Raw genomic sequence first — 288,358 nt, 5'->3', positions numbered from 1 at the left:
TCGTTCTGCACAGACAGAAGAACTCTCATCACGAGCAACTGTACTAATGATCATACCTGCGCTGGATGTGACTTAATTGCTCATGTCAATGAGGGCCTTTTGACTGGGAGTCGTCTTCATCATACCGATACAGATTCTCAATGAGGTTGTCAGACACAGGCTTCCTTCAAACAGGGTGATCCGCTTCAGCCTTTTTCTGGATTCTTCGCCTCCGGTATGCGTGGGTTTCTGCCTTCCACCCTATTTTGGTCGCCGGGCTGGGGCTGCCATACTGACCGCTACCCTGCAGGGTTCCTACCAGCGTTGAGCCTTCGGGACTAACGCTGGCCTGGAAGGTACTCAGAGTGAGCATGATGAAATATTGGAAACCCGATTTTCCCAGGGCAGACGCCAACAATTTATTTTCTTTACAGACGGTAAAATCAATTCAAGAATACAAATCGTTTCCTGTACACAATCAGATCTTCCTTCAGTATTTACCATTCACAGCAAACTACTAGTTTTGCCAGACACATTCCATTTTACTCCTAAGGGAGAAAAATAATCTGTGGTCTGGATTGAAGAGACTAACGCTGGTCTGGAAGGTACTCAGAGTTAGCATGATGGAATATTGGAAACCGATTTTCCCGGGGCAGACGCCCTTCGATACCACAGCATCGATTGATCATTGATCCTGGTCAGTAGGGACAATTGAATTGGAATCTCGGGCAGAACCAACGTCACACACCCTGGCCACACTCAACACTTCGCAAAACACCGGCCTGGAGGGGGATTAAATCCCACTCTAAGCACAAGGCGTATTGAAGGGAAGAGGGGCCACAGTGGCGGTCGGTCCGTCACTTGCCCTAACAGCTTATGGTATTGCCATTACACCCTGATTGAGTCCGTCTGTGAGCAGTTAGATTATGTTATGTACACAAAACACTCGTCTTCTTCATAACTGTTGTCTTCTCCTCATCTGTCCCGGTCCCTCAATGTATGCAGAGTTAAAAAAAAAAAAAAAAAAAAAAAAAAGAAATCATCCGTAGTGGCATTTTTGTGCTGATGTCTTCATTAGTATCAATACAAATCTAACCCAAATGTTTTATAACCACAAATTTGACGTGGTTATTCCTCTGGGTGATTCCCCCACCACCCCCCAAACTTCAGTAACACTATGCCTAAACCTAACCCTAATCCTAACCCTAACCTCAGTCAAATTATTCCTGACTCCCCGTAGGAGGCACCGCTTGCTCCACCTTCTGCCCAAAAACGAGTGCTCCTGGTCTCAATCTTACTGAATCTAAAAGAAACTGTCACATATACACATAATGACCCAGGGTCATAACACCTCCCCCCTTAAAAATCAAACATTTCAAAGAAATGTTGATTGCAAGGATTGGGGAAAAGAAAAGGTAGTGTGTGTGTGTGTGTGCGTGCGTGCGTGCGTGCGTGCGTGCGTGCGTGCGTGCGTGCGTGCGCAAAATACAAATATTAATATCAATAATTCAACGTTTGGACGACCCGGTTCGAGGGTGGTGTCTTCGGATCGGTCTTGGTGAGACGGACGCAATGGCACCTTCCTGGTTTACGTAGGACTAAGGGAACCAGAGAAGGGCAATAGTGATGGTGCCTACTGTATGTAGGTTAAGGCTGTAATCTACCCCTGTTTTAAGGATTCGAACTTCAGGGGGGGTTTTCCTAATGGACCACCGAATTATCTAATTTTAATTGAATTAATAAAAACCAACCCTCCGATCCATCAATGGTTCTGTACTTTAACCAGTTACTTTGTTAAAAAATGCGCTTTTTCACCCATTAAAACACTTGCAAGTTGTGTTTAAGCTCTCTTTTTTTCTCTTTAAAACCGCGTTGGGGTTCAATTCGAGGGGTGATGGGCTCTGTTTTGGGAAATCCAATCGGAAAAGTTTTTTTCCTGACGCATGGATTGAGACCATAGGCGATTTTAAGGGGTGTCCTAGGGTGCACGTGCACCCCCTGGCCGCCAGGCGGCCATTTTGATATATATATATTTTTTGTAATGTAACTTTATTTTATAATTATTAAATAAAACAGTGATCGTGATTTGTAAAATGTGCGCAAAAAGAGAGGTGGAGGGGCAAGTATTTCAGCTTGCTTGCTTGCAATGTAAGACCTATCAGCTTGCTTGGCGATGGCGCTGTTGGCAGACTTGGCAGGCACTGTGGGTGGGCTGTGAGATTGACACCTGTGCTGGCCGGCTGTGTGACTCTGATATGATGACCCACAATTCCGTGATTTCCTTATCTGTATCCGCCCGCCTAAAACAATATGGATACAGCAGCAGAGCAGCAATAATGGCGAAACGAACTATAAATACAAAGACAATTGACCAATTCTTTATAAAAAAGAGCAAACCCAGTGCCACAACCGATAATTCATCATCAGGAAATGTGAACACGGGTTCACTCGACACTGACAGTAATGCTAATGAACGTGAACCAGAGGAGGTGGACGGAGCTTGCAGCAGCAGTGATCCAGCCACCGACATCACTGTGGAAGGCTCGCCGTTGCCGGAGACCGAGGCCCCGGTTCCTCCACAGCAAGCAAGCCCCACTCCAGACTCAACTGTTGTTACCCCAGGCCCAGACCCAGAGGAGCCAAATGAAGCCAACTTTGTCCATGAAAGAGACCCTTGCCATGGCCCGGATAAAGCCAAGCAGTTTTTGGCTTTGGGTCCATATCAGCCAGAAGATGTAGAATGTCCATTAAAGGCCGCTGGCGAAAAACAACGCAAATTCAGAAAGGAGTGGTTTAAAGATTTTGCCTGGCTGGAGTATAGCGTGCGCCATGACCGGGCGTTCTGCTTTCCATGTCGGGCCTTTGGTTCTGAGAACGCCGAGCAAGCTTTCAGGAGGACAGGTACATAAAGACACATCTCTGTTTACACAATGCTGTTGTACTCCCTCCAAGTGCATAGTCTATTATGTTATGAGCGCAGTTTCTCTACTTTGAGACAACTAAAAACGTATTTACGGACAACCATGACTGATAAAAGAGTGTCAGATATAGGCATTTTACAGATTGAGAAAATACACAAAATTAAAGTGCAGAAAATAATTGAAAGGTTTGCAAGTGCCAAAACCCGGAGGCTGCAGTTCATTGTGTAATAAGGATGTGTCTACTATTTGTTTTTGTGAAATGCTTATTTGACACTGTAAATGACTGCTTGATTGCTTGATGAATGATGATTAACTTGATGTTTGGCTTTATATGTCCTGGCTGTGCTGCCTCTGTCTGCAAAATAAGTAAATAAATCCTATAGATAGACATATGGTGTCTAGAAAAAGAAGCACCTGTTTTACACTTTTTTTTGTTTATATTGTGTTACATTTGGGTACAAAATTAACTGCAGAAATCCACTAAAACAACATTACAAAACCGCTAATATCCGCAATTTTTTTCGCGTCGCAGCGCGCGTGCATGAGGTAATAGAGGTCGTGCACCCCCTGCTGGAAGAGGCTAGAATCGCCTATGATTGAGACTGCATCGCGGATGGGCTGATCAGGTCTCGAAGTAACAAACCCAGAAATTGCATTATGGATCCTTTGGGGGGTTGCAATGAAATCCATCTTTGCTTCATGCTTAGGAGAAACGCTATTTCATCTGTGGGTGGATGGATGGATGGGTGTTCGGAGCACAGAGTCTGTCCTGATCTCAGTCAGCAAGCGTGTGGCTGCTGTGACGCAACGTTATCAGCAAGGCACAGAACAAGAACATGCATGTGGTTCGCAGGGCGTCACAAGAGGGGGGAGTGGGACTGAGCCCAAGGTGGAGGGGCCTTATTATTAAGGCACTTGGAGCCGCGCTGTGAGCTTGTATATTTGCTATTTTTCAATAGTTAAAGCACAAAATAATAGGTAATAATGCGTTCCCAGTCTAAATGGGTTCAACCCCCCACCCCTATGAACATTCATGGGGGGCCGCAGTGAATCCTTGTATCCAGGGCCCAGCATTTGGTGCGACACCCCTGCCAACAGGAGCAGAATTGGAGCGGAGGACGGTCCTCGATTGCTCCAAGCCAAAATTATTAACTAATTATTAACAGTCATCATTAACTCTTAGTGTTTACCGGTAACCTATTTTGCTTTCCCTACTACTGTTCTGAATAGGCCTATCACGTTCTGATATATTCCGTGTGAGGGGGAAAAAACAGGAAAAAACAAACAAACCTGAGCCCATTTGAACTTCGAATGCCAACCTAATGAACGGAGGTTCGAACCTAAGAACTTTCGCTTAATACAGCACTAATGTAGGTGCTTATTTGTATGTACTGTCACTCTGAAGTTAAGGGTGACTCAAAACGTCACATTCACTATTGTGTAAAGGAACCAGTACATCTTTAGCATCAGCTGGCCTTCAGCCAGAGACGGTGATGACGACGATGAGGATGACGACATCCGCCTGCTGGCAGACGACGTTTGCCGCATCACCGGCTATTTCAGTAAATATCTGGAAGAAGGTGTGTTTATGATCAGGTTAAAAGTATTGGTGAAAATGTGTGAAAATTGCATGGAAAAACAGTATGGAACCAAGAGCAGTTCTTCTTCATGTACTGTTGGCGTATGACCTACGGGGCAGTTGTTCTCAAACTGAGTTGGGTCATTCCCGAAATTACATTTGAATCCACAGCAAACTGGAAATTCTTACTTTAAGGCACTTTCGATTAATGTCAAATAGGTCAATCTTACCCCAGTATAGATGTGTTTACCTCTTCACCTTCACCTCTGGAACAACTAGATCTCATTTTATTGTTGTTTCAATCAACACAATCCTGAGTTATTTTTTTGTGTTCAATCTGTGTTTTTAGATATTTTAGTATTTCAGCATGACTAGTGCATTTTGCATCATATGATGCATCATGTCCTGAGTTGGGCATAACACATAAACCTTTGGTCTGAATTAATAGTCCTTAAATAGTGTAACATTATTTATTGTACAAACTTGATTATGAGCTTTTTGTATAATGACATGTATGTGCCCCAGAGGCCATCTAGTGCCCAGTGATCTTACTTTTTGAAATGGCCATAGTATTTGGGTGCTCTCACATCAAAATTCAAAATGTACAAATTATGTATACTGTATTCCACTCCTCTCTTCCCTTCTAGCACCCACAACCACTCTAAAGGACCTCCTAAAGTTCTGGACTGGTTGGGAGGTGCCCCCTACACTCCTGAAGCTAGAGGTTGTTTGTGCTAGATATCCGACGTCTGCAACCTGCTATGACACCCTAAAGCTCCCAAGTCACTACACAAGTGCCAAAGCACTTAAAGAAGATCTGTCTTTCTGCCTGACGACAGTCGATCATGGGTTCGGTAATATGTGAGCACTTTTCTTATGTCTATCCCTTAAGTCAGTTTTGCACTTTTGGAAGTGTTTAAGGGCTATGTGCACTGGTAAAGGTTGGCATCTGTGGAAAGTTAAGGAGGCACATGTCATGCACTGTTAATGAATGCACAAGACTTTTGTTTCACCGAAAAATGCACAATACTTTTGTTTCACCGAGAAAAAAATAATATTGTGTCACAATGTAATTTTTGTTTTTACAAAACTTTTGAATATATATTGTTTCAATTATTTACAGAATGGTCATCTGTTTGCGTTCCTGTGGAGACAAAGTTTTATTTTGTGGGGAATTAATCCAAAAATACGATATTTTTATTTATTTTTTTGTATGTTTTGTATGCCTGACCTTAGATGTTCACTCTAGGAGTTTTGCCTAAAGTGAAGTGCATGAAACTGATCACAAAATTAAAAAAAAAACTTCTTGCCCAGAATCATCTGTCTTAATTTCATTTAAACCTGTTTTCAACGATTGTTCCAGGGACCACCGGTGGTCATTAAACAGATTCCAGGTTGTTCTCTAGCCAAATGATAGTTGCTAAACAAATGGACACTTATAGATCTGTAATCCTAGGGTCCGTGCAGACATGGGCGGGGAGAACATTGGAGTGGCCCGGCTGATGCTGTCTGTGCATGGTCCTGACACCAACTGTTTCATTGCAGGAAAAAGTGTGCACAACTAAAGGTAAGCTTTAAATGAGAATAAAAGCAGTCTTGTTACGTCCTGGCCCTCACTTGGCACTGTGGCACCCTCTCGTGGCACAGTATGTCACTGCAGACCTCAGAGTTCCAGACATCTGCACACCAGTCTCCCATTGGCAATCTCCTCACCTGGGCCAGGTCTGCAATCAGCTCCTGAGTCTACAAGATCCTGGCCAGCACACAGCTCTGCGTCAGATCCTCACCTTTCCACTCGTATGGTAAAGTACAACCTGCAGACTAGCTTTCCCAGTTTAGCAGAGCTTTAGACTGACTTTCTAATTAGTGGCATTGCCCTTTAATTCTTGTGGATCTATTGCTGACCGTGCTTCTCCTCTCATTCCAGTTTCTCAAGACCCCGGACCGAGTCGGAGCTGCAGAAGTGCCCACTACCCCCTTGTTGCCCCCCTCGTGATATTAAAGGGATATTACACTTTCAAAAAAACTTTTAGGTCTAATCAGGCTTGTATGAACACCCTGAACAGTTTTTAATTTGCTTCATTCAGTATTTAGATATTTGATGTAAATGTTACCAGCTCCAACACGCCCAGGCCCTCTCCACATACACACCCATTGTAACTTCAAACTCCATTTTAACCATGATAGATTCATTAAAAACACACATTATTTTTTCTGGTGACTCATAATACCCTCCTAATACGTGAGCAGACCGTGTTTTTTCAATAACCTTTTTCATTTATTTTCAATAATATATTATTGTATTTAATGTTTTCCATTTTCCCAAAGAATTATTAAAAATAAAAGAAAAAGGTTATTGAAAAAACACGGTCTGCTCACGTATTAGGAGGGTATTATGAGTCACCAGAAAAAATAATGTGTGTTTTTAATGAATCTATCATGGTTAAAATGGAGTTTGAAGTTACAATGGGTGTGTATGTGGAGAGGGCCTGGGCGTGTTGGAGCTGGTAACATTTACATCAAATATCTAAATACTGAATGAAGCAAATTAAAAACTGTTCAGGGTGTTCATACAAGCCTGATTAGACCTAAAAGTTGTTTTGAAAGTGTAATATCCCTTTAACTCTGTGTTCCTAGGTTAATAAACACGCCCGTGTGGGCTTTAACCTTCCTCTGCCTCTTCCTTGCTGTGCATTTGGGTCAAACTCACACCAGTCGTAACAAGTCTTTGTTTAATGCCCTGCTATCAACAGCAAATTCACTGAAATTTTTGTTTCTATCACCTTGTTTTGACCAACCACTTTTAAGTCCATGGCACTTTTACTCAATGTCTGGTGCAAGGTCTTTCAACTCACCTACAAATGGCAGTTATTACAGTATTTCTTTATCGGACTTGGCCTCCCAACTCAGCAGACTGGTTTAACAGTCAGGCCCATTGATAATTACAGATCCTTCTCATAAAATTAGAATATTGTGTAAAAGTTCATTTTCCTCTGTAATATAATTATTATTTTTAAACTTTCATATATTTTAGGTTCACTGTGCATGCATTGAAATATTCAAAAGCTTTTTTTGTTAAAATGTTGATCTTTATGGCATACAACTCATGAAAAAAAATCCTTATCTCAAAATAATAGAATGTTCCACAAGACCACTCAAAAAGATTTATAATACAGAAATGTCAAACTTCTGAAATGTTATGTAAATCTATGCATTCAGTACTTTGAGTGGAACTTTTGAACAAATGTCTTCATCAGTGGGGCGTGGCATGGAGGTGGTCAGCCTGTGGTACTGCTGAGGTGTTCTGGAAGCCCAGGTTTGCTTTGATAGAAGCTTTAAGCTCATCTGTGTGGTTGAGTCTGGTGTCTCTCATCTTCCTCTTGACAACGCAACACAGGTTCTCTGTGGGGTTCGGTTCAGGACAGTCTGCTGGTCAGTTAAGCCCAGTAATACCATGGTCATTACACCAGTTACTAGTACTTTTGGCTCTGTGGGCAGATGCCAAGTGCTTCTGGCTAAAGGAAATCATCTTTTCCATAAAGCTTGTCAACCCACAGAAGCAGAAATATATTATTCTAATATTTTGAGATATGGATTCTTTTTATTTTCATGAGTTGTATGCCATAAAGATCAAAATTTTAACAAAAAAGCTTTTGAATATTTCACTGCATGCAACCTAAAACATATGAAAGTTTAAAAATAATTATTACAGAAGAAAATGAACTTTTACACAATATTCTAATTTTATGAGAAGGATCTGTAGTCAGCCGCTACCAAATTGAAACATGTGAAGACAATCAGAAAGGTTATAGTGATAAAGATAAATAATGAAGTAAATTGTTTTCTTTAGAATTGAATGGCTGTGGAAAGATGTAAAGGCAGCAGTCATCTGGCTCTTCCATGTTCTGCACACCCTGGAGGAAGAGAACCTGCTGAGCTGGGATGGCTGGGATAATCATCCCCTGAGAACAGAGGAACCTCACACCTAACCAGTTGTGGGAAATGGGCCAGATGCAGTATCCTATCAACAACCCTGAGGTATATAAAGCACAATTGCTAGTGTTTCATTTTATACATGGTCAGGACTTATGCCCTTTCAAAACGATGCTATTTTCACCCTGTATACGTTGAAATAATTGACATTACATGTTTTCACATCATTAGGATGACATTGTGGTGACCTTATAATCTCACAGGCTCATGTGCTTACGGTTGCCTATCTTGTCTCCGACTTCAGCGTACTATTCCTGCAGATAAATACACAAGCACACATTAGATAAATAGAGTACACAGGACCCCAAAGGAGACCTTATAGTAACTTGGCTTGATACAAGCACCTAAGAGTCCTTAATGGCTGCCAATAACACCATGGAATTGTATGATATTATTGCAATTCTCTAACCGATTGATGAGGAAAAAAGGTTTGCTATTGTCTTATTAATTTCTTTATTTTCAATGTTTGCAGGCAGGGTGACATTGACTGGGAGGACAGTGGACATCCAGCAGAGCCTGATTTTGGAGTTATTCTGCCAGAAATCAGCGTCCCCCTCTCTTCTCAACAGTTGGAAGTTCTCCAGGCTGCAATTAATCCCCTTCAACACTCAGACAGTCAGGGAATTGATTTGTATTTGCAGACAGTGGATCTTGTACAGTCCATGGTTAATACTGTCTTGCAACTTATGGAAAGCAGGTCATTAAAATACCTTTTTATACCATTTACCTGATTCCTGATTATTTGATTTCCTTTAAAAAGGTCACCCCCACTTTTTTCCAGAGAGGTTTTGGATGTATGAGGTTTCCACCCGACAGATTATGTCTACAAACAGCCTTAAATCATACTGGGTTTATGCATTGCAAGATTGTGGTCTATTCAACACCAACTTGGGACAAATTAATAGTCTGTCTAAAATGTTTATTCTTTTTACAGCGAAAATAGCTGATCTACATTTTTTACAAACTAGGCATAGGCAAAGCCTCTGGTATGTGTCTGTGTATATAACATTATTTTTAACTGAACTTGTCCTTAAGCAAGATCTGCATAATTTTAAATCTTGGTACAACATGTATGAAGTAAACTGCAAGTGCTGGCAAAGATGCATACAGCTCTCACAATCTGCTGTACTAGAGGCACGTGGTATGTATACAGAAAACATTTAGTTGATAGCTGGTGTATAATGGGTTAAGCCAATTGTACAAATGATAGCCTTTAAATTCATGTAAAAAAAGGACACACACACACACACACACACACACACACACACACACACACACACACACACACACACACACACACACACACACACGTTTTCAAGGGGTACTTTGTTAGATCTTTTGTACAGGTCCATAAGAGTAAAACTTCCTTGAGACAATGCAACAATATATAATATAGAGTGCAAAAGATAATAAAAAGGGCATCAAGCGATCGAGTCAAATGTACATGTGCCTAAAAACATTTTGAATATACTCATTTTGAACTGCAGTTATAATCATGATTATAGTTACAAGAGTTATAATGAAGTGGTTGAACCATTGATTGATTGAAGACTTAGAAGTTTGCATAGAAAAAGGTACAGTTTCATGACGGTACGTTTTACTGGTACAACGTCAACTAAAAGGAGATCCTAGAAAGCACTTGGCTTATTTCCAAAGGAAACCATTTTAGTATCTCATAACATTGAATGGCAGACGGATAGAACACAGTACTATGCAGTAGATAAAGATTGGATTTTTATAATCATGATTATAGTTAATAAATATAATGAAGTGGTTGAAAACCAGTTCAGAAGAATGCCACCAGGTAGGTTTGTGTGCTGCTTGAGGGGGAAAGGCACATTGCTAATGACCATTGAAATAATAATGTAGCCAAAACCTAAATTAAACAATAAAAGCAATACAGTATTGAAACATTGCTTGGTCATGAAGGAATGGTGAAATGTTGCCACCTGCTGGATTGTGTAGATAATGAATGCAATGCGATAATGAATGCAATGCGTAACTATTGATGTGTGGTTGTTGTACTTTGCAAGTAGCCTTATACTGCTGCGAGGTTGTCTTTTTTGTTGCACGACTTATGAAAATACACACGAAGCCTTGAAATTCCAGAGTACAGTTGTGAAAGTTTACAAGGTATGGAGATTATGCACAAAGTAGTAATTGTGAAGAAAGGAGAGGTTACGGACAAGAACAATGATTAAAGCCATAGTGCCATTTGGGTTGGGATCTGTACTGTTATGTGGTGTGCGCACGCCCTGTTCGTCATTGCAGATCCCTGCTGCCGCTATGAGTGGAGATGGGCTCCCGTCACTCTGTCCTCTCCAACCAATCAGCGTTCGGTCCGTCTGGTCCGCTGGCTCCGCCTGTGCTATAAATAGCACCATGAAGAAGGCTCCGATGGCCGCTGTTTCTCTGTCACACAGCTACGAGGGTAGTCTAGAGACAGCGTGCCCACCGAGCAGGGTAGCATTAGCCGCATTTCCCTTTGTGTGAAGGTTGCTTGTGAACAGTCAGTGAACTCAGTATTGTATGGTGAGCAAGGTAAGTTAGTAGGTATCTTTCAGTATTATAGTTATATTCACTCAGTCACCCAGGTAGGGGCAGGTAACCTCACTCTGTTGTTCTGTGTTTGTTTTGAGTTAGGTTTGGGGGTTAAGGTTAGGTTCGGGTCCAGTATTCTGTACCCTTTGTTTTGTTCCTTTCTATAGGTGCCTGCCCAGCCCTGTCTCACCTTTGATCACCATTGTAAAAGCAACCTAATTTGCATAACTTGTAAAACTCCTTACTTATTGTAATAAAACTACTTTTTGGCAGTCACCACCTTGCCTTTGTTGCGTCTACAAACACCCCTAGGCCCTGTGGGCGTAACAGTTGGGGGCTCGTCCGGGATCTACACTTCGTGTGAAAATACACACGAAGCCTTGAAATTCCAGAGTACAGTTGTGAAAGTTTACAAGGTCTGGAGATAATGCACGAAGTAGTAATTGTGAAGAAAGGAGAGGTAAAAATGGGACATTATTCGTCGCAGTTAAATGGCATGCTTTGTGGGAAAAATGTGCTTGGTGTTGTAAAAAATAATCCACAAACACGTAGAAAGATTATAATTTTTTCTGCAAATGCCATTTTTCTTTTTGCGAGTCTTTTTTTTCTTTCTGCAAAGTGTTTCATTCACGAAGACGAAATGCATAATATGCACGTGGAGCCTACAGATTTCTTGCGAGGTATCTTTTCTATACAAGGCATCGAGATTGTGTACGAAGTTGTAATTACGACGAGAGGAAAGGTAAAAAAGGGACTTTATTCGTCGTAGTTAAATGGCATGCTTCATACAAAAAATGTGAACGCAAACACGTACAAAGATTATAATTTCTTCTGCGAATGCTATTTTTCTTTTTGCGAGGTCGTTTTTTTCTGCAAAGTGTTTCATTTATGAAGACAAAAAGCACAATATGCACGTGTACCTTAGTGATTTCTTGCGACGAAACACACAAAATGCACGAGTAGACTGAAAAACCTTACGAATACACTGAAAAATCTTAGTGTATATAAAGTCCAATAAAGACTTCCATATGTGCAGGGTCAGCTGAGCCCTGCACAGCTGAGCCCTGCACAGACGCAGAGAGACGTGAGATGGAGACGAAACATTTATGACAGCGTGGCATTCATCTGAAAGATTGTACGGCAACAGTGCTTGTGTTGTGGACCCCCGTGTCTCTCTGGGTTATGTTGCGACTGCGAGCTCAGCTCGCTCTCTCTCGCTCGCTCACCGAGCCGTGTTCTATTGTCACATCTAAGATAGAGACTTCCGGTGGCCGATCTCTTCAGAATAAGCTATGTTGCGCTAGCAGCAATAAGACTTCCACACGGTGGTCGATTTCTTATTGCAATAAGACTTCCAGACAGTTAAGTGGTCGATTTCTTAATCTCTTCAGAATAAGAGGATCCCTGAAGACATTGAAATAGGATTTCATTTGCATGATTCATTAAAACTGTAAATTAAACATTAAATGTAATTAAAACAAATCATGTATTTGTGTAAAAGTAAAAACCAAACCATTTTGGAACCGAAATAGGAACCGTTAGGAGCCGGAAACGATAAGCAGAACCGAAACCGGACTCATAAAAATCCAAACGATACCCATCCCTATTTTTGACGTCTGTATAATGCTTGGGGACATCTAATGAGATATTGATAATAATACACTGTTCAAAGAGATTAGGGGAACAAAATCTTTCCTTAATTTATTTGAGTATAATATATTGTAGTTAGAGTTCTCAACGGGCCTGAAAATTAAGGCCCAGCCCTAACTGGGCCCGACGGGGCAGGCCTGAGGCTCGGCCCGATCCTATCGAGTTTCATCATTTTAAGCCTGAAGCCCTAAAAAAAAGAAAAGGAAAAAAAAAAAAACGGTAAGGGGTCTTTCACTTGGTTGTTTGGTCCAAGGCACACTCCAACTCCTCCCGGGGCTCTCCCAATCTGCGCCCTCAGGCGTCGACAGTTCCAACAGGGAACTGGAAGATGGGGAGGGCTGAGATCCTCCTGGGGAAGTTTGGGGTCTTCTGGGGAAGGGGTTATGTCTTCTGGGGGAGTTTGAAGGTTCAGTAGAGGGTCCGGCCTCGTCCTGGGTCTCCGAGGCCTCCAGCGGGACTCCGTCCTCCAAATCAAAGGTGGCAGACCACAGGTAGTGGGGGGTCAGTGGCCCGCAGCTCTGCCAGGAGCCTCTTCACCTCCAGCCAGGTGGCAAGATGTCTGAGGCTCCTGGCACTGCGGTCCTGCTCCTGCTGCTCCTGCGTAGAAGAGGCCATGGCAAGTACTATGGGCCAGGTGGAACCATTTTCTTTTTTTACCAGTTTGGCTACAAACCTTCGTTTCTTGAAACTGGTATTGGCCCGATTGGCGTAATAGTACATACGCGGTAGAGCACATTTTGTTAGCAGCTCTAGTTTTAACTCCCCACTCTACCCGGCGGCCTGCTTTCAGCCAGAGCCTCAAGTAGGCAACAATAATAAACATCAATAATTTATATAACATCACTTATAACGACTGGGACCCTGCACAGACGCAGAGAGACGCGAGATGGAGACGAAATATTTATGACAGCGTGGCATTCATCTGAAAGATTGTACGGCAACAGTGCTTGTGTTGTGGACCCCCGTCTCTCTGGGTTATGTTGCGACTGCGAGCTCAGCTCTCTCTCTCTCTCTCGCTCGCCGAGCTGTGTTCTATTGTCACATCTAAGATGGCAAATCTAACACTTCCGGTGGCCGATCTCTTCAGAATAAGCTATGTTGCACTAGCAGCAATAAGACTTCCAGACGGTGGTCGATTTCTTATTGCAATAAGACTTCCAGACAGTGGTCGATTTCTTAATCTCTTCAGAATAAGAGGATCCCTGAAGACATTGAAATAGGATTTCATTTGCATGATTCATTAAAACTGTAAATTAAACATTAAATGTAATTAAAACAAATTATGTTTTTGTGTAAAAGTAAAAACCAAACCATTTTGGAATCGAAATAGGAACCGTTAGGAGCCGGAACCGATAAGCAGAACCGGACTCATACAAATCCAAACGATACCCATCCCTATTTTTGACGTCTGTATAATGCTTGGGGAAACTGAAAACGTGCTCTATTTCAGTTAGCCAGAGGTAGTCCGCCTTATCATTCCAACTCACTGGGGTGGAGGTGCACATTAGAGCTGGGATCGGGCCCATTTTTTCGGTCCGTTCCGAACCCGTGTCCGACAGTTTTCTGTCCGACCCGAGTCGACGTCCGAGCATTAATCATGAAAAAGCGTCCGACCCGAGCCGAGGCCCGAGCCTTATGTTTTCAACGCTTTTTCGCCTCGTTTCTTTTTCTTTGAGGAAGCCAATGATTTACACTCATTAGCAAACGTGTTATAATGTGCAGTGAGTGCATGCAGCGTGCCTGCTTGTTACCCTTAATAATATTAAGCCACATTGTGGCTTGTGAAAGTGTTTTAGATAATTACATAAGTAGGCTATGTTGATTATTAAATAATATACCGTGCACTGCGCGTCTGGTGACTCTGGTCTGACTGCAGTCAGTGACTCGCTGCAGTCACACACTTAAAATCCTCTTTTACAAACTGTTAATAAAGTATTCACACACAAACCTTTTCCACAGTTCAATCAATATCAAAATGTATTCAGTCTTACCAGCATAGACGAATCTGACATCTGCTTTTAATATCCAGCGTCCACAAACTCCAGTCCACAACAGTGGCCTTGGCCGTCTTTCTTAATCAAAAAACATTATTAATCCAACCATTATGGTTTATGGGTTTACCGTTTTAGGCTTAGGCTACATTCAACATCGGCCTTTTTAATTACGTCCAATTGTCCATAATGTCCACGAACGACAGCGGCATGGATGAATTTGACTAGTGGTAGCAGCTTACAAATCGAACTATTTACATTAATCCAACCATTATGGTTTACATGTTGTTATGGAGGAAAAGGATAGAATCCACCGTGGACGGGTTCAGCGCTGTTCTTCTCTCTTCGACGACTCTTCCTACTGTACTAAAGTTGCGTTCGCTGCTGTTGCTGCTTGCTGGAATAGACAGAAGCAAGTATGCCTAGTTTAGGGTAGGTGTGATGGTGTTCTCGCCACCAGCCCAAAACGTCCTTCTCGTTGCTCATCTTGTGATTCTGTGAGGAATACAGTTCGACTTCATCGATCAGGTTATCCACAGGCAAGTTCTCCCAGTCCTGTGCAGCTCTCTTGGCTCCAGGCGGGCCATCATCATCACCTGTTGCAGCATCTTCCTCTGGCTCGGTGGCAGTGTTGTTATTGATGTCGCTCAGCTGTCTCCGAACCTCAAGAAGAAAAAAAAGAGTGAAAGGGGAAAAATAGGGGTTATAAAACGGCACCGTGAATTAGCAACAATTACAATAAAAATAAAAACTGAAAGCTAAAAATAATATAAAAGTGATAGTTACCTCTTGGTATAGCTCGTTTCTCTCAGCATTGGGCAGCATCCTGAGCTGACTGTATTTGGGCCAAAGGAACAGGGCTATTTTGTGATGAATCTTTATCTCAATTTTCCGTCCGATCAATTCGAGGTGACGCTGTCGGACGATTGCCTGGTATGGAGCGTCTGTTGTTCTCTGCCTGCAGTGGCGCTTCAGCCTCTCGAACCAGAGAATGACAAGGTTAAGCGTTGGGTACTTGTCTCCCTCAAATTCACGCTGGGCATCATAGAATTCTTTCAGAAACTCAACTAAGAAGCCAAGCACGTCTGGGGATATGGCATCGATGCGGTCAGCTTCTCCACCTCCATCCAGCTTTTCACGCAGCTCTGGTACACATCTTGGACAGATTTTAAAGTGAGGTAGACCGTGCTGAATCTCGTGTCCCCCATTTGATTGACAGTTTTTGACAGCAAAGCTGCTATCCCTGACTTCTTGACATACTTCCCCAATGACTTGGCAGCTAGCAGAGAGGATTCAACTTCAGGGGCTACCAGTGCCAGCTGTGAGTGGTCGAGGGCATGGCGCAGCACAGTGTTGTACACGTGATCCTGGCAATCGAGACGTGTGCATGGTCTCAGGGCGCCTTGGTCTGTCACCCACACGATTTTGCTGAGCACAAGGGGATCCAGGCCGTATTCTGTTACAAGGAGTCGGATGATTTCTCGCCTGATATTCTCGCCTGATTTGATCTCTTCAGGTGGAAACACTGCTGTTGTCAACACTTTGCCTATCAGCTCGAAATTATTTGCAATGAAGTGGATAGTGATTGACATGTAGCTGGATTTGTGGAAGTCTCTGTCCACACATCAGTGGTCATTCCAACTGTATTCACTTCACAAAGAATGAGATTTAGCGAATCAATCAACTCCTTGCGTTTCTCTGTGGCCAGCCGTTGAGTATTATTAGACACAGTTGTGCGGTCCGGCAGTACGTCCGTTGCCAAGCCATTTCCATATGTAGCACCGATGTGAATTAACTCTTGTGCCAACTCCACGAAACCATCTCCTGCAATTGAAAGAAACGGCCGTATATCTTTGCAACAGTATCCAACGCATTTTTCGGTGAGCTTTGCTTTGCTGTGTAATATTCTTGGTTTTGGTAGTAGCATAACCACCAATGGTACTCTGCACCAAACTGCCCTCTGTAGCTGGATTTCTGCACCCTTTATCCATATGGCGAGTCAAGGATAAATTACCAGTGTTTTTGCTGTCGTAGTGCATCAGTTCTCCGCAGCGTTTGCACTTCACATAACCCACGGCTTCGCCTGTGTCTGCGTTGACAACTACGTTGAAATGCGTCCATACCGCTGATTTCCCTCTTTCGTTTTCAATTGCTTTAAACTTTCCCGTAGACAAGTTAACTTTTATCTCGGCTGGCGGCAACATTATCTCTCACTCTTTCGCTATCTGTTTGTTTGTTTGTTCTCTGTCACATATGACACTCCCACTTCCTTTTTCCCATGAACATGTGCATGGTTGTCAAGACAACGCACTGAGCGTAGTCACGTGCACCAGAAAGACAAGGAAATAGCACACACAGAGACGATAGTTGTATAATTTTACACTTTATTTTCTATAAATCAAAATTATGTCCGACCCGAATCGACGTCCGACAATTAATTGTGAAAATGCGTCCGACCCGGGCCCGAGCCCGTTGGGCTTGTCGGGTCCCGTCGGATTTCGGTTGGGTATCCCAGCTCTAGTGCACATGGTAGTGATGGTCTTCACTTTGTCTAACTTGGCAACCCGTCCAGTCTCCAAACAATCCTGGAGGTTCACCTTGTCCTCCAGAGAGGATGACAAAGCTCTAGTCATGCCTGGAAGATTTCCCCAACAATACTTTGCTCTGTGGGTGGGACTGACCTTCACCGCATCAATCAGAACTTGACTTTGAATGTGTTAACCACATTCTCAAAGAGCCAGAAGAACAGCCGGTCAACATCCTCTCCAGACCTCAGCTCGTTCAGAATCCTTTCAAATAAATAAATAAATAAATAAATACAAATATAGAAATGTCTGGAGGATGGGGAGGGCTGAGATCCTCCGGGGGAACGAAACTACTTTTCTCTGTAACTTTTAACGTAACACGTTACCTTTCCCATTAGTTACTCGTTGTTACTTTCTGTGGTTCAAAAGGACTTTTTTCCGCGGAGAGAGCTCTCACGGGACTGAGAGCAGCAGCGGAGCCTGTCTGCTGTCTGTGTCTGTGGTGCCTCTCATAGTCATGTGTGAAAGCAGCGCGCACACTAACTTGAACAAATGCGTTGAAGAGGAGTGATGATTGATTGACCTAGGTTAACATTACAGGCTAAGCCAATCAGAAACAGACCTGGGCGGGTCTTCTTGACTTATAGGGAAATACACACAAACACGCCGCACAACAGTGACTGCAGCACACACACATGGAAAGAAACACAGAGACAAACACAAACAACATGGATAACGACGACGAGCCTAACAGCAGCAGTTTTGCTGGGTGGAAATATAGCCATTATTTTATCTTTGTAGGAAAAAAGGACGAAAAAAATATAACTGTCAAATGTAAACTGTGTGCAGGAAAGATGCAAACCTCCTGAAACACCTAACTAAAGTTCATGGGGCTATTAAACGTGTCGCCAAAGATCCCAAAGCCGCCTCTAACTCCACTGACACAGATGGACCACCTCCACCTAAACAGGCAAAACTCGATTTCCATTCGCCACAGGCTCTCACCCAGAGGCAACTAAACAGATTGATTGCCAGGTATGTTGTCGAAGAAATGTGGCCCCTGTCAACTGTTGAGTCGGTCCCTTTCAAAGAAATAGTCAGCAAAATACCAGTGACAAAGAATTCAGGGATACAGAGCAAAAATACATTTTCCAAATACTTGGACACTGAATATTCTAAAATGGAAGATGAGCTCAAAAATACATTTGATGATTTAGAATATCTCTCTACCACTGCAGATATATGGACTGCTCATAATAAAAGCTTTCTTGGTGTAACTGCACATTGGATAAACCCAAAGAGCATGCAACGTGGGAAAGCGGCCCTGGCATGCAGAAGATTTAAAGGTCGGCATACATATGACAGTATTGCAACTGAACTGGATAACATTCACTCATCTCATGGCATATCCCGGAAAATTACAGCAACAGTCACAGATAATGGCTCTAATTTTGTCAAGACTTCAAAATGTACCAAACACAAGAGGAGGATGAAGATTACCCCCACATCAGAGATGTGCATCACACACATTGAACCTCATCTCATGCACTGATGTGGATAAGTGGTTGCTGTCAACACCTGAAACAAAAACAGTCAACAGAAACGCTACCACAAAGTGTACAGGGTTGTGGAACAAGGCCAGTCGATCACCACAGGCCTCTGAGCTTGTGGACGATGTTATTGCAAAGAAGCTGCTAGTACCTTGCACAACTAGGTGGAATTAGTTTTATGATGCCCTGGCTCTAATTTCTGGAATACCAGTGATGGAGTTGAACACCATCTTCTCCAAACTCCAGATGAAATTTCTCAGTGAAAGAGAACTTCAGTTTCACTGAGAATACTGTAGTGTCATGCAGCCACTTTCTGTGGCACTAGACATTCTTCAGGGAGAAGAGAATTGTTATTATGGCACACTTCTACGCACACTGGAAAAAATGATGTACAATTCTCTGGAAAAGAAGAATGGACTACAAATCCTTGTTGGCCTACCAGATGCAATTGTACAGGTAAGAACTGTGATTTATTTTGCTTTAAATGTAATCAATCAGCCCTCTTGCATTGCATTGTATAAATGTCACTCATATGGGTGTGATTGATGTGACTGTATGTGTGAACAATAAACTTGCAAAGCATTTTAGCTGTAAAGTGTACAATGTACAGTACACCATATACAGTAGGTTAGGCCTACACAGTTTGTGTCCCTAAAAAAATACACATTATGAAACTATGCATATATATATAATTTATAATGCAATATTTTTTAAAACTATGCTCATTATCTACAACTCAATATTTGTTTTTCTTTTGCACATCATTTCAGTCAATCAACCAAGATTTGCAAGGGTTCTTGCAAATGAAGATGCTGTCCTGGCTGCTGTGACACTACCCAAGTTCAAGCTACGTTGGTTGCATGACCAGGAGAGGAACGATCAGGCCAAGGCAAGTCTTCTAGCAGAATGCCGCAAGCAGGCCCTGGAGTAGGAGCAGCAACCAGGTACAAGTGCACCCAACCCAACACCAGAGCACAGCGCAGGGTCTGCCAAAGAGGCAGAGTTATTTTCCTTCTCAGAGGATGAGGATTCCCCTGCTGAAACTCAAGTAGCTGATTACCTCAAATCAGGAGCAACAGGGATAGAAACTCTTAATCAATATCCTTTGATAAAGAAAATACCTCTGAGATTCAATGCAGCCACTCCATCCAGTGCCCCAGTAGAAAGACTCTTTAGCCTGGGGAGCCTGATTCTGACTCCTAAGAGGAACAGGCTATCAGATAAAAAGTTTAAATGCATTTTTATTATTATTATTTAAAGTAAAGTGAAGTAACTAATAACTAGTTACTTATTCCATAATCATCTAATAGAACTTACCGATTTGACAGCTGTCTATTTGCTCCTTGTGGCTTGTTGTCCTTCCAATTTATTTTTGGAACGTTGAAAAAGGTCCTCAACACCCCAGGGTTCACAATGAAAGGGAAGTGTGGGTGACTTGCAATGCAGCTTGACGCTGCACTGGCCTCCTCTGACACAGAGAGTTCGTCCATCTACTGGAACAGTGGCACGAAAAGATTCCATTCCCGACAGCAATAACTCTCCACCTCTGTGGGCATTGGCTGGCATTTATTATTGCCATCCAGTGTACACGTACACCACCACGTTGCGTTCTCCCTAACTCTTCCTGCAGCACCAACTTTCTCTCTCCTCTCTCTCTCTCTGCCCGATCTATTTCCAACTGATGAAGTTCTGCATCCGTGTACTCCGGTTCATAGAGGTATCCCATTGGGGTTTCATCAAAAGCAATACAGTCTTTATCACTTGCTTCGTAGTCTGACATCTTGCACAAACGATTGCTTCGTAGTCTGACATCTTGCACAAACGATCAGCTTTAGTTTCTCCTTGTTCTCTCGTTGTTTCTCTCTCACAGTCTGTCCGTCTCACTCTCGTGTTGTTTTGTTTTGATTTCCCTCCATGTGAGCTCCGAGCAAGTGAGCGTGCCTCACCGTTCATCGCTTGTTGAAATACGTCATCACGTTCCACCAAATATGGGCATATGATTTCCGCCCGTTCCTAGTTCCGTGTAAACAAAGTAATAATATCGGTAGGAGTAGATCCTGCTTGTTTTGGATGGCATATGGATACATATTCTAGCTCACAAGACATATATATCCCTTGTACATAATACAACTGACATGGCTGAAAAGGCTTTGTATTTCAATTGAAGTTGCGCTGTTTCTGCCGAGTTGGAACTATCCCACTGAAATGTAAGGGGGCAGGCTACATTTACCAGAGAGCCGACGTCACTGGTCACGTGACCCCCAAATAGTCACAACTCTGTTCCCCTCTCAACAGGAGGGGGTCACTTGGGCTAATGTTCACTCATCAACATTAACATATATAAAATATATAGTTGATTGTTGAAAATGGGTGGTCATCCCCTTTAAATGTAGCATAGCAGTTAACCAGCACAGCTTCTGGCAAGACATTGGGGGAACATTGGGGGAAAAAAATCAGCTGTAGGTGATGGTGCGGGTTCTTTTCAGTAGGGGCATGGGCTGGTTGTCTGAGTCTGATCACCGACATTCGGAAGATAATTTATAATTCCCAATACCAGCCGCTATGCTTTACTTTTTCTGGATTCTTCGCCTCCGGTATGCGTGGGTTTCTGCCTTCCACCCTATTTTGGTCGCAGGGCTGGGGCTGCCATACTGACCGCTACCCTGCGGGGTTCCTACCAGCGTTGAGCCTTCGGGACTAACGCTGGCCTGGAAGGTACTCAGAGTTAGCATGATGAAATATTGGAAACCCGATTTTCCCAGGGCAGACGCCCACAATTTATTTTCTTTACAGACGGTAAAATCAATTCAAGAATACAAATCGTTTCCTGTACACGATCAGATGTATCTTCCTCCAGTATTTACCATTCACAGCAAACTACTAGTTTTGCCAGACACATTCCATTTTACTCCTAAGGGAGAAAAATAATCTGAGGTCTGGATTGAAGAGACTAACGCTGGTCTGGAAGGAGTTAGCATGATGGAATATTGGAAACCGATTTTCCCGGGGCAGACGCCCTTCGATACCACAGCATCGATTGATCATTGATCCTGGTCAGTAGGGACAATTGAATTGGAATCTCGGGCAGAACCAACGTCACACACCCTGGCCACACTCAACACTTCGCAAAACACCGGCCTGGAGGGGGATTAAATCCCACTCTAAGCACAAGGCGTATTGAAGGGAAGAGGGGCCACAGTGGTGGTCGGCCTGTCACTTGCCCTACCAGCCTATGGTATTGCCATTACACCCTGATTGAGTCCGTCTGTGAGCAGTTAGATTATGTTATGTACACAAAACACTCGTCTTCTTCATAACTGTTGTCTTCTCCTCATCTGTCCCGGTCCCTCAATGTATGCCGAGTTGAAAAAATAAATAAAAAAAGAAATCTTTAGGTCATCTGTAGTCAGTGGCGGACCGTGGGTTCAATACCCGGGCCTTCGCCATGGCTGCTGCGCATATGCACGCGCGTGCACATGCCCGCGCACGTGCACACGCCCGCGCACGTGCACACGCCCTCGTGTAGCCATGATCTGACAATATTGCGCCGTACAGAGCAGTGCCGAGGGAAGTAGGGGTGCTGGGGGTGCGGCCGCACCCCCTCCCCCACGTCCCACCGCACCCCCCACCGCACCCCCTAAAGGGGGGTTGGGGGAAAAATATTGCCGATCGGCAAGTAGAGGCTCTGACATCAGTGGCGTGAAGTAGGAGCTATTGGCTACTTCTATTTCCAGTACAATTTCAAAATAAACATGTGTTGAATGATCGATTGTATAGACAAAAAAAAAAGAAAGGCTCTTGTTTTGAAATGTGCTTCTGGGCACTGTTTAGACAGGAAATGGCTTTCAAAGGACTTCCCTTTTAACTTGTCTAAGCGTCTGTCTCTCCGTGCGTAACATATGCGTCATGGACGTATCGGGTGAATTATAACAATACGGGCATAAAAGGAATATACAGAACACCAAGACAACACAACCTAGGCTATGAAGGCATTACACATCGCCCTCTGCTAGCCCTGGCGTCCTCACTGGTGAGTCGTGGCTAAAGACTTGTAATGATGAATGCTATGTTATGCTGCTGTGCTGCCTGGCTAGGCTAATGTTTGGGCTAGCTAGTGGCTAATGGCTATGGTGTACCAGAAGTTGACCAGCTGTTTCCTAACACTGGGGTCTGGACCGATGCGGCGGACAATATAGCATCTAATAATATCCTGCTGGCTGCAATCAGATCAGTGGCATATGGCCACTGTGTGCGCATTTTTTATATGTCTCCGCACTGTCCACAGCCCGTTTGGAGAGGCAAAGGGAAAGTTTAGTGTGCAGCTCCCAATTGTGTTACATTTAGCTAAAAAATAAACCGCGGAAACCCGAATAAAACATGCAAAAAAGGTTATAAAACACAATTAAAATCCGCAAATAACCGCAATTTTTCGCGCGCACGCGCATGATCGACAGCCCCTCCTGCCTCATATTAGTTCCCGCGGCTATGGTACAGAGTGCTGCTGCCTGCACCAGTAGCAGAGCCCAATACAATAAACTCAGTCACAAACAACCATATTTTCATAGCAACTCGAAAGCAAGCAAAATATATGTTGATATACACACATGATTCAACAGGCTTCATCACATACCAGCCAAGCTTCTGGGACTAGAGTTACACACTGCACAGTCTGCACACACGCACGCACACACACCCACCCACTGCTGAGGGCAGAACGCAGTGAGAAGCTCCACTCTGGCAAACACTCTGACATTAATATTCACACTACAAACATCACTTTGATGTTTTTCCAAAACAGCATTAAAAAATATCATCCATTAAGAGAACTAGCCTAGATTAATGACAGCACAAGTCTTGCCCCAAAATCTTGTGTTGAAACATTATATTCCATAATGCGCACACACAGCGTGAGTGTTGTTTCTCTTACCCGAATCTCCGGTGGTGTTTGCCAGACACTCCGGTAGGTTTCCTGATTAACAACCACGGTCGCTCGACTCGCTCATGTGTCCAAACGTCCTCGAAAAAAGTTTGACAAATTGTCCAGTAAATCCATATCTGTTTCTTCTCCTCCTTCCGCCATTTTTCGTTTCTTTATTTGTGAATTGTTGTGAGTAAATGTATAAATGTAGCTGTCTCAAGCTCTGCTCACAACAACATGTGAAACAGGAAGCAATTCACTTTTCTGATTGGACTAACAATATGTCCTCCCAGGGCTGGGATGTGAATATCAGCAGTTCTCTTCTCTGATTGGACAATGTTTTTTCCCAGAGATGGGAACACTCTAGAAGGTATCCCTATCTGAAAAAATGCGCCCAGGAGGGCTGTGATTGGGTAAAGAACCAGCCAATAACAATACATTGCCCAACAACCATTCACTTCAAAGGCAGCAGGCACTCTAACTGAGGTTCAGAGGGGTCCTATCTTACCTGGAGACAACACAAGAAAACACCTGATTGGTTAAAAAAACGAATTGCTTTTTTAGACGTGCGCCCCTAGTGGAAGCAGTGTGTCCAGCCTGACTGAGTGAGAGAGAGAATGAAAGCAGAAAAATAAATGAATGAAAAATAAATATATATTATTAAATATAAATTTCTTCATCAGGCAAGTGAGACCTTCAGAGAATACTTTGCTAGCCCTCAAGGACCTCCACTGTCCGTAGTGTATAGGATCACCCTTCTTGAAGATAGTTTTTCTGTTTTCTGATCTTCTGTTCTTGGTACGTCGAGGTCTTCCAACCCTATGTTGTTGCCCTTAAACCATAGGCCTTGGTCTCCCAGGACAAACCTTTGTGTTATGCACCCGATCCCCAAGTTATCATCCCATAGATTGGGATGAAATCCGCAGCAAATTATTCCATAGATCTGGGCCAGCTAGTTGGGGCGTTTGGTCGTTATCAGCCTTTCCTAACGCTGATAGATTGGGCTGTTTGGGGCGGATCAGCCTTCCTTATGGGGAAGGCGGTCACGTGACCGAAAATGTAATTATTTTAGCGGTGGTTCGAATCTACTTGATTTTCTGAAATTATCCCCCCCCCCCCTTGTGCTGATGTCTTTATTAGTATCAATAAAAATCTAACCCAAATGTTTTATAACCACAAATTTGACGTGGTTATTCCTCTGGGTGATTCCGCCACCAACCCCCAAACTTCAGTAACACTATGCCTAAACCTAACCCTAATCCTAACCCTAATATTCCTGACTCCCCGTAGGAGGCACCGCTTGCTCCACCTTCTGCCCAAAAACGAGTGCTCCTGGTCTCAATCTTACTGAATCTAAAAGAAAACTGTCACATATACACATAATGACCCAGGGTCATCTCTCAAGAACAGACTAACACTGAGCTCCACTTAAGTGAAAAGGACCTTTTCTTTGACGATGGCTGGCCAGATTGCTGACATAGAAACATAGGTTTTTCAAAAAATCTTAGAAGGATTCAAAAGACACTTATAGAATTGGGTCAAAATTCTAATTTTCACGATTTTTCAAAAATAGCAGATGTACTGTACAAGCTCGCAGCGCGTCACTCGGTGCCGCGCTGTGAGCTTGTATATCTGCTATTTTTCAATAGTTAAAGCATAAAACAATAATACACTATACTGTGTACCCGTTCTGAATGGGTTAAAAATCAAACATTTCAAAGAAATGTTGATTGCAAGGATTGGGGAAAAGAAAAGGTACTGTGTGTGTGTGTGTGTGTGTGTGTGTGTGTGTGTGTGTGTGTGTGTGTGTGTGTGTGTGTGTGTGTGTGTGTGTGCACGTGCGTGCGTGCGTGCGCGAAATACAAATATTAATATCAATAATTCAACTTTCGGACAACACGGTTCGAGAGTGGTGTCTTCGGATCGGTCTCGGTGAGACGGACGCAATGGCACCTTCCTGGTTTACGTAGGACTAAGGGAACCAGAGAAGGGCAATGGGGAAGTTCTCAAAGAAATATACAGCAAATGTGCTGGGGATTATTTTGTGTTGAAAAACTGAAAAAAATCATAACAAATCCAAATGTGGGCCTAAAAATTAATGGACAGTTTGCTATGTACTCAGGGGAGTAAGGTGCACCCAGCTGTACATAGTCCAGGTGTTTCGGGCAGTATTTTGATGGAATCGTGCACTTTATGAAAGAAGCATGAAATTTGGCACACAGTTAGAACATGCCATATGGAACATTTTTGGCTATAGGGGCATCGCAGATTTGTCTTGGGAAACTTGTGGGAGCCAATTAAAGTTGGGCTCTCATAGACTTTACTATAGAGTAAAATAATACAAAAAATAAATATGCTTTAAGTAGCATGTGAGGGGTCAAACTAGGTGTTTTTCGGGATTCTGAATCCAATGCGAACTTTTGTTTTGCAGGAAAAACTTTCCTTGGGCTAAAAACGGACCCCATACAACTGGTTTAGTGATGAGTCATCACTTTTCAAAGTTTTGTGGCGGCCGTTTCTCGGAAAGGAATGTTTTTCGTGCAAAACAAATGCTTCAGAATCACGAAAAACACCTAGTTTGACCCCTCACATGCTACTTAAAGCATATTTATTTTACTCTATAGTAAAGTCTATGAGAGCAACTTTGATTGGCTCCCACAAGTTTCCCAAGACAAATCTGCGATGCCCCTATAGCCAAAAATGTTCCATATGGCATGTTCTAACTGTGTGCCAAATTTCATGCTTCTTTCATAAAGTGCACGATTTTTGCCTGAAACGCTCGGACTAACAGTGAATTTGAATGAAAATATTGATGAATATATTCAATATATTAATATATTAAAAATAAGGTTTTTGTGAAAAAGTGAAAAAATGTGAATAAGGGCCGCTGCGACGTTGAGGAAGTGACGGCTAAGACGTCCTCGAAATTCCGAACGCAATGGTGTGCCATTCAACGACGCCGGACGCACCGTTCGGCCGGTATCGCACATTCCCCACAGAAAAAAATGAAAGAATTCAGCATATATGCTGAATTTTTAATAACTTCCCGGAAACATTCTTCCATACAAAAATGTTATTTGCATTACGACCGCGTCGTCAAAATACATGTATATAACTCGTTTGATTCACTTCGGGAAGTTAGGGGCCTTCGACTAACATGAAGCCTGATTTGAGGCTATTTAGCCGCAAAAAAAACTTTTTCGCTCAGAGAAAAAGGTCTCTAAAGATGTGAGAATGTATTGGATTAGGTCGGCGCGATGCAGCGGCGTTACCCGATTACGGGCCGGTGGAAAGAGAGCGCTGTAGGCGGCCTGGATCAAAATTTAGACGGGGGCTTCGTTGAGGCCTCCGATTATTTAATTCATTTTATTAAAGAAACCGGAATTGTTCGGTTTCGGCACCTCGGATACGTCGCGCAGAGTTTTTTTTGGGGGGCTCTAAACTTTATTCTAAACCATTTTCAATGGAATAAATCGTCGGAACTTGTAGAATGGCTCGTTGGAAAGCGATGGACGAGCCAGGACCACCCACGTCTCTACAAGCAGCTCAGGGTAAGTAAAATAGCAAAAAAGAAAATGTATTGGATTGAAAAAAAGAACCGAAAATTGTTTGGTTTTAGCACTTAAAGAATACCCAGATTTTTTTTCTGGGTATATCCTCCTGTATTAATGGGAGCCCAACTTGATTTGGCCGCTGTGGCGACCCCGAAGGTCGTCGGCTCGGGCGCCCTAGCTAAATCATTAGAGCAAGCCCTGGGCTACATCTGTGCAAAATTTTGCACTTTAAGACAAATTTACACAAAATTAGCATTTGCTCCCCTTAAATCCCCACACTAACTGGAACGTGCTGTTCGATAAACTTTTTAAGTCAAGAAATATTGTGTTCGTTGGTAGAATTAATTTGAAAACTGAGTCTACACACTGGGTCATGCTCCAATGCTTTTTTTTATAAGTGATGGTGCCTACTGTATGTAGGTTAAGGCTGTAATCTACCCCTGTTTTAAGGATTCGAACTTCAGGGGGGTTTTCCTAACGGACCACCGAATTATCTAATTTTAATTTAATTAATAAAAACCAAACCTCCGATCCATCAATGGTTCTGTACTTTAACCAGTTACTTTGTTAAAAAAATGCGCTTTTTCACCCATTAAAACACTTGCAAGTTGTGTTTAAGCTCTTACTTTTTCTCTTTAAAACCGCGTTGGGGTTCAATTCGAGGGTGATGGGATCTGTTTTGGAAAATCCAATCGGAGATGTTTTTTTCCTGACGCATGGATTGAGACTGCATCGCGGACGGGCTGATCAGGTCTCGAAGTAACAAACCCAGAAATTGCATTATGGATCCTTTCGGGGTTGCAATGAAATCCATCTTTGCTTCATGCTTAGGAGAAACGCTATTTCATCTGTGGGTGGGTGGATGGGTGTCCGGAGCACAGAGTCTGTCCTGATCTCAGTCAGCAAGCGTGTGGCTGCTGTGACGCAACGTTATCAGCAAGGCACAGAACAAGAACATGCATGTGGTTCGCAGGGCGTCACAAGAGGGGGGAGTGGGACTGAGCCCAAGGTGGAGGGGCCTTAATTATTAAGGCACTTGGAGCCACGCTGTGAGCTTGTATATCTGCTATTTTTCAATAGTTAAAGCACAAAATAATGGGTAATAATGCGTTCCCAGTCTAAATGGGTTCAACCCCCCACCCCTATGAACATTCATGGGGGGCCGCAGTGAATCCTTGTATCCAGGGCCCAGAATTTGGTGCGACACCCCAGCCAACAGGAGCAGAATTGGAGCAGAGGATGGTCCTCGATTGCTCCAAGCCAAAATTATTAACTAATTATTAACAACTAATTATTAACAGTCATCATTAACTCTTAGTGTTTACCGGTAACCTATTTTGCTTTCCCTACTACTGTGACATGCTGAATAGGCCTATCACGTTCTGATATATTTCGTGTGAGGGAGAAAAAAAAGGAAAAAACAAACAAACCTGAGCCCATTTGAACTTCGAATGCCTACTTAATGAACGGAGGTTCGAACCTAAGAACTTTCGCTTACAGCCCTAATGTAGGTGCTTATTTGTATGTACTTACTGTCACTCTGAAGTTAAGGGTGACTCAAAACGTCACATTCACTATTGTGTAAATGAACCAGTACATCTTTAAAGTTTGTAGCTTGATTCAGTGTTTTTCTTTTTAATAAGATCCAGTTAATAAATTAAGTCTGTCTTTAAATTGCTGTCCCAGTAATAAATGCATATAATGTTTATGAGCTAAAGTCACAGCTAAGATAAATATTGCCTTGATATTGATGACATTCTGCAGATCATCATCAATAGCATCAGCTGGCCTTCAGCCAGAGACGGTGATGATGACGATGAGGATGACGACGTCCGCCTGCCGGCAGACGACGTTTGCCGCATCACCAGCTATTTCCGTAAATATCTGGAAGAAGGTGTGTTTATGATCAGGTTAAAAGTATTGGTGAAAATGTGTGAAAATTGCATGGAAAAACAGTATGGAACCAAGAGCAGTTCTGCTTCATGTACTGTTGGCGTATGAACTAGGGGGCAGTTGTTCTCAAACTGAGTTGGGTCATTCCCGAAATTACATTTGAATCCACAGCAAACTGGAAATTCTTACTTTAAAGGACAACTTTGTTTTTTTACAACAAGGGTTCTTGTTGTAAAAAATATTTTAGATTGTAATTAGAGAAAAGAAAAAGTGAGTGTTAAAATGTTTTCATTTGCTTCGTTCTATTGTTTTATCGTGTTTACCGTACTAAAATGTGGGGCATGCGTACGCATGGGGACAAGTCTTTTTAGACACAATAAGCCAGCAGTTTCTTTATTGCTATGTACAGTAACACTTCTAGCCCCCATAAGTCACATCAAACCATGAAAGGTTGCGTTGTATCTTGGGAATGGGCTTATTCTGTGTAAAATGACATATTTAGCCACTTGTACGCATGCCCCCAACCACTGAAATAAGAATATCTAAAACAGGGCTACTCAACTTAGGAAGGCTCAGGGGCCACTCAGCAAAATACCAAAAGTCCAAAGGGCCGCAACCTAAAAATGACGGTCCTATTTTGGACGTTTACAATGATTTTGTAACAGGCTTCATGACAAGCTTAATAATTAAGGAAACACACAGAAAATAGCCACATTTCCATCTATTTAAGCCAGGCCAAACCTCATTGAACCAAAAGATTATGGATGGAATGAAGAAATTATCGAATTTGATCAAATTAGGCTTTATTCACAAAATGTGAAGTGAAAATTAACAGAACTGGTTCAATCGTTTTGTAACCGCCCCTGTGTCTGGGTATGCAAGGCTAGTGAACTTTGGCAATGTAAAGGTATGTTTTCTCATGCCAATAACGCTCCTTTTCATTAATAGGACGGATTTAAAATAAATAGACGTTTATACTTATTATTCAATCACTCAAACCCCAGCATCCCTATTCTTGGGGGACATTCACCAAAAATAGCCGATCTACAAGCTCACCACAAGATGCATTGGAGCTTGTAGATCGTCTATTTTTGGTCAATCTCCTTCAATGAGCAGTTAGTTGTGTTTAAATTACAAAGCTCAAAGCATCAAACTGTTTTACAAGTACAGTACAACTGGCTGAGTTGAACTTTACTTGAGTTATTTTTCCATAAAACAAACAACTCTTAACCAAAAATAGCCGATCTACAAGCTCTTGTGGTGAGCTTGTAGATCGGCTATTTTTGGTGAATGTCTCCCAAGAATAGGGGTGCTGGGGTTTGAGTGATTGAATAATAAGTATAAACGTCTATTTATTTTAAATCCGTCCTATTAATGAAAAGGAGCGTTATTGGCATGAGAAAACTTCCCCATTTGGGGTACAAGCATAGTTCCCTGGCTGCTACGATCTGTTGGAATGTGTGCACTGTCTGTCGGTGCTGACTGGCGGAGCCACGGAGGCAGAGACAAGCACAGACAAGGACTACGTCTTCACTAGCCTAAAACATGACGGTCGCGAGCGTTCATATCGCACGGCCGCCATGCGTCTCCACTCCAGTGAGCCCGACTGTGGTTGTCTGCTGCAAAATCTCTGCAGATTTGTCTGTCTGACCGTCTCGTTGTACAATAGATCTAGTGTAGCCGCCAGCATCTCCGCACTGCTGTCTGTGCTCTGTGCATTGACTGTATTCGCTTCCTGACTACGGAGTCCACCGAGGCTCAAACATCACCGCATTTTGCGTTGCGCGTTAACTTTGACAGGCTTAGAAAAATCATATTTTTATTGGTATGGTCATGATGGGCCGCGCTGATCTAAAACAATAGAAAGAAGTAAATAAAATCATTTAACACTCATCTTTTATATTCTTTAATTACAATCTAAAATATGAACCCTTGTTGTAAAAAACTAAAGTTGTCCTTTAAGGCACTTTCGATTAATGTCAAATTGGTCAATCTTACCCCAGTATAGATGTGTTTACCTCTTCACCTTCACCTCTGGAACAACTAGATCTTATTTTATTGTTGTTTGGGACACGATCAACACAATCCTGAGTTTTTTTTTGTTCAATCTGTGTTTTTAGATATTTTAGTATTTCAGCATGACTAGTGCATTTTGCATCATATGATGCATCATGTCCTGAGTTGGGCATAACACATAAACCTTTGGTCTGAATTAATAGTCCTTAAATAGTTTAACATTATTTATTGTACAAACTTGATTATGAGCTTTTTGTATAATGACATGTATGTGCCCCAGAGGCCATCTAGTGCCCAGTGATCTTACTTTTTGAAATGGCCATAGTATTTGGGTGCTCTCACATCAAAATTCAAAATGTACAAATTATGTATACTGTATTCCACTCCTCTTCCCTTCTAGCACCCACAACCACTCTAAAGGACCTCCTAAAGTTCTGGAGGTGCCCCCTACACTCCTGAAGCTAGAGGTTGTTCATGCTAGATATCCGACGTCTGCAACCTGCTATGACACCCTAAAGCTCCCAAGTCACTACACAAGTGCCAAAGCACTTAAAGAAGATCTGTCTTTCTGCCTGACGACAGTCGATCATGGGTTCGGTAATATGTGAGCACTTTTCTTATGTCTATCCCTTAAGTCAGTTTTGCACTTTTGGAAGTGTTTAAGGGCTATGTGCACTGGTAAAGGTTGGCACCTGTGGAAAGTTAAAGGGGAAGACCACCCATTTTCAATATTGAACTATGTCATAAATATACCTTAGAGGACTTGTGTGGAAATAAAAAAAAAGTTACCCCTCTTCTGTGTTGCCTAGAACTGGAGGATTGATTTTGGGGTTTGTATTGCAAATCACAACTTGATGACATCACACATTGTACTTTACAATACAAAACCCAAAATCAATCCTCAAGTTCTAGGCAACACAGAAGAGGGGGAACCTTTTTTTTATTTCCACACAACTCCTCTAAGGTATATTAATGACATAGTTCAATATTGAAAATGGGTGGTCTTCCCCTTTAAGGAGGCACATGTCATGCACTGTTAATGAATGCACAAGACTTTTGTTTCACCGAAAAAGGCACAAGACTTTTGTTTCACCGAGAAAAAATAATATTGTGTCACAGGGTGAATGATGTAATTTTTGTTTTTACAAAACTTTTGAATATATATTGTTTCAATTCTTTACAGAATGGTCATCTGTTTGCGTCCCTGTGGAGACAAAGTTTTATTTTGTGGGGAATTAATCCAAAAATATGATATTCTTATTTATTTTTTTGTATGTTGTGTATGCCTGACCTTAGATGTTCACTCTAAGAGTTGTGCCTAAAGTGAAGTGCATGAAACTGATCACAAAATTAAAAAAAACTTCTTGCCCAGAATCATCTGTCTTAATTTCATTTAAACCTGTGGTTTTCAACGATTGTTCCAGGGACCACCGGTGGTCGTTAAACAGATTCCAGGTTGTTCTCTAGCCAAATGATAGTTGCTAAACAAATGGACACTTATAGATCTGTAATCCTAGGGTCCGTGCAGACATGGGCGGGGAGAACATTGGAGTGGCCCGGCTGATGCTGTCTGTGCATGGTCCTGACACCAACTGTTTCATTGCAGGAAAAAGTGTGCACAACTAAAGGTAAGCTTTAAATGAGAATAAAAGCAGTCTTGTTACGTCCTGGCCCTCACTTGGCACTGTGGCACCCTCTCGTGGCACAGTATGTCACAGCAGACCTCTGAGTTCCAGACATCTGCACACCAGTCTCCCATTGGCAATCTCCTCACCTGGGCCAGGTCTGCAATCAGCTCCTGAGTCTACAAGATCCTGGCCAGCACACAGCTCTGCGTCAGATCCTCACCTTTCCACTCGTATGTTAAAGTACAACCTGCAGACTAGATTTCCCAGTTTAGCAGAGCTTTAGACTGACTTTCTAATTAGTGGCATTGCCCTTTAATTCTTGTGGATCTATTGCTGACCATGCTTCTCCTCTCATTCCAGTTTCTCAAGACCCCGGACCGAGTCGGAGCTGCAGAAGTGCCCACTACCCCCTTGTTGCCCCCCTTGTGATATTAACTCTGTGTTCCTAGGTTAATAAACACGCCCGTGTAGGCTTTAACCTTCCTCTGCCTCTTCCTTGCTGTGCATTTGGGTCAAACTCACACCAGTCGTAACAAGTCTTTGTTTAATGCCCTGCTATCAACAGCAAATTCACTGAAATTTTTGTTTCTATCACCTTGTTTTGACCAACCACTTTTAAGTCCATGGCACTTTTACTCAATGTCTGGTGCAAGGTCTTACAACTCACCTACAAATGGCAGTTATTACTAGGGGTGCCACGGTTAGTGTAGTCCACGGTTCGGTTCGTACCTCGGTTTTGGGGTCACGGTTTCGGTACGGTTCGGTACGTGTTTTCCATTAAAAAAAAAGAAGTTTGACTTTCCAAAAATCTATTTTTATTTTGCTTCTAAGCAAATTGAATTATGACAGTGACTCTTAGCCTTAACGTGGGTTAAAGAAAATAACAATATAAAATAAAAATAAAAAGGGGGAAAAAAGATTATCTTTTCTATTATCATTATCATCAATATTGGCCATCGTCTTCAGTTACAAGGTGCTTTATTTATGAACAAATTGTTTTGCACACAACAAGAGATACTATAGTAGGCTTCAAGCTTGAGCAAATAGCCTCTGTAAGTTTTCAGTCATTACTATAACCAAAATAGACTGGTGTGAGACTGTGAGTGTGTTCAGTGTTGCCACATTTTGCGAGAGGAATAAGCAACCAGGTCTATGAAAACAAGGCTTAAATAAGTGAATATAGGCCACGTGAGGTCTTTAAACCTACCGGTATATACGTTGGCTATTTGAAAGTGGCCGAGCCGATCTACAAGCTCACCACCGCATCCACCATTATTTAGCATACAAGCAACTTTACATAAAAACAAGCTCAACGTGGCTTATAATAATCAGACATGGCAACACACCATGCGTTGTTCTTCCACTATGCAGTCAGTCACTGACAGTAGCGGTAGGGTTACCAACCGTCCCGTAAAATACGGGATCGTCCCTTTTTTGGAAACTAAAAGACGTGTCCCGTATTGAACTGAAACGGGACGCTCTTTGTCCCTTATTTTAAGGTTGGGGGATAAATATGAATGACGGGATGATTTAATTGAGAAATGACAGCGATTCTGCCTGTCAGAGAGCTTCCACTTCCACTCTGCTCTCCTCTGAGACGATAAGTGCTGCATCCCATTGCTGTGAGAGGCGCTGCGCTGTTTGTAAGCAGCTGATTGGCTTATTAACATACGGCTCTGAGTGTTGCTAAGACACAGTCTCCGCCCCCTACACACTCCCTTCCCAAGCATGGGCTGTAGGTTCACTCCACAAGTTGCCTGCGAGAGACGAAACGAGTGCGTGCGAGCGACCATACGACAGTGCTCGGCTCAGAACATTGTTTAATGTCTTAAAAAAACGTGTGACAGAAGATTGTGTACAAACATATTAGACATGAATCCATGATAGGTGATAGGCTAAACAAAAAGGTGAAAAAGCAGGCAAGCAACAGAAAATAAGCCATGGATATTGGTATTCCTGGGAACACTACAGTAATCTTGTCTGCCAACTAAAGCGACCCCAGACAGGCTGGTATGTGAAATAACATAAGCATGCGTTGATTTTGTTTTTAAAACCTAATGGTTATTGCTGTATGCCAATATGATTAAACTAGTGTTGGGTACCAGAGAGTGGGCACATAAGGACCAGGTAGACCTAGGCGATATGTTTTGGAAAATTGAGACACCCGAATTAATATTGTGAAAGGAAACATATGATTTAATAGAGGAAAATACCCATTTTAGCCAACTTTATAACCGAAAATATCAGATTTTTCGGCCCAAAGACACCCGAATTAATATTGTGAAAGGAAAAATATGATTTAATATAGGAAAATGCCCGTTTTAGCCAACTTTATAACCGAAAATATGCGATTTTTCGGCGCCGCCTTTGGCGGCGCATGTTTCCTTAGAAAGTGTCCCGTATTTGAAACTCTGGGAGTTGGCAACCCTAAGTAGCGGGTGTCTGACTGACACTCTTGCTGGGGGCTACGCTACGTTTGGCTTTGGTTTGTGCTAATGGTGCCTGCTATGGCCAGTCTAAAAACAGTACGATATATGGGACTAACAACAACAAGCAGACTTCTCCTGGACTTGTTCGCCACGTTACAACAACTACAATGTGTGCGCTCCGCACTGCACAGCTTAGCGATTAGCAAGACTTGCTTCGTTTTGTTTTTCCATCTCTGTGAGGACTCAACTGCTCTGCTGCGAGTGTGAATGTCGGCACTTGTTACAGAGTAGGTGGGGGTGAGGGCTACGGTGATTTGACATTAGTGCGTGTTTACTCGCGGAGCGGGGTTTAGTGGAGATTGTCTTGTGCACGATGCACAGTGTCGCAACACGCAACACAGATTCTCTGTGAGGTTCGGTTCAGGACAGTTTGCTGGTCAGTTAAGCCCAGTAATACCATGGTCAGTACACCAGTTACTAGTACTTTTGGCTCTGTGGGCAGATGCAAGTGCTTCTGGCTAAAGGAAATCATCTTTTCCATAAAGCTTGTCAACCCACGGAAGCAGAACTATATTATTCTAATATTTTGAGATATGGATTTTTTTTTTTTTTTCATGAGTTGTATGCCATAAAGATCAAAATGTTAACAAAAAAGCTTTTGAATATTTCACTGCATGCAACCTAAAACATATGAAAGTTTAAAAATAATTATTACAGAAGAAAATTTACTTTTACACAATATTCTAATTTTATGAGAAGGATCTGTAGTCAGCCGCTACCAAATTGAAACATGTGAAGACAATCAGAAAGGTTATAGTGATAAAGACAAATAATGAAGTAAATTGTTTTCTTTAGAATTGAATGGCTGTGGAAAGATGTAAAGGCAGCAGTCATCTGGCTCTTCCATGTTCTGCACACCCTGGAGGAAGAGAACCTGCTGAGCTGGGATGGCTGGGATAATCATCCCCTGAGAACAGAGGAACCTCACACCTAACCAGTTGTGGGAAATGGGCCAGATGCAGTATCCTATCAACGACCCTGAGGTATATAGAGCACAATTGCTAGTGTTTCATTTTATACATGGTCAGGACTTATGCCCTTTCAAAACGATGCTATTTTCACCCTGTATACGTTGAAATAATTGACATTACATGTTTTCACATCATTAGGATGACATTGTGGTGACCTTATAATCTCACAGGCTCATGTGCTTACGGTTGCCTATCCTGTCTCCGACTTCATCTTACTATTCCTGCAGATAAATACACAAGCACACATTAGATAAATAGAGTACACAGGACCCCAAAGGAGACCTTATATTGTATATCCCTGTAACTTGGCTTGATACAAGCACCTAAGAGTCCTTAATGGCTGCCAATAACACCATGGAATTGTATGATATTATTGCAATGCTCTAACCGATTGATGAGGAAAAAAGGTTTGCTATTGTCTTATTAATTTCTTTATTTTCAATGTTTGCAGGCAGGGTGACATTGACTGGGAGGACAGTGGACATCCAGCAGAGCCTGATTTTGGAGTTATTCTGCCAGAAATCAGCGTCCCCCTCTCTTCTCAACAGTTGGAAGTTCTCCAGGCTGCAATTAATCCCCTTCAACACTCAGACAGTCAGGGAATTGATTTGTATATGCAGACAGTGGATCTTGTACAGACCATGGTTAATACTGTCTTGCAACCTATGGAAAGCAGGTAATTAAAATACCTTTTTATACCATTTACCTGATTCCTGAATTTTTGATTTCCTTTAAAAAGGTCACCCCCACTTTTTTCCAGAGAGGTTTTGGATGTATGAGGTATCCACCCGACAGATTATGTCTACAAACAGCCTTAAATCATACTGGGTTTATGCATTGCAAGATTGTGGTCTAGTCAACACCAACTTGGGACAAATTGATAGTCTGTCTAAAATGTTTATTCTTTTTACAGCGAAAATAGCTGATCTACAAACTTGGCTGATTAAAGTGTTTTTTACAAACTAGGCATAGGCAAAGCCTCTGGTATGTGTCTGTGTATATAACATTATTTTTAACTGAACTTGTCCTTAAGCAAGATCTGCATAATGTTAAATCTTGGTACATGTATGAAGTAAACTGCAAGTGCTGGCAAAGATGCATACAGCTCTCACAATCTGCTGTACTAGAGGCACGTGGTATGTATACAGAAAACATTTAGTTGATAGCTGGTGTATAATGGGTTAAGCCAATTGTACAAATGATAGCCTTTAAATTCATGTAAAAAAGGACACACACACACACACACACACACACACACACACACACACACACACACACACACACACACACACACACACACACACACACACACACACGTTTTCAAGGGGTACTTTGTTAGATCTTTTGTACAGGTCCATAAGAGTAAAACTTCCTTGAGACAATGCAACAATGTGCCTAAAAACATTTTTGAATATACTCATTTTGAACTGGAGTTATAATCATGATAATAGTTACAAGAGTTATAATGAAGTGGTTGAACCATTGATTGATTGAAGACTTAGAAGTTTGCATAGAAAAAGGTACAGTTTCATCACGGTACGTTTTACTGGTACAAGGTCAACTAAAAGGAGATCCTAGAAAGCACTTGGCTTATTTCCAAAGGAAACCATTTTAGTATCTCATAACATTGAATGGCAGACGGATAGAACACAGTACTATGCAGTAGATAAAGATTGGATTTTTATAATCATGATTATAGTTAATAGATATAATGAAGTGGTTGAAAACCAGTTCAGAAGAATGCCACCAGGTAGGTTTGTGTGCTGCTTGAGGGGGAAAGGCACATTGCTAATGACCATTGAAATAATAATGTAGCCAAAACCTAAATTAAACAATAAAAGCAATACAGTATTGAAACGTAGCTTGGTCATGAAGGAATGGTGAAATGTTGCCACCTGCTGGATTGAGTAGATAACTGCAATTAGACTAACTAACGGTCAAGGTGCAGTGCAATGAATGCAATGCGTAACTATTGATGTGTGGTTGTTGTACTTTGCAAGTAGCCTTATACTGCTGCGAGGTTGTCTTTTTTGTTGCACGACTTAATGAAAATACACACAAAGCCTTGAAATTCCAGAGTACAGTTGTGAAAGTTTACAAGGTATGGAGATTAAGATTATGCACGAAGTAGTAATTGTGAATAAAGGAGAGGTAAAAATGGGACATTATTTGTCGCAGTTAAATGGCATGCTTTGTGGGAAAAATGTGCTTGGTGTTGTAAAAATTATCCACAAACACGTAGAAAGATTATAATTTTTTCTGCGAATGCCATTTTTCTTTTTGCAAGTCTTTTTTTTCTTTCTGCAAAGTGTTTCATTCACGAAGACGAAATGCATAATATGCACAAGGAGCCTACAGATTTCTTGCGAGGTATCTTTTCTATACAAGGCATCAAGATTGTGTATGAAGTTGTAATTACGACGAGAGGAAAGGTAAAAAGGGACTTTATTCGTCGTAGTTAAATGGCATGCTTCATAGAAAAAATGTTAACGCAAACACGTACAAAGATTAAAAATGTTTCTGTGAATGCTATTTTTCTTTTTGCGAGGTAGTTTTTTTCTGCGAAGTGTTTCATTTATGAAGACGAAAAGCACAATATGCACGTGTACCTTAGTGATTTCTTGCGAAGTGTTTCATTTATAACGACGAAACACACAAAATGCACGAGTAGACTGAAAAACCTTACGAATACACTGAAAAATCTTAGTGTATATAAAGTCCAATAAAAACTTCCATATGTGCAGGGTCAGCTGAGCCCTGCACAGCTGAGCCCTGCACAGACGCAGAGAGACTTGAGATGGAGACGAAACATTTATGACAGCGTGGCATTCATCTGAAAGATTGTACGGCAACAGTGCTTGTGTTGTGGACCCCCGTGTCTCTCTGGGTTATGTTGCGACTGCGAGCTCAGCTCTCTCTCTCTCTCTCGCTCGCTCACCGAGCTGTGTTCTATTGTTACATCTAAGATGGCAAATCTAACACTTCCGGTGGCCGATCTCTTCAGAATAAGCTATGTTGCGCTAGCAGCAATAAGACTTCCACACGGTGGTCGATTTCTTATTGCAACTAGAAAACTGTTCCTTCGAAACAGTGTGGGCTCGCTTCCAACCCAAAACAATAATAGTAAAAGTGTCAAGTTCCCAGGCAATGCTCTCTTTCATTTTACTGACGTAAAATGGTAATGCAAATACAATGTAGACAAGCAGTGTTATTACATGAACTTAAAGGACCAGGTCACCTTTGGGACAACCAGATCTTATTTTATTGTTGTGTGGGACACGATCAACACAATGTTGAGTTATTTTTTGTGTTCAATCTGTGTTTTTAGATATTTTAGTATTTCAGTATGCTACAACTGGTCATATGATGCATTTTGCATCATATGATGCATGAGATGATGCAATATCATGCTACAAAGCATCATATGACCAGTTGTAGCATGCTGAAATACTAAAATATCTAAAAACAAAGATTGAACACAAGAAATTACTCAGGATTGTGTTGATCGTGTCCCACACAACAATAAAATAAGATCTGGTTGTCCCAGAGGTGACCTGGTCCTTTAACGGTATGGACAATTAATCAAAATAAAATTAAATTAAAGCTGCAAGCAGCGATGACCGGGCCCTCGCAGCTCTACCCACGTCACAAGGGGCAGCGGTTACACTATTACACTTATTGCCCTTTTACACTTATTGCCCTATTACACTATTACACTATTACACTATTACACTATTACAATTATTACACTATTACACTTATTACACTATTACACTATTACACTTATTGTCCTATTACACTATTACACTATTACACTATTACACTTATTACACTATTACACTTATTATACTATTACACTATTACACTATTACACTTATTACACTATTACACTTATTACACTATTACACTATTGCACTATTACACTTATTACACTATTACACTTATTGTGCTATTACACTATTACACTTATTACACTATTACACTATTACACGTATTGTGCTATTACACTATTACACTTATTACACTATTACACTATTACACTTATTACACTATTACACTTATTGTGCTATTACACTATTACACTTAATACACTATTACACTTATTGCGCTATTACACTATTACACTTATTACACTATTACACTATTACACTTATTGCACTATTACACTTATTGTGCTATTACACTATTACACTTATTGCCCTTTTACACTTATTGCCCTATTACACTATTACAATTATTACACTATTACACTATTACACTTATTACACTATTACACTATTACACTTATTGCCCTATTACACTATTACACTATTACACTTATTACACTATTACACTTATTACACTATTACACTATTACACTCATTACACTATTACACTTATTACACTTATTACACTATTGCACTATTACACTATTACACTATTACACTTATTACACTATTACACTATTACACTTATTGCGCTATTACACTAAAATCATAGTCGACTATACAAATCCTTAGTCGGGGACTGTGTGTGTGTGTGTGTGTGTGTGTGTGTGTGTGTGTGTGTGTGTGTGTGTGTGTGTGTGTGTGTGTGTGTGTGTGTCCCTCTTCTGTGTTGCCTAGAACTGGAGGATTGATTTTGGGGTTTGTATTGTAAAGTACAATGTGTGATGTCATCAAGTTGTAATTTGCAATACAAACCCCAAAATCAATCCTCCAGTTCTAGGCAACACAGAAGATGGGGAACTTTCTTTTTATTTCCACACAACTCCTCTAAGGTATATTAATGACATAGTTCAATATTGAAAATGGGTGGTCTTCCCCTTTAAGACGTCTCTGCCGAGACTTTCGCATTGTCACTGCAGGGCCGACTTATGTAAGGCTAAATCACCACAGAACAGCCAATGACAGCCAAGCCTTTAATCACAGCTGTGTCAATCAGTAGAGTGCAGAGGGACATTTATTTATAGTTTTAACTATAACTATAGTTTTATATATCACACAGCTTAGACATTTGGATCAAATCAGACAGCAGACCTGTGTGAACGCATTGATATAAATAGCATATCTGAAGTGTGAATATTGCAGCCACAGCGACTTAATATAAACATGGGTCCCTTTCCTCTGTCTCACTCTGCTAAACCCATTGGAAATGCATTGGGTGCTTAAAGTTAAACATTTTAATTTTTTTATAATTAAACTACAAAACATTTCAAAACCAAAAATACAAGCACACGTGTCCTCAGTAAGCTGAACACATAAAAATTTGAATGGTGTTGAAAGGTGTAAGCGTTTAAGAGATGAATCGCGCCAAAGTTTTGAGGATACTGACTGACTGATAGATAAATAATGAAGATAACATACGTGTGCTCGCCTTCCAGGCGAGCCCACAATAAGACTTCCAGACAGTTAAGTGGTCGATTTCTTAATCTCTTCAGAATAAGAGGATCCCTGAAGACATTGAAATAGGATTTCATTGGCATGATTCATTAAAACTGTAAATTAAACATTAAATGTAATTAAAACAAATTATGTATTTGTGTAAAAGTAAAAACCAAACCATTTTGGAACCGAAATAGGAACCGTTAGGAGCCGGAAACGATAAGCAGAACCGAAACCGGACTCATAAAAATCCAAACGATACCCATCCCTATTTTTGACGTCTGTATAATGCTTGGGGACATCTAATGAGATATTGATAATAATACACTGTTCAAAGAGATTAGGGGAACAAAATCTTCCCTTAATTTATTTGAGTATAATATGTTGTAGTTAGAGTTCTTAAGGCCTGCCCCTAACTTGCCCCGACGGGGCAGGCCTGAGGCTCGGCCCGATCCTAACGAGTTTCATCATTTTAAGCCCGAAGCCCTAAAAAGCCTGAGTGAAGGAAAAAAGAAGAAAAAAAAAACGCAGTAAGGGGTCTTTCACTTGGTTGTTTGGTCCAAGGCACACTCCAACTCCTCCCGGGGCTCTCCCAATCTGCGCCCTCAGGCGTCGAGTTCCAACGGGAACTGGAGGATGGGGAGGGCTGAGATCCTCCGGGGGAAGTTTGGGGTCTTCTGGGGAAGGGGTTGTGTCTTCTGGGGGAGTTTGAAGGTTCAGTAGAGGGTCCGGCCTCGTCCTGGGTCTCCGAGGCCTCCAGCGGGACTCCGTCCTCCAAATCAAAGGTGGAGACCACAGGTAGTGGGGTGTCGGTGGCCCGCAGCTCTGCCAGGAGCCTGTTCACCTCCAGCCAGGTGGCAAGATGTCTGAGGCTCCTGGCACGGCGGTCCTGCTCCTGCTGCTCCTGCGTAGAAGAGGCCATGGCAAGTTCTATGGGCCAGGTGGAAACATTCTCGGACAATTTTTTTTACCAGTTTGGCTACAAACCTTCGTTTCTTGAAACTGGTATTGGCCCGATTGGCATAATAGTACATAGGCATACGCGGTAGAGCACATTTTATTAGCAGCTCTAGTTTTAACTCCCCACTCTACCCGGCATAATAAACATCAATAATCTATATAATATTATAAAATAAATAATTAAAAATATGCAAATGTAAATATATTATTAAAGCTGCAAGCAGTGATGACGGGCCCTCGCAGCTCTACTCACACCACTAGGGGCAGCAGTTGCGCTATTACACTTATTGCGCTATTACACTATTACACTTTTAGACCTATTACCCTATTACACGTATTGCCCTATCACACTATTACACTTATTGCACTATTACACTTATTACACTATTACACTTATTACACTATTACACTATTATACTTATTGCCCTATTATACTTTTTGCCCTATTACACTACACTTATTGCACCATTACACTTAAATTAGACTTTTAGACCTATTACACTATGATACTTATTGTCCTATTACACTGTTACACTTATTACACTATTACACTATTGCACTTATACACTAGTACACTATTACACCTATACACTATTACACTATTGCACCAATTACAAATCATTGAAAAGATGTAGCAAATAGGAACTATCAATAATCGACCAATCAGAAGAGGGGGCGGGGCTAAGTTACACCAATGAAGGACAAGGACTTTCAACCAAGTCCAATGACACTACCCACAAGTATGAGTGACAAACCATTGAAAAGATATAGCAAATAATAGGAACTATCGACAAATCAGAAGAGGGTGCAGGGCTATGTTAAACCAATTAAGGACAAGAAACTCCTAGTCCAGTCAAATGACACCACCCACAAGTTTCTACGACATACCGTTGATTAGTTATAGCGAGAAAAAAAAAGAATAATCAAGTATTGACCAATAAGAAGAGGGGGGTGGGGCTAAGTGACACCAATGAAGGACAAGGACTTTGAAACGTAAGTAAAATTTCGACCCCAGGACCTTCAGGTCATACCCGAAGAAGACCCGCTGGGGTCGAAACGTTGTTATCCTGAAATAAAAGTTGTCGCTGGAGCGTCTTAACAGTGTGCGGACTTCCTCTTCTTTTCATGGTGCGTATTTTTGGTCCAGCACCTGCAAATGTTTTGGAGATGTGCGTGCTTCCTCCTCTGCTCTGAATTCTAATACTGGGTGGGATCAGACATGAACCTGCATGGACCTATGTCTTTAAACTTGTAATAGGTTTCTGGAGCCACCATGATGTCAACACAGTCCTTGCCAAAGCACCTGCAGCAGCTGACGATGCCACAGAGAATGACCACCTGTCCTGCACAACAAACAGTACAATAGGCGTTGGAGAGGGTAAAGAATATTAAGCGGGTAGGGTAGGACAGTAGTATTTGCCACAGGGAGTTGGTAAGAATTCACAGGGAGACAGGATGGAGTGTTGCTCATAGGCACAAGCTTTGTTAAATGTAGCACAGCAGTTAACCAGCACAGTGTGGCAAGACACAATCATCTGGGACTATTTGTATGTGTGGTTCTAAGAAATGGAGGGAGACAAAAGGAGATACACAATATTATATAGTAGGCTACAACAATAACAAACTAATACAATACTCCTCCCATAACTGCAAAACAATATTACTGCATTAATCATACTAGAAGCTCGGGCGGCCCAGCGTCTAGTCGGCGACCTGGCCAACTCGGAACAATGTAAATAGGGAATGAATGCCCCGCCCTTTAATGCAAACCCCATTATACCTGTTTTCATAGGACCCGTTTTGACCATCTGTCTGCCTGTCTCCATTTATGCCCATATATGGAGATATCTGTCGTCTAGTCGGCGACCTGGCCAACTCGGAACAATGTAAATAGGGAATGAATGCCCCGCCCTTTAATGCAAACCCCATTATACCTGTTTTCATAGGACCCGTTTTGACCATCTTTCTGCCTGTGTCCATTTATGCCCATATATGGAGATATCTGTCTGTCTGTCGGCGTCCATTTTATGTCCATATATGGAGATCACTGCAGTTATAGTTCTGGGTCCATTTTATGCCCATATATGGAGATAGCTGTCTATCTGCGTCCATTTTATGCCCATATATGGAGATCTCTGTATCTGTCTGTCTGTGTCCCTTTTATGCCCGTATATGGAGATCTTTGTGATTCTGCGTCCATTGTATGCCCATATATGCCATATATGGAGATATCTGTTTATCTGCGTCCATTTTATGCCCATATATGAGATCTCTGTCGCTTTTTCAAACAGGCCGAGCACTGCACTACCTGCTGCGGTGGGGAACGCGCGTGCCGAATTTGAAATAGGGAATGAATGTCTTTGTCCACTTATGCCCATATATGAAGATCTCTGCACACACAGTACCGGTTGCGGAAAACTCTGATGACAGACATCAGCTCCGCATACTGGCATTCATTTTATTCCCATATATGGAGAACGCGCGTGCCGGTGGGACGAACGGTTCTCGAGATACGCGGATTACATACACACACTCACAGAGATTTTTTGTTGACTCATGTGGCGTACGTGATGTCAGAGCCTTTTTTAAACACCTGATGTCAACAATCAGCTCCGCATATGGTGATTCCGAACGTTTCGCGCCGGTTCGGAAAAACCGTGCGTCGGGTCGGGTCGAGGCCGGGCACGGCACTCCACACCGCGGCGGGGAACGCGCGTGCCGAATCTGAAGCCGGTGGGACGAACGGTTCTCGAGATACGCGGATTACATACACACAGACAGACAGACAGACAGAGATTTGTCGCATTTATAGATAGATAATGCTCGCTACAATGCACAATGAAATAGCATAGAATACTGCATAACATGGTTGCCACATTGACAAAAGGGAATAAACCAACCAAATCAAAACAGAAATAACAAAATATGGATGACTTACTTTGGGTCAGTGATGCACACAACCTGAACATTTGACTGGTAGTGAACTGGTATCTTGGTAACAAATGAAAGAAAATACAGATGTACAGCTCTGTTGCTGGCATTCTTTCCTCTTCTCTCCTCGTTCTGCACAGACAGAAGAACTCTCATCACAAGCAGCTGTACTAATGATCATACCTGCGCTGGATGTGACTTAAAGTCATATTCAGGGATAATGAAAATGTGGCTCCCCTCCAGCAGAGGGCGCGGGAGGGGAGCTTTTTGCCCCAGCACAAGCACGCGCATGGCCCAGCCGTTTCCTGTAATGGCGCCCAGATGTAAACAAACCAAAACAAACAAACTAACATCTTTACTCTATACAGCATGGATCGATCAAGTTCTACACATTCCAATCGGTAAGTGAAATAAAAAGTCATCTTTATTTACAAATGCAAACATATTTAGACATGTGACAATTACATTTAACTAACGCTACCGTATGGCTCGGCATGCGGCCGTGTTATTGTCATCTTGCTGGCCTTGCAGCTTTGGAAATATATATATATTTTTATTACACCATTATAATGTTCTCATTTTGATCATAAGACCCAATTACTGAATATCGGTAGGCCTACTTCTCCAGCTTTAGGACATGTATGATACTGATTTACGATACTGGCACTGGCATTTTATTAGTTCAGTAGTTTACAATCTAAGCATAATGATTAGCAGACTCAAAACTTGTATTTGGACCATCATAACTAACCCGAACCCTACGGTCCTTTTGATTACAGACCTGTTTGATCATTCAGGGCTAGCACTCTGCCTCTCTGGTAAATAATACTGTCTGGTCAAATTATGTCTGGGCAAAAAAAAAATGTTTTGACACAGTATGTCCACACAAGCCAACATGACGACGACCCTGTATCTGGATTAATAACTTTGGAGCTGCTAAATGATCTATGCTGTGGGTCTAATGATAAATGAATAACACTGCAGTATTGCAGTAGAATGAGGCATTTATTATGACTGCTAATCTAATCGTTCTTTATCCTTTTTTTCATACAGGTACCTTGTGTTTCATCATCGCTGTTACTGTTGATCTGGATTGATCTTCGCTTGTGAAGAGCACAAGAAAGCATACATATGCTATAACTAAAGGCTTTTATTTTCTGAGCAGTTGTTTCCATCACTAATGATCTGCATGAAAGACTGACATAACTAAACATGATTAATAAAATGATGCTTTGATATACATAAACTGTAATGTCTCGATTTCATTTTGATCTAGTCAATGGTAAATTGTTTCAAAGTTATTTGAATGTGTTCTGACCTGAAAGCTTACAATGATGGGAAGTTGTAAACATTGTGAAAACGCTATATTGTATTGTTTCATACATGGTTTCATCCAATTTTAAATGCAATATCATATCGTTTAGCTGCATAACATTTCTGGCATTTGTAAAAAAAAAAAAAAAAAAAAAAAAAAAAAGGTTCAGGTTGACAACACTTGTTTATTTAGGTTACTTTGCAGGTGAAATGGGAAGTGGAGTAGAGTCTTGCATCTTCCAGACTGTAGAATAGCCTACCCTATTTGTGTGTATAGATTGTCTCATTATATATACATATATATATTTCAAATATTCAACGTTTATTGGTGTCATAATTGTAGTGTGATCGGATGTACAGCTGCTCTTCTTTAGACATCGAATTAGGGTACAGCTGCTCTTCTTTAGACCTCAAATTGGGGTACAGCTGCTCTTCTTTACAAATTGGGGTCCCTGTATAGAAATAAAGGAGATGATGCTTAGATTAGATTTTCATGCAAAATAGATTTGCAGAATCGGTATATCTCTTATGTAGAAACTAGAAAGTCTTGCATGTAGAAATACATTTGAATTGGTGAGATTGGTTATGGTAGTAACCACTAACCAGACTAAAATATTGACACAAAAGTCAATTTTACAAATTGTCATAAAACAGTACAGTAGGCCTACAATACATTGATCTAATGGCCTAGTGCAGTGTTTCTCAAAGTTTTAGATTTCAAGGTCACCCTTTATATCTGACAGTGTACAAATGGAACCAAATGAACCCTTCAGGGTCCAGAGTTACAGACTTGTATGCATTGACATGCAACCCCCCCCCCCCCCCCCCCCCCAATTCGCACCTCGCTAACGCTTTAGTAGCACAATGGGATGTTTGAACAAAGAAACAAGCATGCACAGTACCTATGCATATCAATAGACCTGTAAGTAGCAAGGTGTTGAGCGACCCCCCCAAACATCACTAAAGCACCACTGGGACAACAATTCATCTTTTATATAATGCTCTAATATATAAACCTACCAACAGAATAAAGTTCAGATCTTTCTGGAATAGAAGCGTGGGTCTAACAAATGCGGTGTTGGTATCATAGAGGTATACAATATAGGATGACTTGATAATATGGGCTATGTTGTGAATGTGCCTTACAACGCTAAAAAATAGTTCTGTAAATGTGTTTTACGTCAGCCGTATGTTGTGACTCACGTTGTGTTTATTCATGGCTGCAGCTAGCTAGGCTGAAGCTATGGGCTGAAGTAACTTACAAGTAAAGTCTATTTGTCCTTTGTGTGGACATTGAAATTATTTACAAGTTATAGACAAGACGTATGTCTCATTTAATGGCCTCTGTTTATTAGATCAATGTATTGTATGTGGCTAACTTTAAAACTAAACTTTTTACAAGAAATATAGCCCAAAACCCTTAAAAGATCCCAATGACAAACACAGCTAACAAACCTTTACTTAGGAAATAGATTGTTGCACTCTGACAATTATAAAATATTTCTTATTTACCTTTCTTTGTTCAGTCTGTTGTCCACAATCCACTTCTGTCTTCCCTTTGTAAAACGTTAAACTGTCCAAGACACTAATCAATAAAAAACGAACACGAAATAAATTAAGCATGCAAGCAGAGACTTGAAATAGAAAGAGTAAATAAAAAAAAAATCAAGTTAAAGCAGTTAAAACGGCCGCGGAATGTAACGTACAGGCTCCAGTGGTACTGTTTACAGAATGGAGGAACTGTGTGCACCCGCGCCTCACTAAGGGTGGACGCGCAGAGGAACAGACAAGAACGTGCACTGAGGCCATACTCTATCCTGATTGGTGGAGATCTTTGTGACGACCGGGAAAAATCAGAGCGAGCTATGCTCGTAACAGGGGAAAGGGTGGAAGTCCTTATATGGTCAGCGCACCTTATAGCGATGAAAACTAATGGGAAATGTGCCGACTGGATTTTTATTTGAATGAAAAACAAATCCTGAATGTAACTTTAATTGCTCATGTCAATGAGGGCCTTTTGACTGGGAGCCGTCCTCATCATACCGATACAGATTCTCAATGAGGTTGTCAGACACAGGCTTCCTTCAAACAGGGTGATCCGCTTCAGCCTTTTTCTGGATTCTTCGCCTCCGGTCAAGTCAAGTCAAGTCAAGTTTATTTATATAGCACATTTTAAAAACCATCAAGGTCAACCAAAGTGCTGCACAACATACAAAAAACAATAAAAATATGCAGTGATTACAGATAACAATGCAGTGTGAAAAAACAACAAAAAAGAACATCAGTGTTACACAAGTAAAACAGTATATACAAAATGTGATTTTAAAAGGCCAGGGAAAACAGATGTGTTTTTAGTCTGATTAAAAAATGGCCAGGGAAGAAGATGTCTTTACAGTCATGGGCAAGGCGTTCCACAGGATTGGTGCGGCAACTGAAAAGGCACAATCACCTAGTTTCAGGTTTGTAAGAGGAACCTTTAGACGCATGAGGTCAGCTGACCGTAGTGGCCTAGTGGAGTCCGGGGGTTTGATGAGGTTGGATATGTAGGGTGGTGAGAGATTGAATTGGGCTTTGAAGGTAAACAGGATGATTTTAAACTGTATTCGAAATTTGACTGGCAGCCAATGGAGGGTGGATAATATGGGTGAGATGTGGTCCCGCCTGCGAGTGCCGGTCAGGAGCCTGGCAGCCGAGTTTTGGACCAGTTGTAGTCTGGAAAGGGAGGCGCTAGAGACACCAGAGTAGAGGGAATTACAAGTCAAGCCTTTGATGATATTAAGGCGTGAATGACCTTCTCCAGATCAGACCTGGAGAGAAAGGGTTTTATTTTAGCAATCTGCCGTAATTGGAAGAAAGCTCCTTTCACGACAGCATTGATCTGTTTATCAAATTTAAGGGAGGAGTCCAGTATCACACCCAGATCTTTAACGTGGGGTTTGCAGGTGAGTGGTCCAAGGGAGGTGGCTATAGTGGTAGTTTTATGAGGGGGGCCAAATAGGATGACTTCGGTTTTATTGTCATTTAGCATAAGAAAGCCATCCAAGATTTTATATCAGAGAGGCAGTCTAGGAGGGGCTTCAGTGAATGGTTGTTTTCTTGTTTGAGTGGAAAGTACAGTTGAGTGTCATCGGCATATAAATGATAGGAAATACCGTGTTTTTTGATGATGGGACCTAGTGGGAGCATGTACAGTGAAAATAATAAAGGTCCGAGGATCGACCCCTGGGGAACACCACAGGAGAGGGGGGCGGTGGGGGATGATGAGTTTCCTATTTCAACCTGAAAGGTCCTGTCGGAGAGATAGGATCTAAACCATCTCAGGGCAGGTCCCTGGATGCCAAGCACTAGGATGGCGCAGTCCCCACGATCAACGGTCCTGAAAAGGTCATTTGTGACCTTTAGGAGCGCCGTTTCTGTGCTGTGTAAGGGGCGAAACCCTGACTGAAAAACCTCAAGGGAGGAATTTGATTCTAGAAATAATTGGAGTTGTGAAAGCACAACCTTCTCCAGGACTTTGGACAAGAAAGGGAGTTTTGAAATTGGGCAGAGGTTTGCTGGAACTGTGGGATCTAGGCTGTTTGTTTTTTTTAAGATGGGTTGGACTATGGCATGTTTGAATATGACGGGACATGGCCTGAGATCAGGCATCTGTTTATAATGGACAGGACGCTGGGGCCTAGGCTGTCAAAAGCCTCCTTTGTTAGGTGTGAGGGAATGATGTTACTGAGCAGGTTGTGGATTTCATGTGAGAGACAGTGGTCAACAGGGAGGAGAGAGATTTAGGCTGGAAGTGGGATAGGGTAGCAATTTGCGTGGTATAGGTGAGGTGGTTACTAGGGGTTGGTTGAATGTTAGACCTGATAACGGCTACCTTGTTTATGAACAACTGCATGAAAACTTCGCAGGTGGTGTGGGAGACATCCTGATTGGCGTTAACTGTGGGGGTGAGAATAAGGTTTATGGTGTCAAACAGAATTTTTGGTCTATGGCAGTTTTTGGTTATAAGATTTGAGTAATACTGGGTTCTAGCAGCAGTGACAGTGGCTTGGTAGGCGGTCAGGGAGTCCGCCCAGCATTTCGTATGAGACTTGGAGCTTATCTTTTTTCCATTTGCGCTCTGCACGTCTACAGACTTGCCTGGCGGCACGGGTGTCATCATTCAGCCAGGGCTGTAGGTGCGGTTTAGAGGGTTTTGAGAGGGGCGATGGTGTCAAGGATGCCCAGACAGGTTGAGTTGAAGAGGGAGACAAAGTCCTCAGTACTCAGGTTGGGGGGGGAGCCTCGATGGTAGCAGTGTGAGGGGCAGCTGTGTAGGAGGAGGAAAATTGGGTGGCGGTAGAGCTGTTTATATGGTGGGAGGGATGAACAGCAGGCATATATGGCGGGAGGGATGAACAGGCAGGCATTTTTTAGGTGAGTGGCGGGGGATAGGGGTGTTAAATAAAACTGGTTTGTGATCGGATTTACAGTGGACTTGGTCAATGATTTCAATGTTGGTGACTGGGAAGCCATGGGACAGGATGAGGTCAAGTGTGTGGCCGAGCCGGTGGGTGGGGGCATTTACATGCTGAGTAAGATTGAGAGAGTCAATAAGTTCTCAAAGTCCTTCACAAGGGGGGCAGCAGACATGAATATTAAAGTCACCTAATAATAGGAAACAATCCCATTTGGGCATAATTGTGGACAGCATGTCCGAGAAGTCTTGGATAAAATTTGTTGATTTTGGGGGTCTGTAAATTAAGGCAAAAAGTACTGGGGTTGGCAGTCGAACTTCAAACATTTGAAGTTCAAAACTAGGGTAAGGATCAGTAGGTAAAATGCGGCAGTTAAAAGATGTTTTGAAAATTGTGGCTAAGCCACCGCCTGTTTTTCCAGAGATTCTGGGAGAGCTTAAAAATTTACATTCACTGGGGCAGAGTGCAGTGAGGAGACTTGAGTCCCCTGTTTGGACCCAGGTTTCCGTGATGAATAAAAAGTCGAGACCCTGATTATTGAAAAAATTATTTAAAATGAATGACTTTTCATTTATTGATCTGGCATTGATCTGGTATGCGTGGGTTTCTGCCTTCTACCTTATTTTGGTCGCCGGGCTGGGGTTGCCATACTGACCGCTACCCTGCAGGGTTCTGTGGCATCTCGCCCAAGCACCACCCGCCTGGTAGGTACAGTGCACTGGAGAAACGCACCTTTGCAGGGAGAGTGAGGCCCAGAGAGAGGAGGTGTGGCATAGTGATAGAGGGAAGGTACCTGCCAGCTTACCTGCTCAATCAGCCTGATGCCACTACACCTGTGTGGGACCACACCCGGGCCAAACACAAGAGCAAACACTCAGGCCTGCTTTACATTAAAACGAGCTTCACTGTAAACGGCTAAGAGCCGTTTAGTTTTCATTTTTTATGTGGTCTTTATATGAAAACTCAATTTGTCCATAAACGCGGTAATTTGCATGCCAGGTCGCTAGGTGGCGCATGTCGCCATGACCGCACTGCCCAAGTTCCGTTCTCTGGTCCTCCTCAGTAGAGATGGGATTTATGGCTCTTTGAAGTGAGCCGAATCTCTGGGATCCGTTCCTTTCAAAGAGCCGTTCAAAAGACTGGCTCATTCTAGTCACTAGTTGTAGTTACTTTGTAGATTTTGATTATAATTATCACTTATACATTAACCCTATATACATTTATTTCGGACATAATAGGTACATAGGCCTACCTGCCATTTGAAAATAGCCGATCTACAAGCTGTGAGCTTTTAGATCTGCTATTTTCAAATGTTTTTTTCTCCCTACATTTTATTCATTGGAAAAATTGTGAAATGGGACATTTTGCATAATGAGTACTTTCTAGCTACTATTAGTACTTTAACTACATTTTGATACCAATACTTTGATATTTTTACTCAAGTAGCCTACATTTGTTAATCCAAACTTCAACTTGTGGCAGAGTATTTCTACATTGTTGTACCTTTCCCACCACTGTTGTTCATTAGAAAGGAACGGCTCCCTATACTGCGAACCGGATCCCATCGTTCATATAAAAGAGATGTTCAAAAGACTCGATTCGTTCGCGAACATCCCGCCTCTACTCCTCAGTCAGTCAACACAACGCACTGCCGTCACACAGCACAGGCAGACTGGCTAGTGGCTGGCTAACTAAAAATGCTTAAAAAGTTGGTTCCAGACGGTCGGAACAGGCACATGTACCATACACATCCCGGGACTATATTTATTCCTTATGATACGATACAGAAAAAGGCGTTCACTTCACGTTTCGTTTCAACACAGAGGACGAGTCAATGCCTTTACTGCAGCTTATGGAGGGGATGATGATTACACACAGACGGCGACGAGCTATAGATGTTGGATCGTGTCATGATAAATATTATAGGCTACTGTCGCTATTTTCAGCGTCGGCTATTTTTGCAGTTGACTGCTATTTTCACAACGCACGTACCGCGACGCGTTGTGAGCTTGTAGATCGGCTATTTTCACAATGCACGCGACGCGTTGTGAGCTTGTAGATCGGCTATTTTCACAACACACCGCGACGCGCTGTGAGCTTGTAGATCGGCTATTTTCACAACGCACCGCGACGCGTTGTTGTGAGCTTGTAGATCGGCTATTTTCAAATAGCTACGGTATAAATTAGGGCTAACGTTAGCAAATAAATGTACTTAATAGTTACTTTACAGTTTACACCACTGAACTGATGTTTAAAACGCAATTAAATTGCTCTTCATTAAGGTACACTACAGTATGAGTATGAGCTCAAAGCTATTTATCATAGTGGCATAAAATGAAGGGGGGAAAAAAGACGATATATTCGTCAATCGCCGATTATTTGTATGACAATTAATCATCTGACAGCCCTATTAGGACGTCCCACATCTTATCATTTTCAGTGGTTTGCTGCGTTTACGGTATTTAGATGAAAGCGGGAGATAGAAAGCGTTTTTACCTTTTCCACTTTCAAAGGGGTTTTCACTTTGTTACGGTTTCACCCCCCGAAGACGCCATTTTCGTCTAAATGACCCCCCACAAACGACTATAAATCATTACGTTTACAGTGAAGCCCGTTTTAATGTAAAAGGGGCCTCACTCTCCCTCATTCAGTGCTAGGACCTCCAGAGTGCTGGGTGTGCGGGCTCAGACGGTAAGAGATGCCACTATTCCTAAACCCCTGTGTATTTTTAGGAATGAGAACATGATAGTGACTGTCTGTATCTGCTCCACTCCTAGGCAAACATGAACGAGATTTAACCTAAGTAAAGAGGCCTTTACTCACCTGGAAGGAAACCTGTGGAAGGAAGGAAAACCTAAACTAAACTCCTACCGGGAAAACCTGTGGAAAGGAAGAACAATGCTCACCTTGAACCTACCTGTGTGGTAATTAGAAGTGAACTTTACTGAACGACCCCCCACAGAGTGTGAGTGGCTTATACAGAGGGCACATAGCACTGGGGAGGGAAAGAAGCCAACAGAGACATTGTGGGACCCCGCTTGGGAAGACTTTATGTTAACATTTATTGTGAAACGCATTATTATTTAATAACATTTTCCCCTCCCTCTGATTGTGAAGTTATCCCCCCAATAAAATTGCCTGTTTTTGGTTTAAACTGCACTTGCCTTGTGTTGAGTTTGGTTCAGTCTCTACATATGGTGGAGAATACTGGGTAAAAGTATTCCGGTAAACTGAAACCAGACCACACAATGGAACATGCAGCGGCTTTAGATGCGCTCTTGCAGAGTCAAGCCGAACTACACCAGGCAGTGCAGAGCTTAGTGGAGAAAATTCAAATTGATAGAGATGTCAATCCCTCTAGATCCCCTGGCGATGTACTCACCAAATTGTCCCCATCTGATGATATTGAAGCGTATATTGAAGTATTTGAGCGCACTGCTGCCCGTGAGCGCTGGCCAGTAGCCGACTGGGGCTCAATCATTGCGCCTTTTCTTTCCGGAGAAGCCCAGCGGGTTTGCCGCGACCTCCCTCTGGCAGAAGCCAGGGATTTTCGCAGACTTAAAGCCGCTATTCTAGCCAGCCAGGGCTGCAGTCTCCCTGCCAGGGCGCAGTGGTTCCACAATTGGGGCTACGTTCCAAACCAGGCACCACGTCCTCAAATCGCTGCACTCCTTCGCCTCACTCAACGATGGTTACTGAGTCCCGGTGAGCCGCCTCTCATAGAGCGTTTAGTCATTGACAAATGTGTTCGTTCATTGCCGTCTGATGCCCGAAGATATGCATCACAAGTCAGCCCCACCTCGGTGGATGCGCTCATCGCGCTATTGGAAAACCACCAGGTGAGCAGTGAAATGATGCGGACCACCAAACCTGAGGTACCTAGAGGGTCAGGGGACCCCCGTTTGAACCGGGACCGCTTGCGGACCCCGGTGCCTCCCCTGTCACCCCCCAAACAGAGCCAGAGCGGCGCGGAGCGCGTGCTGCGTCCTACCCCCACGCCAAGAAGATGTTATGTCTGTGGGAAACAAGATCATATCTCCTGGGCCTGCCCTGCTCGAGACCGGGATGTTTCGATGCCCTCGGCCGGCCCCTCCGACGGAAGCAGGCCCTGCCTGCACAGCGGGAGCGACCGCCGCCGCCACATCAACCTGTCCGTCAAGATCAACGGCATCGACAGCCAGGCGCTGCTTGACTCTGGTAGTGTCGTCACCCTGGTGCGCAGCGACCTGGCGGGCCCTATCTCGACCGACAGCATCCCGGTGAGCTGTGTGCATGGCGACCTTCGCCATTATCCAGTGGCACACATCCGTCTACAGACGACAAAAGGCGACATCCACGTCGCTGTCGGCGTCGTTGCCAACCTACCCGTGCCATTACTCATTGGCACCGACTGCGTATTGTTCGAGCGCCACTGGGGCCCCGGCGCCGCCGCGCCGCCCCGGCCAAGGAGACGCCGGCCCCGTCCAAGCATACGCCAACAAAATCCTCGCACCGCCTGCCCCGCCTTCAGGCCGCCGAGCGATGAAGTGAGAAGCGAGAGAAGAGAAGGAGAGAAGACTACAGGAGAGAGCACCCGTGGAAAGTGTCTCCCCTCATAGCCCCGAAGAGGACACCTTCGCCGAGATGCCCAGGCCCGACGGTTCCGATACGCAGCACCAGGGCGAGTTCGCCACGCAGCAGTGGAGCGACCCCAACCTGGAGAGCGCACGCCACCGTATCCAGGCCATAGATGGGAAATTATGTGCGGGGGTAAGTGAGCTCAATTCTCCCTACTTTGTAGTGAAGAAAGGCCTAGTGTACTGTGCTGTTAAATCAGAAATGGGCGATGTAATTGAACAACTGCTGGTGCCAAAACAGTATATTTCTCGTGTGTTATATTTAGCCCATACGCACCAACTGGGAGCTCACTTAGGTGTTAAGAAGACTTTTGACCGTGTCACAGCTCGCTTTTATTGGCCAGGGGTAAAAAGGGCCATAGAAGACTTTTGCAAGAGCTGTGATGTGTGCCAGAAATCCGCCCCCCGCCCCACACAACGAAATCCACTTGTGCCGCTGCCTATTATCACTACACCATTCTCCCGAATTGGCATGGACATAGTCGGTCCACTCCCCAAGTCTGCCAGGGGGCACAAGTATATTTTGGTGATTGTAGACTATGCCACTCGATATCCTGAAGCCATTCCACTACGCACTGCCTCTGCTAAGGCTATAGCACATGAGTTATTGTCTCCACCAGCCGAAGGCTGAGGGAGAGTATGTTTTCCCCTCCGTCCGTCCGTGCGTCCGTGTGTCCGTGTGTCCTCGCAGTTTGTGTGCAGCTAATCTCAGTCGCCGTTGGCCCGATCGCTGCCAAACTGAGCACACACACTCCCTGGATGCCAATCTAGAACCTCTGCCCCACATTTTTCAAATCAGCCTCATGGTGGCGCTATAACAGGCCGATTTGTGTGGCCTGGTTGTTACCTGCTAATCTCCGGCGCCGTTGGCCCGATCGCTGCCAAACTGAGCACACACACTCCCTGGATGCTAATTCAGAACCTCTGCCCCACATTTTTTAAATCAGCCTCATGGTGGCGCTATAACAGGCCGATTTGTGTGGCCTGGTGGAGACCTGTGCTCGGAAGAGCACTGCTTCTAGTTCATGCTGTTTTCACGAGTCGGCATTGCAGACCAAATTTTGTCAGACCAAGGTACATGCTTCATGTCTGGGGTTTTAACTCGACTTTATAAGTGGTTAAAGGTGGACAGGATTAGAACCTCAGTCTATCACCCTCAAACTGATGGCCTAGTGGAGAGGTTTAACAAAACCTTAAAACAAATGTTGAAGAAATTGATTGAGAAAGACGGGAGAGACTGGGATCAATTAATCCCCTATGTGATGTTTGCAATCAGAGAAGTCCCCCAGGCCTCCACTGGCTTCTCCCCATTTGAGTTGCTCTGTGGTCGACAGCCCCGGGCTCTGCTCGACCTCGCCAAAGAGGCCTGGGAGAGCCAGCCTTGCCCCCATAGAAGCGTGATTGAACACGTAGAACACCTACAGGCCCGTGCAAAGAAAATATGGCCTATTGTAAGAGAACACATGGAGCAGGCTCAGCGTGACCAAAGCCACACGTACAACAGAGATGCTACGGTGAGAGAGTTCCAGGTGGGTGACAAAGTATTAGTACTGGTCCCTAGCAACAAATGCAAGTTTCTGGCCAAGTGGCAAGGTCCTTATGAGGTGGTCGAAAGACTGGGACCGGTAAATTACCGCGTCCGGCAGCCAGGGCGAAGACGTGGCCAGCAGATCTATCATGTGAATATTCTTAAAAAGTGGGTCACTAACTTACCTATCGCACTCCCAGCCCTACTAACCACCGTTTCCCCTCAGACCTTGCCACCTGTGCCCCTCGGAGATGAGCTGGGGCCCTCTCAAATGCAGGACATAAAGGAGCTGCTGAGCCGTAACCAGGACCGCTTTTCTGAGCTGCCCGGTCGCACCAATGCGATAGCGCACGACATCTACACCACTCCAGGGAAAGTGGTAAGACAGCGGCCGTACCGCATTCCCGAAGCCAGGCGGGTAGCAGTAAAAGCAGAAGTAGAAAACATGCTAAAAATGGCGATTATAGAAGAATCCCATAGCCCGTGGTCCAGCCCCATAGTGCTGGTACCCAAGCCTGACGGCAGCATACGCTTTTGTAATGATTTCCGTAAATTGAATGAAATTTCAACTTTCGATGCCTACCCTATGCCTAGGGTAGATGAATTGATAGAACGATTAGGCCCTGCACGTTTTGTCAGCACGTTAGATTTAACCAAGGGATATTGGCAGGTCCCACTGACAGAAAGAGCCAAGGCGAAAACTGCTTTTTCCACCCCAGACGGCCTATTCCAGTATACTGTTTTACCGTTTGGTGTCCACGGTGCCCCAGCCACTTTTCAACGGTTAATGGACCGTGTGTTGAGACCCCACAGAGACTATGCTGCCGCCTACCTGGACGACATCGTCGTCCACAGCCCATCATGGGAAGCGCATCTGTCCCACCTAGATGCAGTGTTTGGAGCTCTGCGTGGAGCGGGCCTCACCGCCAATGCGAAAAAGTGCAGACTGGGTTTGTATGAAACAGAATATCTAGGATTCACAATTGGCCGGGGCTGCGTGAAGCCACAAAACAAAAAGCTGGAAAAGATCAGAGACTGGCCCAAACCCACCACAAAAAAGCAGTTAAAATCTTTCCTGGGGCTAATTTCATATTATCAGAAGTTCCTTAATCATTATGCGACTGTGGCTGCCCAATTGTATGAAATGACCCGACAGAGCCACCCGACCACCCTGAGATGGAAGGAAGAGGCTGAGGAGGCTTTTTGCCACTTGAAGAAAGCACTCTGTGAGGAACCAGTGTTAAAAGCCCCTGACTTTAATGTGCCTTTTCTCCTACACACGGATGCCTCTAACACAGGCCTGGGAGCTGTGCTGTTCCAGGTGATAGACAGCCATGAACACCCTGTGATGTTCATCAGCAGTTGTTGAAACATGAACTGAATTATGCCACTGTTGAAAAGGAGATGTTGGCTGTGAAGTGGGCCATTCACCACCTACGATACTATCTATGGGGCAGGAAATTCACGCTCATTACGGATCACGCACCGTTAAAATGGATGGCACGTAATAAGGAAAGAAATGGAAGGGTAACACGTTGGTTTCTTGAGTTACAGGATTACAACTTCCAAGTGGAACACCGCCCGGGGAAGGAGATCCCTCATGCGGACGCACTGTCCAGGATGCATGGAGAGAGTCCTGAGGCTGCCGGTACAGCGGCCAGCCTAGGGGGGGGATATGTGGCATCTCGCCCAAGCACCACCCGTCTGGTAGGTACAGTGCACTGGAGAAACGCACCTTTGCAGGGAGAGTGAGGCCCAGAGAGAGGAGGAGGTGTGGCATAGTGATAGAGGGAAGGTACCTGCCAGCTTACCTGCTCAATCAGCCTGATGCCACTACACCTGTGTGGGACCACACCCGGGCCAAACACAAGAGCAAACACTCACTCTCCCTCATTCAGTGCTAGGACCTCCAGAGTGCTGGGTGTGCGGGCTCAGACGGTAAGAGATGCCACTATTCCTAAACCCCTGTGTATTTTTAGGAATGAGAACATGATAGTGACTGTCTGTATCTGCTCCACTCCTAGGCAAACATGAACGAGATTTAACCTAAGTAAAGAGGCCTTTACTCACCTGGAAGGAAACCTGTGGAAGGAAGGAAAACCTAAACTAAACTTCTACCGGGAAAACCTGTGGAAAGGAAGAACAATGCTCACCTTGAACCTACCTGTGTGGTAATTAGAAGTGAACTTTACTGAACGACCCCCCACAGAGTGTGGGTGGCTTATACAGAGGGCACATAGCACTGGGGAGGGAAAGAAGCCAACAGAGACATTGTGGGACCCCGCTTGGGAAGACTTTATGTTAACATTTATTGTGAAACGCATTATTATTTAATAACATTTTCCCCTCCCGCTGATTGTGAAGTTATCCCCCCAATAAAATTGCCTGTTTTTGGTTTAAACTGCACTTGCCTTGTGTTGAGTTTGGTTCAGTCTCTACAGTTCCTACCAGCGTTGAGCCTTCGGGACTAACGCTGGCCTGGAAGGTACTCAGAGTTAGCATGATGAAATATTGGAAACCCGATTTTCCCAGGGCAGACGCCCACAATTTATTTTCTTTACAAACGGTAAAATCAATTCAAGAATACAAATCGTTTCCTGTACACGATCAGATGTATCTTCCTTCAGTATTTACCATTCACAGCAAACTACTAGTTTTGCCAGACACATTCCATTTTACTCCTAAGGGAGAAAAATAATCTGTGGTCTGGATTGAAGAGACTAACGCTGGTCTGGAAGGTACGTGCCATGGCATTGGTCCGAAGGTTTTGCTTTATTTAACAATGACAGTGAGATACTTGTTTGCACTAACTAGCATTGACTGCTATGGTCTCTTTTGCAAGACACTTTATGTATATATACTTATATATTATTCGCCCCCTCTATTGATGCACCTTCTCTTTATTGGTACTGTACTGCTCTTGTCTTTGTTTTTTTTTGTTTTTTCCCTCTTATCTATCTTTTCTTACGTCTCTGTAACTTTGTAAATAACTATATACTGCTGTGCTTCTACTGGACAACTGAATTTCCCCCTTGGGATAATAAAGGTATCTATCTATCTATCTATCTAGTCCGAAGGTTCATTAGTCCGAAGGTTCATTAGTCCGAATTTGTTAAGAATGCTATGCCTGACTCTACCCTAACCCTAAACCTAACCTCAGTAACCCTAACTAAATTCGGACTAATGAACTTTCGGACTAATGGACCTTCGGACTTATGGGCAGTCCTCCTCAGAGTTAGTATGATGGAATATTGGAAACCGATTTTCCCGGGGCAGACGCCCTTCGATACCACAGCATCGATTGATCATTGATCCTGGTCAGTAGGGACAATTGAATTGGAATCTCGGGCAGAACCAACGTCACACACCCTGGCCACACTCAACACTTCGCAAAACACCGGCCTGGAGGGGGATTAAATCCCACTCCGGCCTGGAGGGGGATTAAATCCCACTCACTTAAAAAAAAAAAAATCTTCTTCCTGGTATAATCATAATACCTGATAATCATGTTTTAGAGGGGGGGGGGGGGGGGGAATCTTGGCACCACCTCTAAATGTGCGTGACTGTACAAGGAAAAAACGTTTGAGCACAAGTGTGTGTATGGGGTATTCTCTTTTGTGTGTTGATGGATTAACTTACATAGCCACTGCCTGTTTTATCCTATAGACAAGGAAATTCATACACCAATGCCATGGCAAGGACTTTCTTGGTGTCTCTGGTTGGCCTGTTAAAATAGAGGATTGAAGTGTGTCAAAGAAGGATGTAAAGATGAAACAGTAATCATTCTCAAATATATGATTTAAATCCCTGAATTGAAAACTGAATTGCAGTCTTTGGTTGTTGTTTAATAAAGCTGTTGTGGAAGGTCGCGATAACACGGGTGGACAGACTGAAATGTCTTATCTGTTTGAAAGTTTATGTTCAAAGAACAATTCATGTGCAGCTCACTCACATTTCACCATTGGTTTCCAGCATGTGAGACACAAGCAGTCTTACAAGCAACTTTCTCTGCTTGGTGGTGATGGAGCCCTCTTATTCCAAACTCTGCAAAATTGCTTTCCCCTGAGTAGTGCCTTGAAGAATCTGGTGAATTGTCTGTAAAACATAATGAATCACAATGAAAACCCGACAAAACCTTTTCTCAAATATTTAGGTACAGTATTTATATTGCTCCCCCATCCAGTTATTACACTGGCCCGGGTTGCAGTCTGCAGAAAGAGAAAAAGACAGACGAGAAAAGACATAGGACAAGACGAATAAGACCAGACTGGGACAACAAGAACTCAAGTCACACTGTCAGTCAGTCACAATCGGAGGGAGTAGCAACTAACCAAACAACGCACAAACACAAAAACAACAAGTGGACCATGGAGTATGTTGTAGTACAAACATCTCCTAAAATAACTTTACAATTGTACAAAATCCTGTTAAACTTACAAATCATTAGATGAATTAATGTGGTGTCAGTAAGATTGCATTGTCACTGCGATTTTTCCAATACTTACAAATGATAGTTGCAGGGCCACTGTCACAGTCCGGGGATATGTTGATGTGGATTTCTCCACTGGTGCTACTGAATCCAATGGTGCTACTGAAGTCTCTGCAGAACTAGGAGAAGTCTCTGCAAAATCTGGTGTGTTAGTAGCATTGGCAATCTGTAGGGAATCATAGTTACGTTAAGGGTTGATTCCAACGACTTCTTACAGATGATGGAACAGAATCAACTTCAGACTTAAGTAATCTGTATTTACAGAGCTGGGAGCAAGCTCACAAATGTCCTAAAATTATCTACCCATGAGAGCAGCTAATCATCATCACTGCAGGACCAATAAGTGTGGAAAATTTGCACACACACTCTCAGTAGGCTAAGGAAGAACCTCTGCCTCACACTTTTTAAATCACCCCATGGTGGCAACAGCCCACTTCATGTTTTAGCTCTTGGACCCTTGGTCGTACAGTAAAGGTTTCCCTGCATTGCTTGGATCAAAACTCATATAAGTCATGTGTGTTGGACTAGATTTTCCAATATTTTGCATTCTCCAAAACACACTTTTTGAACAAAACTATTCAAGACTAATTATTTGTATTTGATTCTTAAACCCTCTTAACTTAAAATTTAACTTAGATTTACATTTATGTAATTGGAATGCTTTTCCGATCAACACCAAATCTCTCTTCACCAAAAATAGCAGATCTACAAGCTCACAATGTGTCGCTGACGACACATTGTGAGCTTGTAGATCTGCCATTTCTGGCAAATACCCCCCCACCCCCCCTCCCAGAATGCAGATGCAGTGGTTAAAAGACTCTGTATCTAAAGCTGGCAATACACTACACGATAATCGGGCCGACTGAATCGGGTAGAATTAAACACTACAGGATCCTTTTTTCAGATTATTTGACCAGATAATCTAAACGGGCACACACTAGGCGTTTTGAACAGTCGGGCGCTCCGCTCGCTACAGGATTCTATCCCGATTGAGTCAGGCTCCAAAAAATAATAATAATAATAATAATAAATAATATAATTGATACAAAATGCCACGGGGGCTGTTCTGAGCGCTGTGCTTTGCAACACGCACGCACACGCACATACAAACACATTACGTTATCCACTTACTCAACACACAACACCGCCTCACGCAACGGGGGGGGGGGGGAAGCTTCAATATGGAAGATGTGTCCTATTTTGATGTTAATATGAGTTCACTTTGACAAGTTTCATGTCCATCCAACTCTGACATCCCCTCTCTCCTGCGCTATAGTCAAGTGCTGCTCCTTCTCGTGGTGTCTGATTTATGATTAGTCGTATGACTGTGTGGCGCACAGAACATTAGATTTCCCTCGCGCCACGTTGTAGGGTTTGTAGATCAGGCAGTGGGCGTGTACTTGCAAAAGCAAAGCGAGATGTGTCGTGGTGTCACTCGTGTGCTGTTCCCAGTCTGTGACTGGTATAGTGACTATTTCTGCTGATATAAAACAAACCTGCTACCATTGAGTTTTAATTCCCATCGCAAGCAATCATGATACATTGATACAACCTGGGCGGATGGATGTGTACGGTATGAAAAGTGTGTCTGCGTGCGCGCGCGCGAGAGAGAGAGAGAGGAAGGGGGGAGAGATGGAGAGAGAAAAAAAGAGAGAGAGATCTGTCGATCAGGCTGCAGCTGTCTTTCTCTCGGCCACCCGCTGCTGTTCCAGACGAGTAGGGATCCCAGAAAAATATCAAACATGTTTGAAAAGAGTCGGGCTGGCCCCGATCGCCCTCCGAGCCACTCGGCGGGGCTCAGATTGAATCTGTGACCCCTCACGCTAGACGACATTTATGCCCGATTGTCGGGCCCGTCGGGAGGGTAATTAAATGCCCCGATTATCGCGTAGTGTACGGCCGCCTTAAGTGAAACGTATGATTAATTGTCATGAACTCTGTAGGACTTCACTGCATGGAGACCATGATGGTCCACGAGGGACCATCAACAGCCAAAACATTAGTGGTTGCCTCAACACCATAAGCAAACAAATGCCTATCAAATCCGACTGTATCCCACTTTTGACAACAAGTTTGACTGACCAATCCAAGACTACAATAATTTTTCACTAGGCCAAACTGGGGCTCTCCATCAGCAGCATAAGAGAGAAATACTGTCACACCAGGCCTGTATTTTGTACCATTAACCGTTACCGAAGCTGGCACATAGATTTCCGTAAACGGTGGGACATCTTCAAGACCACTTCTTATCTCACCAAAACCATCCATTGCAGCCAGCAGGGTGCTTTGACCTGGACCAATTTCAGTTTCTGGTTTGAATACAGCACCAGCGAGGAGGGAGTGGCAGAGTGTCATTTGATGCCTAAATGCCATTGTCTTGCAAATATTTCTGAAGTTGCAGGTGATGTGGCAGATGCGTTTAAAAAAGGCATGCTTGGCTTCAAAACGCATTGACCAAAACTGAACCAGTGGTCCCAACTTCAACATTGCACCTGGATAGTGCACCATTAGGTGCTGCTTTGGGATAAGGTGCCTGTGGGGGTAAAACTCAAGGAAGAGAGAGTGGTGCTCTTCAATTATGGCTGCTAAATAAACCGTAACTTCTGGTGTCAGAGATGGCGAGAAAATAATTTCCATGAATCCAAGAATGGCATTTAAACCGAGATTGTCCCCACACAACTGGGCAACTGAAAATTTCCCCCTTAAAGTGAGGTGTGTTGAGGCAGAGCCCACTGACCTCAAGATCTTTCAGTTCCTCAATTATTGGGCGCAGAACAGTATCAAGCTCGTAGTGTTTGGCATCATCAGCTTTGTAAACTGCCAACCAGAAGTGTGATGACAGTTTTGACAAAAACTCTGGGGCCAAACTCTTGACAACCAAGTAAATGAACCCCAACTTGTGCACTCCAACCTTTGCCCCCAGGGGATTGATCGTTTCACAGTCATCATTATAGAGCACAAGTGGAATAGACACTTGACTGGAGAAGAGGGGATGCTGCTTACAGTATTCCCCATCATAAAAGTCTGAAAGGACTCCAGCTTCTCTTTTCTGCCAGGCAAACATAGCATCCAAAATGCCAGGGATCTCAAGCACTTTACGCAATAGAGGTTTCAGGGGAATACGATAAAAGACATCCGACTGCAAAACCTGTCTAACTGTCCCTGTATCAGAGGCCCTTCTCTGCACAAATTTGTCTCCAATGAAGACCTCCTCTACAGGCTCAATGAAGTTCCCTGAATTCACAAAGTACTTCATCTGCTTGAAGTCTGACTCCTAACCCTTGAAATGGACATGCGGCAGCCTCAAATTCCTGGGCAAGCTTTTTTACCTTAGGATCGTCATACAATGTGCCTGGTGACCGGTAAAACTGTCGGCCAGTACCGGCAAATCCTGGCAAATGTAAAGCGAAAGGTGCTGTGTGTAACAGGGCATCCGTGGGCGCCTGAGCTCATCGTGACGGACTTCGAAAGTTCCTTGCTGCTGGCCATACAAACCGAGCTCCCCAACGTCCGCGAGCAGCATGTTATTTTCATTTCTGTCAGAGTCTTTGGAGGCGAATCCAGGAGCTCGGCCTAGCAGGTCCCTACCTGAGGCACGAAAGTGTGTGTGAATGCTTGCGAAAGTTCATGTCACTCGGGTACCTGCCGCTGGCCTTGGTGAGACAGAATTTCCTCCTCCATGCTGCATCGGCGCACACTGCACACGTCAGGCGGCGCTACCCCAGGCTGATGGAGTTCGTCAGGTACCTCGAAAGAAACTACATCCGTCGAGACTGCCAGTTCCCTCCACGGCTGTGGAACGTTTTCACCCAGACCTCCGACAACAGGACCAACAACTTTGTCGAGGGTAAGAATGGAATAACACTTTGCACAAATAATATTCACTAAAATAAACTTCCGAGCATAGTTGCATTGGGCCTATGTCTTGAGTGTAGGCTGGTACCTGTTTTGGATAATCATTCCTTAATTTAGGGCTGTCCCCGACTAAGGATTTGTATAGTCGACTATGATTTTAGTCATTGTGTTGATAGTCGAATATTAGTCGACTATGGCCCGTTTTTTAAAAAATTTTTTTTTTTTTCCTTTTTTTTTTTTTTTTTTTTTTTCGTTTTTTTCTACCCCTTTCTTTTACAATAGCGTATAAACAACAGAGGTGAAACACTCATTTAAATAACATGTCTTCTTGACTTTTTTTAATAGATAACTCATTCATTATTTAAGCCAAGGTTTATTATCATGGCCTTTAAGAATAGTAATAAATACAGCAATAACAACAACGAAATAATCTCTAAAATAAATAAAGTAACTAAATAATATAAGGCGAATTAAATAACAAAATACTAAAATAAGTAGGCCTATAGCAGATGTAAAGTTTATTCACTTAGAAGCTAAAGCCAGACTCCGATGTCTGTGTGTAACAGCCATGCAACTAGTACTGTAGTATAGGCGATGCGGTCGCCGGTCACACATTTCTATAGGACACCAATATCTGTGTAACATCCATACATGCATCTACCAACGCGACGCTGCACAGCCTGCGCTGAGCCTGACAGAGAGACAGCGATTGGATTTTACAAAACAGACCCCGTAACTCGTCGGATAGAAAGAGAAAAGGAGAGCTTAAAACACAACTCTAGTGCTATTGTGTTGATGGCATAGGTTTATTGCCGATCTGCAAGCTCAAAACGTGATCGCTTTTGGGAGTATGGACATTACATAAGGGACTTGAGCCAACTTACTTTTATCAAGTGATGATGTTGCTCGGTGTGGAGTGGTAGGTCATAGCCAGATCATGCATCTTTCTTTAGTTTTGTCCTCTACTTGTTCAAAGTGACGGAGCCTGATTGAGTGTTAACACAGCACAGCTGGCAGGTTCTGTGGCTTCTACACAATGCACACACACAGACAGTACGGCTGTGCCTCATTGATTGATTGAAAGCAGCCAGTAGGCTATGCGTGTTTTATTGCGAGAAACCAAAGTATATGTTAAATCATCGGACATTAAGCACCCCAACATTAAGCACCCCCCCCCCCCCCCAAAAAAAAAAATATATATATATATATATATTTTTTTTTTTTTCATTCGACTAAGATATTGCCATTCGACTAGGTGCCATTTCGATCGATTAGTCGACTATTCGGGGTCACCCCTAAATTACCAGTCCACTTACTCTTTTTCTGCACCTGTTGTAAAATGATGCATCATGCTGAGTAGTTCATGAAAAATGAAGCATTAAATGCATTAAATACAAATACATATATTTTATTTGTTACTAAAACACACACGCAGGCTAATGATTATGAAGAAAATGTGATTTCATTTCTTCTATAAAATTAATGCAAGATTTTATTATCCAGTGGCTGCTATAAAAATAGTAGTGTTATATTCATTGTTTTAGGTTTTCATCAAAAGTGGAACGCAGCAATTCAGAGACGGCATCCCTCGCTCTGGAACCTTCTGAGGCAGGTGAAGGACCAGCAGTGACTGGTGGAGGTGACGACAGCAGCTGCTGACCGAGGCGAAGCTCCTCCACCCCAAAGGAGGAAATGTTATTGTTGGCGGCTGGAGGAGAAGATTGTACGCCTGAAGCGTGAATATAATCAGGGTATCGCACGCTGGAGCAATACCTCTCCACAATTTTGTGTGAAAGGTGCAAGATGCACAGGCATTTCTTTATTTATTATTGCTTTTCAGGCCAAAGACACCTTAGTTGAAATACAGATGAAGCGGTGACACCATATTGTATTCAATTGTTTTGGTTTTCATATATAGTTTTCATATGCTTCAGATATGTTTGACTTGTTTATTTTTTTACACGTGTGAAATGTGCTAGATTCACTGTTCTTTTTGTTTGTGTGAAAAAATTGCAGAAATGTGGGCAACAATTTACTTATGGCCTATATTAAACTTTATATTGGCTGAATAGGCTCTGTACTTTTTCTGTTATTTCCAACACCCTTATTTATTATTGTTTTTCAGGCCAATGGCACCTTAGATGAAGCTGTGACACCATATTGTGTAAAATTATTGTTGTTTTCTTTTCATATATAGTTTTCATATGCTTCATGTTTCACTTGTTTATTTGTTTACACTTATGAGAGGTGCTAGACTGTTGAAATACTTGAAAATTGTTGAAATACTAAACTTTATATTGGTCTTTATACTTGGTCTGTTATTTCCAACACCCTGCCTGCCTGTCTGTCTGTTAGTGTGCTAACACCTTGAAAGGCTGGTAACACCATGAAAGGCGTTTCAGCACCATGGACAGTGGCATTAAGGCCAGATCCTTAGCGCCACTGTCCAAGGTGCTGAACACCATGTGCCCATCTGGGGAGACATTCAGTGATCTCTCTCGTCTTTTTTTTTTTTTTTTTTTTTTTTTGTTCTCTCAGTGCATCAAACTCAAGCATGTAGCCCCAGACACCATTTGGTTCTCATGAGCAAGGGTGGAATTATCTCCATGATAAGCCAGGTTTCATTTAACAAGACAACATAACAGTGTTGTTTTTGTTGACGAGACGATAACGAAAATGATTTTGTTGACGCACCTTTTTTTCACGACGATGACGTGACGTTAACGTAACGAGCTAAACATAAGTCTGACAAAAATATGACGAGACGAATGTGTGTTTTCGTTGACATAACGAAGACGAGACGAACATCTGGTTAAATAAACATGCATGAAAGCCATACAATATTATGGTAGTTGTTTCAATGGAGGAGTAGTGGCCAATCATATGGAACGTTCTAGGACGCATATAACAACAGGCTCTGTGATTGGCTGGAATGTCGGCATGATTACACACGTGTTGTTTGTTGTTGTCAACTTTTCAGAAGTTAGTTGCACAAATTACTGCTGGAAATACTATTACATTTCTATTGGGATATGAAAGCTAATCATCTGATTGAGGAAAGACCTACTATATCTGCCTCATGCAGCAGCGCCGTCAACATCAATTAATAGATTCGGTCGTCGGAAAAGAAGACACGATATGGATCTATTTTACAATCCAGGAAATAATGCTGGCTTACTTACGACGGAGCGGCTGCTATTCCAATCCGGTAAGCTGACGGTCCTTTTAACAAAATGATAGTCCTTACTCCTTTGCCTTGCTGAGAAGTCGATTTGCTTATTGACAAGTTGACAACTGGACCCATCCGTGGTCGCTTTCCTACTAATACTATCGCAACGTTTTCTATAACATCTGGCGCTAAGCTTCAGGCTAATGTTGGCTTTTAAGCAAACGTAAATTAATTGGACTGTTGATGCAAACTTTGTTTCGCTGGATCATGGATGCGGAGGTCGCTGGATGCGGAGGTATTATTCCCAAAGGCTACGTTAGTGACGTTGTGGTTGTTTGTTTCCGGTTAGCGGCCGCCGACGTTGCGTATGATCGTGACGTCACTTGTAAATCCTTGGAACTCAACAGTACCGTGTGTGTGTGTGTGTGTGTGTGTGTGTGTGTGTGTGTGTGTGTGTGTGTGTGTGTGTACTCTGTAGTGTGAAAGTGCAAGTGGCCAGTTCAGTGATACCATAACAAAAAAGATGCATATACTGTATTCTTATATTATATTATTATTATATTGACTCCTGTTTGAACTGTGCATATATAGGATGGGGCAGGTGTAATATACACTTGTTGTTAGCCTATATACCGGTACATCTATTGCTTGAATCATGAATTCAATTGCACCTGTCAACTTTGATTATTTCCAATGTCTAATACTTAATGTATTTATTTAAAGACACATTTTTCTTTTTGACTAAAACTATTGACTAAAACTGGACTAAAACCTTTGTGTGTGTTCGTCGACTAAAACTTGACTAAAACCTTTTGAGTTCTAGTCGACTAAAACTAGACTAAAACTATCAAGGATATAAATGACTAAAATCTGACTAAAACTGATAAGCATTTCGTCAAAAAGACTAAATCTAAAATGCCCGCCAACAACAACACTGCAACATAATGGGGTAGTAGGCTACATTTATTGTACTTTAGTACAAGTTTCAGTAACTTATACTTGGTCATGTCCTACTTGACTATTTCCAAATTTCAATACGTTTAATTCTACTCCACTACAACTCTGATCCAAATATTGTAGCCTACTTTTTACTTCAATTATTTAAAAAATGTATTTAGGCCTACTTGTTATTTTGCAGATGTAAATGATTTTTATAAAACATACATTAATCCACTTTAGCCCTACTTTATACCTAGGCTATTTCAAATTAGCAGATCTACAAGCTCACAATGAGATTGTAGATCTGCTATTTTCATACATCTTTTCCTTTTGGCACTTAAAGTATATTTTTATGCCAATACTTTTGTACTTTTACTCAAGTACATTTTGAATTCAGACTTTTACTTGTAAGGGTGCACACACACCAAAATACCTATGAGAGGTTTCATGCCAGCAGAGGATTTCTGAAAAAAACAACAAAAAAAAAAAAAAAACGCTCCATTCACATTGAAATGCATTGGCGGAATGCAGATTCCACTCACATACTTTGGTGTGGGAGCAGCGTAACAAGGTATTTATCTGCTGCAGTATCGATACTTTTACTTAAGTAAAACTGTGAGATTGACTCGACCATATTTCGGTATTTTTCTTTCTTTTCTTTTTTTTAAAACAATGTTAACTTCTCAATTTTCCTTGGGAAATGTTATTTCTTGTGCTGCATCATGCAGCCATGATAATGCCTAGGCCTAACACATCCCATCAACAATGTAGGTCACATAGAAGGCAAATTCATTCATAAATAAAATAAAAAATATAATAATATATGAATATTACATTTTTCAGTTGTCGTGCGGTACAAAACGGTAACAATATAATTGTTATTTCTTACAGTTCTCACATGACAGAGACACAGATGTGCACGCACACACACACACACACACACACACACACACACACACACACACACACACACACACACACACACACACACACACAGAGAGAGAGAGAGAGAGAGAGAGAGAGAGAGAGAGAGAGAGAGAGAGACACTGAGATACAGACAGACAGACAGACAGACAGAGACAGAGACAGAGACAGAGACAGACACAGACACAGACACAGACAGACAGACAGACACAGACATACAGAGACAGACACGGACAGACAGAGACAGACACAGACATACAGAGACAGACGGACAGACGGACGGACAGAGAGATAGAGAGAAACCAAAACAAACCTATAAAGACTTTGCAATATGCAGGAGGGAGCAGAGCTAACTTGCAATGCGCGACTGCCTGACAGTGTCAGTCTGTAGGTTGCTCATGCTGCGTTCAAACCTGAAGCTATTTCTTCTATTCTAGTCACTTCTATTTGAGAACTACTGATCTATTCTATAGCTTATTCTTTTCACGTGATGTAGCAGCAGAATGGGAGATGGTTTTCACGTGATGTAAGCACAATGGGAGGTTGTTTTAACGGCACCGTTTTAACGTCATATAGCAGCATATTGGGAGGTCGGACCATCAGGACCTCCCTTTAGTCCGAACGGGTGAAACGTCTCTTTAGTCCGACCCGGCCTGACCAACGGGGGGTCGGACCAAAGGGAGGTCGGAACCAAAGGGAGGTCGGACCAACGGTAGGTCGGACCACTGTGTGATCCCCTTTCTCAGGTGGGAGTCGACTTGTGTAATGAAGTTGACTGAGTCGATTTGTCGACTTTTTCGTTAATGCCCTAGTTTGTACCGTTCTCCTCTTTGCTTTCAGGGGGAACAGGACTGCTCTTCTTTGAGTTCGAAAGGATCCTCAACTAGCTGAGGCCCAGAGAGGATGAAGACCGGCCGTTCTTCTGGCTCTTTGAGAACGTGGTTAACATGGAACTCAGAACCAAGGCAGACATCTGTAAATACCAGTGGTTGTCAGCCCTTTTCATTTCAAGGACCCACCACGTTTGATATGCGTTAGGCCGTGGACATTTTATAGCATGATCGCTGGGATCCCAATCTACGCTGTAAAATCCTCAGTGTTAATTTAACTGAGAGTATACAAATTAGCACAGTCCGCAAAATCATATTTTTCTACAGGGCCAAATCCAAAAAGCCCCCTGATGCCAGCGTGAAAAAGAAACCTTTTCTTATTATGATGATTCCAATGCTGAAATCTATTTGATGTTTTGACATCATTTTCCAAACCCAATCCAGTAGAGTGAGAACAGGCAAGATGAGAGTATGAGTATGTTTGGGTTTTTTACAATATGAGGGAGAATAGTAATGTTCAACTATTAATACATTATAACTATTATACTTTCTATAATATGCCTACATATGTTCCCGGGTAACAATAATTCCAATGGTAGTGGCATTTGGTTACATTTGTCAGTTGCCGTGTGATCCCGTCTAGGCGTGCCCTAAACCAGCAACAGGTAGAAGAAGTGGTGGCGCCTTGTTTTGGTCCTCCTTGTTTGTTTCCCCAATCCCTATTTAAATGTTCGAGAAGTGTAGTCTTACCAGTCCCCTAAAAATGATGAAATTCTAGGCCTGATTGCTTTCATTCACTGGTTGTGTTTTTTTTAACCGCTTTATTCTTATATTTATTTTCAGTGCACTCCTGTTCTGCATGATGCGGTGGAGGTCAGCCCCACCCACAGAGCAAGATATTTTTGGGGTAATCTGCCAGCTAGGTATGAACAGGTAAGCACATTTACTAAAGTACTGTACTTAAAGGCCCAGTTCAGGGAATTAAGCTATTTCTTTATAGACACATTTTATATGTAGAATATTCATTTCTGAACCCCTGTTAAAAAAATTGGAACTTTATATTGCAGCATTGTGATATAAGACTGCTTTACGTTTTTTAATCATAACTGGGGTGTCATATTTTAATGCTTGTCACCGTTGTGCGCATCACGGTGATAGCTATTAATTAATTACATTTGATAGGCTACTGAATAGCCTATGAGATCAGTTACTAGGCAAATTCCTCCCTTCTTCCTGCTAGCCTGGTCGCTAACGCTAACGTCCACACTGTTGTTGTAACGTCCACATTCACATTGTTGTTGCAGTGCTCCTCCCCCCAGATCTACAAGCTTGACACATTGTGAGCTTTTTTCTTTTCTTTTTTTTAATTTGGAAAATAAAATATATAGCCTACTCAAGTACAAGTACCTCAAAATGATACTTAATTAGAGTACTTGAGTAAATGTACTTAGTTACTTTTTTGAGTAAAAGTACTTTTTTAACACCCCTGAAAACGGAAGCAGATACTTACATGAGTGGGTGTGGCTTCATGCTGTACATGGGCCACGCCCCTACAGCCCTTGGCAGAAAGGCCAGAAAAATATGTATTGGATTTCACACATTTTTGAAACATAATTTTTCAAAAATTTAGATTTTTTCATCATTCAAATTTTGTCTGTTGGTTAATAATACATTACTCTGTTGTATGACAAACTGGGAATACCCTTGTTATCATCTTTATTTGACTGAACACCCCCTTTAAGTACAATTTTTATGTACTTTCACTTTATTGGAGTGTTTCCAATTTTCAATACTACAGTTTATCATAATCCTGTTTTTTCATTGTCCTGAGTTTTTAATTAGTTAATTTAAGCCATGCAAACTTTAAATTACTAGTATATGAAAGTCTTGTATCAAGGCTACGAAATTACTGAAAATTAACTGTTTCGGACAGTTTACATCTGATAGTGACGTACTTGCACACTTGCCTCAGAGATCACATTTGATCTTCTCCTTAGAGCCTTGACAACAACTTTGGAGGACAAGGTGAACCTCCAGGATTGTTTGGAGAAAGGACGGGTTGCCAGGGTAAGAACTAAGATTTCACAAATGTTGATATTCGTATATTGCAGTCCCTCAGGTAACAGCAAACCTATGCTGACCTCATGAGTATGATACATCACTGTTCTCAAACATGTTAATGGCAAGGACCGCCAAATTAATTTGTATTTGGCTGTGGACCCCCATCTGAAAAGATTTCGTGCCAGGGACCTGTCCCCCATATATTTCATGAAAAGAAAAGATCTACAAGACCAACTAAAAACGGAAAGGAAACAATTTGGTCTCACATTAGTTCCAGAGTCCTTTAATGTCCTAATAAGTTATAATAATATTTTCCTAATGAGTTATATCTAGTATAAATTATTCATATAAAGGATCATCTATCTATGTACTGATAGCGATAGAGTTGTAAGAACCATGAAAATAGGAATAGTTACATAAACAAATAGGTCAGTTTGGTGGAATTGACTTAACTTCTAAAACAATTCCTGGAAAGAACTGCAACACCCTGTCTGAAGAAAATTAAAGAAACTGAGGCAGAGATCCGTTTGGTATTTCGAGTAAGTAGATATTAATTTGTAATTACATTGGAAATGATTCTGTCCTACCTGGTTTTTGAACCTGGGTCCCTTGCCGAGCGCCAACATTTCTTACTGTCGAGCTCTAAGCCAGTGGTTCTCAAAGTGGGGTCCAGGGACCCCCAGGGGTTCTAGAGGGTTGCCAGCTAAAGGAGTTAATAGAGCATCACAATCGTTTTAACCTCTTTGTCCATTTATATGTTGCCTTTTAAAAAATAACAGATCTACAAGCTCACATCGAATCACTTTGTGAGCTTATACATCTGCCATTTTTGAAAATATTTAAAAAATATCTGTTTGTTTGTTTTTTAGGTTTTTTTTTGTTTGTGATTATGCCACTCATTTAGACTGAGTGGCAAAACATAAAGCAGCATGAAGCATCATGACTCCTGACTCCTCACAACTCCTTTTCAGATGGGGGTCTGCTGCCAAATACATATTGATTTGGGGGTCTCTAAGCAGTTTTAAGCCTGTTGTTGACAGTCATGCAGTACCACTTATCAACCAGTAGGTGTCCTACCTGACCACAGGATCTACATTTCTCAATAGACAATGGGGAAGACCTACTACCCCTGCAGAAGTGTTAGTTATTGTATTAGCAAAACTATTGATAGTTGGGAACCAAATGGAGTTGGACCCTTACAGATCTGTAGCTCAAGAGAGTTATGGGCCCCATCATGGCATAACGCATACCAAACTGGTATGACATTTAAAGGTTTTAGGACCACTGATCGGAAAACATGCCTACAAATTCTTCAACTATTTCTCACAGAAAACCAAAGTGAAGACCATCAACACCAAGTGCAACTTCACTCCAGTGACCTGGAACGATGAAGCCAACCACCTCTGGCTAACCGAAATTGAGCAGTAAGTCTTATGCATTTCATAACAATCATGACCACATAGTTTGTAATTTACAGTAGACATTAGTCAACTGATCTTATCTTAAAGTAAGCATCTAGGGGCATTTTAACAGACAGAAAGAACAGAATCCTTGAAGCCAAGGTCCATCCTTCATGGAGTTGTGGTCCCAGAGGCACGGTATGTCCGGCCATATCCTGCTGCATGGCAAGGAAGTTAAAATATAAGGAAGGGAAACACGTGACCGCCGGGACCGGCCATGACGCTCCCATGGGTGCCAGAATGATGGAGCCGGCTAGATCAGCTCATGAACAAACCTGGAAGAAACACTATTTATGAACGACTGAGATCTTTGTCATATAATCTGTTCAGGAATATAAAAGAAAATATATCAAAGGTATTTTTACAATCACTTGCTTTTCGATGTGCATAGTGCATAATTAAATAATAATAATAACAGTAAATAATAATCGTTTCTTTCTCCGAAGTATCGCAAGATTTGTTTCGCAGACAGGAGACGGTGGATAGTCTTGCGATACTGGCACCCATGGTGAGCTCCATGGCTGGACATGGCGTATCCCCGTTGTCACGTGATGTCCCTACCTCCTATTTACCTTGCTGCATGGAGCCCAGCACATGCTCCATGAATGGAGTGCTGGCTGCCACATTCATGCAGTTGTAAGTAATAAGCCTTGTGGAGCCATACAGCCCGTAGGACAGGAGCCCAGCATCTCCTGTTTCTGTAGCGTGAGGCAGCTGATGTATAAGTACACCCCCTGTACATGACGCTATCATGATGCTTGATCTTTTTCAATGACTGCTGTAACTCATTCCTCTCACTGTTGTATTTACTACAATGCAGTAGTACATGTTCTACTGTTTCTTGCTCATTTATGCATTCTATGCATTTTCCTGTAGGGTGTTTCCCTATTCTATACAGTGAACCATTAAGACCTGAGTGTCCTATTCTCAGACAAGTGATGATACTCTCCTCCTTCCTATTCCAACCCGCCGCCCTCTCAATGCCGACCTGTTTTTGGATATTATATAGGTGTCTTCCAACCTCCCCACCATCCCAACACTCCTGCCATACTGACTGTGTGTAAGTTCTAATAAGTGGTTTGACCTCACTCCTACTTAACGACACATGAATGTCGACCTGTTCATTTCAACACCAGCATGGGCTGGAACCCACAAGAACTGAGTTGATATACCTTTATTTCCTATTCTGTACAAAATCATAAACACCTCACTAACAATTAAGGTCCATTCTGCACGCAGACTTGTAGTGCTGAGAAGCTATCGGATGCAATAACTGCATTAATTATTTTCTTCTCTTCTATTAGGCTAGTGACTTTGGGACCCAAAATTAGAGATACCCCTACCGGAGGTAGGACCAAACACAACATAGTTTTTCCTCATCTCTAAGGTCTCTCATACATGAAATGGATTCTTGTATAAAAATATTTTACTGCAAAAGTGGTATAATTGATATATAAAGTTATACTCCCAAAATTAAAAATAAAGCCTGTCCGTCTGGGGGTTGAGGCATATAAACTCATGTAGATTCACAATGGAAGCTCTGAGAGGTTTGAAACTTGGCATACTTGATGCTAGGACATCCCTCTACATTCTACAGAAGACCTAATGTCAATATCTAAATTGAAATGGGAGTTATAGTCATTTGAACACAGACCTACAATAGGCGAAAATGTAAATCTATGTAGAGTGCTCTTTTCACTTTGTAGTGACTCGGCCATGGATTGCCATATCAACACATATGAGGGCTTGTTGGAAAGATGTGGTTCTACTGAACTGAGCAATACCAATTGTGTAAAGGTAGCTTTTATACTCATGGAGTTATATCACTAAACGTATATGGTGTCCCAAATGGGGGGTAATGTAAATCGTCCGGTCTGAATATATCCAGACCCCGTCCTAATCTACAATATCACATTTATTAATTTTATTTTCAATTCACTTATCAACGGTGGACAATGTTTACAAATTCACTTGAGTAGATGTCCCTAAAATGTATGAAATGTCCCAAAGTTGAGAAAATCTGTCATTTTATGCATCCTGAACAATAGTGCAGATAGAAATGCAGGCCTACAGTAGAACTCAAATTATTTAACAAACCTAGCTGAGGGAAACCAAGCTCTACACATTTGATGCTCAAGATTATCCTCATTAGGGGGTACGGTGGTGCAGTGCGTAGAGCTGTCGCCTCACAGCTAAAAGGTCCTGGGGTCGATTCCCGCCGGAGGACGCTGTGGGCACTGGGGGCATGTTCCCTCCTCCGCATCATCAGCGCCTATACCCTAGGTGGGGTTGGCAAAAGGGCCTTTCTGTGTGGAGTTTGCATGTTCTCCCCGTATCTCCTAGGGTATATACCCTCACAAAAACATGCAGTAATCCTGGTCTCTATACTGCCTCCCCCTGACCAGCTGGGGCGCCTGATGGAGGGGAAAGGAACTGATTGGAATAACGTGTTCCTTCCGAGCGCTAGGTCCAACTGGGGAAACTCCTCCCTGTCAGGTGACAAGAAGCGGTCTGCTCACTCCTTGTGCACTGAAGGAAGCATGAGCTCAGTTCAGGGCTCTCCCCAGGTTGGCAGAGGGAGAGCAGCGCCCAGGATTACAGCTTAGGCAATTGGCACTAGGTGAAAAATGGGTTACAAAATCGGGCGATAAAAAATAATATGAAAGAAAAAGATTATCCTCATTAAAGCAAGTCATTCAATTCAGAGCAGTTTATATAATTTAACACATTTGGTTACATTCAAGTTATATTACAGTATTGGCTCCACCTGTTCTATCTGTATATTATAGCCTATGTGGGCTTTTTCATAAACTGACAAGTTCATCATTGCAAATATTTTGGAATGTGAAGAGATCAGAAGGACTTGCCAAATCAAGTAGCCAATTAGCTTGCTGAAGAGTAACCTAGCTTAAAGTTTCATTTAGTGTAATAGAGCTGACAATTTCAACAGAATGGAACAAGACTTAAATAGTATCACTGGTAACATGTTTACTGTAAAGAGAACCTAATGATAGTGTACGTACAACATCGATACTGTACAACGTGTTTATTATTATATTTTTTTATGTTTTAAACAGAATGGAGAGTGATCCACAAACCCAAAATGTCAAAAAGGCCACAGCAAAAGGCCTTCAATGTACTATACATTTTGCTGAACAGAGAGATGGTGATGTTCATAAAACCCATATACATAAAATTACAAATTGACATTCTTACTTTCCTTCAAAATAAGGTAGTATACATTATCATGTATCATGTAGTAGAACAAACAATAACTGTACAGTCTTCTGTGACTGATGTATGCTTTTATATATTGCTGCAACCAAATCGACCTTCTGGGACAAACAATGAATGAACTTGAACGTGTCTCATCAAGAAGACTGACAATGGTTGATATTGTTTAACCTGTTTTAATACGGGTAAAAATATACATGAAAAAAAAAAAACATTTGTGGGAAGGTCCTTCATGCAGCATCAGAAAGGTTGATGAAGTTGTATATCAGTGGTTGCTCTCGTACCCATAGCTCTGTGTATGATGCCAAATATCATAAACGCTGCCTTAAAAACCACATCTCTACAATTAAATATAGCAGCTGCCAGATTAAACAAAATAAACAACAGCAGACCAGTATCTATGGCTTATAAGTTAATTGAAGTCATTGGCAAAACTCTTTTCTCTAAGGAAATTGAAGTGATGACACTAAACGTAAGGTTTATGATGACATACTGATGACACTGGTCCATGCCCTTTCTTGATTTACCTGCAGCTCCACAGTGTGGGCACACTTTGGACTTTCTTCTGTGTCATTCAACAGATTGTAATGCTGTATGAGCTTTTCAGTTGGACCATCTCATTTCTTCCTCAGACCTCAGTATGTCACCATAACCTTTTTAGTCTAGCAGCTGCTATACTTAGTTGTAGAGATGTGTAGTGTTTAATGCAGCTTTCATGATATTTGGCATCATTCACAAATATATTGTACAAGAGCCACCGCAGATGTACAACTTCATCAACCTTTCTGATGCTGCATGAAGGACCTTGTCTCTGGTACTCTTAGCTATACCAGTCATAATGGCTGTCAGATGTTATGGTCTTGCACGGGTCTTTCTACAAATGAAAAAATCGTTTTGTATGTTAAACAATGTATCAACCCTACTCTGTCTTCTGGTGCATGTATGCTCTCTCTATCAACACTTGCAACTTGTTGATTACTGTTGTTTTTCTTATTTGCTCTACATGATACATGATAATAAGATACTTAATTTAGAAATTAAGTATATCGGGTGCCCGCTGGCCTACTGGTTTGGGCGCATACCACTTAGGCATTGCCACATAGGCATGGATGCCTGGCCGCGTCGCCAGTTCAATTCCTGATCCGGACAATCCTTGCCGCATGTTACTCCCCATCTTTCCTGTCAGTCTACTGTCCTATTAATAAAGGCATAAAAGCCCAAAAACAAACCTTTAAAAGAAAGAAAGTATATCATCTGTATATGGAGACAGGGTTTTATGAACACCATCATCTCTCTGTTGAGCAACATTTACTATGCAATTGGGAAGGCCTTCTGCAGTGGGCTTTTTTGAAAAAAGGATAATGTTTCTATTTCTAAATGTTTACCACAAATGATACAAAGGTTTGGATCGAATGTTTATACATCACTCTACATTCAGCTAAACTAAAATGAAAGACATACATTTGTACAGTATCTACATGTATGTTGACTATAATGTACGTACAACATAATGTTGGGCTATTGGAGAGGGTCTATTACACTTTATGGAACTTTAAGCTTGGTCACTCTCCACTCTTGATTCGGCAAGGTCCTTCTCATCTTTTCTATTTCCAAAATATTTGCAATGATTTACAGTTTATGAAGAAGCCCATGTAGGCTATAAGATGCAGAGAGAACAGGTGCAGCCAAATACTGTAGTATATATCTTAATTTTAACCAATATGCTAAATGATATAATGTCTATAGGATTGAAAGAGGCTGTTATTATAGGAAAACATTGAGCATCAAATGGGTAGAGCTTGGATTCCCTCAGCCAGGTTTGCTAAATAATTTGAGTGCTACTGTAGCCCTGCATTTCTCTCTGTTGTATTGTTCAGGTTGCATAAAATGGCAAATTTTCTAAACTTTTGGACAATTCATACATTTTAGGGACATCTACTGAAGTGAATTTGTAAACATTTTCCACCCTTGATAAGTGAATTGAAAATAAAACTAATCGGAGTGATTTCATTAGGATGGTTTACATTTCCCCCGTTTGGGACACCATATACGTTTAGTGATATAACTCCACGAGTATGCAAGCTACCTTTACACAATTGGTATTGCTCAGTTCAGTAGAACCACACCTTTCCAACAAGCCCTCATATGTGTTGATATGTCAATCCATGTCAGAGTCACTACAAAGTAAAAAGAGCACTCTACATAGATTTACATTTTCGCCTATTGTAGGTATGTGTTCAAATGACTATATCTTCCATTTACATTCACACATTGACATTAGGTCTTCTCTAGAATGTAGAGGGATGTCCTAGCATCAAGTATGCCACGTTTCAAACATCTCAGAGCTTCCATTGTGAATCTACATGAGTTTATATGCCTCAACTCCCAGACGGACAGGCCTTATTTTTTATGGGAAGCGCTCACTATCCCGACTATCCGCTGTTCCGACATGGTCGGCAGGTTAGTTACTTAGCGTCGGCAGGTTAGTTACTTAGCGTAAGGCAGGTTAGTTACTTAGCGTAAGGCAGGTTAGTTACTTAGCGTCGGCAGGTTAGTTACTGAGGTAAGGTTTACTGAGGTTAGGTTTAGGATTGGGGGTAGAGTTAGGGTTATAGTTTTAGTGTCGGAATACCGGACCGTCGGAACTCTGATGCGGACCCATAGGCGAGTGACAATTAGTCAAAAAGTGCTTTAGTTTTCGAGATACCCCTACCGGAGGTAGGACCAAACACAACATAGTTTTTCCTCATCTCTAAGGTCTGTCATACATGAAATGGATTCTTGTATAAAAATATTTTACTGCAAAAGTGGTGAAATTGATATATAAAGTTATACTCCCCATAAACTAAAGCACTTTTTGACTAATTGTCACTCGCCTATATCCACTGCAGGGCCAAAATGATTGCCACTAACTCTGTTGTATATACTGATACATGACTGGTTAGTCTCTTCTTAATGTTTACTTTGCTTACAGGTATGTACACAGCTGATCCTGTACATCCTGATTCAGGATCTTTTGAGCCATCTGTATAGATAAACATTGATTCTGAATACTTATGTTCCCAGTATCTCTGAACTGAGTACCACACTGGAGTTGTCTCTGACTTTTTTTTTTGTTCCTGCTGTAGGCCTACTCCAAGGTCTACACAGGGCCATGGACATATGCTAACATTAACTTCACTCTCCTCAACCTTAATGGCATTTCTCCCATTTCCACCTGCATGGCTGACACTGGTGATGTCTTGAATGCTCCACAACAGATTCTCAGAGCCTGAGTCTGCATTACATCAAGCATTTTAAGGTTTGACTCTGCTGCTGCCATGAAGGCTATGCACCCATAGTCTAACACAGCTCTCATGAGTGCCCAATAAATACCTTGCAGCGATGCTCTGCTTGTTCCCCACTCCTGTCCTGACAAACATCTGAGTACATTTATGACCTTTTTCCATTTTTCCGTAACCTTCTCTAGGTGAGCCTTCCATGTTAGCTTTTCCTCAAACCACATCCCCAGAAATCTCATTACTTTAACCTGCTCTAGAGGATAACCATACAGCTTTAATGATATTGGTGCAGACACCACCTATGGTGTCTGCACCATATGGGTTCAGACTCCACCTAAACCCTTGCATGCACTACTGGAAAAATCAATGACCATACGTGAAGCTAGTTAGCATTTGTTTTTTCTTTTTTCTTTACGGATTATATATTTTTTCTAGATATTCATTTGCATTTGTTTTTAGGACCATTGATCGGAAAACATGGCTACAAACTCTTCAACTATTTCTCACAGAAAACCAAAGTGAAGACCATCAACACCAAGTGCAACTTCACTCCAGTGACCTGAAACGATGAAGCCAACCACCTCTGGCTAACCGAAATTGAGCAGTAAGTCTTGTGCATTTCATAACAATCATGACCACATAGTTTGTAATTTACAGTAGACATTAGACAACCAATCTTATCTTAAAGTAAGTATCTAGGGGCATTTTAACAGACAGAAAGAACAGAATCCTTGAAGCCAAGGGCCATCCTTCATGGAGTTGTGGTCCCAGAGGCACGGTATGTCCGGCCATATCCTGCTGCATGGAACCCAGCACATGCTCCATGAATGGAGTGCTGGCTGCCACATTCATGCAGTTGTAAGTAATAAGCCTTGTGGAGCCATACAGCCCGTAGGACAGGAGCCCAGCATCTCCTGTTTCTGTAGCGTGAGGCAGCTGATGTATAAGTACACCCCCTGTACATGACGCTATCATGATGCTTGATCTTTTTCAATGACTGTTGTAACTCATTCCTCTCACTGTTGTATTTACTACAATGCAGTAGTACATGTTCTACTGTTTCTTGCTCATTTATGCATTCTATGCATTTTCCTGTTTCCCTATTTTCTATACAGTGAACCATTAAGACCTGAGTGTCCTATTCTCAGACAAGTGATGATACTCTCCTCCTTCCTATTCCAACCCGCCGCCCTCTCAATGCCGACCTGTTTTTGGATATTATATAGGTGTCTTCCAACCTCCCCACCATCCCAACACTCCTGCCATACTGACTGTGTGTAAGTTCTAATAAGTGGTTTGACCTCACTCCTACTTAACGGCACATGGACATTTACCTCCTCAATTCTTAATGCTTGTTTGGCCAGAATGTCGACCTGTTCATTTCCCTCAACACCAGCTAGGGCTGGAACGCACAAGAACTGAGTTGATATACCTTTATTTCCTATTCTGTACAAAATCATAAACACCTCACTAACAAGGTCCATTCTTCTGCACGCAGACTTCCCAAACGTAATACTCTGTAGCGCTGAGAAGCTATCGGATGCAATAACTGCATTATTTATTTTCTTCTCTTCTATCCACTGCAGGGCCAAAATTATTGCCAATAACTCAGTTGTATATACTGATACATGACTGGTTAGTCTCTTCTTAATGTTTACTTTGCTTACAGGATGTACACAGCTGATCCTGTACATCCTGATTCAGGATCTTTTGAGCCATCTGTATAGATAAACACTGATTCTGAATACTTATGTTCACAGTATCTCTGAACTGAGTACCACACTGGAGTTGTCTCTGACTTGTTTTTTAGTTCCTGCTGTACTCCAAGGTCTACACAGGGCCATGGACATATGCTAACATTAACTTCACTCTCCTCAACCTTAATGGCATTTCTCCCATTTCCACCTGCATGGCTGACACTGGTGATGTCTTGAATGCTCCACAACAGATTCTCAGAGGCTGAGTCTGCATTACATCAAGCATTTTAAGGTTTGACTCTGCTGCTGCCATGAAGGCTATGCACCCATAGTCTAACACAGCTCTCTTGAGTGCCCAATAAATACCTTGCAGCGATGCTCTGCTTGTTCCCCACTCCTGTCCTGACAAACATCTGAGTACATTTATGACCTTCTTCCATTTTCCCGTAACCTTCTCGAGGTGAGCCTTCCATGTTAGCTTTTCCTCAAACCACATCCCCAGAAATCATATTACTTTAACCTGCTCAAGAGGATAACCATACAGCTTTAATGATATTGGTGCTATTTTACGTCGTTTAGAGAAACATATTACTTGGGTTTTTGCCACTGATAACTTGACTCCCCATTTGTTTGCCCATGTTTCTACTACACCTATTACCGCTTGCATTTTCTTGCATACATATGCTACATTACAACCTCTTATCCACAGAGCCCCGTCATCTGCATACAATGATTACCCTACACTCTGTTCAACCTCTGAAAAAAAATTGTTAATCATTAAGTTGAATAACAACGGACTGCACACACTCCCTTGTGGAGTCCCATTTTCCCCCACACTAGAACACATATGTCAAACTCAAGGCCCGGGGGCCAGATCCGGCCTGCGAATGAATTATCTATGGCCCCCGGAATGATATTTAATTAGGGCCCGAGCACACACAGTGTGTGAGGACCCTATTGTATTTGCAAAGATTATTATTCTTCCGCCGAATGAATCGTGTTTTTGAGCCGCAAAACGTACTCCAAAAGCTGCGCAACTTTGCAAGCACATCACAAGTGGCGAAAAATTTCGTATTTAAAAAAAATCAAAAGGGGGCGTGGCCTAATGGCTCAATAGCGCCCCCTACAAAACTTCGTGCCTCAAGCCCCACCATACGGATTCACCTACACGTACGAAAATCGCTACACACCTGTATCATGTCCGGACTCAAAAAAAAGTCTATTGGCGCCACTTCCGAAACCAAACAGGAGGTCAGCCATTTTGACTAATTAGTGGCGTTTTGGTGTATTTTTGGCCGTTTTCACGTGTCGCACTTTAACGAACTCCTCCTAGGGGGTTAATCGGATCAACTTCAAGTTCGCTCGGCATACTCAAGACACCTTACCGATGAAAAGTTGTGCGAATCGTGAGTTTTCGTAAAACGGCGTGCCCGTGGCGAAGGGTCAAACTTCCTTCACCAAACAGGAAGTGCCCCCTCTTCTGATTGGTCCATACTTGATTGTTCCTTTTTTTGGCTGTTACTCATCAACCGTTTATCGTACAGAGTTGTGGCTGGTATCATATGACTTGATTAAGAGTCCTTAACCTTAATTGACGCTTCCTTCGCCAAACAGGAAGTGCCCTTCACCAAACAGGAAGTGCCTCTATAACTCATGAACCGTTTGTCGTACAGACTCGCGGCTGGTGTCATACATTTTTTTTTTCTCAAAGATTTTTTTTTCTCAAAAAACATTTTTTCTCAAAAACAATTTTTTTCTCAAATTTTTTTTTTCTCAAAAATTTTTTTTTCTCAATTTTTTTTTCTTAAAATTTTTTTTTTCTCAAATTTTTTTTTTCTCTCAAAAAACTTTTTTTCTCAAAAAACTTTTTTTCTCAAAAAACTTTTTTTTTCTCAAAAAACTTTTTTTCTCAAAAAACTGTCGTTAAAAGTGCGACCCGTGATAACGGCCAAAAATGTGCCAAAACGCCACTAATTAGTCGAAATGGCTGACTTCCTGTTTGGTTTCTGATTGGCTGCTGGCCTTGGGTTAGGGTTAGAGCTGCGAGGGCCCGGTCATCGCTGCTTGCAGCTTTAATTATTATTGGAACTGGCCCGCAGGTCGCAGCCGCACACAAAACAGCGTAACACAACATGCTAAATGTACAGATAAGGCCAGCCAACCACACCACATTTCATGCTTTCCTTATAGACAGACAGCTGAAGCCAACCAATCACAAACCAAAAAGTGAAATTTGGATTTAGAATGGAGGATGTAAAACAGCGCTTTCACGTGTTGTGTATGCGGCCGTGACTCGTGCCGTCCTCCACATTGTCACATGGAAGCAAAGCAACACAAGCAACGCTGCAGTTAAATGAGAAGAAAGTAATTTCCCCATCAAAATAAATAAACTCTGCATGCTTACAACGCATTGCCGCGATCCATGACAGACACATTCTGAGATTTAAATAAACATTGAACCAGTCCGGCGCTCGACTTGTAGCACATTTTGTTTTTTGGCCCTCTGTGTATTTGACTTTGACATCCCTGCACTAGAATATTCCGCACCTTCCCGTACTTGTATTTTCCCGTCCATAAGAAAACTCATTATCCAGTTATACACCTTTCCACCTATTCCTAGTGCATTCAGTTTAATTAATAACCCTTCTTTCCAAAGCATATCATAAGCTTTTTCTATGTCAAAGAAAACTGCTACCACTGCCTCCATTAACCTGTGCCTTCCTGATGTCTGACTCTAAACACGATATAGAATCCATTGTATTCCTTCCCTTACGGAACCCACTCTGATATGGGGACAGAAGCGCTCTGCTTTCTACAAAATATGTTAGTCTCTCTGTAAGCAATCTTTCCATAATCTTCCCTAAGTGTTCTTATTAATCCACGCAATCCCATACAGGATGGCGTTACGCTGTCCATTTCAATAGGTTTTAGAAGTCTAAATAATAATAGACATCTTTAAGCGTATATTTGCAACGACTCGCTCTGAAATCTAACTACATACTGTACATCTCTCAGTCCCTCCTAATTTCAACATCAGAAACCTCTGCCTATGACCCAATGCATTGGTCCTCCTCTGTAACCTGAGATTAACTGTAGCTCGCTGCTGGATCTGACTGTTGGTTGTATTATCAGAGTAGTTATTTTGAATCTAGGATAATTAGATCCAAGGAGGTGTTTTTGAATATGAACTAAACCTTCAAATCAATATCCCAACAAGTTAGGCCACACTTAGATTATAGGTTCAACACACCATATTTAAGCAGATTTCAATGGTTATACATTTCATGATGATGCTTATAAAAATCTGATTTTAGAATGATTTATTTTGCAGGTAAATTTATTAAGAAATAAAGGCTTTTACAGAAATAGAAAATGTACATTTCAATGTTCCCAATTTAGTCTAAATCATCGTTTCCATTTTTACACTATAATGATAATAATCATCATAGTAAGAAAGCAGAATACATTCTTATTACCCTTTCAAAGGTTAGAGATCCACCAACTGGTTGATCATTGCCATTCCATACTTTCCTTTACAGAATTAAAATTGTTAATCCTGGGGGCTCTCTCTCTGTCAGATTGGTGCAAGAGGTCTTTTGGCGTGCGACCTCTCGCTGGGGTAGAGAGCCCAATGTCCCTTCTGAAGGGGACAGTATACAGTATATATGTCACGGTTTGTTAGAGAAACAGTACGGTCGAGAAACGGAGCACTCGTGGTGCGGCACGGGGCGGAACAAGCGGTCGCCACAACAACGTCCTCCAGGCGGAGCCGCTCGATTGTCCACGACATTGCAAGCGTCGTGAAGGCCAGCGGACCTTGGTCCTGCTCTTCGCCCCCGAGCGCCGCAGGCGTGAGTGGCCGCGAAGAGCGGGCCAGGGCCGGCCGTGCGAGTTACGAAGCCGTGGTGAATGCAATCGTTATATTTATGCCCAGGCCGTAAGGCCTGGGCAAGCCCACGATAAACGCCCTGTCCAAGTGACTACAATGGAGCTAATGGCTAATGGCTATGCTAATGGCTAAACACTGCCGAGCTAGGCTAGTAAATAAAGAAAGAGAGTCGCAAACGAGTGACGTCAGCGCCTTCACTAGTGAATGGCTGTCGTCGCCATCTGGTGGTGATTGGTGTGTGGTGAACGACAAAACAAGCGCTCTTACAATGAATGTACTGAGTTACCCAAACATACTGTAACATATACACCTCTGCCAGACTTCACTTCCCCATAAGTGTGCCCAAGTTACTTCTGCATTTGTTGTTTTCCATTTCAACCAAATTTCCCCCATGTCATTGTGTCTCTACATAACAGGATGCAAGTGTGTGGTAATCTGTCTGTACATTTCTCTTCACCTTTAGCCTTAAACTGCCCTCAACAACCCACAAATAATATTTTGCATCCAGCATTTAAGCAGTACTTCTGCTTGATCTAAAATTAAGGGAAAACAGGGTTGAAACGCTGATATAAAAGCCCAGTCTTTTAGACAGTGTGAAGTTAGAGCAATTGGTCTATAACTAGACGGGTCTGATGGGTTCTTTCCAGACTTTAAAATTGGTACTATCACCGCTTGTTTCCACACTGAGGGGAGCTGCCCACTATCCCATATTCTATTAAATAGATTTAATTCTACTCCCAGTGTCTGATCCTGCATATTCTCTAACATCTTATAGCACACTCGATCTTTCCCTGGGGTTGTCTGTCGGGCATTATTAATTGCTCTTCTCAGCTCAAACATTGTAAATGGAAGGTCCAGTGGACCTTCTGTGCTCTCCTTTTTCTCCAATACATGGGGGTTTCCACTCAACAGTGTATTCCTACATTGCCTAGCCTCCTCTGTCAGATTCCTTGAACAATGTACTGTCTGGAATGTTTGTGCCAGGAGTTCAGTCTTCTCTAAATTGTTCACAGCCGTCTTATCACCACTATTCATCATAGGCAATTCATAGTTTCTTCTGATACCCCCCATTCTCCTGATCATACCCCATACTTCTGACAGCTGAACATCCCTTCCAATACTGCTACAGAATTCCCTCCAGTATGATCGTTTTTGGGTTCTAATGGTTCTCCTTACCACTGCCTGGGCCCTTTGATACTGAATTAAACTATCTAGAGAATGCAACTTTTTAAGTTTCCTGAACGCCTTATTCCTCTCTTTAACAGCTTTACTACAACTATCATTCCACCAGGACACATTCTTGACGCATCTCGCTCCAGCCCTCTTAGGTATTGTTTCCTCAGCTGACTCTATTATTTCCTTGACTTTCTTCATTTAGTACGTTTACATCCACCTCATGTCTGTCGTGAAATTTACTGAATCTGTCTGCACTCACTATCCTGAAGGCATCCCAATCAGCTTTATTTAATTTCCATCCGGGAGTTAACTCCCCTTTTTTCACAACACAATTATGTGCCTACTTTAGTCAGAACCGGGTAGTGATCACTACCCGTCTGTCTTTCAATGTTATATGAGATACTTAAAGTGTGGTTCCTGTGGAAATAAGCCTCGGCTTTCTAGGATCTCCTTTTAGATGACCTTGTACCAGTGATTTGTACTGTCATGAAACTGTACTTTTTTCTATTGCAAACTTCTAATAAATTCTTCAATCAATCAATCAATCAAACCCAATGTATTTTTCCCAAAACTCCATGTACTTATACCTGCCAGTGCCCTAGACACCAATGTTAAATCAAGTGCTGCCTCTGTGTTTTGTACCACATTGTACCTTGTTCCTTCCCCACTATTAATACAAACCAAGTAATGCTTGTCTATAAAGTCCTCCACAACTAACCCGTTTGTATCTGTGCCGTTACTGCCCCACAGTGAGTTATGTGAATTGAAATCTCCACACCATATTATGCTTAGGTTCGTTGGCAAACGCCAGGTCGTGCCCCAAAACCACCATGAAACACCAACACTTCCTTTGTTGTGTAAACGCCACGCGAGAAACATTCTACTTCCGGAAGATCCGGCTAGCGCATGCGCAATAATGGATCCAGGCACTGTTGTTTTAATGCCTTTCGCCCCTTGGTGCAGGAGATGTGTAACTGTCACTGAATGACTGACAGACTGATTCACTAGTGAGTCAGTAGGATACAACAGCAGTGAAAAAGACAGAAATGTGTGTGGGGAGGAATCAACTGGCATAACTATTAGATTGGGGAGAAAAGGAGGTAAAAAGAAAAAGAAAGAACTGCATAACAACCTTCGTGTTTTATTCTTTAGACATATTTTCTTTCACATCAGGATGTAATGATCATTAGACTCAGAGCAGTAACCCACCTTTCTCCCAGACTCTCTCCCCAGTCAGAGTTCAGAGTTTGATGTGGAATTATGTGCAGGATGTAATTTGCACACCGGTGTCAGGGGACTTCATTTTTTCTGCAAGATCACAGATCTGCTATTTTCAGCTAATGTTCCCTTCAAAATAGGGATGCTAGGGTTTAATGTAAAAAAAATAAGAGGAAAACATTGGCTGATTGAATTCTATATTTGTAAAAATACAAATAAAAGTAGTGTCACAGTTGTATACAAAAGGATGATAAAAGGTTAACCCAAAAAAGACAGAGCTCATTTCCATTGCATTCCTTTGTCTTGAGACATTCAATGACAAACGATAACATAGCCTACAATGATATGCAAAGCAACATATGTGTGTCTGTGTGGTGTTGTGTATCTTTAAGACCAGGCCCATTGCAAGTTGATACTCTGTCTTCTACCCAGAGCCATTCCAGTGATCCCACCCTAGCATAATGAGCAGGGTTTAAAGCAGGGGTGTCAAACTCATTTTTGGTTGAGGGCCACATTGGTCAAAAACTTAAAAGTGAGTTCTAGGTGTGAGGCCAAACAGTAGCCTGACCTGTTTGTTTTGGGACGTCTGGAGCCTTGTTTTTAAAGCCTTTGTGGTGCTATGGTACCACAAGGTGCATGCATAGTCAAAGGGACATTGGATGAGTGTTCTCAGAGTATTCCTACAGACCTTTTCACTGGAAAGACTTTCCCCTAAAATTCAAGCCAGGTAAAGGGCCATTCACACTGAGCACTATAAACATAACACATATATAGTTTTAAAATCGTCAAGTAGATGGCAGTGTTTACACCAACTATGAAAATAAAAAGAATACAACGGTGAAAGATAGTTATTTATATAGGGTTAGGGTTATAGTTATTGTGCCCAGTGAGAATGACGCTTTAGTCATATCTTGACCATAACCAATTCTACTAGACCAATCTGCAACACAATTACAACACATAGAAAGCACACCTGGTCTGATGTAATCATTCATGATTAATCGTTTGGCCTAAATGTATACGAGATATTTATTATCATTATTATATTAATGTCTTGCTATTCACTCTGTGATTAACCCATTAAACCAGGAACGTGTCTGTCATTTTAAATTTTAGCATTGACTATTCAAAAATAGCAGATTTACAAGCTCACAGCACGTCACTTTGTGCCACACTGCGAGCTTGTACATCTGCTGTCTGAAACATCTTGAAAGTGGTCCAAAGAAATTTAAACTTTTTGAATGTTTGAATACAAAACGTATCAATCAAAAGAAGCGGCTTGGACTCCTTGTGCGTTGATTTATCTCTTGTGTTAACCCTGCAAGACCCGAATGAATTTCTACTGGTCAAAAAAAAAAAAAAAAAAAATCAGATGGTGTTGTAGGAGTCCTAATCACAGTAAAATGTAATGTTAAAACATTAATAATGTTTTTGTAAGGTTTTATAGCCATAAATCATAAATCATGCTCTAATTTGCATTTTGGGGATATTTCTCACAATAATAACACATGTACATAATCTAGACATTCTAATGATCACGAAAAAAATATTGCAGGCATTTTACTTGTTTTTGTGAGGAATAACTTCAGTTAAAAAGTGAGATGTTGCCTGAAAAGGGGTTGAGAACCCCTGGACTAAACTAAACAGTGGTTTTCAAATTTCCAGGACGCCCAAACTGACGTTCTTATTAACCCATGTTTTTGAATGTTTTGTGCCAGGGACACCCAGAAGAGATTTATATTAAAGTACAAAAAAGAGAGAGAGAGAGAGAGAGAGAGAGAGAGAGAGAGAGAGATTAAAACATGTAAAAAACAGCAGATGTTCAAGCTCGCAGCCTAGCAAAAAGTGAAACGCTGTGAGCTTGTAGATCTGTTATTCTTGATAGCCAACATAAGAATGGATGAAGTGGTTAGAATGATTATGATGGGCCTGGGCGGCTAGCAGTCCAGGAACCACCACGCTGCTAATTCAGCCTGCCAGCGTGTCGCGGGTTCGAGTCCTGATAACCTTTGCTGAGTGTCACTCCCCATCTCTCTCTCCTCATTTCCTGTCAGTCTACTGTTCACTATCAATAAAGGCAGAAAAAAAAATAGAAGCAGTGCTCTTCCGAGCACAGGTCTCCACTAGGCCAGGCATCCTGGTGGTGCTATAATAGGCCAATGCAAAAAGGGTGGCATGTGTTCTTCACCAATCTTAGACCTTTCATGACCCACCATGAGGCTGATTTGAACATTTTGTAGTGTAATTTCTTCCTTGGCCTTTTGCGAATGTGCGTGCACAATTTCATTTCAATTGCACGCTGTGTTCATGATTTGAGGTATTTTGTTTGAAACGGATCAATCCTGCAAAGTTTGGAGGCCAATCTTAGCCAATCAGGATGGAATATTTAATATGGGCCAGATCCGTCTTGATCATATGACTGTAGAGATATTGTGTACTGATTTGTGTTTATTTTTGGGTAAAATCTCAAGGAGTAATATCCAAAAATGTGTCAGCCTCCCGGTGGCGCTATAAAAAGCTGATATGAAAAATGCAGGGAAAGGGTTTTTCCTTGGCCTCTAGGGATTGCGCTTACAAAGTTTGAAACTGACCGGTGGGCTTAAAGGTAAAACCACAAATCGGCCTGTTATAGCGCCACCATGAGGCTGATTTCAAAACTTTTAAGTGGCCTTTCTTCCTTGGCCTAGTGGGAACGTGTGTGCGCGATTTCGTGATAATTGCACTCTGTGTTTGTGATTTGAGGCATTTTGTTAAAAACTGACCAATCCTACAAACATTGGAAGCCAATCTTAGCCAATCAGGATGGAACATGGAAAATCAGACCGATCCGATCACATGGAAAATCAGACAGATCCGTGGGTGCATGTGGGTGATAGCCTACTTCAAATCAAATGTGATTTCATTCAAATAGTCAAAGGCTACAACTTATAATGCACGCATTGGGATTGCAATAATTTATGGCCATGCATGCACTTGGGGCATTTCTCCTTTCAATATGATGTTTCTTACTCTTACAATGATCTTAAAGGGAATGGCAGTAGACACTCTGATTGGTTTGGTTAAAGTAACAACCAAACACACCCATGACTAATGCAGGGCCATTTTACCGTGACACACCTTGATGTGCAGATTACAGCAACCACTGTAGCAAAATGGCATTGGTCACACCTCCACAAGACCTGGCATTAATTATGACGTCCATAATAGCGCGGTATAAATCCTCAGTATCTTGACCAAGGATTTGCCACAAACTCTACCTAAAGGAGTTGTCTGCCTGTATTAGTCCTTATGCTTTCTTTCAAAATGTTTATTAGATTTTATCTTTGTAATGTATTTTGTTTAACTGTACAAGCAAAGGGCTTTTCTCCTGCATGAGAGATTGTGTGTTTTAGATTACCATTTTAAACAAAGCCTTTACCACAAACTGTACAAGCAGAGTGCTTTTCTCCCCCTGTATGAGACCTCATATGTATATTTAAAGCTTGCATTTGATTACAGCCTTTACCAAAATCTAGACATGTAAAAGGCTTTCCCCTGTATGAGTTCTCATGTGTGCTTTTAGTTTATCACCTCGACTAAAGGCTTTACCACAAACTGTACAATTAAAGGGTTTTTCCCCTGTATGAGTCCTCATATGTACTTCTAAATGACCACTGGTACGACAGCCTTTACCACAAACTATACAAATAAAGGGTTTTTCCCCTGTATGAGTCCTCATGTGTATTTTTAGGTCAAAACTTTGACTACAGGATTTACCACAAATAGTACAAGTAAAGGGTTTTTCCCCTGTATGCATCCTCATGTGTACCTTCAGCTTATCACTTGCACTAAAGGCTTTACCACAAACTGTACAGGTAAAGGGCTTTCCCCCTGTATGAGTCCTCATGTGTACTTTTAACTCATCACTTCGACTACAGGCTTTACCACAAACTGTACAAATAAAGGGTTTTTCCCCTGTATGAGTCCTCATATGTTTTTTTTAGGTCAAAACTTTGACTACAGGCTTTACCACAAACTGTACAGGTAAAGGGTTTTTCCCCTGCATGAGTCCTCATGTGTGTTTTTAACTCATCACTTCGACTACAGGCTTTACCACAAACTGTACAAGTAAAGGGATTTCCCCCTGTATGAGTCCTCATGTGTGATTTTAACTCATCACTTCGACTACAGGCTTTACCACAAATTGTACAAGTAAAGGGTTTTTCCCCTGTATGAGTCCTCATGTGTGATTTTAAATCACCACGTTGACCACAGCCTTTACCACAAACTGTACAAGTAAAGGGCTTTTCCCCTGTATGAACAACTGTGTGTCTCTTCAGATTGTCCTTGCGATTAAACATTTTGCCACACTCTGTACAACTAAAACCTTTCTTCCCTGTGTGGCTCTGCGTAGAATGAGTTTGTTTTGAAGATGGCAGGTCCTTGTGGCTTAGAGACAATGTTTGTCCTTCCACAGACTTGTGTGAATCCAGCGTGTTTACAACCGACTGACCTTCCCTGGTGTCCTCCCGCTCATCACGGTCTTCAGTGATGTCAGATTGAGAACAGTGTGGAGAGAGGAGCTGGTCACCACTAGTTGGTTGTGATGTTACACATTCCTCTACATCAGCTTGTGTTTTCATGTGTTCAGTTGAGGTGCTGGCTACAGCCTCTGTCTCTCTGTTGTCTTCATCACCTTCACTTTTCACTGCTAGTGATGTCAACGTTGATCCATCAGCCTCCTCTTGTAGTAGCAGCTCCTCCTGTTCCTCTTTATTCTGTGGAGGTTGTGGTTCCTCCAGACTGGGACTCCTCTCCTGATGTTCAGGGAAAAGCTCCTCTTTACACACAGGGAGGGAAACGAAGTCTAGGGAAGAATACAAAGATAACATGAAGATGAAAAAACACTGAAGGTTTGAACTGTACATTATGTCATGCAGTGTTTCCTGTTTTATAGCGATGGAAGTTGGAAAAACCAAACCACAAGTCTATTCTCATTCATATAAAAAAATGCCTTTTGCTGCAAACATTTGCTGCTCTTCTACCTGTTGGTTGATAAGAAGATAATCTTACAATAAAAGAGAGAGAGAGAGAGGTCTGGTCTGCAATGAAGGAATATGATAAGGACTTTTGATATGACATGAATAAGGACTTACTAGTGCTAGTTTAACATCCATTCTTGCATATTTATATGGAAAACGTTGGTTGGCTGTCTCTCACAATTCGTAGAGCACAACATTGTATTTTGTTTATTTATAAAGGCCTTGTGTGGTAAGCTTCCTTTGTGTCCCTCTCATCATCATAGTTCTCTATGGACCCCTAGGAAGTAGGAACCCTTGGGACCAATGTTCCCTCTAATTTTTTTTCGGTCTGAGCAAACACTCCAACCTTCTGAGCACAACTTGAGCACTGGTGAGCAAATATGTCGAGTGCACGAGTGTATACTGCGTCAGTGCGTCAAGTCATGTCAAGTTATGGCTTATTCAAATTTAATTACAGAATAAGTAATAGCGGTTCGACTACTGTTAATAAACTGTAGGCTACTATAGGACAGTTACATTTAAAAAGACGGGGGGAAAAAGGGTTTTATATCCATTATTATTCAGTATTAGGCCTACAGACTGATTTCCCCCCTTGGGATAATAAATCTATCTATCTTATATAGTATATACACATGTTGACAACATGTTGTGTAAATACAATACAAACAATGGGCCTAAATATGAGTCAAAATAACAATACATTGACATATTGACATTGACACATCTAAAGAAGTGTCATTATTATGAATAAAATACAGTCCAAAAGCACTATGTGTAGCCTACTGTATGTGCCAAAGTGCCAATGTAAGCATACATGTGAAAATTTGGTATAGGCCTACCATTTCACACTCAATTTAAATTAACACTGGCTTTTGACCTTGTAGATTGCTTTCCCAAAAATTAAATCATATAATATGACCTAAGCTAGCCCATAACCTTACAGAGAGGTGGACTCTCTCCCTAATCCTAACCCAATTTATATTTTTTATAAAATCAACAAGTTAATTTAACTCTGAGTGTGGGGTTCCATTTGTACACTCTGAGTTACATAAGGGTCCATTTGGTTCCTAACTTTTGCTGGGGACCCCTGGAACTACCTCAAGATCCCCGGGGTCCCCAGACCCAATTTGGGACCAATGCATTACAGGACTGGAGTTATTTTTGTTAATGTAACTCGTCGTGAAGGTGAGACACCAAGCTCGTCAGCTCCAGAGAAACATTGCAGTTTATATAGTTCATACCTGGAAGCTGGATGGAGGAGTAGTGTGTACTGTAGGTCTAATCTCTGCTGTGCACAGGCGGGGGATTTCTTTATGAAACTGCACATTACCAACCATGGTCCTTTGAGCTTCTGATACGCGAAGCAAAGCACATGCGTTTATTTTGTTTTGGTAGCCTTCCCTACAGCCACGCTGTTGCTAACGTTAATGCACACATAGAAGATGCAACTGAGAAAGTTTTATGACGGCAATAAAACAATTTAGTCCGAAGAAGTCTCTGTTTACCACACGTGCCTGCCTGCATGTGTGTGTGTGTGTGTGTGTGTGTGTGTGTGAGAGAGAGAGATAGAGAGAGAGGAGGGGGGAGGCGAGCGAGAATCGAGTCGAGACGAGACGGAGACAGAGCGAGAGGGAGAGAATTTGGCGAGAGGGGGGAGGCAGCCGAGGCACAGAGAGAGAGAGAGAGAGAGAGATAGAGAGAGAGAGAGAGAGAGAGAGAGAGAGAGAGACGCACTGCCTATGTTAAGCATATGCAGGCAGACAGAGTCTGAGTACACAAAATAATCAACTGCTGCGTTTCACAAATCTATTGGTGTTAATCTGCCGTGCGCTACAAAGATTTGCCGTGCGCGACAGCGTCCTGAGTTGTGCGCGGGCGCGCATGCGCGCAGCTTAGAGGGAACATTGCTTGGGACCTTTCTGGAAGAATTGCACTCTCTGATCAGTTCATTCCTGGAGGATGGAAGACCCCTGCTTCTACTGGGGGACTTCAACCTACCGACTGAAGAGAAGCATCTTCCCGTTATGTCCCTCCTGTCCTCCTTTGACCTCTCACTATGCCCTTCCCCCCCTACTCACAAAGCGGGTAATGTACTAGACCTTGTCTTCTCCAGAGCCTGAGCTCCCACTAACCTCTCGTTTACCCCTCTAGATAACTCTGACCACTACTTCATAACTTTTTCCCTCGCCCTCTCTACCCTCCTACCGAAACCCAAACCTCTGTCATGACCACACAACGTAACCTGAAAACCCGTAACCCCACCACTCTCTCATCCTCTATTCTCTCCCCACCTCCGATGCCTTCCTCTCCCTCTCTCCTGACACTGCATCTTCATCGCCGGCATTTGACACGCGGGGCAAGCGTGTTTTAGGCTTGAATTCTTGCATTCAATACACTACAAACCTGGCCTGTACAACTTTACTATAGGTTTAAACCACAATAAATAAAACAGTACATACCTAACCGGTACAACTTTACTACAGGTTGTAAATAAAATAAAACAGTACATACCTATCCGGTACAACTTTACTACAGGTTGTAAAGAAAATAAAACAGTACATACCTATCCGGTACAACTTTACAACAGGTTGCATCGTTGCATCAAACAGTCCACATCCCTTGTCCGTCTCTCGCTGTTCCTCTTTCAACGTTGAACATGTTTGGGAGGCCATCTCTCTAGACTCTGTAGACCTCTCCCTGTGGTGCTCTGTGGAAATCACCAGTAGAAAGAACTTTTGGTTATCATTCAGCAACCGTATATTATAGCATGACTAATCAAATCAAACTATAGACGTTTACCATGTTTTGTTCAGTTGAAAGGATCAATAACTACTTGTTCTAAGAGCTAAATACCGGTAATTGTCCTCATCCTGATGTAAATACCAGGTAAAATAAAATACAAATCCGCTACTATAGGTCAAGAGTTCGGGCCACTACGGAGCGCTCACACCTCTGTCGCACCGCCAATCCAACTGATATGCCCATACATATCTGTCAGTCCCTTTCATGCCCATATCTGGACAGCCCATATATGGGCAAGCCCCCTTTTTTTGCCCATATATTTTTTTCCTTCTCTTTTTTAGTATCCAATTAAAATATAGTATATCTTACAATTGTTAACGTATACTGGCTGGGTCACGTGTACTTTCTGACAGCATTTAATTCATTCTGTATTGTATTTATTATGTTTGTGTATATAATGAGTCTGAGTGGAGTGCAGTTCTGCACAGCTCACTGCTCGGAGTCTGGTAGCGACCCGCCTCCTCTCCCCGTCCTCTTCATTCAATCACAACTGGTCACCGACGCTATTTTTTATAGATGTGGTGGACATTTGACAACATTTTAGAAGCCACACAGGTCTTCATCACGTCTTTACAACAATAGCGACAATTAACGTCACCTATCCAGTGAAAAAATGACTACCAAGGTAATCAAAAAAGTCAAAAGTTTCTTGCAAAGGGTTGCCCCACTGATCAATATTAAATCTCGAAAGACACTAGGAGGTGCTCTTATTGGGCGCCTCATTGATTACGGAGTCCTTGTCTGGTATCGTGACGCCCCAGCTGCTTTAAAGTTAAAGCTCCAAACAGCCCAGAACAAACTAATTAGGGTTGTGCTTGGTCTTCAACCTCAGACCCACCTTACCGATCATCACCACGAAAGCGTGGGGTGGCTCAAAGTAGCTGACAGAGTACAGCATCTTGCAATGGGCCTGGTGTACAAGATTCACTACACCTCCAAGATACCCATGTACCTGGCAAACTACTTCTTAAAGGTCAAGGATGTTGTTCACGATCACAACACCAGAGGCAGCTCCACTAATCATCATCAACGTAGATTTAACACTAAACAAGGCTCTAACTCGTTCTCCTGCTATACCATCAACATGTGGAACGCCCTTCTACAAGGCTAGGGATTTGCTCTCCTTTAGCAAATCCCTAGCCTCCTTCAAAATTGGTATGAAAAATCACCTTCAGACAGCTGCTACCCGTGACTTGTAAATAGACTAAGCCCCCATGCACCCCCATACACAGTCCTCTACATCAGCTTGTGTTTTCATGTGTTCAGTTGAGGTGCTGGCTACAGCCTCTGTCTCTCTGTTGTCTTCATCACCTTCACTTTTCACTGCTAGTGATGTCAACGTTGATCCATCAGCCTCCTTTTGTAGTAGCAGCTCCTCCTGTTCCTCTTTATTCTGTGGAGGTTGTGGTTCCTCCAGACTGGGACTCCTCTCCTGATGTTCAGGGAAAAGCTCCTCTTTACACACAGGGAGGGAAACGAAGTCTAGGGAAGAATACAAAGATAACATGAAGATGAAAAAACACTGAAGGTTTGAACTGTACATTATGTCATGCAGTGTTTCCTGTTTTATAGCGATGGAAGTTGGAAAAACCAAACCACAAGTCTATTCTCATTCATATAAAAAAATGCCTTTTGCTGCAAACATTTGCTGCTCTTCTACCTGTTGGTTGATAAGAAGATAATCTTACAATAAAAGAGAGAGAGAGAGGTCTGGTCTGCAATGAAGGAATATGATAAGGACTTTTGATATGACATGAATAAGGACTTACTAGTGCTAGTTTAACATCCATTCTTGCATATTTATATGGAAAACGTTGGTTGGCTGTCTCTCACAATTCGTAGAGCACAACATTGTATTTTGTTTATTTATAAAGGCCTTGTGTGGTAAGCTTCCTTTGTGTCCCTCTCATCATCATAGTTCTCTATGGACCCCTAGGAAGTAGGAACCCTTGGGACCTTTCTGGAAGAATTGCACTCTCTGATCAGTTCATTCCTGGAGGATGGAAGACCCCTGCTTCTACTGGGGGACTTCAACCTACCGACTGAAGAGAAGCATCTTCCCGTTATGTCCCTCCTGTCCTCCTTTGACCTCTCACTATGCCCTTCCCCCCCTACTCACAAAGCGGGTAATGTACTAGACCTTGTCTTCTCCAGAGCCTGAGCTCCCACTAACCTCTCGTTTACCCCTCTAGATAACTCTGACCACTACTTCATAACTTTTTCCCTCGCCCTCTCTACCCTCCTACCGAAACCCAAACCTCTGTCCGTGACCACACAACGTAACCTGAAAACCCGTAACCCCACCACTCTCTCATCCTCTATTCTCTCCCCACCTCCGATGCCTTTCTCTCCCTCTCTCCTGACACTGCATCTTCATCGCCGGCATTTGACACGCGGGGCAAGCGTGTTTTAGGCTTGAATTCTTGCATTCAATACACTACAAACCTGGCCTGTACAACTTTACTATAGGTTTAAACCACAATAAATAAAACAGTACATACCTAACCGGTACAACTTTACTACAGGTTGTAAATAAAATAAAACAGTACATACCTATCCGGTACAACTTTACTACAGGTTGTAAAGAAAATAAAACAGTACATACCTATCCGGTACAACTTTACAACAGGTTGCATCGTTGCATCAAACAGTCCACATCCCTTGTCCGTCTCTCGCTGTTCCTCTTTCAACGTTGAACATGTTTGGGAGGCCATCTCTCTAGACTCTGTAGACCTCTCCCTGTGGTGCTCTGTGGAAATCACCAGTAGAAAGAATTTTTGGTTATCATTCAGCAACCGTATATTATAGCATGACTAATCAAATCAAACTATAGACGTTTACCATGTTTTGTTCAGTTGAAAGGATCAATAACTACTTGTTCTAAGAGCTAAATACCGGTAATTGTCCTCATCCTGATGTAAATACCAGGTAAAATAAAATACAAATCCGCTACTATAGGTCAAGAGTTCGGGCCACTACGGAGCGCTCACACCTCTGTCGCACCGCCAATCCAACTGATATGCCCATACATATCTGTCAGTCCCTTTCATGCCCATATCTGGACAGCCCATATATGGGCAAGCCCCCTTTTTTTGCCCATATATTTTTTTCCTTCTCTTTTTTAGTATCCAATTAAAATATAGTATATCTTACAATTGTTAACGTATACTGGCTGGGTCACGTGTACTTTCTGACAGCATTTAATTCATTCTGTATTGTATTTATTATGTTTGTGTATATAATGAGTCTGAGTGGAGTGCAGTTCTGCACAGCTCACTGCTCGGAGTCTGGTAGCGACCCGCCTCCTCTCCCCGTCCTCTTCATTCAATCACAACTGGTCACCGACGCTATTTTTTATAGATGTGGTGGACATTTGACAACATTTTAGAAGCCACACAGGTCTTCATCACGTCTTTACAACAATAGCGACAATTAACGTCACCTATCCAGTGAAAAAATTACTACCAAGGTAATCAAAAAAGTCAAAAGTTTCTTGCAAAGGGTTGCCCCACTGATCAATATTAAATCTCGAAAGACACTAGGAGGTGCTCTTATTGGGCGCCTCATTGATTACGGAGTCCTTGTCTGGTATCGTGACGCCCCAGCTGCTTTAAAGTTAAAGCTCCAAACAGCCCAGAACAAACTAATTAGGGTTGTGCTTGGTCTTCAACCTCAGACCCACCTTACCGATCATCACCACGAAAGCGTGGGGTGGCTCAAAGTAGCTGACAGAGTACAGCATCTTGCAATGGGCCTGGTGTACAAGATTCACTACACCTCCAAGAAACATATGTACCTGGCAAACTACTTCTTAAAGGTCAAGGATGTTGTTCACGATCACAACACCAGAGGCAGCTCCACTAATCATCATCAACGTAGATTTAACACTAAACAAGGCTCTAACTCGTTCTCCTGCTATACCATCAACATGTGGAACGCCCTTCTACAAGGCTAGGGATTTGCTCTCCTTTAGCAAATCCCTAGCCTCCTTCAAAATTGGTATGAAAAATCACCTTCAGACAGCTGCTACCCGTGACTTGTAAATAGACTAAGCCCCCATGCACCCCCCCCCCCCCCCCTTTTTTCTTTTTTCTCTGCCTTTGTATTTGATGTTATGCTTTTGAAACTGATATTATCCTAGATAAAGTACTATGTTCTATCCGTCTGTCTTTCAATGTTATATGAGATACTTAAAGTGTGGTTCCTGTGGAAATAAGCCTCTGCTTTCTAGGATCTCCTTTTAGTTGACCTTGTACCAGTAATCTGTACTGTCATGAAACTGTACTTTTTTCTATTGCAAACTGCTAATAAATTCTTCAATCAATCAATCAATGGTCAAATAACCTTTATTGGCTAAACTACAACAATGAGGAAGCAAGCTAGCCTAGCATGTATGCAATCTGAGATACAGTATATATGTAGCCTAGCCGTTTGATTGATTATAGTGTCTTCATGGCGGCGCTTTTTCGGTCCCGTTAGTGTTCCGCCTGGACTGCGGGCCACCACGGCCGCCTGTGCCTTGCCCTCCCGGATCTGTAGAGGGGCGCCACGTCCCTCTACGACCAAAACAAAAGTAGCCGATCTACATTAGCACTCGTTTTGACCCAATCCATTGGTTCTCTGTACAGCAGAGCAAACACAAACACGGCAGAGAGCATTTCCCCCATTCAACAGAAACAGTTACAGTACAAACAGGAGACATCTCATTGAGAAGATCCATATAGACAGCACAGCGACATAACACCGATGCCTTCTCTCCCTCTGTAACAATGTAGGCGCTATAGCGTCGGGAGCATTTGCTCATTGGGAAGATAAATTTGCGACGTCGCTGTGCGAACAAGGAGCTAAATTGGCAAGTGACGTCACAAATGCATCTTCCCAATGAGCAAACGCTCCCGACGCTACATAGCCCTTACGTTTTTACAGAGGGAGCTACTAGGTCGGTGTGCTGTTGATTATGAAGACTCTGTAAACGTTTTCTACAAGAGTTATACTTTACTCGGGACCATAAAATCTGTCCACCTCTTTATCTGTGCCCCCAAGTGGTCAGCATCCAGTATTACCGGTCCGGTTTTTAATTAATTACCGAACCGGTTAAAAAAAAATCAAACCGTCACATGACTACTACAAGCTCACAAGCGCAACCACCATTATTTACAAGCAACTTTATACCAGAAAACCGCAGGCCGGCGGTGACTGTCCGTGTATTTGATGATTTGATGAAACTTTGGCTGAGTCACCCACTTTAACACGCTGAGGGACCTAATAATTAAGCTCTAAATGTAAGTGATAGCCAACTAAATAAATACAAATCGGTGGAATTGTATCATGTCTATATTATGCATAGGCTGCAAGCATAGGGTACATTTGGTTACTGCTTATCCACACTTAATAGGCCTGTGTCATTGTCATGAATACATGTGTTGGCAGAATGGGCACATACATATAATTTAACTTGATATTTGGCACTATTGAAATTGATTTTGCATGAAGAATAGATCATTCTAATGACAAATCTCCAGAAAAATAACATTTATGAATCTGACCACTAACGTAGGAACTGACGAAAATTCCAGTACGTTCAAAATATGGGCATACTATGGACGTAGTGCTTGATGATGAATCAGGCCCGCCCCATATGTTTTGATTTTCATTTTGAGAAATGTACAGCTAAGCATGAGCACAATGATGTATGCATGGGACAACTACAAACAAAACTCATGTTATGAGTTATGCCTGAGTGACTATCCTTCCTTCACACCATCGATTTCAAGTGGTTCGTTATGTTGTTTCAGCTTTTTTTTTTTTTTCAATGAAGTAACTTTATTCAAGAGGTTGTTGGATATGTATGTCTGACCGTGGTATCCAGTCGACTCGCCAAGAATCAAAGTCGCCAAATTCGCGGGACATGTCGCCAAAGTCAGGTCGCCAACCAGTCGTGGACATCTCGCTAAATTCGCTGAGTCAGCTCGCCAACCAGTTGCGTGTGTGTAGGAAATGTCCCGTGAATGATACACGTGCATGGAGGCTTATGGCTTATTCAAGAGCACAAGTGTTTAAGAATGAAGGGTGTGTGTGTGCGTGTGTGTGTGTGTGAGAGGCTCCTCACGTTCATGGAGGCTTATTCAAGAGCACAAGTGTTTAAGAATGAATGTGCCAATATTACTAGGTAGCCTATGAAAGAGGGCTTAGGTGGTTAATGTATGTTTTACAATATTATAATTTATATCTGCAAAGAAACTAGTAACTAGTGTTAACTAAGTGTTCTAATCATAAACGTTTGATAAAGGTTTGATATTAGAGCAAAACCAGAACATATGTGTCCGAGGCTGGTGGAAACGGCCAAATGTCGGCAATTTTACAAGGCAGAAAATGCGAAAATAAGATTGATTTAAAAATGTCTTTGTTTTTCGTTTTTGTATATAATTAACAGTTTGAATATAGAAGAGGGTTTTCATTCCATAAGATATCTTTGTTAAGGTCTGTATATGGCAACATTAGTGTAGCAAAGTTGCCTTCTTTGGGAGAGTTTTACTGCTGTTTTAGGAGGCGGAGAATGGAGCTCTTTAGATTTGCATAGCGATTTCACGGGAGCACGATTGGTTTAAGGAATGCATTGTCTTGTATTTCAGCACGCCCATACAGCGTGCTATCTGCTTGTAAACAGTCTACACAGTAACTAACTTCATCTCGCTAATGTTAACGGTTTGCTGAAGACAGTATTCTGGAAGGATGTATTTTTTTTATGTATACATCGTGATCTCAGTCGCTCTCGGACACACAGAAAACGTGGAAAATCGAAGCAGCATGTTGAAAACGCTATGTCATCATGAGTCCTTGTGCTGGCATTACAGGCGACACGCTCACTCGTCTGTAGTGAAAATAAAAGATACAGTTTCGCTACTCACCAAAACAAAGACGGATTTGGGGAGTTGAAAGCCTACTTTACTTAGTGGGAACACTCAGAGTTCCCAACATCGCGTCTAAAATACACTTTTTTATCCAGATAACAGAATATTTCACCGGAAGGCAAAATGTGGTCAATGGACATTTCTATTGACAAGATCTGTAGAGGGCGGTGTGGAGTAACTAAAACCTCCGGTGAAAAAGTTTATTCTCTGGTAAAAAAAGTGTATTAAAGTGTATTTTAGACGTGAGGTGGGGGTTTCTGAGTGTTCCCACTAAATAAAGTAGGCTTCCATCACCCTTACGCCGTCTTTGTTTTGTTGAGTAACGAACCGTATTTTATGTTTATTACATGCAGACGAGAGGGTTCGCAGCCGTTCCTGCCTCGTAGGGCTCATTGGTGACATAGCGTCAAGCGTCTCCTTGTTTCACTGGCTTTTAGCATTAACTGCTGAGAGACTCTGAACTCACTTACTCAGCGTTTACATTACAAATCATAGTAGGCTTCTGCTTAACACAGTAGCCTACGACCAAGAAGAAGGGAGAAAAAGAAAAGAAAAGCTGCATTCTCTGTCCTGCGGGAAAAACCACAGATCTTCTCGTAATGGACAGCGTATCTCACATCTTAGCCTCTCGTCTGCTGCAGCCCATGAACGTTTCTCCGTTCTGTGTCCGAGCTAGAGTGCCCTAAAAAGTGTGTTTTGCAAGCCCGCCCGCCGCTTCCCACGTTCTTACTACAAAACGTGCTGCAAAAGTGCTCTGTGTTGCTAATGCTCCCAAGAAAGAAAACGTGTAAATCCATTGATCCAAACTGTAGAAGACCGTGCTTCACTGCTTCTGCTTTAGCTGTCTGCTTTATAGTCCAGTAATTTTAGGCCAAAATTAGGCTAAATCTAAAACAAATTGCAATAGTAGCAAACTCAACTGATTTTGTATCCTCAATATGTCCTTAGTGAGAGAAAAAAAGTCCCAAGGAATCCCATCAGGGGAAAGTTTTGAAAACGACCTACCTACCTTCACTTACTATACACTACAGTGTAGTGTATAGTAAGTACTATTGCAATTTGTTTTAGGTTTTTTCATATAATGACTGGACTATTTGCTGTGTACAGCAGATGCTCCGCAAGCTTCGTAGCCGACGTTAAAGAGTACACTGTAAACACTTTCTTTTGTAATAGACTTTTTTTTACACTGTAAAAACTTTTTCTTTTGTAATACACTATTTTAGTGAAAAATAAAAACTACAAAAAGGAGAAAATGACAGGATGAGCATATAAGGAGGGGAGGAGGTAGATAAGACCACTGGCCACTATTTCTGACATGGCTGCAAGCACTATAGCACAATATATTACCACAGGTCTACTACTAAATAGTAGTTTTAAATAATTGTAGTGGAATACAAGTACATTTGAAGTTGACAGCTATACCACTGTGGGTGTGGTTTGACTTGGGGGGAGTGATTTAGGGGTGTAGGTAAGTACCTATTGTCCCTCCCATTGTCACACCCACTTCTGGCTACCTAGAGGTGTCAATGTTCCTGGCATTCAAATGGCTTTTTAAGCACTTTGGGGTTTATGGTGCAACAAGTTTAAAATGTCCATAACTTCTTCAAATATGCTTTAATTTCAACAAATGATACATCATATGAAAGCTTAGATTCTGTACTTGGATAATCTGTACAAAAAAGAAAAATGACCAATGCAGACATAAGGAACAAAGTACCAGACCCAGTCACATATGTGTATATGTAACCAAGATCTTATATTTACAATTTAGTAAGAGCCGCATCCCACTTCCACGCACTTCCACGCCTACTTTGCATTGACTTCAACTCAACTTCAACTCAACGGTAGGGAGAACGTACGGAAAAATACCGCCCATAGGATCAGGGGCGTCACTTGGGTATGGCAGGGGTATGCAGCTATATACCATACCCTGGGTCCAGGGGGTCCAGGGGGGAAGATAAAAGTAAAAGTTAGTTCTAAATATAAATCCATGAATGTCTCTAAATATAAATCCATGAATGTCTCTTTCCATGAATGTCTCTTTGTCTATCTGTTGTCCAGGGGGTCCAGGGGGGAAGATAAAAGTTAGTTCTAAATATAAATCCATGAATGTCTCTAAATATAAATTAAGATAAAAGTTAGTTCTAAACCATGACTGCTGTCTTGCACGCGCGCACCAGTCATGTTGCCATACCTTAGCTTTTTCTGAACTGACGCCACTGGCTAGGACCCCGCAACACTTCCAGAGGGAGAGTTACAGCAGAGTCCCACAACAAGGAGAGCATCAACACCTATTTTTTTCTCCAGTGACAATGACGACCATCAGCCCCACTACAGCACAAAAAGGTACTGGCAATTTCTTTCTGTACAAAAAGCGCGACCACCCTACGGCCGTATCTGCTCTCTAACATGTACTCGAGTAAAATGTACTCGAGTAAAATGTACTCGAGTAAAAGCACAAAAGTATAAAAGCACGCTGCGACGTTGGCGTCCCTGTCTCTCCCCTCCCTCTCTCCCCTCTCTCTACATCGTCTCTCTCTCCCTATTTTCTCTCTTGCAAACGCGCGCGCGTGTGTGTGTGTGTTTTGTGCTCACTTTGACTTTTACATCTTTGCATTTCTTTGCATATAACTCATCGCCGTCGTTGTGCCACTCTCTCCCCCTCCCCCCCCTCTCCCCTCTCTCTCTCCCTCCCTCCTGTGTGTGTGGGACTGTGTGTGTGTGTGTGGCAATGTTGTGTATTGTAACTGCGTCTTCTATTGCAAACAGTGCTAAACTCTTCAATCAATCAATCAGTCTATACAATAACGTGAACTCCAGAAGTGAGCGGCGGCACAGCCGCCGCGAATTTCTAGTTGATTGACATTTATTGCATAAAGGTGAATTCTACTGAGCCATTTTATTTAAGCAAACTTTAGTTAGAAATGTTTTTAAGATAAACACCTATGAGAACTTGTGTCTATGTAAATATTTATTTGAGGATGGACCATCATAATCAGCATCTATGTGTCTTTTGTTATAGTAGTCGTTTTGGAGGACAGCTGGGAGGAGCCACCACCATTTGATGAGATGTAGCCGCTTGAAATGTTATGTGTGAAAGACTCATAAGAGAATAGAAACAGCCCCCATATAATTATTGTTTAGTGATGAGTCATCACTTTTCAAAGTTTTGTGGGAGCCGCCTTGACCCCAGGAATGTTTTCCGTGCAAAACAAATGCTTGCAATGGATTCAGAATCATTAAAAACCCCTAGTTTGACCCCTCACATGCTACTTAAAACATATTTATTTTGGTGTGTCTTATCCTGTATAGTTAATTTAATGGGACTCATGATTCTCCTATAGGGAAACTGAATTTCAGTCTTTACAAACACATTGGTGAGGAAATGTTTTGTCAATGAATTCATTCCAGGACTTTTTTAAAGATATTCCCTTCTTATATAACAAAAGACTCTCTGATATTGCTCTCAAATATTGCTGATGAGTCCAAGCTTAAAGGGGAAGACCACCCATTTTCAATATTGAACTATGTCATTAATATACCTTAACACAACTAGTGCCTCTTAATCTGAAGGTTGCTTGTTGCCTTGGTGCCGTGTCGTTTCCTCCGTCGGCCGCCGCTATTATTTTGAAGGGCTGGAAGGGGGTTGTTTTTGTTTTTTTGGATTATCACTTGACGGCAACGATTACGTCATCTAGTCACATGACAGTGTGAGCCCAGAAGAGAATCATGGCTGCGCCCTGCTTTGTGTATTGTTTACATTAGATCCGTCTCAAAATGGCTCAAAATGTCCCTTTTGGATTAAATGAAGTTTCTTTATGGGCCTCTCCATTGACTTAACATGGAGGAGCTTCACTTCGCGTGCACGCCCAACGTGCGTTTTAAACAAATCGCGGACATTACCGATGCGGCCGCGACCGGAGCGACATTAAGTAAGTATTAATACATTTACTGTAAATACAGTAAGATTGACGGTGAGCGCTGTCAACGGCGTCATGTAGTCACCGATTTGAATGACGGTGAGGATCGTCTACAGCAGCAGAACAGTTAAAGGAGTTGTGTGGAAATTTAAAAAAAAGTTCCCCCTCTTCTGTGTTGCCTGATTTTGGGGTTTGTTTCTCATATTATCAAATCCACTGATCCAGGACTTTTCACTATTGGTCTCCACAGCGGAGAGAACAGGACACAGAGGGACAGAGAGAAACATCGAAGGAAAGATACATAGAGAATGAATTGTAGCACTATTTTATTTTTGTTTTATTTGCAAGGACCCCCATAACTCGGTTTCATCTGGTTCCATTTGTACACTCTTAGAATTACAGATGGGTTATGGTCATTCAGGCCTCATTCAGGCCTATCTATTTGTGTTTCTTCTAATATTGTCCAGCCATATTGTCTGTGGCACAAATGTAATGTCAACCACAAGCCTATACAGGTATATATTGTTGAAAATGTGTTATTAAGTGTGCCTGCTATGCAATAGCAGAACACTTATTGTAATCCGCCATACTTAATGATAATAATGATCCCACAAATTTCGGCACGTAATAACTGCCGCACAATTTACGCCACCGCCGCAATATATACATCAAAACGTGCGGCTCGGCCGGGAATGGTGTGCTATTACTTTTCTTTCCGATCCGCGTTACCATTGCGACGTAATTCGCAAAAAACGACGCCCAAAAACTCCATTGACTTTGAATGGGGGACTCCGAAAAAAACCCAGAAACTTTGGCGCCAAATAACTCTGCCATACTTTTGCCTAGCAACGTCATTTAAAATGTAAAATGCTCACACAACTTTGGTCTTTTTCCGACCAATAGGGATGAGCTGTAATTGATTAAGCCCCGCCCCCTCTATAACAGGAAGTGCCCTTCACCAAACAGGAAGTGCCTCTATAATTCATGAACCGTTTGTCGTACAGACTCGCGGCTGGTGTCATACATTTTTTTTTCCTCAAAATTTTTTTTTCTCAAATTTTTTTTTTCTCAAATTTTTTTTTCTCAAATTTTTTTTTCTCAAATTTTTTTTCTCAATTTTTTTTTCTCAAATTTTTTTTTTCTCAATTCTTTTTTCTCAAATTTTTTTTTTCTCAAATTTTTTTTTCTCAAATTTTTTTTTCTCAAATTTTTTTTTCTAAATTTTTTTTTCTAAATTTTTTTTTCTCAAAATGTTTTTTCCTCAATTTTTTTTTTCTCAAAAAACTTTTTTTTTTCTCAAAAAACTTTTTTTCTCACAAAACTGTCGTTAAAGTGCGACCCGTGATAACGGCCAAAAAAAAACACAGAAACTTTGGCGCCACATAACTCTGCCATACTTTTGCCTAGCAACGTGATTTAAACTTTAAAATGCACACACAACTTTGGTCTTTTTCCAGCCAATAGGGATGAGCTGTAATTGATTAAGCCCCGCCCCCTCTATAACAGGAAGTGCCCTTCACCAAACAGGAAGTGCCTCTATAACTCATGAACCGTTTGTCGTACAGACTCGCGGCTGGTGTCATAATTGTTTTTTTCTCAATTTATTTTTTCTCAAAAATTTTTTTTTTCTCAAAAAAATTTTTTTCTCAAATTTTTTTTTTTCCTCAAATTTTTTTTTTTCCTCAAAATTTTTTTCTCAAAAAATGTTTTTCTCAATTTTTTTTTCTCAAATTTTTTTTTCTCAAATTTTTTTTTCTCAAAAATTTTTTTTTTCTCAATTTTTTTTTTCTCAAAATGTTTTTTCCTCAATTTTTTTTTTTCAATTTTTTTTTTCTCAAAAAACTTTTTTTTTTCTCAAAAAACTTTTTTTTTTCTCAAAAAACTTTTTTTCTCACAAAACTGTCGTTAAAGTGCGACCCGTGATAACGGCCAAAAAAAAACCCAGAAACTTTGGCGCCACATAACTGCCATACTTTTGCCTAGCAACGTGATTTAAACTTTAAAATGCACACACAACTTTGGTCTTTTTCCAGCCAATAGGGATGAGCTGTAATTGATTAAGCCCCGCCCCCTCTATAACAGGAAGTGCCCTTCACCAAACAGGAAGTGCCTCTATAACTCATGAACCGTTTGTCGTACAGACTCGCGGCTGGTGTCATAATTTTTTTTTTCTCAATTTTATTTTTTTTCTCAAAAAATTTTTTTTTCTCAAAAATTTTTTTTTCTCAATTTTTTTTTCCTCAAATTTTTTCTCAAACAATTTTTTTCTCAAAAATTTTTTTTTCTCAAAAATCTTTTTTCTAAATTTTTTTTTCTCAAAAGATTTTTTTTCTCACATTTTTTTTTCTCACAAATTTTTTTTCTCAACATTTTTTTTTCTCAATTTTTTTTTCTCAAAATTTTTTTTTCTCAAAATTTTTTTTTTCTCAAAAATCTTTTTTCTCAAATTTTTTTTTCTCAAATTTTTTTTTCTCAAATTTTTTTTTCTCAAAAATTTTTTTTCTCAAAAAAATTTTTTTCTCAATTTTTTTTTCTCAAAACTTTTTTTCTCAAAAAATTTTTTTTTTCTCACAAAACAATTTTTTCTCAAAAAACTGTTGTTAAAGTGCGACCCGTGATAACGGCCAAAAATGCGCCAAAACGCCACTAATTAGTCGAAATGGCTGACTTCCTTGTGACGTGGGTAGAGCTGCGAGGGCCCGGTCATCGCTGCTTGCAGCTTTAATTCATTAATCCTGGCCTATTTCGCCAAACAGGAAGTGCCCCTCACCAAACAGGAAGTGACCCTTTTTCTCGTGAACCGTTTGTTGTACAGACATGTGGGTGGTGTCATATGAAGAACAGTAATGTTAAAGCTTATGCAAAAAATGCTAATGTTAAAAAATATAACGCTAATGCTAACACCAACCGCTACACAAGGTTGCACAGACTTAGCGAGCTGCAGGCACACTTAAAATGTCTTAGAAATTTTCTTTTCTAGTTAAGTGTGCCTGCTATGCAATAGCAAAACACTTATTGTAATCCGCCATACTTAATTAAGTCTTTCGCCACGAATTTCTGCACGTAATAACTGCCGCACAATTTACGCCACCGCCGCAATATATACATCAAAATGTGCGGCTCGGCCGGGAATGGTGTGCTATTACTTTTCTTTCCGATCCGCGTTACCATTGCGACGTAATTCGCAAAAAACAACGCCCAAAAACTCCATTGACTTTGAATGGGGGACTCCGAAAAAAAACCAGAAACTTTGGCGCCACATAACTCTGCCATACTTTTGCCTAGCAGCGTGATTTAAACTTTAAAATGCACACACAACTTTGGTCTTTTTCCAGCCAATAGGGATGAGCTGTAATTGATTAAGCCCCGCCCCCTCTATAACAGGAAGTGCCCTTTGCCAAACAGGAAGTGCCTCTATAACTCATGAACCGTTTGTCGTACAGACTCGCGGCTGGTGTCATACATTTTTTTTTTCTGAATTTTTTTTTTCTCAAAATTTTTTTTTCTCAATTTTTTTTTTCTCAATTTTTTTTTCTCATTTTTTTTTCTCAAATTTTTTTTTCTCATTTTTTTTTTCTCAATTTTTTTTCTCAATTTTTTTTTTCTCAAATTTTTTTGTTCTCAATTTTTTTTTCTCAAAAAAAATGTTTTCTCAAAAAATATTTTTTTCTCAAAATGTTTTTTTTTCTAAATTTTTTTTTCTCAAAAAAAATTCGCCATGGTAACGCGGATTGGAAAGAAAGTTAATAGCACACCATTCCAAGTGACCCTTTATCTCATGATCCGTTTGTCGTACAGACATGTGGGTGGTGTCATATGAAGAACCATAATGTTAAAGCTTATGCAAAAAATGCTAATGTTAAAAAATGTAACGCTAATGCTAACACCAACCGCTACACAAGGTTGCACAGACTTAGCGAGCTGCAGGCACACTTAAAATTTCTTAGAAATTTTCTTTTCTAGTTTTCAGATGCTGTCCCCCAAAATGCTATGTACCAATACCAGTATTTGGCCCCATGGACCCACCATCTGAGAATTCTTTGTGCCAGGGACCCACAGAAGAGAAGATTTGTGTTAAGAAATGTTATATTTTTCAATATTTTACAAACACTTTCAACATGCTAAAAGAAAAGCAGCTAAATTTGCTATTTGCTAAACTTTGATTTAATTAAAGTTTTAATTATTTATTTGGTTATATGAGTCTTTCACACATTTAATTCCAAGAGGCTAAATCTCATCAAATGGTGGTCCTCACAGTTTTCCTCCAGAACGACTCCTATAACAAAAGACACATAGAATTCACCTTTATGCAATAAATGTAAATCAACCTTGGTTACATATACACATTATGTTCTGGTTTGGCTCTGAGATCAAACCTTTATCAAATACTGCCCCCTACTGACAAGATGAATTCCAATCTATCCACAAGTTTCCGCGGGAGTATCGGAACCAAACTTCCGGTTTAACCGCAGACATACAAGCTCACGTCGCGTCGCAGATGAAACCCGTAGTGAGCTTGTAAATCGGCGCCGGAAGCTCGGTGCAGACGTCTGCGCAATGCACTATGGGGCGTTGGAAACTCGTGGATATACATTGACAGCTCCCAAAACGAATTCAAATCACAAAATACAATGAATAAATCAACACAAAAATGTAACTACATTCTAGGTGTGTCACATCAACACATTGGATGCATTGAAATTTCAAAAGGATGGAATGTAGGCTACATAAGGCTATCATCACCTTTTGTTCTCATTAGGCCTACACCTTCAATGAAACTTCCAGTCCAATGAGGTGTTGATTAATGGGTCATGCGCCTGCATTATGCAATGACCCATAAGTACGTGATAGGCTACATTCCATGCATAAAGAAAAGCAGAAGAAAGAAAGAAATCAATCAATCCAGTGTCCATGAAGTGAAAGCTGTTTGTGCACGCAAATTGCAGCTAGGCCTACATTAATTAATGTCTCGAAGTTATTCTATTATGCATTTGGTAAGCGAGGTAGGCTATAATATTTTGGGACAGACATGTGAGTTGGGGACGTTTGGTAGATTTCTTTTTTAAACACAAGATATTTATTATTTACTCTTATATACATATTTAAAATAGGATATAATAATTTTTGGGACAGACATGTGAGTTGGGGACCCTTGGTAGATGTGGTGTAGTATGCTTTATAGTGAGTAGGCTAATGGTTATAATAATGCTGCTGTCCCTGAGCAGATATTCAGTCGTCTGTGGCCTGATTGTTAGATTATAATTGTTTATATCACAGTCCACGGTTTAGGGGTGAGCCATCCAAGCTGTTTGGCGACCTGACTTTGGAGCATTTGGCGAGGCATCCAAACCTATTTGGCGACATGTCCACGCTAGTTGGCGAGCGGTCCTAGAAAATTGATTTGGCGAGTTGGAAATTTGGCGAGTGGACCTGTATTCCTGACCGTGATACTTTTAACCTGTTATTTAACCACAACAAAAGCCTGATCTATAAATATATAAAATATAAAGTGCTTACTCCATGACCACTAATACTAAAATTCTCTTACGGCCCGCAGATGTACCCTTAAATGGTAGCCTTACATTAAGACGCTTTCTGCCGAGACTTTCGCATTGTGACATTGGGGCGACGGCAGGAAGCGTCTTACAGCTTTGTCATACACTACCACTGCAGGCTCGACCAAATCTCATCTAGTTGCTTGACACATGCACCAATGAAAAATATAAGACTACGCAGTAGTTCTCATATCGCTTACCGACTCTGGCGGTAACTTTTCACAATGTAATAGTCCGTTGTTTTCAATAAAAATGCTTTTTACCGAGTCTATGTCCGAGTGCCTTTTCTCTCCGCTCTGTTTTTCGAGGTTTTTCCTGCATTTCTTCTTTGAAAACAATGTTGTTGCAGCTGCGCAACAGCGCCCCTTTGGTGGTCGGGAGGTACTATTGCTCAATTCAAATGAGCAATAGTACCTCCCGGCCACCAATGGGGCGCTGTTGCGCAGCTGCAACAACATTGTTTTCAAAGAAGAAATGCAGGAAAAACAGAGCGGAGAGAAAGCGTCTTAAAGTTGTACTATGTAACTTTTTTTGTAAAACAAATCTTAAAATTCTCCTAACTATTAAATCACAAAAGTTTTAGAAGATCCGCGCCGTGAATTTCAGCCTGTAAAGCCTTCTCTATATATGTAAACTGTGATCCTTGCCGGGGACCGGATCTCGCGCCAAAATTGCGTCATCACACTACCGGCCAATCACAGCGAGGGTTATACAACTGCCGGCCAATCACAGCGCATCTTGAAGTGGGGTCGCTATGGCTGCCATATTTGTTGTCACCCGTTTGTACCATCCCGTCTCTAGGTAATTTCGCCTACCAGGCAGGGTGAAGGAGTCCGTATCTCTGGAATTACTGAACGCACAGGAACAAGGGACCCCACTAAAGATAGATCTCAGCGAGGCGGAGGCAGACGCGGGGGTCTGAAGGTACGAAAAACGGCCGAAAGACGCGGACGCGACCGCGGTTTGCTATAGGGCTAATGACCACTAGTTGGGCATCTTACACAGTATAGCTTTAATGTAAGGCTAGCAATGCACCAACCTGCTCATCGGGAGCAACAAGGGGTTCAGAGTCTTGCTCAAGGACTCTTAGACACAAACTCTTAGGGAGCCCGGGATCGAACTGAAAACCCTTCCGGAACCCTCCGTCTTCTAATGACAGTTTCTCTACCCCTGAGCCACTGCCGCCCCTATCTTCCGTATTTATGTGGCCATTTCCTCACATATTTATAATGTATCAGAGTGCAGTACACCTCCCCAACCGATGGCAAAATCTCGATATTTTACTTGTACCCACCCGAAGAGAATTGTATCATCGGTGGCCATGGAATAAGCGCTTTATATTTGAAATTAAGCGTCCGAGACAGCTATGGTTGTGTGTGTACTGCAGTGTTTAGTGTGGTGTTGTGTGTGTAACAGACATACCTGCAGTGTGTGGTGTGGTGTGGTGTTGTGTGTGTAACAGACATACCTGCAGCGTGTAGTTGGGTGTTGTGTAGTGTCTCCATCTCTCTGGAAGAGGTTGCACATGACCTCTGCGGCCGCAAGGAGGCGCTCCAACACAAACACTCTGACATCGAGCTTCACAAGACAAACATCAACACTTTGTTGCTTTTCCAAAACACACAATATCTCCTCTCCCACCGACGTCATGTGTTCATTTATCTTCAGCCGTACAGACTCCATTTGAAGCGTTTTAACTCCTTAATATGAGAAGGTTTTCACCACGCGCTGTGTCCCAACCACCATGAAACACCAACATTGAGTGAGACAACGCCGCCGAGCGAGCTACAGCAAGCGACTCTCCGTGTCGAGCGTTGCAAAGTCCGTCCGAGTTATGTCCTGATAGGGACAGAATAGTACATCTTCGTCCCCCCGACTTTCGGCACCTCCGCACGGTCCAAGTGAACACAGCGGAGCTCCTTTCCCCCCGGCAACCACCGTTATTATGCTGGTTTGTTGGCAAACGCCAGGTCGCGTCCCAAAACCACCATGAAACACCAACAGTTCCTTTGTTGTGGTTGTGGAAACGCGGAAACGCCACGCGAGAAACATTCTACTTCCGGAAGATCCGGCTTCCTGATCAACGTGTTTAACGCATGCGCAATAACGGACCAAGGCACTGTTGCTTTACTGTTTTCTGCCCCCTGGTGGAGGAGATATGTAACTGTCACTGAATGACTGACAGCCAGACAGACAGACATACAGACAGACAGACAGACAGACAGACAGACAGACAGACAGACAGACAGATCTGATTCACTAGTGAGTCAGTAGGATACAGCAGCAGTGAAAAGGCGACTGCAGATATGGTTTCATCGCAAACAAATTGCAACAAAAGGTTTCTCAATGGATTATTGTTGTATTAGGTGTACTTAATAACATATCAAAAGTCTACCAAAATCTGACCACTAGAAATGTCAGATTTTCAAGATGGCCACCGCCAGTTCCATAAAATAACTTTACTCCTTAATAATTCATCCTAGACAAATAATGTTGGTGTCTATCCACATGTTTTGGCGATCTAGGAATCAAATTAGCATATTTAAATGATAGCCAAGTGATTACAATTACAATTAAATGTTAATAAATTGGTTATATAAGCATATTTAGGGTAAAATGTAAGATTTTCCATTGTAATTGGTAATTTCTCCAAATTTCCATGTGCCATAATGTCCAGTATTGGGGATGTCAGTTATAATTGACATTTTGTTGAAGCTTTCAGGAGACTTATTTTGTTACCTATAAGGAATAAATTAATCTGGCAGCCCTGCTAGAAAAACCAGCACAGACCAGCACAATTTTCATGCTGGTCTGTGCTGGTCTATGCTGGTTTATGCTGGTTCATGCTGGTCTGTGCTGGTGCTGGTGCTGGTCTATGCTGGTCTGTGCTGGTCCCATGCTGGTCCACCAGCACAGACCAGCACCAGCACCAGCACAGACCAGCACGAACCAGCATAAACCAGCATAGACCAGCACAGACCAGTACAGACCAGCACCAGCACAAACCAGCACATGTTGTGTTTTACTGCTGGTCTGTGCTGGTGCTGGTGCTGGTCCAGCATAGACCAGCACCAGCACCAGCACAGACCAGCATGAACCAGCATAGACCAGCACAGACCAGCACCAGCACAAACCAGCACATGTTGTGTTTTACTGCTGGTCTGTGCTGGTGCTGGTGCTGGTCCAGCACAGACCAGCATGAACCAGCATAGACCAGCACAGACCAGCACCAGCACAAACCAGCACATGTTGTGTTTTACTGCTGGTCTGTGCTGGTGCTGGTGCTGGTCCAGCACAGACCAGCATGAACCAGCATAGACCAGCACAGACCAGCACCAGCACAAACCAGCACATGTTGTGTTTTACTGCTGGTCTGTGCTGGTGCTGGTGCTGGTCCAGCACAGACCAGCATGAACCAGCATAAACCAGCACAGACCAGCACCAGCACAAACCAGCACATGTTGTGTTTTACTGCTGTGCTGGTGCTGGTCTGTGCTGGTGCTGGTCTGTGCTGGTCTGTGCTGGTCTAAGCTGGTCATATACAAATAGGGACAAACACCCATTTTAACTAACAGGTTCCAGTGGCGCCGAGGATAAGTGCAGGACTGAAGTGCCAGAGGTAGTAAGTTCAAATCCCACTCACACCCACAATGTCAAAAATAATGTCACAATCTAATATGGTCAAATACAGAACAGGATTCAAGCACCAGAGCAAAGAGCAAATTAAACCAGCAAAGACCTGGTCCACTTCTCAGGGGGGTCCCCCGGGGGTCCCTGACCACACCAGCACAGACCAGCAGTAAGCGCTGGTTTGTGCTGGTTCATGCTGGTTTAGATGGTGGGACCAGCACCAGCACCAAAACACAACATCTGCTGGTTTTTCTAGCAGGGAGGTACTGTGAAAGGAGTAAAACAGGGCTGCCACGTTATAATCAGGAAATAAAAGAAGTTGTAAAACATTCCTTACAAAGACATTTATTGACTAATGTGTTTGTTAATGTGTCTAGTATCACATGCCTCAGGAGTCAAGGTTACCTGGGGACCCTATGGGCCTGGATAGGGAGTGGAGGACCTCCATGGAAATAAACCCATTGAGATTTATTGGGTTATCCTTGTAGCACCTTTTGTATAAATCATTCTGTACCACTATACCTTTTTGCAAAAATGTTAATAAAATCAAATCGATTGCTGTGCTGTCACAACCTAAGTGTTTACTGGGTCTTGGCAGGAGTTGTGGAGGAGTGTGGTGCAGATAGGGTTCAGAATAGCTTGTTGCAAATATATTTTCTGGTGCAACAGTATGGGGGCAGGTGGAGGGCCAGGTTATGACACACAGGGCTCCAAGTCTCCCTATAGGATTCGAATCTTACCAACATCCAGGCTGTGTCATTGCTGATATCTGACAGAAAAGCATGTCGAAGGCCTCTGCATACACTCAGCTTAACCGGAGAGGGGAACAGCCCAGGACCCTCTGGGCCATATTGATAAGTCACTGGGAGCTCCTGGAAATACTACTGGTCGTAGAAAAAATACCAAACAACCAGACACTGACTCTCCTGTGAGCCAGTCCGACTGCTCTCTTCGCATTCAATCCGACTTTTTCACCATTTCTCAGACGTTTGAATGCAGAGAATATGCACTGGGTATCACTTTGAAGTACGCATGCGCCGATATCTCTCGCCTTGAATATTAGTCCCCTCAGGGGAATCGAACCCAAACCGTGGGTTTGTTGCATCCGTGCTCTACTGACTGAGCTAATGAACGGATGAAATGACTCCTTTTTTGTGCATTTATCTATGACGTGGATATCTATGACGTGGATAGTGGGGTAGATGTTGATAGTGAGGGACTGAATATTTACTATTCTGTCCATAACGGCACATAACTCGGTAACGCGGCTGAGTGGGATTGGGCGCCGTTCGCACCGTTCGTCGCGGCAACTCGGCTCGCTAGCGCTCGCCTCGGTGGCGACTCACGGGGCTCATCGGCGCCCAATACCGCGCCGCTCCGTCGGGGTCAGTGGCGTGGAGCGTTACACTGGGGAACAGAGCACACTTGGCATCTGGTTCGAGGCTGGGAGTCACCTCAGGTTTTATTTTTGCGCTCCTCTGAGGTTGACCACTAGATGTCGACATTTTACTACTAATATCTCTGCATTGGTGAGTTATTGGATACTGAATATCCAAGTATCCTGGATACTTTCTGCATTGAAGAGTCTGAAAGCACGTGAATATTTCGCATTAAGTGCATTGATATCATTAGAAGCAGGTGGTCCGACAGCTATGGACCACGTGGTGGTTTTACAACCACCAACACTAGGAACCAACCTTCCTACCTACCCATAAGGGCCTATCTTGAGCAAGCATGACCTGTCACGAGGGCACTTGTCCAACTGTATCCTTCATGTTTCCTTTGGGGAAGTGTCATCATCGGAAATACGTGACATAGAATTTCTCAACACTCTGGTTGGTCCAGTGATCCAACTATCTGACAACTAACTGCCTATGGGCACTCATCCTGGTAGGGGTTTTTCACACTGGACATGGACATGGACATGGACATGGACATGGGAGAGGAGAGAAGCTCAGGGCCTCCTCTGCACTATAACTTTAGTGCCTGGGGAGGTATCAAATGACTCCCACCACCCACACTCCCCTACTCACCTGAAGGGCATCCTAGCCAGGTCCACTAAACCCTTAGACCACCAGACCCCCTCTTACCTACTCATGCAAGCCCATACTCTGCATCCTAGGCCTGCTACACTTCACCACCTCTGTTTATAGCTAGGCACTCAATAGACAGAGTAAGTTCAGACAGCTCTGCACTAACCTCCACATCCACCTCCACCCATCTTTTGACTATTTTAGCCTTCCAAATATCAGAACGTTTTTAGAAAATCTAGTTAATGTCATAATATAACAATGACATTTCTACGGGGGAGTAAGGGGTGGGGAGCAGAGGTTTATACAGCAAGAAAATCTATTTTCTTGGGGAGGGGTGGGGTATATAGTCAAAGATACAATTTAATTTGAGCTACATTTTATCCAAATATAGCTATCCACAACTTTTAGATAATGCAAGCAATGCTATCTATCAACTAGTGTTGTAGTACTCGAGTCAATGACTCGTCTCCAAATTTTCACTGACTCGGTCTCGTCTCGGTCTCGCCCTTAATTGTGGGCTCGCCTATAAGGCGAGCACACTTTAGATATTGTCATTATTTATCTATCAGTCAGTCAGACAGTAGACGGGAACTTCGGTTTACTGTCAATATTCCAGGATGACCTCCCACTTGGGTAATGACGCCCCCTGGCGATCATTCAGAGAAACTACTTCAGCTCCCGTACTAACGTAGGTAGGAAGGGCCTGTCACTCAAACCGGAGTGACCCGCCTCCAGGCTATATAAGCCCCCGGAGGCGGAAGTAACATCCTCTTTTCACTCTCTGCGATATCACATTCAGATAAGTTGAAACTCAGCCTTTGTATTTTATTCTTCGCGCATTAGCCTAAAGCGGTGGCATTGGAGTCGCCCACCGGCGAGTGTAGAATTATACCCGTACTTAAGAATAATTATTCTTGTCCCGTCCTAAACCGACGGTTTTCTTTTCTATAACAAAGAAATTTACCGCTTGTTCAGGCTTCTGCCCGAACCAAGCGTGGCCTAGCTTTAGCCGTTAGCTTGTTAGCTCGTCAGCTTCCTTTGTTAACGTTAGCTACAATGCTTCGCTATGAACCCTCTTGCTTTCTGCCGAGGGAATGTATGTTTGTTCTGCTGTTAGCTTGTTAAGGCCTCTGCCTGAACCAAGCGTGGCCTAGCTTTAGCCGTTAGCTTGTTAGCTCGTCAGCTTCCTTTGTTAACGTTAGCTACAATGCTTCGCTATGAACCCTCTTGCTTTCTGCCGAGGGAATGTATGTTTGTTCTGCTGTTAGCTTGTTAAGGCCTCTGCCTGAACCAAGCGTGGCCTAGCATTAGCCGTTAGCTCGTTGCTCGACAGCTTCCTTGTTAACGTTAGCTACATGTTTCGCTATGGTCCCTCTTGCCTTTCTGCCGAGGGAATGTATGTTTCTGCCTGAACCAAGTTTGGCCTAGCTTTAGCCGTTAGCTCGTTGCTAGACAGCTTCCTTGTTAACGTTAACTACACTGCTTCGCTATGGTACATCGGTTCCACCTGGCTAGGGCAGGCCTCGGAGCCTGCGCTCCACCAGGAGGGCTTAACGCTCTGGATCCTACAGCCCAGGCTGTCCGCCCCAGGCGGCCCGCACCGATAGTCAAGGTGCGGCGCTGCCGTCCGGGGCACCGCTTGTTCAGCAGCGCGCCTTGGTCAAGATGGCGCCAAGCGACGTGAGACACCGCCTGCCGTGCAGCCGACCGCAGCTAGCTCCACTGTCACTGGAGCTGGCGGGTCTGGCGGAGTTACCGCGAGGAAGGTGACTAAGAAGTCTAACAATATCCCTCCGGTGACCATTTCTCCTACGGGCGCGGTGCCTAAAGAGTAGCGTTGTGTTGTGACCGTCGGGGACGTCCCCTTCGACGTGAACTTTAACAAAGCAGTCCGATCCTTCAGGCGCGAATCGGACCTGAGCTCCAGTCAGAGCTAGGGTTCGTACTCAGGATACTCTGAGGACGAGAAGGAGGAGGACATGGCGGAGGAGGATGGCTCTCGCCCTGTCTTTACAGTGAAAGGTAAGGCCCCTGCGGCGCCAGCACTTCAACTGCCCCTCCACCCGCCAGTCAAGCGGGTGGAGCGGGTGGAGCGATGGCAGAGGACTTTGGTTTTTCTGCAACGGAGATGTTGGATTCACTAAAGCGCTACAATCCTCATGGAAGTTACACAAGCACAATCTTTTCTGGGTTCTGTCAGACCCCAGTATAGAGTGGTGGGCACGACGTTTATTTTCTGTACCCCGCGTCGGGGAAATGAAAATGAGAATGTCGATGTATATGCCTCCTGTGTCCCAGATAGATCTGTTGAAAGAACAAAGTCTGTTTCTGTCCAACTCTATTGCACTAGCACAGATGACTCCATCTTGCATGACTCCTGTAAAAGTGTTGAAAGTCCTGTCAGGACTTTTTAATCAACCACGGGGTTTATCAGCAACCAGTATTGTTAATGTCTAACATTTATATGGTTCCTCTTACACGCGAGGGGAATATCCCTCGCGTGAACAATGCAATGAATTTAACGATGAGTCACTAATTCTGTCGGCCTACTATGAGCCCTCGTCACGGGACAAGCATGAAGGCCATAGCGCAGGTATTAAACGTAAAAGTTCCTCCCCTGTCAGGGGAGAATGCTTTAGTTGCGGACACTGTAGAGGGGGATTGTGTTGGGGCAGGGGTCCGTGGTGTCACCCGGTTCCCCTCCCCCCAAACGAGGACGTTTATTTTTCCCCGCGTAGGGGAAATAATAATGAGAATGTCAATGAATATGCCTCTTGTGTCCCAGATAAATCTGTTGAAAGAACAAAGTCTGTTTCTGTCCAACTCTATTGCGCAGACGGCTCCATTTTGCATGCCTCCTGTAAAATTGATGTAGTCCTGTCAGGACTCCTTTGTCAATCACAGGTTTGTGTCAGCAACCAGTAATGTTATGTCAAACATTTAGATGGTTCCCCTTACACGCGAGGAGAATATCCCTCGCGTGGTCAATGCAATGAATTAACAATGAGTCACAAAATTCTGCTGGCCTACTAATGAGCCCTCGTCAAGGGTCAAACATAAAGGCCTTCCCCGCGTCGGGGAAATGAAGATATCAGCAACCAGTAATGTTAATGTCAAACAATTATGTGGTTCCTCAAGCGCGCGAGTGGAATATCCCTCGCGTCGACAATATGACTCCTTTATGCATGCCTCCTGTAAGAATGATGGAGTCCCGTCAGGACTCCTTAATCAATCACAGGTTTATCAGCAACCAGTAATGTTAACGTCAAACATTTATGTGGTTCCTCATGCGCGCGAGTGGGCTTTCCCTCGCGTGAGAGATGCTATGAATTTAACTTTGAGTCAGAAATTCTGTCGGCCTACTATGAGCCCGAGTCAAGGGACAAGCATAAAGGCCTTAGAGCAGGTATTAAACGTAAAAGTTCCTCTCCTGTCAGGGGAGAATGCTTTAGTTGTGGGCGAGTCTGTTTATCAGTCGAATCGATTTGTTCTTCCTGTCTCTCTATCGAGCGAAGTGCGAACGCTTCCGGTGACACCGGATACGGATTCGCTCGCTCCCCACTTCCGGTCCCGCCGCAAAATAGCTCCGCTAGTCAAGCGGTGCAACCAGAAGGTGTTTCCGCCATGCGGCCTATTGAACCCTTGCGCTCCGCATCCGGTCGTTCCGGATACGGATACGCAGGTCTCCCGCTTCCGGTCCAGTCGCCAAATAGCTCCGCCGTCACGGAAGCACAGTGGTGGGGTTTCTCTCTCTCAAAACACGCTAGCACGCTGCGCGTGCCAGTGGAGGTTGTGCGTAAAAGTTCCTCTCCTGTCAGGGGAGAATGCTTTAGTGGTGGGCGAGTCTGTTTATCAGTCGAATCGCTTTGCTCCTCCTGTTGCTCTATCGAGCGAAAACCGAACGCTTCCGGTTTCACCAGATACGGATTCGCTAGCTCCCCGCTTCCGGTCCGGCCGCAAAAAGCTCCGCTAGTCAAGCGGTACAATCAGAAGGTGTTCCCGCCTTGCGGCCTATTGAACCCCTGCGCTCCGCATCCGGGTGTTCCGGATACGGATATGCAGGTTCCCCACTTCCGGTCCGGCCGCCAAAAAGCTCCGCCGTCACGGAAGCACAGTGGTGGGGTTTCTCTCGCTCAAAACACGCTAGCACGCTGCGCGCGCCAGTGGAAGTTATGCAACCCGAGCCATTGGGTATTTCGAACGATAACCAGGGGTTACAGGTTACAGTTCGCAGACATACCCCCGCTTTCGAGCAGGGTTATTCATACCAGGGCTCGTGGTTTAAAAGCAAATCTTTTGAGAGAAGAGATCAGCTCCTTGCTAAGCAAGGGTGCTATAGTGGAGCTGGACAGGACCCAATCCCGCATGGGATTTTGGAGCCTTTATTTCCTGGTGCCCAAAAAGGGGGGGGGGCTACGTCCCATCCTGGACCTAAAGGCACTAAACGTGTACCTGAAGAAATACGTTTTCAGGATGCTAACTGTACCCACCATGTTACGGTCGGTCAGGCAAGGGGATTTCCACTGTTCAGTGGATCTGAAGGATGCTTATCAGCACGTCCAGATTTATCCCCCACACAGGAAATTCCTACGGTTCGCCTTCGAGGGTCGCCTGTACGAGTATACAGTACTCCCTTTCGGTCTGTCACTGAGCCCGAGGGTTTTCGTGAAAGTGACCGAAGCAGCCATCGCCCCGCTGAGACAGCAGGGCGTCAGGTTGGCAACGTACATCGACGTTTGGATGATTTCAGCGAGCTCCGCCCACGAAGTGGCGCGTCACACACAAGTGGTTTTGGCTCACCTGAAGGCCTTAGGTTTCATAGTCAACCACGGCAAGAGCATGCTGACTCCAGCACGTCGTCTTACATTCTTTGGGGTCCTTCTGGACTCGTCCGACATGTCGGCCCGTCTCTCAGAGGAGAGGGTGGACAGGTTTCGGGAATGTCTCGACTCCTTTTCAAGTGGGCCAGGTGGTCACTTACAGGAGTTGCATGGTACTGACGGGAATGATGGCTTCCGCAGTACATCTGTTGCGTTTGGGCAGGTTTCATATGAGACCTTTTCAACGATGGATGTTATCCCTCGGGATCCCGCCCTCCTTGAAGTACAAGAAGGTTACGGTTTCCCCTTCCTGCGCGATCGCCCTGTCTCCTTGGCTGGTGGAGGGGTTCCTCACCAGCGGAGTCTCGATTGGCGAGGTGGTTTCCCACAAGTCGATCACGACAGACGCCAGTCTCAGTGGATGGGGAGCCACTTTCGAGGGGCGCACAGCGCAGGGGCTTTGGCCTCTGGAGATGAGGGGTCGTCACATCAACTATTTGGAGTTGATGGCTATACTCCTGGCGCTCAAGCATTTCGAGCCTTGGATTTTGCATTGTCACGTCCTGGTCAGGACAGACAATACGACGGCCATGTTTTATGTCAACAAACAGGGGGGCCTGTCGTCGTTGCCACTGGACCGTCTGGCTCGATAATTGACGGTTGGTGCTTGTCGCGCCTCAAGTCGATCAGGGCCTTACACGTCCCAGGTCTCCTCAACAGCGGAGCAGATCTCCTGTCCAGGGGAGGTTCTCGCTACGAGGATTGGTCTCTCCACCCCAGGGTGGCGAGCCAGATTTTTCGCAAGTTCGGTCAGCCAGTGGCGGACCTGTTTGCGTCAGCGGAGAATACGAAGTGTCCGTTGTTCTTCGCGGTGAAGGGCAGTCCTCCCTTGGGGTTGGACGCCTTAGCGCACACGTGGCCGAGAGGTCTACTGTACGCGTTTCCCCCCTTCGACTTAATCCGACCCACTCTGGAGAGAGTCAGGAGGTTCGGTCTGGAGATGCTCCTGGTGGCTCCCTACAAGGGCACGTGGAGATCGGCGATCGCCCCTCTCCTTTGCGAACCGGGTTGGCAGCTGCCTCAGTGCAGGGATCTGTTGAGTCAGGCCAGGGGGGAGATCTTCCACCAAGACCTGCAGGTCCTAGACCTGTGGGTTTGGCACGTGAAAGGTTAAACCTGCTGGCAGCTGGTTTTTCTTCTGAAGTGGTTGCTACCATTCAGAGTGCTAAGGCGCCTTCTACGAGGGCGTCTTATGATGGAAGGTGGAATGCCTTTGAGGACTGGTGTGAGTCGCGTGTTCCACCGGTGGTGGCCCATGTGGCGTCAGCCCAGGAAATTCTGGAATTTATGCAGGACCGCTTGAGAAGTGGTCTTGCATTTTCTACCCTTAGGGGGTATTTGGCGGCTATTAATGCCTGTCACCTGGGGGTGGCGGGCAAGGCACCTTCTAAAGTCCCGGAGGTCATCAAGTTCATGCAAGGAGTTGAACGTTTGAGGCCGGTGACTAGGTCTTTGTTCCCATTTTGGGATCTGCAGGTGGTTCTAGGGGGCCTATGTCGGGCTCCCTTTGAGCCGCTTGTAGGGATGCCTTTGAAACTTTTGAGTTTCAAGACGGCTCTTTTGCTGGCTTTGGCCACGGCTAAAAGAGTTGGTGACCTGCAAGCTCTCTCGGTGTCTGCGGAGTGCATGCAGTTTATGAACAATGATCTCAAGGTGTTGCTCAAGCCTCATCTTAAGTTTGTTCCTAAGAACATGGTGGTTCCTAAGGAGCCTGTTGTTCTTCTGGCTTTTCATCCTCCTCCGTTTGTCTCGGTGGAGGATGAACGGCTGAATTGCCTTTGTCCTGTCAGGGCATTGAAGGCCTACTGTGACAGGACTGCTGGTTCTAGAGCTTCTTCTCAGCTCTTCGTGGAAATGGGCAATGTTCTTGTCAGAAAGCCGGTGTCTAGACCCACTCTTTCGAGGTGGATTGTGGATGCTATTAGGCTGGCTTACTCTAGTGCGGGTGTGGAAGTGCCGGCGGCACTTAAAGCCCATAGCACTAGAGGTGTGGCTACTTCGTGGGCACTGGCAAAGGGAGTCTCCGTTCAGGAGATTTGTGTTTCGGCGAATTGGTCTTCGCCTTCTACCTTTGCAGCCTACTATCACCTGGATATCGAATCCTCTTCGCTAGCGCATTCGGTTCTGGGTGCAGTTGCCTCCTCTACGTCTTAGAGGAGTCGGATCTTCCCCTCCCACAGGTGGGCATGTAGCCACCTGGGGTATTTTGGGGGGGACCCTGTGTTTTCCTTATATAGTGTGTCTTACTTATAAGGCGGACTTGTCCTTTTCATTTAGTTGAATGAGGCGGACTTCGGTCTATCAGGGTCTCTCCTTATTTTCTCATGCCTTCACACCCAGGTCCGGTGGGCCTGGGACCTTCTGGGTGATGGGTCACGCCCGTTTGGGCTGTGCTCACCCGTATGAGGGGTGTGTGAGGGTATGAGAGTAGGTTGTGGCTTAGAGGGGAGTTTAAGAATCCCAAGTGGGAGGTCATCCTGGAATATTGACAGTAAACGGTAGGTTCCGTACGGAACCATTGTTTACTTAGATATGGAAGGATGACCTCCCACGTAATGCCCCTCTGTTTCACTGAATGTGGCAGAGAGTGGTATTAAGAGGATGTTACTTCCGCCTCCGGGGGCTTATATAGCCTGGAGGCGGGTCACTCCGGTTTGAGTGACAGGCCCTTCCTACCTACGTTAGTACGGGAGCTGAAGTAGTTTCTCTGAATGATCGCCAGGGGGCGTCATTACCCAAGTGGGAGGTCATCCTTCCATATCTAAGTAAACAATGGTTCCGTACGGAACCTACCGTTCCTTTCTACTCCTACATACTTAGTGAGAAAATGAAAATAAAAACATCAATGTGTTCAGTTTACAGTGGCGAAGTGCGCTATTATTTTTTATAGCAATCGGCCAAATGGTGGCGCTGTAGGAAGCCTTCGAAAGTGCGATCTTTGAACAGGTATAGCTCATGCTGTGTTATACATACAGCCATGAAACCTGTATACACTTATGCGTCTCCTCATGCCGAACAACTTTTACCCTCTAACTTTTGACCTCTGACCTTTAGGTCTCCCACAATTCGGAATTATATGAAAAACAGTAAAAATCTATCTCCTCCTGGGTTTTTTTCGATACGCGCACGAAACTTTTTTCACATGAACTTTGGACCAATACGGTCAAACTAATCTCGGCGGATTTCTTTTAAAGTGAAATATAATTTTTTAATAGTTCAATCAATATTGCGGTTTTATGCAAATTATTCTTCGGCCTCTAAATCATACATGCAAAGTTACACGTTCATGGCATTTGGCAAAGATGTGGAGGGTTAGTCAAAGTATCACTGAAACCAATTTTATTCCAATCGGCCAAAGGGGGGCGCTATACGAAGCGTCTGAAAATTCAAACTTCAAACGGGCATAAGTCATGACTCGTTTCGTTTGAAGACATGCAACTTGTTACACGCGTGCTTTGACTCAAGCGGAAGACATCTGTGTCGTTGTTAAGTAAGCTCCGCCGTTCAATTTTCCGCAATTTTGAGCAGTTTGTAAAACGCGTAAACCCGCTTTTATTCTGGAATTTTCGCGTCACGTGCACAAAACTTTTTTTACGTGAACTTTGGACCGATATCTAAAGATCTGTCAGATCGGATTTCTTTAACATTGAAACATGCTTTTTTAAATAATTCAAACAATATTGCATTTTTATGCAAATTATTCTTCTGCCTCTAAAACATACATGCAAAGTCACATTTTCATGACAAAATAGTGTAGAGGGTTAGTTCAAATATCACTGAAACCAATCTTACCCCAAATGGCCAAAGGGGGGCGCTATATAATTTTGAGCAGTTTGTAAAACGCTTAAACCCGTTTTTATTCTAGGATTTTTTTTTGCAATTTGCATGAAACATTCTACACGCAATCTAAGGACCTTTATCTAACATGCCTATGAAGTGCACACAAAAAAATTATAAAATAATAATAATAAATATAGTTGCAAGCAGCGATAAAGTGGTCAAAGCCAAAAACACCTCAAATCATGAACACAGCCTGGGATGTGCGTGAAATCTTGCAAGCACATTCCCAATAGGTCAAGGAACAGATACCAACCTTCTCACATTGGCCTGTTATAGCGCCACCAGCGGGTCAACTTTTGCACAACACATTTTTGGAACAAAATGGACCAATCTTTGACGTCAGTAACGTCAAAGAGAGCACTGCCTGCGATCTTGACATTTTGTGCTTTTATAGCCATTGTTTTCTGGCTTGAAGCGAGCCCACAATTGTTTCGAAGGAACAATATTTTTCTAGTTTGACTTGGACTCGTCTCGGTCTCGGTCTAATTTGACTTGGACTCGCCCCCCACCGAGTCCACTCGAGTCAAGTCACTACAATGCAATGGAATAAATGTTATATCCATATGAGGAGCGCATTCACGTTAACATTAAGAGAGCTGCCTTGTTAAGTAACGGAGCATTCTGACGCGCATCTGATAGGCACACAGTAGCACACACGCACACGCGCGCACACACACACACACACACACACACACACACACACACACACACACACACAGTAGAGCCCCCCGCTCAGCACAGCAGCAAGCATCTAATCTTCCCAGTTTTCGCCAAACAGACAATAGCACAACAGTCCACTTTCCTCTTACCTGCAGGATATCCTTGTGTCCCCAAATAAATAAGTCCTAACAGCTTCCAAACACAAGCCTTTGTGATCATGTGTAGTTTAATCCACCTGCACAGCTGGATTAAGAATTTACGTCTTTTTGTATTTCCAGGTGTAGTCTATTACTCGTTAAGCAAGCCTCGTCCGAAAGTTTTAAAGTGCACTGATCAACAGAGAGAAGTGTAACATTGTAAGTCCCTGTAGAGAGGTTAAAACGAATCAAAACAACTTGAAGCAGTGACATGGGGTATTGTTTTGCCTTGTATATACTTGAAAGGCATCAGACTAATGACATAGGGTAGCCTACATTTCTCGGGGAAATCTCGCTTTTTCGACGTCCCAAATGTTCGACAGCACGCAACTTCGACGCGCCGATAGTTCGACTTAGGGATCGCGAGATTTCGGCTCCGCTGTTTCGACGGCACGGTTTTTCGAAAAAACTGACGCCGGTCTTTCGACAGGGCGGCACGGTCTTTCGACTGGCCGGCACGGTCTTTCGACAAGGCTGCACGTATTTCGAGAAAAAAAAGTCTCTCTCACACACACGCTCACCGCTCCTAACCCAGCCTTACCTCCCCCGACCCTATAGTGTTTTGTTCTTTCTCGTCTTTCCTCTCTCTCTCTCTCTCTCTCTCTCTCTCTCTCTCTCTCTCTCTCTCTCTCTCTCTCTCTCTCTCTCTCTCCATTACCTGAGGACGTGGGATAAAGTAATCTCTCTCTCTCTCTCTCTCTCTCTCTCTCTCTCTCTCTCTCTCTCTCCATTACCTGAGGACGTGGGATAAAGTAATCTTTACGGGATAAGCAGGGCCGTGCTTAGGGCCTAGGAGGACCCAGGCAAACCCCAGTTTGAGGCCCCTGGGTCGGGACCCATGTGTGGGTTGCGGACCAATTTCTAGGAGTCGCAAGTAAATGCCTGTTTACATTTGGTTTCCTAAACTTTTGTTTTTAATTATTTGAAAATATTTTCAAATAATTAAGATATGAGAAAAATAAATCACGAGTTTAATGCAAACTAGCATTTTTTTCAAAAATAATTCCATATAAACAAAATAAGAAAAAGCAATTGTGCTTCACTCTCACATGAATTTTTATAGCTACAAGATAACATAATGGGAATATCAGAGTTATTACCTACAAATAACTAACTACCTTAATGATAATAAGAACAAGAATAACTTTTAAGTGCCTGTTTTGCAGTGGTTCTCAACCTTTGTCTCACAATAAATACATGTAAATGGATGTGTGTCCACAGGCAGCCTGTTAATTATATTTCAATTCATAGCTACTTCAATTATTGCCTTTATGCAGACAAATACATTTACTGCACCCAGCATTTAGCTTGTCAGAGTGGTCTTGTTGGAGTGCCTCTGTGCGGCTGCAGAGTTCACGTGCAACTTCTTCCAGATAGATTGATTGATTGATTGATTGAAGACTATTAAAAGTACAGTTTCATGACAGTACAGTTCACTGGTACAAGCCAAGGTCAACTAAAAGGAGATCCTAGTAAGCTTTTCGGCTTATTTACACATACAACCTTGAATGACGGACAGATAGAACTCCATCATTTGCAAAAGGGGGGCCCTGCGATTTTCACTTGCAGGGGGGGCCTGCGATTTTCAGGGACTATAGTAGATTAAATGGTTAATCGGTTATTCAATGAATTTATACATGCATATCAATACCTATTAGATATGTCACAGCAGGGCATGTATGCATATCAATAGACCATTGTCTGAACCTGTTAACTCATGTAATGTATGTGTAAGTGCCGGCCACTTGACATCATTCAAATCCCCCCCCCCACCCCCCCTGCAATGCAACTACTAGGTAGTCGATGGTTCCACAAGGTGCCCTTTTTTTTCACTTGAGCACCCCCCCCTTCAAAATGTCTCTGCACGCCCCTGCCCCTTAAAGTGATCCCTGACAAGTAAGCCATGTAGGCCTTAATCTATCTATAAATGCGAGAAGTCTCTGCGTGTCTGCGTGTGTGTCTGTAATCCACGTATCTCGAGAACCGTTCGTCCCACCGGCTTCAGATTCGGCACGCACGTTCTCTGCCGTGGCGCGGAGTGCAGTGCCGGGCCTCGACCCGACCCGGCGCACGTTTTTTCCGAAACGGCGCAAAACGTTCGGAATCTCCTTATGCGGAGCTGATTGTTGACATCAGGCTGTTCCGGAGGAAATCATGTCATTGTGACATCACTTCATAAAAGGCTCTGACATCACGTACACCACATGACCCCACACTCCTACGACAACACGGGCATATTTACATTGTTCCCGAGTTGGCCAGGGCGCCGACTAGACGCTCGGCCGCCCATCTCCATATATGGGCATAAATGGACGTATCGGCGCAAGCGCTGACTCATTGTGACATACAATGGACGCAATCTCCGTATATGGGCATAAAGGGGACACAGATACAGAGATCTCCATATATGGGCATATGGGCATTCTGACATCACTTCTGCTGACTCAAAGACAAACAGGCAAACAGATGGTCAAAACGGGTCCTGCAGAGATCTCCTTATATGGGCATATTTACATTGTTCCCGAGTTGGCTAGGGCGCCGACTAGACGCTTGGCCGCGCATCTCCATATATGGGCATAACGGGTCCTACAGAGATCTCCATATATGGGCATATTTACATTGTTCCCGAGTTGGCTAGGGCGCCGACTAGACGCTCGGCCGCACATCTCCATATATGGGCATAAATGGATGTATCGGCGCAAGCGCTGACTCATTGTGACATAAAATGGACGCAATCTCCGTATATGGGCATAAAGGGGACACAGATACAGAGATCTCCATATATGGGCATATGGGCATTCTGACATCACTTCTGCTGACTCATTCTGACATCACTCCTGTACTTTGCACGTGTTGAATCTCTATATATGGAGATAACCGACGCATCTCACAAGCCATGGGCATAAATGGACACACGCAAACAGATGGTCAAAACAGATCCTATGACAACAGGTATAATGGGGTTTGCATTAAAGGGCGGGGCATTCATCCCCTATTTACATTGTTCCCGAGTTGGCCAGGGCGCCGACTAGACGCTCGGCCGCCCTTTGGGCGGCCGAGCTTCTAGTATGTTATAATAACCCTCTTTAACCAAAATATACCATTTAAAACACTTACAATATATTCCTTTGAGAGAAAAAAAGTTATATTTTCAACCCATGGGGGGAGCCATTGCACTGTTCGTCGCATGCAGTGATGACGTAGAAGATACATTTTGGCTGGTCGGGCCCTTAAGGTTAATATGGAACGTCAAAAGAACGTTCTCTTTACAATATTTAAAACATTGTCTTGAAGCTCAGATTAACTGTAGTTAGTAGTGTGGTGCTTTTCTGTTCTGTTCAATCAAGTAGGATGTTTCGCCGGGTTAGTAAAGTGTTTAATTCAACATCTAAAACGTGTTTACACCGCCATTTTAAATTGGCCCGTCCAGACAAAATGTATCTTCTACGACCGTCATCACTACATGCGACGAACAGTGCAATGGCTCCCCCCATGGGTTGAAAATATAACTTTTTTTCTCTCAAAGGAATATATTGTAAGTGTTTTAAATGGTATATTTTGGTTAAAGTGATCCCTGACTAATACGACAAATATGTCTTAATACATTATAATTGTCCTCTATAACTACAATGTAAAATTAAAAACACCTTAAATATTTTATTTCTTCTAGAAATAGCTAATCTTTCACTCAGTAGGGGAAATGCCTGTCGCAAGTTGATGATTTCATAAATGTCAGGTGTCATTTTTATGGCATGCATGTGCAAAAAAACAAAACACAAACACATTTGAAATATTGATTTGATGCTCATATTAACCATAGGAAGTATTAAGTTTGTTTTTATTTTCACATGCATGCCATAAATTCCATAGGGATAGATCACACTTGACATTTATGACATCATCAACTTGCGACGGGCATTTCCCCTATTGAGTGAAAGATTAGCTATTTCTTTAAGAAATACAATAATTGAGGTGTTTTTAATTATACATTGTAGTTATAGAGGACAATTATAATGTATTAAGGCATATTTGTCGTATTAGTCAGGGATCACTTTAAAGAGGGTTATTATAACATATTAAGGCCTACATGGCTTACTAGTCAGGGATCACTTTAAAGATGTATGTGACATCACAGAACACACATGAAGGAACTGCTTGGGTGATTAGGGCCATTGTTATCTGGTCTGCACCTTTGAGAGCCAAGCTCTTTTCAGATTCTAATGAGCTAATATGTCCAAAGCAATTGTTTCATGTTAACCCTCACTTCAACTGTTCTCTGTTCAACAGCTCAACGGGGGCCCATGCCCATGTTGGTTAAAAAAATTATAATAATCTCATGAGGCCCCCAGCCTGTGTGGGGCTGCCTATTTTGCCTGTATGGACAGCACGGCCCTGTTTAAGAGTAGCCTAATGAATGGCCACAGTCAGTGCGCAGCAGGCTCCACCAATCACTTAGCTTACTTGTTAAAAGCAACATATTATTAAGACATGACAGTAATATGGGTGCAAAATGTACTAGCCCCATATAAACGTAAAATATACTCTCCTCCCTAGCTGTGGGCATAATAGGCCTATAATGCAAATCTGAACCTGCCGGTCTGTGTCCAATAGAAAGCTGCAGAGCATGGAGTTTTTTTTTTAAACAAGTACAAGGTTACATGCGCAAAAATAACAGATTTACAAGCTATCAACACCGTCGGATATACAGGATAGCTAAGCTTGCAGATCTGTTCTTTTAAGCATGTGCCACCGCGCACACAGAGAGAGAGAGAGAGAGAGAGAGCGAGAGAGAGAGAGAGAGAGAGAGAGGAGAGAGAGAGAAAGCGAGAGACAGACAGACAGACAGACAGACAGACAGACAGACAGACAGACAGACAGACAGAGGATGCGCGAACACCCTGTGATAAGTTCTGTCGGGACAGTCTGGAGCATATTAAAGAGGTTATTATAGGCCTAATCGGCGATCACTAGTACTCCAGCTAATAAATCCACGGGGCTTCTAAATGGAGACCCACTCCCCCACAATTTGCCACAGCACCCCTACAGTTCATGTTCATAGCCTTTTTACAAAATAATTCCCAATTTGGCATTGATTATATAGGCTACTTTCAGAGCGTTTGGTGTGTGTGTGACTGTGTGTGTGTGTGTGTGTGTGTGTGTGTGTGTGTGTGTGTGTGTGTGTGTGTGTGTGTGTGACTGTGTGACTGTGTGTGTGTGTGTGTGTGTGTGTGTGTGTGTGTGTGTGTGTGCATTGCAACCCGGTCTCCACAGAAAATTGTGGTTTGTCTGTGCGTATGTGTGAGTGAGTGAGTGAGTGAGGGAGGGAGAGAGAGAGACGAGAGAGAAAGAAAGAGAGGGAGAGAGACAGAGACAGACAGACGGACGGACGGACGGACGGACGGACGGACGGATAAAACACAGTAGGCCTATGTAGATAGGCAGAACAACAAATAGCCTAGAAAGTTAACGATAGAAGGGTCGGGGGAGGGGAAGGCTGGGTTAGGAGCGGAGAGAGGGCGAGATCATTTAGCGACCTACAACCGGGTTGCTCGCTCCTACTGGAGGCTGGAGCGTTGGCACCATGAGTCTGTCGGGGGGAGCGCGTCGCTGAGAGACTTGTTTTTTCATTGTCGAAATACCGTGCTGCCTTGTCGCAATACCGTGCCGTCTTGTCGAACTGTTGTCGTGTCGGACAGTTGTCGTGTCGAAACATTGGCATACTTTTTTTCGAAAAAGGGTGCCGTCGAAATAGCGGCGCCGAAATCTCGCGATCCCTAAGTCGAACTATCGGCGCGTCGAAGTGGCGTGCCGTCGGACAAATGATACGTCGAAATATCGACACGCTCCCACATTTCTCACCTTAAACAATGAAATGCAGACAGGCACGTACTACTGCTATGTGTTTGAATGGGAAAACCTTATTTATTTATTTTAGCTTTTAGTCAAAATAAAATATTAAGATAAGAGTTTGTTTGAAAAACGTTTTGCAAAAATCATGCATGTTCTATTTCAATGCAACTATAACAGCAATGTTTAAAAATGTTATTACAGTAGTAGACATAATTCTTTTTTAAATAATATTATTTTTGTTATCACTTGGCCTTTTGGTGCATGGGCATCAATATTATATCCATATCATGATATTAGACTGGATAGTCCTAATTATCGTCTGTGATTTGGGATATTGTACTGCAGTATATGCCAAGTCTTATTTGTACACTAAAGTAGGCCTACTTGTTCTCTGCCTGGGAGAAAATGTAATTGTAGCAACTCAAATGTCTAGTTCTTAGACAGAAAATTGGTATGGGAAAAAAACTACCTCTCCAAAAAACTCCCTCAAACCTAAACCACAGCATTGACGCGTGATTATGGCTCCAACTGGGAAAGATGGATAACCACGCCCCGGACTCATTTTTGAAGCTTGTGATTGGCTGAACCGGACGTAGGGAGTGCTCCGTTGTAGTCACTTGGACCGCGCGAGGTGCACCAAAACCCAATTATCATGGCGTTTATCGTGCGCTTGCCCAGGCCTTACGGCCTGGGCATAAATATAACGATTGCATTCACCACGGCTTCGTAACTCGCGCGGCCGGCGCCCTGGCCCGCTCTTCGCGGCCACTCGCGCCTGCGGCGCTCGGGGGCGAAGAGCAGGACCAAGGTCCGCTGGCCTTCGCGCCGCTTGCAATGTCGTGGACAATAACTGAAAACGAGCGCTCTAAGCCGTTTCCATCCATCTTTCCCAGTTGGATCCATAATCACGCAGCATTGACAGCAACCAAAGGTAATTTGGGGAGACCTATTGATTTAATTTGAAGACAAGCCATTAATTTGAAAGGTATTGGTAGGAAACACCAGACAGGTGAATGCACATGAACGGGGGGTTCTTGCATTGTGTGTGTGTGTGTGTGTGTGTGTGTGTGTGTGTGTGTGTGTGTGTGTGTGTGTGTGTGTGTGTGTGTATGTGTGTGTGTGTGTGTGTGTGTGTGTGTCCGGAAAAAAAAATATATATATTGTTTTCTTCAGCCTACCTATCAAAAAGAAAACTGGACTCGGCTCGGTCTCGCCTACCATTGGTCTCGGACTCGACTCGCACTTGCCTCCCATTGGTCTCGGACTCGACTCGGACTCGACCCCCTCCCAGGGGCTCTTGACTCGGACTCGACTCGGACTCGAACCCCATATGACTTGGACTTGACTTGGACTCGCTTTAGGTGGACTCGACTACAACACTACTATCAACTGCCAATATTATCTGCCGCCACCTTCTGAATTGTTGAAAATAGTGACAATTAATTTTGTTCTGTTTTTGAGGATATTATGAATTGTTCAAGTAAAAAAAATAAAAGACAATAATAACTAGGTTGTATTTAATACATTGTAACTTAGTTAGCTTCAAACTGATGACCCCTTCTGGGGGTTTTAATAGAGTCGCACACAAACTATTGGATTTCACAATTATGCAATTGTATCTCTGAAATTTCCAATGGATTCCTAGGCCTCCAAAATATAGGATTTGACACAAAAAAATACTTATAAATTATGAAGGAGTTTGGGTATTTTAATGAATTTTGGCCATTGTGGACGCCATCTTGAAAATTACACCTTTCTAGTGGTCAGACTTTGGTAGACTTATAGTATGTTATTAAGGACACCTGATACTACTACAAAAAAATTGAGAAACCTTTTGTTGCAATTTGTTTGCGATAAGGTGCTTTTTTTCCATATCTGCAGCCGCCTAAGACATAAATGTGTGTAGGGAGGAATCATTTGGCATAACTACTACATTGGGGAGAAAAGGAGGTAAAAAGAAAACAATGTAGGCCCTATATCAAACTTTTTTTCCCTTCCCTCATCATTATTAGACTCAGTAACCCACCTTTCTCCCAGGCTCCATCCCCAGTTCAGAGTTTTATGTGGAACTATGTGCAGGATGGAATCTGCAGATGTGAGGGGACTTCATTTCACTGACTACATTAAAGAAAAAGACTACTGTATATATTATATATATATATATATATATATATATATATATATATCCACAAGACACTTCCGGTTAACAGCAGTCATACAAGCTCAAATGCCGCTCGCCTTCTGCACAATGCATGATGGGATGTTGGAAAGTTGTGGATATAGATAGATAGATGCCGCTCGCCTTCTGCACAATGCATGATGGGATGTTGGAAAATTGTGGATATAGATAGATAGATAGATAGATAGATAGATAGATAGATAGATATGTGACCTATAATCACTGCTTTTTTTTCTTTTTCTTTTTATAATACCTATTAATACCTTGTTTCTCTCAAAATCTGGCAACCGCTGCCCAGTTCACCGTTGTGTAATCAAACCAGGAAGTGCTTCCTGTTACCAGCAGCAAGAGAAGACACAGTGCAGCGTTTCATCTCATAGAAACACTGTAGCAAAGTATAGGTTTAGTGGTTCTTCTGCATGTGGAATACATGACTGTAATCCCTGTGTTTATTAACTTATTTACCACAGTATTACTTATTTACCACTTTATTAGCCAGTGTGAACCTCAGACCAGGAATTAGCCCTATTCACGGCCCGCCCACTCAGCATCCCCCGGGTGCTGAAGTCACGTTTTGAAGGGGAAATCCTAATAAGCTTAGCCTGACACTCAGCCTGAATTGACATTTCGTTTCACTTCATTATTCAATCTGAAAGTTCTTCCCCCCAGGGCGATTGCAGGGATGGGCATTGCCAAAAAGAGGCAGTCTTCAGCGATTGGTTCACCGACCAACACATGACATAGTGTTGTTATCATGGTTGTTATGTGTGGCTGGCTAGTGGCTAGCCTGTTGCTTGCTAGTGCTACTTGCTAACCAAAGAAACAGTCAGAATAGGAGCACTACGAACTAGTAATCAAACACAACATAACGTGCCTGCTACTGGTGTTTCATAGCGAGATCGATATTTTACCGCAATTTACCACATTTTAGCGCGACGCGATGCGCGGTACGGTACGGCGGCGGCGCTGGTGTACTTGGAAACACACATGAGTTCTGGGAAACCCCCACCCACGCTGATCACAAGACGCTGATTCACGACGCTGATTCGCCGTACGGATTTTCAACCGAGGCAGGCCTCTTCAATGAGAGCACTTCTAGACCCCTGAATCGCCCAAAACAAAAAAATTAAAGGGGTGTGGCTAGCGATTCAGGGTCTGGAACTAGGCTATAATAAGCCTATAGAGTTAACACAGAAATCACAAATTTAATGCAATTTCCGAATAGTAAAGTATAAAATATGGCTAGCATGATCAAGAACACAAGATAGTAAAAGGCACAAAGCATTATAATTGACTTTACCGTTCGAAATAATGATTTATTGGCTTCAAGTCCATCTATTTCTGTTATAGTTTCCCCCATAGATATAGGCTATATAAGAAGACGCTATATAAGTCGGCGGCGTCGTTCACTGGCGGCCATCTTAGGATAGGACCATCCCCCCCTGTCCTGCCCCTGGCTGTATGGTATAGTGCGTGTAAGGTGAGTGATCTGCACACTTAAATACTCTTTACTCTCTGAAATCTTGACGGATTTACTAACGGTTTGGTTTATTACAAACATTATTAACATGGCTTTGATTCAGGCTGGTTGACATGTTGAAATTGAAGCTTTTCATTTCGAAAAAAGAGCAATAGAGCATGCAGCATAGTTAAGTGGCATGGCTACTTGCACAAGTTTATCAAGACAACAATCGAGATTTTCAAATATTATCAGGTTTTCCTGAGACCAATAACGATTTCATGACAACTAATCTTTTGTCTAAATGACATTTCATTGTGTGGATATTGTTATATTTTTTAGCTGCAGGCTAAGAGACAAGAAAGAGGATATGAGTGTGAGCTAGACCTATATATTATTACAAAGTTGACACAGACACAGCAATGTTACAATTGTGAGAGGGGCAGAATTACACTTCCAAGCGGTTTGGTTTGTTAAAAATATCTTACATTTAGAATTAGATACATTGATTCAGGGAATTGCTGGCTTTTTGCTGCCTATGGCTGCTACAATGAAAGGAGTATACAAATGAGAACCTGTGGGATCACCTGCCACAAGTAAGATATGACAATACAAGTTCTGCTGCACAGGAACAACAGGGCTGTGAGATAATAACATTGCATTGTGTTGTTGACCCTGGCTTTTAGAAATATTTCTACCACCTGTTTACACAATCCTTGAATCTTTCTTTTGGACACTTTTTAACTCTTTTAGTGTGGTTGTCTTATTCTCAAAGTTTGCATAGGCTAATGCATACATGCATGCATACATACTGTACTTATATACATCCTTACCCTTAACGTTAAAGGAAAGAAGGGTGGAAATGTTTAATTGATATATCTCTGTACCTTTTCTCCCATTTTTTTTAAGGTTTCCCAAAGCCTTGAGAGCAGGAGACAGTGGGAACTTGCCCTAAGAAGGGATAGTTGACAGGACACTGCTCTGCAGAGAGCACTTCAGAAGTGAAGACTTTGACAGGACTGGGCAGACTGTCCGGCTTAAAGCTGGTGTTGTGCCCACCATCTTCAACTTCCCTGCTCATCTTCAAAGGGTAGGCCTGGCTATGTGCATCATTGGCCAACAACAATTCAAGGTGTATTAGATTGATGCATGATACATGAAAAAAAGTAAGTCTCCATGCTTATTAAGTATTATAATAATCTGTGTACTGCTAATTTCCTGATTTGTTGTGCGAAGAAGCTGTCCTGTGATCTCTGCCGGGCCAGCCTTGTGACCGATGCGGAATCTGCCTGTAAGGACAAGAGCTACCACCTGCTGACCCTGAAAAACAATGGAGGTCTGCTGATACCATCTGAAGGCACGGTGAAGGCAGCAGAGTGGGTCGTTTGCCAGGCATCTGCAGATTCCAGATGAAAACAGCCCATAGGATAGGAGGATAGGTTCAGAAGATGTGTTTTTGCTTGGGCATTGACAGTCACCACCATAAACTGTTGAAGTTAGTTGTGTCCCTGTTTTTTTAAGCTGAGGCTGCACCATATTGCTAAAATGACTATGCTTAGCTTACAGAAAGACAACGGGAGACAGAAGCTCACCAAAACTGTCCTTTTTAAAGGATATTAGCTCAAACTCTGTGTGCACATACACATCCTCGGTGGTTATATATATATATATATATATATATATATATATATATATATATATATATATATATATATACATATATATACATACATACATACATACATACATACATATGTATATATATATATATATATATATATATATATATATATATATATATATATATATATGTATTGATCTGGTACCATGGGAGAGATAACAGGCAAACAAGGATCAAATAAAACATTCTTCTACATTCTATAATTGTACAATAGTCTTCTTGTAAAGTAAGTAATGCAGATGTTAAATAATGGGTACATTTTTTTCCCAATGTATGTATTTGAGTCTGGTTTATCTTCTTTCAGGCTTTAAATTTAAAATGTACTCCAAGCAAGAACGTATGAGCCCATGAGTAGTGCACTGAATGCCATCTGAGTAAAGGAACCCACTGTGATTTTGCTATTCAGATCTAATGCTACAGGTATACTTGATGTTCTCTTTCGTGTTCGAGACTGACTCTCCACTACATATTTTCAATATGTATGGGAAGCTGACCCACGGGCAGCAGACATGGAATATCTCTTTAAGACACATCACCTGTGGTGGCCCTGCCCTGATTAGCAATCAGTGGGGTATTTAAGCCCCACCCGAGCAGGGCCACCTTGATTTATTTGATTTCCACGTAAGCAGACAGACGTGTAGTATCAGTAGACAAACAAAAAGCATCATTTAAGCTAAAAGTAACGTGTGTTCAGCTCCGTAGCCAGTGCCCACTTACCAGTTGTAGTTACTGTAGGAGAGCAGGTCTGCAGTTGAGGCCCCTCTCCGGGCGCTACGTGTGTTTGTTCACACATAAAAAGGTAAGAAATACATATCTGGCGTGGAACCTGCAGGCGGGGGAAGCCCATGATATAGTATTTTCTTCAAAGTGGTAAAGCGTACTGCAAAGTGTGATCTGCTTGATTGTCAGTGATCGCTCCAGGCGCTGGTCACCGGTCAGGCTGGGTGCTTAATCTGCTGGCGGAGGCAGCCCCAAGCCGCGGTTTCCAGAACCACAGTGGTAGAAAATGTTCTGTGCAGTGTGATCTGCTTAATTGTCAGTGAACGCTCCAGACATTGGTCACCGGTCAGGCTGGGTGCTTAAACTGCTGGCAGAGGCAGCCCCAAGCCGCGGTGTCCAGAACCACAGCGGTAAAAAGTCCTATGCAGCGTGACCTGCTTAATTGTCAGTGATCGCTCCAGGCATTGGTTTCCGGTCAGGCTGGGCGCTTAATCTGCTGGCGGAGGCAGCCCCAAGCCATGGTTTCCAGAACCACAAGTGGTAAAAAACGTTCTGTGCAGCGTGATCTGCTTAATTGTCAGTTAATGCTCCAGACGTTGGTCTCCGGTCAGGCTGGGTGCTTAATCTGCTGGCAGAGGCAGCCCCAAGCCGCGGTGTCCAGAACCACAGCGGTAAAAAGTCCTATGCAGCGTGACCTGCTTAATTGTCAGTGAACGCTCCAGGCATTGGTTCCCGGTCAGGCTGGGCGCTTAATCTGCTGGCAGAGGCAGCCCCAAGCCGCGGTTCCAAAACCACACAGCATTGTACCGAGCCAATAGGTGGCCAAGCCACGTAGTGGCAATGGCAACTCATGTACTTCATCATCCTCTTCTGCACTTTTAGAGAGTGGTGTGGCTCAAGAATTGTCCAGAACAAAAATGGAGAATGTAAACAAACATTACTACTGTTTGAACTTCCTCCTTGACAAAGACAATGTCAGAGTAGAGGGAAGGGGCACTATAAAGGTGTATTGTTGGCAGTGCGCCAGCTCACGCACTTGTGGTGTAGTTCTGTTGTGGATCTGGGTGTCAGTAACACAGGCAGAACATGCTAGTTTTGCCAGAAACATTCCCTAAGTTACAGTCATTTGCACACTATATAGGCGTATCGCTGACTGTGTCAGCTCATGCGTCCATGGTGTAGCTTTGCTGTGGAGCCGGGTTAGGTGAACCAAGCGGAGCGTGCCGTGACTGCCAGGCTTAGTGCACTATATGGTGTATCAAGGCAGAGCCTTTTACACACCTAGGTGCAGTTCTACATGGTAGAATCCCGCTATGGGGTTGAGGCCACAAAGTGAGCTCCCTGTTCATCCAAAGTAGGCACAGAGCCATGGCTATCCAGACACATGCTAGCCAACACAAGGGCTATTCTGTCACTATATCAGCGTACGCTTACGCAAAGCTTACGTGACCATGATAGCCCTGACCTTGTTGAGGAGCTGTAGCAACTGGCTTTCAGGCTCCCCAGGCTGTTTGAGGAACAGACTATGGCTGCTATCTGGCTGGTGAGGCACCATTGGTACTGTATCTGTCCAAGTCCTATAGCTGCTGCAGGAGGACCAAGCTTGTCCAATGAGGTGGCCTATTGAGCCTTCTGCCATGTTCGGCCAGGATGCCAGTGCCTGCTACAACGAGCTCAGGTGGCTCATTATCTACATGGGAGGTGATGTCATGAATGCTCCGGCAGGGCCGTGAGTGGCCTGCCTCGGTAGCTACTCCAGGCTACGCAACCCAGGCTGGGTTTGGCAGCTCCAGGAGACCTATGGGTCTGTTTGGGGGCCAACCCGCAGGGTTGGCCAGGCTGGCTCAGCATTCACAGGGGCTCAACGGTTGAGACCCCTGCGTTCCAGGATGTTGTCAATGCTGAGGGTCTGATAAGCCGTATTACAAGGCCACTGGCTTGCCAGGCTCGCCCTGGGGATGCTAGATCTCAGTTCTCGAGTTCAGACTCTCAGACACTAACTCAGGTTCATCTTAGATGACAGAACCTTCGAGTATGTGTCCTCCCATTCAACATAGAGCTAGGCCCCCGCACATGTACGATTGCTTGGACGCAGTCCTGGGACCTTGGTGTTGGGAGAGCCTTCGCATCCTACATTGGATGACCGGCCGGTGGGTGTTTGCTCAGAGGAGCAGCTAGTGCCACAACAATGTGGCCAGGCTCCTTCAGCACCTTGGGCACCTAGGCCAAGACAAGTGCAGCTCCCACAGTCCGCAGGGTTCCTCGGCATGTATTAAAGGCCAAAGCAGGGACAGGATCCCTTGCTCCAGCAGGACTGGGCAACCCTCAGTGCTCGCCCATCCTGATTTTAGGTTGAGAGCAGAATAATCTGGGGATTGTGCCTCTGCCCTTTGAGTCTGATGGCAGTCACAGTGCACATTGTGCCCCAGACTCTCATGAACATGAGGCCAGTGCATTCCTTGCCAATCACGGTCACGCACCACACAGCGTATTGCAGGCGGTGTCCACCTAGTCGTTCAGGTCTATGGTTCTGTCTGTTCAGTGCTAGATACAGCAGAGCTTACTGAGACTGCCAGGGGAGAGCAGAACACACTTACAGGTGTATTACGGCATGGCTGTTTCCACACCTGGAGTTGACTCAGCATGGTGCAAGCCAGCAGGGTCGGTGTGAAGCCACAGAGTGAGCTCCCTCCTCATCCCCAAGTTGATCGCGTTGCTACGCTGGTTGTTAGGGACAGTGTTCCTGCTGGTTACTGTGCTAACTAAAGGAATGTCCCTGTTGCTGCATGAGGGATGCTGCTGCTTCCTGCATGGCAATGCTTGGGCGGTGCTGGTACAACCGCTGCAATCCACTCCTTGGCCGAATCTGAGTACAAGACAGTCAGTCTTGAACAGCACCCTTGCCATCCTCAGGGTGAGGAAGCTGGGTTGCAGTCACTGTTGGGCCCTGTCAGGGCCTTGAAAGGTTGGATATAACTGCCTTGGGCAGATGGTCTCCGAGACGGGGCTCCCCTCATCAGGTTGTGGAACAATCCAACTGGCATATAGGTATGCAGGAATGTGTGCACATTCGACATGGCACGCTGCCTCATGGTAACAAAGGTTACAATGTAACTTAACAATCTACAGGCTCACACCACATGCTGTGAGTTACATCAACAAGACAGAGATTCTATTTAAGCTCTATTACATTGAATCTTCACCTGACTGAAGTACTGTAACAGCATAACTGTAGGCGACTGAGTACAGCAAAGAGTAGACCTGGAGTTGGTCCTGGGGGCTCTACGACAAGCCCCCCCCCCTTGAGTCAGTGAGCCTGAAATAGCTGTCACTCAAAACAGCATTTATTGACTGTCACATCTGCAAAGAGAATTGGGGAGTTGAAAGCTCTGAGGAGCTTTGCACGTCTAGGTGGAGGAGTAGTTTTACATCCCAATCCGGCCTCTCTCCCCAAAGGTTCTCTCAGAGGCACATCTCAATCAGGTAATTGGGTTCTGTCCTCTCTTGACATGCAGACAGATGGGGTACAGTGACAAAGTCAGTCCCCGCTCCTTAATGTTAAGAGCGTTAGAGTCGTACATCAGGGCTACACATGCCCACAAAATAACGAACCAGCTCTTCATTTAGTTAAGCAGGAGTGCTGGGGTAGACCACTGTCGAAGGCTGGACTGGTCCCACTGGATCACAGAGGTAATCCACCAGTGCCGCCTGGAGTGTGAGCACACTCCACACATGGGTCGGCAGCCTCCTGGGCTCTTGGAATGGTGCATCTCTGTCAGGGATCTGCACAGAAGCTCCAAAGTCGACTCCATCGACATTCACCCGGTTCTACCAACTGAACGTGGCTGCATCAACTCCCTCCAGGGAGCCGGTCTGGCATGCTATGCAATGGTGGGTGTCTATTAGTTCGACTGGCTGGGCCTAGGTAGCATCTTGAGGCCACAAGTTATTAACTGGCCTTCGCGTCTGGTGGGGTCAGCTGGGCCTAGGTTGCGTCTTGCGCCTAGGCCACAAATTTAATTGACTGGCCTTAGCCTCTTGTGGGGCCAGCTGGGCCTAGGTAGCGTCTTGCGCCTAGGCCATAAGTATGTACATACTTGGAGCGAATAGTAATATTTTTTGGAGCATGTTAGTGAGCTCTGGCTAGCCACGTATAGGCTCTGATACTTTTTGAGGTTAAACTACCTCGGGCTGCCGCAGGAGCAGCTGGTCTGCTTGTTTCCTCGCGGTGTGTCTTACAGCGTTTTCCCATACATATTGAAAATATGTAGTGGAGAGTCAGTCTCGAACACAAAAGAGAACGGAGGGTTACACTGTAACCCAGGTTCTCTGAGTGGAGAGACTGACTCTCCACGCAAGAGCCGCTCCGAAATTCGTTCCAATCAAAAGTTTAATCAAGGTGGCCCTGCTCGGGTGGGGCTTAAATACCCCACTGATTGCTAATCAGGGCAGGGCCACCACAGGTGATGTGTCTTAAAGAGATATTCTATGTCTGCTGCCCGTGGGTCAGCTTCCCATACATATTGAAAATATGTAGTGGAGAGTCAGTCTCTCCACTCAGAGAACCTGGGTTACAGTGTAACCCTCCGGTAAATCCTGTCTGTCTCTCTACACTGCCACGCCACTGCCCTCTCAACAGCCCCCCAAAGTTCCAGTCTAACCCCCAACCTCATTGATCATTGTTGAGCTGTTCAATATAATATTGGTCCATTGAACCTTCAAACAGGTGTACTGCATGATGTAGCCTACTTCAATATCAAGGGCCACCAAAAGCTACCTGTGCAGCATGGGGTTTAAAAAAAAAAAGATTATTACACATCATGATTATTGCTGTTTTGACTATAGTTGGTATATATTATGTTTGTACTCATCTAGCTGTTGGTGGTCTGATCTCAGAGGGAGTTGAGGATTGGTCATGTTACTGATTGGGAAATGACTTGCAGTTGCAGTGCTGAAATAAAATGTATTATTTTAGTTAAAAAATAGGTCTATTTGGTTTTGTTATGTCCTTAATGAAATAACCTTGATTAAATTATTAAATAATATAAATATTACTAATGATGGAACTATTACATGTTACTATTCACACTAAATACAGTGTGTATAGCTAATTGCTTTACTTTACCTATATACTTAATGTTATTTCATATGGAAGTCCATGGTTATTAGACAAGGCAGAATTTCGGAAAATGTGCTTGTATAAAGTCCCAAAGGCATTTTGCGAATATTTATTATATACAACTGTTCTAGGGGTATTAAGGGATGCTGAATCCAAATTCGCTGTATATAATGCTCAAAAATTTTCCTAAATGGCTCAAAATTGAGAAATCCAACATGGCCGCCACTGCAAGGCTGAAATCTATTTAAGTGAAAATCTTTTTGACTAAACAAGGTAGAAACTTGAACTAAATGTGTTTTTCTAGGTTAGCCTACATGGGGAATTTGAAATTCTATCCTGACTTTAGATCAGACGTGAATAATTGGCTTGAAACTCATACATGTAGCAGAAAAGGTTCGTTATTGATGCATAATTCGTCAAACAGAAACAAAAGCAGGATGAACCATGGTTTTATTCATCAAAACTCTTTTGATTTAGATTTTTCTATCAACAAGTCATATATGCAAATTATATATAGTCCTTAATATGAAGGTAGGCTACATTCATTTAGCCTATTTGCAGTCATCAACATTTCGAGCAGATCTCATAGGTATCTTGCAGCTGCATGCATCCAATTCCACTTTTCCTGAATAGAATAGAATGGATTAAAATATAATATAATAGTATTTTACCATATCAATAAAAGTAAATGTACATGGGAATACTTCTTACTGTAATCCTTACTGTGGCAGCTTATTCACAGTCTTCCTCAGTGTTCCGGCAAGTGTTGAGTTTTTTGCAGTTGCATGCTTCCATACATGCCTTATGACTCTTTCTGGATAGAATAGAAGAGAGTTTATAGCCAGCACAAGTACATCAGGGTAGGGTTCATCAATCTGTCAACATCTAAGAGTCTAGAGTATGCAGTCTAGTAGGCTGATATTCTCTAAAATTACCAAATCCCATTAGTACAATCTATTATACATACATACCTGCAGCTGCAGCGTTGGCTGAGGCACTCCTTTGTACACCCACATGAAGTGAACTCCCTGCAGACTTTGGGCATAGGTGGCAGAGAGAGTAGCCGTGGCACTAACTGGCCTTCCTTGATCATCCAATACCATTTCCTCCACTGGAGGAAGATCGGGGTGTGGCAGGTGAGCTTGATTCCATATAGTTGCTTGATAGTGTGCACGCATGATATGGAACCTCACAGCATCTGTGGTTGGTGGCAGAGTCTCTTGGGGACGACCTTTGCAGAATAACTTTACTCAAGCTTTGTTGCATGAATCAACGTCAGGCACACCATAGATCTTACAAATGAATCTTTCTCATGATGTCACAATATCTTCTGTGAAAGGGCCCTTCCCAAGGCCAGCAAGATCAGTGTGATGTTGTTCGAACACCTGCCAGGCTGTCTTCTTTCCGTGGCTGCTGAACTGAGACACACTGTCACATCCAGTAAGGGCATGGAAGGAGTGTCCACGAGGAAGCTGATACACGACTGATCCTTCACTGTATCCACGCACTGATGGAAACAGTAGTCGTGTCAGCACGTGACACAGACGTGCTTCTACTACTGCTTGCTTACTTTGACAAAATCAGATGTACCTATGTCTACATGAAAGCTGGGATATCAAAGGACCCAAAGTTTTTCCCAGTGCATGAAATTCACAGGATACTGTCTGAGGATCAACTGGACACACTCCTGCCCTTACTGGATGTGACAGTGTGTCTCAGTTCAGCGGCCACGGAAAGCCTGGCAGGTGTTCGAACATCATCACACTGATCTTGCTGGCCTTGGGAAGGGCCCTTTCACAGAAGATATCGTGACATCATCAGAAAGATTCATTTGTAAGATCTATGGTGTGCCTGACGTTGATTCATGCAACAAAGCACAAGTAAAGTTATTCTGCAAAAGTCGTCCCCAAGAGACTCTGCCACCAACCACAGATGCTGTGAGGTTCCATATCATGCGTGCACACTATTAAGCAACTACCGGTATATGGAATCAAGCTCACCTGCCACACCCTGATCTTCCTCCAGTGGAGGAAATGGGATGGATGATCAAGGAAGGCCAGTTAGTGCCACGGCTACTCTGTCTGCCACCTATGCCCAAAGCCTGCAGGGAGTTCACTTCATGTGGGTGTACAAAGGAGTGCCTCAGCCAACACTGCAGCTGCAGGTATGCATGTATAATATATTGTACTAATGGGATTTGGTAATTTTAGAGAATATCAGCCTACTAGACTGCATACTCTAGACTCTTAGATGTTGACAGATTGATGAACCCTACCCTGACGTACGTGTGCTGGCTATAAACTCTCTTCTATTCTATCCATAAAGAGTCATATGGCATGTATGGAAGTATACAACTGCAAAAAACTCAACATTTTCCGGAACACTGAGGAAGACGGTGAATAAGCTGCCACAGTAAGGATTACAGTAAGAAGTATTCCCATGTACATTTACTTTTATTGATATGGTAAAATACTATTATGTTATATTATAATCCATTCTATTCTATTCAGGAAAAGTGGAATTGGTTGCATGCAGCTGCAAGATACCTATGACATCTGCTCGAAATATTGATGACTGCAAATAGGCTAAATTAATGTAGCCTACCTTCATATTAAAGGGATATTTCTCTTTCAAAAAACTTTTTGTAATTTTATCGTCTAATCAGGCTTTTATGAACACCCTGAACCGTTTTTAATTTGCTTGATTCAATATTTAGATATTTGATGTAAATGTTACCAGGCCCTTGGCCTCTCCCCACAGACACCCATTGTAACTTCAAACTTCATTTTAACCATGATAGATTCATTAAAAACACCCATTATTTTTTCTGGTGACTCATATTACCCTCCTAATGTGTGAGCAGGTTGTGTTTTTTCAATAACATTTTTCATTTATTTTTAATAATAATTTTATGAATTACATTTTTTCCATTTTCCCAAATAATTAATAAAAACAAATGAAAAAGGTTATGGAAAAGAACACGGCCTGCTCACGTATTAGGAGGGTAGAATGAGTCACCACAAAAAAGAATGGGTGTTTTTAATGAATGGTTAAAATGGAGTTTGAAGTTACAATGGGTGTGTGTGGGGAGAGAAGCCCTCCCCTGTTTCCCTGTTGAAAGTGGAATATCCCTTTAAGGAATTTGCATATATGACTTGTTGATAGAAAAATCTAAATCAAAAGAGTTTTGATGAATAAAACCATGGTTCATCCTGCTTTTGTTTGTTTGACGAATTATGCATCAATAACAAACCTTTTCTGCTATACATGTATGAGTTTCAAGCCAATTATTCACGCCTGATCTAAAATTAGGATAGAATTTCAAATTCCCCATTTAGGCTAACCTACAAAAACACATTTAGTTCAAGTTTCTACCTTGTTTAGTCAAAAAGATTTGCACTTAAATAGTTTCAGCCTTACAGTGGTGGCCATGTTGGATTTCTCAATTTTGAGCCATTTAGGAACATTTTTTGAGCATTATATACAGCAAATCTGGATTCAGCACCCCGTAATACCCCTAGAACAGTTGTATATAATAAATATTCGCAAAATGCCTTCGGGGTTCTGATTTTCTGAAAATTGATCCTGTCTATATAATTATTCTAAGTATACAGTAACATAACTACATTTCTTAGGTTTATAACAAACCAATCCGTTTCAAAATAGGTTGAAAATTGAGCAAGCTCTGGTCATTTAAATAGTACATGCACTATAGACATTAATGTTATACTGGGCGATCGGTCCTGTCCCAAGATGGCCGACCTATAACGACGTCAGTCCCCATTGGCCAACAGCGTGCATGAGCTATCTAGCCTTTATATATATCTATGGTTTCCCCTTCTAAATTGACATCAGCACCCGGGGGATGCTGAGAAATTTGCTGAGTGGGCGGGTCGTGAATAGGGCTAATTGACTTTGACACGTGATGCTGTAACAAACAACATCAAGACATTGAACAACTGTTACGGAACTACACTCAAGAAGGTAGGGCTGTCACGATTGTGACATTTTACCTGACGATTAATTGTCACTGAAATAATTGCAATTAACAATTTAATTGTGTTTTTGTCATTGACAATTACATTTTTGTTTAACGTTTAGGCTTTGAAGTTGCACATGGTAGATAGTCACAGGCTTGTGTTAATACCTTTCATTAGTTATATGTACGTTAGCAACCACCTTAGCAACCATGGTTTTACCCTAGCAACCAACTGTTTACCCTAGCAACCAACTGTTTACCATAGCAACCATGTTTTTTTACCCTAGCAACCAACTGTTTACCATAGCAACCATTTTTTTACCCTAGCAACCAACTGTTTACCATAGCAACCATGTCTTTTTTACCTTAGCAACCAACTGTTTACCATAGCAACCATGTTTTTTACCCTAGCAACCAACTCTTATATTGGTAAAACAAACTTTTGGCCTATTTGTGGAGATAAGCTGGCGATAAGGTCTGAGTCGAAGAAATTCTTCTTTCCTGGCAAGAATTGCCCCTTTATACTGTAGGGCTCATTTGTGTATTGTATGACATCACGCCACATCATCGGCTGAGGACTGTGTGATGTCATCATATCTCCATATATGGAGACATAAGTTGCTCATGCCCAAATATGGGCTGGTGAGGTCAGACTTAGTGTGATGCGTAGGTTATCTCCATATATGGAGATTCAACTTCAATGAGTAACCATGGCAAACTATCAACTGCCCGTATGTCTTGATAATTGGTAAAACAAACTTTTGGCCTATTTGTGGAGATAAGCGACCAACGGTCGCTTATCTCCCGATTAGGGAGTCTTACTGGTATGTATTAAAGATAGGCTACATGTTAACTGTATAATAACTAATCAAAATTAGGCTCCAGATTGATAATTGGCCATACGCGGTTTCGCTTGCCGAAAACAACTGTTCTTCATGGTTACAAGTTGTAATTTAAACGTACAAGTCGCAGAGATCTGTTCTAAGTGACAAAGATCTGTTAATTTCGGCAAGCAACATTGTTGAAAGTCAAGAAGCAAACGTATGGACCCACATGGATGATTACACACGCACGCACGCACGCACGCACGCACTCTGGCCACATCACTCGTAGCTCATTGTATACATACTATGTAGGCTACAAATCTTTCAGCAGCTACCAAATGAAAGTTATTTAGCCCACTAAATCCTAGTCCATGCCAGGCTGTGCAACTTTACCAGAAAGATTATCATGGACCTTAGCCTCGCGTAGCCAGGCTTACTCATCTGCGAAGAGAAAAGCCTGGTTACGACCATAGGCTGAAACGGCAAGAAACGGTGCTACTTCCGCCGGGAGAATTTCACCGAAAGAATGCAACGCATGACGTAACTTCCGTTAACCGCAGCACTTCCGTCACTTCCGGTGTCTGCAGGTTCATGCCATTTACATCGGCTATTGTGGCCAGGGTACATGGACCATTGTTGTCCAGGTCCACCACCACAGGTGTAGTTTCCCTGGAAGTTGTAGGCCCAGACCCAGGCACCACTTTAGTTTTCTTTCTCTTTCTCTCTGGTGGTGGTGAGTCTATTTTGGTGACGTTCATTTGCGGATCGCCACTGGGCCTGCCTGCCATTTTGGCAAACCTTGTGTTCATGATTTGGCGTGGCGACGAGGCAAGCTGCAGTGCGATGCGAATGCTGCGCGGTTACGTTCAGCGTCCACAAGTTGGAACTATGTGAGAGTGATGAGTGGGCGGACCTTCAACTTGTCACTCACCAACCTATGCTCAGTGCCGGTGATTGACAAGTTGACAACCAGTCAAAGACCCTCTTCCAGCCCGTGAAGCTAATCATTGGCTCCTACCCAAACCACGTCACCTCATTCCATCCCATGATACAACTGAAGTAATCTGGCAGGACCGCGGGAGTCAGTTGCAGCCTTGTAGGACGTTTATGTAAAGAAGAATATTACAGTAGAATAGAAGATTGTCATAGGAAATCAACTCCACATTGTATCATAATGCCAGGTTTAGCTGCTGAGCTAAGAGAGCTTATTGAAGGCAGAACTAAATCTAAAAGAAGACACAAAGACCTCATCAAATGGCTGCAGAAGAAAAAGCTTCTAAGAAGACAAATGAAATGCAAAGAATGCAAAGATAAGATGAAACTAAATATATCCGCTTGTGTGGACAACTATGCATGGTAAGTATATTTTATAGGATAAATAATGACAACATAGCCTACATGTATATTTTGGTTAAGAATTAAAATAGGCTAAATACAATAAAGAGTACCCATGCCTTAAATCTTATTTATTTATATTTACATTTATATTTATTATTGATGTTATTATTTTGAGAAATACACACATTGCAAAGGCATAGTTAGGCCAAATGTGTATTAATTCCCCATTTATGATCACAGCTAGCATTACTTTGTATGCCTGTCTGATCTCTCTTTAGGCCAGTGGTTATCAAAGTGGGGTTTGGGACACAAATCTATCTTCAAAAAGTCAAAGGTCTCCCTCTTCAACTGGATGCACTTTGTGTACAGGTAAGCTATGGCATAGACCAATGTTATTTATTGAGTCTGTCCGACACATAAATAAAAATATAAAACCATGCTGAATCATAAACAATTAGGCTATACTGGAGAAAGCATGTGATTATAAAACATTGTGATACGAAACGTCTCTGGACTGGACTATGATGATAACATGTTGCTATTTCAGTTTCAAAGTCTCAAAAGTAATGTTGGACAACCCAGACCAGAACAGTCACCATGTCCAATGCAATACCCGTTATCCACCTGTCTTTTTGGCTCTCTTTTATGCCCATGCATGGTGTTCTGTGTCCAGGTTGTCATCTCCAAATTTGGGCACTGTAGTGATGTCACTTAGTGACGTCAGTCATCTGGAACTCCATATTTGGAGATAAGTGCATAGTGATGTTAGTCAGTGATATCAGTTATCCTCCAAATGTAGGCTGTGCAGACAGAAGGTCTGCCTTTATTGATTCTATACAGTACATCAGTGGTTCTCAACCTTTTCAGGCCGCAACCCCCAAAATAATCACAATTTAACTGGGGCCCTCCCCACCCTGATGAGCACTCGGAATTGAGGCATTACATTTTGTATAACACGGTATTATTGTGAAAATAGCTGATATACATGCTCACAGCGGCTCGTGCTGCGAGGCATTGTGAACGAGGCGTTGTGAGCATGTAGATTGTCTATTTTCCTCATTTTTGTCTCTAATTTTTGACGATTGTTGCCAATGTTTAATTTGTAATTTCAGAGCTATTAAAAAGTCCTAAATTGTCACTTCAGAAATGTACTATAAAATTAAACTTTAAATAATTGTTGCACATTAAAACAATCATCCGAGGACCGCCCAAAATCATGTGGTGACCCCCCTGGGTCCCACAGTTTGAGAACCACTGCAGTAGATAGACAGGAAATGAGGAGAGAGAGAGACAGGGAGTGACATGCAGCCTAGGTGCCCAGACCACAAAACACCGCCCCCACTCTCCAAACCTCATTCCACTGTCTTGTCTTTATTGTTTTTATAGGTTAGTGTTAAGTGGTTATTCCTCCAATAAAGTTGTTTTATTCTTAGTTTGGTAATTCTCTTGCCCCCCATTTAAAACATATTTGGATACTCAGAAAGGCGCTTTTATAAATCTCCATGATACGTTACTCCCTGTGTATAAAACCAGTTGTAATAATAATTTGCCTTGTTCTATCAGATTTGCACAAGGCCTGCGGCTACGTCAAGTGGACATGATTGCAGATGACATTGCTGGGAGCTCAGCAACCCTGTCAAAGATGGCCCATAAGCTGAGAGTTGTATGTACTACTGCCATGGAACGGTTTCAACAAAGAAGAGGCCAGTACATACCGGTAGGAGGACGGCAACAGTTTGTCACTATTGATGAGAGCCACTTCCGACACAAAAGAAAGGCAAGCTGATAGAGAGGAATGCAAATTACCATTGAATGGCAGATAGTTCATTTTAATTGTTTAGAGAAGATTAATTCCACATGTTTTATCTTTTCAACAGTATGGACGGGGACGAATGGCTGGTGGCTGGAAGAAGAAGAAGTGGGTGTTTGGGATGTTGAGTGTGGATCGCAGAGGGAGAAGACCTACAATGCCTGTTCTTCGCTTGGTAGAGAGGAGGACACAGAGAGATCTGGTGCCACTTATAGCTCACCATGTGAAAGTGGGATCTACAATAATATCTGATGAGTGGCGGGCTTATTGAAATGCTCTACCTCAGCTTGGGTACACCCATTTCACCGTCAATCACAGTGGGTGCGTTTATATGCACATTCAGAATGCCATTCCGAACAGAGCTTCATACCCAAACGTTTACATGGGACCTGAATACAAGTATCCCTCATTCCACTGTCGTTTACATGACCAAAGGATTCATTCGGAATAGAACTTTGGGCATGCGCAAAGTAGGCCTACTTCAGGTCGGAGAAGGGGGGGGGCAGTTCAGACAGCAGTTCATTCCGAATGGAGCGTTTATATGACAAATGTATCCCGATTGAAACGGCATAAACCACCTCTTCAGACCAGAATGAAGATTCATTCGGGTCAGACCGGAATGGCCATTCCTAAACGTTTATATGAGCATTTCTATTCTGAATGAGCAGTCATTCAGAATATAAGAACTTTGGGCATGCGCAAAGTAGGCCTACTTCTGGTCGGAGGGTGGGGGGGGGGGGGGGGTACTCAGTGACGTAACGACCTCAGCTCGTCCACCGTGGATAAGCTCAGAGCAGATCTACAGTAGTTTACAACGGGTCATAATGCGATGCGTGTAAATCTGCATTTTTGTATAAACAGAGTATAAAATGGGTAGGCATAAAACGTTAATTTGTACAACATAATATTATATATAAAAGAAACGTGAGTGTGAAAACGTTGTTTTATATCCTGGCTTGTAGTTGTAGCATGCCACTTGGATTCAGTTAATAAATAACGTAGCCTATATAGGCTACTGCCCGATTGGATAACAATTAACTCCAAATGTATTTTTTATTTTTATTTATAATGCCCATATGTCTCTCAATTGTCTGAAACCGACATGCGACATTATTCAGATCATCTAAACGTATTTAGTCTAAATTATCAGTCTCTGTTTTCTCTTCCCAGTCATTGGGGGCATAAACAAGAAGAAGAGCCGGCTGGTCTTTCGAGCGATATAAAAACTTTATTTCACCCCCTTGCTTCGAGTTTCTTCCACCTTAAAGAAGTAAAAGGATTATAGATGAATAGAGACCGGTCACTTTTTGGATAGAGTGTTCACCAAAAGGTAAGAAGTGTTCCCTAACGGCGGATCTGCGATCCAGCCGGAGGATTCCGGCATGCTACCAGTAGGAACCCCATCTCGGAGCTGCGTAGCAGTGGAGTGAGGGGTTCCGAAAGGAGCTAAATGTAGGCTAGGTAATATTGTGTTGTCATGTACATTTACTTGCAGACGTCACTGCTATAATTTAATTAGTTCATGAACCCATTATCAAAACATTCTCTTTTACTACAGTACCAGTAGCCTACTTAACGGTATTTAATGGGTCACACATTAGTCCATGCATATGCATGCAGAGGTAAATAATTCCTGTTCACGTTGTTGACAACGCAAGGTAGCTTTTGTTAGCGAGGTGCGAAAACTGAATACAACTCCACAGCCAGCACAGTAGACCTACACACCTCTGTAGATATATATTAATAATGTGCATATGTCTCTACTAGATGAACTCCTCTTGCGTATTGTGAAGTCTCTCGTTGAAAGGCGACAGGCTCAGCTCAGCAGAATACTCCTTTACACAAACGCCCGAACGTTCGGTGCACTGCACAAGTCAGCCACAGATTTGAAGTTAATCTCACCCTCCGACCAGTTTCATAGTTATATTGTGCTTTCTTTTAAATGGTGACGCGCTCGATATGATTTCACTTGGTCTGCTCCATGGTCTCTCTGCTCTCTGATCCAGCATGCGTTGCCTTGGTGCTGCGCGACGCTGTGTTGCTGCTCTTCCTGTTTACGAGTTACGTCTGCGCACATTACGTCACCGCGCAAAGCACAGACATGCGCAACAGAATTCATTTATTCCAGACAGCAGCTCATTCTGAATGGAGCGTTTATATGACAAATGTATCCCGATTGAAACGGCATATACCACCCCTTCAGACCCGAATGAAAATTCATTCGGGTCAGACCGGAATGGCCATTCCTAAACGTTTATATGAGCATTTCTATTCTGAATGAGCAGTCATTCCGAATATAAGTGGAATACATCTGTCCATATAAACGCACCCAGTGGGTGCGTTTATATGCACATTCAGAATGCCATTCAGAATGAACTTATTCTGAATAGAGCTTCATTCCCAAACGTTTACATGGGACCTGAATACAAGTATCCCTCATTCCACTGTCGTTTACATGACCAAAGGATTCATTCGGAATAGAACTTTGGGCATGCGCAAAGTAGGCCTACTTCAGGTCGGAGAAGGGGGGGGGGGGCAGTTCAGACAGCAGTTCATTCAGAATGGAGCGTTTATATGACAAATGTATCCCGATTGAAACGGCATATACCACCCCTTCAGACCAGAATGAAAATTCATTCCGGTCTGACTGGAATGGCCATTCTTAAACGTTTATATGAGCATTTCTATTCTGAATGAGCAGTCATTCTGAATATAAGTGGAATACATCTGTGCATATAAACGCACCCAGTGTGTCTTATGTTAATGCCCAAACAGGTGCTCATACTCAACATATAGAAAGGGTCTGGAGAACAGTCAAGGAAGCTGTGTGGAGGTGCAGAGGGAATCGAACAGAGGAGTTAATGATAGACCATCTCAGAGTAATTGAATGGCGTGAGTGGCTTGCGCGTAATCATCTCAAAGGACTGTTGGGACAGCTAATCCACGATATTGCTGGACATTAAATGTCCATCTAAAATTCAGGGTATTAGTTGAGCGCCGAGCCTATTCTGAGGGAACATTCACCAGAAATGATCTAAAAGCTCAACAGCAAGACGCATTGTGACATGTCGTGGGCTTGTAGATCTGCTATTTACGGCAGGTCTACAAGCTCACAGCCCATCGCAATGCGTCTTGCTGTGAGCTTGTAGTTCTGCTATTTCTGTAAGAGACATCTGGTGTAGATGGAACAGTGTTATGGCAATGTAATTTCTGTATTTTATTTGAGTGTAAAATTCTGTAATGTCAGTGTTTTTGATTGATTGATTGAAGACTTTATTAGAAGTTTGCATAGACAAAGGTACAGTTTCATGACGGTACAGTTCACTGGTACAAGGTCAACTAAAAGGAGATCCTAGGAAAACACTTGGCTTATTTAATAAAATAAAATAAAAAAGAGACAAAAAAAACAGGGCAAAAAAATATATATACAGTAGGTAAATACAAAGAAGGGTCAGTTATTGCCAGTTGCGAACGGCTGCCGCCTGTAAGTGGTTTTTCAGGGTGATTTTAAAGGATGCTAGGGTTAAGTCGGTGCCAATTTTACCCAATTTGTTTAAATTAACATGAGGACTTTACTGTGTAGAGGTTGAAGGTGAAGTTGTCTTAAGTGCTTATCAAGGCTCAGCTTGGATTTTGGCTGAAATATGCAATCAGAGAGAGGTGAACTTGACTTTCTCCTGGCTCAACATGTATGGCTCGTTCTCCTGGCTCGTTATTGTTATTTTTTCAAGATTATATCAATTTATTTCATTTTAATTCCAGAATAGATGGCATTCAAAGTAACTGTTGTGAACTTGTAGATTAAAAAAAATGATTAACAAGTCACTAATAACTCATTAACTAATAGTTTATTAATGCTCTATTAACTGCTTATAACGGATAGTTATTATAAAGTGTTACCGAACATGCATAAAACATAACTCAAAGGCATTCTTACCAACGATGCTTTCAAAGAGCTGAACGTAAAACAAAGAGAGCAGGCAAAAGCATGTCCTTCCTAGAGCTCAGCACTGGCAGAAATGAGCAGATCTACATTCTGTAGTGTGACCAGCTGTTTCAAACATACTAATCACACACCTGTAGAACTGCTTTGATCATTATCATCAATTAGAACTCAGCCTGACCTTACATAACAAAATGCAGTTACACAGACCAACACAGAGGGGATGCTAAATATCAAAATAAGACACTAACTGTGAAGGCAGCACAATGTGATCGAGGGTACAACGGTTTGTACTTCTGTACAAACTGTTCTCAGTTTAAGTTCACAAAGCAGAAGACTAAGCTGCAGTTTCATCGGTGAAGTTAAGAGAAACATCACTTCTCACAGATATGTGGCTGTCTAATTAAACATACTGTATTAAGCACTCCTCCATTGAAGTAGAGTGCACAGTTCCTATCTTCATATTCATTTTGAGGGTATCCACTGTTCCAGTACCTGCAGAGTAAACAACATCATATATTGACAACCACATCCACTCAGTCACTGACATACAAGACTTTGTTAGAATTACAATAGAAAACAATTGTAAAATGTCTCACTGTGTTGTTGTCAGAGGTGTTCCATCAACCCACGTCCATCTGCCCTGAGTCCTTTTTAGACCAATCCATGGATGGTTCTCATGGGTCAATCCATTGATGAAGTCCTGATAAATTGTACAATAAGATGATTGAACCAACATTTGAATTTTCTCCAAAGCATTCAAGTTTTCGTGTCATCACTTGCATGTATGAGGATGATGGACAATTGAAATGCACGTGCACGAAATGCACATGCACACACACACACACAAACACACACACACACACACACACACACACACGCACACACGCACGCATGCACACACACAAACTAAAATAAATAAACAAACATTTTTGTTAACTGAACTTATTAAAAACGAGAATTAAGATATATCTAACTGAAACTGTATTACGAAGAAAAATAAAAAAGAATCTAAAATGAACTGAAATTATAGAAAAAATACCCATCATAGTTTTAGATTCTTCATAATTTTTTTTTCGATGATGTTGTATGAATTTATTTATTACAAAACTATTAAAAACAAGCAAATCCACTCGAAAAAAGAATTAAAACTAAAACTAACTGAATTAGAAGAAAAAAATATTTAACAAACTAAAAATTAAATAAAATTAAAAATCCAAAACATTGACACTAAAACACGTAAGGACTAGTGTTGATTTCGAACTAAAACTATGACGTTCATTATACAGTTTTTCTAAAATTAAGAATAAATATAGGCCTAATGACAATTTCGTCAACAAATAAAATCATTACTAAAATGTTAGGGAGGCTGTGACGCGTTGTGAAGCTATTATGAGCATGCAGGCAATGGATAATCTGCAATTTTGACACCATCAAAGCCCGCCAAAATACATTTTAGTCGAGTAAATCGGCAGTTGATTTAGTTGAAGATGTTTAGTCGACTAAAACTAGACTAAAAGTAAAACATTTCAGATGACTAAACTATGACTAAAGTTAAAAGGAAATGTATTCAAAAGACTATGACTAAATCAAAATATGCTGTTAAAATGAACACTAGCACACGCACACACACACACACACACACACGCGCACACGCGCACACACGCACACACACACACACACACAGAGATACTAACATTTTCTTCTTGACTGTTAATGATCACCAGATGTGCTCCTCTCCTCAGACATTGTACTTTACTTTCCTCCCAGGTTGTCGGAATCGATTCAGTAGATATGTAGTAACAGCTGTTTCCAAACTTCTTCCATCCACTGGGACACGACTTGTCTAAACAACAAATAGAAATGTTACTTCTGGATCTTCAATGCAATGACACTCGACACACGCACGTGTGCGCGCTCCTGTATACACTGTATCTATATGATGTGCGTGCGTGTATGTACAAGACAATTCCAACTTTATTAAGGTGAGACATGGCAGGTGAATAGGGTAAATAAAACTATCACAATGAAACTTCTCCTGTTGATTACTTAGTTGTCTTTAAATTATGATTGTGACCGTAGGTTGCAGTTAACTATGAAAACCGTCACATCTTGTGCATACGTCCATGAGTGAGTGAGTAACGCCTCAATATCTGTAGCTGCTGACCTGTTGTGACATCACATTGTTGCTCTAGGGCATGGTAGTTGGTCTCAAGGCGATTCTTCTCCTGCAACAGGTTGGTGTTGGTTGTCTGAAGGTGGTCCTTCTCCTTTATCAAGTTGGTGTTGGTGGTCTGAAGACGGGTCTTCTCCTTTATCAGGTTGGTGTTGGTGGTCTGAAGACTGTTCTTCTCCCGCATCAGGTTGGTGTTGGTTGTCTGAAGGCGGTCCTTCTCCTTTATCAGGTTGGTGTTGGTGGTCTGAAGACGGGTCTTCTCCTTTATCAAGTTGGTGTTGGTGGTCTGAAGACTGTTCTTCTCCTTTATCAGGTTGGTGTTGGTGGTCTGAAGACTGTTCTTCTCCTTTATCAGGTTGGTGTTGGTGGTCTGAAGACTGTTCTTCTCCTGCATCAGGTTGGTGTTGGTGGTCTGAAGGCGGTCCTTCTCCTGCATCAGGTTGGTGTTGGTTGTCTGAAGGCGGTCCTTCTCCTTTATCAGGTTGGTGTTGGTGGTCTGAAGACGGGTCTTCTCCTTTATCAGGTTGGTGTTGGTGGTCTGAAGACTGTTCTTCTCCTTTATCAGGTTGGTGTTGGTGGTCTGAAGACTGTTCTTCTCCTGCATCAGGTTGGTGTTGGTGGTCTGAAGACTGTTCTTCTCCTTTATCAGGTTGGTGTTGGTGGTCTGAAGATTGTTCTTCTCCTGCATCAGGTTGGTGTTGGTGGTCTGAAGATTGTTCTTCTCCTTTATCAGGTTGGTGTTGGTGGTCTGAAGACTGTTCTTCTCCTTTATCAGGTTGGTGTTGGTCGTCTGAAGACTGTTCTTCGACTTTATCAGGTTGGTGTTGGTTGTCTGAAGGCGGTCCTTCTCCTGCATCAGGTTGGTGTTGGTTGTCTGAAGGCGGTCCTTCTCCTTTATCAGGTTGGTGTTGGTGGTCTGAAGACGGGTCTTCTCCTTTATCAGGTTGGTGTTGGTGGTCTGAAGACTGTTCTTCTCCTGCATCAGGTTGGTGTTGGTGGTCTGAAGACTGTTCTTCTCCTTTATCAGGTTGGTGTTGGTGGTCTGAAGACTGTTCTTCTCCTTTATCAGGTTGGTGTTGGTGGTCTGAAGACTGTTCTTCTCCTTTATCAGGTTGGTGTTGGTGGTCTGAAGACTGTTCTTCTCCTTTATCAAGTTGGTGTTGGTGGTCTGAAGACTGTTCTTCTCCTTTATCAGGTTGGTGTTGGTGGTCTGAAGACTGTTCTTCTCCTTTATCAGGTTGGTGTTGGTGGTCTGAAGACTGTTTTTCTCCTTTATCAGGTTGGTGTTGGTGGTCTGAAGACTGTTCTTCTCCTTTATCAGTTTGGTGTTGGTGGTCTGAAGACTGTTCTTCTCCTTTATCAGGTTGGTGTTGGTGGTCTGAAGATGGGTCTTCTCCTTTTCTAGGGTATGGTAGTCTGTCTGAAGATGGGTCTTCTCCTGCACCAGGTTATCGTAGGTGGTCTGAAGACTGTTCTTCTCCTGCATCAGTTTGTTGTTGGTTGTCTGAAGGCGGTCCTTCTCCTGCATCAGGTTGGTGTTGTTGGTCTGAAGTTGGGTCTTCTCCTGCAATAGGTTGATGTTGGTGGTCTGAAGACTGTTCTTCTCCTTTTCTAGGGTATGGTAGTCTGTCTGAAGACGGGTCTTCTCCTGCACCAGGTTTTCGTAGTTGGCCTGAAGATGGGTCTTTTCCTGCATCAGGATTGTGTTGTTGGTCTGAATACGGGTCTTCTCCTGCACCAGGTTGGTGTTGGTGGTCTGAAGACTGTTCTTCTCCTGCATCAGGTTGGTGTTGGTGGTCTGAAGACTGTTCTTCTCCTTTATCAGGTTGGTGTTGGTGGTCTGAAGACTGTTCTTCTCCTTTATCAGGTTGGTGTTGGTGGTCTGAAGACTGTTCTTCTCCTTCATCAGGTTGGTGTTGGTGGTCTGAAGACTGTTCTTCTCCTTCATCAGGTTGGTGTTGGTGGTCTGAAGAGTGTTCTTCTCCTTTATCAGGTTGGTGTTGGTTGTCTGAAGACTGTTCTTCTCCTTTATCAGGTTGGTGTTGGTGGTCTGAAGGCGGTCCTTCTCCTGCATCAGGTTGGTGTTGGTTGTCTGAAGGCGGTCCTTCTCCTTTTCTAGGGTATGGTAGTCTGTCTGAAGACGGGTCTTCTCCTGTACCAGTTTTTCGTAGTTGGCCTGAAGATGGGTCTTTTCCTGCATCAGGATGGTGTTGTTGGACTGAATACGGGTCTTCTCCTGCACCAGGTTGTCGTAGTTTGTCTGAAGACGGGTCTTCTCCTGCATCAGGTTGTCGTAGTTTGTCTGAAGACGGGTCTTCTCCTGCACCAGGTTGGTGTTGGTGGTCTGAAGACTGTTCTTCTCCTTTATCAGGTTGGTGTTGGTGGTCTGAAGACTGTTCTTCTCCTTTATCAGGTTGGTGTTGGTGGTCTGAAGACTGTTCTTCTCCTTTTCTAGGGTATGGTAGTCTGTCTGAAGATGGGTCTTCTCCTGCACCAGGTTGTCGTAGGTGGTCTGAAGACTGTTTTTCTCCTGCATCAGGTTGGTGTTGGTTGTCTGAAGGCGGTCTTTCTCCTGCACCAGGTTGCTGTAGTTGGCCTGAAGACTGTTCTTTTCCTGCATCAGGATGGTATTGTTGGTCTGAATACGGGTCTTCTCCTGCACCAGGTTGGTATTGGTGGTCAGAAGACTGTTCTTCTCCTTTATCAGGTTGGTGTTGTTGGTCTGAAGACTGTTCTTCTCCTTTATCAGGTTGGTGTTGGCTGTCTGAAGACTGATCTTCTCCTTTATCAGGTTGGTGTTGGTGGTCTGAAGACTGTTCTTCTCCTGCATCAGGTTGGTGTTGGTGGTCTGAAGACTGTTCTTCTCCTTTATCAGGTTGGTGTTGGTGGTCTGAAGACTGTTCTTCTCCTGCATCAGGTTGGTGTTGGTGGTCTGAAGACTGTTCTTCTCCTGCATTATGTTGGTGTTGGTGGTCTGAAGGCGGTTCTTCTCCTGCATCAGGTTGGTGTTGGTTGTCTGAAGACTGTTCTTCTCCTTTATCAGGTTGGTGTTGGTGGTCTGAAGACTGTTCTTCTCCTTTATCAGGTTGGTGTTGGTGGTCTGAAGACTGTTCTTCTCCTGCATCAGGTTTGTGTTGGTGGTCTGAAGGCGGTTCTTCTCCTGCATCAGGTTGTCGTAGTTGGCATCTGCAAAGGACATAAATGGTGAAGATAAACACAGTTGTTGCTACTGTTCATGATGAGGTCAAGCATCAGAAGAAGACAGCTTTATGTTATTTTTCTTATTTACGTGCATTAACTTCAACACTGCATACTTTGCAGATCTATGCGATAATACCCACAAAAAGCAACAATGACAATTAGACAACAACAGAAGTCTCATGTTTATATATATATATATATATATATATATATATATATATATATATATATATATATATATATATATATATATTGTGGTGTCTTTTATAGTTGTCACAACTACAACATGTCCGTCAACAAACTCCCTGAGTGAGTGATGTAGTAGTTTAGTGACATGGAATACTCACAGTGCACGGCCTGGCCTATGTTCCCACCCAGCAGCAGAAGACACAGCATCCCCAGACACACAGCAACAACTCTGGAAAACCTTCTCACTGTTTTACAAAAACAAGATACAAGCCCCTCTCAGTTACACTCAATCGGACCAAAGTTCTTTGAAATAACCAACATTCTAGTCTAAATAAATCATTTTACACTTCTTTGTCAAGTCTGGAAAAGCATAAATATCTGCACACATCTTACAGGGATGAGAGGCTTGAATAGTTGACTATTGAATACAACTAGTAAACTATCTTGAATATCACTGTCTTCATTAGCTTACTCAAATTTACACCTTATGTGTTGTTTTGCCTTCTACCCTTTGTTCTCACCAATTTAGTTGTTTATGTCCAATTCATTCCTCCCCACACACACAGAGACCTTTTCATCCATGGCACCTCTGCATTATAGCGCATTGCATTTATATCATGTCAGTTATTAAATACGTAAATTGTTCCCTTTGAGATACAGTAACAAGGAAAACTTGAGAGAATATTTCTGTTTCCATTATATAACACATCGAAAATGACTTTTATAATTGACGTTTAACCGCTTAAACCCCAGCATCCCTGTTCTGGGGGGAAAATTCAACAAAATAAATAGCTGACCTACAAGCTCACAATACGTCAAAATGTGACGCGTTATGCGCTTGTAGATCTGCTATTTTGTTGAAGACCCTATTGTTGGCTGAACAAGTACAGTGCAATTACCTCAAAGGGCGGATTCACACTGCAGTCTCGGGTGCGTTCTCGAGGCTGCTTGGCAGATGTTTTGATAGTGTGAAGCACGCGTACTGTCCTCCATGGATCGCCACCTTGTCGTGGTGGAGGACCTTGCGTGTTCCAATGAACCTAAGAGCGATGCCGTCGGGAGCTTATGCTCCTGGTAGGGTCACCCATGGCGGTAAGGTCGAGGGGGAGGTTCCAGACAAAGAGATGGAGTCTGACAAATGGATGGACGTCCACAACGGCTGTGAAGGTGGAGGAAGGCTGCAGCAGAGGGGGGCCTCCAACTGTCATGGAGTCCATGCCGTTGGGCGCTGGTCTCTCTCTGTCAAGGATCGTGTGGTGGCTGCTTGTGCACCAGTCTCCCCACGTTAAAAGAAGTCCCTGTAGGGAAAAATCTACATCTGCACCCCCCCCCCCCCCCCCCCAGTCACAAACTGGCACACAGGCGGTGGGTGAAGTTTGAGTCGCTGGATTCTCGGATCGAGGCAGGAGAGTCCTTCGGTACCTTCATCCATGACTGAGCAGCCCTTTTCAGGACCACACTGCTCACCCCAGTAGGGGACGGGACTAGAAAGGTGTCCCAAAAATTGTCTGCCTCCCCAACTTCCTGGCTGGATTACCGCGTCCAGTGGGATCGCCTTTAAATGCGGTAAGAAACAAAAGAAACAAAAGATGAATTTTGGAGCCTGGAATGTACGCACTCTTTTGGACAAAGACTCCTGTGAAAGGCCAGAGAGAAGAACCGCCTTTGTAGCAAGGGAATTGCGAAGGTTAAATGTTGACATTGCAGCCCTGTCTGAGACCAGACTCGCATAAGAAGGTCAACTGAGGGAGGAAAAAGGTGGATACACCTTCTTCTGGAAAGGGAAGCCTGCTGGTGAGCCCAGAATACATGGGGTCGGCTTTGCCATCAGAAACTCCATGGTTGGCCAGCTCACTGAACTGCCACAGGGCTTTAGCGAACGCCTAATGACAGTCAGGCTAAAACTGGATAGCAACCAGATGGCAACTGTTGTGAGTGCATATGCTCCCACAATGGACTCACACGATGACATCAAGGAAGCCTTCTATGCCAGCCTGGATACCATCCTGTCAGGCATCCCTAAGGAAGATAAAATCATCCTTCTGGGGGACTTCAATGCCAGAGTCGGTCGGGATCATAGGACGTGGACTGGCACCATTGGGAAAGAGGGGGTAGGGAACATCAACTCCAATGGGGTTCTCCTCCTAACCAAATGTGTAGAACACGAGCTTATTATTACCAACACCCTTTTCAGACAGAAAAACAAATTCAAGACCTCTTGGATGCATCCCCGTTCCAGACAATTGGCATCTGATTGATTTCGTCATTGTCAGAGCCAGGGACAGGCGTGATGTACATCTAACGAGGGCAATGACCGGTACAGATGGATGTTGGACAGACCATCGTCTAATCCGAGCAGCAATGGCCATTAGATTGATGCCCAAAAGAAGAGGGAAGAAAAAGCAACACCACCCCAGCCTCAACATCAGGAACTTGGAAAAGCCTGAGACACAGGAGCTCCTCCAAGCTGCAATAACTAACAACTTGCCTCCCAAGTACCCTGATGATGTTGAGGCACACTGGAGTTCACTGAAGACCACCGTCCTGAACACTGGCCGAGAAGTCCTTGGTTTAAAAACCAAAAGAAACCAGGACTGGTTCGACGAAAATGATGAGGAAATTGAACAGCTAATTTCCCAAAAACGGCACACCTTTTGGGCCTGGCAGAAGGACATCTCATGCCAGGCCAAGAGGGAAGCTCATTCTAGAGCCAAAGCCTTCGTCCAACGGCGGGTAAGGGAGCTTAAAAACAAATGGTGGACAGAGAAAGCCAGTGAAATTGAAGAACTTGCAGAAGCAGGGGACACAAAGGGCTTCTTCAATGCGACCAAAGCTGTATATGGCCCCATCCACCGCGTATCAAGCCCCCTCTGGTCCAAGGATAAGCAAAACATCTTGAAGACAGATGATGAGATCAAGACCCGCTGGAAAGAACACTTTGAGGAGCTTTTAAACCAGAGAACAACGGTTGATGAGGAGGTCCTTGACAGAATCCCACAGTATCCTGTGAAGGAGAGCATGGGTGATGCACCGAGCCTGTTGGAGGTTCAAGATGCCATCTCAAAGCTGTGGAACAACAAAGCTACCGGTCCTGATGGGATTCCAGCTGAAATCCTGAAAGCCGGAGGGGATAACCTTCTTCAGCACATGCATGCCTTCATTACTAAGATCTGGGATAAGGAGGCAATGCCTGCAGACCTTAGAGATGCACTCATTGTCATCCTGTTTAAAAAGGGGGACAAGGCAGATTGTGGAAACTACAGGGGCATCTCACTCCTGTCCACAACTGGGAAGATCTTTGCCCGCATTCTGTTCAAGAGGTTTCATCCAACATCTGAAGAAATCCTCCCTGAATCCCAAAGTGGTTTCCGCCCTGCCCATGGTACAACTGACATGATCTTCACAGCTCGACAGTTACAAGAAAAATGCAAGGAGCAAAAACAACCACCATACATGGCATTCATTGACTTAACAAAGGCTTTTGACTCTGTGAACCGCAAGGCCCTCTGGAAAATCCTGTCAAAATGTGGATGTCCAGAAAAGTACATCAGGATCCTGCGGCTCCTACATGACAACATGTCAGCAACAGTCCTCTGCAGTGGCAGTGAGACTGAGCCTTTCAAGGTGGAAACTGGTGTCAAACAAGGATGCATTATTGCCCCCACCCTGTTTGTAGTCTTCATTGCAGCCATTCTCCACCTTGTTGGTCACAGCCTACCTCCGGGAGTCCAGATCATCTACAGAACAGATGGCAGGCTGTTTAACCTCAAACGTTTCAAAGCCAAATCCAAGATCTCTCGCACATCCATCGTGGAACTGCAATATGCAGATGACAATGCCATTGTAGCCCACACAGAGACAGATCTTCAGAGCATACTTGATGCTTTTTCCAGAGCATACAAGCTCCTCGGACTGGCCATAAACGTGAAAAAGACAAAGGTTCTTCATCAGCCCCCACCAGACTCCTCCATAACCCCACCAACAATAAAAATCAACAACGTAGTCCTAGAAAATGTGGACCAATTCCCCTACCTGGGCAGTCACCTCTCTTCGAGGGCAGACATCGACAGTGAAGTACACCATCGCATCTGCTGTGCAGGAGGGGCTTTTGCAAAACTTCGCAAAAGGGTCTTTGAGAATTCTGACCTTCTGGCAAAGACCAAGCTGCTGGTCTACAAGGCTGTTATCTTGCCCACGCTGCTATATGGTGCAGAGACATGGACCACCTACAGCCGGCACATAAGAGCCCTGGAGTCCTACCACCAGAGGTGCCTGCGCAAAATTCTGCGCATTACCTGGGAGAAGAGGCGCACAAACGTTGGTGTGCTCGAGGAGGCAGGCATGGACAGCATTGGCACCATCGTCACAAAACACCAGCTCAGATGGACGGGTCATGTTGTGCGAATGCCTGACACACGCCTTCCTAAACAGCTCCTCTACTCTGAGCTAGCAACTGGTCAGAGAGCTCCTGGAGGTCAGAAAAAGCGTTTTAAGGACAATGTCAGGATAAACCTCAAACAATTCCGCATAAACAGCACAAGCTGGGAAGCCCTTGCTCAGGACAGAGCCGCATGGAGGAAAAGTCTGTACGATGGTGCTACATTCCAGGAGCACAATCTCCGCCGGGCTGCCACAGTCAAGCGACAGCAGAGAAAGGAGAGGGTAGCCGCCACCAAAGAGGCTGTTCCACATCCCACCCCCAGCACCTCACACCAATGTCCACACTGCACCAAAGTGCGTGGTTCCAGAATTGGACTATTCAGCCATCTGAGGACCCACAAGAAGGATCCCCCAGGAGGACCATCCTACTCGACTTCGAGTGATCGCCGATGATGATGACTGTCCTCAGAAACGCTGGCCCCGAAACCACCTCCGGAGGTAGTCTAGAGTCCGCATGATGTGTCCTTGAGAACGGTGCGCTGCAATATGAAGCTACCGTTCCATAAACAAAGGAAGTGGTCAGCTAGGATGAAAATAACAAGGATTGGTCTGCGATCACTATTAAGATACCAAGGATGCACGAGTGACGTTACTTTTATGCGATGATTACAGACGGCATTACATTGTAATGTTTCAAAGACAGTCAGCACACAATGCTTTGGTTGTGTATTGTTGTTCTGTTAACTCAAGATAACGTCAGGAACACAGTCAAACTTTAATATCCGCTCTAAATTCTGACAATATACTCTTCTCCAATGTGAATGCTGGTCAGCAGGGACCAGGCAACTGTTTTCGGGAACAGTCAATCAATCGGACTGCTGTGAATCCGCCCAAAATGTAGCCACAGACACGGCTTAGTCTTAGTCTTGGCGGATTCACACTGCAATCCAATTGATTTGAACTGTTTCCGAAAACACAAGTGTTTCAAACGAAACACCTGTTTGTCAAATTCTGGAAGGAGGCACTCCATCCTATGGGTGGCTCGACTGCGCATCCCAGATCACAGAAACGGTCATGTTTACTCCCGGAGGACAATTCCATTGGCCGAAGGGCATGTCAATCATGTTCTAAGGCCCGCCCAAGCGGTGCCCTATAAATTCTGCGACTGCCTATGTCGCCTCCTCTTGAAAGCTCTGCCCTGAATGCGAACAAAGGGCCAAGAGCCGAATGGAGTGCCTCCTTCTAGAACTTAACAAACAGGTGTTTCATTCGAAACACTTGTGTTTGTTTGTGTTCTTCCAGTTCGGCACTCCATCCTATGGGATCCGTAGACTCCCGGGAAGCGACATCGGCCAACACCCAATCAACCACACACCTAAGCGGTACAGGCCACGCCCCCAGGCGTAGCACTGCCTCAACGGACCCTGAGCCTAGAAGAGTGATATAGACCCTGACAGGCCATGCCCGCCTTATTCAGCTAGAGGCAGGCAGTCTGCCTTATAAGAATCAAGGATTCACTCATAAGGAGAAAAAGGTTCCCCCTTTACTGAGACCACTAACGGGCTGGTCAAGGAAGGAAAGTGAACATGATGCACGCGATCACCCTGCATCACGTACGAGGTGAAAACCTGCAGAGGGCAACACCTCAGGTAGAAGAAGCATCTTGTGAGATGGCGCTGCCTGTGACGACATGGGCTGCTTAATTGTTGGGACAAGATGGCATCGGGTTGGTCACGTGATGCGCTGTTTTCAGCGCAGAAGAACAACATAGGTCTAACTTTCTTACCTTTGCCCGACGTGGGCATATAGAAAGCATTTCCGAACCTTGGGAAAAAGCACGTTTTAGCTTTTCTAGAAACGTCTCGACTGGGCTCATAGGGTTTACCTTGGTTAGAGAACCTTTTAACCGTTGAGATGAGCAGAAGGGAGGCAAGGCTGAGTATGTGGACTATATGTCAGTGGTTTTAGCAGAGTGTGAGATAAGGTGGCGTCCACTAGTTCCTTGGTTTCTTTGCGGGTGGCGGCCCGCTTCTGGAACACCTGAAGGCCACCTGCTAAGATCTCCGTGAGTGAACCGGAGAGGTTGCAGAGTTCGGTTCTCTCAGTGGAGTCCCTAGGCCAGTCGAGCTTGCTCAGCCAGCGGACTCTTGCTGCATTATGTGGTCCATGGTGCGACCGGCCCAGGACACGGCATGGAAATTAAGGTCCACCAGGAGCTCCATTGAGGCCGTGATTTCTGCTGCCTGCTCAGGGGGCAGTTTATCTGCCACCCCCTTGAACGGTGACTTGACAGAGGCGGTGACGAGGCCTGCGGCGTTGAGAGCCCTCGCCGTGTGGCCGGTAGACCTGTAGGCCTCCCTGGAACTCTTGGACATTTTTGCCTCGTAGGAGTCCGAGAACACGGGCCTGTCTCCCGTGAGGGTAAAAGGGCTTTTAGCTCCAGGCTTAGCTTTGAGGAACTTTGCCTGGAGGGTAGCGGCCAGTGCGTCCCCTATGTGGGGGCACATAGGGAGTAGGGACGCCTATTTCGCGGGCCCCAGAGAACTCAGTGACAGAGAGCACTTTCCCCGGGTCCTTGTGGGTGGCCCAGGAACCATGTAGGGCCCCCCTGAAGCCAGTGATCTGGGGAAGGAGCTTCATCGCCTGGGGAGGTGGTGTAATGGGGTCCTTGCCCAAGCGGGATTTGCTGACTGCGAGGGGTCGCTCCTCTAGGTGCAGTCTGCATCTGCGAGTAACCCTCTCCAGAAGGGACCAAGTGTCCATGGGGAGGGGTGCAGGAGGAGCGGCGGTTGTCCCCGCTGTGGCTCCAGCGGGCTCGTCTGGGGCCGTGGTGGAGTCAACCTCCAGACTCCGGTTCCTAGTGTCAGCCGCTGGGGGAGGCACGTGGGCCGCCGACGAGGTGGTGGCCGAAGGTGTAGTAGTAGTCAAGCCCCTTGGAGGCAGCAGGGCCTGCCTGTGTTCCCTGGGGCTCGCTAGTGGTGGTGGGAGGGAGGTCTATTGCTGTAGGTTCGGTGGAGACCGAAGCCACTTGCGAGACAGAGAGTAGGGTGGGGAAAGGTGACTCACCCTAGGAGATGGAGATCCCCCGGTGGGGTCCCCAAGTCCATTGATTCGTCTCCCTCCGGATGTTGGTGAGGAGGAACGGGGTCCTCTTCATCATCTTCCTCTGAATCCTCCTTGAAATCACAGTAGGAGACATGCGAGGAGGTGCCGCTGGCCTGTGAGCAGGCTGGCGAGGGAGTGCGGCTAGGTTGAGTTTCCCTCGGGGAGGATGCAGCCCGCTGGGCCGCAGCGGAGGTAGATACTCCCGCGGACTCAGGTAGAGCTTTGGGGGAGAAGGCGGAAGCAATCCCGAGGAGGCTCGCAGCCAAGTTGGCCCGCTGCTGTCGAGTGGCCAGGGAAAGGCCGTAGCAGGCCCGGCACGCCGGTTCCATTAGGAGAGCAAGAACCGTGTGTTCCCAACCCAGGCATTTGATACAGTTGGGGTGAGACTGTAGGGACAGCCTCTGGTGCCGCAGAGAGCGGAGGGCTCGAAGAATGAGGCTTCTGAATGCTCATGTTGATAACAAAGCTAGAAAAGCGCGGGGGCTTTGTAGCTAATGTTTGTAGCCTAGCTTAGCTTTAGTAGGGGCTAATGCTAACAGGCCATGTCTGTATAGACATACGGTAGCTTAACGTAGCTTTTAGGGGAGGCTAAAGTGCTAACAAACTAATGAAAACAACACAGTGTGTTCGGGAGCTTAGCCTAGCTTAGCGGGGGCTAATAAGCTAGCAAGCTAGTAAGGACAACACCGTGGGCACAAGCGGTGGAGAATCTTACCACCGTGGTAGGATAACGAACCGGGAACGAAGGTTGAAGACGAGTCCCAGAGCCGATGGACAAATCCGTCTTCGATGCTATCGGCTGTCTCTGGAATGATTATATCTTCTAGAAGTTGGTTGTTGATAGGAGCGGTTGTGAGCTGTCGTGTCTACGTCTGTTCTGGGCAGAAAAGCGAAAGAGGAGGCGTCATAGGAAGTAGCAGGATTTATAGGGCACCTTTGGGCGAGCCTTAGATCATGATTTGCATGCCCTTCGGCCAATGGAATTGTCCTCCAGGAGTAAACATGAGCCGTTTATGTGATCTGGGATACGCAGTAGCGCCACACATAGGATGGAGTGCCGAACTGGCGAACATAGACAAACAGTTGCCTGGTCCCCACTGACCAGCATTCACATTGGCCAAAATTCTTCTGTGGCTGGACTCCCTGGGGTACACTTCATTCCACTGTAATTGTATTTGTGTGCCTCCCGGGGGCACTGTTGACTATGGGGCTTTGGGAGATCATCAACATCATGTCACAGAGGAAGAGTATCTTGTCAGAATTTAGAGCGAATATTAAAGTTTAACTGTGTTCCTGACATTATCTTGAGTTACAATTACAGAACAACAATACAAAACTAAAGCAGTGTGTGCTGACTGTCTTTGAAACATCACAATGTACTACCGTCTGTAATCATCACACAACAGTAACGTCACTGGTGCATCCTTGGTATCTAAATAAGTGACGTTGCGGACCGATCCTTGTTATTTTCATCCTTGCAGAAGTGTCACTACTTCCTTGTTTATGGAACGATAGCTTCACATTGCAGGGTGGTCTCAGGGCCTGCATTTCTGAGGACAGTACACATGCTTCACACTATCAATACATCTGCCAAGTAGCCTCGAGTGCGCACTAGAGACCGCAGTGTGAATCCGCCCTTAGTCTAGACCCGCGTGTCATGTTTCAGGCTAATGAAGACGTAGGCACGTGTGCTTGTATCTGCCATCGCGGCTCCGCCGTCATTGAAAAATAAAGTCAGCAACGACAGTGCACACATTCCAACAGATCACAGCAGCCAGTATTTCATCATGAAAATGTGACTTTGCATGTATGTTTTAGAGGAAGAAGAAGAATTTGCATAAAACTGCAATATTCATTGAATTATTAAAAAAAGGATGTTTCAATTAAAAAAGAAATCCGATCAGACAGATCTTTAGCTATTGGTCCAAAGTTCATGTAAAAAGAGTTCTGTGCATGTGACGCGAATATCCCAGGATAAAAAACATGTTTAAAGGGGCACTCCACCACTTTTCAACCTATGTTCATATAATTGGTCCTCACTCAAAAATAGCTTTTCTTTTTTTTTTTTTTTTTTTTTTTTTCAGAGGAGGGCTGTGGGCAGGTCAGAAACCCATCGTCTTGTGACATCATCGATTGCCAATCCAGCTTATAGAAACTGCAGGCTTTCTATTCCTGAAAAGTTGCAATTTTAAAGTGGAAGCCATTGTTCTTGCGATAATAAAAATCTAAATATTTTTTTCAAAAATATTGATTAAATTTCTTTTGGGGAAAATGATGATGTCACAAGACGATGGATTCTGAACTTCCCACAGCTCTCCTAGGAGACTTGGACTGAGTAGAAAAAAAATAGTGATATTTTATCATGAACATCATCATCATCATCATCATCATCAACTCTTTATTGACAGACACTAGGTCCAATAAGAAGACAAACAAAAACACAACATTAAAAACATCACACCATAAAAAATAAATAAAAACAGAGCAATCAGAACACTAAAATAAGGTACTATACCAGTGTTTCCAGATGCAAGAGTGGTATTTCACATTACTGAACTGGGGTTTAGTCAGCAGCATGATAATCAAATTATTAGACACATTCAGACGACAGATAAACTTGAACGTCAAATTTCTCAAAAGAGCATGAAAAGTGCACACTCCTACTTCACAAAACAATTGACTGGCACTCGACCATCTTGGTTTTCTGAGTAGAATCCTCATACAATCATTGTAAGCAACCTGCAGCTTTTGGATGCTTGTCTGCTTATATTTTACCCACAAGGGGGCAGTATACAGAGGAGTGCAGTAGGCTCTGAACAAGTTTATCTTAACATCATTAGAACAAAAGTAGAACTTCTTCCTAAGCATGTTGGCTTGTGCATAGAGCATACGACGCTGCCTATATATGTCATCATCATCACTCAATTGGTCAGTAATGATGTGTCCCAGATATTTTGCTTTATCACACACAGTCAGAACCTGACCTGACAAATAGAATGAAGGAAAAGAAAGGTCCTTGTCCTCTCTTGTTCTACATACCATGATGACACTCTTTTTAGCGTTATATTTCACATCACATTGTACACCATAATCTGAACATATATTCAGTAGCTGTTGGAACCCAGTACTGCTAGGAGACAGGATGGCCAAATCATCAGCATACATGAAATGATTAATCAGAGTGTTGCCAAGCACACAGCCAGTTCTACAGTTACTGAGCTGTACAGAGAGGTCATTCATGTAAATATTGAAGAGGGCGGCGGAGAGAATCCCCCCCTGCCAGACCCCATTCCCAACCTTAAACGGTGCAGATACTTTGTCGCCCCATCTAATCTGCATGCTCTGGTTAGCATACCAGTATGAGAGAATTCTAATAATACTAGCAGGCACGCCCCTCTCTTTCAGCTTTAAAAACAGTTTATGATGGTTGATTCGATCAAATGCCTTAGAGGCGTCAATAAAACCAACTAAAACTGAGGAATTCTTACCTTTATACATACCAATCACTTCTTTCAATGCATATATACATAGGTCTGTACCATGCTTAGCTTTAAAACCAAACTGATTGTCAGTAGTTATAAGAAAAGAGCTTAAACGATCTAATAAAATTCTCTCTAAAACCTTTGAGAGTATACTAGCAAGTGCAATAGGCCTGTAGTTGTCCATGCTTCCCACCTTACCTGCCTTGTCCTTGATGACCGGCACCAAAGTGACGGACAGCATGGAGTCAGGCAGCAGCCCATGTGACATCAGGCCTGTAAAACAGATGGCAAGCAGGACAGCTACCCTGGGGCTTGCATGTTTCAGATGCTCTGCTGTGATGTGATCAAGGCCGCTGGCTTTGTTATCAGCCAGCTGAGATATTGCCTGAAACACCTCACTCGCAGTAACTCCAACAGCATCACTGTTAGGGATGCTGCCTATATTAAAAGGGTCACTTTTAACACAATTAAATAGTTCAGAGTAGTGCTGCCTCCATATCTCAGCTATGTTATCAGCTCCAGCTACACCCTCAATAGTGCATGGTAGCAGTGTACTACCTCGGTTTAATGCTTTCACCTCTTTCCAGAAGCCAGTTACATTGCAGCTAAGGAGTTTCTCAGCCATTGAGTCAGCTCTCATAGTATTCTCATGCCGAGTGACAAATCGAATGGCAGACTTGTACCTAGCATGAGTAAGCTTCTTAGGGTCAAGTACTGTACCATGTCTAGGTCTGCCTGCCATAACCCAATCGCTGAAGGCCTCCCTAGCCGCAGTGTAATGGGCAAGAACATGTTTGTTCCAGCCTGGCTTTCCACTGGATCTCCTGTTAGAGCGTGTAACATAAGGGCTGCTGGCCTCACACAGGGTTTTGATTATGTTATCATACAGAGCACAGAGGGCTTTTCTGTGAATTAAATCACTACAATTACAATCAGTGCACAGAATTGCATCATGTGGAAGAGACACATTATTTAAAAGAGCATCAGTTCTCCCATAATAAGACAAGACATCTTCATCTGTGAGTTTAGACCAGTCTAGTTTGGCCCTCGAATTATTAACCTCCTGGGTCAGCTCGGGGAGACTGTCCATATTAATATCTAAAATAAAAGGAATATGGTCGCTCATAGAGGCCTCATACACAATCTCCATAGAGCGTAAAGTGGCGTGTGCATCAGCCGTGCTAACACAGTGGTCAAGCCATGAAGTTGTGTGCCAAGCTTCACTAATGTAAGAATAGCTATCAGCTGGCAATAGTACTTGACTGGATAAGGTGAGTACATTATCATCACAGAACTGTATTAGGTGTCTTGCAAATAAAGATCCACCATCTGAAATATCAGCATTCCAGTCACCGACCACATAAACACACGTGCAGTGATTATCCTGTATAAAAGAGTTAATAAAAGCAAGTTTAAACATGTAGTCATCCTCATTGACTTTACATTCATAAGGAGTGTACACATTAAGAACAATAAACTCCCTGTTGTTGGATTTATTCTGAACCGCAATACACCAATCAACTTCGAGCCTGATAACATTAATGACTGTGTCCAGCTTCTTGTGCCAGAGGACAGCGACACCTCCCGCTATCCTCCCCCTCACAATTCCCATGGACAGGTCAGTCGTTGACTCACCAGCTCCATGAAAGTTATCATTAAAAGAATTCAATAGGCCCAGGTCTTGTTTTGGAAGGAAGGTCTCTTGTAAACATAAAATGTCACAGTTAAGCATCAAATTGTCAACAGCTACACGCCGAGCCCTGTCCCCAGCACTGCAGCCAAGACGCAGTCCACGACAGTTAAAGGAGCCGACCCGCATAGTTACACGGAACGAACGGGCGATGCCCCGTTAACCGCACTTCCACCAGCAAGAGGGGGGGGGTAGGGGTAGGTTCGCCCCCACTGCACCTGCCTTTCGTGGCTCATAGAATCGCCTGACCACAGAGCCTTCTGGCCAGAGATCAGGGACATACATCTCTGCAACATCTTTACACTCTGCGCAGACTTTAAAGGAGCTATAGCGATTGCCCACAGTGACAATGCGTTGACAGGTTACTTTGCGTGCAAGTTTATCAGCCAGATAGCTCGCCAGCACCTCTGGATCGAGGTCCGGAGAGAACTTGGTCGCAAAGACACTGACCAATTTAGTCTGAATGACTCTGATATTACCTTGCGTGCCAGTCCCGACAACGACAGGCTTAGGCTTAGATTGGTCCCGTCTTTTGCCACCAGCAGCCCGCACCACTGCAGGATCCCTCTGCCCCCGACGCTGCTTTACAACAAAGGACCATTTAGGCGAAGTGGTAGTCGGCACCGCTGGGCTAGAGGCCAGGCTCTGGTCCCCAGGGATTTCCTGGTGGACCTCATGCTGCAAACGCCCACTCTGTGGCTCTTGTGCTGCAGGTGTCCCCTCTCTCCTCAGCACCGCAGATCCTCCTGGGCTCGTTTCCAACCCTGAACACATGACGACAGGCATCGGATCGGCAGTGTTGTTCTCGTTGAGTTGACTGTCATTTTTTACAGTGTTGTCCCCGTCAACCGAGGCAGCAGAGTCGTCTGGACCCAGCTCACCGGACGGTGCTGTCCCTCCAACGATGATGCCCCTTGGCTCCTCCTGCTGCTCCAGCGCTGATACTCTGGATATCACTGCTGTGGTCACAGCTGTCAGTTCCTCGCCAACATCAGCTTGGAGCTTCACAGCCTGCCTTAATGCACAAACCTCACTGCACAGACGCTCCATTCTGCCTAGCAGGTTTGAGACGTCCAAGTTATTGAACGTCACTGGTGGCAGGTCATCCAGGTGGTGGGAAACAAAATGTGGGATGTTGTCTCCACATTCATTCAATACTTTAAGGCAGGATTTTATATTATTACTGTCCTTCTGGGTGCCTTTACAAACCACATACCTCTGTTTGGTGTTGGGGCATAACTCGAACAGTAACTTTTTGGATGACTCAATCCACTGAGAATCAAAGTTGGTAGAGGCAATCAGAATAAGCTCATCCTGAGCCAACGTTTTGATTTTCACTGCAAGGAAATTAAGGAGCTCATCCTCAACAATAACTCGTCCATCAAGAGTCTTGTATATCTCCGATTTGCTTCGAGCCCGGGTAGTTAGTTCCCTATAGGAAGCCATTTGTCCTGCTTAGCCGGCAGCTAGCTGGCAAGCTATCCGTCTCACAAACAGAGCAGCACCGACTCACCTGGCCCCGGGTTACAGGCAAACCCAGCCAGGAAGCATGAGCGAGGTAGAGTACGTTGTCCAGGCACTGGTACAACATTAGTGAGGACCTATTATATGAAGACTGGTTGAAAAGTGGTGAACTACTCCTTTAAGCATTTTACAAACTGCTCAAACTGGCAGAAAATCTAAGGGCAGAGCTTACTTGACAAAGACACATATGTGTTCCTCTTGAGTCAAGGCACGCGTGTAAGCAAGTTGCCTGTCTTCAAGCCAAACAAGGCATGACTTATGCCCATTTAAAGTTTGCCCATTCAAACGCTTCGCCTTCCCCTGACCCCTGCTATAGAGGAAGCAATCTGGAGCGCTGCCTGCTACAACCATTAATTGTTTTAAATTCATTATCTCAATTATATACTGTAGCTCTTTGTGGTCTGAACCAGGAGTTTGACATCACACCATTCCTGTAACATTTAACTAGTCCTTAAAGGACAACTTATTTTTTTTTACAACATGGGTTCATAGTTTAGATAATCATTAGAGAAAAGAAAAGATGAGAGTTAAATTCTTTTCATTTAACACTTTCTATCCTTTTAGTGATTTTAACGATTTTGATTTGCATGCATGCCCCCAGGTTGGGTGCATGCATGCAAGTGGCTAACTATGTATTTTTAGACACAAGTAACAAAGTAACAAAGAAATTGCTGGCTTATTGTGTCTAAAAATACATATTTAGCCACCTGTACGGCTGTGTACGCATGCCCCCACCCACTGAAATCAATATACTAAAATCGCTAAAAACTATAGAAAGAAGTAAACATTCATCTTCTCTTTTCTCTAATCACAATCTAAAATATGAACCCTTGTTGTAAAAAAAACAAAGTTGTCCTTTAATATTGCATTATTGTATTTTGCAATTTTAACTGTGTGGACTCTGGACACTTCATCCACTTCATTCATATATATATATATATATATATATATATATATATGTCATAGTATATTAGAGAAACAGCACATTCGAGACGCGGAGCACTCGTGGTGCGGCACGGGGCGGAGCAAGCGGTCGCCACAACAACGTACTCCAGGCGGTGCGCCGCTCTATTGTCCACGACACTGCGAGCGGCTACCGAAGCCCCCCTGTATCCACGAAGCCCAAACGAGTTACGAGGCCCCCCTGGGTCCACGAAGCCCCAAGCGGCGCGAAGGCCAGCGGACCTTGGTCCTGCTCTTCGCCCCCGAGCGCCGCAGGCGCGAGTGGCCGCGAAGAGCGGGCCAGGGCCGGCCGCGCGAGTTACGAAGCCGTGGTGAATGCAATCGTTATATTTATGCCCAGGCCGTAAGGCCTGGGCAAGCGCACGTTAAACGCCCTGTCCAAGTGACTACAATGGAGCTAATGGCTAGGCTAGGCTAGGCTAGGCTAGGCTAGGCTAGTAAATAAAGAGTAAACACTTCCGGTCTGCGGCGAGTTCAAAGCGTGACGTAACTCTCTTATATACACTCTGGTGAATGGCAGAGCAGTGGCTGACGTCGCCATCTGGTGGTGATTAGTGTGTGGTGAACGTCAAAACGAGTGCTCCTTGACAACTTTTACTGGTTTCTTGAACATACTGTAACATATATATATATATATATATATATATGAAGACAATCAGTAATTGGGGCTTATGATCAAACAGTAGCCTATACAATAATGTGTAAATGTGAACATTATAAATGTATAATCGTGTGTAAAGAAGAAAATCTAAAATGTTCCACGCACGTGGCAAAGTCTTTGCCACAGACACATGTGTCCGTGTATGGACATATTGATGACCCTGTTTAGATATGTATTATTCGTTTTATCAGACACGACCCCTTTTTTTTATACAATTTTATGTCACAATTTTGTAACCCATTTTTCAAATGTCCACCACAAGCCAGCATGGTGATGACCCCTGCCACGCAGGCCTAAGCTGTAATCCTGGGCGCTGTTCTCCCTCTGCCAACCTGAACCTGGGAAGAGCCCCAAACTGAGCTCATGCTTCAGACACAGACCCTTCCTATACAAACCCATTGTAACTTCAAACTCCATTTTAACCATGTTAGAACTGTCAAAAACGCACATCTTTCTGGTGATTCATACTGCCCTCCTAATACGTGAGGGGGACGTGTTTATTCCAATAGCTGCATAAAATAATTGTATGTAATTTTATTAATGTATTTATTTATTTATTTGTTTATTTGTTTATTTGTTTATTTATTTATTTATTTATGTGTTTATGTGTTTATTTATTCATTCCACGGGACCTCACGTATTACGGGGGCAGTATGCAACTTGAAAACTGTCTGGGGTGCTCCCAAAAGCCAGAGTAAACGATAAAATGGCCAAGTGAAATTTCCCTTTAAAAGCCAGGTTCAGTCAAATAGATATGATTAATAACAAGTGTATTCCCAGTTTGTCACACAACAGAGTAATTATTAACCAACAGACACAATTTGAATGATGAAAAAAGGTTAGGTTAGGTTAGGTTAGGTTAGGTTAGGTTTAGGCATAGTTTTACTGAGGTTAGGGTTAGGGTTATGGTCCAGTAATTTTAGGCCAAAATTAGGCTAAACCTAAAACAAATTGCAATAGTAGCGAAAATGATGGTTTAGTGATGAGTCATCAATTTTCACAGTCTTTTGGGGTCCGTTTTTAGCCCAAGGAATGTTTTTCATGCAAAACAAATGCTTGCAATGGATTCAGAATAATTAAAAACCCCTAGTTTGACCCCTCACATCCCACTTAAAGCAGATTTTTTTTGGGAGTCATTTTTCCTTTATATTGTAGTGTATAGTAAGTGAAGGTAGGTAGGTCGTTTTCAAAACTTTGCCCCGATGGGATTCCTTGGGACTTTTTTTCCCTCACTAAGGACATAATGAGGATACAGAATCAGTTGAGTTTGCTACTATTGCAATTTGTTTTAGGTTTTTTCATATAATGACTGGACTATTAAGGTTAGGTTTTGGTGGTCGGACCAAAGAGTGTTCGACCTCAGGACATGTCACCCATGAAGGTTGGCGCAGCAACAGATCTGAGGCTGATACAGTAGCTAATTAAAAGTACAGTAGGCTCATTACATATTGCAGAATCACCGGGATACGAACAAGCATGAAAGCATGAAAATATGCTGCCCCAGATATGATTAAAAAACCTAAAATGGTCTTATTCCACAATGCTGTAAGATACAGATCCATTTTTTTTACAGGGATGTAAAATATGTCTATAAACAAATAGCTTGATTCACTGAACTGCCTCTTTAAGACCAGAGGTCGATTCTACAATTGCCTTCTAAACCAGTAGTTTGCACACTTTCAAGATGAATCAAAAATGCTAAAAGAAATAGCAGATGTATGTACATAGGCCTACAAGCTCGCAACATGGCACAAAGTGACATGCTGCGAGATTGCATATCTGCTGCCTACTGTACTGTATTGTTTCTTCTTTTTGTTTTAGCGACAGTAATCTTACCAGACTGCAGTGACTTTTGTAGATCTTTCTCCTTCTGGGTGGGAAGATCTTCATAGACTGCATTGTCTATCTTTTGGAGATCATAAGGTCCCTCTGCTTCAGTGGTGGGGTCATTCTTGTAGTTTGGATCTCCATCTCCCTCTTGGAGCTCAATGGTATCAGATATAGCTACAGACATTTGTACCTGACAAATTACTTCTTTATGCAGTTATTTGGTCCAGCTCTTCACAACACCTGAATATACTGTATCCTCACTGCCCTAACACTAGACACTATTGTTTTATTATGACAGCTCACACTGTTTTATTATGACACACGCACACACACACGCGCACACACACGCACACGCACACGCACACACACACACACACACACACACACACACACACACACACACACACACACACACACACACACACACACACAGAGCATAATGTCTTCATTGTTAGAATGTGTGGTGTAACACCTTTTCTTTCTAAATATCAACCACAATGAGTAAATTCTATTAACGGCAGCCAGATGTTTTCCTGTAACTTGCATGATCTCTCTAAAGTTACACAACACACAACTGTCCATTATTGAGAAACAACCGGCATGGACTGGCACAGAAAATCACCCCGGGCACATTGTGGTCTTCACCAGCCCAAAGACGGCCCAAAGACACCTTTCCAGAGGAAAAGAGCTATGAACAGCAGCAACCATGTCTATCTATCAGCCCTGTGGAAGCACCCAGCCACACCAGGCTAAATGATGTCTTCAACAGGGGGTCTGGGACCCCTAGGGCAGCGGTTCTCAACCTGTGGGATTAATTAACTTAATCAAAACATTGTTTTCTCACTCAACAGTAAACAAAACAACATAAAGTTTAAGTGTATAGAGGGTATACCGGTATGCATGTTGTGCAAGTGACAATTTAAGGACTTTTTAATACCTATAAAATGACAAACCTTGGGAAAATTGTCAAATATTAGTGGCAGAAATTGTGAAAATAGCCGATCTACATGCTCACAATGCCTCGCAATGCCAGGCGTTGTGAGCATGTAGATCAGCAATTTTCACAATATAACTGTTATACAAAATGTAATGCCTCAACGTCAGGGTGGCGGGGGGGGGGGGGTTGTCTCCAGTTAAAATATGATTATTTTGTGGGTCACGGCCTGAAAAGGTTGAGAACAAATGCCCTAGGGGGTCCCCATAGTTACTACAGGGGGTCCTCCAAACCTTTGAGTGATAGAAACCTTTTTCTTATTTTTTTTACATTAACCACACCTTTGCAAAAAAAAAGGGGGGGGGGGGGGCAGCTAGACTAAGTACAGAGTGAAAGGTCAAGTTCATTAAGTATTGGTTCACATGGTTAAATAACTGAAAACCCAAATTGCCATGAATCCTAAATACACTGATGATACAGTACACCAAATGATAATCCATTGGAACAAAAGCTTATTTCCATTTCCCAAAAAGTAACAGTTTTGGACATACCCCCTACCCCGGGTTTTCCACCTGACAGTGATGATGTGCAACACACTATAGCCACTATGCTTGTCACTATGCATGAGTGATGAGCACGGGAGAGTGTTTTCTGCTGGTGATTCAGTCCGAGTGTATCAAAGGGTGCGTTCGTAAATGCACCCCGTTTGTGGTTAGGGTTAGGGGTTATGGTTAGGTTTAGGCATAGTTTTACTGAGGTTAAGGGTTAGGGTTAGGCATAGTTTTACTGAGGTTAGGGTTAGGATTAGGGTTGGGTTTAGGCACTCACTACACTGAGCACACACCCGGTGCGCATTTCCGAACGCACCCTTTGATACACTCGGACTGAAATACCAGCAGAAAACATTATCCCTGATGAGCACAGTACTTTCAGTGAGGTGTGTGCGTGTGTGTGTGTGTGTGGGGGGGGGGGGGGGGGGGGGGGGGGCTCAGGAGGTAGAGCGGCAGCTTGGGAACCGAATCCCCTTGGGGTCCTTGAAATAAATAAAAAAAACAGAGCAGAGCCTTCATTAGCATCATTGGTAACTCCCGTGAAGGAATTAAGGAAGATACCCAATTTCTTTCCAATATGGCTGCTGTGTGTAACAGGAGTATTTTATGTAAATTTTATTTGATATGATGTTCATCAAAATACAGTCAACTGACAGCAGAATGTACTGTCTAGATGTTGTATCCCATGCTGTTTTCTCTATAATACATCTTATAGCAGATGGGCCGAAAGAGAGGGTTAATGTGCATAGAGCCTAATGCTCCCGGTGAGCAGGTTGGTGCCTTGCATGGCTTCCTCCACCATCGGTGTGTGAACGGGTGAATGTAATGCACATTTTAAAATGCCTTAGATAAAGGCGCTGTATAAATGTGCCATTTACGTAGTACGCAGCCTGTGTGTGTCACTTTATTATTTTGCCAAAGGAGCTTTCAGACTGTCTGAGATAGTCTGAGACATACTGTTTTTTATTTTCGGTTCCATCTCTTTTCTTAGTTCTATTTGGGAACTTGCATGAAATTATTTTTCATGCGAGATTTTTCACCAGCTCGGTTGTGATGGATTTCGTTACCTCCGTGAGGCAAGTTTATCACCTCTCAGACGAGCCCTCCATCGTTGCTTCCAGTCATACCGGTTCTCTGTACATTTTGAAAGCTCGTCGGTGCTTTGCGTAGGTTACTCCTGTATCTTTCTTGAGTGGGACATCTTCATGACCGGTGCCTATATACATGTTGTTCCCACAGCACCAATTTGCTGGCTCGCAGCTCTTGATGTCGTTGGCGGTGTCCTGCTAGTCTCATTCTCCTGGTATCCCCTTGGTGTTGTCGCAGATATACTTTGGCTACTATGGCTGGATTTAGACTGCAGTCAAATCTGTGACCGTGGTTTTCCCGGTGAACCTAAGCACACCGGTGGGGGCTGTTCTGTCACAACAGATTTTTTTTTTATTTTATTTATTTAAATCAGCACATTGTTATAATAGGATACATGAGTCCTTTTCAATGCCAGTGCACAGCAGCAGTCACCCAAGCTGCTTTTCTTATGGCTCTGGGAACACATCAAAGGCATCCTTTTGAAATTCCTTACACTCCAAACCTTTATCTCTCCCCCTGCTACTCAAACCCATCAGGCACATTGTCTGATACAACATTAATCAGCTAAATTGAATAGATGTAATCTGAGCTATCACGGAAAATAGGGTTTCTCTCTCACATGCTGAACAGAGTGTGTAGTGTGTGCTCTATTCTCTCTGTCATGAAAAGGTTTGAGAACCCCTGATGAGAGAAACATGATTTTTTTTCTTTTTTTTTTAAACCTTTCAAGGATTTAGAAGACATTTATTGAATCAGATCAATAGATTGTACAAATTGTCAAGATTATTATTATTTTTTTATTAACTTTGAGCTTGTAGATCTGCTATTTTTGAATAGGTAAAGTATAACATAATGGGAATAATGGTGAATAATGGTAACATAGACGCGTTCCAGATATTAAAGTGTTAAAGGGATATAACACTTTCAAAACTTTTTTATCGTCTAATCAGGCTTTTATGAACAGCCTGAACAGTTTTTAATTTACTTGATTCAATATTTAGATATTTGATGTAAATGTTACCAGGCCCTCCTCCTCCAGGGCCTCTCCCCACACACACACATTGTAACTTCAAACTCCATTTTAACCATGATAGATTCATTAAAAAAAAACATTATTTTTTCTGGTGACTCATAATACCATCCTAATACGTGAGCAGACCGTGTTTTTTCAATATCTTTTTTCTTTTTTTTTTAATAATTCTTTTGGAAAATGGAAAACATTAAATACAATTATATTTTATTGAAAATAAATGAAAAAGGTTTTTGAAAAAACACGGCCTGCTCACGTATTAGGATGGTATTATGAGTCACCAGAAAAAATAATGGGTGTTTTTAATGAATCTATCATGGTTAAAATGGAGTTTGAAGTTACAATGTGTGTGTGTGGGGAGAGGCCCTGGAGGAGGAGGGCCTGGTAACATTTACATCAAATATCTAAATATTGAATCAAGTAAATTAAAAACTGTTCAGGCTGTTCATAAAAGCCTGATTAGACGATAAAAAAGTTTTGAAAGTGTTATATCCCTTTAAGTGCCTCTGTTGGACTAATTAGCATTTATGCTGCCACACCCCCTCCCTACCATTGTGTGTGGTTATGGATGCCTGCCTGCTGGGATGCATTTCTCACTAAAGGGGTCAGAAACCCCGGCTCTTTATTTGTTTTATCAGACTTGAGAATATGAAAAGAAATCTAAAATGTAGACGTGGTTATCTGCTGTACGTGGGGGAGGGGCGGAGTAATGCGTGCAGTGTGCACATCATTGTGTTCTTTCAGAGAGAAGCTGTTGGCAGTGGACACTTGTTGCTGTTTGCATTTCGGAAACACATTTGAAAACCAGCCATTGGAGGTGTAAAAAGTATAAAGATTCGGCGATTCCATGTTGTATAACCAGTAAAAATTTGCAAGTATTTTACAAACAAGCTGTCTGCGCTTTTATCCATGGTTAACTTTCTCCAGCTCTGGACGCAGGATGCTGCGTTGTAGGCTATTTTCTGTGTAGTGTGTGTGTGTGTGTGTGTGTGTGTGTGTGTGTGTGTGTGTGTGTGTGTGTGTGTCAGTCACTGTCTACACAGTGTCGACTGCGGGTGTTTCTCTCTGGTCAGTACAATGAAACCACAACCCCCCTTGATACAAATCTATAAAACAAACGTTAATATTAATTAGATAAGCCACATCACGCCGAACTAATGGAATGCAGAGAGCAAATATTTAATGAGTGGCGTGAAATATTTATTTTCTACCCAGAAAGAAATCTCTACAGAGACAGCAGAAAGCTCTGAATCCTCAAGCCTATCGGCCAATTGAACCATATCATTGCCCTCTATCACAAGTGACTCATTGATATAATATATATTTATAGAAAAAAAGTGATTTTGTGTTTCATGACTCTTAAGTAAGCACCTTCTATTCTCAAGATGATACTGTGAGATATAGAGAGGTAATGTGAGGTCACAGTGAGGTACAGATATAGAGAGGTAATGTGAGGTCACAGTGAGGTACAGATATGGAGAGGTAATGTGAGGTCACAGTGAGGTACAGATATAGAGAGGTAATGCGAGACACAGTGCGGTACAGCATCAGGCTGTTTAAGCTAATTGCCAAAGGGCGTTTTGGAAGCATCTTTCAAAAATAGGTTATGGAAATGAGTTTTAAAACATTCGAAACGTTCTAATGAAAAAGCTACTGTATCACGGCTGCAGGAAGTTGCTTATGTAACAGATACCACTTGGAAGGCAATGATGAGAGCAGGAACCTCTTTTGACAGTTTATTCTGTTAGGAACAGACACATAAAACAATATGTGTCACTGATTGGCCACTGCACATCATCCACTCTCTTCAGCAGACAGGAATCATTCTCTTTTCAACCTGAACAATAACAGAAAACATATTTTTTTTTAAATTTTTTTCTGACCAATAACAACCCCACTTTTATTATTTTTTTTCTTTTAACAATAGGTCAATAGAAGAACAATAATAATTGCAGCATACTGGGCTCACTTGAGTTTAGAAACATCCAGACAGAAATTAAATGAAAACAACTCTTGTATTATTGATACAGCATATCACATACCTGTTAGAAACAGACAAATAAAACAACAGTTGGCCACTGCACATCATCCACTCTCTGTATGTAACACAAAACATTATTTGTGTTACATACAGACTGTGGGAGAGTGCAATCATTCAATGCCACAAGTAACAAAGGTAAACACCAAAAGAACAGTATTGCAGGCCTGCCAGGCCATTTTGACAATTTTTGGAGGGGCGCTACCCACACATTTGGCTGTGTTGCTCATTCCACGAATGGCAGATCCTTACAACCATTTGGATTTATTAAAGGGGAGATATAATCGACCAAAGTTAGATTTCTGAACTTTTTGTGGCAGGTTTACATAGCAACCCGGAGTCAAAGAGTTGTACCTCACTCTGCTCCCATGAGCCTGCCTGTCTATTGGGTGGCATTTTCTCTGGAGGGACAATACGCTAAGATTCCGCCGTTTGTCGGCAGTGGTGGAAAAGCACTCTCATATTTTAATTAAGTAAAAGTATCGCTAGTGCAATATAGAAATACTCTTTTACAAGTAAAAGTCCAGAATTCAAAATGTGCTTGTGTAAAAGTATGAAAGTGTTGGCATCAAAAAAGTACCAAAAGTAAAAGTACAAAATGTTTGAAAATAGCAGATCTACAAGCTCACAACGCGTTGTGATGCGACGTGTTGTGAGCTTGTAGATCGGCTATTTTCAAATAGCTAAAGTATAAAATAGGGCTAAAGTGGCTTATGTATGTTTTATAATATTATAATTTATATCTGCGAAGTAACTAGTAACGAGATCTAGTGGAGTAGAAGTAAAAGTATTGGAAATTGGATTTGCTCAAGTACAAATAAAAAAAAAGTACAAATAAGGCTGCACCCAAGTACCTATGAGAGTGGAATGCGCGTTCCACCGCATTTCAATGGGAATGGGGAGGGACTGGCTTTGGGACAGAATACGCTCGCTCGCTGCATTTATAGAAAATACTTAATAGAAAATAGAAAACAGTTTAACCACTGGCGACCATATTTTGGTGTGTGTGCACACTTACTCAAAAGTGTACTTAAAGGAATAGTTCAACCCCAAAATGACTTTTTGTCTATTGATTAGTCACGCCATGGAGACTAGAGTTCAATAATATTTTTAGTTTTTTGTCGCATTCCTAAGACAAAAATGTGATAACAATAAATGTACCCCCATTCGTTCCGGACGAAACGGGTCCCCATCCGGAATCAATGGGGGGAAAAAAACTGGATCTAATGTAGTTATTATTTAATCACAAGCTCTTATTAATATGGTTCAATATTTATAAAAAACTCACAGATACACTTAAATGATTACTTTCAGAATCTTATATACTGAACATAGCTGATCTACAAGTGGACTTTTCACTACTTTTGTGTGACACTCATACGTAACGGAAAATAAATGAACATGAAACATGAACAAGTTGAACAGTTATTAGGACACAGTCACACCAAACTTTAATTATACCTACATTATGACCTACAGTAATGCTTGGGAACAAAGTATCTTTTTTGCAGAAATCCGGCGATGGCAACACCACTCCGTTCCCCCATTGAAAAGCATTGTCAGAATTCGCCCTCATATACCCAGGGGGCAAAGGAAGGTGTGCTGCATTTGCCCCGACATAAAAAGTTGTCCACCAGAAATATTATCTATGACCCAGTAGGATCACAACCTATATGGACAACCCGGTCAATTTGTACAACAAAGTCCAATATGGCCGCCTCAATATTAGCCCCTATTAGTTTTAATGGGGGGTGAATAGGGCAACATTTTAAACTGAGGGATATTTCCACGAAACTTCACAGGTTGATCAATGGTATACATATGAACATGTTTTGTATTGCAAGTTTCCATGAAATCCAATATGGCCGCCACAATATGGCCGCCATAATGTAAGGACCCAGAAAATAGGTTTTGCCTCTAACTTCTGAACCAAATGAGCTAGAAACGCAAACTTGGTGTCTATTTCATGGTGTCTGACCATGGGAGACTCAATGGAATAGCTAATTTTATTATTGGGTGTGTCTGGACCTTTATTGTGCATATTTGCAAGATGGTGGACTCCCAAAATAGAGCTTTAACATAATTTCTACCATGATTGTTGACTGCTTTTGCAAATACAAGCAATATGAATCCATTTGCTAAGATTTATGGCACAGAAGGGACTTATACCTGTATTATTCTTGAGTTTGCATGTTGTCAAAATGGCTGTAAATGAGATATTATATTTCCTGTCCGATTCTACTGTATGTAGTTGTAGCAATGACTTCAGATAAAATCAGAGACCAAAACAATGTATCTTAGAAATAATTTTTTTATTTAAAAAAAAAAGAAAAAAAGAGAGAGATTATCTCAATGAAATGAATGCAACTGCCTTTTTGGGTCTTTCACACAGACATGGACATGCTTTCCAACAACTTCAGCTTCAGGGAAATTATAATGAACACATGATTAAAACAGGCTGCATTATAATGCAAATAATTGCTAGTCACTATCACTGTCATGTGTACCTATCCTGCTGCATCTTGTCTCCAGTCCTTGGCAACGACACCCCAAGTAGCATGCAATTCCCTTCTTCGCACATGAAGTTCAATCACCCGAGAGAGACTTGGAGTAGAACCGCTGCTCCTTCACTTGGAAAGGAGTCAGCTTAGGTGGTTCGGGCATCTAGTACGGATGCCCCCCGAGCGCCTTCCTAGGAAGGTCCTCGATGCACGTCCCACTGGGAGGAGACCCCGTGGCAGACCTAAGACCAGATGGAAGGATTATATCTCCAGACTGGCCTGGGAACGCCTCGGTATACTCCCAGAGGGAGTGGAGGAAGTTGCGCAGGATATGGAAATCTGGAAGTCTCAGTTGGAACTGTTACCCCCGCGACCCGATTCCGGATAAGCGGTTGAAGATGGATGGATGGATGGATGGCACATGAACAGTTTTTCTGGTAGCCTTTGATACAGCTACATGATATTGCCTTGTCCATTGATATAGGCCAGGCTGGCTCTGTAGATGTACAGGGGACTGCCTTCCCATCACTGAGAGACCATCCATATTCAGTGAAGCAAGGGATGTCTGGCTTTGCGATGTGTGCAGTTTTATCTATTATGGCTGCAAGAGCAGCTCTTTTCAGGTGCAGGCCAAAGGCATTTTCTGTAGGTGGCAGCAGCTTCAACAGGGTTGATCGGTTATTTAGGAACTTGTACACTCTCAGCTTTGCCAGGTCAAAGTCCTCCGAATGGTCAGCTTTTGATGCATATACAGCTATTGTGAGGTCTCTAGCCTGATTCTTGACATCCTCTGAGAGGGAATAAGAGGAATTTTCACCAAACTCCTGAAGTGCAGGGAGATCTAGACCCATGCTGGTCTTGAACCATGCCTTCTTTCCAGTGAAAAAGGGATAGCTGGTGGTATCTCTGCCACTCAGGCTGTGAATAAAGGGCAGGGCACGACACTGTGCGAGTCCAAGGGCTGAGACCATGTGATGGATAGGAAGATATGCATCCTGCTCTGTTCTCACCCACAGCTCTGGAAGGTCTAGGAGGTGGGTGGCAGCATGATATAGATGCCTATATCATGCTGCCGCCATGGGAAGGCAGTCCCCTGTCCATCTACAGAGCCAGCCTGGCCTATATCAATGGACAAGGCAATATCATCTAGCTGTATCAAAGGCTGACAGAAAAACTGTTCATGTGCGAAGAAGGGAATTGCATGCTACTTGGGGTGTCGTTGCCAAGGACTGGAGACAAGATGCAGCAGGATAGGTACACATGACAGTGATAGTGACTAGCAATTATTTGCATTATAATGCAGCCTGTTTTAATCATGTGTACATTATAATTTCCCTGAAGCTGAAGTTGTTGGAAAGCATGTGCATGTCTATGTGTGAAAGACCCAAAAAGGCAGTTGCATTCATTTCATTGAGATAATCTCTCTCTTTTTTTATTTATTTTTTAATAAAAAAATAATTTCTAAGATACATTGTTTTGGTCTCTGATTTTATCTGAAGTCATTGCTACAACTACATACAGTAGAATCGGACAGGAAATATAATATCTCGTTTACAGCCATTTTGACAACATGCAAACTCAAGAATAATACAGGTATAAGTCCCTTCTGTGCCATAAATCTTAGCAAATGGATTCATATTGCTTGTATTTGCAAAAGCAGTCAACAATCATGGTAGAAATTATGTTAAAGCTCTATTTTGGGAATCCACCATCTTGCAAATATGCACAATAAAGGTCCAGACACACCCAATAATAAAATTAGCTATTCCATTGAGTCTCCCATGGTCAGACACCATGAAATAGACACCAAGTTTGCGTTTCTAGCTCATCTGGTTCAGAAGTTAGAGGCAAAACCTATGTTCTGGGTCCTTACATTATGGCGGCCATATTGTGGCGGCCATATTGGATTTCATGGAAACTTGCAATACAAAAAATTGTCATATGTATACCATTGATCAACCTGTGAAGTTTCGTGGAAATATCCCTCAGTTTAAAATGTTGCCCTATTCACCCCCCATTAAAACTAATAGGGGCTAATATTGAGGCGGCCATATTGGACTTTGTTGTACAAATTGACCGGGTTGTCCATATAGGTTGTGATCCTACTGGGTCATAGATAATATTTCTGGTGGACAACTTTTTATGTCGGGGCAAATGCAGGTTTCCTAAAAAAAAGGCTGGTTTGCCCCCTGGGTAATAGGCAGTATTACATTTTGGTGTGACTAAACTCTTTTTGTATAATTATACCTCTGTACTATTTTACAAACTGTCAATAAAGTATGCAATCAAAAAACAATAAAACATGGAGATGGTCTCTCTCTGCCCACGACAGCAATGATTTATGTATGTTGTGCTGTGTGTGACGTTAAAGCCAAACGCATAGCAGGGAGCGGCCGCAAGTGCAAATAAGGATGTGCGTTTGAATTAAAACCACGGTGCAATTTTGTGTTGGCGGAATTAACGGCTTAAGCAGCACACCTCTCTTTATTGCCGTGAACACCTTGCGTCCATGACCCTGCATACCGCCACTGCTGCTTACGCTCAGCAGGCAGTGAGTTTGCATCCTCTCAGCCAGCCAATTATACTGCCAGACAATGTATGCATGCACATCAGGCTCAGCCCCAAGCGACTATACTAGCTGGACGTCATATGGCCTGTACTATAGAGGTATTTATTATGCATCATCTTTGACGAGAGACCTGCCACTGGTTTCTGAAGATATTAAGCACATACAAAAAGAATACTGCACTGAGAAGGCATAATAAAGAGGAGATAGATGTCCCAATTATGTCAAAATGTTCCCACAGCGTGTGCGTCTTTCTCTGTTGCATTGTTTTGTATCAATCGGTTAATTATCTACACATGGTTTGTGATATAACTCCCTCAACTCTTTTCAAGATGGCTGCTTGATTTGAACGTTCTGTCTCTTGTCAATGTCAATTCAACTGTCAAAGAAGTGTGCAAAAGATGGGCCTCACAAACTAGACACAACAAGCCTGAAGGCGGGAGCTCATTATGCAAAGAGCTTTTTGTTTTTCTAAATGTATGAATACATAATCTGATGTGTGCTCAACAATGTTAGCAACATGAAAGCTGGGAGACTCTTTCACACATGGGGACATTGATAGAGATGTTTAACATGTAAATGACAGAACAATAAGCAGAATGAATAGCAGGGACATTTACAAAGTCACAGATGGTTTGTGAAGTGGTCACCAATACCTTTTGAGATAAAGGTCCATAAAGTGAAATGTCCTTGTGCCAAATAAAATGTAAATCTTCACACGTGCTATGAATGGATACCACAGACGTTATTCTATTTATTTAAAGCTATACTGTGTAAGTTGCTAAACTAGTGGTCAGTCACGGTATTGCTTTTTTCGTCAGTTTTTCGCCCGTTTTTCGCCCGGAGTCACCGCGGACCACCGCCGCGGACCACCGGAGCGGCGCTGCAAACCACCGCAAACGATACGAATCCATGGAGTGGTAGAACGTAATTTTCTGAGCAGGATTTGGTGAATAAGAGGTTAAGAATCCTTCACCATCGTAAACACTGGTTGCTGAGGGAAGCTACTTCCCGAAGAGTCGGTTATTGGCCGGTAGTGTATCATGTGTGTATGATCTGCGATGTGATTGGCCAACGTATACACAACGTATACAGATGATGCAGATTACATCATTTTGCCGGGAAATCCCGCCCCTGTCACTGCTAAGAAGAAAACATATAAAGAGAAGGCTTTAGAAGCTGAAAATAACGGAGTGGGTGTTCTAAAACTTTAGCGATTTAACAGTTAGGACAATTTTAAGATTTGTTTTATAAAAAAAGTTACATGGTATAACTTTAACTTTTAGTAATAACATGTAAAAGTTGTCTCAGTGTCCTTGTGTTGTCCAGAATCCAGATGATCAGGAGAGAATTGTTGCACTTTAATCTCCTTATTTGTACCTTTCAAGAGCCGGTAACTTCAGCATCTTACACATGCATGCACAGGGCAAACAATAAACACAACAAAACAAGCAACTACATGGGAACACGGATGGAACAGAGCTACAAACAGCCATGTGAACTTTTCAGAGATATAAACAGATTTTGCAGTGACATGATGTCAGGTTAACGTGTCAGTAAATAATCAGTAACATCAAACGTGCAAAAAGGAGTAGAAGGCACACTGTTAACTTCCATGTAGTTTTGTCTGGGATTTCTGTGTATTCCTCCCTCTGTGAACAATTTCACATGGCTGTTTGTATCTCTGTTCCCATCTAGTGGCTTGTTTTGTCGTGTTTATTGTTTGCCCTGTGCATGCATGTGTAAGATGCTGAAGTTACCAGGCTCTTGAGCATGAAAGGTATAAATAAGGAGGTTAAAGTGCAACAATTCTCTCCTGATCATCTGGATTCTGGATAACACAAGGACACTGAGACAACTTTTACATGTTATTACTAAAAGTTAAATAAATAGAATAACGTCTGTGGTATCCATTTATAGCACGCGTGAATATTTACATTTTATTTGGCACATGACATTTCACTTTATGGACCTTTATCTCAAAAGGTATTGGTGACCACTTCACAAACTATCTGTGACTTTGTAAATGTCCCTGCTATTCATTCTGCTTATTGTTCTGTCATTTACATGTTAAACATCTCTATCAATGTCTCCATGTGGGAAAGAGAGTCTCCCAGCTTTCATGTTGCTATTCAAGCAGAGCCATTAAGACACATTCAAGGCCATTCAAGTTCCTATAGAAACTTCATTTGTGCACGGTTGCTCTAAATTCCTTCTGAACAATACAACCTGGTGTGGTGAAGGACACATGTATGCTTCGTATTTTGGGCTCATAGTGTTTTATTGTAGAACATGCAGCTGTTACTAAACAGTTCGTGGATATGTTTTAATGACCAGAAAAAGATACACAGTGGGTTATATTGGACACATTATCCAATGTGTTATAATGTAGAACTGTCTATTTTTGTCCTCAAATGAATGAGTCTCTCCCTTCCATTCAAGCAGAACCATTAAGATAGATTGGACAAAAGATTTGAAGCAATCATTTGCACATTAGGTTTCTGTGGGCACTTGGCCCATAGAAACCTAATGTGCAAATGATTGCTTCAAATCTTTTCAGAATCACCACATCAGGTAGAATCTGCTGGGAGGAAGGAACAGCTGTTTTGTTAGTATGTTTATAGTGTATAATATATGTGATTGTTCACAACAGTATCGTAATGTATCTTATAAAACTATTATGTACTTCTAGCTACATTACAAGGTGTGTTATGTACTCCAAGCTACATTACAAGGTTTGATATTGACTGAAATTAACACACACACACACACACACACACACACACACACACACACACACACACACACACACACACACACTCTTGTTTCATCTACTAGTTTGGTCATTAAGGTCCACAGAATGAGAGGCCTGCTCTGCCGGAAACATCGCGAAAAAAAGTTATGGCCATTTGTATATTCACTGTCCCATTGACTCCACTAGAAATATTAAACAAATAAAATACATGTGCTTTAAGTAGCATGTGATGGGTCAAACTAGGGGTTCTTCATGATTCTGAATCCATTTCAAGCATTTGTTTTGCATGAAAAACATTCCTGGGTTAACTTTCAGCAGCCCAAAACTGTGAAAAGTGGTTTTGGGGAGCAGAAATCTAGCCCAAGGAATGTTTTTCATGCAAAACAAATGCTTGCAATGGATTCAGGATCATGAAACCCCCCCAGTTTGACCCCTCACATGCTAATTAAAGCAGACTTTTTTTCCCTTTTTTAAATATTTCTAGTGGAGTCAATGAGACAGTGAATATACAAATGGCCATAACCTTTTTTTTCGATGTTTCCAGCAGAGCAGGCCTCTCATTCTGTGGACCTTAAATACCAAACTAATAGATAAAACAGAAATAAAAAGTACGGCAGAAAATCACAGGTCCCCTCCTATTTTGGTGACTGGGTCCCCGGCTATCAGTAAAGAAGCTGTAACATCAAACATGCAAAAGGAGCAGAAGGCACAAAACTCTGTTTCTATCTCTGAACGATTTCACATGGCTGTTTGTAGCTCTGTTCCATCCGTGTTCCCATGTAGTTTCTTGTTTTGTTGTGTTTATTGTTTGCCCTGTGCATGCATGTGTAAGCTAGTGAAGTTACCAGGCTCTTGAGCTTGAAAGGTACAAATAAGGAGAGACACACAAGGTTTTAAAGTGCAAAAAGTTTTCCTTATCTTCACTATTGTCATGCTACAAACATTACAGTTAAAGTTACATGTTGTTGTGTACAAAGTCAAATGAAGTGGCAGTGTAAGTTGTGACAGTATAACATTGTGCAATCTATAACATCAGACGGCACCAACATAATTAAAGTGTATTAATATGTACATCATTGTGTGATTTATCGTTTGCATGTTTTACCCCTTTCTTTTGTTACATTCTCTGCTGACAGAATGACATAGAAAAAATGACAAATCCTATATCAACTATAGTGCGTAAATCAACATTAAGGCCCACATTCCATCAATGGTAATGCAGATTACACCTGAACACACCACTTCACACCCACCCTGTCCATGTAGAGATACATTCCAAAGCAAATAGTAGGCTATAGCAGTAGGCCTATAGCTGTTGTGTTAAATAGGCCTATTAGGCCGGTGTAGTTATGAAAAAAAAGCACCTAACCACATACTAAAAGTCTACCAAAGTCTGACCACTGGAAAGGTGTCATTTTCAAGATGGCGTCCAGGATGGACAAACTCCTTAATTATTTACCCTAGACAAGTATTTTTTGTGTCAAACCCTATGTTTATGTGGCATATGAATCCATTGGACTTGTCCAAATTGCAGAAATACAACAAGAAATACTGTTCCTTCGAAACAGTGTGGGCTCGCTTCCACCCAAAAAATAATAGTAAAAGGTGTCAAGGTCCCAGGCAATGCTCTCTTTCATTTTACTGACGGGCCCAGTCCGGCCTGTTCAAAATGGAGCGGTGAATCTGAGCAGCTATACCCTGTGTGTGTGTACTGTACTGTACTGTACTGTACTGTACTGTACTGTACTGTACTGTACTGTACCTTACTGTACTGTACTGTACCTTACTGTACTGTACCTTACTGTGCTGTGCTACTGTACCTTACTGTGCTGTACTGTACCCTACCTTACTGTACTTTACCTTACTGTACTGTACCTTAATGTGCTGTACAGTACTGTACCTTACTGTACCTTACTGTACTGTACTTCGCTGTACTCTAATGTACCTTACTGTACTGTACTTGACTGTACACTACTGTACCCTGTACTGTACCTTACTGTACTGTACTGTACTTTACTCTACTCTGCTGTACCTTACTGTACTGTACTCTGCTGTACCGTACTGTATTGTACTTTACTGTACCTTACTGTACTTTAATGTACTCTACTGTACCTTACTATACCTTACTGTACTGTACTTTAATGTACTCTACTGTACCTTACTGTACTGTACTTTAATGTACTCTACTGTACCTTACTGTACTGTACTTTAATTTACTCTACTGTACCTTACTATACCTTACTGTACTGTACTCTACTGTACCTGACTACCTTACTGTACTGTACTTTTATGTACTCTACTGTACTGTACTGTACTCTACTGTACCTGACTGTACCTTAGTGTACTGTACTCTACTGTACCTTATTGTACTGTACTTTGCTGTACTCAGTCTGTTCTCTGACTGAAATTAACCATCCCTACTTTAGGACCACCGGAACCCCCTTTTGATGGCATGTAGCCACAATATTCTTCTCTTTTTATGAAATGGGTGAGAACCCCTCAGAATATTTAACATTTTCCACCACCCTTTGATTTATTGGCGCGATTTACTGCACAACAACTTCTGGTCATGTTCGTTTTGTAGCGATAGCATCCAGTCTGATCCGAGTCCCAACCAAAACACAACATAAAGCTTACTACGAGTAGCCTACTGCTTTTTACCACTGACATGCGCACTCTGTTTGTGATGACGTTGCACGGAAATGTATCTATATCCGAACTGTACACAAAGATTACACATGTTAGGCTTGAACATTTGTGATGTTAAGAAAATAACGTATTTTTCAAAATTTTGAAACATAATTAAAAAGGGGTTTAAACTATATCTATTTTTAAGTTATTATTCACTGATATTCCCTTATTGTTCATTACTTTAAATAAATTAAATTAAATTACAATAATTATTGGTCAAATGGTTTATTCTTATTGACATTTCTTGTAGGCTGCAACTGTGTTACCAATATGAAAGTAGCTATTTTACTTAAAGAGGTGGTGCCATAGTTGTGTACTTTTTTCTGTTTTTCATGTGTCTAGGAGGTTGAAAGTACTTCATTAGACCCCTGGTGTGTTTTTATGAGAAATGATGTATTCTCTTGGTATGTGTTTGTTTTCTCTTGGAGGCTGCCACCTTGTGGTCAAAAGTGTCAGTTAAAAAACACAGATACTAAGTATGTCACAGTATCATATATGGCAAAGTCCGCCTATACCGCTCTCTATACCGCCGTGATGGAGGGAGTGCCCACTTTAGGCACTGGCTAACATTACAGGGAGAACCTGCCCAGGGATTTCACTGTAATGACCTTGATATCTCAAAAAGGTATGGGAGACCACTGCACAACCTGACTTTGGAAATAAAATATAAACAGTAAAGGTGATGCAACTCTAATCTGCCATACAAAGTCCAGTAACAATGTGTTTGAACACACCAACATATTTGGGTATCCCAAGGGACATTATAATGTGGGATGTTGCCTTCCAAAGGGTAGGCTATTTCCTGTAGTTGACTGAAATTACCAAATACACAATACTTGTATAAACAAAATATCAAAAACGCCTATTGACTTTGAATGGTTGTCTTTATTCTTGACTGCACAACCTGTACCAAGCATTGTTGATATGTAACAAAGCAATAATTGAATACACACACAATAATGTCTCTAAAGGTTTATGCTATTATTCTGCATGTCCTTCTGTCATATGGATGTATGTGTGTTGGATGTATGAAGCATGCAAAACATAATATAGATAGAGGCAATGAGAAATATGCTAAATGAGAATACATGCATTTACATTTGCTCTAAAACAAGTTGTTCACCTTCTCTCCAGTGTGAATTCTCTGATGGAGTTTAAGATGGGACGTTTGGGAGAAGTGTTGTCCACACTGATCACAACCATAGGGTTTCTCTCAAGTGTGAATTTTCTGATGTTTTTTAAGGTTGGATGTTTGAGAGAAGTGTTGTCCACACTGATCGCATCCATAGGGCTTCTCTCCAGTGTGAGTTCTCTGGTGGCTTTTAAGACTGAACATTCGAGAGAAGTGTTGTCCACACTGATCACAACCATAGGGTTTCTCTCCAGTGTGAATTTTCTGATGTGTTTTAAGGTTGGATGTTTTAAGAGAAGTGTTGTCCACACTGATCACAACCATAGGGTTTCTCTCCAGTGTGAATTTTCTGATGAGTTTTAAGGTTGGATATCTGAGAGAAGTGTTGTCCACAATGATCACATCCATAGGGTTTCTCTCCTATGTGAGTTCTCTGGTGGCGTTTAAGGCTGGATATATCATAGAAGTGTAGTCCACACTGATCACACCCATAGGGTTTCTCCCCTGTGTGAAATGCCTGATGTTTTTTAAGGTAGGACATTTGAGAGAAGTGTTGCCCACACTCATCACATCCATAGGGTTTCTCTCCAGTGTGAATTCTCTGGTGGTTTTTAAGACTCTTCATTTCAGTGAAGTGTTTTCCACACTGATCACATCCATAGGGCTTCTCTCCAGTGTGAGTTCTCTGGTGGCTTTTAAGACCGAACATTCGAGAGAAGTGCTGTCCACACTCATCACACCCATAGGGTTTCTCTCCAGTGTGAATTTTCTGGTGTCTTTTAAGGTGTTGCATTAGAGAAAAGTGTTGTCCACACTGATCACATCCATAGGGTTTCTCTCCAGTGTGGATTCTCTGGTGGGCTTTAAGGTGGTGCATTTGAGAGAAGTGTTGTCCACACTGATCACATCCATAAATCTTTTCTCCTGTGTGAATTCGCTGGTGGCTCTTAAGGCCTGACATTTGAGAGAAGTGTTGTCCACACTGGTCACATCCATAAAACTTTTCTCCTGTGTGAATTCGCTGGTGGCTCTTAAGGCCTGACATTTGAGAGAAGTGTTGTCCACACTCATCACATCCATAGGGTTTCTCCCCTGTGTGCATTCTCTGGTGTATTTTAAGTTTGGAGATGCCAGGGAAGTGTTTTCCACACTGATCACAGCAGTGCTGTTTTTGCTTAGCCAACCTCCTCTTTTCACTCACCTCTGGTAGGACAGGGAAGCCAGACAGATGTTGCAACGCTGGATTGGAAACAAAGACAAAGGAAAGATTGTTAACACTTCATGGCTTTGCGAGATGTTAAAGGACAATTTCCATTATATCTCATATTGTGCACTGTATAAATACCTGACCACAGCCCTGGCGATCCCAGCGTTGCCGGCTGAATTTAAATAACACACACTTATTTTTTCTCAAAATGCCCTGATTTAGATCCGAATGCGACCTAACAACGAAAGAAAAGCCAATAGAAGAGAGTTTACTCCGCATATGATTGAGTCTCTCACCTCCCTCTTGCTATTCAAGCAGAACCATTAAGATGGATCGGACAAAAGATTTGAAGCAATCATTTACACTTTGGGTTATGGGCTCTTGGCCCATAGAAACCTAATGTGCAAATGATTGCTTCAAATCTTTTCAGAACCACCACATCAGGTAGAATCTGCTGGGAGGAAGGAACAGCTGTTTGTTAGTATGTTTATAGTGTATAATATATGTGATTGTTCACAACAGTATCGTAATGTATCTTGTAAAACTATTATGTACTTCTAGCTACATTACAAGGTCTGTTATGTACTCCTAGCTACATTACAAGGTGTGATATTGACTGAAATTAACACAAAATATTCTATCACGGTTAAAATGGAGTTTGAAGTTATAATGGGTGTGTATGGGGGTTAGGGTTAGGTTTTTTAAAGTGAAATATCCCTTTAATTCACAGTACAAATGCAGTGCAGTTACATGATGTCAAAAGAGCAGTGTAGTATTGTGCACTGTATAAATACATGGTGTGTGATCAAATGAATATAAGGAAAACCAACTGGGGTAAATGGAGGTAGAGTAAGTAACAGGTAGAGTAAGCAAGGTCTTTGTTTTCATCCTGTTCAGCAGTGTTGAGTTTGAGAGAGTTCATCTTATCCTGAAGTCTGGAGTCCACAGTCAGATCTGATCAGAAATTATTGATATCCTGGAAGAATTGTGGAGAAATGACACAGACCAACTCTTCTTATACTAGAGAGTCTGGGTGAAAACACAAACTGTTCTGAATGATTGGCCAGACAAGACAACAATAGAACCATCCCTCCACCAATCACAAACTTACATACTGTGCTCCACCCCCCCCCCCCCCCTCCTCCCCCCAGACATGCTCTATACAACCCACACAAGTGGTAACAACATTATTTATCTATGAGGAAAAATATCAATATATTAAACACTATGTTTAATTTGCCAAATAACAGTGTCAGTTGTTAAGACTGACAATATAAGTCGTAAATTAAACACAGAAGTTATCAAGTATCATTAATGTTGTCATTTTATCAACTGGAACCTTGCCATTGCTGTAATGTTTCCCACGGGTTCAGCTATTAAAGCATCCCTGTAATAGGGAGACAGAAAGGAAGTCTGATGTTTTCATGTTATTACTACATTTTAAATAAATACGATGACTTATGTGGAATCCATCAATAGCACAAGTAGGCTAAATATGTACAATTTCTTAGGCTCAAGGACATTTCACTTTATGGACTTTGATATCTCAAAAAGTAATTGAACACTAATCACAATATAACATACCTTGATCAAGACATGCTCCATGCAACATTCTACAAAACATTATCCATCTATGACAGAATGTCAATATATTAACTCATCTCTATAACAATGACATATCCCTATCTTTGAATATTAGCATGAAAATAAACTAAAGGACAAATGCAATCAATGACATGAATATATGTACAGTGTCAACAGGATTCAACAATCTGAGTACTATAGAAGCACATGTCAATATAACAATATTAAAGCAGGAGTCAATAGAAATCCAAAAGAACAGACACTGTCGGGCTCAAAGCAGGAATCTCTAATCCTAAAGATGGAATGTATATGTTCTTGTTGTAGTGGGTGTGATTGGGGCTCTGCTGTTGGTGGAGATGGGTGTGGTTCAGTGCCAGGGTTTATTGAATGGCAGGTTTTTGTATTTTCACCAATGAGGTTTGTCTCTATTTAGTAGAGTGTTGGGGCCGGGCGTTGCCCTTAACAAACACAGACTGGAGACATGGAGCAAGCTGCATGTTGAGCAATGAATTAATGCTGATCAACGCTGCTGGGATCCCAGTCAACACAACAGTATAAACATCCAATGTTCACTGTGCACTGTTTCCTTTTCATTCTAATCAAAATACATTCATGGATTATGATGCTAAACTTGGTTATGTGGATGTGATGTTGTTTCTCTTCAAACACCTTGCAATTCAGTGTGGTTATGTTAATTGATTCCATGGGTGTAACTACCACAGTGGAATAGTAGAAATAACTGATGTGTTATATTTCTTTCATGGCTACACATAATGGGCCCTCAAGTATCAATGGAGTGTAAAAAGCAGCGTATTTCTTCCCTCAAATAATTGTGTAGGGCAACGTTCAAGTGTCATTTACAAAAGTGTTGTACCTGACCACAACCCTGGCGATCCCAGCGTTGCCGGCTGAATTTAAATAACACACCCTTATTTTTTCTCAAAATGCCCTGATTTAGATCCGAATGCGACCTAACAACGAAAGAAAAGCCAATAGAAGAGAGTTTACTCCGCATATGATTGAGTCTCTCACCTCCCTCTTGCTATTCAAGCAGAACCATTAAGATGGATCGGACAAAAGATTTGAAGCAATCATTTGCACTTTGGGTTTCTATGGGCTCTTGGCCCATAGAAACCTAATGTGCAAATGATTGCTTCAAATCTTTTCAGAACCACCACATCAGGTAGAATCTGCTGGGAGGAAGGAACAGCTGTTTGTTAGTATGTTTATAGTGTATAATATATGTGATTGTTCACAACAGTATCGTAATGTATCTTGTAAAACTATTATGTACTTCTAGCTACATTACAAGGTCTGTTATGTACTCCTAGCTACATTACAAGGTGTGATATTGACTGAAATTAACACAAAATATTCTATCACGGTTAAAATGGAGTTTGAAGTTATAATGGGTGTGTATGGGGGTTAGGGTTAGGTTTTTTAAAGTGAAATATCCCTTTAATTCACAGTACAAATGCAGTGCAGTTACATGATGTCAAAAGAGCAGTGTAGTAGAGGTTAACATGTCAGTAAAGAAGCTGTAACATCAAACATGCAAAAGGAGCAGAAGGCACATTGTTAACTTCCATATAGTTATTTTCTGGGATTTCTGTGTATTCCTCCCTCTGTTTCTATCTCTGAACGATTTCACATGGCTGTTTGTAGCTCTGTTCCATCCGTGTTCCCATGTAGTTTCTTGTTTTGTTGTGTTTATTGTTTGCCCTGTGCATGCATGTGTAAGCTAGTGAAGTTACCAGGCTCTTGAGCTTGAAAGGTACAAATAAGGAGAGACACACAAGGTTTTAAAGTGCAAAAAGTTTTCCTTATCTTCACTATTGTCATGCTACAAACATTACAGTTAAAGTTACATGTTGTTGTGTACAAAGTCAAATGAAGTGGCAGTGTAAGTTGTGACAGTATAACATTGTGCAATCTATAACATCAGACGGCACCAACATAATTAAAGTGTATTAATATGTACATCATTGTGTGATTTATCGTTTGCATGTTTTACCCTTTTCTTTTGTTACATTCTCTGCTGACAGAATGACATAGAAAAAATGACAAATCCTATATCAACTATAGTGCGTAAATCAACATTAAGGCCCACATTCCATCAATGGTAATGCAGGTTACACCTGAACACACCACTTCACACCCACCCTGTCCATGTAGAGATACATTCCAAAGCAAATAGTAGGCCTATAGCAGTAGGCCTATAGCTGTTGTGTTAAATAGGCCTATTAGGCCGGTGCAGTTATGAAAAAAAAGCACCTAACCACAAAAAAATTGCAACAAAAGGTTTTTCAACTGTTTTGTGTAGTATTAGGTGTCCTTAATAACATACTAAAAGTCTACCAAAGTCTGACCACTGGAAAGGTGTCATTTTCAAGATGGCGTCCAGGATGGACAAACATTCATTAAAATACTCTAACTCCTTAATTATTTACCCTAGACAAGTATTTTTTGTGTCAAACCCTATGTTTATGTGGCATATGAATCCATTGGACTTGTCCAAATTGCAGAAATACAACAAGAAATACTGTTCCTTCGAAACAGTGTGGGCTCGCTTCCACCCAAAAAATAATAGTAAAAGGTGTCAAGGTCCCAGGCAATGCTCTCTTTCATTTTACTGACGGGCCCAGTCCGGCCTGTTCAAAATGGAGCGGTGAATCTGAGCAGCTATACCCTGTGTGTGTGTACTGTACTGTACTGTACTGTACTGTACTGTACTGTACTGTACTGTACCTTACTGTACTGTACCTTACTGTACCTTACTGTACTGTACCTTACTGTGCTGTGCTACTGTACCTTACTGTGCTGTACTGTACCCTACCTTACTGTACTTTACCTTACTGTACTGTACCTTAATGTGCTGTACAGTACTGTACCTTACTGTACTGTACTTCGCTGTACTCTAATGTACCTTACTGTACTGTACTTGACTGTACACTACTGTACCCTGTACTGTACCTTACTGTACTGTACTGTACTCTACTGCACTTTACTGTACTTTACTGTACACTACTGTACCTTACTGTACACTACTGTACCTTACTGTACTGTACTGTACTGTACTTTATTGTACCTTACTGTACTGTACTGTACTTTACTCTACTCTGCTGTACCTTACTGTACTGTACTCTGCTGTACCGTACTGTATTGTACTTTACTGTACCTTACTGTACTTTAATGTACTCTACTGTACCTTACTATACCTTACTGTACTGTACTTTAATGTACTCTACTGTACCTTACTGTACTGTACTTTAATGTACTCTACTGTGCCTTACTGTACTGTACTTTAATTTACTCTACTGTACCTTACTATACCTTACTGTACTGTACTCTACTGTACCTGACTACCTTACTGTACTGTACTTTTATGTACTCTACTGTACTGTACTGTACCTGACTGTACCTTAGTGTACTGTACTCTACTGTACCTTATTGTACTGTACTTTGCTGTACTCAGTCTGTTCTCTGACTGAAATTAACCATCCCTACTTTAGGACCACCGGAACCCCCTTTTGATGGCATGTAGCCAAAATATTCTTCTCTTTTTATGAAATGGGTGAGAACCCCTCAGAATATTAAACATTTTCCACCAACCTTTGATTTATTGGCGCGATTTACTGCAAAACAACTTCTGGTCATGTTCGTTTTGTAGCGATAGCATCCAGTCTGATCCGAGTCCCAACCAAAACATAAAAAAAACATAAAGCTTACTACGAGTAGCCTACTGCTTTTTACCACTGACATGCGCACTCTGTTTGTGATGACGTTGCACGGAAATGTATCTATATCCGAACTGTACACAAAGATTACACATGTTAGGCTTGAACATTTGTGATGTTAAGAAAATAACGTATTTTTCAAAATTTTGAAACATAATTAAAAAGGGGTTTAAACTATATCTATTTTTAAGTTATTATTCACTGATATTCCCTTATTGTTCATTACTTTAAATAAATTAAATTAAATTCCAATAATTATTGGTCAAATGGTTTATTCTTATTGACATTTCTTGTAGGCTGCAACTGTGTTACCAATATGAAAGTAGCTATTTTACTTAAAGAGGTGGTGCCATAGTTGTGTACTTTTTTCTGTTTTTCATGTGTCTAGGAGGTTGAAAGTACTTCATTAGACCCCTGGTGTGTTTTTATGAGAAATGATGTATTCTCTTGGTATTTGTTTGTTTTTTCTTGGAGGCTGCCACCTTGTGGTCAAAAGTGTCAGTTAAAAAACACAGATACTAAGTATGTCACAGTATCATATATGGCAAAGTCCGCCTATACCGCTCTCTATACCTCCGTGATGGAGGGAGTGCCCACTTTAGGCACTGTCTAACATTACAGGGAGAACCTGCCCAGGGATTTCACTGTAATGACCTTGATATCTCAAAAAGGTATGGGAGACCACTGCACAACCTGACTTTGGAAATAAAATATAAACAGTAAAGGTGATGCTACTCTATTCTGCCATACAAAGTCCAGTAACTACGTGTTTGAACACACCAACATATTCGGGTATCCCAAGGGACATTATAATGTGGGATGTTGCCTTCCAAAGGGTAGGCTATTTCCTGTAGTTGACTGAAATTACCAAATACACAATACTTGTATAAACAAAATATCAAAAACGCCTATTGACTTTGAATGTTTGTCTTTATTCTTGACTGCACAACCTGTACCAAGCATTGTTGATATGTAACAAAGCAATAATTGAATACACACACAATAATGTCTCTAAAGGTTTATGCTATTATTCTGCATGTCCTTCTGTCATATGGATGTATGTGTGTTGGATGTATGAAGCATGCAAAACATAATATAGATAGAGGCAATGAGAAATATGCTAAATGAGAATACATGCATTTACATTTGCTCTAAAACAAGTTGTTCACCTTCTCTCCAGTGTGAATTCTCTGATGGAGTTTAAGATGGGACGTTTGGGAGAAGTGTTGTCCACACTGATCACAACCATAGGGTTTCTCTCAAGTGTGAATTTTCTGATGTTTTTTAAGGTTGGATTTTTGAGAGAAGTGTTGTCCACACTGATCGCATCCATAGGGCTTCTCTCCAGTGTGAGTTCTCTGGTGGCTTTTAAGACTGAACATTCGAGAGAAGTGCTGTCCACACTCATCACACCCATAGGGTTTCTCTCCAGTGTGAATTTGCTGGTGGAGTTTAAGATGGGACATTTGGGAGAAGTGTTGTCCACACTGATCACAACCATAGGGTTTCTCTCCAGTGTGAATTTTCTGATGTGTTTTAAGGTTGGATGTTTGAGAGAAGTGTTGTCCACACTGATCACAACCATAGGGTTTCTCTCCAGTGTGAATTTTCTGATGAGTTTTAAGGTTGGCTATCTGAGAGAAGTGTTGTCCACACTGATCACAACCATAGGGTTTCTCTCCAGTGTGAATTTTCTGATGAGTTTTAAGGCTGGATATATCATAGAAGTGTAGTCCACACTGATCACACCCATAGGGTTTCTCCCCTGTGTGAAATGCCTGATGTTTTTTAAGGTAGGACATTTGAGAGAAGTGTTGCCCACACTCATCACATCCATAGGGTTTCTCTCCAGTGTGAATTCTCTGGTGGTTTTTAAGACTCTTCATTTCAGTGAAGTGTTTTCCACACTGATCACATCCATAGGGCTTCTCTCCAGTGTGAGTTCTCTGGTGGCTTTTAAGACCGAACATTCGAGAGAAGTGCTGTCCACACTCATCACACCCATAGGGTTTCTCTCCAGTGTGAATTTTCTGGTGTCTTTTAAGGTGTTGCATTAGAGAAAAGTGTTGTCCACACTGATCACATCCATAGGGTTTCTCTCCAGTGTGGATTCTCTGGTGGGATTTAAGGTGGTGCATTTGAGAGAAGTGTTGTCCACACTGATCACATCCATAAATCTTTTCTCCTGTGTGAATTCGCTGGTGGCTCTTAAGGCCTGACATTTGAGAGAAGTGTTGTCCACACTGGTCACATCCATAAAACTTTTCTCCTGTGTGAATTCGCTGGTGGCTCTTAAGGCCTGACATTTGAGAGAAGTGTTGTCCACACTCATCACATCCATAGGGTTTCTCCCCTGTGTGCATTCTCTGGTGTATTTTAAGTTTGGAGATGCCAGGGAAGTGTTTTCCACACTGATCACAGCAGTGCTGTTTTTGCTTAGCCAATCTCCTCTTTTCACTCACCTCTGGTAGGACAGGGAAGCCAGACAGATGTTGCAACGCTGGATTGGAAACAAAGACAAAGGAAAGATTGTTAACACTTCATGGCTTTGCGAGATGTTAAAGGACAACTTCCATTATATCTCATATTGTGCACTGTATAAATACATGGTGTGTGATCAAATGAATATATGGAAAACCAACTGGGGTAAATGGAGGTAGAGTAAGTAACAGGTAGAGTAAGTAACATACCAAGGTCTTTGTTTTCATCCTGTTCAGCAGTGTTGAGTTTGAGAGAGTTCATCTTATCCTGAAGTCTGGAGTCCACAGTCAGATCTGATCAGAAATTATTGATATCCTGGAAGAATTGTGGAGAAATGACACAGACCAACTCTTCTTATACTAGAGAGTCTGGGTGAAAACACAAACTGTTCTGAATGATTGGCCAGACAAGACAACAATAGAACCATCCCTCCACCAATCACAAACTAACATACTGTGCTCCACCCCCCCCTCCTCCCCCCAGACATGCCCTATACAACCCACACAAGTGGTAACAACATTATTTATCTATGAGGAAAAATATCAATATATTAAACACTATGTTTAATTTGCCAAATAACAGTGTCAGTTGTTAAGACTGACAATATAAGTCGTAAATTAAACACAGAAGTTATCAAGTATCATTAATGTTGTCATTTTATCAACTGGAACCTTGCCATTGCTGTAATGTTTCCCACGGGTTCAGCTATTAAAGCATCCCTGTAATAGGGAGACAGAAAGGAAGTCTGATGTTTTCATGTTATTACTACATTTTAAATAAATACGATGACTTATGTGGAATCCATCAATAGCACAAGTAGGCTAAATATGTACAATTTCTTAGGCTCAAGGACATTTCACTTTATGGACTTTGATATCTCAAAAAGTAATTGAACACTAATCACAATATAACATACCTTGATCAAGACATGCTCCATGCAACATTCTACAAAACATTATCCATCTATGACAGAATGTCAATATATTAACTCATCTCTATAACAATGACATATCCCTATCTTTGAATATTAGCATGAAAATAAACTAAAGGACAAATGCAATCAATGACATGAATATATGTACAGTGTCAACAGGATTCAACAATCTGAGTACTATAGAAGCACATGTCAATATAACAATATTAAAGCAGGAGTCAATAGAAATCCAAAAGAACAGACACTGTCGGGCTCAAAGCAGGAATCTCTAATCCTAAAGATGGAATGTATATGTTCTTGTGGTAGTGGGTGTGATTGGGGCTCTGCTGTTGGTGGAGATGGGTGTGGTTCAGTGCCAGGGTTTATTGAATGGCAGGTTTTTGTATTTTCACCAATGAGGTTTGTCTCTATTTAGTAGAGTGTTGGGGCCGGGCGTTGCCCTTAACAAACACAGACTGGAGACATGGAGCAAGCTGCATGTTGAGCAATGAATTAATGCTGATCAACGCTGCTGGGATCCCAGTCAACACAACAGTATAAACATCCAATGTTCACTGTGCACTGTTTCCTTTTCATTCTAATCAAAATACATTCATGGATTATGATGCTAAACTTGGTTATGTGGATGTGATGTTGTTTCTCTTCAAACACCTTGCAATTCAGTGTGGTTATGTTAATTGATTCCATGGGTGTAACTACCACAGTGGAATAGTAGAAATAACTGATGTGTTATATTTCTTTCATGGCTACACATAATGGGCCCTCAAGTATCAATGGAGTGTAGCGTATTTCTTCCCTCAAATAATTGTGTAGGGCAACGTTCAAGTGTCATTTACAAAAGTGTTGTACCTGACCACAACCCTGGCGATCCCAGCGTTGCCGGCTGAATTTAAATAACACACCCTTATTTTTTCTCAAAATGCCCTGATTTAGATCCGAATGCGACCTAACAACGAAAGAAAAGCCAATAGAAGAGAGTTTACTCCGCATATGATTGAGTCTCTCACCTCCCTCTTGCTATTCAAGCAGAACCATTAAGATGGATCGGACAAAAGATTTGAAGCAATCATTTGCACTTTGGGTTTCTATGGGCTCTTGGCCCATAGAAACCTAATGTGCAAATGATTGCTTCAAATCTTTTCAGAACCACCACATCAGGTAGAATCTGCTGGGAGGAAGGAACAGCTGTTTGTTAGTATGTTTATAGTGTATAATATATGTGATTGTTCACAACAGTATCGTAATGTATCTTGTAAAACTATTATGTACTTCTAGCTACATTACAAGGTCTGTTATGTACTCCTAGCTACATTACAAGGTGTGATATTGACTGAAATTAACACAAAATATTCTATCACAGTTAAAATTGAGTTTGAAGTTATAATGGGTGTGTATGGGGGTTAGGGTTAGGTTTTTTAAAGTGAAATATCCCTTTAATTCACAGTACAAATGCAGTGCAGTTACATGATGTCAAAAGAGCAGTGTAGTAGAGGTTAACATGTCAGTAAAGAAGCTGTAACATCAAACATGCAAAAGGAGCAGAAGGCACATTGTTAACTTCCATATAGTTATTTTCTGGGATTTCTGTGTATTCCTCCCTCTGTTTCTATCTCTGAACGATTTCACATGGCTGTTTGTAGCTCTGTTCCATCCGTGTTCCCATGTAGTTTCTTGTTTTGTTGTGTTTATTGTTTGCCCTGTGCATGCATGTGTAAGCTAGTGAAGTTACCAGGCTCTTGAGCTTGAAAGGTACAAATAAGGAGAGACACACAAGGTTTTAAAGTGCAAAAAGTTTTCCTTATCTTCACTATTGTCATGCTACAAACATTACAGTTAAAGTTACATGTTGTTGTGTACAAAGTCAAATGAAGTGGCAGTGTAAGTTGTGACAGTATAACATTGTGCAATCTATAACATCAGACGGCACCAACATAATTAAAGTGTATTAATATGTACATCATTGTGTGATTTATCGTTTGCATGTTTTACCCTTTTCTTTTGTTACATTCTCTGCTGACAGAATGACATAGAAAAAATGACAAATCCTATATCAACTATAGTGCGTAAATCAACATTAAGGCCCACATTCCATCAATGGTAATGCAGATTACACCTGAACACACCACTTCACACCCACCCTGTCCATGTAGAGATACATTCCAAAGCAAATAGTAGGCCTATAGCAGTAGGCCTATAGCTGTTGTGTTAAATAGGCCTATTAGGCCGGTGCAGTTATGAAAAAAAAGCACCTAACCACAAAAAAATTGCAACAAAAGGTTTTTCAACTGTTTTGTGTAGTATTAGGTGTCCTTAATAACATACTAAAAGTCTACCAAAGTCTGACCACTGGAAAGGTGTCATTTTCAAGATGGCGTCCAGGATGGACAAACATTCATTAAAATACTCTAACTCCTTAATTATTTACCCTAGACAAGTATTTTTTGTGTCAAACCCTATGTTTATGTGGCATATGAATCCATTGGACTTGTCCAAATTGCAGAAATACAACAAGAAATACTGTTCCTTCGAAACAGTGTGGGCTCGCTTCCACCCAAAAAATAATAGTAAAAGGTGTCAAGGTCCCAGGCAATGCTCTCTTTCATTTTACTGACGGGCCCAGTCCGGCCTGTTCAAAATGGAGCGGTGAATCTGAGCAGCTATACCCTGTGTGTGTGTGTGTACTGTACTGTACTGTACTGTACTGTACTGTACTGTACTGTACTGTACTGTACCTTACTGTACTGTACCTTACTGTACCTTACTGTACTGTACCTTACTGTGCTGTGCTACTGTACCTTACTGTGCTGTACTGTACCCTACCTTACTGTACTTTACCTTACTGTACTGTACCTTAATGTGCTGTACAGTACTGTACCTTACTGTACTGTACTTCGCTGTACTCTAATGTACCTTACTGTACTGTACTTGACTGTACACTACTGTACCCTGTACTGTACCTTACTGTACTGTACTGTACTCTACTGCACTTTACTGTACTTTACTGTACACTACTGTACCTTACTGTACTGTACCTTACTGTACTGTACTGTACTTTACTGTACCTTACTGTACTGTACTGTACTGTACTTTACTCTACTCTGCTGTACCTTACTGTACTGTACTCTGCTGTACCGTACTGTATTGTACTTTACTGTACCTTACTGTACTTTAATGTACTCTACTGTACCTTACTATACCTTACTGTACTGTACTTTAATGTACTCTACTGTACCTTACTGTACTGTACTTTAATGTACTCTACTGTGCCTTACTGTACTGTACTTTAATTTACGCTACTGTACCCTACTATACCTTACTGTACTGTACTCTACTGTACCTGACTACCTTACTGTACTGTACTTTTATGTACTCTACTGTACTGTACTGTACCTGACTGTACCTTAGTGTACTGTACTCTACTGTACCTTATTGTACTGTACTTTGCTGTACTCAGTCTGTTCTCTGACTGAAATTAACCATCCCTACTTTAGGACCACCGGAACCCCCTTTTGATGGCATGTAGCCACAATATTCTTCTCTTTTTATGAAATGGGTGAGAACCCCTCAGAATATTAAACATTTTCCACCAACCTTTGATTTATTGGCGCGATTTACTGCAAAACAACTTCTGGTCATGTTCGTTTTGTAGCGATAGCATCCAGTCTGATCCGAGTCCCAACCAAAACACAACATAAAGCTTACTACGAGTAGCCTACTGCTTTTTACCACTGCGCACTCTGTTTGTGATGACGTTGCACGGAAATGTATCTATATCCGAACTGTACACAAAGATTACACATGTTAGGCTTGAACATTTGTGATGTTAAGAAAATAACGTATTTTTCAAAATTTTGAAACATAATTAAAAAGGGGTTTAAACTATATCTATTTTTAAGTTATTATTCACTGATATTCCCTTATTGTTCATTACTTTAAATAAATTAAATTAAATTACAATAATTATTGGTCAAATGGTTTATTCTTATTGACATTTCTTGTAGGCTGCAACTGTGTTACCAATATGAAAGTAGCTATTTTACTTAAAGAGGTGGTGCCATAGTTGTGTACTTTTTTCTGTTTTTCATGTGTCTAGGAGGTTGAAAGTACTTCATTAGACCCCTGGTGTGTTTTTATGAGAAATGATGTATTCTCTTGGTATTTGTTTGTTTTCTCTTGGAGGCTGCCACCTTGTGGTCAAAAGTGTCAGTTAAAAAACACAGATACTAAGTATGTCACAGTATCATATATGGCAAAGTCCGCCTATACCGCTCTCTATACCGCCGTGATGGAGGGAGTGCCCACTTTAGGCACTGGCTAACATTACAGGGAGAACCTGCCCAGGGATTTCACTGTAATGACCTTGATATCTCAAAAAGGTATGGGAGACCACTGCACAACCTGACTTTGGAAATAAAATATAAACAGTAAAGGTGATGCAACTCTAATCTGCCATACAAAGTCCAGTAACAATGTGTTTGAACACACCAACATATTTGGGTATCCCAAGGGACATTATAATGTGGGATGTTGCCTTCCAAAGGGTAGGCTATTTCCTGTAGTTGACTGAAATTACCAAATACACAATACTTGTATAAACAAAATATCAAAAACGCCTATTGACTTTGAATGGTTGTCTTTATTCTTGACTGCACAACCTGTACCAAGCATTGTTGATATGTAACAAAGCAATAATTGAATACACACACAATAATGTCTCTAAAGGTTTATGCTATTATTCTGCATGTCCTTCTGTCATATGGATGTATGTGTGTTGGATGTATGAAGCATGCAAAACATAATATAGATAGAGGCAATGAGAAATATGCTAAATGAGAATACATGCATTTACATTTGCTCTAAAACAAGTTGTTCACCTTCTCTCCAGTGTGAATTCTCTGATGGAGTTTAAGATGGGACGTTTGGGAGAAGTGTTGTCCACACTGATCACAACCATAGGGTTTCTCTCAAGTGTGAATTTTCTGATGTTTTTTAAGGTTGGATGTTTGAGAGAAGTGTTGTCCACACTGATCGCATCCATAGGGCTTCTCTCCAGTGTGAGTTCTCTGGTGGCTTTTAAGACTGAACATTCGAGAGAAGTGCTGTCCACACTCATCACACCCATAGGGTTTCTCTCCAGTGTGAATTTGCTGGTGGAGTTTAAGATGGGACATTTGGGAGAAGTGTTGTCCACACTGATCACAACCATAGGGTTTCTCTCCAGTGTGAATTTTCTGATGTGTTTTAAGGTTGGATGTTTTAAGAGAAGTGTTGTCCACACTGATCACAACCATAGGGTTTCTCTCCAGTGTGAATTTTCTGATGAGTTTTAAGGTTGGATATCTGAGAGAAGTGTTGTCCACAATGATCACATCCATAGGGTTTCTCTCCTATGTGAGTTCTCTGGTGGCGTTTAAGGCTGGATATATCATAGAAGTGTAGTCCACACTGATCACACCCATAGGGTTTCTCCCATGTGTGAAATGCCTGATGTTTTTTAAGGTAGGACATTTGAGAGAAGTGTTGCCCACACTCATCACATCCATAGGGTTTCTCTCCAGTGTGAATTCTCTGGTGGTTTTTAAGACTCTTCATTTCAGTGAAGTGTTTTCCACACTGATCACATCCATAGGGCTTCTCTCCAGTGTGAGTTCTCTGGTGGCTTTTAAGGTGTTGCATTAGAGAAAAGTGTTGTCCACACTGATCACATCCATAGGGTTTCTCTCCAGTGTGGATTCTCTGGTGGGCTTTAAGGTGGTGCATTTGAGAGAAGTGTTGTCCACACTGATCACATCCATAAATCTTTTCTCCTGTGTGAATTCGCTGGTGGCTCTTAAGGCCTGACATTTGAGAGAAGTGTTGTCCACACTGGTCACATCCATAAAACGTTTCTCCTGTGTGAATTCGCTGGTGGCTCTTAAGGCCTGACATTTGAGAGAAGTGTTGTCCACACTCATCACATCCATAGGGTTTCTCCCCTGTGTGCATTCTCTGGTGTATTTTAAGTTTGGAGATGCCAGGGAAGTGTTTTCCACACTGATCACAGCAGTGCTGTTTTTGCTTAGCCAACCTCCTCTTTTCACTCACCTCTGGTAGGACAGGGAAGCCAGACAGATGTTGCAACGCTGGATTGGAAACAAAGACAAAGGAAAGATTGTTAACACTTCATGGCTTTGCGAGATGTTAAAGGACAATTTCCATTATATCTCATATTGTGCACTGTATAAATACCTGACCACAGCCCTGGCGATCCCAGCGTTGCCGGCTGAATTTAAATAACACACACTTATTTTTTCTCAAAATGCCCTGATTTAGATCCGAATGCGACCTAACAACGAAAGAAAAGCCAATAGAAGAGAGTTTACTCCGCATATGATTGAGTCTCTCACCTCCCTCTTGCTATTCAAGCAGAACCATTAAGATGGATCGGACAAAAGATTTGAAGCAATCATTTGCACTTTGGGTTATGGGCTCTTGGCCCATAGAAACCTAATGTGCAAATGATTGCTTCAAATCTTTTCAGAACCACCACATCAGGTAGAATCTGCTGGGAGGAAGGAACAGCTGTTTGTTAGTATGTTTATAGTGTATAATATATGTGATTGTTCACAACAGTATCGTAATGTATCTTGTAAAACTATTATGTACTTCTAGCTACATTACAAGGTCTGTTATGTACTCCTAGCTACATTACAAGGTGTGATATTGACTGAAATTAACACAAAATATTCTATCACGGTTAAAATGGAGTTTGAAGTTATAATGGGTGTGTATGGGGGTTAGGGTTAGGTTTTTTAAAGTGAAATATCCCTTTAATTCACAGTACAAATGCAGTGCAGTTACATGATGTCAAAAGAGCAGTGTAGTATTGTGCACTGTATAAATACATGGTGTGTGATCAAATGAATATAAGGAAAACCAACTGGGGTAAATGGAGGTAGAGTAAGTAACAGGTAGAGTAAGCAAGGTCTTTGTTTTCATCCTGTTCAGCAGTGTTGAGTTTGAGAGAGTTCATCTTATCCTGAAGTCTGGAGTCCACAGTCAGATCTGATCAGAAATTATTGATATCCTGGAAGAATTGTTCTTATACTAGAGAGTCTGGGTGAAAACACAAACTGTTCTGAATGATTGGCCAGACAAGACAACAATAGAACCATCCCTCCACCAATCACAAACTTACATACTGTGCTCCACCCCCCCCCCCTCCTCCCCCCAGACATGCTCTATACAACCCACACAAGTGGTAACAACATTATTTATCTATGAGGAAAAATATCAATATATTAAACACTATGTTTAATTTGCCAAATAACAGTGTCAGTTGTTAAGACTGACAATATAAGTTCGTAAATTAAACACAGAAGTTATCAAGTATCATTAATGTTGTCATTTTATCAACTGGAACCTTGCCATTGCTGTAATGTTTCCCACGGGTTCAGCTATTAAAGCATCCCTGTAATAGGGAGACAGAAAGGAAGTCTGATGTTTTCATGTTATTACTACATTTTAAATAAATACGATGACTTATGTGGAATCCATCAATAGCACAAGTAGGCTAAATATGTACAATTTCTTAGGCTCAAGGACATTTCACTTTATGGACTTTGATATCTCAAAAAGTAATTGAACACTAATCACAATATAACATACCTTGATCAAGACATGCTCCATGCAACATTCTACAAAACATTATCCATCTATGACAGAATGTCAATATATTAACTCATCTCTATAACAATGACATATCCCTATCTTTGAATATTAGCATGAAAATAAACTAAAGGACAAATGCAATCAATGACATGAATATATGTACAGTGTCAACAGGATTCAACAATCTGAGTACTATAGAAGCACATGTCAATATAACAATATTAAAGCAGGAGTCAATAGAAATCCAAAAGAACAGACACTGTCGGGCTCAAAGCAGGAATCTCTAATCCTAAAGATGGAATGTATATGTTCTTGTTGTAGTGGGTGTGATTGGGGCTCTGCTGTTGGTGGAGATGGGTGTGGTTCAGTGCCAGGGTTTATTGAATGGCAGGTTTTTGTATTTTCACCAATGAGGTTTGTCTCTATTTAGTAGAGTGTTGGGGCCGGGCGTTGCCCTTAACAAACACAGACTGGAGACATGGAGCAAGCTGCATGTTGAGCAATGAATTAATGCTGATCAACGCTGCTGGGATCCCAGTCAACACAACAGTATAAACATCCAATGTTCACTGTGCACTGTTTCCTTTTCATTCTAATCAAAATACATTCATGGATTATGATGCTAAACTTGGTTATGTGGATGTGATGTTGTTTCTCTTCAAACACCTTGCAATTCAGTGTGGTTATGTTAATTGATTCCATGGGTGTAACTACCACAGTGGAATAGTAGAAATAACTGATGTGTTATATTTCTTTCATGGCTACACATAATGGGCCCTCAAGTATCAATGGAGTGTAAAAAGCAGCGTATTTCTTCCCTCAAATAATTGTGTAGGGCAACGTTCAAGTGTCATTTACAAAAGTGTTGTACCTGACCACAACCCTGGCGATCCCAGCGTTGCCGGCTGAATTTAAATAACACACCCTTATTTTTTCTCAAAATGCCCTGATTTAGATCCGAATGCGACCTAACAACGAAAGAAAAGCCAATAGAAGAGAGTTTACTCCGCATATGATTGAGTCTCTCACCTCCCTCTTGCTATTCAAGCAGAACCATTAAGATGGATCGGACAAAAGATTTGAAGCAATCATTTGCACTTTGGGTTTCTATGGGCTCTTGGCCCATAGAAACCTAATGTGCAAATGATTGCTTCAAATCTTTTCAGAACCACCACATCAGGTAGAATCTGCTGGGAGGAAGGAACAGCTGTTTGTTAGTATGTTTATAGTGTATAATATATGTGATTGTTCACAACAGTATCGTAATGTATCTTGTAAAACTATTATGTACTTCTAGCTACATTACAAGGTCTGTTATGTACTCCTAGCTACATTACAAGGTGTGATATTGACTGAAATTAACACAAAATATTCTATCACGGTTAAAATGGAGTTTGAAGTTATAATGGGTGTGTATGGGGGTTAGGGTTAGGTTTTTTAAAGTGAAATATCCCTTTAATTCACAGTACAAATGCAGTGCAGTTACATGATGTCAAAAGAGCAGTGTAGTAGAGGTTAACATGTCAGTAAAGAAGCTGTAACATCAAACATGCAAAAGGAGCAGAAGGCACATTGTTAACTTCCATATAGTTATTTTCTGGGATTTCTGTGTATTCCTTCCTCTGTTTCTATCTCTGAACGATTTCACATGGCTGTTTGTAGCTCTGTTCCATCCGTGTTCCCATGTAGTTTCTTGTTTTGTTGTGTTTATTGTTTGCCCTGTGCATGCATGTGTAAGCTAGTGAAGTTACCAGGCTCTTGAGCTTGAAAGGTACAAATAAGGAGAGACACACAAGGTTTTAAAGTGCAAAAAGTTTTCCTTATCTTCACTATTGTCATGCTACAAACATTACAGTTAAAGTTACATGTTGTTGTGTACAAAGTCAAATGAAGTGGCAGTGTAAGTTGTGACAGTATAACATTGTGCAATCTATAACATCAGATGGCACCTGATGGAATTTTGGATCATATTCCATATGGATAAACAGTTTTCCCCAATCATAATAAAATACTCCACACACAAGAAATGATGAATGTCCACACCAGGGAATATGCGTTTTTGTGTTGAAGTTTAGTCAGAGTTCAAAGTACTGTACAAGTACAGTATAGAGCATTTTCTCACCCATAGTTTCTCTGAGTGACAAAGCATAATGATTCACAGATATATGGAGTTTACAGAATACATTAGTCACATTCTGATTGGACAATTAAACATAACATGGATGGGATGTTGTTGTGACTGAGTCTCATGGACTCAGAAGCCAAGGATGTAGAATGTTTTGGCGTTTTTATTATCCCGTGTCCTGGACACTTTGACATTTCTGGTCAATCTTTCTGTCCCTGGAGTGGGGCAGATTCTCGTCTCGTGCATTAGTTATCAGATCAAAACATCATGGCATTGACTTTTAACACTGAGAATGATATCTATACCATGTTAAACAACAATAACATATTTTACTATCAATTCCCTCCTGAGATAGCATTTGAAGTGTTAAATGTCAAGGCAGCATAAACAACAAGGGAAGAAAACATGGGTTAAACTTTTTTTTTTAAAGTATTTGAAACAGAACATAATAGTTGAACAGTTTAAATCAAAAACATTTCGATAGATTTTAAGAGGAGAGTCAAAAGAACTGTATATTTTCCAAAGGTATTTAAGTCAGAATATCATAATTGAACTTTGTTTTTTTTAAAGTAGAGGTAAAAGATTTTTATTGTCTTAATTATTAATTATTATATATATGTATTTTACAAAGGTTCAATGTGTCCAAGATTGATTGGAAATTATCCATGTCAAGCAAGATAAAAACACATCAGCATCACGCTCCCGGGTGGTTATTACAATTTGGGGCCGATTTTAGTCAAAACAAGACGAACTTGACTCTTTACCATAATTTAGGTTAAAGACAAAAGCATTCAAAATGTATTTAGACAGCATCCGAAAATCAGCCGTTTGGCGGTCATAATTCGTACACCTCCGAGGTTACCTTTAGGTAATGAGTGGTCTTAATTGTCCCTGCAGGTTGGGGACATTTATAGTGAGGTGTCAAACCGGAGCCGCCTTAAAGCCAACTGTCTATTCCTCCTTACTGGCTTTTGTCCGAGTCAAGGTCTGAAAGAAAACACTTTACAGCGGGAAAACGTGTGTGATGCAGTTTCATACTCACGAAATACATATGGACTTTTCAATCATCCTTTTTGACATTTCCACTTTGGACAGACATGTAGTGAAGTATGTGTCTGTCAAATCATTCTCAATTATCATCTCAAAATATCTTTATCTGTAAGACAAGGGAAAAGACAGGGACAAATCAATCCATACTGTAAGGCAATAAGGTATTTATATATAGAAATTAAATTGAAATGTTTAGATACATCACCAAAAAGGGGACACAAGTTGTGTCAGTTTGTTCTGTTAGGGGAAACAGATTAACCCTGTTGAGGATTGGAATCAACTTCACAAAATGAAATATATTTAAATGGGATGAAATGAAAACAAAATGAAATATGAAAATATGAAATCAGAAAATGAAATATGAATTCAGAAAATGAAAATATGAAAGAAATAAAATTAAATGAAAAAATATTAATTCTCCAAACACATTCCCTCCCGTTTGCCACAGCCAAAAATATTGGGTGTGACAAAAATTGTTTTGTTTGGAGGATAATTTGTTAAAATATGGTTAAATGAGAAACAGATGGTACCGAGGTACAGTAGGGTACCGAGGTACAGTAAAGGACAATGACTCTGCTCACTGTCAGAGTTAGAGTGAGCTTCCAGGCAAGATAAGGTTTTCCCAAAACAATAGTTAGCGAGGCCTGCTGAAAGGCTCTCTACTGAAAGTGTCCCAGAGAGAGAGACTTTAAAGAAGTAAAATAATAATAATAAAAATACATAACATAATCATAATGTCATTTTTTTTTCTTTTCCATAATGTGTAATCCCGTATAAGCCCAGTAGGGTTGTAATAATTGTGGAATTTGACTGAAAAGGTTTGAATGGAGCCCAGCCATCTAAATTGTTTTTGGAACCGTCTCAGCCTGCTTTTACTCAAGTAAAGAGGATAAAGTATTACCAAAAATAAACCAACATGAGAAATTAAAGGTTGAGTAAAGCAGGGCTAGGCCTCTTCCATCCTTAACCCATACTGCAGTTTATGTGTTAAGAATGGTAAAAGTAAATGTTTTTGGTTCATGTCCATAAGATGTGGTTTAAAAGAACAGGATTACTAAATAATAAATCTCACACACACAGACCCTCTGACCTTGAAGGCCTGTCTTCTAGCAGACTATCAAGTCAGTTGTTTACGTTCTCTGCAAGAGGAACAGTTTTCAGGATATGGTGTTTTTCACGACAAAACAGGAGGACAGGAGAAAATGGGTTAAAATAAAATAAACAGTCATGAAATTAAACTGGTTAAAATAAAATTGAAATAAAACCGTCAGTCCGTCAGTTAGTCAGTCAAGTTGGTTAGCGAGTTAGTGGAGTTCCTTCCACGATACCTGTCTATCCAGGTCGAGTCCGTCCTGTCCCCTAAAATGAAATAAATAAAGTAAAAATAATCCCTACCACATTGGTGAAAAAGAATTAATACATTAGGGAGAGAAAAAAAATTATTAAGACGTTAGGGGCATCATATATAAACATTCAAATAAACCCAAGCGTTGGTTGTTATCAGTACGAGTGTAGTCATACCAAGAGTGAATGAGATCCCTTTTTAGAGAGAGAGAGAGAGAGACAGTCATATGTGTAAATAATTCCTAGTTTTGCAAACCAGGCAAGTGAGTTAGAACACAATACAGAGGGAGAAAAACCCAAGACAGATTCAAAATATAACCCCAGCACATTGTTATCCAGCCCTGTATTAGAATGTAAACAGTAGATTATACAGAACAAGAGCGAATGAAACCCATTTTTGAGAGAGAAAGAGAGAGCAAGGTCACACAGAAACTGAATCGGCTCGTGGCCTCTCAAGGTAAAAATAAGAAAAATGAAATAAAAAACAATTCCAGCAATCCCCTCATAGTTTTTTTTCCAAAATAAAACAATAATAACACATAGGCCGTGCCAGCCTATAAGCAGCGTAAGCAGCTCACGCGAGCAGCAGGCATTGAGCAAGCAAGCAGCATAAGCCAAGCACATATTGTACCATATTGTACACAGAAGCCGCACCGCTCACTTTATACTTGGTTTGATTTTCCTGCTTTCATAATAGACAAACCGAAATGTAACCAGGGGAGGAAAATTGGATTAGAGATGATTAGACAGACAATATATCAAAAACATTTAACAGATGGGTTTGTCAGTCAGAACTTGATTTTTTTTTCTTTTTTTTTTTCTCTCAGAAGTCGTACTTAGTCAAAAGTAAACAAAATATATAGTACCATTATCTCGGGCGTCCCCAGGGTCAAAAGAGCGTTTGTTCTTTTCGGGACATTGTAATCCATGACAGTCACGTAGCAGATCTACAAGCTCACAACGCGTCCCATCGCATTGTGAGTGAAAGGGCAATGCCAGCCAGGTTCGGCTGGGGGGGGGGGGGAGCTCTGTCAAGCCCTTCAGCATCTTGAAAACATGGTTTGCGTCCTCTGTTCCTTCCTAATGAGGTTTGAACATCCAGTGGTATCCAGCAACACATCCAGTGGCAATAATGTCAGCTTCGCACATATCCATTGAAATGTTCCAGGAAAGGTTTTAGGTATTGCTGGTAAATGGGAGTTCCCGATGATCTTCCAGAGTGATTTGAGGTCCGGATTAAAAAAAAAGGTTCTAGGTTTAGATTGTAACATCTCATCCGTGTGTGTCCAGGATTTACACGATAAAAACACTGCTTCTCGGAGCAGGGGGCTTTTTTAGCTTGAATGGTCATGTTTCTTAAAAATGTTCTTGGGAGCGTTGAGATAAAAAGCTCCTGTATTCAACATCTCAGAGTCGCCTGAGACGGAAATAAAAAAAAAAATAAAATAAGATAAGACTGAGACGAAAACAAAGACGTGTAAGCGTAAAGCATGAAGATTTCCGTCAGAACGTTCTGTTCTGGAACATAAAGGAAATCTACCAATTAAAATAACCACGCTATTTCTTATGTGATTAAGTAGCTGGAAACAGCTATTATTAATGAAATAACCACGCGATTTGTTATGTGGTTAAGTGGCTGGGTTATGCACTGGCCAAGAGATTCTCCCTTCAGAACAATTGCTTTTGTTCTGGGTACACTAAACAAAATCGTGTAAAGATTTCCTTCAGGACAGAAATAACTTTCGTCCTGGCAACACTAAACTGGAGTCTCGTGCTAAATAACACCAACTAATAATATGGACAAGCATGAATCTGTGACCAACAGTCTGCTATGTCCTCAGAACAGGAAACCGCAGTCCCTATTCTGTTACTCAAACGTGCAACGAAAAGCGATAAAACAATAGACTACAAAACATTAAACAATAAAAATGCAGCTGTGTTAAGAGCTAGCTAGACTCTTAAGACAGCAGGTATAAACGTATGACCTGGGTTCTGTTGAATTAGGACAGTGTGTGAGAATGAAGCCCGCCTCTCAAGTCTCTGTGAGAGAAACTGTCTGTGTCCGGTCCCTGGTGTGGAACGCTGTGCCAGAGCCAACCCTGGCTGCCTCCATTTCGGCTTTCTTCAGACCGTTGTGAGATTTTATCGATATGTTGATGTGGGAGAGAGTCATCATATCCGAATTCCTTTCTCCATATGGGCAAAAATGGTGCAATTGTGGGGCACCTAGAAACAACTGTTTCATTTCCTCATCGTCTATCTTAGCCGTTACGGCTGTTATCAGTTCATTCTCCAAGCTTTGGAGAGAGGCTTCAAGCTCAAAAATGGTGCAATTGTTCCGTTTGTAAAAAGGTTGTTTAGATTTCGGCAGGTGTTTTCTGCCTCCCTGTGCTCGGGGCGTCCCAAGGTAATTTCTCCTCGCGCAGGAGGAAAAAACGTGTGGGAGATAGTCCTTTCCGTGGGAGTCAGGGGAAACGTCTGATAATATCCCCGGCTGGTTATTAACTGGTTCTAGCAGCGGAAGAGACCAATATCTCCTCGGAGCTAATCCGGCAATCGAATGGACCATTTGATGGAATTTTGGATCATATTCCATATGGATAAACAGTTTTCCCCAATCATAATAAAATACTCCACACACAAGAAATGATGAATGTCCACACCAGGGAATATGCGTTTTTGTGTTGAAGTTTAGTCAGAGTTCAAAGTACTGTACAAGTACAGTATAGAGCATTTTCTCACCCATAGTTTCTCTGAGTGACAAAGCATAATGATTCACAGATATATGGAGTTTACAGAATACATTAGTCACATTCTGATTGGACAATTAAACATAACATGGATGGGATGTTGTTGTGACTGAGTCTCATGGACTCAGAAGCCAAGGATGTAGAATGTTTTGGCGTTTTTATTATCCCGTGTCCTGGACACTTTGACATTTCTGGTCAATCTTTCTGTCCCTGGAGTGGGGCAGATTCTCGTCTCGTGCATTAGTTATCAGATCAAAACATCATGGCATTGACTTTTAACACTGAGAATGATATCTATACCATGTTAAACAACAATAACATATTTTACTATCAGCACCAACATAATTAAAGTGTATTAATATGTACATCATTGTGTGATTTATCGTTTGCATGTTTTACCCTTTTCTTTTGTTACATTCTCTGCTGACAGAATGACATAGAAAAAATGACAAATCCTATATCAACTATAGTGCGTAAATCAACATTAAGGCCCACATTCCATCAATGGTAATGCAGGTTACACCTGAACACACCACTTCACACCCACCCTGTCCATGTAGAGATACATTCCAAAGCAAATAGTAGGCCTATAGCAGTAGGCCTATAGCTGTTGTGTTAAATAGGCCTATTAGGCCGGTGCAGTTATGAAAAAAAAGCACCTAACCACAAAAAAATTGCAACAAAAGGTTTTTCAACTGTTTTGTGTAGTATTAGGTGTCCTTAATAACATACTAAAAGTCTACCAAAGTCTGACCACTGGAAAGGTGTCATTTTCAAGATGGCGTCCAGGATGGACAAACATTCATTAAAATACTCTAACTCCTTAATTATTTACCCTAGACAAGTATTTTTTGTGTCAAACCCTATGTTTATGTGGCATATGAATCCATTGGACTTGTCCAAATTGCAGAAATACAACAAGAAATACTGTTCCTTCGAAACAGTGTGGGCTCGCTTCCACCCAAAAAATAATAGTAAAAGGTGTCAAGGTCCCAGGCAATGCTCTCTTTCATTTTACTGACGGGCCCAGTCCGGCCTGTTCAAAATGGAGCGGTGAATCTGAGCAGCTATACCCTGTGTGTGTGTACTGTACTGTACTGTACTGTACTGTACTGTACTGTACTGTACTGTACTGTACTGTACTGTACCTTACTGTACTGTACCTTACTGTACCTTACTGTACTGTACCTTACTGTGCTGTGCTACTGTACCTTACTGTGCTGTACTGTACCCTACCTTACTGTACTTTACCTTACTGTACTGTACCTTAATGTGCTGTACAGTACTGTACCTTACTGTACTGTACTTCGCTGTACTCTAATGTACCTTACTGTACTGTACTTGACTGTACACTACTGTACCCTGTACTGTACCTTACTGTACTGTACTGTACTCTACTGCACTTTACTGTACTTTACTGTACACTACTGTACCTTACTGTACACTACTGTACCTTACTGTACTGTACTGTACTGTACTTTATTGTACCTTACTGTACTGTACTGTACTTTACTCTACTCTGCTGTACCTTACTGTACTGTACTCTGCTGTACCGTACTGTATTGTACTTTACTGTACCTTACTGTACTTTAATGTACTCTACTGTACCTTACTATACCTTACTGTACTGTACTTTAATGTACTCTACTGTACCTTACTGTACTGTACTTTAATGTACTCTACTGTGCCTTACTGTACTGTACTTTAATTTACTCTACTGTACCTTACTATACCTTACTGTACTGTACTCTACTGTACCTGACTACCTTACTGTACTGTACTTTTATGTACTCTACTGTACTGTACTGTACCTGACTGTACCTTAGTGTACTGTACTCTACTGTACCTTATTGTACTGTACTTTGCTGTACTCAGTCTGTTCTCTGACTGAAATTAACCATCCCTACTTTAGGACCACCGGAACCCCCTTTTGATGGCATGTAGCCACAATATTCTTCTCTTTTTATGAAATGGGTGAGAACCCCTCAGAATATTAAACATTTTCCACCAACCTTTGATTTATTGGCGCGATTTACTGCAAAACAACTTCTGGTCATGTTCGTTTTGTAGCGATAGCATCCAGTCTGATCCGAGTCCCAACCAAAACATAAAAAAAACATAAAGCTTACTACGAGTAGCCTACTGCTTTTTACCACTGACATGCGCACTCTGTTTGTGATGACGTTGCACGGAAATGTATCTATATCCGAACTGTACACAAAGATTACACATGTTAGGCTTGAACATTTGTGATGTTAAGAAAATAACGTATTTTTCAAAATTTTGAAACATAATTAAAAAGGGGTTTAAACTATATCTATTTTTAAGTTATTATTCACTGATATTCCCTTATTGTTCATTACTTTAAATAAATTAAATTAAATTCCAATAATTATTGGTCAAATGGTTTATTCTTATTGACATTTCTTGTAGGCTGCAACTGTGTTACCAATATGAAAGTAGCTATTTTACTTAAAGAGGTGGTGCCATAGTTGTGTACTTTTTTCTGTTTTTCATGTGTCTAGGAGGTTGAAAGTACTTCATTAGACCCCTGGTGTGTTTTTATGAGAAATGATGTATTCTCTTGGTATTTGTTTGTTTTTTCTTGGAGGCTGCCACCTTGTGGTCAAAAGTGTCAGTTAAAAAACACAGATACTAAGTATGTCACAGTATCATATATGGCAAAGTCCGCCTATACCGCTCTCTATACCTCCGTGATGGAGGGAGTGCCCACTTTAGGCACTGTCTAACATTACAGGGAGAACCTGCCCAGGGATTTCACTGTAATGACCTTGATATCTCAAAAAGGTATGGGAGACCACTGCACAACCTGACTTTGGAAATAAAATATAAACAGTAAAGGTGATGCTACTCTATTCTGCCATACAAAGTCCAGTAACTACGTGTTTGAACACACCAACATATTCGGGTATCCCAAGGGACATTATAATGTGGGATGTTGCCTTCCAAAGGGTAGGCTATTTCCTGTAGTTGACTGAAATTACCAAATACACAATACTTGTATAAACAAAATATCAAAAACGCCTATTGACTTTGAATGTTTGTCTTTATTCTTGACTGCACAACCTGTACCAAGCATTGTTGATATGTAACAAAGCAATAATTGAATACACACACAATAATGTCTCTAAAGGTTTATGCTATTATTCTGCATGTCCTTCTGTCATATGGATGTATGTGTGTTGGATGTATGAAGCATGCAAAACATAATATAGATAGAGGCAATGAGAAATATGCTAAATGAGAATACATGCATTTACATTTGCTCTAAAACAAGTTGTTCACCTTCTCTCCAGTGTGAATTCTCTGATGGAGTTTAAGATGGGACGTTTGGGAGAAGTGTTGTCCACACTGATCACAACCATAGGGTTTCTCTCAAGTGTGAATTTTCTGATGTTTTTTAAGGTTGGATTTTTGAGAGAAGTGTTGTCCACACTGATCGCATCCATAGGGCTTCTCTCCAGTGTGAGTTCTCTGGTGGCTTTTAAGACTGAACATTCGAGAGAAGTGCTGTCCACACTCATCACACCCATAGGGTTTCTCTCCAGTGTGAATTTGCTGGTGGAGTTTAAGATGGGACATTTGGGAGAAGTGTTGTCCACACTGATCACAACCATAGGGTTTCTCTCCAGTGTGAATTTTCTGATGTGTTTTAAGGTTGGATGTTTGAGAGAAGTGTTGTCCACACTGATCACAACCATAGGGTTTCTCTCCAGTGTGAATTTTCTGATGAGTTTTAAGGTTGGCTATCTGAGAGAAGTGTTGTCCACACTGATCACAACCATAGGGTTTCTCTCCAGTGTGAATTTTCTGATGAGTTTTAAGGCTGGATATATCATAGAAGTGTAGTCCACACTGATCACACCCATAGGGTTTCTCCCCTGTGTGAAATGCCTGATGTTTTTTAAGGTAGGACATTTGAGAGAAGTGTTGCCCACACTCATCACATCCATAGGGTTTCTCTCCAGTGTGAATTCTCTGGTGGTTTTTAAGACTCTTCATTTCAGTGAAGTGTTTTCCACACTGATCACATCCATAGGGCTTCTCTCCAGTGTGAGTTCTCTGGTGGCTTTTAAGACCGAACATTCGAGAGAAGTGCTGTCCACACTCATCACACCCATAGGGTTTCTCTCCAGTGTGAATTTTCTGGTGTCTTTTAAGGTGTTGCATTTGAGAAAAGTGTTGTCCACACTGATCACATCCATAGGGTTTCTCTCCAGTGTGGATTCTCTGGTGGGATTTAAGGTGGTGCATTTGAGAGAAGTGTTGTCCACACTGATCACATCCATAAATCTTTTCTCCTGTGTGAATTCGCTGGTGGCTCTTAAGGCCTGACATTTGAGAGAAGTGTTGTCCACACTGGTCACATCCATAAAACTTTTCTCCTGTGTGAATTCGCTGGTGGCTCTTAAGGCCTGACATTTGAGAGAAGTGTTGTCCACACTCATCACATCCATAGGGTTTCTCCCCTGTGTGCATTCTCTGGTGTATTTTAAGTTTGGAGATGCCAGGGAAGTGTTTTCCACACTGATCACAGCAGTGCTGTTTTTGCTTAGCCAATCTCCTCTTTTCACTCACCTCTGGTAGGACAGGGAAGCCAGACAGATGTTGCAACGCTGGATTGGAAACAAAGACAAAGGAAAGATTGTTAACACTTCATGGCTTTGCGAGATGTTAAAGGACAACTTCCATTATATCTCATATTGTGCACTGTATAAATACATGGTGTGTGATCAAATGAATATATGGAAAACCAACTGGGGTAAATGGAGGTAGAGTAAGTAACAGGTAGAGTAAGTAACATACCAAGGTCTTTGTTTTCATCCTGTTCAGCAGTGTTGAGTTTGAGAGAGTTCATCTTATCCTGAAGTCTGGAGTCCACAGTCAGATCTGATCAGAAATTATTGATATCCTGGAAGAATTGTGGAGAAATGACACAGACCAACTCTTCTTATACTAGAGAGTCTGGGTGAAAACACAAACTGTTCTGAATGATTGGCCAGACAAGACAACAATAGAACCATCCCTCCACCAATCACAAACTAACATACTGTGCTCCACCCCCCCCTCCTCCCCCCAGACATGCCCTATACAACCCACACAAGTGGTAACAACATTATTTATCTATGAGGAAAAATATCAATATATTAAACACTATGTTTAATTTGCCAAATAACAGTGTCAGTTGTTAAGACTGACAATATAAGTCGTAAATTAAACACAGAAGTTATCAAGTATCATTAATGTTGTCATTTTATCAACTGGAACCTTGCCATTGCTGTAATGTTTCCCACGGGTTCAGCTATTAAAGCATCCCTGTAATAGGGAGACAGAAAGGAAGTCTGATGTTTTCATGTTATTACTACATTTTAAATAAATACGATGACTTATGTGGAATCCATCAATAGCACAAGTAGGCTAAATATGTACAATTTCTTAGGCTCAAGGACATTTCACTTTATGGACTTTGATATCTCAAAAAGTAATTGAACACTAATCACAATATAACATACCTTGATCAAGACATGCTCCATGCAACATTCTACAAAACATTATCCATCTATGACAGAATGTCAATATATTAACTCATCTCTATAACAATGACATATCCCTATCTTTGAATATTAGCATGAAAATAAACTAAAGGACAAATGCAATCAATGACATGAATATATGTACAGTGTCAACAGGATTCAACAATCTGAGTACTATAGAAGCACATGTCAATATAACAATATTAAAGCAGGAGTCAATAGAAATCCAAAAGAACAGACACTGTCGGGCTCAAAGCAGGAATCTCTAATCCTAAAGATGGAATGTATATGTTCTTGTTGTAGTGGGTGTGATTGGGGCTCTGCTGTTGGTGGAGATGGGTGTGGTTCAGTGCCAGGGTTTATTGAATGGCAGGTTTTTGTATTTTCACCAATGAGGTTTGTCTCTATTTAGTAGAGTGTTGGGGCCGGGCGTTGCCCTTAACAAACACAGACTGGAGACATGGAGCAAGCTGCATGTTGAGCAATGAATTAATGCTGATCAACGCTGCTGGGATCCCAGTCAACACAACAGTATAAACATCCAATGTTCACTGTGCACTGTTTCCTTTTCATTCTAATCAAAATACATTCATGGATTATGATGCTAAACTTGGTTATGTGGATGTGATGTTGTTTCTCTTCAAACACCTTGCAATTCAGTGTGGTTATGTTAATTGATTCCATGGGTGTAACTACCACAGTGGAATAGTAGAAATAACTGATGTGTTATATTTCTTTCATGGCTACACATAATGGGCCCTCAAGTATCAATGGAGTGTAGCGTATTTCTTCCCTCAAATAATTGTGTAGGGCAACGTTCAAGTGTCATTTACAAAAGTGTTGTACCTGACCACAACCCTGGCGATCCCAGCGTTGCCGGCTGAATTTAAATAACACACCCTTATTTTTTCTCAAAATGCCCTGATTTAGATCCGAATGCGACCTAACAACGAAAGAAAAGCCAATAGAAGAGAGTTTACTCCAGCATTTGATTGAGTCTCTCACCTCCCTCTTGCTATTCAAGCAGAACCATTAAGATGGATCGGACAAAAGATTTGAAGCAATCATTTGCACTTTGGGTTTCTATGGGCTCTTGGCCCATAGAAACCTAATGTGCAAATGATTGCTTCAAATCTTTTCAGAACCACCACATCAGGTAGAATCTGCTGGGAGGAAGGAACAGCTGTTTGTTAGTATGTTTATAGTGTATAATATATGTGATTGTTCACAACAGTATCGTAATGTATCTTGTAAAACTATTATGTACTTCTAGCTACATTACAAGGTCTGTTATGTACTCCTAGCTACATTACAAGGTGTGATATTGACTGAAATTAACACAAAATATTCTATCACAGTTAAAATTGAGTTTGAAGTTATAATGGGTGTGTATGGGGGTTAGGGTTAGGTTTTTTAAAGTGAAATATCCCTTTAATTCACAGTACAAATGCAGTGCAGTTACATGATGTCAAAAGAGCAGTGTAGTAGAGGTTAACATGTCAGTAAAGAAGCTGTAACATCAAACATGCAAAAGGAGCAGAAGGCACATTGTTAACTTCCATATAGTTATTTTCTGGGATTTCTGTGTATTCCTCCCTCTGTTTCTATCTCTGAACGATTTCACATGGCTGTTTGTAGCTCTGTTCCATCCGTGTTCCCATGTAGTTTCTTGTTTTGTTGTGTTTATTGTTTGCCCTGTGCATGCATGTGTAAGCTAGTGAAGTTACCAGGCTCTTGAGCTTGAAAGGTACAAATAAGGAGAGACACACAAGGTTTTAAAGTGCAAAAAGTTTTCCTTATCTTCACTATTGTCATGCTACAAACATTACAGTTAAAGTTACATGTTGTTGTGTACAAAGTCAAATGAAGTGGCAGTGTAAGTTGTGACAGTATAACATTGTGCAATCTATAACATCAGACGGCACCAACATAATTAAAGTGTATTAATATGTACATCATTGTGTGATTTATCGTTTGCATGTTTTACCCTTTTCTTTTGTTACATTCTCTGCTGACAGAATGACATAGAAAAAATGACAAATCCTATATCAACTATAGTGCGTAAATCAACATTAAGGCCCACATTCCATCAATGGTAATGCAGATTACACCTGAACACACCACTTCACACCCACCCTGTCCATGTAGAGATACATTCCAAAGCAAATAGTAGGCCTATAGCAGTAGGCCTATAGCTGTTGTGTTAAATAGGCCTATTAGGCCGGTGCAGTTATGAAAAAAAAAGCACCTAACCACAAAAAAATTGCAACAAAAGGTTTTTCAACTGTTTTGTGTAGTATTAGGTGTCCTTAATAACATACTAAAAGTCTACCAAAGTCTGACCACTGGAAAGGTGTCATTTTCAAGATGGCGTCCAGGATGGACAAACATTCATTAAAATACTCTAACTCCTTAATTATTTACCCTAGACAAGTATTTTTTGTGTCAAACCCTATGTTTATGTGGCATATGAATCAATTGGACTTGTCCAAATTGCAGAAATACAACAAGAAATACTGTTCCTTCGAAACAGTGTGGGCTCGCTTCCACCCAAAAAATAATAGTAAAAGGTGTCAAGGTCCCAGGCAATGCTCTCTTTCATTTTACTGACGGGCCCAGTCCGGCCTGTTCAAAATGGAGCGGTGAATCTGAGCAGCTATACCCTGTGTGTGTGTGTGTACTGTACTGTACTGTACTGTACTGTACTGTACTGTACTGTACTGTACCTTACTGTACTGTACCTTACTGTACCTTACTGTACTGTACCTTACTGTGCTGTGCTACTGTACCTTACTGTGCTGTACTGTACCCTACCTTACTGTACTTTACCTTACTGTACTGTACCTTAATGTGCTGTACAGTACTGTACCTTACTGTACTGTACTTCGCTGTACTCTAATGTACCTTACTGTACTGTACTTGACTGTACACTACTGTACCCTGTACTGTACCTTACTGTACTGTACTGTACTCTACTGCACTTTACTGTACTTTACTGTACACTACTGTACCTTACTGTACTGTACCTTACTGTACTGTACTGTACTTTACTGTACCTTACTGTACTGTACTGTACTGTACTTTACTCTACTCTGCTGTACCTTACTGTACTGTACTCTGCTGTACCGTACTGTATTGTACTTTACTGTACCTTACTGTACTTTAATGTACTCTACTGTACCTTACTATACCTTACTGTACTGTACTTTAATGTACTCTACTGTACCTTACTGTAATGTACTTTAATGTACTCTACTGTGCCTTACTGTACTGTACTTTAATTTACTCTACTGTACCTTACTATACCTTACTGTACTGTACTCTACTGTACCTGACTACCTTACTGTACTGTACTTTTATGTACTCTACTGTACTGTACTGTACCTGACTGTACCTTAGTGTACTGTACTCTACTGTACCTTATTGTACTGTACTTTGCTGTACTCAGTCTGTTCTCTGACTGAAATTAACCATCCCTACTTTAGGACCACCGGAACCCCCTTTTGATGGCATGTAGCCACAATATTCTTCTCTTTTTATGAAATGGGTGAGAACCCCTCAGAATATTAAACATTTTCCACCAACCTTTGATTTATTGGCGCGATTTACTGCAAAACAACTTCTGGTCATGTTCGTTTTGTAGCGATAGCATCCAGTCTGATCCGAGTCCCAACCAAAACACAACATAAAGCTTACTACGAGTAGCCTACTGCTTTTTACCACTGACATGCGCACTCTGTTTGTGATGACGTTGCACGGAAATGTATCTATATCCGAACTGTACACAAAGATTACACATGTTAGGCTTGAACATTTGTGATGTTAAGAAAATAACGTATTTTTCAAAATTTTGAAACATAATTAAAAAGGGGTTTAAACTATATCTATTTTTTAAGTTATTATTCACTGATATTCCCTTATTGTTCATTACTTTAAATAAATTAAATTAAATTCCAATAATTATTGGTCAAATGGTTTATTCTTATTGACATTTCTTGTAGGCTGCAACTGTGTTACCAATATGAAAGTAGATATTTTACTTAAAGAGGTGGTGCCATAGTTGTGTACTTTTTTCTGTTTTTCATGTGTCTAGGAGGTTGAAAGTACTTCATTAGACCCCTGGTGTGTTTTTATGAGAAATGATGTATTCTCTTGGTATTTGTTTGTTTTCTCTTGGAGGCTGCCACCTTGTGGTCAAAAGTGTCAGTTAAAAAACACAGATACTAAGTATGTCACAGTATCATATATGGCAAAGTCCGCCTATACCGCTCTCTATACCTCCGTGATGGAGGGAGTGCCCACTTTAGGCACTGTCTAACATTACAGGGAGAACCTGCCCAGGGATTTCACTGTAATGACCTTGATATCTCAAAAAGGTATGGGAGACCACTGCACAATCTGACTTTGGAAATACAATATAAACAGTAAAGGTGATGCAACTCTATTCTGCCATACAAAGTCCAGTAACTACGTGTTTGAACACACCAACATATTCGGGTATCCCAAGGGACATTATAATGTGGGATGTTGCCTTCCAAAGGGTAGGCTATTTCCTGTAGTTGACTGAAATTACCAAATACACAATACTTGTATAAACAAAATATCAAAAACGCCTATTGACTTTGAATGTTTGTCTTTATTCTTGACTGCACAACCTGTACCAAGCATTGTTGATATGTAACAAAGCAATAATTGAATACACACACAATAATGTCTCTAAAGGTTTATGCTATTATTCTGCATGTCCTTCTGTCATATGGATGTATGTGTGTTGGATGTATGAAGCATGCAAAACATAATATAGATAGAGGCAATGAGAAATATGCTAAATGAGAATACATGCATTTACATTTGCTCTAAAACAAGTTGTTCACCTTCTCTCCAGTGTGAATTCTCTGATGGAGTTTAAGATGGGACGTTTGGGAGAAGTGTTGTCCACACTGATCACAACCATAGGGTTTCTCTCAAGTGTGAATTTTCTGATGTTTTTTAAGGTTGGATTTTTGAGAGAAGTGTTGTCCACACTGATCGCATCCATAGGGCTTCTCTCCAGTGTGAGTTCTCTGGTGGCTTTTAAGACTGAACATTCGAGAGAAGTGCTGTCCACACTGATCACAACCATAGGGTTTCTCTCCAGTGTGAATTTTCTGATGTGTTTTAAGGTTGGATGTTTGAGAGAAGTGTTGTCCACACTGATCACAACCATAGGGTTTCTCTCCAGTGTGAATTTTCTGATGAGTTTTAAGGTTGGCTATCTGAGAGAAGTGTTGTCCACACTGATCACAACCATAGGGTTTCTCTCCAGTGTGAATTTTCTGATGAGTTTTAAGGCTGGATATATCATAGAAGTGTAGTCCACACTGATCACACCCATAGGGTTTCTCCCCTGTGTGAAATGCCTGATGTTTTTTAAGGTAGGACATTTGAGAGAAGTGTTGCCCACACTCATCACATCCATAGGGTTTCTCTCCAGTGTGAATTCTCTGGTGGTTTTTAAGACTCTTCATTTCAGTGAAGTGTTTTCCACACTGATCACATCCATAGGGCTTCTCTCCAGTGTGAGTTCTCTGGTGGCTTTTAAGACCGAACATTCGAGAGAAGTGCTGTCCACACTCATCACACCCATAGGGTTTCTCTCCAGTGTGAATTTTCTGGTGTCTTTTAAGGTGTTGCATTAGAGAAAAGTGTTGTCCACACTGATCACATCCATAGGGTTTCTCTCCAGTGTGGATTCTCTGGTGGGCTTTAAGGTTGTGCATTTGAGAGAAGTGTTGTCCACACTGATCACATCCATAAATCTTTTCTCCTGTGTGAATTCGCTGGTGGCTCTTAAGGCCTGACATTTGAGAGAAGTGTTGTCCACACTGGTCACATCCATAAAACTTTTCTCCTGTGTGAATTCGCTGGTGGCTCTTAAGGCCTGACATTTGAGAGAAGTGTTGTCCACACTCATCACATCCATAGGGTTTCTCCCCTGTGTGCATTCTCTGGTGTATTTTAAGTTTGGAGATGCCAGGGAAGTGTTTTCCACACTGATCACAGCAGTGCTGTTTTTGCTTAGCCAACCTCCTCTTTTCACTCACCTCTGGTAGGACAGGGAAGCCAGACAGATGTTGCAACGCTGGATTGGAAACAAAGACAAAGGAAAGATTGTTAACACTTCATGGCTTTGCGAGATGTTAAAGGACAACTTCCATTATATCTCATATTGTGCACTGTATAAATACATGGTGTGTGATCAAATGAATATAAGGAAAACCAACTGGGGTAAATGGAGGTAGAGTAAGTAACAGGTAGAGTAAGTAACATACCAAGGTCTTTGTTTTCATCCTGTTCAGCAGTGTTGAGTTTGAGAGAGTTCATCTTATCCTGAAGTCTGGAGTCCACAGTCAGATCTGATCAGAAATTATTGATATCCTGGAAGAATTGTGGAGAAATGACACAGACCAACTCTTCTTATACTAGAGAGTCTGGGTGAAAACACAAACTGTTCTGAATGATTGGCCAGACAAGACAACAATAGAACCATCCCTCCACCAATCACAAACTAACATACTGTGCTCCACCCCCCCCCCTCCTCCCCCCAGACATGCTCTATACAACCCACACAAGTGGTAACAACATTATTTATCTATGAGGAAAAATATCAATATATTAAACACTATGTTTAATTTGCCAAATAACAGTGTCAGTTGTTAAGACTGACAATATAAGTCGTAAATTAAACACAGAAGTTATCAAGTATCATTAATGTTGTCATTTTATCAACTGGAACCTTGCCATTGCTGTAATGTTTCCCACGGGTTCAGCTATTAAAGCATCCCTGTAATAGGGAGACAGAAAGGAAGTCTGATGTTTTCATGTTATTACTACATTTTAAATAAATACGATGACTTATGTGGAATCCATCAATAGCACAAGTAGGCTAAATATGTACAATTTCTTAGGCTCAAGGACATTTCACTTTATGGACTTTGATATCTCAAAAAGTAATTGAACACTAATCACAATATAACATACCTTGATCAAGACATGCTCCATGCAACATTCTACAAAACATTATCCATCTATGACAGAATGTCAATATATTAACTCATCTCTATAACAATGACATATCCCTATCTTTGAATATTAGCATGAAAATAAACTAAAGGACAAATGCAATCAATGACATGAATATATGTACAGTGTCAACAGGATTCAACAATCTGAGTACTATAGAAGCACATGTCAATATAACAATATTAAAGCAGGAGTCAATAGAAATCCAAAAGAACAGACACTGTCGGGCTCAAAGCAGGAATCTCTAATCCTAAAGATGGAATGTATATGTTCTTGTGGTAGTGGGTGTGATTGGGGCTCTGCTGTTGGTGGAGATGGGTGTGGTTCAGTGCCAGGGTTTATTGAATGGCAGGTTTTTGTATTTTCACCAATGAGGTTTGTCTCTATTTAGTAGAGTGTTGGGGCCGGGCGTTGCCCTTAACAAACACAGACTGGAGACATGGAGCAAGCTGCATGTTGAGCGAGCTGCATGCAAGAAGCTTTGGAACTAAATCCAGCGTGGCAGGCATGTCCCCAACACGGCTGAGCTTTATGATGTGAGAAGCATTTATTAAATTTGAATGCTCTGAAGTCTGTGTCAACGGAATAAAAGTGTTAACCTGCACCACGTGTCTGTCCTTCGTGGCTGAGAGGTAACCACCGTAGCAACAGTCCTGCTACAGTTCTCATTATTAACCCTTGTGTGGTGGAGAGGAGACCAGGTCCAGGTCAAATAGTGAAAGTTTAATCTACCGAAGCCTTTGTATTAATAAAGGTGAAATAACTAGGCTAACTTCTATACCTTGACTACAAGTTAAGATATACAGTTTTAATCTATCTTTGACATCTATAAAAAAGGTAATGGGGGACCACTTCAAAAACTATCATTTAAATGTTAAACAACTCTATCGATGTCCCCAATCTCCCATGTATGAAAGAGAGTCTCTCAGCTTTCCTGTTGTTATTCAAGCAGAGTCATTAAGACACATTCAAGGCCATTCGAGTTCCTATAGAACATTCATTTGTACACAAATGCTCTATTTTGGGTGCATAGTGTGTCATTGCAGTACACCACAGCTGTTACTAAACAGCTCATAAAGATGTTTTAATGACCAAGCTCTTGGCCAGAAAAATATACACAGTAGGCCATATTGGACACATTATCCAATGTGTTAGAATGTAGAACTGCTTGTGTTCAGAATATGTGATAGGCCTACATCACAGCATGTCATTTTAAATGGAATGTGTAAAATGAGCATATACCCACAGAGCTCCTATTAACCACACACTACAGAATGAATTAATGCTGATCAACGCTGCTGGGATCCCAGTCAACACAAAAGTGTAAACATCCAATGTTCACTGTGCACTGTTTCCTTTTCATTCTAATCAAAATACATTCATGGATTATGATGCTAAACTTGGTTATGTGGATGTGATGTTGTTTCTCTTCAAACACCTTGCAATTCAGTGTGGTTATGTTAATTGATTCCATGGGTGTAACTACCACAGTGGAATAGTAAAAATAACTGATTGGTGTTATATTTCTTTCATGGCTACACATAATGGGCCCTCAAGTATCAATGGAATGTAAAAAGCAGCGCATTTCTTCCCTCAAATAATTGTGTAGGGCAACGTTCAAGTGTCATTTACAAAAGTGTTGTACCTGACCACAGCCCTGGCGATCCCAGCGTTGCCGGCTGAATTTAAATAACACACCCTTATTTTTTCTCAAAATGCCCCCATTTAGATCCGAATGCGACCTAACAACGAAAGAAAAGCCAATAGAAGAGAGTTTACTCCGCATATGATTGAGTCTCTCACCTCCCTCTTGCTATTCAAGCAGAACCATTAAGATGGATCGGACAAAAGATTTGAAGCAATCATTTGCACTTTGGGTTTCTATGGGCTCTTGGCCCATAGAAACCTAATGTGCAAATGATTGCTTCAAATCTTTTCAGAACCACCACATCAGGTAGAATCTGCTGGGAGGAAGGAACAGCTGTTTGTTAGTATGTTTATAGTGTATAATATATGTGATTGTTCACAACAGTATCGTAATGTATCTTGTAAACCTATTATGTACTTCTAGCTACATTACAAGGTCTGTTATGTACTCCTAGCTACATTACAAGGTGTGATATTGACTGAAATTAACACAAAATATTCTATCACGGTTAAAATGGAGTTTGAAGTTACAATGGGTGTGTATGGGGGTTAGGGTTAGGTTTTTTAAAGTGAAATATCCCTTTAATTCACAGTACAAATGCAGTGCAGTTACATGATGTCAAAAGAGCAGTGTAGTAGAGGTTAACATGTCAGTAAAGAAGCTGTAACATCAAACATGCAAAAGGAGCAGAAGGCACATTGTTAACTTCCATATCGTTTTTTTCTGGGATTTCTGTGTATTCCTCCCTCTGTTTCTATCTCTGAACGATTTCACATGGCTGTTTGTAGCTCTGTTCCATCCGTGTTCCCATGTAGTTTCTTGTTTTGTTGTGTTTATTGTTTGCCCTGTGCATGCATGTGTAAGCTAGTGAAGTTACCAGGCTCTTGAGCTTGAAAGGTACAAATAAGGAGAGACACACAAGGTTTTAAAGTGCAAAAAGTTTTCCTTATCTTCACTATTGTCATGCTACAAACATTACAGTTAAAGTTACATGTTGTGTACAAAGTCAAATGAAGTGGCAGTGTAAGTTGTGACAGTATAACATTGTGCAATCTATAACATCATACGGCACCAACATAATTAAAGTGTATTAATATGTACATCATTGTGTGATTTATCGTTTGCATGTTTTACCATTTTCTTTTGTTACATTCTCTGCTGACAGAATGACATAGAAAAAATGACAAATCCTATATCAACTATAGTGCGTAAATCAACATTAAGGCCCACATTCCATCAATGGTAATGCAGATTACACCTGAACACACCACTTCACACCCACCCTGTCCATGTAGAGATACATTCCAAAGCAAATAGTAGGCCTATAGCAGTAGGCCTATAGCTGTTGTGTTAAATAGGCCTATTAGGCCGGTGCAGTTATGAAAAAAAAGCACCTAACCACAAAAAAATTGCAACAAAAGGTTTTTCAACTGTTTTGTGTAGTATTAGGTGTCCTTAATAACATACTAAAAGTCTACCAAAGTCTGACCACTGGAAAGGTGTCATTTTCAAGATGGCATCCAGGATGGACAAACATTCATTAAAATACTCTAACTCCTTAATTATTTACCCTAGACAAGTATTTTTTGTGTCAAACCCTATGTTTATGTGGCATATGAATCCATTGGACTTGTCCAAATTGCAGAAATACAACAAGAAATACTGTTCCTTCGAAACAGTGTGGGCTCGCTTCCACCCAAAAAATAATAGTAAAAGGTGTCAAGGTCCCAGGCAATGCTCTCTTTCATTTTACTGACGGGCCCAGTCCGGCCTGTTCAAAATGGAGCGGTGAATCTGAGCAGCTATACCCTGTGTGTGTGTACTGTACTGTACTGTACTGTACTGTACTGTACTGTACTGTACTGTACCTTACTGTACTGTACCTTACTGTACCTTACTGTACTGTACCTTACTGTGCTGTGCTACTGTACCTTACTGTGCTGTACTGTACCCTACCTTACTGTACTTTACCTTACTGTACTGTACCTTAATGTGCTGTACAGTACTGTACCTTACTGTACTGTACTTCGCTGTACTCTAATGTACCTTACTGTACTGTACTTGACTGTACACTACTGTACCCTGTACTGTACCTTACTGTACTGTACTGTACTCTACTGCACTTTACTGTACTTTACTGTACACTACTGTACCTTACTGTACTGTACCTTACTGTACTGTACTGTACTGTACTTTACTGTACCTTACTGTACTGTACTGTACTGTACTTTACTCTACTCTGCTGTACCTTACTGTACTGTACTCTGCTGTACCGTACTGTATTGTACTTTACTTTACCTTACTGTACTTTAATGTACTCTACTGTACCTTACTATACCTTACTGTACTGTACTTTAATGTACTCTACTGTACCTTACTGTACTGTACTTTAATGTACTCTACTGTGCCTTACTGTACTGTACTTTAATTTACTCTACTGTACCTGACTACCTTACTGTACTGTACTTTTATGTACTCTACTGTACTGTACTGTACCTGACTGTACCTTAGTGTACTGTACTCTACTGTACCTTATTGTACTGTACTTTGCTGTACTCAGTCTGTTCTCTGACTGAAATTTACCATCCCTACTTTAGGACCACCGGAACACCCTTTTGATGGCATGTAGCCACAATATTCTTCTCTTTTTATGAAATGGGTGAGAACCCCTCAGAATATTAAACATTTTCCACCAACCTTTGATTTATTGGCGCGATTTACTGCAAAACAACTTCTGGTCATGTTCGTTTTGTAGCGATAGCATCCAGTCTGATCCGAGTCCCAACCAAAACACAACATAAAGCTTACTACGAGTAGCCTACTGCTTTTTACCACTGACATGCGCACTCTGTTTGTGATGACGTTGCACGGAAATGTATCTATATCCGAACTGTACACAAAGATTACACATGTTAGGCTTGAACATTTGTGATGTTAAGAAAATAACGTATTTTTCAAAATTTTGAAACATAATTAAAAAGGGGTTTAAACTATATCTATTTTTAAGTTATTATTCACTGATATTCCCTTATTGTTCATTACTTTAAATAAATTAAATTAAATTCCAATAATTATTGGTCAAATGGTTTATTCTTATTGACATTTCTTGTAGGCTGCAACTATGTTACCAATATGAAAGTAGCTATTTTACTTAAAGAGGTGGTGCCATAGTTGTGTACTTTTTTCTGTTTTTCATGTGTCTAGGAGGTTGAAAGTACTTCATTAGACCCCTGGTGTGTTTTTATGAGAAATGATGTATTCTCTTGGTATTTGTTTGTTTTCTCTTGGAGGCTGCCACCTTGTGGTCAAAAGTGTCAGTTAAAAAACACAGATACTAAGTATGTCACAGTATCATATATGGCAAAGTCCGCCTATACCGCTCTCTATACCTCCGTGATGGAGGGAGTGCCCACTTTAGGCACTGTCTAACATTACAGGGAGAACCTGCCCAGGGATTTCACTGTAATGACCTTGATATCTCAAAAAGGTATGGGAGACCACTGCACAACCTGACTTTGGAAATAAAATATAAACAGTAAAGGTGATGCAACTCTATTCTGCCATACAAAGTCCAGTAACTACGTGTTTGAACACACCAACATATTCGGGTATCCCAAGGGACATTATAATGTGGGATGTTGCCTTCCAAAGGGTAGGCTATTTCCTGTAGTTGACTGAAATTACCAAATACACAATACTTGTATAAACAAAATATCAAAAACGCCTATTGACTTTGAATGTTTGTCTTTATTCTTGACTGCACAACCTGTACCAAGCATTGTTGATATGTAACAAAGCAATAATTGAATACACACACAATAATGTCTCTAAAGGTTTATGCTATTATTCTGCATGTCCTTCTGTCATATGGATGTATGTGTGTTGGATGTATGAAGCATGCAAAACATAATATAGATAGAGGCAATGAGAAATATGCTAAATGAGAATACATGCATTTACATTTGCTCTAAAACAAGTTGTTCACCTTCTCTCCAGTGTGAATTCTCTGATGGAGTTTAAGATGGGACGTTTGGGAGAAGTGTTGTCCACACTGATCACAACCATAGGGTTTCTCTCAAGTGTGAATTTTCTGATGTTTTTTAAGGTTGGATTTTTGAGAGAAGTGTTGTCCACACTGATCGCATCCATAGGGCTTCTCTCCAGTGTGAGTTCTCTGGTGGCTTTTAAGACTGAACATTCGAGAGAAGTGCTGTCCACACTCATCACACCCATAGGGTTTCTCTCCAGTGTGAATTTGCTGGTGGAGTTTAAGATGGGACATTTGGGAGAAGTGTTGTCCACACTGATCACAACCATAGGGTTTCTCTCCAGTGTGAATTTTCTGATGTGTTTTAAGGTTGGATGTTTGAGAGAAGTGTTGTCCACACTGATCACAACCATAGGGTTTCTCTCCAGTGTGAATTTTCTGATGAGTTTTAAGGTTGGCTATCTGAGAGAAGTGTTGTCCACACTGATCACAACCATAGGGTTTCTCTCCAGTGTGAATTTTCTGATGAGTTTTAAGGCTGGATATATCATAGAAGTGTAGTCCACACTGATCACACCCATAGGGTTTCTCCCCTGTGTGAAATGCCTGATGTTTTTTAAGGTAGGACATTTGAGAGAAGTGTTGCCCACACTCATCACATCCATAGGGTTTCTCTCCAGTGTGAATTCTCTGGTGGTTTTTAAGACTCTTCATTTCAGTGAAGTGTTTTCCACACTGATCACATCCATAGGGCTTCTCTCCAGTGTGAGTTCTCTGGTGGCTTTTAAGACCGAACATTCGAGAGAAGTGCTGTCCACACTCATCACACCCATAGGGTTTCTCTCCGGTATGAATTTTCTGGTGTCTTTTAAGGTGTTGCATTAGAGAAAAGTGTTGTCCACACTGATCACATCCATAGGGTTTCTCTCCAGTGTGGATTCTCTGGTGGGCTTTAAGGTTGTGCATTTGAGAGAAGTGTTGTCCACACTGATCACATCCATAAATCTTTTCTCCTGTGTGAATTCGCTGGTGGCTCTTAAGGCCTGACATTTGAGAGAAGTGTTGTCCACACTGGTCACATCCATAAAACTTTTCTCCTGTGTGAATTCGCTGGTGGCTCTTAAGGCCTGACATTTGAGAGAAGTGTTGTCCACACTCATCACATCCATAGGGTTTCTCCCCTGTGTGCATTCTCTGGTGTATTTTAAGTTTGGAGATGCCAGGGAAGTGTTTTCCACACTGATCACAGCAGTGCTGTTTTTGCTTAGCCAACCTCCTCTTTTCACTCACCTCTGGTAGGACAGGGAAGCCAGACAGATGTTGCAACGCTGGATTGGAAACAAAGACAAAGGAAAGATTGTTAACACTTCATGGCTTTGCGAGATGTTAAAGGACAACTTCCATTATATCTCATATTGTGCACTGTATAAATGGGTGGGTGACGTGACGTAACGTTTTCGCTGTCCTCGGTGTCAAACATGTATAAATAAAAAATATATTTGTCAAAAACCTTCTGAATATTGTGCAGGACATTAAGCTTTATGTGAACTTACTCAAGATTAAAACATTTCATTCCTCATTTCTTCAGAATGTTCAACCAAACATGGCAAAACTCATATGGTGTGACTGTCCTGACCTTGTTTCTCAAAGTGGGAACTTGAATAAAACTAAGAAAAAGAATTGCTAAAAATCATTTGAAAATGAATTTAGGCTAAAAAAAATGTCTATTTGTGAGCCTATATCTTTTCAAAGTCAAAGCATAATGTTTTCAGTCATTTCTGATCAAAAACATTTTGTCCCCCAAACCAAAATCATTTGGTGTGACACTAGTTTGGACAAATTAAACAGGCAATTATTTGGACACCTATTGGCTAGAGAGGTCCTTCTTCTGTAAGGCTATTCAGCACTCCCAGCACAACTGCAAGACAGGTGTCTGAGGTGAGTTATGATTTTAACATTTTCATGAAATGCCATCTTGTTGAAACTTTGACAAACTCACCACTTTGGATGTCTGTTGGTGTGACACCTTTTCATTAAAAAAAGCTTAAGTTATTTGAAGTTTTGGTCATATTTCCATGTAGATCTAGGTTGCTTTGTTATAGCTAGCATGCTGTTAGCATGCTAATGTGTACATAGTAGCCTCAAGGTAAACCTAAATGCAGAAAAACGTAATATGGTGTGACACTTAATCATAATGGTGTGACATCTGCTTGTCACGCCATATGACTTGATTGTCACACCATATGATTTATACTGTATTTAACTACAGATATAACAATAAATAACAAAGTTCCATGTTTCTTTTGTACATTTAAACATTTGTTTTAAACATTTTTACATAAAATGTAATTTAGTTTCATTCAGTGATACTTCAAATTCATCAGACAGAGCAGAAACCCCTTCACAGAAACCTTAACATATTGTTTCAATATAAACAATATTTTCTCTTTGTCTTAAACTATACATTCCATTTTCTTTTGTCAGCTGGAAAATGACAAGTGCTGAGAGAACGAGAAAGTACAGGGAGAAACTAAACAATGACCCAGCAAGGAGAGAGGAGCCAAAGGGGCGAGACTGCATTTTCTACGAAGAGCAGGAGGTTGTCTGTGGCATAGCAGAACCGCAACAAGGCAGCCGGTTTGCTACCCTCACCAAATACGACTGGCTGATGTACAATACAGTCTAAATGTATAATCTAATCTGATCTAATACTTTTGTACTTTCACTCACTGGACTGGACAGTGGACAGTGTTAAGGTAGGACCCGAGACAAAACTAGCGAAAATAGCTGATCTACAAGCCCTCAACACGTTGTGCTGCGAGAGCTTGTAGATCAGCTATTTTTGGAGTTGCGCAACCCAGCACTCTTTAGCTAGTGGAGATGTGGTGTAATGTCATGATTCCTAATTACATTTGTTCAACACAAAATGCTGTGTTCAAGTTCAGGAGACTTCGGAAAAAAGCAATTTACCTGAATGCTGAGTTCTGTTTCCACTAATTGGTGTTAATAAAATGTTGCCTTGGCTCCAAGTGTGGCTATGCGCCTTATTGTCTCTTTAGGATCCTTCTGCTGTGGGCCGGCAGAAGACTTAGGCGTGCGTAGCATTCCTGTGCACATCCTCATCATCCATCTACTACTACAATTCTTTCTTATCCCATGTTAAAGCCCTACAATAATATCCTGTTCAGAAATATTAAGGCCATGTTATCCTGGGTAATTGTTTAATCAATCAGTAAAGTTCAGTACTCACTAATAGGTAGGTTAAAACACAGTTTGCTTTGACACATGAAGATATGATCATACGGTGTGACACTAAATCATTTGGTGTGACATTCCAAATAGTGAAAAATCATACCTTTATTAATGATTAAACCAAAAAAATGTTTATGGATTACATAGAGAATATTATCAGGAAGAGTCACAAATATTTGTGTAATTTTAGAGAAAGTTTTGACAGAATACATTTAAAATATGTTGTAAGATCATGAACATGGGCCTCACACAGAGTGTCGATTATGAAAAAAATATACAGATATAATTAATTTTCTAAAAACTATAGTGGATCACTGGTTAGTTATGATAAAGGCCTTGATAAAGTGAGTAACTTAAGAAAGATGTACTACATTTTCATTTTATGAACAATTATTTTCATGTCACACCATATGACGATTTTAGGCACAAGTACAACAAACTGCTGAATAAAGTCTGATTCCAATAAAATATCTAAAAACAAAATGTATTTCCATAAGGTTGAGAGTGAGTAGAACAAAAGTAAATAACTTTTATGCCTGCATTTTAAAGTTTTTTTAAAAACACATTTTTTGGGGCGTCACGTCACTGACCCAAATACATGGTGTGTGATCAAATGAATATAAGGAAAACCAACTGGGGTAAATGGAGGTAGAGTAAGTAACAGGTAGAGTAAGTAACATACCAAGGTCTTTGTTTTCATCCTGTTCAGCAGTGTTGAGTTTGAGAGAGTTCATCTTATCCTGAAGTCTGGAGTCCACAGTCAGATCTGATCAGAAATTATTGATATCCTGGAAGAATTGTGGAGAAATGACACAGACCAACTCTTCTTATACTAGAGAGTCTGGGTGAAAACACAAACTGTTCTGAATGATTGGCCAGACAAGACAACAATAGAACCATCCCTCCACCAATCACAAACTAACATACTGTGCTCCACCCCCCCCCCCTCCTCCCCCCAGACATGCTCTATACAACCCACACAAGTGGTAACAACATTATTTATCTATGAGGAAAAATATCAATATATTAAACACTATGTTTAATTTGCCAAATAACAGTGTCAGTTGTTAAGACTGACAATATAAGTCGTAAATTAAACACAGAAGTTATCAAGTATCATTAATGTTGTCATTTTATCAACTGGAACCTTGCCATTGCTGTAATGTTTCCCACGGGTTCAGCTATTAAAGCATCCCTGTAATAGGGAGACAGAAAGGAAGTCTGATGTTTTCATGTTATTACTACATTTTAAATAAATACGATGACTTATGTGGAATCCATCAATAGCACAAGTAGGCTAAATATGTACAATTTCTTAGGCTCAAGGACATTTCACTTTATGGACTTTGATATCTCAAAAAGTAATTGAACACTAATCACAATATAACATACCTTGATCAAGACATGCTCCATGCAACATTCTACAAAACATTATCCATCTATGACAGAATGTCAATATATTAACTCATCTCTATAACAATGACATATCCCTATCTTTGAATATTAGCATGAAAATAAACTAAAGGACAAATGCAATCAATGACATGAATATATGTACAGTGTCAACAGGATTCAACAATCTGAGTACTATAGAAGCACATGTCAATATAACAATATTAAAGCAGGAGTCAATAGAAATCCAAAAGAACAGACACTGTCGGGCTCAAAGCAGGAATCTCTAATCCTAAAGATGGAATGTATATGTTCTTGTGGTAGTGGGTGTGATTGGGGCTCTGCTGTTGGTGGAGATGGGTGTGGTTCAGTGCCAGGGTTTATTGAATGGCAGGTTTTTGTATTTTCACCAATGAGGTTTGTCTCTATTTAGTAGAGTGTTGGGGCCGGGCGTTGCCCTTAACAAACACAGACTGGAGACATGGAGCAAGCTGCATGTTGAGCGAGCTGCATGCAAGAAGCTTTGGAACTAAATCCCGCGTGGCAGGCATGTCCCCAACACGGCTGAGCTTTATGATGTGAGAAGCATTTATTAAATTTGAATGCTCTGAAGTCTGTGTCAACGGAATAAAAGTGTTAACCTGCACCACGTGTCTGTCCTTCGTGGCTGAGAGGTAACCACCGTAGCAACAGTCCTGCTACAGTTCTCATTATTAACCCTTGTGTGGTGGAGAGGAGACCAGGTCCAGGTCAAATAGTGAAAGTTTAATCTACCGAAGCCTTTGTATTAATAAAGGTGAAATAACTAGGCTAACTTCTATACCTTGACTACAAGTTAAGATATACAGTTTTAATCTATCTTTGACATCTATAAAAAAGGTAATGGGGGACCACTTCAAAAACTATCATTTAAATGTTAAACAACTCTATCGATGTCCCCAATCTCCCATGTATGAAAGAGAGTCTCTCAGCTTTCCTGTTGTTATTCAAGCAGAGTCATTAAGACACATTCAAGGCCATTCGAGTTCCTATAGAACATTCATTTGTACACAAATGCTCTATTTTGGGTGCATAGTGTGTCATTGCAGTACACCACAGCTGTTACTAAACAGCTCATAAAGATGTTTTAATGACCAAGCTCTTGGCCAGAAAAATATACACAGTAGGCCATATTGGACACATTATCCAATGTGTTAGAATGTAGAACTGCTTGTGTTCAGAATATGTGATAGGCCTACATCACAGCATGTCATTTTAAATGGAATGTGTAAAATGAGCATATACCCACAGAGCTCCTATTAACCACACACTACAGAATGAATTAATGCTGATCAACGCTGCTGGGATCCCAGTCAACACAAAAGTGTAAACATCCAATGTTCACTGTGCACTGTTTCCTTTTCATTCTAATCAAAATACATTCATGGATTATGATGCTAAACTTGGTTATGTGGATGTGATGTTGTTTCTCTTCAAACACCTTGCAATTCAGTGTGGTTATGTTAATTGATTCCATGGGTGTAACCACAGTGGAATAGTAAAAATAACTGATTGGTGTTATATTTCTTTCATGGCTACACATAATGGGCCCTCAAGTATCAATGGAGTGTAAAAAGCAGCGCATTTCTTCCCTCAAATAATTGTGTAGGGCAACGTTCAAGTGTCATTTACAAAAGTGTTGTACCTGACCACAGCCCTGGCGATCCCAGCGTTGCCGGCTGAATTTAAATAACACACCCTTATTTTTTCTCAAAATGCCCCCATTTAGATCCGAATGCGACCTAACAACGAAAGAAAAGCCAATAGAAGAGAATTTACTCCGCATATGATTGAGTCTCTCACCTCCCTCTTGCTATTCAAGCAGAACCATTAAGATGGATCGGACAAAAGATTTGAAGCAATCATTTGCACTTTGGGTTTCTATGGGCTCTTGGCCCATAGAAACCTAATGTGCAAATGATTGCTTCAAATCTTTTCAGAACCACCACATCAGGTAGAATCTGTTGGGAGGAAGGAACAGCTGTTTGTTAGTATGTTTATAGTGTATAATATATGTGATTGTTCACAACAGTATCGTAATGTATCTTGTAAACCTATTATGTACTTCTAGCTACATTACAAGGTCTGTTATGTACTCCTAGCTACATTACAAGGTGTGATATTGACTGAAATTAACACAAAATATTCTATCACGGTTAAAATGGAGTTTGAAGTTACAATGGGTGTGTATGGGGGTTAGGGTTAGGTTTTTTAAAGTGAAATATCCCTTTAATTCACAGTACAAATGCAGTGCAGTTACATGATGTCAAAAGAGCAGTGTAGTAGAGGTTAACATGTCAGTAAAGAAGCTGTAACATCAAACATGCAAAAGGAGCAGAAGGCACATTGTTAACTTCCATATCGTTTTTTTCTGGGATTTCTGTGTATTCCTCCCTCTGTTTCTATCTCTGAACGATTTCACATGGCTGTTTGTAGCTCTGTTCCATCCGTGTTCCCATGTAGTTTCTTGTTTTGTTGTGTTTATTGTTTGCCCTGTGCATGCATGTGTAAGCTAGTGAAGTTACCAGGCTCTTGAGCTTGAAAGGTACAAATAAGGAGAGACACACAAGGTTTTAAAGTGCAAAAAGTTTTCCTTATCTTCACTATTGTCATGCTACAAACATTACAGTTAAAGTTACATGTTGTTGTGTACAAAGTCAAATGAAGTGGCAGTGTAAGTTGCGACAGTATAACATTGTGCAATCTATAACATCAGACGGCACCAACATAATTAAAGTGTATTAATATGTACATCATTGTGTGATTTATCGTTTGCATGTTTTACCCTTTTCTTTTGTTACATTCTCTGCTGACAGAATGACATAGAAAAAATGACAAATCCTATATCAACTATAGTGCGTAAATCAACAATATCCCCATGTCAACTATAGTAAGTATATCAACATTAAGGCCCACATTCAATCAATGGTAATGCAGATTACACCTGAACACACCACTTCACACCCACCCTGTCCATGTAGTGATACATTCCAAAGCAAATAGTATAGCAGTAGGCCTATAGCTGTTGTGTTAAATAGGCCTATTCTAACCATGATGTGAGGGTAAATGCAGACAGTATCTGCATATAGGAAAACCTGTAGTGACTTTGGGAAATTAAATTGTTGATTTGTTTATTTTTTAATTAGAATGTTGCCATCCTTTATATATGTTGCATTGTTTAATGGAGCAATGCAAACATTAGCTTTGCAAATACAACATGATTGATTAAGTGCAGTAGCTGAAATTAGGTGAACATAACATTCTCCCTAACCCTACTCTCTAACTGGGTTATATGTTAAAGTAGCCTTGAGGACTGAACTGTCCAAAATCAGACCAGAGACAAAACATGTATTGTAAAGCAAATCATACATTTAGCCTACTGCTCTGACTGGGACAAAAGCTTAATAAAAAAGTAACCGAAACAAAACATTTGTTTACAATAATGTGTAGGGTATCCCATCCCTGAGTTTAAGAAGCTTTGATACGATAAAGGTCTCGCCAATTTGTGATGTGATGAAGAAACAGAAACGGATGCATGCATACTAGCAGCTATAGTTCATATAAAGTAACTGTTATAGCATAACAGTTTTACCCAAATTCAAATGCCATTTACAAAAGTGTCGTACCTGACCACAGCCCTGGCGATCCCAGCGTTGCCGGCTGAATTTAAATAACACACCCTTATTTTTTCTCAAAATGCCCCCATTTAGATCCGAATGCGACCTAACAACGAAAGAAAAGCCAATAGAAGAGAGTTTACTCCGCATATGATTGAGTCTCTCACCTCCCTCTTGCTATTCAAGCAGAACCATTAACACTTTCAGTGCCAGGGCGTCATATGACGTCCGACACGACCTTGGCAATGATGCCAGAAAATAATATTGGCGTCATATGACGCCAGATGCTTTTTTTTCATATTACAGTAGTACAGTGTTGGATCTATGCGGTAACCAAGATACAGCCCTTTTGGACGATGGGACGGTCGTCATGCATGACAATTCAGTGGCGTCAGTTCAGAACAAGCTAAGGTATGGCAACATGACTGGTGTCTGGTGAAGACACCAGTCATGTTGCCATACCTTAGCAACAGGCACGATGAAAAGTACATTTTTATTATTTCCCCCTGTCAAGGTATGGCAGCTGCATACCCCTGCCATACCCAATTGACGCCCCTGCATGACATCACACGCTTATGTGACCAAATTCAAGCATGCTGATTGGCCGGTTCCCCCCAGAAACAAGGGTCTCAAAGACGAGTTCAGTGACTTTTACCGTCCGGACACAGCAATCAGAGGGAGAGAGAGATATATTGAGAGAATGAGCTAGAATTAGTTATAAAATCATTAGATGTAGTATTATTTAGAGAGATAGAGATAGAGAGAGAGATCGGAAGGTAGAGGTTTTACCTCCGCTGATCAGAGAGCAAGTCATGGCCGCACATGGAGACCAAGCAGGCAGCCGAACCATGCCCCGTGGCCGTGGACACCACCAAGCCCGCAGCCTGCTGCTGCCCAGCGCCGCCACCGACCATAATCAAAACCCGAAGCACCAGTTGGACTTTCGTTTGTTGCTGCGCGGCTGCGTTTGGGACTTGACTGAGGCGACGCGTGAGGATGAACGGTGATGCCGTTGAACGCTGATGCCGGCGATTTGAAGAGAATTCTGTGTTTTTGCTGCTGTGTCGGGGGAGCCAAGGAACGTCGCCAGCCATCCACAGTGGACGGAGGAGCTACGGCGGTGATCCGGACCGGAGGCAGGCTGTTTGGAGCAGTGTATCATCTTACGGCGCCCACCGGCTGCACCGATAGGTATGGCCCCGGAGAGCGGAGTTGCAGCGGGCGCTAATACACCCAAATGAGGCCGTGCGTGGACTTAGCCAAGGAGGACGACCCGGTCGCTCGGTGTGCTGCGATCAGCGAACCGGGTAAGCATTATAAAGCTATGCTTTTTACGTTTCAATATGTTCTATACGTCTGTCTGTCTTTCAATGTTATATGAGATCAGTGCTGTGTTCTGGGGACTCACCGGGGACTACCCTTCACACCTCGCCCGACTTGGGACACCCTCGCAGGCACGGCGCCGCCAGGCGCCGGCCTCTATACCTCCGTGATGGAGGAACAATAAAATATGAACGGCGTCTGCCCTCGTGAACCTTTCAAAGTAGCGTATTTGATAGGGATTATGTACTATAGCGTCTGCCCTGGCCAAACGAATAGTAGCTGATCGTATGCCCTCAAAAAAAGTCTAGAACACACCACTGTATGATATGCATAAAGTGTGTTCCTGTGGAAATGAGCCATGAATCTGTAGGTCTACTCTAATGCAAGCTTGTAATACATTCTTCAATCAATCAATAACCGATGTCAATAAGCCTGACCTGCTATTGTTTTTTTTCCACGTAGGGTGCATTTGGTAATATACAATTCAATTCAAAGGAGCGTTATTGGCATGAGAAAACATACGTTTACATTGCCAAAGCAAGTATCACACATACAATAAAACTAGACCAGGTCAACCTGGTTGTGCCAGACCCCCTGTCTGTCATCATCATTTATGACATCATGCCTTTTGTAGGCATGTCATCATCATGTCATCATCATATATACCCTTTATATAGAAAACCAGGACAGACAGACCGACATTTGCTTATGTAGGCCTACCCATTTCATGGGTCTGGCAAAAAACAGTTGAAAATGCTATGTCGCATTGTCATTGCCAGACCCATGAAATGGGTAGGCCTACATAAGCAAATGTCGGTCTGTCCGGTTTTTCTCCATAGATGGTCATGATGATGACATGATGATGACATGAGGGAGGGATAGACCGACAGACAAAGCCTTCATGTCATCACAATGTCACAAATGATGATGACATGAGGGAGGGACAGACAGCCTATAAAGGGACAGACAGCCTATAAATGTACCATTAAATTTATAGGCCCAGAGGGTTGGCAGAACCGGGGTCTGGCACAACCAGGTTGACCTGGTCTAGTTTTATATATATACAGGGTACAAATAGCAGCATTATTTTCCTCATAGTACATAAAGGTATCAGCTCTGTTTCATACTGTATGTGCAGTAGGTCTAGATGTCAATCCATGGTTTGTAGTAGGTGTATGAAGTTCCTCCAACTTCTTCCAGTAAGAATACATTTCTTTATAGTTTAGTTTTTTATTGTGTGTGTATACCTAGATAGATAGTTTAGTAATACAATCAGTGTGTGTGTGTGTGTGTGTGTGTGTGTGTGTGTGTGTGTGTGTGTGTGTGTGTGTGTGTGTGTGTGTGTGTGACATAATAATCTATCAAATCGATCTCAAATCTGTATCAAATTTGTATCAAAGCAGAGCCTATAGAATTCAGTGGCCACGTATATATACATATATACATTTGAAATTATTTAGACTAGTGAAAACAGCCGATCTACAAGCACACAACGCCTCGCTTGTAGATCTGCTGTTTTCACTACTTTTGTGCGACAGCCTTTGCTAAAGAACATACACATTATACAGAAGCACGTTCATTTAGTATTTTGTATTTATTTCTATCATATACAGGGCCCGTGGAGTCTGACTGGATGGAGGAAGGATGGGAGCCCGATCTGCAACCAGACCAATGACAACGCAGAGGACAGTATGATGGCGGAGATAGCGAGAGCGGAGGAGTCAGGCATAGGTCATACACACTGTAGGTTCGCTGCCTGGACCAATGTCACTCTAGGGGAGCTGAAGAACTTTCTGGGACTTCTCTTCCTCACAGCTATCGTTCACAAGCCGGAGATTGCCATGCAGTGGTCAAAAAAACATTGCCATGCCGTACTTTCCCAGAACAATGGCAAGGAACAGGTACCAGGCCATTTTGAGGCACCTGAGGTACACACACACACACACACACACACACACACACACACACACACACACACACACACACACACACACACACACACACACACACACACACACACACACACACGGTGAACAGTACCATCTTTGACCTTTATTTGTGGTGCCTTTGACTCCTGAATGTTGGCTTGTTGAATGCCTTTTTTTGAGAATACAGTACAGTACAGTACTGACTTTTATATTATTTTATTTATTCTTTACTTGCTGCACATTTATTTTATTTTACTTTTATCCAGTTAAATTTTATTTTTGTGAAGTCATATTTGTGATTTCTTTTTTTTTGGAAATATTTGTAAATATTGTTGAACATAAATATGTTCATGCTGGATGTGTGAGGTACTCACCAGGGTTAGGGTTCGATGTTGCCATAAAATAAAAGGTTGACATCGCTTTTCTGACTTTTTGTCTTCCTGACCTTCTAGACCAGGTAAAAACACAGTGAATTCACAGTGCATAGTTCTATCAAAATGTAAGGCAATTTCTACCTTCTGAGTCATTTCATACTTTTTCACTTTGCCCCCTTGAAACTAGACGATGGTACAATATTTTTTTAACTTTTTTTGCACATAATGAAAGTAGGCATGTCATTCTTTCTGTCAAGGGTACTTGTGTTCCGTTACCATTTACCAATTTGTTGCTATGGCTTCCTAAAGTTTTTTTTCTTTGAACTCAAATATCTCAGAATCTAGATTTCTGAGGTTATTGACTGGTTTGCGCAGTGCGCACTCTCGAGCACCTATCTCCAAAACTGCTCACCGAAATCACTCCAAAATGTTTTTGGTAAAAAAAAAAATCCTCTTTTACCAAACCTCCCATTTTTGTTCCGATGTGAATATCGGATCATTTCCAATTTATTCCCTGGAATTGGGGCAGAAATGAATGGGACCTAATGGTGGCACTGGTAAGGGACGGGGGGCAGGGGGGGCTGGCACTCAAAGTGTTAACACTTTCAGTGCCAGGGCGTCATATGACGTCCGACACGACCTTGGCAATGATGCCAGAAAATAATATTGGCGTCATATGACGCCAGATGCTTTTTTTTCATATTACAGTAGTACAGTGTTGGATCTATGCGGTAACCAAGATACAGCCCTTTTGGACGATGGGACGGTCGTCATGCATGACAATTCAGTGGCGTCAGTTCAGAACAAGCTAAGGTATGGCAACATGACTGGTGTCTGGTGAAGACACCAGTCATGTTGCCATACCTTAGCAACAGGCACGATGAAAAGTACATTTTTATTATTTCCCCCTGTCAAGGTATGGCAGCTGCATACCCCTGCCATACCCAATTGACGCCCCTGCATGACATCACACGCTTATGTGACCAAATTCAAGCATGCTGATTGGCCGGTTCCCCCCAGAAACAAGGGTCTCAAAGACGAGTTCAGTGACTTTTACCGTCCGGACACAGCAATCAGAGGGAGAGAGAGATATATTGAGAGAATGAGCTAGAATTAGTTATAAAATCATTAGATGTAGTATTATTTAGAGAGATAGAGATAGAGAGAGAGATCGGAAGGTAGAGGTTTTACCTCCGCTGATCAGAGAGCAAGTCATGGCCGCACATGGAGACCAAGCAGGCAGCCGAACCATGCCCCGTGGCCGTGGACACCACCAAGCCCGCAGCCTGCTGCTGCCCAGCGCCGCCACCGACCATAATCAAAACCCGAAGCACCAGTTGGACTTTCGTTTGTTGCTGCGCGGCTGCGTTTGGGACTTGACTGAGGCGACGCGTGAGGATGAACGGTGATGCCGTTGAACGCTGATGCCGGCGATTTGAAGAGAATTCTGTGTTTTTGCTGCTGTGTCGGGGGAGCCAAGGAACGTCGCCAGCCATCCACAGTGGACGGAGGAGCTACGGCGGTGATCCGGACCGGAGGCAGGCTGTTTGGAGCAGTGTATCATCTTACGGCGCCCACCGGCTGCACCGATAGGTATGGCCCCGGAGAGCGGAGTTGCAGCGGGCGCTAATACACCCAAATGAGGCCGTGCGTGGACTTAGCCAAGGAGGACGACCCGGTCGCTCGGTGTGCTGCGATCAGCGAACCGGGTAAGCATTATAAAGCTATGCTTTTTACGTTTCAATATGTTCTATACGTCTGTCTGTCTTTCAATGTTATATGAGATCAGTGCTGTGTTCTGGGGACTCACCGGGGACTACCCTTCACACCTCGCCCGACTTGGGACACCCTCGCAGGCACGGCGCCGCCAGGCGCCGGCCTCTATACCTCCGTGATGGAGGAACAATAAAATATGAACGGCGTCTGCCCTCGTGAACCTTTCAAAGTAGCGTATTTGATAGGGATTATGTACTATAGCGTCTGCCCTGGCCAAACGAATAGTAGCTGATCGTATGCCCTCAAAAAAAGTCTAGAACACACCACTGTATGATATGCATAAAGTGTGTTCCTGTGGAAATGAGCCATGAATCTGTAGGTCTACTCTAATGCAAGCTTGTAATACATTCTTCAATCAATCAATAACCGATGTCAATAAGCCTGACCTGCTATTGTTTTTTTTCCACGTAGGGTGCATTTGGTAATATACAATTCAATTCAAAGGAGCGTTATTGGCATGAGAAAACATACGTTTACATTGCCAAAGCAAGTATCACACATACAATAAAACTAGACCAGGTCAACCTGGTTGTGCCAGACCCCCTGTCTGTCATCATCATTTATGACATCATGCCTTTTGTAGGCATGTCATCATCATGTCATCATCATATATACCCTTTATATAGAAAACCAGGACAGACAGACCGACATTTGCTTATGTAGGCCTACCCATTTCATGGGTCTGGCAAAAAACAGTTGAAAATGCTATGTCGCATTGTCATTGCCAGACCCATGAAATGGGTAGGCCTACATAAGCAAATGTCGGTCTGTCCGGTTTTTCTCCATAGATGGTCATGATGATGACATGATGATGACATGAGGGAGGGATAGACCGACAGACAAAGCCTTCATGTCATCACAATGTCACAAATGATGATGACATGAGGGAGGGACAGACAGCCTATAAAGGGACAGACAGCCTATAAATGTACCATTAAATTTATAGGCCCAGAGGGTTGGCAGAACCGGGGTCTGGCACAACCAGGTTGACCTGGTCTAGTTTTATATATATACAGGGTACAAATAGCAGCATTATTTTCCTCATAGTACATAAAGGTATCAGCTCTGTTTCATACTGTATGTGCAGTAGGTCTAGATGTCAATCCATGGTTTGTAGTAGGTGTATGAAGTTCCTCCAACTTCTTCCAGTAAGAATACATTTCTTTATAGTTTAGTTTTTTATTGTGTGTGTATACCTAGATAGATAGTTTAGTAATACAATCAGTGTGTGTGTGTGTGTGTGTGTGTGTGTGTGTGTGTGTGTGTGTGTGTGTGTGTGTGTGTGACATAATAATCTATCAAATCGATCTCAAATCTGTATCAAATTTGTATCAAAGCAGAGCCTATAGAATTCAGTGGCCACGTATATATACATATATACATTTGAAATTATTTAGACTAGTGAAAACAGCCGATCTACAAGCACACAACGCCTCGCTTGTAGATCTGCTGTTTTCACTACTTTTGTGCGACAGCCTTTGCTAAAGAACATACACATTATACAGAAGCACGTTCATTTAGTATTTTGTATTTATTTCTATCATATACAGGGCCCGTGGAGTCTGACTGGATGGAGGAAGGATGGGAGCCCGATCTGCAACCAGACCAATGACAACGCAGAGGACAGTATGATGGCGGAGATAGCGAGAGCGGAGGAGTCAGGCATAGGTCATACACACTGTAGGTTCGCTGCCTGGACCAATGTCACTCTAGGGGAGCTGAAGAACTTTCTGGGACTTCTCTTCCTCACAGCTATCGTTCACAAGCCGGAGATTGCCATGCAGTGGTCAAAAAAACATTGCCATGCCGTACTTTCCCAGAACAATGGCAAGGAACAGGTACCAGGCCATTTTGAGGCACCTGAGGTACACACACACACACACACACACACACACACACACACACACACACACACACACACACACACACACACACGGTGAACAGTACCATCTTTGACCTTTATTTGTGGTGCCTTTGACTCCTGAATGTTGGCTTGTTGAATGCCTTTTTTTGAGAATACAGTACAGTACAGTACTGACTTTTATATTATTTTATTTATTCTTTACTTGCTGCACATTTATTTTATTTTACTTTTATCCAGTTATATTTTATTTTTGTGAAGTCATATTTGTGATTTCTTTTTTTTTGGAAATATTTGTAAATATTGTTGAACATAAATATGTTCATGCTGGATGTGTGAGGTACTCACCAGGGTTAGGGTTCGATGTTGCCATAAAATAAAAGGTTGACATCGCTTTTCTGACTTTTTGTCTTCCTGACCTTCTAGACCAGGTAAAAACACAGTGAATTCACAGTGCATAGTTCTATCAAAATGTAAGGCAATTTCTACCTTCTGAGTCATTTCATACTTTTTCACTTTGCCCCCTTGAAACTAGACGATGGTACAATATTTTTTTAACTTTTTTTGCACATAATGAAAGTAGGCATGTCATTCTTTCTGTCAAGGGTACTTGTGTTCCGTTACCATTTACCAATTTGTTGCTATGGCTTCCTAAAGTTTTTTTTCTTTGAACTCAAATATCTCAGAATCTAGATTTCTGAGGTTATTGACTGGTTTGCGCAGTGCGCACTCTCGAGCACCTATCTCCAAAACCGCTCACCGAAATCACTCCAAAATTTTTTTGGTAAAAAAAAAATCCTCTTTTACCAAACCTCCCATTTTTGTTCTGATATCGGATCATTTCCAATTTATTCCCTGGAATTGGGGCAGAAATGAATGGGACCTAATGGTGGCACTGGTAAGGGACGGGGGGCAGGGGGGGCTGGCACTCAAAGTGTTTAAGATGGATCGGACAAAAGATTTGAAGCAATCATTTGCACATTGGGTTTCTATGTGCTCTTGGCCCATAGAAACCTAATGTGCAAATGATTGCTTCAAATCTTTTCAGAACCACCACATCAGGTAGAATCTGCTGGGAGGAAGGAACATCTGTTTGTTAGTATGTTTATAGTGTATAATATATGTGATTGTTCACAACAGTATCGTAATGTATCTTGTAAACCTATTATGTACTTCTAGCTACATTACAAGGTCTGTTATGTACTCCTAGCTACATTACAAGGTGTGATATTGACTGAAATTAACACAAAATATTCTATCACGGTTAAAATGGAGTTTGAAGTTACAATGGGTGTGTATGGGGGTTAGGGTTAGGTTTTTTAAAGTGAAATATCCCTTTAATTCACAGTACAAATGCAGTGCAGTTACATGATGTCAAAAGAGCAGTGTAGTAGAGGTTAACACGTCAGTAAAGAAGCTGTAACATCAAACATGCAAAAGGAGCAGAAGGCACATTGTTAACTTCCATATCGTTTTTTTCTGGGATTTCTGTGTATTCCTCCCTCTGTTTCTATCTCTGAACGATTTCACATGGCTGTTTGTAGCTCTGTTCCATCCGTGTTCCCATGTAGTTTCTTGTTTTGTTGTGTTTATTGTTTGCCCTGTGCATGCATGTGTAAGCTAGTGAAGTTACCAGGCTCTTGAGCTTGAAAGGTACAAATAAGGAGAGACACACAAGGTTTTAAAGTGCAAAAAGTTTTCCTTATCTTCACTATTGTCATGCTACAAACATTACAGTTAAAGTTACATGTTGTTGTGTACAAATTCAAATGAAGTGGCAGTGTAAGTTGCGACAGTATAACATTGTGCAATCTATAACATCAGACGGCACCAACATAATTAAAGTGTATTAATATGTACATCATTGTGTGATTTATCGTTTGCATGTTTTACCCCTTTCTTTTGTTACATTCTCTGCTGACAGAATGACATAGAAAAAAATGACAAATCCTATATCAACTATAGTGCGTAAATCAACAATATCCCCATGTCAACTATAGTAAGTATATCAACATTAAGGCCCACATTCAATCAATGGTAATGCAGATTACACCTGAACACACCACTTCACACCCACCCTGTCCATGTAGTGATACATTCCAAAGCAAATAGTATAGCAGTAGGCCTATATCTGTTGTGTTAAATAGGCCTATTCTAACCATGATGTGAGGGTAAATGCAGACAGTATCGGCATATAGGAAAACCTGTAGTGACTTTGGGAAATTAAATTGTTGATTTGTTTATTTTTTAATTAGAATTTTGCCATCCTTTATATATGTTGCATTGTTTAATGGAGCAATGCAAACATTAGCTTTGCAAATACAACATGATTGATTAAGTGCAGTAGCTGAAATTAGGTGAACATAACATTCTCCCTAACCCTACTCTCTAACTGGGTTATATGTTAAAGTAGCCTTGAGGACTGAACTGTCCAATATCAGACCAGAGATGAAACATGTATTGTAAAGCAAATCATACATTTAGCCTACTGCTCTGACTGGGACAAAAGCTTAATAAAAAAGTAACCGAAACAAAACATTTGTTTACAATAATGTGTAGGGTATCCCATCCCTGAGTTTAAGAAGCTTTGATACGATAAAGGTCTCGCCAATTTGTGATGTGATGAAGAAACAGAAACGGATGCATGCATACTAGCAGCTATATGTGACCTGGTGCAGCTTAGCCTTAATCAAATTAACAACCAGACAACGCCACCTCGAGGAAATCGAGGAATGGAAATACTCAGTACAGTGTAACATTTGGGTTCCCCACAAACAAGATCGCAACAAGGTTTGAGGCTTGGAAGTTTTCCCCTGAACACAAGGGTTTTATTTAACTCTTTCCAGACAACATACTTTAATAGTGCAACATCAGTAGTTAAAAGTATCAATATGTGCAACAGTCAATAATAAGAGCTTCAGTGTGATAATACATTCGATATCAAGCAATAATATAATCAAATATGCAGCTTTATCCATTGGCTGAAGGGGCCGAGTGAACAGCAGAACTAAACAGAGGGGGTCTAAGCTAAATAAGCTAATAGAACACCAAAACCACAGAAATAATCACACTAAAACATAACAAGCACACAGCATGCAAGGAATAAAACGGGCGACACCGTGCAAAGAGGTGCTCGCAAACTTCACACAAAGCCTTACTGTGGTGAGCTATTAGTGTCCTATACAGTGACCCCCTGTATAGCCTGGCTGTCTTATTAGGCTCCCAGCAGCCCTCAGATCAGAAGCAGTATCGGTTAAGTTGCTAGTTGCATTGAGGGAAACAAAGAAAAATAAATATTTAAAACAAGAAATGGCTCAACAGAAGAGAAACAAATCATAAACTTAATCTAAACAAAACAGCAGTGGTGGTAAATCTATGAAATGAAAGACAACATTTTAGTATTACTGACAATATAATCAAGGAAATCAAAACATCAAGAATCAAACAAAAACAGCCATATACCTTGATTGTCTCTAGTATCAGTCCCACAGATGAATGGGAAACATGGATCTGTTCTCTCAGTCCCACAACTCAGCATGGCTCTCAACCTGAGTGAGTTGAACAACAGAATATTACCATACTAGTTTAAACAAGTTAAGTTCAACACGACATAAAAGCAACATTTACTCACCCAGGCATGGACATAAAAACACATAAAAAGAACCCAGGTCTCGACACCCTGCAGCCACCACACCACCCAGCGTTGTGTTTAGGCTGCTGACTGAGCTTTAAGTAGTCAACATGATTGAATGGAATGAGGAAGTGAAATGCCAGTAGCGCTACGGTGGCCCCACTAGCTCACACCTAGCCGGCCACATGTACCCCCATTTTCTTTTTATTGTCGTCCCCGACAATACGGCCCTAACACCATGGCCTAAACAAAAAGGACACAGAGTTGCTCATACCAGGCACCTGGAAAGCCCCACTCCCTAATTTCACTGGTAAGTGGTGAAGGTTAGAATGTCTGCCCGCTGTCTCACGGGCAGACCTTCGAATGATCACTTGACAGGGAGGGGCTGGTGGTTGTACTGGGGCAGGAGGACTCATCACCGTCAACCGTCCAGGGACCTGACAGGGAGGGGCTGGTGGATGCACCGTGGCAGGACGAAGCCTCACTGCAGATGGTCCAGGGGCTTCACACGATGGAGGGGCTGGTGGATGTACTGGGGCAGGAATGTTTTGGAATGTATCACTACATGGACAGGGTGGGTGTGAAGTGGTGTGTTCAGGTGTAATCTGCATTACCATTGATTGAATGTGGGCCTTAATGTTGATATACTTACTATAGTTGACATGGGGATATTGTTGATTTACGCACTATAGTTGATATAGGATTTGTCATTTTTTTCTATGTCATTCTGTCAGCAGAGAATGTAACAAAAGAAAGGGGTAAAACATGCAAACGATAAATCACACAATGATGTACATATTAATACACTTTAATTATGTTGGTGCCGTCTGATGTTATAGATTGCACAATGTTATACTGTCGCAACTTACACTGCCACTTCATTTGAATTTGTACACAACAACATGTAACTTTAACTGTAATGTTTGTAGCATGACAATAGTGAAGATAAGGAAAACTTTTTGCACTTTAAAACCTTGTGTGTCTCTCCTTATTTGTACCTTTCAAGCTCAAGAGCCTGGTAACTTCACTAGCTTACACATGCATGCACAGGGCAAACAATAAACACAACAAAACAAGAAACTACATGGGAACACGGATGGAACAGAGCTACAAACAGCCATGTGAAATCGTTCAGAGATAGAAACAGAGGGAGGAATACACAGAAATCCCAGAAAAAAACGATATGGAAGTTAACAATGTGCCTTCTGCTCCTTTTGCATGTTTGATGTTACAGCTTCTTTACTGACGTGTTAACCTCTACTACACTGCTCTTTTGACATCATGTAACTGCACTGCATTTGTACTGTGAATTAAAGGGATATTTCACTTTAAAAAACCTAACCCTAACCCCCATACACACCCATTGTAACTTCAAACTCCATTTTAACCGTGATAGAATATTTTGTGTTAATTTCAGTCAATATCACACCTTGTAATGTAGCTAGGAGTACATAACAGACCTTGTAATGTAGCTAGAAGTACATAATAGGTTTACAAGATACATTACGATACTGTTGTGAACAATCACATATATTATACACTATAAACATACTAACAAACAGATGTTCCTTCCTCCCAGCAGATTCTACCTGATGTGGTGGTTCTGAAAAGATTTGAAGCAATCATTTGCACATTAGGTTTCTATGGGCCAAGAGCACATAGAAACCCAATGTGCAAATGATTGCTTCAAATCTTTTGTCCGATCCATCTTAAACACTTTGAGTGCCAGCCCCCCCTGCCCCCCGTCCCTTACCAGTGCCACCATTAGGTCCCATTCATTTCTGCCCCAATTCCAGGGAATAAATTGGAAATGATCCGATATCAGAACAAAAATGGGAGGTTTGGTAAAAGAGGATTTTTTTTTTACCAAAAATTTTTTGGAGTGATTTCGGTGAGCGGTTTTGGAGATAGGTGCTCGAGAGTGCGCACTGCGCAAACCAGTCAATAACCTCAGAAATCTAGATTCTGAGATATTTGAGTTCAAAGAAAAAAAACTTTAGGAAGCCATAGCAACAAATTGGTAAATGGTAACGGAACACAAGTACCCTTGACAGAAAGAATGACATGCCTACTTTCATTATGTGCAAAAAAAGTTAAAAAAATATTGTACCATCGTCTAGTTTCAAGGGGGCAAAGTGAAAAAGTATGAAATGACTCAGAAGGTAGAAATTGCCTTACATTTTGATAGAACTATGCACTGTGAATTCACTGTGTTTTTACCTGGTCTAGAAGGTCAGGAAGACAAAAAGTCAGAAAAGCGATGTCAACCTTTTATTTTATGGCAACATCGAACCCTAACCCTGGTGAGTACCTCACACATCCAGCATGAACATATTTATGTTCAACAATATTTACAAATATTTCCAAAAAAAAAGAAATCACAAATATGACTTCACAAAAATAAAATATAACTGGATAAAAGTAAAATAAAATAAATGTGCAGCAAGTAAAGAATAAATAAAATAATATAAAAGTCAGTACTGTACTGTACTGTATTCTCAAAAAAAGGCATTCAACAAGCCAACATTCAGGAGTCAAAGGCACCACAAATAAAGGTCAAAGATGGTACTGTTCACCGTGTGTGTGTGTGTGTGTGTGTGTGTGTGTGTGTGTGTGTGTGTGTGTGTGTGTGTGTGTGTGTGTACCTCAGGTGCCTCAAAATGGCCTGGTACCTGTTCCTTGCCATTGTTCTGGGAAAGTACGGCATGGCAATGTTTTTTTGACCACTGCATGGCAATCTCCGGCTTGTGAACGATAGCTGTGAGGAAGAGAAGTCCCAGAAAGTTCTTCAGCTCCCCTAGAGTGACATTGGTCCAGGCAGCGAACCTACAGTGTGTATGACCTATGCCTGACTCCTCCGCTCTCGCTATCTCCGCCATCATACTGTCCTCTGCGTTGTCATTGGTCTGGTTGCAGATCGGGCTCCCATCCTTCCTCCATCCAGTCAGACTCCACGGGCCCTGTATATGATAGAAATAAATACAAAATACTAAATGAACGTGCTTCTGTATAATGTGTATGTTCTTTAGCAAAGGCTGTCGCACAAAAGTAGTGAAAACAGCAGATCTACAAGCGAGGCGTTGTGTGCTTGTAGATCGGCTGTTTTCCAATTTCTAGGGGTCGCGAATAAATACTCCCTTATGTTTTGTTTCCTATATTTTAGCTTTTAATTATTTGAAAATATATATATATATATTTTTTTTAATAACACAAGTTTAATAGCCTATAAACTCTAGCACTTTTTCAAAAGAATTCCAGAGAAAATAATAAGAGGAGGAGGGAGAAAACAGGGGTTGAGTGTTTTACTCAGGGACACTGCAACACATTGCTAACCTGGCCTGGAATCGTACCTGTGACAACCGGGGATCTGGTTCCCTTGGCAGGCTCACTAACCACTCAGCTATGGATGGCCACAATGTTTGACATATAGAAGATAAATAATGAGCTTCAACTTCCAGTCACTGGCCACAGAGCCTCAGAGCCAGAGAAAATCAACAAGGAAGTGAATTGTTCTCCGTTGATGTTAACGCATAATGGATTTTTTACACCATCACCGCGGAAAATGTGTTTACAGTAGACGGCCGCGCGACGCCTCATCAGCTTACAGTCATCAGACGAACGAACCGAACGAGCGCCGTATTGGCATCGAGGTTCTGTAAAAAATGGGGCGAACGTGAACGTTCGAAGCGGCGGGAGAGTTAACAGTCTTTTGTTAAGGGCCCTTTTACTATTTATATATGAGGGTATTGAGAGCTTGAGTTTGAGAGCTGGTGGGGCACCAAATGAATTTGGGGGGCCTCAAAACGTTAAATATAAATATATACAGTATAAATCTTGTTTATATTTTTAAGGAGACTAAAGTAACTTGTGACATTAAAGCTCTTTTCAGATAATCAGAGCCCATTGTTGCAGCGACAGGCCAACTTCTTTCAGGTGGTAATTAGCTGCATGTCTGTGACAGAAATGTCAGCTAAGGATGGTTGCTTCATGTTAAATAACACACTTCAGCTCAAGTTTCATACACTATTAAACCTATGAATTGAATCAGTGTTATTACTTATAGTGTTTTAAAAAAACGTAATTATAATAAGAATAAGAATAACTTTTAAGTGCATGTTTTGCAGTGGTTTTCAAAGACAAAGTTTGTCTCACAGGACAGTCAGTGGGTTAAGGCTAATACATTCGATATCAAGCAATAATATAATCAAATATGCAGCTTTATCCATTGGCTGAAGGGGCCGAGTGAACAGCAGAACTAAACAGAGGGGGTCTAAGCTAAATAAGCTAATAGAACACCAAAACCACAGAAATAATCACACTAAAACATAACAAGCACACAGCATGCAAGGAATAAAACGGGCGACACCGTGCAAAGAGGTGCTCGCAAACTTCACACAAAGCCTTACTGTGGTGAGCTATTAGTGTCCTATACAGTGACCCCCTGTATAGCCTGGCTGTCTTATTAGGCTCCCAGCAGCCCTCAGATCAGAAGCAGTATCGGTTAAGTTGCTAGTTGCATTGAGGGAAACAAAGAAAAATAAATATTTAAAACAAGAAATGGCTCAACAGAAGAGAAACAAATCATAAACTTAATCTAAACAAAACAGCAGTGGTGGTAAATCTATGAAATGAAAGACAACATTTTAGTATTACTGACAATATAATCAAGGAAATCAAAACATCAAGAATCAAACAAAAACAGCCATATACCTTGATTGTCTCTAGTATCAGTCCCACAGATGAATGGGAAACATGGATCTGTTCTCTCAGTCCCACAACTCAGCATGGCTCTCAACCTGAGTGAGTTGAACAACAGAATATTACCATACTAGTTTAAACAAGTTAAGTTCAACACGACATAAAAGCAACATTTACTCACCCAGGCATGGACATAAAAACACATAAAAAGAACCCAGGTCTCGACACCCTGCAGCCACCACACCACCCAGCGTTGTGTTTAGGCTGCTGACTGAGCTTTAAGTAGTCAACATGATTGAATGGAATGAGGAAGTGAAATGCCAGTAGCGCTACGGTGGCCCCACTAGCTCACACCTAGCCGGCCACATGTACCCCCATTTTCTTTTTATTGTCGTCCCCGACAATACGGCCCTAACACCATGGCCTAAACAAAAAGGACACAGAGTTGCTCATACCAGGCACCTGGAAAGCCCCACTCCCTAATTTCACTGGTAAGTGGTGAAGGTTAGAATGTCTGCCCGCTGTCTCACGGGCAGACCTTCGAATGATCACTTGACAGGGAGGGGCTGGTGGTTGTACTGGGGCAGGAGGACTCATCACCGTCAACCGTCCAGGGACCTGACAGGGAGGGGCTGGTGGATGCACCGTGGCAGGACGAAGCCTCACTGCAGATGGTCCAGGGGCTTCACACGATGGAGGGGCTGGTGGATGTACTGGGGCAGGAGGACTCATCACCGTCAACCGTCCAGGGACCTGACAGGGAGGGGCTGGTGGATGCACCGTGGCAGGACGAAACCTCACTGCAGATGGTCCAGGGACTTCACATAGGGCTGGTTGAGATGCAGAGGCAGGCGGAGGACTCACCATGACATATACCTCCTCATCTTCCTCGTCCCTCCAACCACGGGCCCTTTGGTTCAGTGGTTGAACTTGAGGCATGGGACCACCCCTTGGCACAGATTTGGGCCTGGCGTGATTGACCTGCCGTACCCGGGACAGGTCCTGCTGTGGTGCAACAGTGTGAACGTGAAGGTTAGGGGCCCTTGCCAGAGGCTGACAGTATTTCGGGGGGCCACAGCGTTCAACCAGCTGGTACCCTCGTGGCTGCTGGCTCACTCTGGCATTGTCACACTCCCTGGCAAGATGACCAGTTTGCTGGCAACGCCAGCACACCACTGGACCTGAAACACAGACTGGGACCTTCTAGAGGCTGGCCGACAAGGCATTGAGGCTGGCTGTAACGCTATGAGGGCTTGTACAAGTTCATTCAGCTGTTCTTGCTGTCGTTTTAACATGTTTTTAATCTCAACCATCTCTAATTGTACCAGTAGTTGTGCCTTGTCAGCCTGCAGTTGGCACACCAAAGCCCTCAGGTCCTGAACCTCTTCCTCCATGGCTGGTCAGCCTTGATGTCCTTTGGAAATCAAAAACAGCTGGTCCCCCGGGGCACCAACTGCTGTTTTGTTATTAAAGCTAAAAGTTTCAACAAACAAAAAAATATTGAGCCATTTCAATGCCAAAAGATAAAACTTCCAAGTCTCAAGTTCCCTGTTAACCCTGCCGACTAACGCCAGAATGTGACCTGGTGCAGCTTAGCCTTAATCAAATTAACAACCAGACAACGCCACCTCGAGGAAATCGAGGAATGGAAATACTCAGTACAGTGTAACATTTGGGTTCCCCACAAACAAGATCGCAACAAGGTTTGAGGCTTGGAAGTTTTCCCCTGAACACAAGGGTTTTATTTAACTCTTTCCAGACAACATACTTTAATAGTGCAACATCAGTAGTTAAAAGTATCAATATGTGCAACAGTCAATAATAAGAGCTTCAGTGTGATAATACATTCGATATCAAGCAATAATATAATCAAATATGCAGCTTTATCCATTGGCTGAAGGGGCCGAGTGAACAGCAGAACTAAACAGAGGGGGTCTAAGCTAAATAAGCTAATAGAACACCAAAACCACAGAAATAATCACACTAAAACATAACAAGCACACAGCATGCAAGGAATAAAACGGGCGACACCGTGCAAAGAGGTGCTCGCAAACTTCACACAAAGCCTTACTGTGGTGAGCTATTAGTGTCCTATACAGTGACCCCCTGTATAGCCTGGCTGTCTTATTAGGCTCCCAGCAGCCCTCAGATCAGAAGCAGTATCGGTTAAGTTGCTAGTTGCATTGAGGGAAACAAAGAAAAATAAATATTTAAAACAAGAAATGGCTCAACAGAAGAGAAACAAATCATAAACTTAATCTAAACAAAACAGCAGTGGTGGTAAATCTATGAAATGAAAGACAACATTTTAGTATTACTGACAATATAATCAAGGAAATCAAAACATCAAGAATCAAACAAAAACAGCCATATACCTTGATTGTCTCTAGTATCAGTCCCACAGATGAATGGGAAACATGGATCTGTTCTCTCAGTCCCACAACTCAGCATGGCTCTCAACCTGAGTGAGTTGAACAACAGAATATTACCATACTAGTTTAAACAAGTTAAGTTCAACACGACATAAAAGCAACATTTACTCACCCAGGCATGGACATAAAAACACATAAAAAGAACCCAGGTCTCGACACCCTGCAGCCACCACACCACCCAGCGTTGTGTTTAGGCTGCTGACTGAGCTTTAAGTAGTCAACATGATTGAATGGAATGAGGAAGTGAAATGCCAGTAGCGCTACGGTGGCCCCACTAGCTCACACCTAGCCGGCCACATATAGTTCATATAAAGTAACTGTTATAGCATAACAGTTTTACCCAAATTCAAATGCCATGCAATATGTTTAGGATCATCTACTTTCTCAGGATGTTAATGGACAACTTTGGTTTTTTAACATAAGGGTTCATATTTTAGTTTATTATGAGTTATTCTACAAGTCGGGAGCTAAATTGTTTCCATTTACTGCTTTCGGTCGTTTTTTCGTTTTTCGATTTTACCGATTGTAGGGGCTGGGGCATGCGAGCAAGCTGCTTTTCTGTCTATTAAGACACAATAAATCGGTGATTTATTTAATACTATTTACTGTAGACCCAAACAATCTTCCAACAATGGAACACCGTGCCTTTAAGCCTGACAGAGATGGAAAGTGGGAGGTAAATAGTAGTCACTGCTGACTCGAAGCGAGCCAAGCATCGCCGTTCATTCAGACAGACATGAAACTCCTCTTTACCATCATCATGGCATAGGCCTACAATATTTTTCAGAAGATAAGGAATTATAATTTACCTGGCTGATGGTCGTCCTTATTGTGAGGCAAAGAACACAGATGAAGATGTTGCCACTGTTGTCAGACAGATATGCAGCAGCATATCTGTAGTAGCCTATAGGCTAAAAACTTTGAATAGTTCTGCTGCAGCTAGTCCAATAAATGAATACATCTCTATTGACTTGCAAATCGCCCTGATTTGCAAAGATGGTTGAGACAGACACCCATCAGTCCTGTCGTTGTGTTTCACACCTTCCAAACGGCTTGAATGCAAAATAGCATACAAAAATAGCACATTCCAAAGGAAGATTATGTGACTTTGTCGAAATGAATAATGTAAACGCCAAAGTCTTTAGTCCTCAATGCTTCCATGTCCATTTGCAGAATCACTAGGGCTATTTTCAAAGTAAGTAGACATTGTAAAGGGGGTTTGTGGAAACTAATCGTAGCTGTTTCCATTGTGTAGCACAACAACGAACCATTATTGTGTTGGCTCCAAGTGAATTATATCCTTGTGAATAGTACACCATCCTTGCAGTAGAGTAGAGTCGATCAGGGCCGTGCTTACCATACAGGCAAAATAGGCAGCCGCCTGGGCCCCTCACAGCCTGGGGGCCTCATGAGATTATTATTATTATTTATTTTTTAACCAACATGGCCATCAGGGGGCCCCAGTTGAGCTCTCAACTGTGAGACAGAGAACAGTTGAAGTGAGGGTGAGGGTTAACATTAGCTCATTAGAATCTGAAAAGAGCGTGGCTCTCAAAGGTGTGACCAGAGAACAATGGTCCTGATTACCCAAGCGGTTCTTTTGTGTCTGTTCTGTGATGTCACGTACATTACTTTAACTTTAAGAAGGATCGATGCAGGGAATGGATACATTATTTCTAAAGTGTGTGTATATATTTATATTTAAAAAAAGTTTTGAGGGCCCCCATATTTATATATACATATAATATATGTGTATCAATTCCATTTCATTTTGGGGGCCCCAGATAGTTTGAAGTGGGGCCCGGGATGAGATCAATATAAAAGAAGGGTAAAAAGGGCCTTAACATGAAATGTGATGTTTAACTTGAAATACTTTCACAGGGTTTACTGGGGCTTCTTAAAGATGGCATGCATAGTTTGTATACTGTTTATTTATATTTAACATTTTGAGGGGCCCAAATATATCCATTTGGGGCCTCTCAATCTCTCAAACAGAAACACCCAGGGGGCTCCATGAGTTATCGTCAAATATAAATCAACAGTAAAAAGGCCCTTAACATAGTCATGTAATGTATGTGTTTAACTTTGAATGGATATGTATAGCCTTAACCCACTGACTGTCCTGTGAGACAAACTTTGTCTTTGAAAACCACTGCAAAACATGCACTTAAAAGTTATTCTTATTCTTATTATAATTACGTTTTTTTAAAACACTATAAGTAATAACACTGATTCAATTCATAGGTTTAATAGTGTATGAAACTTGAGCTGAAGTGTGTTATTTAACATGAAGCAACCATCCTTAGATGACATTTCTGTCACAGACATGCAGCTAATTACCACCTGAAAGAAGTTGGCCTGTCGCTGCAACAATGGGCTCTGATTATCTGAAAAGAGCTTTAATGTCACAAGTTACTTTAGTCTCCTTAAAAATATAAACAAGATTTATACTGTATATATTTATATTTAACGTTTTGAGGCCCCCCAAATTCATTTGGTGCCCCACCAGCTCTCAAACTCAAGCTCTCAATACCCTCATATATAAATAGTAAAAGGGCCCTTAACAAAAGACTGTTAACTCTCCCGCCGCTTCGAACGTTCACGTTCGCCCCATTTTTTACAGAACCTCGATGCCAATACGGCGCTCGTTCGGTTCGTTCGTCTGATGACTGTAAGCTGATGAGGCGTCGCGCGGCCGTCTACTGTAAACACATTTTCCGCGGTGATGGTGTAAAAAATCCATTATGCGTTAACATCAACGGAGAACAATTCACTTCCTTGTTGATTTTCTCTGGCTCTGAGGCTCTGTGGCCAGTGACTGGAAGTTGAAGCTCATTATTTATCTTCTATATGTCAAACATTGTGGCCATCCATAGCTGAGTGGTTAGTGAGCCTGCCAAGGGAACCAGATCCCCGGTTGTCACAGGTACGATTCCAGGCCAGGTTAGCAATGTGTTGCAGTGTCCCTGAGTAAAACACTCAACCCCTGTTTTCTCCCTCCTCCTCTTATTATTTTCTCTGGAATTCTTTTGAAAAAGTGCTAGAGTTTATAGGCTATTAAACTTGTGTTATTAAAAAATATATATATATATATATTTTCAAATAATTAAAAGCTAAAATATAGGAAACAAAACATAAGGGAGTATTTATTCGCGACCCCTAGAAATTGGTCCGCGACCCGCATATGGCTCCCGACCCAGGGGCCTCAAACTGGGGTTTGCCTGGGGCCTCCAAATCGCTAAGCACGGCCCTGAGTCGATGTAGGCCATTTTAATGTTTTTAGTACGCTTTTCCAGTAAGCCTACTTTCTCCTAGCTGGGAAGAAACAAAGTTGACGAAGCTAAACCTGTTCTGAGTAGCCTACCCTCTGTTACTCCTTTGCGAGAGGCGGGGCTGCCAGAGTGTAGCAGGCAGGCAGGCACGGTGACACACACATTCCACACATTCCAATCCAGGCAGGGAAGCGCTCTGTATGTTGCTGACTTGGTGAAACAGTGAACGATAGTAAAGATTTTGCTGGTTTATAATCTATAAACATACAGTATTAGCAGCCTGTTCGCATGCCCCAATGCGGCCGCTAGGCGTCCGGTAAAAACGGGAAAAACTAGCGAAAGCAATAAATAGAAACAATTTAGCACTCGACTTGTAGAATAACTAATTATAAACTAAAATATGAACCCTTATGTTAAAAACCCAAAGTTAGTTAGTTTAAACCTGCTAGAATAAAAGTGGACAAGATAGAGGTCTGTTTGTTTAAATAATATAACAGCAAATGTTGTTCTAGGTTCATTATACTGCCAAACATTACAGCAATCAAATGTACAAATTGTGAAGTCAGAATGTGTATTTAGTATTTTACATGGGAGAGTTTAAATGTGCAGGGATGGATGGAAAAGTTCAACCATTGGCCAGTCTCTGTCTATTGTCACCCCACCCCTCCTCTGATTGGGCCACCAGACTCGCTGTGAGTATTTAGCAGCGCTCTGTTTATACTTGGGGACACTTAGTCTCTGCAAGTTGTTAAGTGCTGAACTTCCTTCACTTTGTTGGTGTATTTATCACAGAAACTCTGAGAAATGGATCTACTACAAACACTGAAGTCCTTGGTCAATGAGCGACTATCTGCAGCTGCTGATGAAATATTTGGTACCGTTGGACAACTTGTAACAGAGTATGAGGACGAAGCTTTCAGTTTGAAGCAAGAAATTGACCGCAAAAGCAGACTACTGGATATGGTTTTAAAACCATACATCAAATTATACGGAGCAGGTTGGTACTAGTAATTTAAAACACACTGTCACTCATGTCAGCACATTTGTTTCAATAGTGAAGAAGTATGTAGTTTAACTGTGTGCATCTATGTTGGAGTTCTTTGTGGGGATTAGTCATTTAAATTCCCCCATTTTAATTCCTCCCATGTGGTCTGGATTCAACAACCTTTAAATAGTTTTCTCTGTTACTTCAACAACCTCTCAGACTGTACAGATGTATTAAATCTGGAGCTTCTAACAGTGCTATGTTGTTTACCATTTTTTTTTTTTTTTTTTCAAAACGTTTAAGTATCGATAAACAAGGATATGGATAGTATTTAGAAATTAAACTTGACATCTTGACCTTTTACAGGTGTATATCATTGATATGTGAGCTCACACTAGAAACAAAACCTTGGTCAAAACAGTCAGATGCAACAGCATAATAACACCACAGCTATTAAAATAGGTAACATCACATGGACATGTGTACATTTCAAGCATTTAATGGGATTGTCTCATTTTATCCTTTGTCTAGACATCCTGAACCTCCTTTTGTTTAAAGAGGGGGTTTGCCCTGAAGAGCAGAATATGAACTCTAGTCTGGTCCAGGAGGAACCACAGCATCCACAGATTAAAGAGGAACAAGAGGAGCTACTTCTAAGACCAGACGAGGGGTCGACATTACTAGCAGTGAAAGGGGAAGATGATGGTGAAAACAGAGATACATCACATGTAACCATCACCTCAGTGGAACACACAGAAACACATGCTGATGTAAAGGACTTTGGAACACAACAACCTTTGTTTATGGAGAATATTTCCACTGAACATCAGGAGAAGAATTTCTGTCTGGTCAAGGAGGAACCGGAGTCACTACCGTTTGAAGGTGAACGGCAGGAGTTACTTCAAAGACCAGAAGGGGGATTGACACTAATGAAAGGTGAATGTGGTGGAGAAAAAAGAGAGAAAGAGTCTGTAGTCAGCACCTCGACTCAGCACATGACACTCTGTGATGCAGAGCACTGTGGAACACCACAACCAACTAGTGATGACCGGCTCCTCTCTTTACATTGTTCTGAATTCAATACTGAAGACAGTGATGAGTGGGAGAACAAGGAAGATCATTCAGCTTTAAACCAACTGAAATCTCTGGAAGGACACACATTGAGCAACAAGCTGTCACAGAACCTAAACTCATCTAAACAAAACCACACAGAGAAGAAATGTTTTAGTTGCACATATTGTGGCAAAATGTTTAGTCAAAGGGGAAATCTCAATGTGCACACAATGAGTCATACAGGGGAAAAGCCCTTTACTTGCACTGTTTGTGACAAAGGTTTTAGTCATAAGGGCAATCTGAATAAACACATGAGGACCCATACAGGCGAAACGCCCTACATATGCACTGTTTGTGGCAAAGGCTGCAGTCAAAAGGCTGCTCTAAAAACACACATGAGGACGCACACAGGTGAAAAGCCCTTTACATGCCCAATTTGTGGCAAAGGTTGTAGTCACAAGTGTGATCTGAAAACACACATGAGGACTCATACAGGGAGCAGACCCTTTACGTGCAAAGTTTGTGGCAAAGGTTTTGGTCAAATGACTAATCTAAAAACACACACGAGGACACACACAGGTTAAAGCCCTTTCCTTGCACAGTTTGTAGCAAAGGCTGTAGTCAAAGGGGTGCTCTAAAACACACACGATGACTTACACAGGTAAACACGTCATTACAACATACAAAATATAAGTATTGTATTTGTGAATATGCATACACAATTCTAATCGTGCAATGATGTGCTGACAAGCTGCTCCTTTTTTACTTGCTGTATGTTGTTGGGACTGTCAAATGATATCTAAAGGCACTGTAATGTTTATTCTGTTATATGTGAAACGTTTTTCTTAAATAAATGTTTCACAACTAGTCCATGTTCTATGTACATCATTAAAGGGACAGTTATCAAATATAACTTACTTACTTAAATATTCCCCTAATTATTTAAATTGTTTACTTTCCCCACAACTAATATGTGAGTCGCTAATCCCTACAAATCAATTATAATTGGCATATAATAATCACAACAACACTACATCATTTGATTTGCTCAAACAACCCAATAATTAACAGGTGTGTGTTTACAGCCAGGGTGATTTGGGCCCAGTGTTAATTGTGTCAAGTATATATTGACACTTTAAAAAAAAAAGATTAAAATGTTAGGGAGCGACTAGTGGAGAAGAAATCCGGCAGAACTGAAAGACAAGTCATGTTATGATTGGTTGCACTCTGAAATGTTTGGTTTTGCACTATGAAAAGAGCAGATCTACAAGCTCACAACATATTGTGACTGTGTACACACACATTTACATGTTAAAGAACTCTATCGATGTCCCCAATCTCCCATGTATGAAAGAGAGTCTCTCAGCTTTCCTGTTGTTATTCAAGCAGAGCCGTTATTCAAGCAGAGCCATTAAGACACATTCAAGGCCATTCAAGTTCCTATAGAACATTCATTTGTACACAAATGCTCTATTTTGGGTGCATAGTGTGTCATTGCAGTACATCACAGCTGTTACTAAACAGCTCATAAAGATGTTTTAATGACCAGGCTCTTGGCCAGAAAAATATACACAGTAGGCTATATTGGACACATTACCCAATGTGTTAGAATGTAGAACTGCTTGTGTTCAGAATATGTGATAGGCCTACATCACAGCATGTAATTTTAAATGGAATGTGTAAAATGAGCATATACCCACAGAGCTCCTATTAACCACACACTACAGAATGAATTAATGCTGATCAATGCTGCTGGGATCCCAGTCAACACAACAGTATAAACATCCAATGTTCACTGTGCACTGTTTCCTTTTCATTCTAATCAAAATACATTCATGGATTATGATGCTAAACTTGGTTATGTGGATGTGATGTTGTTTCTCATCAAACACCTTGCAATTCAGTGTGGTTATGTTAATTGATTCCATGGGTGTAACTACCACGGTGGAATGGCTTTGCGAGATGTTAAAGGACAACTTCCATTATATCTCATATTGTGCACTGTATAAATTAAAGGTGGGCCGTTATCGGCGTTATCGTGCTGCGTTATCGCGAGACTCTCATCGGCGGTAAAAAAAAATATCGTCGTTAATCGCGGATCAAAGTTGGGTCTGGGAGCTGGCCATCTGGTTCTACATAGTGATCAATCTATGAATATAACTTTGATATGCGCTATTTTGGCGCAATTGTATGCCTGGCCCAGTCTGTCAGAGTTACACTGTGGGGGGCGTGAACACTGCTCTGGTCGGAACACATGTGAAATCAATGACAAAAACAAACACCAGCTGACATGGATGCTGCCGCCGCTGTGAGCCCGGGCGTGCTTCAGGGCAAATTTGTTTTCAAGAAGCTTCCCAATGGAGACCTCGACAAGACCAAGGTTATTTGCACCTTGTGCAAAGCAGAGTTAGTTTACTGTAGGAGCACCTCCAGTCTTAAGTACCACCTAAAAGCGAAACATCGCTTTGATATGGAGGACGCGGGGGCTGGGGCCGCCGGGCCAAGTACTACTGTAGCTCCAGGGAGTAGTCGGGTTCGTCAAACTTCAATATACGAGTGCACCGACCGAGGCAAGCCCATCAGCGCAGCTCTATCTGCGAAGTTAACTAACCTCCTAGCTCAGTGGATTGCCATCAACTGTCGGCCTATCAGCGTGGTTGAAGATGATGGTCTAGAGCTTCTTCTCCAGGCTGCGACAGGAGACAAAACTTACAAACTGCCTGCCAGGCGAACTATCGTGAGGAGGATACATGACCAACACGCCATAGAGAAAGCCACGAAAGAAGTGAAGTTGGCTGGGGTGACGTGTGTAGCACTCACTGGGGACCATTGGACATCTCTTGGCAACGAAAACTACCTCGGCGTTACTGTACATCTGATCGATGCCAACTGGGAACTTCACTCATTCGCCTTAGGTAGGCTATGTTATGTAATGTAGGCTAATTTAGCTAATGAAGCCAAATATACACAGCTTTGCCTTCAGCTAAACTTATAGGGCTTGCGTTAGCTTGCACTAATGTTATCTTTCAGTTAATGATTGATTGCTCATTGTTGTTTAACTTATTGTGATTGACTTAACTTATTCTGATACTCTGTCTGTCCTAACGTTAGGTGTGATTAAAACCGAGGAGCGTCACTTTGCAGACGCGTGTGCCAGGCAGTTTCTCAGCGTCGCCAATCAGTGGGCGATAGGAGACAAAATCACAACGATTGGAACAGACAGCGCTCCCAACATGATAGCAGCAGAGAGGATACTGCCATTCGAGCATCTGCCCTGCATTGCGCATCTTGTACAGAGGGCCGTTGTAATGTCACTTCGTGACGGGGTTTTCGATGCTGTTTTGGGAAAGTGTCGTAAAGTGGTTGGACATTTCAAACACAGCGCGGCCAACACAGACGAGCTGCATGCACAGCAAGCCTCCCTTAAACACAAAGAGGAGCCACTCGTGCAAGACGTCCCAACACGTTGGAATTCCACCCTCGAAATGATCAAGCGCGTGAGGAGTAACAGAGAACCACTGCACGCAACGCTGGCCCAGCAGAAGCACAGTCTGACTCTCCCTACTGATGCTGAATATGAGAAGATGGCAAGGCTGGAGACACTGCTAGAGCCATGCAGGTATGATAGTGTTCATGAATTGCATACAAGTTCTTTTAAAAGTCACGTTGTATTTGAGAAACATGCCCTTAAATGTAATGTGATGATTCAGAATTTAAAAGTGTAATCTAAGTTAAATTAATTGGCCATTATTTATTTATTGCTGTGTGTGTGTGTGTGTGTGTGTGTGTGTGTGTGTGTAATCTGAGTTAAACGATTTTTTATTTTATTTTATGTAGCCTATTGGGGTGTGTGTGTGTGTGTGTGTGTGTGTGTGTGTGTGTGTGTGTGTGTGTGATCTGAGTTAAATGAATTGGCCATTCATTTTGTATTTGTATTTGTGTGTGTGTGTGTGTGTGTGTGTGTGTGCATCACTGAGCTCCTTGGTGGGAAAAAGTATGTATCCTGCTCGGTGGTTCTACCTGCCCTGTGCCACCTCCAGCAATCTATGAAGATCACAGATGATGATCCTGCCTATGTTGTGCGGTTCAAGGCTGCCTTCACCAAGGACCTCGACCAGCGGAGGGAGAAATTAAACCTGGATTGGCTGAAGGTATGTCAGACTGAGCAGACCAGAAGATAGCTGTATTATCTAACCGTAATAGACTGTTAAGGCAATGGTCAATGAATAGATTAAGTCAGGAAGAAATATGGAGGTTCCTGGCAAGAATTGCCCCTTTATACTGTAGGGCTCGTTTGTGTATTGTCATCATATCTCCATATATGGAGACATAAGTTGCTCATGCCCAAATATGGGCTGGTGAGGTCAGACTTAGTGTGATGCGTAGGTTATCTCCATATATGGAGATTCAACTTCAATGAGTAACCATGGCAAATCACACCGTACACAAATGACCCTTATATAAGACCGGCATTATCTACCGACAGCTGCTATAAGCCAACCCTGGCGATAAGGTCTGAGTCGAAGAAATGCTTCTTTCCTGGCAAGAATTGCCCCTTTATACTGTAGGGCTTGTTTGTGTATTGTATGACACCACGCCACATCATCGGCTGAGGACTGTGTGATGTCATCATATCTCCATATATGGAGACATAAGTTGCTCATGCCCAAATATGGGCTGGTGAGGTCAGACTTAGTGTGATGCGTAGGTTATCTCCATATATGGAGATTCAACTTCAATGAGTAACCATGGCAAACGGTCAACTGCCCGTATGTCTTGATAATTGGTAAAACAAACTTTTGGCCTATTTGTGGAGATAAGCGACCAACGGTCGCTTATCTCCCGATTAGGGAGTCTTACTGGTAGTGTATAATATATGTGATTGTTCACAACAGTATCGTAATGTATCTTGTAAAACTATTATGTACTTCTAGCTACATTACAAGGTCTGTTATGTACTCCTAGCTACATTACAAGGTGTGATATTGACTGAAATTAACACAAAATATTCTATCACGGTTAAAATGGAGTTTGAAGTTACAATGGGTGTGTATGGGGGTTAGGGTTAGTGTATTAATATGTACATCATTGTGTGATTTATCGTTTGCATGTTTTACCCTTTTCTTTTGTTACATTCTCTGCTGACAGAATGACATAGAAAAAATGACAAATCCTATATCAACTATAGTGCGTAAATCAACAATATCCCCATGTCAACTATAGTAAGTATATCAACATTAAGGCCCACATTCCATCAATGGTAATGCAGATTACACCTGAACACACCACTTCACACCCACCCTGTCCATGTAGTGATACATTCCAAAGCAAATAGTATAGCAGTAGGCCTATAGCTGTTGTGTTAAATAGGCCTATTCTAACCATGCTGTGAGGGTAAATGCAGACAGTATCGGCATATAGGAAAACCTGTAGTGACTTTGGGAAATTAAATTGTTGATTTGTTTATTTTTAAATTAGAATTTTGCCATCCTTTATATATGTTGCATTGTTTAATGGAGCAATGCAAACATTAGCGTTGATCCAAATACAACATGATTGATTAAGTGCAGTAGCTGAAATTAGGTGAACATAACATTCTCCCTAACCCTACTCTTTAACTGGGTTATATGTTAAAGTAGCCTTGAGGACTGAACTGTCCAATATCAGACCAGAGATGAAACATGTATTGTAAAGCAAATCATACATTTAGCCTACTGCTCTGACTGGGACAAAAGCTTAATAAAAAAGTAACCGAAACAAAACATTTGTTTACAATAATGTGTAGGGTATCCCATCCCTGAGTTTAAGAAGCTTTGATACGATAAAGGTCTCGCCAATTTGTGATGTGATGAAGAAACAGAAACGGATGCATGCATACTAGCAGCTATAGTTCATATAAAGTAACTGTTATAGCATAACAGTTTTACCCAAATTCAAATGCCATGCAATATGTTTAGGATCATCTACTTTCTCAGGATGTTAAACGTTAGTTTAAACCTGCTAGAATAAAAGTGGACAAGATAGAGGTCTGTTTGTTTAAATAATATGACAGCAAATGTTGTTCTAGGTTCATTATACTGCCAAACATTACAGCAATCAAATGTACAAATTGTGAAGTCAGAATGTGTATTTAGTATTTTACATGGGAGAGTTTAAATGTGCAGGGATGGATGGAAAAGTTCAACCATTGGCCAGTCTCTGTCTATTGTCACCCCACCCCTCCTCTGATTGGGCCACCAGACTCGCTGTGAGTATTTAGCAGCGCTCTGTTTATACTTGGGGACACTTAGTCTCTGCAAGTTGTTAAGTGCTGAACTTCCTTCACTTTGTTGGTGTATTTATCACAGAAACTCTGAGAAATGGATCTACTACAAACACTGAAGTCCTTGGTCAATGAGCGACTATCTGCAGCTGCTGATGAAATATTTGGTACCGTTGGACAACTTGTAACAGAGTATGAGGACGAAGCTTTCAGTTTGAAGCAAGAAATTGGCCGCAAAAGCAGACTACTGGATATGGTTTTAAAACCATACATCAAATTATACGGAGCAGGTTGGTACTAGTAATTTAAAACACACTGTCACTCATGTCAGCACATTTGTTTCAATAGTGAAGAAGTATGTAGTTTAACTGTGTGCATCTATGTTGGAGTTCTTTGTGGGGATTAGTCATTTAAATTCCCCCATTTTAATTCCTCCCATGTGGTCTGGATTCAACAACCTTTAAATAGTTTTCTCTGTTACTTCAACAACCTCTCAGACTGTACAGATGTATTAAATCTGGAGCTTCTAACAGTGCTATGTTGTTTACCATTTTTTTTTTTTTTTTTTTCAAAACGTTTAAGTATCGATAAACAAGGATATGGATAGTATTTAGAAATTAAACTTGACATCTTGACCTTTTACAGGTGTATATCATTGATATGTGAGCTCACACTAGAAACAAAACCTTGGTCAAAACAGTCAGATGCAACAGCATAATAACACCACAGCTATTAAAATAGGTAACATCACATGGACATGTGTACATTTCAAGCATTTAATGGGATTGTCTCATTTTATCCTTTGTCTAGACATCCTGAACCTCCTTTTGTTTAAAGAGGGGGTTTGCCCTGAAGAGCAGAATATGAACTCTAGTCTGGTCCAGGAGGAACCACAGCATCCACAGATTAAAGAGGAACAAGAGGAGCTACTTCTAAGACCAGACGAGGGGTCGACATTACTAGCAGTGAAAGGGGAAGATGATGGTGAAAACAGAGATACATCACATGTAACCATCACCTCAGTGGAACACACAGAAACACATGCTGATGTAAAGGACTTTGGAACACAACAACCTTTGTTTATGGAGAATATTTCCACTGAACATCAGGAGAAGAATTTCTGTCTGGTCAAGGAGGAACCGGAGTCACTACCGTTTGAAGGTGAACGGCAGGAGTTACTTCAAAGACCAGAAGGGGGATTGACACTAATGAAAGGTGAATGTGGTGGAGAAAAAAGAGAGAAAGAGTCTGTAGTCAGCACCTCGACTCAGCACATGACACTCTGTGATGCAGAGCACTGTGGAACACCACAACCAACTAGTGATGACCGGCTCCTCTCTTTACATTGTTCTGAATTCAATACTGAAGACAGTGATGAGTGGGAGAACAAGGAAGATCATTCAGCTTTAAACCAACTGAAATCTCTGGAAGGACACACATTGAGCAACAAGCTGTCACAGAACCTAAACTCATCTAAACAAAACCACACAGAGAAGAAATGTTTTAGTTGCACATATTGTGGCAAAATGTTTAGTCAAAGGGGAAATCTCAATGTGCACACAATGAGTCATACAGGGGAAAAGCCCTTTACTTGCACTGTTTGTGACAAAGGTTTTAGTCATAAGGGCAATCTGAATAAACACATGAGGACCCATACAGGCGAAACGCCCTACATATGCACTGTTTGTGGCAAAGGCTGCAGTCAAAAGGCTGCTCTAAAAACACACATGAGGACGCACACAGGTGAAAAGCCCTTTACATGCCCAATTTGTGGCAAAGGTTGTAGTCACAAGTGTGATCTGAAAACACACATGAGGACTCATACAGGGAGCAGACCCTTTACGTGCAAAGTTTGTGGCAAAGGTTTTGGTCAAATGACTAATCTAAAAACACACACGAGGACACACACAGGTTAAAGCCCTTTCCTTGCACAGTTTGTAGCAAAGGCTGTAGTCAAAGGGGTGCTCTAAAACACACACGATGACTTACACAGGTAAACACGTCATTACAACATACAAAATATAAGTATTGTATTTGTGAATATGCATACACAATTCTAATCGTGCAATGATGTGCTGACAAGCTGCTCCTTTTTTACTTGCTGTATGTTGTTGGGACTGTCAAATGATATCTAAAGGCACTGTAATGTTTATTCTGTTATATGTGAAACGTTTTTCTTAAATAAATGTTTCACAACTAGTCCATGTTCTATGAACATCATTAAAGGGACAGTTATCAAATATAACTTACTTACTTAAATATTCCCCTAATTATTTAAATTGTTTACTTTCCCCACAACTAATATGTGAGTCGCTAATTCCTACAAATCAATTATAATTGGCATATAATAATCACAACAACACTACATCATTTGATTTGCTCAAACAACCCAATAATTAACAGGTGTGTGTTTACAGCCAGGGTGATTTGGGCCCAGTGTTAATTGTGTCAAGTATATATTGACACTTAAAAAAAAAAAGATTAAAATGTTAGGGAGCGACTAGTGGAGAAGAAATCCGGCAGAACTGAAAGACAAGTCATGTTATGATTGGTTGCACTCTGAAATGTTTGGTTTTGCACTATGAAAAGAGCAGATCTACAAGCTCACAACATATTGTGACTGTGTACACACACATTTACATGTTAAAGAACTCTATCGATGTCCCCAATCTCCCATGTATGAAAGAGAGTCTCTCAGCTTTCCTGTTGTTATTCAAGCAGAGCCGTTATTCAAGCAGAGCCATTAAGACACATTCAAGGCCATTCAAGTTCCTATAGAACATTCATTTGTACACAAATGCTCTATTTTGGGTGCATAGTGTGTCATTGCAGTACATCACAGCTGTTACTAAACAGCTCATAAAGATGTTTTAATGACCAGGCTCTTGGCCAGAAAAATATACACAGTAGGCTATATTGGACACATTACCCAATGTGTTAGAATGTAGAACTGCTTGTGTTCAGAATATGTGATAGGCCTACATCACAGCATGTAATTTTAAATGGAATGTGTAAAATGAGCATATACCCACAGAGCTCCTATTAACCACACACTACAGAATGAATTAATGCTGATCAATGCTGCTGGGATCCCAGTCAACACAACAGTATAAACATCCAATGTTCACTGTGCACTGTTTCCTTTTCATTCTAATCAAAATACATTCATGGATTATGATGCTAAACTTGGTTATGTGGATGTGATGTTGTTTCTCATCAAACACCTTGCAATTCAGTGTGGTTATGTTAATTGATTCCATGGGTGTAACTACCACGGTGGAATGGCTTTGCGAGATGTTAAAGGACAACTTCCATTATATCTCATATTGTGCACTGTATAAATTAAAGGTGGGCCGTTATCGGCGTTATCGTGCTGCGTTATCGCGAGACTCTCATCGGCGGTAAAAAAAAATATCGTCGTTAATCGCGGATCAAAGTTGGGTCTGGGAGCTGGCCATCTGGTTCTACATAGTGATCAATCTATGAATATAACTTTGATATGCGCTATTTTGGCGCAATTGTATGCCTGGCCCAGTCTGTCAGAGTTACACTGTGGGGGGCGTGAACACTGCTCTGGTCGGAACACATGTGAAATCAATGACAAAAACAAACACCAGCTGACATGGATGCTGCCGCCGCTGTGAGCCCGGGCGTGCTTCAGGGCAAATTTGTTTTCAAGAAGCTTCCCAATGGAGACCTCGACAAGACCAAGGTTATTTGCACCTTGTGCAAAGCAGAGTTAGTTTACTGTAGGAGCACCTCCAGTCTTAAGTACCACCTAAAAGCGAAACATCGCTTTGATATGGAGGACGCGGGGGCTGGGGCCGCCGGGCCAAGTACTACTGTAGCTCCAGGGAGTAGTCGGGTTCGTCAAACTTCAATATACGAGTGCACCGACCGAGGCAAGCCCATCAGCGCAGCTCTATCTGCGAAGTTAACTAACCTCCTAGCTCAGTGGATTGCCATCAACTGTCGGCCTATCAGCGTGGTTGAAGATGATGGTCTAGAGCTTCTTCTCCAGGCTGCGACAGGAGACAAAACTTACAAACTGCCTGCCAGGCGAACTATCGTGAGGAGGATACATGACCAACACGCCATAGAGAAAGCCACGAAAGAAGTGAAGTTGGCTGGGGTGACGTGTGTAGCACTCACTGGGGACCATTGGACATCTCTTGGCAACGAAAACTACCTCGGCGTTACTGTACATCTGATCGATGCCAACTGGGAACTTCACTCATTCGCCTTAGGTAGGCTATGTTATGTAATGTAGGCTAATTTAGCTAATGAAGCCAAATATACACAGCTTTGCCTTCAGCTAAACTTATAGGGCTTGCGTTAGCTTGCACTAATGTTATCTTTCAGTTAATGATTGATTGCTCATTGTTGTTTAACTTATTGTGATTGACTTAACTTATTCTGATACTCTGTCTGTCCTAACGTTAGGTGTGATTAAAACCGAGGAGCGTCACTTTGCAGACGCGTGTGCCAGGCAGTTTCTCAGCGTCGCCAAACAGTGGGCGATAGGAGACAAAATCACAACGATTGGAACAGACAGCGCTCCCAACATGATAGCAGCAGAGAGGATACTGCCATTCGAGCATCTGCCCTGCATTGCGCATCTTGTACAGAGGGCCGTTGTAATGTCACTTCGTGACGGGGTTTTCGATGCTGTTTTGGGAAAGTGTCGTAAAGTGGTTGGACATTTCAAACACAGCGCGGCCAACACAGACGAGCTGCATGCACAGCAAGCCTCCCTTAAACACAAAGAGGAGCCACTCGTGCAAGACGTCCCAACACGTTGGAATTCCACCCTCGAAATGATCAAGCGCGTGAGGAGTAACAGAGAACCACTGCACGCAACGCTGGCCCAGCAGAAGCACAGTCTGACTCTCCCTACTGATGCTGAATATGAGAAGATGGCAAGGCTGGAGACACTGCTAGAGCCATGCAGGTATGATAGTGTTCATGAATTGCATACAAGTTCTTTTAAAAGTCACGTTGTATTTGAGAAACATGCCCTTAAATGTAATGTGATGATTCAGAATTTAAAAGTGTAATCTAAGTTAAATTAATTGGCCATTATTTATTTATTGCTGTGTGTGTGTGTGTGTGTGTGTGTGTGTGTGTGTGTGTAATCTGAGTTAAACGATTTTTTATTTTATTTTATGTAGCCTATTGGGGTGTGTGTGTGTGTGTGTGTGTGTGTGTGTGTGTGTGTGTGATCTGAGTTAAATGAATTGGCCATTCATTTTGTATTTGTATTTGTGTGTGTGTGTGTGTGTGTGTGTGTGTGCGCGCGCGCGCGTGCGTGCGTGCGTGCGTGCGTGCGTGCGTGCGTGCGTGCGTGCGTGCGTGCGTGCGTGCGTGCGTGCGTGCGTGTGTGTGTGTGTGTGTGTGTGTAGGTACATCACTGAGCTCCTTGGTGGGAAAAAGTATGTATCCTGCTCGGTGGTTCTACCTGCCCTGTGCCACCTCCAGCAATCTATGAAGATCACAGATGATGATCCTGCCTATGTTGTGCGGTTCAAGGCTGCCTTCACCAAGGACCTCGACCAGCGGAGGGAGAAATTAAACCTGGATTGGCTGAAGGTATGTCAGACTGAGCAGACCAGAAGATAGCTGTATTATCTAACCGTAATAGACTGTTAAGGCAATGGTCAATGAATAGATTAAGTCAGGAAGAAATATGGAGGTTCCTGGCAAGAATTGCCCCTTTATACTGTAGGGCTCGTTTGTGTATTGTCATCATATCTCCATATATGGAGACATAAGTTGCTCATGCCCAAATATGGGCTGGTGAGGTCAGACTTAGTGTGATGCGTAGGTTATCTCCATATATGGAGATTCAACTTCAATGAGTAACCATGGCAAATCACACCGTACACAAATGACCCTTATATAAGACCGGCATTATCTACCGACAGCTGCTATAAGCCAACCCTGGCGATAAGGTCTGAGTCGAAGAAATGCTTCTTTCCTGGCAAGAATTGCCCCTTTATACTGTAGGGCTTGTTTGTGTATTGTATGACACCACGCCACATCATCGGCTGAGGACTGTGTGATGTCATCATATCTCCATATATGGAGACATAAGTTGCTCATGCCCAAATATGGGCTGGTGAGGTCAGACTTAGTGTGATGCGTAGGTTATCTCCATATATGGAGATTCAACTTCAATGAGTAACCATGGCAAACGGTCAACTGCCCGTATGTCTTGATAATTGGTAAAACAAACTTTTGGCCTATTTGTGGAGATAAGCGACCAACGGTCGCTTATCTCCCGATTAGGGAGTCTTACTGGTAGTGTATAATATATGTGATTGTTCACAACAGTATCGTAATGTATCTTGTAAAACTATTATGTACTTCTAGCTACATTACAAGGTCTGTTATGTACTCCTAGCTACATTACAAGGTGTGATATTGACTGAAATTAACACAAAATATTCTATCACGGTTAAAATGGAGTTTGAAGTTACAATGGGTGTGTATGGGGGTTAGGGTTAGTGTATTAATATGTACATCATTGTGTGATTTATCGTTTGCATGTTTTACCCTTTTCTTTTGTTACATTCTCTGCTGACAGAATGACATAGAAAAAATGACAATCCTATATCAACTATAGTGCGTAAATCAACAATATCCCCATGTCAACTATAGTAAGTATATCAACATTAAGGCCCACATTCCATCAATGGTAATGCAGATTACACCTGAACACACCACTTCACACCCACCCTGTCCATGTAGTGATACATTCCAAAGCAAATAGTATAGCAGTAGGCCTATAGCTGTTGTGTTAAATAGGCCTATTCTAACCATGCTGTGAGGGTAAATGCAGACAGTATCGGCATATAGGAAAACCTGTAGTGACTTTGGGAAATTAAATTGTTGATTTGTTTATTTTTAAATTAGAATTTTGCCATCCTTTATATATGTTGCATTGTTTAATGGAGCAATGCAAACATTAGCGTTGATCCAAATACAACATGATTGATTAAGTGCAGTAGCTGAAATTAGGTGAACATAACATTCTCCCTAACCCTACTCTTTAACTGGGTTATATGTTAAAGTAGCCTTGAGGACTGAACTGTCCAATATCAGACCAGAGATGAAACATGTATTGTAAAGCAAATCATACATTTAGCCTACTGCTCTGACTGGGACAAAAGCTTAATAAAAAAGTAACCGAAACAAAACATTTGTTTACAATAATGTGTAGGGTATCCCATCCCTGAGTTTAAGAAGCTTTGATACGATAAAGGTCTCGCCAATTTGTGATGTGATGAAGAAACAGAAACGGATGCATGCATACTAGCAGCTATAGTTCATATAAAGTAACTGTTATAGCATAACAGTTTTACCCAAATTGAAATGCCATGCAATATGTTTAGGATCATCTACTTTCTCAGGATGTTAAACGTTAGTTTAAACCTGCTAGAATAAAAGTGGACAAGATAGAGGTCTGTTTGTTTAAATAATATGACAGCAAATGTTGTTCTAGGTTCATTATACTGCCAAACATTACAGCAATCAAATGTACAAATTGTGAAGTCAGAATGTGTATTTAGTATTTTACATGGGAGAGTTTAAATGGGCAGGGATGGATGGAAGAGTTCAACTATTGGCCAGTCTCTGTCTATTGTCACCCCACCCCTCCTCTGATTGGGCCACCAGACTCGCTGTGAGTATTTAGCAGCGCTCTGTTTATACTTGGGGACACTTAGTCTCTGCAAGTTGTTAAGTGCTGAACTTCCTTCACTTTGTTGGTGTATTTATCACAGAAACTCTGAGAAATGGATCTACTACAAACACTGAAGTCCTTGGTCAATGAGCGACTATCTGCAGCTGCTGATGAAATATTTGGTACAGTTGGACAACTTGTAACAGAGTATGAGGACAAAGCTTTCAGTTTGAAGCAAGAAATTGACCGCAAAAGCAGACTACTGGATATGGTTTTAAAACCATACATCAAATTATACGGAGCAGGTTGGTACTATTAATTTAAAACACACTGTCACTCATGTCAGGACATTTGTTTCAATAGTGAAGAAGTATGTAGTTTAACTGTGTGCATCTATGTTGTTAAATTCCCCCATTTTAATTCCTCCCTTGTGGTCTGGATTCAACAACCTTTAAATAGTTTTCTCTGTTACTTCAACAACCTCTCAGACTGTACAGATGTATTAAATCCGGAGCTTCTAACAGTGCTATGTTGTTTACCATGTTTTTTTTTTTTTTTTTTCAAAACGTTTAAGTATCGATAAACAAGGATATGGATAGTATTTAGAAATTAAACTTGACATCTTGACCTTTTACAGGTGTATATCATTGATATGTGAGCTCACACTAGAAACAAAACCTTGGTCAAAACAGTCAGATGCAACAGCATAATAACACCACAGCTATCAAAATAGGTAACATCACATGGACATGTGTACATTTCAACATCCTGAACCTCCTTTTGTTTAAAGAGGGGGTTTACCCTGAACAGCAGAATATGAACTCCAGTCTGGTCCAGGAGGAACCACAGCATCCACAGATTAAAGAGGAACAAGAGGAGCTACTTCTAAGACCAGACAAGGGGTCGACATTACTAGCAGTGAAAGGGGAAGATGATGGTGAAAACAGAGATACATCACATGTAACCATCACCTCAGTGGAACACACAGAAACACATGCTGATGTAAAGGACTTTGGAACACAACAACCTTTGTTTATGGAGAATATTTCCACTGAACATCAGGAGAAGAATTTCTGTCTGGTCAAGGAGGAACCGGAGTCACTACCGTTTGAAGGTGAACGGCAGGAGTTACTTCAAAGACCAGAAGGGGGATTGACACTAATGAAAAGTGAATGTGGTGGAGAAAAAAGAGAGAAAGAGCCTGTAGTCAGCACCTCGACTCAGCACATGACACTCTGT

Source organism: Nannobrachium achirus, assembly GCF_963921795.1.
Source record: "Nannobrachium achirus genome assembly, chromosome: 7".
Lineage (NCBI taxonomy): Eukaryota > Metazoa > Chordata > Actinopteri > Myctophiformes > Myctophidae > Nannobrachium > Nannobrachium achirus.
The sequence above is the reverse complement of the archived record's forward strand: the minus strand, read 5'-3'. Positions refer to the sequence as shown.